The sequence below is a fragment of the Dama dama genome, chromosome 27 (genome assembly GCF_033118175.1).
Source record: "Dama dama isolate Ldn47 chromosome 27, ASM3311817v1, whole genome shotgun sequence".
Taxonomy (NCBI): Eukaryota; Metazoa; Chordata; class Mammalia; order Artiodactyla; family Cervidae; genus Dama; species Dama dama.
The window spans coordinates 31,207,813-31,466,518 of NC_083707.1; the positions used below are offsets into that span (position 1 = coordinate 31,207,813).

At 44.1% G+C, this 258,706-nt stretch overlaps 1 protein-coding gene across 3 annotated transcripts; it reads left to right on the forward strand.

Annotated features, from left to right (window-relative positions):
* The first annotated feature begins 12,291 nt into the window (after positions 1-12,291).
* Positions 12,292-208,652, forward strand: KCTD1 (potassium channel tetramerization domain containing 1). 3 transcript variants are annotated; one of them, XM_061130764.1, is made up of 5 exons: positions 12,292-12,384; positions 159,265-159,443; positions 186,184-186,328; positions 203,101-203,406; positions 207,728-208,652. In XM_061130764.1, exons 1-5 carry the CDS (start codon positions 12,376-12,378, stop codon positions 207,884-207,886), a joined length of 798 nt encoding a protein of 265 aa, XP_060986747.1. In that variant the 5' UTR covers positions 12,292-12,375; the 3' UTR covers positions 207,887-208,652. The 3 variants fall into 3 exon arrangements, with proteins under 3 accessions (XP_060986747.1, XP_060986748.1, XP_060986746.1); XM_061130765.1 differs by lacking the exon at positions 12,292-12,384 and adding an exon at positions 113,725-113,842; XM_061130763.1 differs by lacking the exon at positions 12,292-12,384 and adding an exon at positions 114,201-115,997.
* Positions 208,653-258,706: the final 50,054 nt, after the last annotated feature.

Genomic DNA, 258,706 nt, shown 5'->3' on the forward strand with positions numbered 1-258,706 from the left:
CTGGTTATGACTAAGACAAATGTGAGTTCTCATCTGATGGAGAGAGTCTGGTACTGGAGTCAGAGAAGTCTCTTCCTCTTACTACATGTCTTTCTCTTTCTTCATCTTCAGTACAACTGGCTTAACACTCCTGGTTGACAGGACCAAATGAAGTAATGGAGGTGAAAGTGTTTGGTTAACTGTACAAACAGAACTTATTGTCTCAGTTTGAATGAAGAAGGTTAGAAAGAAAGGAAAGTCTTAAAGGGAAGCCAACAGGCTTAAGTGGAATAGTGGCAGAGTTAGATAAGGCTAAATTTGTGGTATATTAAAATATAGACTCACAGTCAGAAAGAGAAAAACAAAATCTATTCATGCATAGATATGTCATCTATAAAAATGGTACTGATGAGCCTAGTTGCAGGGAAGGAATGGAGATGCAGATGTAGAGAATGGACTTGTGGACACAGTGCAGGAAGGAAAGGGTGGGACGAATTGAGAAGTAGCCTTGACGTGTATACACTATCATGTGTAAAACAGCTAGCTAGAGGGAAGCTGCTACATAACACAGGGAGCCTGGCCTGGTGCTCTGTGATGCCCTAGAGGGGATGGGATGGGGGAGGGGAGGGAGGCTCAAGAAGGAGGGGAATGTATATAAAATGATGACTGTTTCACTTTCTTGTATAGCAGAAACCAACACAACATTGTAAAGCAATTTTCCTCCAAAAAAAAAAAAAAAATTACTAAAATATAGACTAAAATCTGTGTCAAGATGCTTTCAAATTCAACACGTTGTCTTAAAATGGAGATTCATATTTGTTCTTATTGTTGTTGTTCGGTCACTAAGTTATGGCCAACTCTTTTTGACACCATGGACTGCAACATGCCAGGCTTCCCTGTCCTTCCCTATCTCCCTGAGTTTGCTCAAACTCATGTCCATTGAGTCAGTGAGTCTATCTATCTCATCCTCTTCCACCCTCTTCTCCTTTGCCCTCAATCTTTCTCAGCATCAGGGTCTTTTCCAATGAGTTAGCTCTTTTGCATGATGTGGTTAAAGTATTGGAGATTCACATTAACATCTTAATTTACTCCTTCTAGTTCTTCAGGGAATGAAAATGGGAACCTGTGACTTGTAAGAGATGAAAGAAGGGAAAGGAGAAGTAGGTTTATTCATTCTCCACCACCCAACCCCAGTCTTGCTCCCATAAATCTGCAGAGATGTGGGCTCCTTGAGTTGGGTCTGCCCCTTAATTTATTCATTATCAATTAAATTTTTTTTTCCTAGCATCTCTACCATAGGCTTCATTCCTTTTAGCTCAGACATGAGGAAGAATCTTCTATTCTGGTTAGGAGTCTCCCTTTTGCTTCTGGAAGACATTTTTCTGGGAAACTCACAACACAGCTCTGGGAGAAAGAGTTGAATATTATCAATATCTCAAAAAGGCACTTCTCTAAATGTGATTTTGATAGGCCTTGTCTGCCATCAGTAACAACATTCCTTACCAAGAAACCATAGGAAAGAGGAAAAGATGAACTACAGATGAAGATCAGTTTTTAGGTTGAGTAGATTTAAAAAACCAGTGAGTGACATACCTATATGAAGAAGGAAAAGAAGAAAACAGGAGAAAGCTGTGTTCTTACTCTTCAACATCTAATGATTTCTCTTGCTGCTGTTTCCAGAAACAAACAAAAAAAAATCCATTTCTGGGAAATAGAAGGGCACCAATAAAACTATAACAAATAACCATGAGGCTAAAGGAAGTGGGTGTTTAAACCAAGTGGATGGATCCAAGCATCTGTGGATGGCCACAAAGAATGAAGCAAGAAGACTAAGACTGCAGCCTATGTGGTCGATCCAAACCAACCCAAACCCCAAGAGAAATGAAAAAGTAAAAACATGGACTTTTAGTTTCATAACTTCCCAAAACAAAACAAGGCATCATCCAGTTCCAGTTCCCTCAACTAGTGTTACATCCATAACACGAGGCAAAGGATTCCATTTCGTTAATTATTTCATTAATCTACAAACTGTTTTAGATTTTGCATTTTCAAGGGGCAAGGTACAAGGTCCTGTCTACAGAATGACAAACATATGGGACACATCTAAAATATTGTCAAGGGATTTCCGTGGTGGCCCAGAGGCTAAGACTCCATGCTCCCAATGCAGGGCACCTTGGTTCAATCCCTGGTGGGGGGACTAGATCCCATATGCTGCAACTAAGATCTGGCACGGCCAAATAAATAAATAAAATATTGTTGAACAGAAGACTGTTTTGTCTATGTAATTCCAAGGGTCTAGACATAGATGCCTTCTCTTTGATATTTCTCTTTACCACATAAAGATAAGTTTTAAATTATGTATTTGTTGCAGACCAAAGACTGAACCCTTTCTACCTGCCCGCAAATCTCTAACTAGAATTTGTCAAAGGGAAGAAACCTGGGGAAGCTCAGCTATTTCCAGGGATTTGACCTGACTTAGATTATACAAGTTTTTATAACACAGTGAAGGACTCTGCAATGAACTTGAGCTGAGTACAGAAGTGGTCTGAGCTCACATGTGAGTTGGTAAAGAGACATTCGCAGTTTTTTCTTTTTTGTTGAGGTGATGGTAAAACATAGTAAGTTCTCATTTTAGTCTTTTTTGAGTGTACAGTTGAGTGGCATTAAGCATATTCATGTTGTTGTTTAACTCTCACCACTGTCCATCTTCAGATATTTTTCATCTTCCCAAATTGAAGCTCTGTACCTGTTAAACAATAACCACATTCTCTCTTCTTCCCCAGTTCCTAGTAACTACTGATGTAATCCTGTCTCTATGAATTTGATACTCTATCTAGGTACCCCATGTAGGTGAAATCAGACAATATTTTGTCCTTTGATTCCCACAATATTTTGACATGACAGAGCATCAAAAAAATTTTTAAACAACTAAACCCTAGGTGTAATAAATAAAAGGAAAAAGATCTACTAATATTACCATACTATTACTAAGAATTCCAACCATGTTCCAGGTTCTGAGTTCGATGCCTCCTCTTTCCTGTTATTTCTCATTCCCACATAACGATGTTTTAAATTATGTATTGGTGGCAGACCAAAAATCTCATCCTTCTCACTCTACCCCCGCCCCCAAATTTCTTTCTGAAAGCTTTTTACTGTAGGAGGAAAACCTGGGGTAATTCTCACCCCCCACTTTGGGGAAATGAAAAGTCACAGGATGATCAGAACAATTACCAATCAAAAATCTTCAGAGGCAGACAAATAACATAAAAGACTGATGAGTTACTATCATTATCTTCTAAGGTCTTTCACAGAGCCTTTGTTTTTTGGGGACAATGACGATTAAGAAAGAAAGAGACACAGAGGCTTTGTTTTCTCAGCAGGAGCTGCTGTACATTTGGTACAATGGATACGAGGGTTTGTTTTTTTTTTCTTTTTAAAAAATTAAGATATCCATTATCTACAAAGCAACCTTAGAGGGACAGATTGAGGATTTTAGAATTTCATGTCTGACTCTCATAGCCAGATGGTCTTTACACAATTGAAGTTCCCTTCCATCATTCATAATTGTTTCTTATCACTACTATCATTAATGTTATTATTAAGAATAATATTGAAATCATTTAAACCCCCATGCTGAATAGTCCTGTCAACTTGTTCCCCCACCTCCCAGCACCCAATTTAACTGTTCAGGCTTATGCTCAGTAAGGCTCCAGAGCTGCTTTCTCTCTCGATAACTTTAAAGAAAGTACAAAATTCTTGCTTCCCATAGCAAGTTATTTATAGTGGCTCCTGTACATCCTAAACAGTAATACATTTGGTTCTTGTTTAATTATTTTTTTCACCAGATACTTTTTGTTGCTGTTCTTGGGTTTATTTCTAACTAAAGCCTATTCACGACCTTTTTTTTTCTGTTAAATAAATGTTATACTTTCAATCATAGGATGATGGCCATTGGATAAGTTTTGTAGGTTCCTTTTCAGGAGTGGAACAGGGAAAGTGTTTTATTTTATTTCCTAGAACCAATCATTTGAGTAGACCTTCTTAACTAGGTTCTCATTGTCCTGAAATAGGACATAGCTTGAGCATTTGCCTGGGCTTTTTTAAAGAAAATATTTATTTGGCTGTGCCAGGTCTTGGCTGCAGCATGCAGGATCTAGTTACCTCACCAGGGATCGACCCCTGTCCCCCTGCATTGGGAGCATGGAGTTTTAGCCACTGGACCACCAGGGAAGTCCCAGGGAAAGGTTTTTTAAAAATTGAAATATGACATCCATATCATTATAGTTTTAAAGTTAGTAATGTGCTTAAGGCAGATTTTTTATGGTTAGCAAAGCTGAGAGGTTCTGACACCCAGAGGATGCATGAGAAGATAACTTTACATAAATGTATATGGTGCCCCCGAGGGGCCTCAGTTGTATTATGGGGTTTCTCATGAACAGTCTTGGTTCAGACAGGAGAACAGTGAAGCAGAGCTAAGTAGTCCTCTACCGGATGAGCTCTGCATGAGACGTATCATGCTGCAAATAGAGGTACCTTTCAATGCCAGCTAGTTTACCATGGGATGCTAAAATATGAAATGGAACAAAATAGCTAATGAAAGGTTTATCTTCTTTAAAATGTTTCCTTAAAAGAACCACTGCATAGCTTTGTACAGACTATGGAACAGTCTGAAAATGATACTGTTTAAAGCTTGGGAAAGAAGAATATACATAAACTGGAAAGTGTAGAAAATTGGGTAATATGATGGGATTTCCTGACTGGACTGTTTCTTAAAGATGTGAATCAGGCCTTGAAGTTCATCTCTTCTGATTTTTCAAATGCTATTTTCTTTTCTTAAACTTTTGTTTTTAAAGCACTTGTTTGTGCTGATCCTGTAACTCCTGAAAGGCGAAAAAGCAAATAATTAGGAAGAAAGAGGTTCATGGAAGAATTCTAGTTGAGTCCCGTTTTTTATATGAATACAAGCAATTATACAAAATGCTTAATTAATTGTTTTCTATGCATGAGACAGTCTTGTCAAAATCAAGGATCCTCCAAGGAACAAGAGTCTTCCCTTGTGAGGAACACCATTCATATAGGATGTTTCCTTGCTAATTTCCCCTGGAGACAATCTCATTTCCCCCATTATTTTACATGAAAGAGGGAGGTATCTGTGTGGTTTCTAGATGAAATAACAAAATGAAATTTAATAATCTTTAAAGAAGATCAGCCACTGAAATTCCAATAAATGAGATACCTCTCATTGCAAAAATATTGTTCTTCCTGAGCTACTCATGGAATATGTTATTTATTCAACAATAATACTACATATTCAACAAACACTACTATAAACCATAGTGATCATAATTGCTATCACTTGAGAACTCACTGTTCTCCAGGCACAGTTATAAATGCTTCCTATGTATTAGCCCATTCAACCTCAACATAAGGCTTCAAGTTGGGAATGTTCGCTTGAATTTTATGCCTAAAGAAACTAAGGGTCAGGTTAAGTTGCAGAGCTGCGAGTGTAACTCAATAAATTAGGTTGGTATCACTTAGTAGCATTTATTTATTTGAAATATAGAATGTGATGGTCCAGCAAAGGATTTTAAATTCCAGGAAGAAATATAGGTGCTACCCAAGCCTTTTTTTACACATCAACTTCCTTGCCAATGAAGGTGTTTCTCTATCAAGAAGACTATTTAAAGGGTGGTAAGGGTAGCAAAAAGCAAAGGAGAAAGGGAAAGATATTCCCATTTGAATGCAGAGTTCCAAAGAATAGCAAGGAGAGATAAGAAAGCCTTTCTCAGCGATCAACACAAAGAAATAGAGGAAAACAAAAGAATGGGAAAGACTAGAGAGCTCTTCAAGAAAATTAGAGATACCAAGGGAACATCATGCAAAGATGAGTTCCATAAAGGACAGAAATGGTATGGACCTAACAGAAGCAGAAGATATTAAGAAGAGGTGGCAAGAATTCACAGAACTATGCAAAAAAGATCTTCATGACCCAGATAATCATGATGGTGTTGATCACTCACCTAGAGCCAGACATCCTGGAATGTGAAGTCAAGTGGGCCTTAGAAAGCATTACTATGAACAAAGTTAGTGGAGGTGATGGAATTCCAGTTGAGCTATTTCAAATCATGAAAGATGATGCTGTGAAAGTGCTATACACAATATGCCAGCAAATTTGGAAAACTCAGCAGTGGCCACAGGACTGGAAAAGGTCAGTTTTCATTCCAATCCCTAAGAAAGGCAATGCCAAAGAATGCTCAAACTACCACACAATTGCACTCATCTCACATGCTAGTAAAGTAATACTCAAAATTCTCCAAGCCAGGCTTCAGCAATACATGAACCGTGAACTTCCAGATGTTCAAGCTGGTTTTAGAAAAGGCAGAGGAACCAGAGATCAAATTGCCAACATCTACTGGATCATCGAAAAAGCAAGAGAGTTCCAGAAAAACACCTATTTCTGCTTTATTGACTATGCCAAAGCCTTTGACTGTGTAGATCACAATAAACTGTGGAAAACTCTGAAAGAGATGGGCATGCCAGACCACCTGACCTGCCTCTTGAGAAACTTATATGCAGGTCAGGAAGCAACAGTTAGAACTGGCCATGGACCAACAGACTGGTTCCAAATAGGAAAAGGAGTACGTCAAGGCTGTATATTGTCACCCTGCTTATTTAACTCATATGCAGAGTACATCATGAGAAACGCTAGGCTGGAAGAAGCACAAGCTGGAATCAAGATTGCCGGGAGAAATATCAATCACCTCAGATATGCAGATGACACCACCCTTAAGGCAGAAAGTGAAGAGGAACTAAAAAGCCTCTTGATGAAAGTGAAAGAGGAGAGTGAAAAAGTTGGCTTAAAGCTCAACATTCAGAAAACTAAGATCATGGCATCTGGTCCCATCACTTCATGGGAAATAGATGGGGAAACAGTGGAAACAGTGTCAGACTTTACTTTTCTGGGCTCCAAAATCACAGCAGATGGTGACTGCAGCCATGAAATTAAAAGACGCTTACTGCTTGGAAGGAAAGTTATGACCAACCTAGACAGCATATTAAAAAGCAGAGACATTACTTTGCCAACAAAAATCCATCTAGTCAAGGCTATGGTTTTTCCAGTAGTCATATATAGATGTGAGAGTTGGACCATAAAGAAAGCTGAGTGCCGAAGAATTCATGCTTTTGAACTGTAGTGTTGGAGAAGACTCTTGAGAGTCCCTTGGACTGCAAGGAGATCCAACCAGTCCATCCTAAAGGAGATCAGTCCTGGGTGTTCATTGGAAGGACTGATGTTGAAGCTGAAACTCCAGTACTTTGGCCACCTGATGCGAAGAGCTGACTCATTGGAAAAGACCCTGATGCTGGGAGGGATTGGGGGCAGGAGGAGCAGGGGACGACAGAGGATGAGATGGCTGGATGGCATCACCGACTCGATGGACATGAGTTTGAGTTAACTCCGGGAGTTGGTGATGGACAGGGAGGCCTGCCATACTGCGATTCATGGGGTTGCAAAGAGTCGGACATGACTGAGCAACTGAACTGAACTGAACTGAACTGAAGGGTATTCTGTGACACTCAAGTTTTATTTCTGCATTCATCTTCTGTATTGCTTCATAATGTGTGAGTATAAGCAATAAGCTTTGATAAAAGATCAGCCTAATTTAAGGGCCTCAGTACAAGGATTTGATACCTGTTTCTATTCAGAATCATGGCTTAGATGAAACTGATGCCCATTAGCAGGTCTGCCACTGTTACAAGGTCTACCTTTTTGGAAAGTGAGATGTACAAACTCTTAACATGGACAGCGTTACAGAAAACTAGTCTATTTTCCAGAGGCTAATTATAAACAGGTGGTGGTGGAGCCAAAGCTCCAGGAATCACAAACCCATTCTGTTTGAGCTCATTAATGCTTCTATTCAACTCTAGGAAAATGTACACATACCGCAGAGTTATGGGGAGTTTCAGGTTGGCTGATAAAAAACAGGTGGTTTCCTCCCCCAAACTGACTGGAAGATAAAAATAAAACAACCTAATTTGCTTCCTGGGTTAAAGGGCCTGTCAGAGTAGTTTTAGGTAGACCTCTTTGGAGCAATGATGGAAATATCATCATTTCACTACATAAAGAAAGAAAAGGGTGATGATACCCAGGCCTGTTCAGGCCCAACCCAAGCACTGAGGCTCCTTCCTTCTTCTTAATGGAAAGTGCAATGGAATTTTTAGCTTTGGTCTGGGTGTCTGGCTGCTTCAGTGGAGGGCTCTTCAATTTCACATTTCATCTCAGCAACTAATGTCCACGTCTTGTCAAATCGCCACCAAGAATGTCCCGCAGGGCTTCCCCTGGACAAAGCCACGGTTTCTGTGCAAACTTGTGATTTGAGGGTTCGGTGACTCAGAGACGGCCAAATGAGCTGTCTCCACATTCATATTAGAAGGGGCTGCTGCTCCCCTTAAAGAAGATCTTTTTCTCTTCCTCAAAGGTGCCAGTGCTAAACTTTTCCCCACAAAGCTGCTGGCTTCAACTCAAAAAATTCTATCATTGTTTTTCTGCCTTTAAAAACTGGTGGAACTCATTTGGAGAGACCAGAAGATGGAAACAGAGGCCTATGTATTCTTTTTGATTGTTTTCTTGCTGACAATTTTATTGCCATCATTTTCCGTGTTGCTGATAGTTTTTAGGCTGCTGGTCTCACTTCAACTATTTATTGAAAAAGAAGGTTGGAAGGATTTTTAATATACTTTTTCCTAGTTACTTAATGATTGGGGGTGGGGGGGGAGCACTGCAGAAATCACAAAATACAGAAATTCACTTGCGCAGGTATTAATTAGATAAAAAGTACTTTAGTTATGATTACAAGATTGATTGAAATAAAATCAGTAAGTTCATATCTTATACTTAGCAAGACATGGACCCTGCTTTTCACATGCCATTTCATTAAATATCTATTTTAAAATTTGAAATAAGTTTACTTTGTCCTAGATTTGAAGGTTGTGACATTAGTTCATCTCTTTAAATTGCACAGGACAAAATAACTTTTCAATCTCAATACCCACCATCTGAACTTTGAGTCTCCTTCAAAATATGAGAACATTAAGGTCCTCACCACAGTAAAATAAGGCCTTATTCTGCAGTCTATTTGCCACTGGATTACCACAAACTCAGGGATCAACTGAATAGGTTGGGTCACTTAAAAATGTCACTGACCTAATGTCCAAGAAGTCCATCTTTTTGTAAGTGATGTCATTCTAAAGTAAGAAAACATCTTAAAAATGAATGCTTCAGAACTTAATTTGCACAAATGAATATTATTCCTTTCCAAGTAGCTATCCTGGAAAACAAAGCCCCAGTAATTCCACTGCTGAAAACATTTTGAGAATTGTCTTTAATCCATTTAAGTGCTAATAAGAAAACTGGCCTCATTGTTTACTGTTTTTGGTCATTCTTTTTTGACTGAATAGCATAAACCGTCTTCCGTCATTCACTTATTCCCCAGACCTGGTACTAATTTTTCTTTTTTTTGGTGGGGTGCGGGGAAGGGGGGGATTGTTTCCAAAAGTTAAACATCAAAGGACAAAGATTTGTTGACCTCAGAGATATTAAAAAGAATGTGCTAATAGGCTTTCGGGTTTCCCCTATGGCTCAGCCAGTGAAGAATCCGCCTGCAATGCAGGAGATACAGGACACGTGGGTTTGATCCCTGGGTGGGGAAGATCCCCTGGAGGAAGAAATGCCAACCCACTCCAGTATTCTTATCTGGAAAATCCCATGAACAGAGGAGCTTGATGGGCTACAGTCCACAGCGTCACAGAGAGTCGGACACGACTGAAGCGACTAAGCTCAACAGGCTTTTAGGACAATTCCAGAAAGGGAATTCCAAAAATACGGTTTAAGCCATGTCAGCAGAATTTGGAATGCTGTACGGTTTCTCTAGGTGAGTGCCTTTGGGGAGTAAGGGGGCACCATTCACCTTTCCTTTGGCCTGCCTCTGTGGCCTAGCCTTGGCCCTGTCAGTGGCTGGCTTACGACCTTGGGCAAGTGGCTTTTGCCTCACCTGGAAAATAATGAGAAATACCAGATGCTCTACCACAAATGGTCTTCCTGGCTCTCACATTCCAAGATGATGATACACAGTTCTCCAGACTTGGATGAAGTCAGTTTAAGGCCACACCTTTAATGTATTACATCATTTCAATGAATCGAGGCTGGTTCTTCCATGGTGTCTTTTCTGCTCGTGTTCTCCTATATTAACATTTAGTGCCATTTGGGGGCAAGAATGGGGCTTCCCAGGTGGCGCTACTGGTAAAGAACCCATCTGCCAATGCAGCGGACAGAAGAGATGCGGGATCAATCTCTGAGTAGGGAATATCCCCTGGAGAAGGAAAGGGCAAGCCACTCCAGTTTTCTTGCCTGGAGAATCCCCATGGGCAGAAGAGCCTGGCAAGCTACAGTCCATGGGGTTGCAAAGTCAGATACAACTGAAGTGACTCAGCACACACACACACATGGGGACAAGAGTGAAGTTTTTACTCAATTGTATTTGGGGTTTTGTAGACATTAAAATTTTTTTATAGCAGATCAGAGACTATATCTACCTTGTGTGTGTGTGTGTGTGTGTGTGTGTGTGTGTTGAGGGGGAGATTGAAAGAGAATATGCACAGAACAACATAATTTTGTTTTGAGTTGTTTTGGAAGCTACTCTTTTCTTTTTATAGGGTACTGATATTCTCAAACCAGATTTCTATGTCATAGGAACTTATGTCTTCCAAAAAATCTACCAACATCCCTGATTCTCATGATGACATTCATCTCATGTCACAGCAGAACCGATCTAATCAACTATATATTTTTTTAAAGCTTGGACCTTCCCTTTTCTGCTGGTATTTCGGGAGGGAGTTGCTTACCTTCTAGGTAAAATGATTGTGAAAAAATACTTCCCGTGAAATGCTGCCAATTGCAGGTATTCAGCAGACATGTCTGGTTCTATTTAGTGCCCCCCCCCCTTTCTTTTTTTAGTATCCTTGGCCTTACAGCCTGGTCTTTTTCATAAGAAATGTCAGCAAAGTCTTTGAATTAATGAACTGTGAAGTGCTCAAAAAAACAAAAAAAAATGCCATTTCAAAAAGTATCCTGCATGGCTCTAACACTAATGGGAGGTGATCCTTGGGTTACAACCAAATATCCCATGCTAACTAAAAATAATTAAGGTAAGGAAGGGCTTGAGCACAGTCTCTTTGAACAAAGACTCAGAGAGGAAGGAGAAGTGATGGGCAGTGGGGGAGGTCAGCATCAGAGTAGCAATCTGGGGAAATGTGTTTATGTTAGAGTCTCTTTAGCTCTGGTGAGCAAATAATGGAATTATACAAACCCCCCTATAAAAGAGACCAGGTGGAGGGAAGCAAGGGAGGGAAGAGGGGAGCAGGGGAGGTATGTTTACAAGGTTGATCAAATAAACCTTAATGGTAGGTCCCTGGCTACACCTAATGTAGGTTTTGTTTTCTTTTAATTTTGCTATTAAAAAAAAAAATGCGGTGTAACTCCTTCAATCTTTTTGCAATTCTGCATGGTTGAACATTTGAAATGAGTTTGTGTATCACCCCCAGGCGCTGATTCAGACTTGATTGGGGCAAAGCACACTGCATGTGCTTATTTTTATCCACGTCATTTGGGACGTTTTGTCGCCAAAGGAACCAAAAATGCGCTGCTTCATTGCCAAATTATCACCTATCCTTTGATCAGACAGGGCGGTGATCGTCATCAACAAGTTGCGCGACCTTAGTGTAACAGCAGTGTCAGGTCAACTTGAGAAAGTGAATAGAGAGCCCTAAACACAAATAAAAAGAAACAAGCAACAATCCTTATAATTATCATCATCTGCTGCTTTTCCCTCTTTTGGCAAAGAAACACTCCATCCATTTGCAGAAATCGCCCGCGGAAACGTTACATCAAAACTAATCACAACGATTAAAATCAGCTTTTCTGTGCAAGAGGAGGGTAAAAAGCAAGTTGGAGGCTGGAATAAGGCTGTTTTTCCACCAAAAAAAAAAAAAAAATCTGGAAAAAAATTTTCCTGTATGTATATTTTTCTATATGTCTATGTAGAGCTTTATTTTTTGAAGGAGATCAATTGTCTGCCCTGTGATCAGTTAATTTGATTTAAGTTTTATTTTGGAGATTGATTTAGACTGGAGGTAGAGGCATGAGCTAATTGTATCCTGATCCTTGCCTTGAGGGGTTTCAAAGCCCTGGAGCAACTCTTCTCTGTATTTTGTTCTGTCTACCTTAGCCAAGCTATTGCATTTCTCTCTGGTGTGGCGAGCCGAGCAGATCGCTGGGAGAGAAATCGGAAAAGGGGGGAGAGGAAAAGGAAAAGGGGACTTGGAGAGAGACTTTGTGCTTCAATGTTTCAGGTAAGATCTGACGGTTTGGGTTTGTTATTATTTGCTAAGGAGGGTATGGCTGGGACTTTGGGCGCAACTCGCTTTTACGCATGTGCCAGGCATGGGGCGAGAGCGCGGCACACTCGCACACACAGAGCCCGCCGCGGCGGCTCGGGAGCCGCTCGGACCGGCTGCGGGGCAGCGGCCGCCCCCTCCTCCGGGGCTGCTCTCGCCGCTCCTCGGCGTGCCTCCCCGAGAGGGAGCAGAGCGGGGCGGAGCGGGCGCGGCCGCGGGGGCCGGGGCGGCCGGGGGCCGGCGCGCCAGGGCCGGGCTTCCGGATCTGGGGGCCCGGTTCCGGCTCTTGGAGCGGAGCGGCCGCGGCTCTCGGAGCCGGTGCCAGCGCCGCCGCCTGCCCGCCCGCCCGCCCGCCGGCCGCTCGCGCGCCAGCTTCCCCGGCGGCCGCTCGGCCGCCGCGCTGCCCCCGCCCTCCCTCCCCCGCCCTCCTCTGCGAACCGCGCGCGTCCCTTTCTTCCCGGGCGCCGAGCTCCGCGAACCGGCCCCGCCGAGAGCCTCCCAGAGCCGCGGGCCCCCACTCGCCGCCACCGCCGCCGCCGGCAGGAGCGCCCTCGGCCGAGAGAACGGCGCCGCGGGGCGCGCGGGGGCGACGGCGCCCGGGGCTCCGCTCCCGCCTGGAGGGTGGGGGAGCACCGCCGCCCCCTCTGCCCGCAGCAGCCTCGGCGGCGCCCCCCGGACGCCCCGCGAAAGACGCCATTGTGGCGGCCGAGCGGAGAGGGCCCCGGGGCGGTTTTTCTCCTTCCCCTCCCCGGTGCCCGGGCCGGACCGCCGCGCTCCCCTTTGTGAGCGGCGCCCGGTGCCCAGCGCAGTCCGCCGTCCGTCTCGGGCCGGGCTGATCCGGATCCGCCGCCTCCGCCCACCCGGGTGCCTTTAAAGCCCCCTCCCACCACCACCCCCTCCCTCTTCCAGCCCCCCCACCCCCCACCCCGCGCTTTGGATGCAAACGTTTCATTTATTTTTAAAAAGCTCTCATTCCTCTTCCTCCCCACCGCCTCCCCTGATAAAGGGCACGGCACGTGCTCCGGATTAGAAGTCTCCCCGGGAGGCGGGGACCGGGGAGGGGGCGCCGGGCGGGGGAAGGACGGGAGCGCGGCAGGTAATGGCTGGGGCGCTGCGGCGCCCGCCTCGACCCGCGGTGCCTGCGGCCGAAGCCCCGCATCCTTCCCTCCCCTGCTGGCGGCCCGGGCGCCCTTAAAGGGACAGGGTTTCCCGGCCGCCTCCGCCGCCTGAACCGGCGCTGGGGGCCCCGAGGTGGGGGGCGGGGGGAGGGATGCAGTTTGGCTCCTTTTTGACCTCTTTCCACTTCTCCCCCCGCCAACTCCCCGCCGCCCCTCTTTATGGAAATACGATGTGTGCTTCCTCTCCCGCCCCGCAGAGGGACTGGGCTGGAAAATAAGAGTCCGCGCCTCCTGGAGAAAAAAAGAGCCAGGGTGGGGGGCGCATCCTGGTGAATTCGCGTGAAAAGTGAGGTCGGATTCGCAGAACATCCAGGAAGGGGAGACGGGAGCCGCGGTGCAGGAATCCCTTACCTGGACGCCGGCTCCGCGCCGCCGCCCCGGAGTACCGCAACTTGCTAGCTAGCGCGCGGGTCGGCCGTGTGTCTGCCTTTGTGCTTTCGAACCCTTGCACCGCCTTGGAAACTGAGTTTCTGGCATCAACATGTTTTCACCGTGACGGTGCTGCGGGGGCCGGCTGGGCGGGAGCCGACTAAGTTAGCAAAGTTGAATGTCGGCTTTGTGCGTGGAGAGAGGCGTGCGGGAACGGCCCGCTGTCCCCGCGCCACCGGCTTCCTCGCTAAGAGGTGCACTGCAGTGGGCAGAAATAATTTGGTACAAATGCTGCGTACCTCTCTGATCGTAGAACTGGCTGCTTTCAAGCAAATCCTTGATGGATGTGTTTGTGTGTCCCCGTGGTGGAGCTGGGAGAGACGTAACAGTTTAACATACTCATTCTTTAAGAAACATTTGCCTTCTGTTTTCAATCAACAAAGCTGGCAGCTAGAGATACAAGTTTATTTGAGAATACCCTCTGGGTACCAAGCATGCTTGGATTGTTTTAGCAAATTAAAAATGAGCAAAATGCTTTTACCTTCTCAGCAGTAGACTCCTTAAGAGACCTCCTGTTTTGTGTGTGTGTGTGTGTGTGTTTTAGAGAAACATTTTCTGTGTGTCTCACAAATGTGTTTTTAATGTGGAAACGGGGGAAATAAAAGTTTGAAAGGCTGAGACTGATGCCATCGAATGATGCATTAAATCTGCTTTTGCAACAAGGAATTTACCTGCTTAGATGGGAATCCGTGGAAACTAATCGCTAATCTACTTGGTGAATTTGAAATAGAAGTGGGTCCATTTGTCTCCCGGATAATGGGCAATGTGCCGATCTCTTCCTCGTGTTTATATTTGTGTGGCAGTTGGCTTACCATGAGGGGCTGGTGTTCAGAAGACTGCCCACTGACTACAACAATTTGGCTCAGGAGTCCTGCTGCTGCTCATTGGAAAGAATTGTTAGCAATTGTTTCGATGACAGTAGGTTTCGTGTTTACTAATTAGGTTGCAAAGGTGATCATTGAATTTTAAAACTTTGCATCCCAGAGAAAACTTCACAGGTTTAGGCAATGTGTTTATGAAAGGAAAGCCACTCATTAGACAAAAATGTCATACATTGGCTGGGAAGAAATTCTGAAATGAATCGAGCGTGAATGAGAGTTGGCAAAAAATCTCCCACCACAGTATTCAAAATGACTGCAGTGATTTTGCTGTATTAATTATGCCTGAAGCCCAATATAAAGTTCTCCAACACACACTAGAGGTCTCTCTTCTAGCTGTAAGATTTTCGTGTTTGTAATTCTTTGCCAGGGCGTGCATCCTGGGGTGGGAAATGACAGCTTGGTTCAGACTTATTTAGTAATAGTGATTTACTGGCCATTTATATTACTGTGATGTGAGGTATTTATTTTGGAGAATATTCAGTAATTATTGTACAAGTTATGCTACCTAAATACTAAGAAAGAAACTGTAAAAGACTTCTGCTACATGATGATGAAAACAGATTATTCAATTTGTTGAATAGCATTATGGACCTTTTGGCAGACAATTATTTATCCAGAGCAGTTTGGTTTTAAAATGTAAAAGTAATTAGTGAAAGATGTATAATATCAGAGAACTTTCTGAAAATTAAACTTTGATTTATGTCTAAGTTCAGCACTAAAGTTGATTGCATAAATGCTTTCTTGTCTTGCTATTTCTAAAGTCAGAATGATTATTTTCTAATCCTGAAATGTGATGTTTTCTGCTAAGATATTTTCCCATTTACATTGCTTTTGAGTCATTCAAAGGATGTTTGTGAATTGTCAGTTCACCAGAGCTTTTATTTAGTTGGATCTGAAACTGCATTTCTGAACTTTCTTTGGGAGTGCAATTTATAATTTCCCAAACAAGTGAAACTTTTATTTTCTTTATCTTTAGGATAAACCATCTTGGGGGAGAAAAGGAAATTTTTGGATGAAAGCATATATGCTTATTTTAATAGCTCGTGCAGAAGTGAGAAAAATGTTTTAAAAAATTAATACAGAAGTGTGAAATACTTCAGTTTTCCTAGGCACTGTAACAGTGCTCTGGTTTTTCTTAGAAATGTACTAAATGTTAATTGCATTTACTTGATTTTTGTTTGAGATCGTTCACTGCAGAGAATGAAACAGAGATTATCCTTTAAGAACAACAAGCCAGGATTCACTCATTAAGTTTATTCATTCAACAAATATTTATTTGTGGCTTCTGTATACAAGATCCTGTGCTAGATGCCAGAGACATGATGGTGGGAAAAATTATGCAGAGTCTGCAGTCCCCTGGAATTTGTGATTCAGATAGACAGATGTTAATCAAACAGTTGGACAATGGACAGAGAATAGTGCTTTTGAAGGAAAAGAAACTAACCAAAAGGGCAAAGTGGCCAAGACTGGGTTTTGGAGGAAGTGTTACAAACTGAGATCTAAGCAAGTAATGAAGAGGCAGGAGAAGCAGAGTGAGAATAGGAAATAAATTCCAGGCAGAGGGAAGAGGGAATGGCATTTGCCAAGCAGGGAAGGGCATGGCCAAGGGAGAGGATCTCAAGGATGCACGGGCTGGAGCTGAGAGAGGGAGGAGGCAATGATGAAAGAGCAGGTTGCGGGGACAGGCCTCTAGTCTTAACTCTAAGGGCAGAGTGAAGGGGGTTGGCCCAGAGGATTGGGAGGAGGGCAGCAGTAACATAATCAGGTTCGTGTTTTGCAAGGATAATTCTGGTGTCACTGTGGGCAGTGAATAGAGGAGCCCAGAGTAGATGAAGTAGAGCCCTGGGAAGGCTATTCAAGTCATCCAAGCAGAAGATGCAGCTGGGGTTAGGGCAGTGGCAGGGGGACACAGAAGGATGGAAGATCTAGTCACATGGTGAAATTGACAGAATGTAGTAAAGGATTGGTGATGGGTAATCAAGGACAGAAAGGGATGTCGAGTGGACGCCTAGGTTTCAGACACTAAGTGGACACTGGGATTCTGAAGACTGTAGATTTTGTGCTTTTCACTTCATTTGTAGTAGCCAGAATGAAGAGCAATGACAAGCCTCATTCACATCCTGTGTAAGTGAATTCACACAGAAATTTGTTCCCCAGTCTCATGGAGTACCTCGTGTGTCAGGCACTGATCTCTCTGCCCTTGTCTTTTATCCAAGATGTCTTTTCCTTTATAAACTGCACTTCGAAGTTTCTTTCCTCCAACTCCAGTTGGAATTCGTCATTTGAATAGGCCTGTGTTTAACCTTCTGAAACAAAAATCAAGTCTGTGCCTTATAGTACAAATTAATTGTGCTTAAAAATATTATGAACTTGAATTAAATGACTATAAAAATGAGCTGCTCAATCATGCTTTCTAAAAGCCCATTTACATACAAATAACTGGCACAATTCCTGTGAATCACTCATTGAAAAAAACTTTTAAAGACCTTATTAGCATGGTAAAATTTGTTTGGTCTGATTTGTGTTTACTCAGCTCTGCTTTCTCCCAGTTCGATTCTAGTATGTTTGACTTTCCTGTGTCTCTGACTTTTTGTACTGATCCTTGGCTAATCTTGTTTCAATGCAACATTTTCATACTTTTCTTAAGTGAACACTGTTTTTGGCATTTCTAATATCTTATCCATCCTTTCCATTTGTTCTTACTTCTCTAAAACTCCCTCACATCTGGCTTCGCAAGCATGCAGAACAATAGGAAAGAGGTCTTTGGGTGGTTATTCAACACTAAAAGAGTTGATGAACAATTAACTTTAATCTAAAATGAGGCGTTCAGTTTTTCTTTCAACATCAAAACTTATTAGAGAATTTCAGGGGGAAAAAAATCTGCCATGAATGTTTTATAATCTTTTTCCCCTTTCTGGCTGTCCTCCTTCTAGGCAAGTCCAGGTAGAAACTCCTTCCAAGAGATTTGGTACTTAGTAATTTCCAGGAAACAATTTGAATTATCACTCTGTTCATTGGGACTTGAGATACATCTGCAGTTCCATAAGATTCTTTTCTTGGTGGTTATCTATCGTGTGGGTGACTTGGAGGGTAGGCTCTGGTTGGAAACACATCGTCATTTTAGCCAAGTCACCTGGGGATCAGTTTCTTCTGTGTACACAGGAATGATTAATATCTTGCCAACCTGCCATATAGGATTGTTTTCTGAGAGGAAAAATGAGCATGTACAGTGGGATTTCCCTGGTGGTCCAACGGCTAAGACTTCATGCTCCCAATGCAGGGGACCCATGTTCAATCCTTGGTTGGGGAACAGAATCCCATATGCATCAACTAAGAGTTTCCTTTCAGCAAGGAAAAGATCCCATGTGCCACAACTAAGACCCCTTGGCGCGGCCAAATAAGTAAGTAAATATGAAAAAAAAAAAAAAAGATACTGCATAGAACAATGCATTCAGGTTCATTCATTCTTTTAAAAAAAGTGGGTACGTATGGCAAACTGATATGCAATAAAGAACCTCAAGCAACCCTAAAAGGCAGTTTTTCCTGCAGGACCCTCCCACCTTGGTCCCCCAGATTCTGGCCCCTTGCTGCAAGTAGCAAAGGCCAGTCTGGACCACCCCACTGAACCCCTAAAACAACATTGTGGGGTAACCACATCTCACAGGTGAAAGAACTAAGGATTCGAAAGACCACATGACTTGGCTTGCCTGAGGTCAAAGTCTGTGTGTGTTAAGTTGCCTCAGTGGTATCTGACTCTTTGCGACCCTATCGGCTATAGCCCGCCAGGCTCTTCTGGGTCCTTTCGACTGTCCGGGCAAGAATACTGGGGTGGGTTGCCATGCCCTCCTCCAAGGGATCTTCCCAACCCAGGAATTGAACCCACGTCTCTTGTCTTCTGCATTAGCAGGAGGGTTCTTTACCACTAGCACCACCTGGGAAGCCTGGTCAAAGTCTCGGCTGGTGGCAAAGAGTAGAAATTCTAGTCCAGCATGCCTACTACAAACCTCTAACCTGCCATTAGGCACTTTTCTGGCCCCTCTTACACTTCTGGTTCTTTCTGTCCAGTAAATGGCATCTGAGTCCTGTCACAGGCGCTTTCTTTTCTGCCATCGCCTTCTATTCATCACCATCCACCCTGCTCTCATCTCCCCAGCAGCACCCCTCCTCTTACACCAAGAGAGAAAAAAATAAAAAGCAGTTTGAGGTTGGTACTGTCAGACCCCTGAATTGCTCCCTAGCTCACACAGAGCAAATCCAGCACCCTCACATCCTCTGTCATGTTGACCAAAATACAGATTTGTTTTCCATCCAATGAGAACTGACAACAATGCACGTCTTACTGCCAAGACCAAGGCTGCTATTAAGAAGAAGAGTTATGAACTGAAAAGAATGTTAACTAGATAGATTTCAAATGCTTGCTAGAGGAAGGGATATTCTTCCTGATAAATCTTCCCAAAGCATCTATTGCTATCATCACTTACTGTTTTGTAGCACTTTCACTTCGCTGGAAATCTGTAGCTAATAGAGCAGAAAATGTGTGTGAAACTAAAGATCCAAACTGGTCCATGTTATCAACATTTGTCTCTACCTACGTGCGTACATGCTTGCGTGCTTAGTCACTTCAGTTGTGTCCGACTCTCTGCGACCCCATGGCCGGTGCTGCAATATTTAAATTCCACTCCAACTCTTCCCAACTCTGTTGCCTTGAGCAAACTAATTAAATCTCTCTAAGTTTCAGTTTCTTGAACGGTAACTGAGACATCAATAGTCACTATCAATGAGACAATAATAAGAGATGGTTGCAAGTTAGATAATAATAGATTCTAAGGTTGTTCTGAGGGTTGAATGTGGTTTTGTGGGACGTACATGCCTGGCACATAGTAAACACTCAGAAAATATCTATATCATATTGTTAACATCAGGAACTATGTTTATTTGTCGTTGCTTCCTTAATTCCTGATACAGTGCCTGGCACACAGGGTAAGTGCTCAATAAATAATTGTTGGGTACATAAACACAGAATTTCAGAGAATACAAGAATAAAGTCAGCTGTAATTTCACTTCCCTGTAAGTACTTTTTGCCCTGGACAAGAGGGTCCATGTTCTGCCAGATACCCTTGCCTGAGAGTTATGGGCTTTTCCTAATTAATTAGATCAACCATTTGGGAACAGATCAAATTTGACCTGGAGAAGTATTTATGCTAAATAGGAGGTTGCTTCAAAGATGCTGTCATTTACCTTTTAATGACTCACGTGAAGGTCCTTCTATGTGCAGTTGTCATGAGATTTCCACAATATGCACACATTTAGGAATGATGCTATGAAATAATGAAACCACTAAGTTCTGAACCCACAAAAGGTATCAGTGACTTCGTTTATCACGCAGCAAAGAAACTTCAGAACTGGTCCGATACCCATTCCATCCAGCAGATGGCATTGTTACGCATTCACAAGCCTTTCCTCGGAATAGCCTCTGGTCTTTCTCCTAGTTTCTCACCATTGCCCCACCCTCAGTGGAAAAGGAGGTCTGAACCTACTCTGAAAACCTCCCTTGACTCCTTTGCAGGAATAACTGAGGCTCAAGAGGGAGCTGGAAGAATTCGTACCTCGGAGTCACCCATTTCCCCCTGTGCTGTGGGCCAGGCAGCGGGGAGCAAGCAGGCTGTTAGAATCCACTCACTCCCAGACATAAGTAGGGAGTCTGTTTTGTTTGCTTAAAGCAAATCAATAGAAGAAAGTGCTGTCAACCTCCAGCGTCTATGATGCTACCACACGCTGTGGGTTGAGAGCGTCTGGGATGCCTGTTAGTAATCTGGAATACTAGTAAAGATGATAATCCATTTTAGGTAGGCTTGTGCCTCCAGGGAATGAAAGTGTTGTATGCAAGTCAAGACCCACCTGTAACCCTCTTGTGAAGGGTCGTGAAATGAGCTTTGGTCTCCAAGTCACTTAAAACTGTGGACCCACTGTTAGCTGTGTGACCCTAAACCTTGGTTTTATTATGGGTACAAATAAGGATGCTGACAACCACCTCAGAGGATTGTAAGAATTAAATATGTAACACTAGTATAATGCTTCTATGTGACAGTCTTCTTTTCAAGGACTTTACAATGTATTATCCCATCGGATCCTCATCCATCATTCAAGAAGGGACACTCTCAGTATCCCCATTTTTGAGATGAGAAAATCAAGGCACAGAGAGATTAACTTGCCCAGGGTGACTTTGGTGAGTGGAAGAGCTAGAATTTGAATGAGGCACTCAGGGTTCAAGGTCTATACTCTTAGCTCCCTGGCACTACTGTCTCCTATTGGCTAATAATTATTAAGAACTTTCCTAAAAAAAAAAAAAAACTTTCCTTGTGCTAGGAACTTCACGTATATTAATTCTTCTCAGCCACCCTAGAAGGTGGATGCTATTCTATTATTTTCTTTATCTTAACCAAATGAAGGAAAAATGTTCCCCGCTCTGTAAGACACAGGAAGACAAATTAATGTAGAGACTTTAATATATTAAAGCACTAAATGGTGAGTCCCATTGTAACTGTCACAGTGATTTAGAGATAAGAGAAATTAACAATGAAAGTATATGGGGTTATGTTCTTATTGTATAAGATGAGGCAGGTGGAAAAAATGTTAAATGCCTTATCCTTTACATTTTCCATCAGGATCCTTAGATATTTATAGCCTCGGAACCATTTTCAGAAATGGTGGGTGGCCAGTGAAGATTGGGGTTGGTCCCACTCATGAAAGACGTGGCTCTTTATTTCATGAGGGAGTAGGTAGATCCCCTGGAGTAGAAAATGACAACTCGCTCCAGTATTCTTGCCTGGAAAATCCCATGGACAGAGGAGCCTGGTGGGCTATAGCCCAAGGAGTCTCAAAGAGTTGGACACAACGAGCAACAGAGCACACACACGCATATACAGGAAGATCCAGGTGCTTTGCTAAATGACCATCGCCTTCCTCTCATACACGAGGGCCAGCTCTTAGCACAGCTCTTTTGCCAGTGAGTTCCAGGAACTCACAACAGTAAAAGAAAATCACCTGTGCTATGAACTGTGTTTCACAAATCCGAAGTACCTGAGAAGTGGACCATTCTAAGTTTGCACAAGTCAAATCAGCTATATAAGAACTGCCAGGGGACTTAAGAATCCACCGTTCAGTGCAAGGGAGGTGGGTTAGATCTCTGGTCAGGGAGCTAAGATCCCACACACCTCGGAGCAATTAAGCCCATGCCACTGCAATGGAAGGTCCTGCATGAAGCAGCGAAGATCCCAAATGCTGCAACTAAGACCGGACACAGGCAAATAAACACATATTTAAAAACGAAGAATTATTACAGGTTCCAGACCTGCCTCCAGGGGCGATCATCTGTAAAAATAATCACAGAGTTCATGATCATTGGAGTCACAGGGACCCCACCAGTGATGTACTTGTTGTTCACTTGCTAAGACATGTCTGACTCTGCAACCCCACATGTTGCAACATGCCAGGTTTCTCTATCCTTCTCCATCTCCCAGAGTTTGCTCAAACTCGTGTCCATTGAGTCATCCAACCATCTCATTCTCTGTCACCCACTTCTCCCCTGCCTTCAGTCTTCCCCAGTATCAGGGTCGTTTCTAATGAATTTGGTCTTCGCTTGGATGGGCAAAGTATTAGAGCTTCAGCATCAGTCCTTCCAATGAATTTTCAGGATCGATTTCTTTTAGGGTTGACTGGTTTGATCTTGAAGTCCAAGGCAATGAACCAGGGCTGAGTAACTGAGAGACAGAATAGGAGTTCTACAAACTTCCACCTTAAGAAATCAGAGACATTTCTTATCACTTTTTTCTTCCAAATAAGCCTTTGTGTTCATGCAAATCTTTGCACAATTTATCCTTTCATTTCTGATTTGTCTTTATGTCTAAATGCATCAGAAATAAGAATATTTCTAGCTAAAGCATTCTTAAAAGCTATCATTCAAGTCTGCATAATTGTTCAAGGGGTCTTCTTTGTTCCTTTTTCTCACTTAAAAAATCGAGTCAGATGCACTTTTAGACTTTTCAAATTTTTCTTTTGAATAGATACACCCAAATTCCTTTTATAGTCAAAGTTTTTTTTCATTGTACAGTTAAGCATTTATATATCTGAGTTATTTTTGACAGCCCTTCTGCAAGCTTTAAGTGTATGGTAAACACATTTCCAAATTATTCTGCTAAGGAATAGGGCAGATACATTTTTTAATCACTTGAAAATTATACCTTTTGATAAATTTCTGTGTTGATGCAATAACCATTTATTATGGAAGTGCATAGTGCTTCTGAGCTGATCGATTTTCTAAAGCTCTTTGCAAATAATTGCTTTTAAAATTAGGTTTTTTTTTCCATTTAAAAAGTTTTTAATTGAAGGATAATTGCTTTACAATGTTGTATTGGTTTCTGTCACATAACCACGTGAATTAGCCATAAGTGTACATATATTCTCTCCTTCCTGAGCCTCCTTCCCACCCCACGCCTCATCCTACCCCTCTAGGTTGTCACAGAGTGCTGGGATGAGCTCCCTGTGTTATATAGCAGCTTCCCACTAGCTATCTGTTTTATACATAGTAAGGTACATACGTCAATGGTACTCTCAATTTATCCCCCCCTCTCCTTCCGCCGCTGTGTCCACAAGTCCACTCTCTACTAAAATAAGTTTTAAAATGAGTTTATATTGCCACACATACAACACAGATACTTGAGCTCACTTTTGGAGTGATTTAATAGTTGATGACCTAGTTTCCATATGATCTATCTTCTCTTTTTCCTTTCCATTGCTGTCTACCTTTTGGCCTCATAATTACTTTTTTCGGTATCTCTGGCGAAGAGGGGAAAAGGGAAATAAATTTCACATTTGTTTCCCTTTCTTTCCCTCTGCCCCCCACCAACTGGCAGCTTGACAAAGTGTGTTGGAGAGGAATCGGCTCTTGATTCCTGGTAACAGAGATGTAACAGAACAAATAATTCAAAGGAATTAGTGATCCAAAGTCATTTTTATTACTGTTTTGTTGTGACTTAGTAATTAGGCTAGGATTAAATTTTGCAATCTTTGTATCACATTTTCTTCTCCATTCCAACTTCTGCACTCTTATTATATAATTTCAGCACTAATGTAGATGACTGAAGGCACCCCTGAACAAGGAGTGTTCCCCAGCTATGAACATGAATCAGTCTTTTCCAAAGTATTTTCTAGGTCGTGGTTCTGGACTTTAGTTTGCATTAGAAGCTCCTGGAGAACTTGTAAACACACAGATTCCTGGCTCCACCCTAAGTTACTGATTAGGCAGGTGATGTGGAGCCTGCATAGTTGCATTTCTAACACGTTCCCAAAGGATGTTGATGCTGCTGTTCTAGGGACCACACTCTTGATGATCTAATCTCCTTGCAGCCCAAGAGACTCTCAGGACCACAGTTCGAAAGCATCAATTCTTCTGCACTCAGCCTTCTTTATGGTCCAGCTCTCACATCCATACATGACTACTGGAAAAACCATAGCTTTAATTGTATGGACCTTTGTTGGCAAAGTGATGTCTCTGCTTTGACCATAGAACCTTTCCTTCTTTGGGTACCAGTCAACTCAGATTTACTATCCCGGAGCATGGTAGAAGACGCTACCCTTCCTCCTGGTGCCTTGATGGCTAAACTTCAGCACCTCCCACCTTACACTTCCTATTGGCGACCGCCTGCCTCGGACACAGACCGGACAGTTTCACCACTCGGCACCTCTTCAGCTCGGCAGTCTCTCACTCAGCTTTCTTCTTTTGACCAGAGCATCTCATCCTCCTACTCACACCCACTCAACCTGCTTCATGATGCTCCCCTGCTTCCTCTTTCTTCTCTGCCTATCTGATCTCTCTTTGTCTGATCATCCCTGCCTGTCTTCCTCGTCATCTCACCCTCCTTATCCAGCCAAGGCTCAGTGACACCCTTAATTTCTCCCTTGTCTTGCCCTCTTCTGTCCTTCCTGCCTTGCCAATACTCAGTCCTGGAAAACCTTTCTTTTCCCACACTTTGGACCCTGGGAGCTTGAGTGACGATGATAGGATGGCAAATAATTCTTCGCAGTGTTTCCAAAATCATTCAGCCAGCAGAGGCTTCTTTGGGTTTTTCTGTGCCAGGCACTACCCTAAGTTTTAGAAATGAAGCAACAGACAAAACTGAAAGTTTCAGGGTCTTATGGAGTTCACATCCTATTAGGGTGGAGTAAGAACTGAATCAGATACCATTAAGTGCTATGCATAAAATTACTAATAAAACAGGGTGGTCAGGGGAGACCTCCATAACGGGTGAATTAGAGCTGATATCTGATGACAGTTATATTATTGCAGGATGGCTGGCCCTTTGATATTGCATGACAGTCCCCAGTTCACTTTTTTGGCAGGGAGGGACAATGCTGGGTCTTCCTTGCAATGCCCGGACTTTTTCTAGTTTCAGCCCAACAGCTTAGTTGCTCCTCGACATGTGGAATCTTAGTTCCCCAACCAGGGATCAAACCTGTGTCCCCTGCGTTGGAAGGCAGATTCTTATCCACTGGACCACAAGGGATGTCCCTTCCAGTTCATTTCTTATCTCATTTCCCATGGAGGCTCTTCTGGGTCTTTTTTTACTCTTTTTAAATTACAAACACATCCCTACTTATCAGGTAAACTCGCCTCATGATTTACTGAGAATTTGCCCACTCCCTGACACCACAAACCCCATCCATGGCTCCATGAGTCCTCTCTTCCATTCCTGCTGTCCTTTCCTCGGTGTTTGATTTTTCCTCTCTCCATTGGCCACTTCCCCTTAGCCTTTAATCATTAAACATCTGTGTCCCCCTCCAAATTCACATGTTCAAGCCTAACTGCCAGTGTGACTGTATTTGGAGGTAGGGCTATCATGGAAGTAATTAAGGGTCAAGGAGATCAGAAGGTAGGTCCCTGATTGATAAGATTAGTTTCCTGGGACTTCCTGGTGGTCCAGTGGTTAAGAATCTGCCTACCGATGCAGGAGACATGGGTTCCATCCCTGGTCCGGGAACTAAGATCCCACATGCCACAGAGCAACAAGGCCCACAGGCGCAACTGCTGAGCCCCTGCACCAGAACTAGAGAATCTGCACCTCCATGAAAGATCCTATATAACTCAGACCTGGCGCAGCCAAATAAATGTAGAAGAAAAAAGATTAGTTTCCTCATAAGAGACACGGGAGAGCTCCCTGTTTCCTCTAGAGCGCAAAGAAGTCACGTGAGCAACACTAGAAGGCGGCCGTCTACCAGCCAGTAAGAGAGACCTCTTCAGAAGCCGCATCAGTCAACACCTTGATCTTGGGCTTCCAGCCTCCAGAACGAAGAGAAATAAATGCCTGCCATTGAAGCCACCCTGTCTATACAGTGATTTGTTGTAGCAGCCTGAGCTGACTGAGACACCACCCTTCATCACGAAACAGAGACCTCCCAGCTTTTGCTGTCCTTCCCTCGCCTCCCCTCACAGCCAGCACACAGCCTCTTCTGCGCACACCCCGCCCACCACAATCTGGCTGCTCACACTTCCTTCCTTCCTCTCCTCCCTCGCAGGTTGTACTTTTCAAACCACCTTTTATTTTAGTGTATGCTCCTGTGTCTTTGCAAAATGGAACAGCGTTGCAAAGCTTAGGCTGTTCTCAAAGACTTTATTTTTAACCTCTCTTGAGATCAGAACCTCTGTAGTCTTCCAGTGTTTTTCACCACTTTTTTTTCCCCTTAAGAATCACATCTTTTTAAAAGATATATATTTATTTATTTGTCTGTGCCGGGTCTTAGTTGTGGCATGTGGGATCTCGTTCTCTGACCAGGTATCGAACCCAGGTCCCTTACATGTGGCTGCACAGAGTTTCAGCCACTGGATTACCAGGGAAGTACCACTACTTAACTCTTCTTAAACATGAGATTTAATCTCTGCTTGTCTCCCAGAGACAATCGTATTTCTCAGTGAAGTTCCCTTTTTAGAATTTCTCCACCTGAACCTTGTCACAATTTAAGGAAATAGGGAGTTGTTATTGCTCGACTTTGTGTTTTTCTACATCAATACTATTGGTTTTCTGCCACTTTCCAACTGAAATGGTAATAGCCCTAAGCAAGACTGGAAGTTTAAAAGTCAAGATTGGGAAGATGGTTTCTTCTTTTTAAGGAAACTTTCCCTGAATGCCGTCTTCTCTTTTAAATTTAATTAGAATTCCATCATGCATTGCTTATCTAGTGGAATACTGTCACCATCACATGCCCCACAGGCACTGGGTCTCTGGGGGAAGGTCAAATGTTGCTGCTTCCCCAAGTCGATCTGTGGCTTCCAGGCCCTGGTCACTGTCGCCAAGGGAGGGGTGATAAGAGGTAGAGATGAGGCAGGATCAGGTTATCTTACTTCGCAGCTGCCATGGATTTCTTCCAAAGCCTCCGCACTGGTCTTCTCCCATCACACCCCCAAAGCGAAAGCCAAGAATTCGTATCTCACATCGCAGTGATTAAGAGCCACCCCCGATATTCCACAGAGCATGGAAGAGCAGCAGGGAAGGAGGATTAAGTGAAACAATTTCTATAAGGCACTTTGCACAGTGCCCGGCATGTGGTAAGTGCTCAGAAAATGATAGTTACTATTATCAACGCCATTGTCATCCTCAGTATCACTGTTGCTCATCATACACACATGCACACCCATAGACATACACACACATGTATGTGAGTGAGGAGTCTGTCTGGCTTCACATGGAACCTACAAGCCTTTCTTTAAAATTAATTTTTATTGGAGTATAATCACTTTAGAATGTGGTGTTGGTTTCTACCATACAACAAAAAGAATCAGCCATACACATACATACATCCTCTCCCTTTTTGGACTTCCTTCCCCTTCAGGCCACCACAGAGCATTAGGCAGAGTTCCCTGGGAACCCAGAAGTCTTGAAGGAACTCACGATGAAGTTTGAAGGGCTTGGTGGAGATCTGTTACCTGCCACCCATTATAGTTGTTTAGAGGACAGGTGAAGTATCACAGTTCTGTGCCAGAAGAAGGGGCACAGAGCAGACATTCCCCTTCTTAACCTCATGAGAGTGATGAGGTTACAAAGAGGCCAGGGGTTAGGCAAACATGGCTCACGGGAAAGACTGCACTGTGAGTTCTAGGATGAGGGGAATGTCAGAAATTGGGGGTGAAGAAGATTGAGGTGTGACTGTGATACAGATCAGTGGGGGAATGGGAAAAGGACCATGAACAGAAATGATCTCAAGGTCATATAGACACTGCCCTGTTTAAAATGGATAAGCAACAAAAACCTACTGTACAGCCCAGGGAACTCTGCCCAATGTTATGTGCCAGCCTGGATGGGAAGGGGGTTTGGAGGAGAATGGATACATGTGTATGTGTGGCTGAGTCCCTTCACGGTTCACCTGAAACTATCACAACATTGTTCATCAGCTGTACCCCAATACAAAATGTTTTTGGTGTTAAAAAAAAAAAACACAATTTTTTTTTTAAGTTATGTCAGCTCCAAGACTGCCTGTGAGCGTTTGAGTAGCAAAATGCCAAACCAGCGGGGGAGAATATGCCATGGGAAGAATCCACAGAGCTGGGACTGAGCTAAAAAGGGCAGAGGAGCTTCTGGTGCAGAGAAAGTGTATTTTCAAAAATCCAAAGCTATACAAGTAAAACAATATGCTCTCCGCTGTGGATTATAAACATCCAGCTAATCAGCGCCTTGTTGTCAGGCAACATGGGACGCTGAGGAAGGAAGAGCTCCTGCCCCAGCTGCTTAGAATCTGGGGGTAAGCAGGATCTATGACAGTGAGGGGGGATGTTGTGGGAGGGCATGTGAACCGAGAGCTGGAGGCTCTGGTGCAGGCTGGGAGGGCTTGCTGGGGGAGGTGAGAGTATCAGTAGGCCTTAGAGATGCAGAGGCATGGCACGGCAAGCCGGGATAGTAAAGGAAACCAGAGATGGATATACAAAAATCATTTTAAAGCTAAGGAGGGATGAACCCAAACCTGGAATTTGAGGAGAAAATCGGTGACTCCATCAGCCTCTTCCTGTTCCCTTCCCACCCTGCTCTGTGGTCTGCGTGTTGGCCACTCTGGGATCTGAGCCTCCGACTCCGCTGTCCTCTCTGCCCCTGTCCACAAGCTTCCTCTGCAGATGCCTCCTTTATATTCTGTCTGTTCTTCCCAGGGATCCTCACGTCCCTTGACTTCGGTACAAAAGTGCGGCGACTCCCCTCAGTTTTGCCACATGTAGGTCTCTGTGTGTGTTAGTCGCTCGGGCGTGTCCAACTCTTTGCAAACCCATGCAAAGCCTGTAGCCCACCAGGCTCCTCTGTCCATGGGATTCTCCAGGCAAGAATACTGGAGTGGGTTGCTATGCCCTCCTCCAGGGGGTCTTCCCGACCCAGGGGTTGAACCCAGGTCTCTCGCATTGGCAGGTGGATTCTTTACCATCTTAGCCACCAGGGAAGCCCTGCCCGTGAATACATCCGCCTGGTGACCAGAGCCCTCTCAGGGGCTCTCACGGAATTCATCAGCTTCCTGGTCTCCCAAACACTTCTCCCTCTCACTCAGGTGCTCAGTAAAGAATCTTCATGATTTTCCTTCATGTCTTCCTTTCCCTCAACTCCCACTTAGACACACATACAGACACACACACCCTGAATCATCCAGTTCTGTCATTTCTACTCTTGAAGTCTCCATGGACTTCCTTCATGGTCCAGTGGTTAGGAATCTGCCTGCCAAGGCAGGGGACACAGGCTTGATCCCTGGTCGGGGAGGATTCCACATGCTGTGGGGTAGCTAAGCCCAATGCCACAGCTATTGAGCCTATGCTCTAGAGCCTGCCAACTGCAACTCCTGAGCCCATGTGCTGCAACCACTGAAGACCTTGCACCCTAGAGCCGGTGCTCTGCAGTAAGAGAAGCCAGCACAGCACAACTAGAGAGTAGCCCCAGCTCGCCACACCTAGAGAAAACCCACGTGCAGCAACAAAGACCCAGCGCAGCCAAAAATAAGCAAAAGAAAATACAGTCTCCAGGTGCATCCTCTCCCCCGCCCCCACCCTGGCTGCATCACCAACCCCTTCGTCATCCTTCACGTGACCTTTGCAGCGCCATCCAACCATCGCCCTCCCACACCACACTTTCTGAACCGCTCCCCACCTACACAGCTCCTTCAGGCTCTCATCAAAATTCTTTTTAAAACCCCAATCCAGAAAATTAGGGTGCCAAGCTGTGTTTTAAAGAAAACGTTACATCTCTCTATGTATATTATGTATATGTATACATATTGCTTGTGTAATCGCCGAAAAGCCTAGGGGTCCAGAACTCAGAGACTGGAGCCCCATTATTGGTCTGAAACCCAAGTCTCCTACTTACTGAGTTAATAAGTTTTCCTACAGTATAGAGTTTTTATGAGAATTACATAATGCCTGGTAAAAATACCTGGTACATCGTAAGCACTCCTTACGTAGTAGCCACAACGAGAGAAAGGAATAGCAAGAAGATGATAATGTTATCAATGTTTATCACTGGATTTTTATTATCTAATTAATTTTTACTTTTCTATATTTTTCCAATTCTTATGTTAACCATGAAATCCTTTTATGACCGTTAATCTGATCTTTTCTTTGGTAATTACACAATGTTATACCCTTGCTTCAGATTGTTCAGTATCCTCCCACCTCCCACAGGTTACAACCCAAGGTCCCCAGCTGGCCTCTGGAACCTGTGCCACCTGTCTTGGCTCCATTTACTAGCATCACCTCCCACTGCCCCCATCACTCAGACTTTAGCTTCTCCAGGCTTCTGTGCCTCCAAACGTGGTGTCCTGCCATCAGCCTCTCTTTTTATTGTCCTCTCTTCCCAGGGACTCTCATCTCTGGCTCAGACATGACCAACTAGCCCCCTGTTCACAGGCAGAGACCCACTGCAGACCTCAGCTCACCTGGGGGTGTCCGTCCCTCTCTCTGGGCTCACCCTGTCTCCTGAACGGAGTGCTTCCTAAGTCTAAGGACTGGGTCTCAGTTCTGTTGGTACCTCTAGAGTTTTTTGCAGAATTCCCAGATGTTGGAAGACAGCTGGAGGGAGGCAATTGTGAGGCGATTCCAGGCCGGACTCTCCATGGAAGACTAATCAAGGGGGAATTTTTGAAGATTTTTTGAGTCAAAGGACATCATGCTAAAAGTCCCATTTGAGGAAAAGAAGTTGGTAGTAGGATGCAAAGTGGGTCTCGTGGGGCAGCCAGGAAGATGAGGTTTTGCTCTCAGGTGGACTGGTCGTGCGGTTCCTGGTCCTGGGCTCCTGCCGGGGGCGCCCCCAGCCCTGCCCTTCCTCCAACGGGCACATGGACCTCACCAGCCTGGGGCAGGTACTAACATCAACCCACGTGACGAACAGGATGTGGTCACAAGGCTGACTGCTAAGCAGGGGAAATATGATTCATCTGATCCTCAAATGAGGGCTACTAACTAAGCTTCTACTAACTAAGCAGCCCACAAAACACCTTCAGAACAGAAACACCAAGAGTGAGAAAGAAAATTGGAAGGTGTGCTCAGCCCCAGAATATTCTTACAGGTGTACCTTAAGGAAGTCTTAAAGTCACCAGAACAACTGAAGTGAGAGATAAATAAAATATTTAAAGAGGGAAAAGAAGATGTTTAAGTGTCTAGGAAATGATGACAGTTAGGAAGACAGGGGCTTCCCAGGTGGCGCTAGTGGTAAAGAACCTGCCTGCTAATGCAGGAGACATGAGTTCCATCCCTGGGTCAGGAAGGTGCCCTAGAGGAGGGCAAGGCAACCCACTCCAGCATTCTTGCCTGGAGCATTCCATGGACAGAGGAGCCTGGCGGGCTACAGTCCATAGGGTCCCAAAGAGTCAGACATGATTGAAGCAGCTTAGCAGAAAGACAGTGAACTTGGACCCATTCACCATTGATCTGTAAGAGTGAGAGCTTTTGGGAAGTAAAACAAGCCTCTGTTTTACCCAGCAGGCTGCAGAGCTTTTAAACCTCATCACCACAGGGGTGATAAAGACTGGAAATAGAAAATGAGCACAAAAGGTTTGGCTCTATCAATGGATGATTGATTTGCAACTGGTTTTTCAAAACTGACTACATATACATGGGAGGTATTCCCCCAGCTTTTTGAAGTGACACCATGGAGAACCAGCCCATGATCTCAGACTGTCCTCTATGAGACCACATAAAACTGGAGTTCCCAAGTGGTTCAGTGGGTAAGATTCCAAGCTTCCAATGCAGGGAGTGCTAGTTCAATCCCTGGTTGGGGAACTAAGATCCCACATATTGAAGGGTAGCTAAGCCAGTGCACTACAAGGAAGACCCAGTGCAGCCACATCAAATAAATAAAAGAAAATAAAAATAAAGTGTTGATGGATATCTTTAAAAAAATTTTTTAATTAAAAAAGAATAAAAACAAAGACCATCTAAGATAAAACAACTCAACAACAATAATAATAGTCACAGTGTCCCCTGTACTAGACAGTGTCCCAGCATCATCTTTTTTTTTTTTTTTTAAAGTTGCTCAGTGGTGTCCGACTTTTTGCGACCCCATGGACTATACAGTCCAAGGAATTCTCCAGGCCAGAATGCTGGAGTGGGTAACCTTTCCCTTCTCCAGGGGATCTTCCCAACTCAGGGATCGAACTCAGGCCTCTTGCATTGCAGGCGGATTCTTTACCAGCTGAGCCACAAGGGAAGCCCCCAGCATCATCTTATTTAATCCTCACAACACCCATTTGACAAAGGAATTTTATCCCCACTTTTCAGATAAGAAGACTGAGGCACAGAAGGTCTGTGTAACTTCACAGGGTCGCACGGCAGGTGTACTAGCAAAGCTGGAGTTCCGAGGAGCCTTCCTAGTATTTTTGTGTTCTGGAATCTTCCCACGGCAGAAAACAAGCCTGACCCCACAGAAGCAACAGGACTCCCTCCTTCTGCTGGAAGAACACAGAGCCTCTTAGTCATGCATCACCTCCCCTCTGTTTCTGGTTGTTGAAACCAGCAGAGGGGAGTGTGACCACCCTAGATGGGCCGAACCCCATAATAGAAGACAACGCGCCTCTCTTTCCTGCCCACTCACGGGCACCTCCTCCTCACAGCCAACCTCAGCACCACCCTCAGCAATCTGGATAGTCCCGGTGCCATTTGCGGGAACATCCTGAGTTTTTCACAGTCTCTGCTGTTCACAGGAAGCCCAAGTTAACGCGCTTAAGTGTTTCTGTCGTCCTGGGACGAACCTGGACTGGGGCTCAGAAGGAGCACGTGGGGCCCCTAACAGCATCAGTCCAAAGATGTGGGGTGGGGAGGAGAAAGGAGCAAAAGAACCAAACGTTGAGGATGCAAGGAGATTTCCAAGTACCACGTGGAAGAAAAAAATTTTTGTAAGCCGTTGAAGCAATTTTAAAAGCAGAAATTACAATTACATTGTGTAATTTCCAAAGGAAAGATCAGATTAATGGTCTCAAAAGGATTTCATGGTTATCATAGAGACTTGGAAAAACAAAGAAAATATAGAAAAGTAAAAATTAGATAATAAAAATTCCATGATAAACATTAATAACATTATTGTATTTACTTCTCACTCTTTCTCTCATCATGGCCATGTGGCTACTATGTAACGAGTGCCCCTGGATCTGTTTATTTTTTGTTTTTTATTTTCATCACTATCACAAGTGGATCCAAAAAGATCTTGCTGTGATTTATTTCAGAGAGGGTTCTGCCTGTTTTCCTCCGAGTTTTATAGTATCTAGTCTTACATTTAGGTCGTTAATCCCTATTGAGTTTGTTTTTGTGTATGGTATTAGAGTATTCTCATTTTCATTCTTTTCCATGGAGCTGTCCCGTTTTCCCAGCACCACTTATTAAAGTGTCTTTTCTCCACTGTATATTTCTTGCCTCCTGTGTCACAAATTAGGTGACCACAGGTTGCGTGGGAGTGTTCTAGACATCAGCACAGTCACTGGGGCGGAACATATCCGAGGCATCCTTAGTTGATGGGTGGGCAAGGGAGAGTGTGGGTTCGAGCACCTGCCAAAAGCAGGCTCACCAGAGTCGGCTGCCCGATCACCAGCTGGGGATTCACCAGGGAGTTGCTTAACCTCTGTGAACCTCAGTGTCCTCTTCTTTGTAATGGGGATGATAACAATTGAGACAGTGAAAAATGGCCTTAGGCAACTGCCAGCTAGGCTGTGATGGGTCCAATACTTAGATGTGTGGGACCCCAGGCAAATATATTTTGTGGGATCCTGTCTGTATAAGCAATTTGAGTGGAATCTTAAAAAATGTCAAACTCAGAGAAATAGAGTAGAAAAGTGGTTTTGGAGGTGGCAGGGGTAGGGGGGTAGGGTGCGGAAAATACCGAAAGTTTTGCAAAAGGGCATAAAATTTCAGCTACAAGATAAAGATAAATCAGATCTGAAGATCTGATGTTTATCATGGTGACTGTCGTTGATAACACTTACTGTGTGATGACATTTGCTGAGAGAGTAGAACTTAAATGTTCTCACACACACACACATAAAGAGGTAAATATGTGAGGTGATAAATGTGTTAATTAACTAGGTGGGGATACCCTTTCACAATGGCTACAAGTGTCAAATCATCACGATGTACATTTTAAGTATCTTTTGTCAGTTTTACCTCAGTAGAACTGAAAAAAATTTAAATTAAAATAATTAAAATATGCATTAAGAATAAAGAAAATAGAGTGTTAAAAAGTTACTTCAAATCAGCACCAATCTGACAGTTCCGTTTCATGTGCTTGTGTGCGGTCCTGTCCGACTCTTTGCAACCCTGTAGGCTGCAGCCCACCATCTCCTCTGTCCATGGGATTCACCAGGCTAGAACACTGGAGTGGATTGCCATGCCCTCCTCCAGGGAGTCTTCCTGACTCAGGGATCAAACCCGCGTCTCTTATATCTCCTGAATTGGCAGGCGGGTTCTTTACCTCTAGTGCCACCTGGGAAGCCCAGTTTAGCGCCACACATTTCTGTGGAAGGAATGCTCTGTTTAGCCCCTGGGGATCATCTGCTCGCCAGGCTGCCCTCCTGAGACAGGTGGCCACACACAGGCCACAGATGACCACGTGGGCACGCGTCCTTGGGCATCTCAGGGCCTCAGGATGACCCCTGAGCAAGGTCCATTCACAGGGTAGTCCTCTGAAGGAGAGAGACATGAGTGCCAGGCCAGGCTGAGAGCAGCCCAGCATGATGGCACTGCAGCCCTGGCTGGTGTCAGGCACCATGGGGGACTCAGAAAATCTCAAGGAGGTTGCCTGCATGTGAAGTGTCCTCTGGGGCTTGGAGCCTGAGTCACTGATCCAGCTCAGATAGGTCTGGACAGCAGTAGCCACAGTGTTCCTAAAGAAACATAAACATCACTCAGAAGAGACACAATAATCACAACAGGTCACTCCATGGCTATGTTGGAACAACCAGCAACAAGGTCATTTGTGACACAAAGAGAAGGACACTCTGCAGCCACAAACAGAATTAACATCTGCCACTTCTGACCAACGGCTCCTCTCTAATGGCAGTTCTACCCAAGTTAACCCTCCATCTTCCTGGGACAAAAAAAAAACTTATAAAGAGCCCAGTGGTCAAGCTGCCCTGTGCCTGGAGGGCACCCATGCCAGAACAGGCCCCCAGCCCTTAACCCTCCCAAGACTCCCCCAGCTCAACACCAAATCCCATAATAAACCCCTCCAACTCCCTTGTCCGGTCCCTGGGGGTGTGTCCAGCCTGCAGCAAGCTGAATAAATCTTTGTGCAACTAGCAGTGTGTTTGTGGTGGTCTTTGGCTGGTGGGTGTCAACATAACAGAATCTACTTCACAGGGCTGTCGTGAGGATTAAAATGTTTACAACGATGCCGATGTGTGGTGCCCTTTCATTTATTGTTGTTCAATCACTTGCTCGTGTTGGACTCTTTGTGACCCCGCGGACTGCAGCATACCAGGCTTCCTTGTCCTTCATATCTCCCGGAATTTGCTCAAACGCATGTCCCTTGAGTCAATGATGCCATTCAACCATCTCATCCTCTGTCGCCTCCTTCTCCTCCTGCCCTCAGTTTTTCCCAGCATCGGGGTCTTTTCCAATGGGTCGGCTTTTCACATCAGGTGGCCAAGGTATTGGAGCTTCAGCTTCAGCATCAGTCAATGAATATTTATAGTTGATTTCCTTTAGGATTGACTGGCTTGATCTTGCTCTCCAAGGGACTGTCAAGAGTCTTCTCCAGCACCACAGTTCGAAAGCATCAATTCTTTGGTGCTCAGCCGTCTTTATGGTCCAACTCTCATTATTTTGGTGCATTTTTGTCTTTCTGACCCAGTCACCACGTGCCCTGACTGACATCTCCTTACACCCAGCAGGAAAGAGACACCTACCAGTAACACAGGCATCACCTGGGAGCTCATTAAAAATTCAGCCTCTTGTGCCCCACCCCAGACCAACCGGAGTCCAAAAGCGGTTTTGAACAAGTTAGGAAAGTGCTGCTCCAACTTAAAAGATAACATATGCAGACTGGGAGCAGCATGATTGATAGAGACACTTACCTCTGGTGTAACATTTAAGGAGTCACCAAGAATCTTTCAGGCACCAGAAACTAACACAACATTGTAAGTCAACTCTACCCCAATATAATCGCTCAGTCATATCCAAGTCTTTGCAACCCTATGGACAGAGAAGCCTGACAGGCAAGGATTTTCTAGGCAAGAATACTGGAGTGAGTTGCCATTCCCTTCTCCAGGGGATCTTCCCGACCCAGGGATTGACCCAGGTCTCCTGCATTACAGGCAGATTCTTTACCGTCTGAGCCACCAGGGAAACCCAAAATTAAAAATTGAAAAAATAATAAATATTTTAAAAGTTTTAAAAAATAATTAACCAATACTAAGAAAACCCTTAATAATTGAGATTTTCCTGGTGGTCCAGTGGCTCCTCCCAATGCAGGAGGCCTAGGTTTGTTCCCTGGTCAGGGAACTAGATTTCAAATACTGCAACTCAAGATTCTGCATGGTACAGCTAAGACCCAGAGCTACCAAATAAATAAATATTCTTTAAAAACCCTAATAATCAAGATAAATAATATCCTAACGCAATATTACAAGAGAAGACTCTACACATGGACATCACCAGATGGTCAATCAGGTTGATTATGTTCTTTGTAGCCAAAGATGGAAAAGTTCTATACAGTCAGCAAAAAAAAAAAAAAAGAAAACAGGAACTGACTATGGCACAGACCATGAACTCCTTATTGCCAAATTCAGACTTAAATTGAAGAAGGTAGGGAAAACCACTAGATCATTCAGGTATGACCTAAATCAAATCCCTTACGATTATACAGTGGAAGTGAGAAATAGATTCAAGGGATTAGATCTGATAGACAGAGTGCCTGAAGAACTACAACAGAGGTTCGTAATATTGTACAAGAGGCACGGATCAAGACCATCTCCAAGGAAAAGAAATGCAAAAAGGCAAAGTGGTTGTGTGAGGAGGCCTTACAAATAGCTGTGAACAGAAAAGAAGTGAAAGGCAAAGGAGAAAAGGAAAGATATACCTATTTGAATGCAGAGTTCCGAAGAATAGCAAGGAGAGATAAGATTGTTAAGATTGATCTTCCTCAGTGATCAATGCAAAGAAATAGAGGAAAACAATAGAATGAGAAAGCCTAGAGATCTTTTCAAGAAAATTAGAGATACCAAGGGAACATTTCATGCAAAGATGGGCTCAATAAAGGACAGCATTGGTATGGACCTAACAGAAGCAGAAGATATTAAGAAGAGGTGGCAAGAATACACAGTAGAACTGTACAAAAAAGACCTTCACGACCCAGATAATCACGATGGTGTGATCACTCACCTAGGGCCAGACATCCTGGAATGTGAAGTCAAGTGGGCCTTAGGAAGCATCACTATGAACTAAGCTAGTGGAGGTGATGAAATTCCAGTTGAGCTATTGCAAATCCTAAAAGATGATGCTGTGAAAGTGCTGCACTCAATATGCCAGCAAATTTGGAAAACTCAGCAGTGGCCACAGGACTGGAAGAGGTCAGTTTTCATTCCAATCCCTAAGAAAGGCAATGCCAAAGAATGATCAAACTATTGCACAATTGCACTCATCTCAAAGCATCTGCCAGCAATGCGGGAGACTTGGGTTCGATCCCTGGGTCAGGAAGATCCCCTGGAGAAGGAAATGGCAACCCGCTCCAGTATTCTTGCCTGGATACTTCCATGGACGGAGGAGCCTGGTGGGCTACAGTCCACGGGGTCGCAAACAGTCGGACACGACTGAGCAACTTAACTTTCACTTTCACACACTAGCAAAGTAATGTTCAAAATTCTTCAAGCCAGGCTTCAATAGTTCATGAACTGTGAACTTCCAGATGTTCAAGCTGGATTTAGAAAAGGCTCAGGAACCAGAGATCAAATTCCCAACATCCGTTGGATCATCAAAAAAGCAAGAGAGTTCTAGAAAAACATCTACTTCTGCTTTATTGACTATGCCAAAACATTTGACTGTCTGGACCGCAACAAACTCTGGAAAATTCTTCAAGAGATGGGAATACCAGATCATCTGACCTGCCTCTTCGAAAATCTGTATGCATGTCAGGAAGCAACTATTAGAACTGGACATGGAACAAGAGACTGGTTCCAAATTGGGAAAGGAGTAGTCAAGGCTGTATATTGTCACCCTGCTTATTTAACTTATATGCAGAGTACATCATGAGAAACGCTGGGCTGGAGGAAGCACAAGCTGGAATCAAGATTGCCGGGAGAAATATCAATCACCTCACATATGCAGATGACACCACCCTTATGGCAGAAAGTGAAGAAGAACTAAAGAGCCTCTTGATGAAAGTGAAAGAGGAGAGTGAAAAAGTTGGCTTAAAGCTCAACATTCAGAAAACTAAGATCATGGCATCTGGTCCCTTCACTTCATGGCAAATAGATGGGAAAACAGTGGAAACAGTGAGAGACTTTATTTTTGGGGGCTCCAAAATCACTGCAGATGGTGACTGCAGCCATGAAATTAAAAGATGCTTGCTCCTTGGAAGAAAAGTTATGACCAACCTACACAGCTTATTAAAAAGCAGAGACATTACTTTGCCGACAAAGGTCCGTCTAGGCAAAGCTGTGGTTTTTCCAGTAGTCATGTTATGGGTGTGAGAGTTGGACTATAAAGAAAGCTGAGTGCTAAAGATTTGATGCTTTTGGACTGTGGTGTTGAAAACTCTTGAGAGTCCCTTGGACAGCAAGGAGATCCAATCAGTCAATCCTCAAGGGAATCAGTCCTGAATATTCATTGGAAGGACTGATGCTGAAGCTGAAACTTCAATACTTTGGCCACCTGATGCGAAGAACTGAATCATTTGAAAAGACCCTGATGCTGGGAAAGGTTGAAGGCAGGAGGAGAAGGGGATGACAGAGGATGAGATGGTCGGATGGCACCTCTGACTCAATGGACATGAGTTTGAGTAAACCCCAGGAGTTGGTGATGGACAGGGAGGCCTGGCATGCTGCAGTCCATGGTGTCGCAAAGAATTGGACACGACTGGGCGACTGAGCTGAACTGAACTGAATGCAATATTAATGTAATTGGTCCAAATTACTGTAAGAATATCTATGATGAGCAAAGTATCAAGATTTTCAATAAAGGCAAGATCCCATGGAGCTGGTGGGATTAGGGTGAGGTGAGCAAAGCTGTGAGAGGCAAGTGCAGGGTGGGATCCTGTCTTTACAGAAACTTTTGATATTTTTGTTCAGTGTGAATTATTTTTCAAATATTATTTATCCTGCTTTCTGAATTTCTCAGCATCTCTTTAAATCGTTCCCCAAGATGTGTGCCTCATTCACTCCTGCTAAACTCTCAGAAAACATTTTAACAAATGCTGAGAACTGTGTGTGTGGCTTGTGGAGTTAGTCTGCCTGGGTTCAAACCCATTGTTGCCACTTCCTCCCTGTGTTCATTTGGGCAAGTCAGTGAAGCTTTACAGCTTTATTTTCTTAATAGAGAGGACTAAAGTTCAATTTACTTTATTTTCAAGTGAAAATAAAGAAGGACCAGTATGATGTAGTTCAAATATATAGTTCCAAAGGTCTAGTTCAATCCAGTGATCAAATTTAAAACATCAGTATGTACAATACGGGCAGCATTTTCTTTGAGTAGTCCTCTATGAATATAAATTTTAAATACGCACGTGCACAACTTTAGACATATCATTAGCTTCCCTGGTGACTCAGCGGTAAAGAATCCACTTGTGCTGTAGGAGACCCAGGTTCGATCCTTGGGTCAGGAAGATCCCCTGGAGAAGAAAATGGCAATGCACTCCAGTATTCTTGCCTGGGAAATCCCATGGACCGAAGAGTCTGGCGGGCTACTGTCCGTGGGGTCGCAGATAGTCAGACACAACTGAGCACACATACACAACTATGGTAAATTCAAGCAGCTTTTTGTACATTTGTTACCTATTTGGATTTGTGCTTCCATAAATTGCTTTTTCATATTTTTTGACCAGATTTCTATTGAGTTGCCAATTTATAAAATCTTTCCATATTATATAAATTAAATTAATCCTTATATAATTTGTCATTAATTTCCACACAATTAGTTTCTATACTATATGAAGTAATGAAAATATAAATTGATTTGTCATTACAAGTATTTTTTTCACAAATCAATCATTTGAGTTTTGAGTTTGTTTATGTCTTTTACCATAAACATTTTTAATGTGGTCAGATATATCTTTTCTTTTATGGTCTCTTGGTTTTCCAATCTTGTTACAGTTTCCTTCTCCCTAGATGGCACACAAAGCCTCCTAGATATTAAGGCAATATTTTGTTCTGTTTTGCTATTTACTATGAAGATTAATCTCTGGGGAATGTATTTTAGTATATGGTGTAAAGTAAGAATTTATTTTATTTCTGATAGACAAAGTTATAGTGGTATCCTTTTAAAAATAATTTATTTTCCCAATAAATTGAGCTACCATATTTGATGTATAATATATATTAAATTCTCATATACAAGGTTATTTCTGGATTCTCTTTTCCACTGAACTATGTCTCATTTCACACCAATACCATGTTTGTTTCATAATAACTTAATAATATACTCTGATGTCTGGAAAGGCAATTCCCTTGTCACTGTTCTTGTTTATACACTTGAACATTTATTCCTTCATATAAAGTTTAAAACTGTTAATCCTGTCTCTTCCTCAACTCAAACAAACAAAAAACCCATGCATCTGTAATGATAATGACATTATATTTATATACATGGGGGAGAATTAATAATTTTGTGATATTTCACCTTCTCATTAAGAAGGCAGTATATCTTTCCATTTGTTCAGCTTTATTTTGTGACCCTTAATGAGATTAGTACTTTTATTATTAACTGTATTCCTTGATATTTTTACTTACTATTTAATGAATAAAATATTTTCCTTTTTCCATCTTTACATGTGTATGGTTAGAATAAATAAAAGCTAATATTTTGTGTGTATTTATTTAATATCTTCTGTTTCTTAAATTCTCTTGTTAACTTTAGTGCTTTAAAAAAATAGGATCTGTTGGAAATTCATATTGTCAGCAAAAATATCTAGTATTCATTTCCTTTCAAGTATTTACTTGTAATTCATTTTTAAGAATTCCATTCAAAAAAAAAAAAAAAAAAAGAATTCCATTCACTAGATATCCCAAGACAAACTGTCATAACAGACTTTCCTGTCTAGATCTTGATTTTAAATGAAATAATTTTAATATTACCATTAAGATATTTGGAGGAGAGTTTTTTGGAGATATTTTTTATTATAGTTGAGCAGTTTCCTGCAATCATAATTTAGTTAGAATTTTATTAGGACTATCTGCTATGTTGAATCAAATGCCTCTTAAGTATATGTTGAGAAAGTTATATTAAATTTTCCCTTGATTTTTTAAGGAAAGATATGTTAACCCATTTTGTGATATTAAAATACTTTTTCCATTCCTGAAGTAAATGCTAATTGATTTATTGACATAGTGCTTGCTTCTATTCTAATTAGAATTTTTGTGTCTGTGTTTATAAACATAATACAGTTTTCCGCAGAGGAGGTTTTGATAAATCTGAGGAAGAATTAAAGATTATATTGTCTGAGACCTACCTGGAATATTATCACCATCCATCTTATCAGAAAGTAATCATGGGGAATTCTCAGTGGTTGGGATTTCACGCTTCCACTTCAAAGAGCAAGGGTTCCATCCCTGTTGGAGGAACTAAGATCCCACATGCCACAACACAGCCAAAAAATAGAAAAAATAAGAAAAGAAAGTAATTGTAAGTATTGGGAAGATATCAAGATCGCGGTAGCACATAGGGGTCTTCCAAAATTCTACAATTCTTTCCGTGAAGTGACAGGCATCCTTCATTCACTTTTTTTTTTTTTTTTCCTTCATTCACTTTTAAGCAAATGGCTGCCGGTTCCCATGTCTTACCATACCATGGTTTGCCTGCCAATTGTTTTTTCAAGTGAAAATGCTTTTCCTTGAAAAAGTCACAAGTGCATTTCACAGCTCGATTGCACAGATGCTTTGTCTTGAGACAATCTTCATACTTGGGTCTTCAGCAAGAGTGCACTCCGTGTCCTTTCCAGTTGACAACACAGAATAATAAAAAGATTTGTCTTCAAGGGTCGAGATTTAATACAACTAATGATCTTCATTGCTGCACCAAGGACATTCTTGAGCAAGCAGTTTTTTTAAACTGAGTGTGTGACAGTGAAACACGGTGATTGTGGATACTGTTTGCTGTCCTTTATCATTGGTAAGGGAAAGTGTTAGTCCCTCAGTTGTGTCTGACTCTTTGCAACCTCACAGACTGTAGCCCACCAGGCTTCTCTGTCCATGGAATTCTCCAGGCAAGAATACTGAAATGGGTAGCCATTTCCTTCTCCAGGTTATCTTCCCAACCCAGGGATCGAACCTGGGTCTCCTGCATTGCAGACAGATTCTTTACCATCTGCGCCACCAGGGAAGTCCTGTAACTGGTAAGGTACCAGCAATTTGACCCACCTTTGCTTTTGCATCATTCCTGTAAATGTCAACACAGTGAAAGAAAACAAATAGCAAATATCTCAGTGTCATGATGAGCACAATTTTGATCTTGTCGACTTCCTGATGCTTCTCAGGAACCCCATGGACCACCTTTTGGGAACCACAGCTCTTAGGCACCATGGGCTCATTTTGGTTCCTTGGAAGGGTCAAGCTCTTCCTCAGCTCAGGAACTTTGCCTACACCATGCTGTTCCCTCTGATTGGAATGCTAATCTCACAACACTTCGCCTGGTCAACTTTCCTCCTCCTCCTTGAGATGTCTATTTAAATTACTCTTTCAAAGGACAGGTTTCCTTGGACCCAGCTAGACTGCTCAACTAGACTCAGTCCCCACATTCCGTTCTCTCAGGAAACCTTGAGATTTCTATCATAGTTCTTACTACAGTTTTAATTAACATATTACTTGTAATAGTAGAAAGATTTCTACTCAAGGGTCAAAATTTAATGCAACTAATGATTTTTATTGCCTCATCAAGGGCATTCTTAAGAAAACAGGCATTTTTTTAAACCAAGTCTATGGCAATGAAAAACAATGACTATGGATACTGTTTGGCAAAAGAGGAGAGTGAAAAAGTTGGCTTAAAGCTCAACATTCAGAAAACTAAGGTCATGGCATCTGGTCCCATCTGGTCTCATGGAAAATAGATGGGGAGACAGTGGAAACAGTGTCAGACTTTATTTTTGGGGGCTCCAAATTCACTGCAGATGGTGACTGTAGCCATGAAATTAAAATGCGCTTGCTCCTTGGAAGGAAAGTTATGACCAACCTTGATAGCATATTAAAAAGCAGAGACGTTACTTTGCCAACAAAGGTCTGTCTGGTCAAGGCTATGGTTTTTCCAGTGGTCATGTATGGATGTGAGAGTTGGACTGTGAAGAAAGCTGAGTGCCGAAGAATTCATGCTTTTGAACTGTGGTGTTGGAGAAGACTCTTGAGAGTCCCTTAGACTGCAAGGAGATCCAACCAGTCCATCCTGAAGGAGATAATCGTGGGTGTTCATTGGAAGGACTGATGTTGAAGCTGAAACTCCAGTACTTTGGCCACCTCATGTGAAGAGTTGACTCATTGGGAAAGACCCTGATGCTGGGAGGGATTGGGGGCAGGAGGAGAAGGGGGCAACAGAGGATGAGATGGCTGGATGGCATCACCGACTCAATGGGCATGAGTTTGAGTAAACTCTGGGAGTTTGTGATGGACAAGGAGGCCTGGAGTGCTGCGATTCATGGGGTCACAAAGAGTCGGACACAACTGAGCGACTGAACTGAACTGAACTGAATTGGTGCCCTTTATTATTGGTAACTGAAAGTGCTGCACTCAATATGCCAGCAAATTTGGAAAACTCAGCAGTGGCCACAGGACTGGAAAAGGTCAGTTTTCATTCCAATCCCAAAGAAAGGCAATGCCAAAGAATGTTCAAACTACCGCACAATTGCACTCATCTCACACGCTAGTAAAGTAATGCTCAAAATTCTTCAAGCCAGGCTTCAACAGTACGTGAACCGTGAACTTCCAGATGTTCAGGCTGGTTTTAGAAAAGGCAGAGGAACCAGAGATCAAATTGCCAGCATCCGTTGGAACATTGGAAAAGCAAGAAAGTTCCAGGAAAACATCTACTTCTGCTTTATTGATTATGCCAAAGCCTTTGATTGTGTGGATCACAACAAACTGTGGAAAATTCCGAAAGAGATGGGAATACCAGATCACTTTACCTGCCTCCTGAGAAATCTATGCAGGTTAAGAAGCAACAGTTAGAATCAGACATGGAACAAGAGACTGGTTCCGAATTGGGAAAGGAGTAGTCAAGGCTGTATATTGTCACCCTGCTTATTTAACTTATATGCAGAGTACATCATGCGAAATGCTGGACTGGATGAAGCACAAGATGGAATCAAGATTGCCAGGAGAAATATCAATAACCTCAGAAACGCAGATTACACCACCCTTATGGCAGAAAATGAAGAAGAACTAAGAGCCTCTTGATGAAAGTGAAAGAGGAGAGTGAAAACTTCAAACTCAACATTTTGAAAACTAAGATCATGGCATCTGGTCCCATCACTTCACGGCAAATAGATGGGGAAACAATGGAAACAGTGAGAGACTTTATTTTCTTGGGCTCCAAAATCACTGCAGATGTTGACTGCAGCCATGAAATTAAAAGACGCTTGCTCCTTGGAAGAAAAGCTATGACCAACCTAGAGAGCATATTAAAAAGGAGAGACTTTACTTTGCCGACATAGGTCTGTCTAGGCAAAGCTATGGTTTTTCCAGTGGTTATGTGTGGATGTGAGAGTTGGACTATAAAGGAAGCTGAGTGTTGAAGATTTGGTGCTTTTGAACTGTGGTGTTGGAGAAGACTCTTGAGAGTCCCTTGGACTGCAAGGAGTTCCAACCAGTCAATCCTCAAGGAAATCAGTCCTGAATATTCATTGGAAGGACTGATGTTGAAGTTGAAACTCCAATACTTTGGCCACCTGATGCGAAGAACTGACTCATTTGAAAAGAGCCTGATGCTGGGAAAGATTGAAGGCAGGAGGAGAAGAGGATGACAAAGGATGAGATGGTTCGATGTCATCACCGACTCGATGGACATGAGTTTGAGCAAGCTCCAGGAGTTGGTGATGGACAGGTAAGCCTGGCGTGCTGCAGTCCATGGGGTTTCAAAGAGTCGGACACGACTGAGTGACTGAACTGAACTGAAAGTTTAGTTGGTCATTTGTGTCGGACTCTTTGCAACCCATGAACTGTAACCTGCCATGCTCCTCGGTCCATGGAATTCTCCAGCAAGAATACTGGAATGGGATGCCATTTCCTTCTCCAAGAGATCCTGTATTGCAGGTGAATTCTTTACCTACTGAGCCACCAGGGAAGTCCTATTACTTGTATGTTTATCCATTAATGTCTGCTTGCCAAGAATCTAAGCCTTTTGATCCTGTGTACCTTTTCTGCCTCAGTACCCCCTTCATCTAGTTACAATCAATCAAGATAGTTGAATGAGTGACATTTTTTTGCTGGTGACTGGTCAGCTCAGTGGGTTAACCTGAAAGGCTGAGGCCAGTGTTGTGGGTTAAACCTACCTTATTCTTTTCCCCTTTACCTCTCCAGTAATCAGCTTTTATTTCCCAAGCCCACACTGCAAATGAACTGGGATGAAGGATGCAGGTGAATAAAGGCAAATCCATCACCATTAGTAGAAAAAGGACTGAAAACTTCCTCACTAATAATGTGCTGTGGATTTGTTGTCATCTGCAAAGCCAGAAAGACAAGGACAGCACTTCCCGATCATCTTCCTGATATCATCTCATCTGAGACCTACTTAAACTTCCTGAGACTGTGAAATCTACCTTATTTATTCATTTGTTGCAAGTCCCCTGGTCCCCCAGCAAATACACATGCCTTGCCGAGCCTTGGAAAGTCATCGGAAACTCTCCAGCAGTTATGAACCATAGTTTAAAAAAACCTCTGAACTAACAAAATTATCATTCCGTCCCAGATTTAAACTGAATTGCGGTGATTATAGCGTATACTCTGCAGTTCTGGTTGAGAGGGCAATTTAATTAGAAGCCTCTATCTTGAGGCTCTTATAACTTCACCCTTTCCCTCCCCCCTCCAAAAAAAAAATAATTCTTTAGGATGAAATTTCTTATGCTGTCTCTCAGCCTAAAGATATGTTTTCTTGTAGAAAGTTGAGTAAGATTCCATTTAGACTATTTTTAAAACTCAAGAAAAAGGGCAAAAAGGAAGATTTTTACCACTTAAGAAATCAGTCTGATACTTTTTTATGATTTTTTTTTTCCCCAAATGCAAACTGCTTCCTTTAGAACTTTTAAGTTGTCCTTTGTGCCTTTGGCATGTTTGAAGAAATTTGGTTGATCTGTAATAAAGTTGTTCACAGAACGTGTGTTGCTCATATGAAGATTTATTTCCACTCTTTTAAAGAAATTTTCAAGGAGATGCTACATGGGGAATTATGATTCAAACCAGGTCTGTGAATAAAAGTGTGTGTGTGTGTGTGTCTGTGTGTGTGTAACAGGTGCATTCACACTTAACCAATAAAACGTTACTGGTCGACCAAAGAGTATTTGCTAAAAATAAACTTTGAATCAGTGTGTGATAAAGCTGTTCAAAAAATATATATGATTTATTTCCACTCTTTAAAAGAAACTTCGTGGAGAGGTCTCATAGAGAATTACAATCAAAGTCAGGTCTAGGATTAAATGTGAAAGGATGTAAGAGACAGAAAAGATGTAAAACACATAGATTAGCCAGATTTGATGACTGATTGGACATAGACGATGAATAAGAGGATTAAATGAAAGATGACCTGCCACGTCCTTTAGAACAAAGCTGTGCCTGGTTGGCCTGACGGGTTCTGTGGGGCCTCTTCCACCTATTTCTCACCCCTTTCTTGCTCACTCACTACCCCATATCACCCAGGCCTCCTTCTGACTCTGAATGCTCCTTGTGCGTCCCCTCTCTAGCCCCAGGGCCCGTGCAGCCCTTGTCCACCTGCTTCAGGTCTCATATTAAATGTCATCTTCTCAGAGAAACCTCTCCTAGCCATCCAAAGGTGGTGCCTCTCTCTCACAGGCACACTTGTGTGCACACGCACACACAGACAGACACACATGCTGGCATTGTTTTCAATTAAGAATCTTTTTTTAATAAAACTTATGACCCTTTAGAATGGCCCGTGTATTTGTGTGGAGAAGGAAATAGAAACCCACTCCAGTATTCTTGCCTGGGAAATTCCTTGGACAGAGGAGGCTGGCGGGGGCTACAGTCCATGAGGTCGCAAGGGTCAGACACGACTTAGCAACTAAACCACCACCACCACCACGTATTTCTTAACTCCATGTCCTCCCTCACCAGACTTTAGTTCTAGGATTAGTAGCTGGCAAGGATGCCTGGGTTTGGGTCTAGAGGAGGAGGGAGCTTAGAGAGCTTATCACCAAGCAAGGGTGATGGGAATGACAGGTGGTTTATGGGAGAAGATGGCAGCTTTGACATGAGGCAGTTGAGTCTCTAGCAGAGATTTAAGTGAAAGTATAAAGTAGGAAGTAGTAGAACATCAGAATGAGAGCTTGAAGAGACCTTGTCCAAGGTTTTCCCCCAAATGCACAGCTTTCTCAGCCCAAGCCCGCTCACCTCCTCGGCCCTTCCCCGTAGCGCATCATGACTTGGTTCCTCTTCGCTTCCTCACCTCTTTCTCCTTACTTCTGTGGTCTTGGTAAAGAATTTAGATAGCTTGCAACCCACAGTTTCATTGGATTGAGAATTGTTGGCCCTGGTGAGTCCTTCTATTTTGCAAATAAGAAAAATATGTCCCAGAAATGCTAGATGCCTTACTCAAAGCCACACAGCTAGTTAGAGAGAAACCTGGACTAGAATCCTTTTTTTTTTTTTTAATTACAGTTCACTGCCCTGTCATTAGCCCACGCTCAGTACAGAAGTTCAGGTCAAGACTTGGTAACTGATTGCCTGGAAAAAATCCATGAACTTCTTGGTTCCTTTCTGGAACTAATTTATTTCTCTTGCAATGAGCCACAGAAAGCAAATGAGAAACCCTAAATGCATATTTTGTTCCTATTTAACCTAGATCAAATGTGCTTTCTGGAATGCACGATGATACTATTAAAGAAAGATTTGGCTGTTCCACTGCCTTTTAATAAAAGAAGGTGTATTTGCAACCACCTGCATATTAACAGATATTATTAAAAAGTAACATTACCAAGGAACATACTCTTCAACAGGTTGGCCTTCACCACAGCTCGGAGCTGCCCCCTTGTGCATGTCTCATACTAGTGCATTTCATTACAACAGCTGAGTGGGTGGGGGTGAAAGTGGGGTTCTTTCTTTGCCTAGAGGTCCCCCTCTTCCCTCCCAGCATCCTCCAACTCCTGTTTCTCCATCTACAGTCTGAATTACAGAATCCGTTTACGGACAACTTGGATTTCTGTGTGACCCTGACTTCCTGCCTCACTTTTTAGCCATCATTCAACAAAGTGGGAAAAACTTAAAAGTGCTGAGTTCAGGGGTTGAGGGCAAACACGGTCCCTGACTTCACAGAACATGCAGACAGTCTTACAGGGAAAACATGCATAGAGTAAGTGGTCACTGGCAAGGTCACATTGCTGCTCTGAGAGGAAAAGGACAAAGGGCGAGGAGAAGGTTTATTAGGGGGCCCTTCCACATTCATCCAAACTAGTAGTCAGCACCCTTATATTTTTTTAAAAAGTAAATTCTTAGTTGCAGCTTTGTAAAGATTTTTTTTGGTGAAGCATGGGTATTTGGATGAGTGCTATCCAACCCAGGGTAATACCACAGCCTTTTTCTCTTCTTTTAATATTGCTAAATATCCCATTTTCAGTTTTGACCCCAATCGTCAGTTTCAGGTTAAAATGTTATCATTTTTCCCTAAGATTTACCTTCAGCAAACGCAGGCTCAGCGTGACTTTGGTAAGCCCAGCTTTCTATAGAACGACTGAGTACTGTATGTTCATGCTCAATAATTGTCACCTACGGTCTGGTGGCTTTTTGGTCATCAGTTTCCTCATTCCACCAATTTCACCAGTTTCAGTGCCTGCATTGTGCCAGATCTTGTACTAGGGTCTGAGTCTGAGGGCAAATGGAGTAGGAAATGGCAACCCACTCCAGGATGCTTGCCTGGAGAATCCCAGGGACAGAGGAGCCTGGCCACCTACAGTCCATGTGGTCTCAAAGAGTCAGACACGGCTGAAGCGAGTTAGCATGCATGCATGAGGGCAAAAAACAAAAATCTCACAAAACAAAAAAACAACAAAACCCCCAATCTTTGCACTCAAAGAGCTCAAAATCCTGTGAAAAAGAAGCCAACCCAATCATTCCAGTTTTGCAGTATCTGCTTTTGAAGGCTATTTTACGACAAGGAAAGTGCACACAATACACTATTGAGAGAGTGAATGCATGATGAATAGGATTGCTTCGGCTATAAGTAACAGAAGCACAACTGAAAGGGACTTAAACAAGGCAGCCACTTGTTATCTCACAAAACAGGAAGTCCAGCGATGTCATTCTGGAGCCCGTGAATTCGGTGGCCCATCAAGAAGGGAGGTGTCCTTCCTTCCTCCGCTCTGCCATTGGCAGGGCTGGCATTGTCTTCCCTAATGATCCAAAGATGCAGAGAGTGCCCGGGTCAGTGCAGAGGGGCATCCCTCCCATGCTTCCATTTTCTAAGCCCCCACGCATCCCCTGCCGTCTCCTCTCGTCTTAAGGCATCGTTGGCCCAGCAACAGGAGACCTGAGAGTGACTCCAGCCAGCCTCCCTCAAGCATGTGGCTCTGAAAAACTGAACACAACTAGGTTCCAAAATCAGTGAAAATGGGGAGAAATGGCCGTCTTTGGACAGCCTGTAGCGTCAACCACAACACATCTGCATCACCCCAACCAACAGGCAGACGGCATGAACCAAAATGTTATCAGAGGCATGCTGGGAGGTTATTACTCTGGCAGCTTTTCATTTTCTTTTTTTCCTTTCCTACTTCTAAATTTCCAAAAGCAAGCATATACTTTTTTTTTTATAACCAGAAGTAAAATCTATTTTAAAAGTCAAGTAAAGAAATAAGCAATACCTTGGGACAAGTGTTAAGGAAATAGTCTTAACAGGAAGAATGGAGTAGGGACACAAGTAGCATAGGATATATTTCTTATCCTAAAGGAATGTGGTTGTTTGTAAAGAGCTAGAAGGTTCTGCACTCAAATCCAGTATAGGGAGTTTGGGGGCTTCCTGACACCAGCAAGCAACTCTCAGACACCAGCTGAGTGTCCTGTAATTCAACTCAGCTCTACTGGGACAGAGCATCAGATCCCATAGGTGACAGGCTCCATCCTGCAAGGTTGTCCCCCATGCTCCACCCCTGTTCAGACACCAGTAACAATCCAGGTTGTCAGCCTCCTCCTGGGGTTGGAGTAATTTGCTAGAGTGGCTCACAGAACTTGGATAAGCATTATACTCACCAGGTCATCAGTTGATTTTAAAAGGATATAACTCAGGGAGGGCTTTCCCAGATGGCTCAGTATAGAGCCTTCCTGCCAGTGCAGGAGATGCTGGTTTGATCCCTGGGTCAGGAGGATGCCCTGGAGACAGAAATGGCAACCCAGTCCAGTATTCTTGCCTGAGAAATCCCATGGACAGAGGAGCCTGACAGACTACCCCATGGAGTCCATGGGGTTGCAAAGAGTCAGACAAGACTTAGCAACTAAACAGCAACAGCCAAGATGGAGCGAGAGGTGGTAGGTGGAACGAACGCAGTCCCTAGAGCATGAACTCCAGTCCACCAGGCAGTGTTCTCTGAAATCACGTAGACATCATAATTTATCATAAAGGAGTACTGACCGAGTAAGCGCTTCATCTCCCTAATCCATTCAGTTAACTTCCTTGCAGGTATGGGAGAATCCATCACACTTGTATAACACTTAAAAATTTCCCAGCGTGCCCACTTGGTCTGCACAATCCTTATAAGATAGTTGTCCCACCGATTATACCAATGAGAAAAAAAAATACTACTTAGAAAAAATAATTTGCTCAGCATCACATGGCTTTGAGAGCAGAGCCTATTTTTCTTTTCTTCTTATTTATTTATTTATTTATTTTTGGCTGCTCTGGGTCTTCAGTGCTACATGGGCTTTTCTCTAGTTGCAGCAAGTGGGGGCTACTCTGTAGTTGCGATGCAGTGGCTTCTCTTATTGCAGAACATGGGCTCTAGGCCACACAGGCTTCAGTAGTTGCGGCTCCTGGGCTCTGGAGCACAGGCTCAGTAGTTGTGGCACACAGGCTTAGTTGCTCCGAGGCGTGTGGGATCTTCCAGAACCAGGGATCGAACCCATGTCTCCTGCATTAGCTGGTCGATTCTTAACCACTGAACCGCCAGGGAAGGCCACCTCATCCAACTTTTGATTCAATTACAACCAACATATGGGAGACTTGGACACCGCATTCTAAAGGCCAAAACCATTCTCTACCACACGGAGACTGTGGCATAGTTTGAAAAATTAAATGCATTAAAATTATATTGTTGGTTCCTTAAAATACCTCTCATCATTTATAAAACATTATCCCCTTTGGTTTCTCATATTTTTAGCTCTGTAAGTATCCAGTGGACCAAAAGACACTTACTTATTTATCCTGAATTTCCCATATTGTATTTCAAAAGCTAAATTGTCAGTTACCCTAACTATTGCAACACTTTCCTCCCTGGACAAAGCATGGGAGAGAATTATGTCCAGAAGCTTCAGCTATGATAGGCATCTCTGTACAGTGGTTGACAATGTACATTCCTCCTGGCTGATATAACTAGCTCTGTGGGTTATCGCAATTCCTGTTCCTTGATCCTGAATTAACAGTACTCCAGACATAATCTATTTCTTGAGCAGTGGTTTTGAATGGACTCAGCCTGGAGAAATGACCTTGAAAGATTACCGTGGAATGGCCAGTTTGTTTAAAATGCATGGATCTACCACTCAAAGGTGTTAAGTGAGCAGAGAAAGACAAACTCAGCAATTCCTATCTTCTTTCCTTTCCTTCCTGCACCAAGTCAAGGTCAGACAGGGTACACGTAACAGTCTAATAATAGCAGGACAAGTTTTGGTTGTTCTCCACATTGGCAAAATACGGAGAATTGAATTTCTATAAAACCCTACTGGACTGGATTGAGTTCTCTCACCAAGCAATCTCTAGCTCATGACTGGGAGAATGGATAAGGAAAATTCGGTGGAGTTCTAGGTTGTTTCAGAAGTAATGGGTTAGAGGTAGACATGTGGCAAGAGGTGTACCACATCAGCAACAACAAAAACTCATCCTAAACCCCCTGGGGAAGGTGCTCTGTGGTGGGAGGAGGGATGAAGTGGGAGGATGGAGATAAAAGTGCTTGATCACTCAACTGAAAGAGGGCCTGGCACAGACCTATGAGGATGAGCCAAGAGCAGAAGAGTGTGAGCAACTTCAACTCAGCCCCTGGGGTCCAACTAGGGGAAGAAGAGGAAGGAAGAAAGAAAAAAATTTGAAATTATTGTCTTCCATGACAATTAAAAACATGTGCTGAGTCGCTTCAGTAGTGTCCAGCTCATGGATGATTTCAGTTTCTACTGCTATAGGCTATGCTATAGCCCCCCTGCTTGGCTTGAGGGATCTTAGTTCCCTAACCAGGGATCGGATCCAGGCCTCCGGCAGTGAAAGCATGGAATCCTAACCTCTGGGCTGCCAGGAAAGTCCCCTGTAAGGTTTTCTTTAGAGTCCAGGGGATATCCTTGGAATTTCCTTTTGTTTCCATCCAACAAAAACACTTCCATTTGAAAATAGGAAGATGAATGGTTTCAAGGGGGGAAGGGACAGTTTAGGACTTTGGGAACGTCATGGACACACTGGTTATGTTTAAAATGGATAACCAACAAAAACCTATTCTATAGCACAGGGGACTCTGCTCAATGTTATGTGCCAGCCTGGATGGGAGCGGGGTTCGGGGGAGAATGGATGCGTGCATATGTATGGCTGAGTCCCTTCATTGTTCACCTGAAACTAGCATAACATTGTTAATCAGCTATACCCCCAATATAAAAGGTTTTTGGTGTTAAAAAATAAATGAATAAAAACAGGAAAATGAGTACTCAATTCCAGTCACAGTGGGGTAGGATACTGTATTTCAAACTTTTTCAGTAACTAGCACCAGTACCAGGGGACAGAGTAATAAGCCTGAAAAAACCCACCTAATGCACTTTTTGTGGCAAATAGATGTGGAAACAGTGGCTGCCTTAATTTTTCTGGGCTCCAAAATCACTGCAGATGGTGATTGCAGCCATGAAATTAAAAGACGCTTGCTCCTTGGAAGGAAAGTTGTGACCAACCTAGACCACATATTAAAAAGCAGAGACATTACTTTGTCAACAAAGGTCCGTCTAGTCAAGGCTATGGTTTTTCCAGTGGTCATATATGGATGTGAGAGTTGGACTATAAAGAAAGCTGAGCACCAAAGAATTGATGCTTTTCAACTGTGGTGTTGGAAAAGACTTGAGGGTCCCTTGGATTGCAAGGAGATCCAACCAGTCCATCCTAATGGAGATCAGTCCTGGGTGTTCACTGGAAGGACTGATGCTGAAGCTGAAACTCCAATACTTTGGCCACCTGATGCAAAGAGCTGACTCATGTGAAAAGACCCCGATGCTGGGAAAGATTGAGGGCAGGAGGAGAAGGGGATGACAGAGGATGAGATGGTTGGATGGCATCACCGACTCGATGGACATGGGTTTGGGTGGACTCCGGGAGTTGGTGATGGACAGGGAGGCCTAGCGTGCTGCAGTTCATGGGGTCACAAAGAGTTGGACACAGGTGAGCAACTGAACTGAACTGAATGAACTTTTCTGTGACATTTCGTGTTTCAGATTTCAAACCTAAGTAGATTTTGCACTCCTAATCAAACAGGTCCTCATTTGAACATTAAAATGTGCAATACTACTAATTTCTGAAAATTTTTTAACTCTTCTCTCTCCCCCTCCTCTAACTACCCCTTCCCTAAAACTGTAAAGCTGACAGACTAGAAAAGTGGTCACATTGATGCCATGGTTTCCAGTATCCCTGACATAACCTGCTTTAGCCACAGAGATGAGAGTAGAAAGAGTTCTGACCTGACTCAGGTTTGATTCAGATGCTGAGCAACTGGGAGCCATTGGCTCTGCCATTCCGACTGGCTGAGGCTTAGGTTCTTGGTGGGATTGGTTTGAGCTGGATGGAGTGGGAAGGGCTGGGAAGTTGTTTACAAAGCTCTGATAGTCTCTTAAGTTTTCCGTCAGCCCATAATCCTTCCCTGCTCAGGTAGGGAGAATATTATGATTTAGGTCCCCCTTCACTGTTCTGTCCTTCCTACACTGATTGCATTGAATTCACTGGGCGCATGCAACCAGATCCAGTGGGTTCTTCAGGAAAATGCTGGGTTCATTTTTATACTAAAACATAAATGAAGAGCCCATGTAAGGTAAGTATATTATCTTAAAAAAAAAAAAAAAAGTAAATAAATCAATGAACAAAGTGACATGAAAGCCTTTAATTATGCTTACAGTGGGGCTACATATTCATGGTACATTGTTGCTGTGGGAAAATCTATAAGTTTAGGGGGTCAAGATAAGCAGTCACCACATCAGTGGTACCCTGATAAATGCCCAGGTTTCCTGGACAGGAGATGGACCAGTTAAAGATAGTTTTAAAATCCTACCCTACTTAATGATGCCTTTAAGATAAAATTCAAAAGCCTTTGCTGGCTTTCTGTGATCAGGCCCCCAAACCTCCATTCTCACCTCATCTCCTGCTACATCTTCCCAAACTCAACCAAAACAGGCCTGCCATGGCCAGGACTCCAAATGCCACTCGCTCTGTGCCTTCAGGGTGGACTTCTCAACCCTCCCCTCTGCCCATCACACTCCTGTGGTGAAGGGTCATCTCAAAAGCCACTTTTCCTCCTTCCTTTGTGCTTCCAAAATATGTTATTTAATCCATTTTCCTGCTTTGTAGCATAGTCCTGGATTTTTGTGCTTGTCTTCCTTTTGCAAAATGAAGTCTCCAAAAATAGGGGTTGGGGCGATTCATGCCATAGTCCCTCCAGCGCTTTTGCACAAAGTATGTGTGTGTTAGTCTCTCAGTTGTGTCTGACTCTTTGCAACTCCCTGGATCATAGCCCACCAGGTTCCTCTGTCCATGGGATTCTCCAGGCAAGAATACTGGAGTGGGTTGCCATGCCCTTCTCCAGGGGATCTTTCCGACCCAGCGATCAAACCCAGGTCTCCTGCATCAGCAGGCGGATTCTGTACTGTCTGAGCCACATGGGGAGTGCAGAGTAGGAAAGCAGCAAATATTTGTTCATTTATTCAACAAATATTTATCGATTGCATACTGTGCGCAGGACACTGTTCTAAACGCTAAGACGATAGCAGAAGAAACTTCTATTCTTATGGAGTCTATAGTCTTAGCCAGCGAGGGGGTAGTCAATAAACAGATGCATATGGTGGAATAAACATATATGTGTATTCATAGATACTTTTGCCTGTCAGATGGTGAGTGATAAACGTAATGAAGAAAATAAAGCAGGGTAGGGCAGGGGAGAACGTCACGTGGCATAGGAGTGAGGGGGTGAAATGCTGTTTTTGAAAAAAGTTTTCTATTATTTTTTGGCTGCAGTGAGCCTTCATTGCTCCTCTCGGGCTTTCTCCAGTTGCAGCGAGCAGGGGCTACTCTCTAGATGTGGTGCATGGGCTTCTCATCGTGGTGGCTCCTCTGGTTGCAGAGCACAGGCTCTAGGGTATGAGAGCTTCCATAGTTGCAGCACACGGGCTCAGCAGTTGTGGCGGGCAGGTTCAGTTGCTTTGCAGCACGTGGGATCTTCCTGGACCAGGGATCGAACCCATGTCCCCTGCATTGACAGATGGATTCTCAACCACTGGACCACCAAGAATGTCCCTGAAATGCTCTTTTGGATAGAGTCATCAAGGAAGGGCTTGCTGAGAACACAGGCTAAAATGAAGTGGAGGAGGGAGCCTTGCGGATAAGATACCTGGGAGAAGAGCAATCCAGAGGGAACAGTAAGTGCAAAGGCCCTGAGTTTGGGACCTGATTGCTGATTCTTAAATGAGTGTATAAAGTGAAAGTCACTCAGTCGTGTCAGACCCTTTTGTGACCCCATGGACTGTAGCCTCCCAGACTCCTCTGTCCATGGGATTCTCCAGGCAAGAATACTGGAGTGGGCTGCCATGTCCTCCTCCAGGGGATATTCTCTACCCAGGTCAAATCCAAGTCACCCACATTGCAGGCAGATTCTTTACCATCTGAGCTACCACAGAACACTAAATGTATAAAATTATGTTATTAGCACATTCTGTCAGCAGTCCAGTCATGTAAAAGTGGCTCTTTTCTCTTTGTTAAAAGCGGAACAAAAATTCCTGCCTGCCTTGTAAATATATTAAAGCCATGAATCTAAAGCTACGTGATTCAAACAGCTTATACTTGGAAAATCTTAGACTGGAGTTCCTTGCGTAGCTTTAGCTCTCAGTGGACCCCTTCTTTTAGCATTACAACAAAAACTGAGTTATTCTGAATCTCCAGAATGAAACTAAAAAATCGAATTCTCTGTTCTTCCTTTCATGGCTTTGTCAGCGAAAGCCTGGATAGGAAATAGTGTTCTATCCTCCTTTGAAAAGAGCTGAGAGACAAACAGAAATGACAGACTGGAAATCCAGATGAGCAGTGACAGGCTGTTCATTTTACTTCACAGTCTGTGTGGTTTGGGCCCAAGAATTTCTCCCACAGCTCTGTGCTGTAATGTATGTGGCTGTTAATTTTTAAAAGAAATAGTCAAAGCGTCAGTTCTTTGAAAACAAGATAGGAACAAAGATGTTTTCGTTTCAGGCTATGTTTTCACATGCTAAAAGTAGCAAGTTGAATAAGAAATGTCACATCCATTGGTTTTCCATCATGAGTCAATCCTCAGTATGCTGAGTTCCAGGAACTGAAAATGTGATGGTCAACTCAGAGGTGTGTTGCACTCTTAACTGTGTGCACAATACTAGCCCAGGCATTGTGGTCAGTACAAAGAAGTGTTAGAGGTGGCCTCTCCTCTCAAGGGTTATAATCCTGTTGGCAGGGATAGGACCACAAGAATATTAAAAGTAATAGTGGGCACCATGCAATCAAGATCTAAAAAGGGACATCCCTGGTGGGCTAGTGGTTAAGAATCCATTCTTCTGCTACAGTGGGCACGGGTTTGATCCCTGGTCGGAGAACTAAGATCTGGCATGCCCTGTAGAATGGCCAAAAAAAAAAGAAGAATCAAATGACTGGGGACTTCTGCTTTCCATGAAGCAATAGCAGGGACCAGAGTTCCCCTTCCATTTGAAACAAGAATCACAGATGCTAGCTTTTAAGACACTGGCTATCAGACCACCAAGGACTGTGATCCCTGAGATGGGAAATTTACCCTGTGATTGTTTCAGCATCTTGACTTGAAAGAGTTCTGAAAGCAGAGTGCAAGGAGAACAGCTGCCTTAGCAAAGTGTCACAGACGGCTGCCTTCACCCACAGAAACGTATGCGCCTCCGTTCTAAGGGCGAGAAGTCATGAGGCAGGGTTGGTTCTCCTGAAGGTTGTAAGGAACATCCAAGACGGCTCCCTCGCATGGCAGAAAGCTCAGCTAGCGCTGGCTACTGGCATGAGCTTCTCACAGCATGGCAGCTGAGTTCTGAGAGGGAGCATCTCAAAAAAAAAAAAAAAAATCAAGAACGCAGAAGGAAACAGTAAGACTTCTTGATCTAGCTTCGGAAGTCCTGCAGTTTCTGCAGCAGCATACTTTTGGCGGAAGCAGGTTAGAGGCTAAGACCAGCCTCAAAGGACGGAAAACAGATCCCATCTCTCACTGGTAAGAATACTCAGAACTCCTCGTCATCCCTGACCCACTACACCCTCCCTTCCCACTATACACTTGCCCATGTGCATTTATATTTATTCATAAGGAAATGGCAACCCACTCCATTATTCCTGCCTGGGAAATTCCATGGATAGAGTACCATCCATGGGGTCACAAAAAAAGAGATGGACACAACTGAGTGACTAAACAACAATACAACAACAATACATAGGGTTACAAGGCAAATATAGACAGGGACCATACACAACTTATGCCATGCCTCATTCACTTGGCTTCTCAAAATAAATTTTTCATTGAAGCACTTTTAATGAGTTGTTCGACATTTAGTATTATAGATAAAATATTTATGAGCTGGGCATAATGCAAATATCCCCATTTTGCAGATTACAGACCAAAGTCAGCAAGTTGACCCACTATATGTATTTTAGTGAGGAAATTTAACTCACTTTTGGCAACACCATTTTATAAGTTTTATCATTTTACCATTTTATCATTTTATAAGTTTCTATCATTGGAGCTTCTGGAATTTGAATGAACTATCCCAAATGAAATACAACTGGTTTTATACTTGTAAAAGTCACATTTTGAAGGCTTTTTTCTTCTCTAGAATTTGAACATTTTTATTTCAACCACTGAGAGAACAGAAACTCCTGTTGGTGGTTAGATTGGTAGGCATGCCAAGTTTAAGCCCTGGAGTTGATCCAAACTATGCCATTTACAGCTCAAAAGCACGGCTTCCATACCATTCTTAGAAATAATCTTAATGCGAAGAAAATCAGTCCATGGGGACTTCTCTGGTGGTCCCGTGGCTAAGACTCTAAGCTCTGAATGCAGGGGGCCTGGGTTTGATCCCTGGCCAGGGAACTAGATCCCACATGCTGCAACTAAAAAGAACCAGCCTGCCACAACTAAAACCCAGTGCAGCCAAAATAAATAATAAAAATGTTTTTGAAAAGTCACTCAGTCATAGTCAAACTCTTTGTGAATCCCATGAACTGCCCACCAGGCTTCTCTGTCCATGAAATTCTCCAGGCAAGAATACTGGAGTGGGTTGCCATTCCCTTCTCCAGGGGATCTTCCTGATCCAGAGATCGAAGCTGGGTCTCCTGCATTGCAGGCAGATTCTTTACATCTGAGCCACTGGGGAAGCCTCTTTTAGGAAAAGAAAGAAAATCAGTCCATGATTTTAAAAGTAAGTTGTATCCAGAACTTTAAAGAGCCAAGAATTTTATGTACAGTGAGGCATCACCATTCCCTTCAACTGTTGGTGAGATCACATGTTTAGATCAGGCAGTCTATCACCAGGAAATATGGCCCCAGTAACCTCCTGAGGATGGGCTTCTCTGATGGCTCAGACGGTAAAGAATCTGCCTGCAATGCGGGAGATCCAGGTTCGATCCTTGGGTCAGGAAGATCCCCTGGAGAAGGGAATGGCAACCCACTCCAATTCTTGCCTAGAGAATTCTATGGACAGGGGAGCATGGCAGACTACAATCCACAGGGTAGCAAAGAGTCAGACACGGCTGAGTGACTAACACAACCTCTTGAGTGAAAGTGAAAGTTGCTCAGTCTTGTCTGACTCTTTGCGACCCCATGGAATTCTCCAGGCCAGAATACTGGTGTGGGTAGCCTTTCCCTTTTCCAAGGGATCTTCCCAACCCAGGGATCAAACCTAGGTCTCCCGCATTGCAGACAGATTCTTTATTGAAAGACGCTTGCTCCTTGGAAGGAAAGCTTTTAATATGATAAACCTAGACAGCAATTCAAAAGCAGAGGTAGCACTTTGCCGACAAAGGTCCATATAGTCAAAGCTATGGTTTTTCCAGTATTCATTTACAGATGTGAGAGTTGGATCATAAAGAAGGCTGATAGCTGGAGAAATGATGCTTTCAAACTGTGGTGCTCGAGAAGACCCCTGAGAGTCCTTTGGACTGCAAGGAGCTCAAACCAGTCAATCCTAAAGGAAATCAACCCTGAATATTCATTGAAAGGATTGTTGCTGAAGTTGAAGCTCCAATACTTTGGCCACCTGATTGGAAGAGCCGACTCATTGGAAAAGACCCTGATACTGAGAAAAATTGATGGCAAAAGGAGAGGGAAGTGGCAGAGGATGAGATGGTTAGATAGCATCACTGACATAATGGACATGAATTTGAGCAAACTCTAGGAGATAGTGGAGGACAGAGGATCCTGGCATGCTGTAGTCCATGGGATCCCAAAGAGTCAGACATGACAGAACAACAACCTTCTGAGGGCTGAACTCGTGCTTGAGCACGACGCCTTTTGCCTCAATGTAGTTGACTTGGTCTGCCCAGCATGGTGATGTTCTGTGCCAGGGATACAAGAGCTGAATTCATTTTGAAATCACAGCTCTTTAGAGAGAATTAGGCCATGATGTGCTAGTGTCAGGCACTTAAGATGCTTCCTCTTTTCATTAAATTTTTTTCTTCTTAAATATTTAATGCTTAGAAATTTTTATTTAAATGTATCAGACAAAAATGCAACAGCTGATATGGCAGGACTTTTTCATTGCATTATATGAGATCTTAGTACTATTTTAAACATTTATCCTATGAGTCCAGAGAGGTCTAGTGGACAGGGCACAAGGGTCATCACCTCGATTTTGACATTGTCTTCTCAGCCTTGGGCAAGGCCCTTGTTTCTTGTCTGTACTTCAGTATCAATAAAACAAGCATCATTACTGTGCCCCACCAGAATGCAACAGAGTATAACTAATTAGTGTTTACAATCTGGTTTGATGAAAGGCGTTAAATGCTATTGTTGTATTATTATGTAAATGAGTGTTAACTTTGACATCGGAAACAATTGGCTATGACAGCAAAGCTTTCTGGTGAAATCAGGTCTTACAAAAGGCACACAGCACACTTCTGGCCAGTAGATTGTCTTCTTCGAAATAATTAAATATATTGCATTCAGTATAAAGTCGATGAGGCATTTCTGCATAGTAAGACATGGTGAAAGTGTTAAGTTGCTCAGTTGTGTCCAACACTTTGCAATCCTATGGACTGCAGCCCACCAGGCTCCTCTGTCCTGGGATTTCCTGGGGAAGGATACTGGAGTGGGTTGGCATTCCCTTCTCCAGAGGATCTTCCTGACCCAGGGATCGAACCCATGTTTCCCACATTGCAGGTGGAGTCTTTACCACCTGAGTCACCAGGGAAGCGCTAATAAGACATAGAGTGAAATTAATTATACTTTCAGACATCTGGGGACTGACACGTAAAATACAGTCAAGAATCATGAAGGGGGCCGTTGTTTGGACTGGCAGTACAGAGGATGCAGAAGAGCCCAGGAAAGTCTTTCTTGAGCGTGGACTGGTATCTTCTCCCAGGCTTCTTCCAGGAAGGTGACAGAGATGAGCAGGATCACTGTCATGCCTTTCTTCAGGTCCATCCTGTCACAGCTTGATCATTTTGCATTGACGACTGACAACTGAGTCATATCCAACTGGCATATAACAAGTGAAGCTCTGAATGAATGGGGTGAAATCTAAAGAACTAAAAACCACAGGTCACAAAATCCTATCTCCTTGTCTGTAAACCTGTGGCTAAAACAATTTACTCAGTTATCTCTACTCTCCCTTAGAAACAGAAAATTAGTAAGGCAAAAAAGATGACAAAGTACACAGGGGGACTTTTACTCACTTTTTTGAAAAGGCTCACGATAGCACGTTATTAGTACATGCACACATTTTTAGTCTGTTTATGAGGACTGTGGTGCATATGATTAACAATTGAATCAAATAATTGAGAGACTTTAAGGATTTGAATCCACCGGCAATGCAGGAGACCCAGGTTCCATCCCTGGGTCGGGAAGATCCCCTGGAGAAGGGAATGGCAACCCACTCCAGTATTCTTGCCTGGAGAACTTCATGGACAGAGAAGCCTGGTAGACTACAGTTCATGGGGTTGCAAGAGTTGGACTCGACTGAGCAACTAAACCACCACCACCAAGGATTTGACATTTTCAGTATTTGAATATTTCAAGTAACATGACTGTCCAATATAGGAAATCACCAATCAAGGAAAATATGGCACTGCATAGACTTTAAAGCCACATGTGGACAGGAAAAAAGGTTAAACACACCAGCCAGCCTGTGATAAATGACTGAAATTTGGGGAAAGCACAGAAGAAAGGACCTGGGTGGAAAAAGAAGGATGGAGAAAGTGAGAAAGAGGGAGAAAGAGAAGCTGAGAAATTGGCTCATGTGATCATAAGGGTCTGGCAGACAGACTGGAATTTCTAACAGGAACTGACGTTGCAGTCTTGAGTCCAAAGGCAGTCTAGAGGTAGAATGTCTCCTTCTAGTCTTTACATTTAAGGAACTAATTGAAGACTCACCCATGTTATGGAGGATAAGCGGCTTTACTGAAAGTTCACTGATTTAAATGTTAATCACATCTAAAAAATACCTTCACAGCATCTAGATTAGTGTTTGACCAAACAGGTGAGCCCCACAGCCCAACCAAGTGACCAAAACAATGAATCATCCCCAGATCAAAAGGTTACCCCGACAGGATTCAAATACTTACTGGACAGTGTTTTGCGCTGCAGTCTTCAAGATCAGGCTACTTAGAGAACCTAGAGTACACAGCGATTTTTGTTTCAATTTCTCTAGCACATGGATAGCACAGTCATAATGCACTATATATATATATATATATATTTGAGAGGGTGCCAGTGTTTTGTTTGTTTGTTTTTCCCTTCCAGTTTTATTGAGATAAAATTGGCTCAGCAGTAAAGAACCCACCTCCCAGTGCGGGAGACACAGGTTCGATCCCTGGATCGGGAAGATCCCCTGGAGAAGGGAATGGCAACCCACCCCAGTATTCTTGCCTGGAGAATCCCATGGACAGAGGAGTCTGATGGGCTACAGTCCATGCAGTCACAGGAGAGTCGGACATGACTGAGTGACTTAACAACAATAGACATACAGCACGATATCTGACTAATATGTATCATGAAATGATTGCCAAAAGCTTAGTGAACATCCACCATCTCATATAGACACAAACTTTTTTTAAAAAAAAAAGAAAAAATGTTTTTTCTTGAGATGAGAAATCCTGGAAAAACTGGAAAAACCATGGTTTTCCCAGTAGTCATGTATGGATGTGAGAGTTCAACTGCAAAGAAAGCTGAGCACCAAAGAATTGATGCTTTTGAACTGTGGTGTTGGAGAAGACTCTTGAGAGTCCCTTGGATCAAGGAGCTCCAACCAGTCAGTCCTAAAGGAAATCAGTCCTGGGTGTTCATTGGAAGGACTGATGCTGAAGCTGAAGCTGCAATAGTTTGGCCACCTGATGCGAAGAACAGACTCATGTGAAAAGACCCTGATGCTGGGAAAGACTGAGGGCAGGAGGAGAAGAGGACAAGAGAGGATGAGATGGTTGGATGGTATCACTGACTCAATGGACATGGGTTTGGGCAAGCTTCAGGAGTTGGTGATGGACAGGGAGGCCTGATGTGTTGCAGTCCGTGGGGTCGCAAAGAGTCAGACATGACTGAGCGACTGAACTGAACTGAGAAATCCTGGGATTTACTCTCTTAACCACTTTGATACATAACCTATGACGTATGGCTGTGTGCTTAGCTGCTCAGCCGTGTCCGACTCTTGGCGACCCCATGGACGAGCTCGCCAGGCTCCCAGGCAGGAATACTGGAATGGGTTGCCACTTCCCAGTGTCAATTACATTAGTCATGTTGTACAGTACTTGTTTATTGTGTAACTGGAAGGTTGCATGTACCTTCATCTAATTCCCCCACCCCCTTTTCTATAAGTTCGTTTTGACATATAATTGATGTACAATGCTATGCTAGTTCCTAACAACATAGTGATTTGCTATTTCTATACGTTACAAAATGATCACCACATAATGCACTGTTTGCACCATTAAAAACTTAATTTCTTATAATAAATACAAACTTTAGAAGTTTTAAGGGAACCGAGAAGACTTTATCTGCTAAGCATCAATTAAGAAATGAGTGAGCATATGGATGCTAAAATGATACCTTTACTGCTAAATAAGCTTCTATAGGGTCTTCCCTCATAGCTCAGTCGGTAAAGAGTCTGCCTGCAATGGAGGAGACCCGGGTTTGATTCCTGGGTGTGGAAGATCCTCTGGAGAAGGAAATGGCAACCCACTCCAGTATTCTCATCTGGAAAATCCCATAGACAGAGGAGCCTGGCAGGCTACAGTCCAGCCTTGCCTCCCTCCTCTGTCAGTTAGGGTGACAACTATCACTCGGACAGGACTTAGCGACTAAACCACCAAAAGCTCCTATCAGAGAATGCCTCCTGAAGTCTTTTAGACAAATTGACCTGCGCTGTCCCTGGCAGCACTTGACTTAGGCCTCCCTAGTTGGAAGTGTAGAAGCCACCCCTTTAAGACTGTTCTGTGTGAGAGCCCAGGGAAATGCCTGGAAGACAGAAGAGGAAATGCTTCCAGACTCTCCTAGGTGGTAACTGGCCACTTGTTATGTTAATGTAGTTTCTAGAGGAAGTATTTCCCCCAAATGCAAACATTTAAATAGTCTACAATCTTTGAACTTTTCCTTCTCCTCCTCCTATTCCGCTTTTCTCCTCCCCTTCCCCTTCTTTTTTTTTTTAAATATCTTTATTGATTATAGGGAGAAAGTTTTAGAGATCTGGATAGAAGATTGAACCAGCCACAACCTTAAGTGGAGTTAGTCACTCAGTCTTGTCCGACTCTTTGCAACCCCGTGGACTGTAGCCCACCAGGCTCCTCTGTCCATGGGATTCCCCAGGCAAGAATACTGGAGTGGGTTGCCATTTCCTTCTCCAGGTCCCCTTCCCCTTCTTTCTCCCCCCTCCCCGCTTCCTTTATAAATACACTAGAAGCTTCAAAAACAGAAATGCCTAGGACTTCCTGGTCAATCTGAAAGCCCTCAGGAGCCTGGAAGCAAGAATGAACGACGGAAGTGTGGCGTTTCCCCAGGAGTGAGTGCTCACTGGGACCAGCTGGTGAGATGTCAGAGGGAGGAGTTAATAAAAGGACTTGGAAGCCCAGCGAGGAATGAGGGACTGGAAAGGTTCCTGCACCTGCCTTCTCTTTGAGCTCTAAGAACACAGTTGTCGGTGTGAGTGCTAAAGAGAATGCAGGAGAGGGCAGAAACCAGCTTTTCTGAGTATCAGCTCAGTGTCTTGCAAGGGGCTTTTAGTCCCAGGATCATAACCCACATTACAATCCTGCAAAATCGGATTTCCCCCCTTTCATACATGAGGAATGTGAGGCTCAGAAATAAAAAGTCATTCGCCTGAGGCTACACAGCTAGCAAGTGGTAGAGCCAATATTTAAACCCAGTTCTCTCTGGTTCCCAAACCCATGTTTTATTTGCCCATTATATCAGCTGCCTCCAGGGACGGGAGACAACTAGAGAGTAGAAAGTTGCAGAGAAAAGAGGATTAGAATGTTTACGCTCCCAGAACTGGAGTAGTTCTGAGTGAAGACCAATTCAAGGGAATGGCCTTGGGGTAGGTTGCTGAAGTGGACTGGAGGTCAAGGTCAAGTTCCTTGGAGTAGAGAAGGTCACCATGATGGCTTATGTTGAATGGGCTGTTGTAAATCAAACTAGGTTTGTCCCAGATTGGTAAACAGGAAATGGGACTTTCCTGGTGGCTCAGTAGTAAAGAATCCGCCTGCCAATGCAGAAGATGCCGGTTTGATCCCTGGATCAGGAGATCCCCTTGAGAAGGAAATGGCAACCCACTCCAGCATTCTTGCCTGGAGAATCCCATGGACAGAGGAGCCTGGTGGGCTGCAGTCCATGAGGTCACAAAGAGTCGGACATAACTCGGCGACTAAACAACAAGAAGAAGCGTAGAATTATGTGAACAAAACTGTTACAGCTTGGTGACATGGTAGCCGTGGGACTGTAAGTGAACACTCCTGAGGTAACCATGGGATTCTGAGTTTTTATCCTTTTCATGGTTTTCTCTGAAAAGGACTTGTTTCAGTCTCACGGGACCATGGGCATCTTCATTTACTCCATGGCAGAAGAACTAGGTAGTTTTGAAGAATTATTTAAATTATTTTTCCAACCAAGATGGGGGGAACCCTGTTTCCAAGTGTTTGTTATATGAGAATTTTTTCAGTTCAGTTCAGTCGTTCAGTCGTGTCTGACTCTTTGCGACCCTGTGGACTGCAGCATACCAGGCTTCCCTGTCCATTACCAACTCCTGGAGCTTGCTCAAACTTATGTCGGTGATACCATCCAATCATCTCATCCTCTGTCATCCCCTTCTCCTTCTGCCTTCAGTCTTTCCCAGCATCAGGGTTTTTTCAAATTAGTCAGTTCTTCATGTCAATTGGCCAAACTATTGGAGTTTCAGCTTCAACATCAGTCCTTCCAATGAATATTCAGGACTGATCTCCTTTAGGATGGACTGGTTGGATCTCCTTGCATTCCACGGGACTCTCAAGAGTCTTCTCCAACACCACATTTCAAATGCATCAGTTCTTCAGGACTCAGCTTTCTTTATGGTCCAACTCAACATCCATACGTGACTATTGGAAAAAACATAACTTGGACTAGACAGACCTTTGTTGGCAAAGTAATGTCTCTGCTTTTTAACATGCTTTCTAGATTGGTCATGGCTTTTCTTCTGAGGAGCAAACGTCTTTTAATTTCATGGCTGCAGTCACCATCTGCAATGATTTGGGAACCCCAAAAAATAAAGTCTCTCACTGTTTCCATTGTTTCCCCATCTATTTGCCATGAAGTGATGGGACCAGATGCCATGATCTTAGTTTTCTGAATGTTGAGTTTTAAGCCAGCTTTTTCACTGTCCTCTTTCACTTTCATCAAGTGGCTCTTTAGTTCCTTTTTGCTTTCTGCCATAAGGGTGGTGTCATCTGCATATCTGAGGTTATTGTTATTTCTCCTTGCAATCTTGATTCCAGCTTGTGCTTTTTTAAAGGATGGTATACTAATGAAGATAACTCCACTCTTAATAGATTGAAACTGAAAGCTTAATCCTTCACTACTTAAGTAACAGAGTAATCAGTAGTTATGGTTACTGTGTAAGTGTGTGATTTTAGGCTCTCATGTTAAAAATAATCCACTGTCCCAGGATCTTCAACTGCTTTTGGTAAGATGTAAGTATAACTTCCCTGGTAGTTCAGACGGTAAAGAATGTGCCTGCAATGCTGGAGGCCAGAGTTTGATCCCTGGGTTGGGAGGATCCCCTGGAGAAGGGATGACAACCCACTCCAGTATCCTCCTTGCCTGGGAAATCTGAACCACCAGGGAAGTCCCAGAATACTTGATATTTATATTCCCTTAGCACAGATATCAACAATTAACTTTCTTGGTCTTTCAAATAAGCCAGCAATGACCTGGAGTTTACCATCAGGACAGTTAGATGTAAAAAACAAAAACAAAAAACTTTCAATCATTAATTAGATGGTTTTCTTTTAAAGTTAGTCTCTGTGAAAGGGACAGTGTGAGCCCTGGTCAAAATCTGTTGAGCACATGATAAAATGCTATGCTTGATGTATGTGATAGATCCAGATTTCTGAAGTTAGAACTACCAAAAATGCATAACGGCACTTTTCACCCATTAAGGAACATAAATAGTAACTGAATAACAATATTTGCAGCTACATCATGTAACCTTTTAACATAGATCTGCAAATAGCTGTACATTTTTCAGCAGGTACAAAGGTACCAGATAAGCAGAAAAGAAAGCCTAATTGAGTTTATATTTTCTAAGAGAAGCCTTGCTAAAAACAAAAGGATTGTTTTTAAGCTATTTTTAAGATATTGCTTTATCAGCTACCTTTCTATATAAATAGGGCAATATAAGTGACAATGTCGTTTAGGATGCTTTGAGAGGCAGATAATAAAAGACTCAAAAATGATTTAATACACTTCTAAGTAAGAAAAATGTATCATCACTTAAGGACAGAGGTTGGGTTGTTCCAGGGTTCGAAAATTCAGCAGCTCAATAACAAAAGCTTTGGGACTTCCCTGGTGGTCCAGTGCCTAAGACTCCCTGCTCCCAAAGCTCGGGACCCAGGTTCAATCCCTGATCAGGGAACTAGATCCCACATGCAGCATCTAAAGATCCCTTGTGCTGCAACTAAGACCTGATGCAATAAAAAATAAAATAGAAATAAAAAGCTTTGCTTTCTTTCAGTTCTGCCACCTCAGATCAGCTCTCCTCATGGTCACAAGATGGTTGACACAGATCCCAGTATCACATGTAGAGTGACTACACGGAATGGGAAAAAAGGGCTGTTTCTCCCCATGCAACTCTTTATCAGCAGGAGCATATAACAGTCGCCCACAAAACTTATCATATCTCACTGTTCAGAATTGCCTTGTCCACCAGTGTCTGAACTATCAAGTGGATGGAATCACTCTGCTCGGCTTAAACCTGTTAAGATTGGCCCTTTATGGTCCCTTGATTCACATGGCCACCAGATATAGGAATAAAATTGGAGTTTTGTTAGCAAGAAATAAAGGAAATGGTCAAAAGGTAACCCATTAACAGTGACTACTGCAGTGATTAAAGTACCTTTAAAGCATTGTTGCATGTCCTTGATAACCTGTTCCAAGTTTATTTAAAGTCTTTCAGACTTTATATGACTAGTTTTCCTTAAGGATTTTAGAAACTTGGTGTTAATAATATATGAGTATTGATTAAGAATGTAAAATAAGGACAACACTTAAATGGCTTTCCTAGGGCTTTCTTTAATTACTCATCACTTCAGAATTTTTTTTAATCACAATTTTTTTCAGTTTTATTGAGGTATAATTGACATAAAATTGTTACATATTTAAAGCGTGATTAACGTGACAATTTGCTATTTTGATGCACATATACATTATGAAAGAATCTCTGCTGTCAAGTTAATTAACAATCTGTCACGTCACATATTTGCCTGTTTTTTAATTTTTATTTTGGTGAGAACGTTTTTCTCAACAGATTTCAATAGTACGATACAGTGTTATCAACTGTATCATCATGGTGTAAATTAGATGCTCAGACCTTATTAGATCTTAGAGCTGGAAATTTGTCCTCTTTTACCAACCTCTTCCTATTTTTCCAGCGCCCTGGCACTTGACAGCCACTTTTCTACTCTTTGTTTCTAAGAGCTTGACTTTTTTAGATTCCGCATATAAATGATGTGTGTGTGTGTTCGTGTACCTGGCAGCATTTGTTTTAAAATCATCTTCTCTTGTCTTGGCTACAGCCTCGCTACATTTCCCAAGCCGTGTCTCCAGCCCAGGCTCTATCCTGCTGTCAGTTCTAACTCAGGATGCCTCCAGGGAGAGGCCCTGTAAACACTGAAGATGAGGTGTTGAGAACTAAGCTCCCTGAGGACAGGGGCCGTGTTCACTGCTCTGTCTCCTGCAAGGTATTAGCAGGCGCTTCATAAATTGCTGCTTAATTTTTTTAATTTTTTTTTAAAAAATCTTGGCTGTGTTGGGTCTTCATTGCTGCGTGGTCTCTTCTCTAGTTGCAGGGAGTGGGGGCCACTCTCTGGTTGTGGTGTGCAGGCTTCTCATCGCGGTGGCTTCTTGTTGCAGAGCACAGGTTCTAGGCTCTCCGGCTTCAGTCGCTGTGGGGCGCGGGCTCAGTAGGTGCGATTCCCAGGCTCCAGAGCACAGCCTCAGTAGGGGCGGTGCACGGGCTTAGCTCCTCAGCGGCATGTGGCATCTTCCCAGACCAGGGATCAAACCCGTGTCCCCCGCCCTGGCAGGCGGACTCTCACCATTGAGCCACCAGGGAAGCCCATAAAATATTGTTGAATGGGTGGTTGGACGAACGGTAGAAACAGCGAGCTTATCACTGTTCTTAAACCAGGACAACTTCATTTTAAAGGACAAGGGCTCCAGGATCACATATCCAACTTCGAAGCCTGGCTCCACGGCTCACACCTGTGCCCTCTTTGTGCCAGTTTTTTCTTTCGAGCTTCAGTTTCTATAAAATGTAGAAGGTAGCAAAACCTCATGGAGGTTTTGTGAGGGTTAAACAAAGTCATCCTTGAAAAGTGTTTAACACAATGCCTGGTATGGGACTTTCCTGGTGGTTCAGTGGCTAAGACTCCACACTCCCAAAGCAGGGAGTCCGGGTTTGATCCCTGGTCAGGGAGCTAGATCCCACATGCAGCAGCTAAGAGTTTGTCTTAGCAGTAGCTAAGACCTGGCCTAGCCTAATAAATACATGATATATTTTTAATGCCTGGTATATAGGACTGCTTTCAGTGCTAACTATTATTAACCCTTCACTCTTCACAATGTCCTTATGTGGCCAATTGGCTGGCCTAGGATGCAAGACTCAAAGGCTGAGCCCTGCTGCTCTGTTCCAATCCTCTCCCATCTCTAATCCCACAGCCAGGGTTCTAGTCAGAGCCTTTCACTGTGACGTAGCCTCCTATAGATGTGCCTCCTTTCCAAGCTTTCCTGTCCCTGTCTATCCCCCCATGCTTGGGCTCAGCCTTGGACAGTGTGTTTACTGGTTCTGCTGATGGTTTGCCGTTAGATAGAAGCCTCAACTGTGTTGAGTATATAACACACTTCCTCGCCCCACTCCTTACATGCTTCAGAGGAAGACAATCCTAGCCCACCTTTCAAGTTTTTAAGTCCTGATGAATTTAAAACAATCAGAGTTATTCCCTTTGTCAGTGATTAGTTTGCGGGTTGACACGTGACTCTGTTCTGGCTAATGAGATGAGGAAGAGCCGGAGTTGAATGTTCTGAGAAAGCTTTCATTTGAGCTCCTAAAGGGACGCTGGAGAAGACAGAATCTCTGGATTTGATGTTTCTTGGGTATGGTGCCTGGAATAACTGCATCATTCTGTGACTGAAACAAGATGGACAGACTGAAGAACCAGGGCTGGTGATGACACGACTGAGACCCTGAATTCACTCACCTCAGAGTTAACCTACCTCCAGACTTGTGTGCTTACTTGCTCAGCTGTGTCCAACTATTTGTGACCCCATGGACTGTGGCCTGCCAGGCTCCTCTGTCCATGAGATTCTCTAGGCAAGAACACTAGAGTGAGTAGCCATTCCCTTCTCCAGGGGATCTTTCCTGTCCCAGGGATTGAACCTGGCTCTCAAGCATTGCAGGAGGATTCTTTACTCTCTGAAACCCAGATTTCATCCCAGGTCTGGCTCTGAAGCCTGGCTTCTTTCCACTTTATTCCACTAACTTTCAGAATTTGAAAATAGTGAAAAACAAGAGCTAGAAACTTCTGAGTCCTGTCAGGAACCAGCCAATGGCCATTGTTCTAGACCACTCAACTGTCTACTCTAGCATATTCTTCATACATTTAACAGTAGATTTAGCCACTGCATAGGTTGTTGTTGTTCAGTCACTAAGTTGTGTCCGACTCTTTATGACCTCATGAACTGCATCGTGCCAGGCTTCCCTGTCCTTCACTATCTCCCAGAGTTTGCTCAAACTCATGAGTCGATGATGCCATCCAACCACCACATCCTCTGTTGTCCTCTTCTCCTCCTGCCTTCAGTTTTTCTCAGTATCAGGATCTTTTCCAGTGAGTCAGTTCTTCTCATCAAGTGGCCAAAGTATTAGAACTTCAGCTTAAGCACCAGTTCTTCCAATGAATATTCAGGATTGATTTCCTTCAGGATTGCCTTGTTTGATCTTCTTGCTATCCAAGGGATTCTCAAGAGTCTTCTCCAGAACCACAGTTCAAAAGCATCAATTCTTTGGCACTCAACCTTCTTAATGATCCAGTTCTCATATTCATACATAACTACTGGAAAAACCATAGCTTTGACTATGTGGACCTTTGTCAGCAAAGTGATGTCTCTGCTTTTTTACTACACCGTCTAGGTTTGTTATAGCTTTTCTTCTAAGGAACAAGTGTCTTTTAATTTGACGGCTGTGGTCATCATAGACATGCAGTGAGTACAAGGTAATGCCTAAGTATATTTTGTATTTTCTTCTGTAATTGTCCTTATCTTTCCATATGAATCATAAGTTTTCTGAGGACAGCACCCATGTTTTGTTTTTTCATAAATTTATCTATACTTGCCAATTTTCTTTTCATTGCAAGTGACAGAAACACAAAGTGAATTAACTCAAAAGGTGAAAGGTGACGCTCTGGCTCCGGTAACCAAATCACAGTAACCGTGAAGCTGACCTCACGGATGAATGTGCCCAGGAGGGACTGGTGACTCATACACAGTCAGGCTTAACTTTATGCCTTCACATTTCCCTATTTTGGTGGGAACATGACTGCTGGCCGCTTCCAAGTCACAACTGCTCCTAACAAGTGAGAAGTGATAAGGGTTTCTTCAGCTTCTGCAGAAACATCCTGGAGAAGGCTCCTGATTGGTTGGACTTGGATCCCGTGCCCATCCCTGAACCAGTCCCTGTGGGTAGGGTACCATGATTGGTCCATCGCAATGTCTGTGTCGGCTTTGAATTTCACAAAGATGAGTATATTAAAGGAAAGAATTCCAGGTGGATAAGGAAAGAGGATGCCCTCTTCACCACCACCACCCCATCCCACCCCACCCCAGGCTTCTTTTCAAACTATTAACTGAGTGATAGGTAAAAAATGGTGATTCTGCAAATGCCAAGAGAGCTGATGAACACAAACTTGTTCCTCACTGGTCATTAATGAACACACACACACACATACACACTGTGCACCCTCACCAAGTTCTTTCCCAACTTCAGAACTCCACGCAGACACCATGGGAAGAGTCCTAGCTCTTCATATGGGCGTATGCATATGTGCTGTGCTTAGTCGCTCAGTCGTCTGACTCTTTGTGACCCCATGGACTGTAGCCCACCAGGCTCCTCTGTCCATGGGGATTCTCCAGGCAAGTATATTGGAGTGGGTTGCCATACCTTCCTTCAGGGGATCTTCCCAACCCAGGGATCAATCCCAGGTCTTGCTCATTGCAGGTGGATTCTTAACCATCTGTATTACCAGGGAAGCCCTCCCATATGGGTGCTGGGGTTCTGTTTTTAAAAAATTTTGGGGCCTTAGGTCTTCAAAATCCCATGTGCATTTTACAGTTACAGCACAATTCCATCTCTGCTAGCCATATTTCAAAGCTAGTGGCTACTTTATTGGACAACGTAGGTAGATCTAATAAACTCCAAGAAACTTATTGCCAAGATACTGATGGCCCCTCACAGCTCTCACACCAATCCCAATATTGCTTTGGAATCCTGGAATGATCTCAACCTTTTGGGTCAGCACCAAACCCATCTGGCATCTGGAAAATACAGAGGTCACTGTGTAGGATTTGCCCCTTGACATTTGGACTGATGTACTAGAGGATGTAAGACAACAAGCTAAACTCAGCAGTGCGTAAAGCCTGGCGTTCATATGGAGGGAAACTTGGTGGCTGGCTGTACTGTGCAGTGAGAAAATAGATACCATTACTGAGATTATTGTCATCTTCCCCCAGAGTCCCGAGGGGCTGATGTTGTATTTTAGACTGAAAAGTCTGACAGCTTTTCTTAAGGAGAAAAGATATTTCTAAACTTTCTAAAACAACTGTTAAGAAAATGTCATGTAGTCAAAACAATAACTGACATGAATGACAAGTGACCTCACTGTATCTTTGTTGTGCCAAAGATTGAGATGGTAACAGGATCAGATGAAAGAAACTGTTATCCATTTTAATTCAGTTTTTCTACAGCTGAGTTCTTGTGCATTCCTATAAGGTAAACTGCATTAGATAGCACCTACTTGCATAGAATAAAGTCACATGGAGCTAAAATACATTTTTTAGATGACTTGGTGGTTGTAGTAGCTGTCATAGTAAGTCCTATTCTCTGATTAAATAAATAGAAGCTTATGCTCACTTTTGCTTTCTTGTGTCTTCATTATGACTTCTAAAATTACTATCTATCCACTATTAAACATTATAGAAATATATAATTCAAGAATGAAAGTTCCATATGACGTTAATTATATATATTCTTTCAGATTTTCCTGTGTTTGTTATTTTTTTTCAAAACTAAGTTCATACAATTCATATTCCAATGTTAATTGTGTTCATTAAATATGATATAAAAGAAGTAAGGCTTCCTTCCTCCCTGTTTCCCAGCCAAACAGTTCCCCTTTTCAAAGACAACCACTGTTAACCACTTCTGTATTTTCCTAAAAATAGTCGATGCAAGGAACTCCATATAAATCCTTTTTTTTTTTTTTAAACACATGGTATCATTCTATCCAGGGACTTCCCAGGTGGCGCAGTGGTAAAGAATCCAATTACCCATGCAGGAGATGCAGGTTCAATCCCTGGGTCGGGAAGATCCCCTAGAGGAGGAAATTGCAACCCACTCCAGTATTCTTCCCTTGATAATCCCATGGACAGAGGAGCCTGGCAGTCTATAGTCCATAGGGTCACAAAGAGTCAGGCATGACTGAGCTACTAACACACACACAGGAACAATCATTGTAATAGTAAAATAGTAATAAATCACATCCTCAACTGTGGAAAACAAAAGGCCTATTCCCTGCGGCTACATGTGCTGCAGTGTTCGTTACCACAGTGTGTAGAGTCCTTACTAAAATGTTGTTTAGTTGCCAAGTTGTGACAGACTCTGCAACCTCGTGGACTGTAGCCTTAACCACTAGGTTCCTCTGTCCATGGGATTTTCCAGGCAAGAATACTGGAGTGGGTTGCCATTTCCTTCCCCACGGATCTTCCCCACCCAGGGATAGAACCCATGTCTCCTGCACTGGGAGACAGATTCTTTACCACTGAGCCACCAGGGAACCATTACCATGTAGATCTGGGTAAAGGATCAATGTGCCAGGTTCATTCTGTAATCACTGCTCAGTGAGACCTGGGGCCACTGGGCGTCCCAGTCTCCTCCTCTTACATCAGCAAGCCCCGCCCACCCCAGCCGGTTCCCCTTATTTCTATCCGCCGAGCTTGCTTTGTTTTTCCCTGGGTGTGCTGACTACAATTGATACCTGATGATACATTATACTTTCATGTGTTTCTTGTTCCTCTCCCCCACCAGAAAGGGCGCAGAACTTTGCCCTACTCATTATTGATTCCAAGTACCTCGAACCCGGCTTGGCATAGGGTGGGTGCTCAATACTAATTTGTTGAGTAAATGAATCACCTCTCCGCGCAGTCACCTTCTTAGCCTTGACCAGGTGGAGCCTGAACTCTCAGAAACAATGGAAAGTCTTACTAAAAATGGAACTTAACTGCTTCAGAGAGAATCGGTGGGGATCAAGTTACTGTTGGCCAGCGTCTCCAGACAGTCGGATAGAGGAGGAAAATGCCGGTAGCTCAGGTTTTCTTCATTGTCCTATACTTCCTCTGTGAATTAGAAGATAAACAATGATCCTTTGCTTGTCCCAAGACCTAAGCACCAATGATGAAATAGTTCAGAAATGGCCAAATGAGAGCTTGAGAACAATAGACAGGCATCTAAGTGCTTTGTTTTTGACTCTTAAGCTGGAAGGAGAAGATCAAAAGAATTTCACTGGTTGGACACTTGCTTATAACAATATCGGAATTATTATATATATATATATACACACACACACACATATATATGTATATATATATATGGACTTCCCAGCTGGCACAGTGATAAAGAATCCTCCTGCCAATGCAGGAGACACAGGAGACTCAGGTTCAATCCCTGGGTGAGGAAGATCTCCTGGAGAAGGGAATGGCTTACCCACTCCAGTATTCTTGCCTGGAGAATTCCATGGACAGAGGAGCTTTGTGGGCTACAGTCCAGGGAGTCGCAAAGAGTCAGACACAACTAATGCTTTCACTAAAGCAACTAATGCTTTCCCTTCTCTGTGCTATGCGGTAGGTGCTGGTTGTTTATTTTGTATATAGTAGTAAGAGCTGGACATGACTGAGTGACTCAGCACGGCACGGTGTGTATCTGTTCATGTCAAACTCCTAGTTTATCCCTCTCCCCGCTGCCATTTCCCCTTGCTAACCGGAAGTTTGTTTTCTCTGTCTGTGGGTCTGCTTCTGTGTGTAAATAAGTTCATTTGTATCATTGAGAATATGAAATTTTGGTGATGGGCAATAATTTCTGTTTCTTGCTAGTAATCTAGGGGAAAATCAGACTTTTTTCCCAAGTATTTCTATTACATATATATATATATTTTTTTTTTTTAAAGTAGAACACAACTAAATTTAAAGAAGGAAATTTAGCCTCCTAGAGGAAGAAGTACAGAAAACTCTAAGTAAATTTTATGTAAATCAGGTTGAACACTCCACACAACCGTTATTGAAAACAAATGTAGGGTTTGGTTTTCTCTATAGTCATTTGAAAATGGTTGTCCAATTTAATTAGTTCCTAAGGTCATGCCAAAAAATGAATAAATAAGTAAAACAATTAACAATTATCAAATAGCTTGTGACTGCCTGTGTAAGCCATTTTCAGATACTGTTAGTCCCTCAGTTGTATCTAACGCTTTGTCCGGACTTGTGTCTGACTGTAGCCCGCCAAGGCTCCTCTGTCCATGGGATTCTCCAGGCAAGAATACTGGAGTGGGTAGCTATTACCTTCTCCAGGGGATCTTCCCGATTGATCAGACTTGAACCCAGGTCTCCTGCATTGCAGGCAGATTCTTTACCATCTAAGCCACCAGGGAACTGGGGAGAGGTTCAGGGCAGATACAAGGGTAATATCTGATGAGCTCTTTGCCTACAGGGTGATTATAGCCAAGTGGAGATAGAGCATAAACCACAAAAGGGGCTTTTTGGCCTTGTGGTCACATCATCAAATTTAGCCTTATCTGTATCCACTGTACAACTGATGTGTAGAGGGAGAGGGGGGAATAGATTGTTAATCACTAAAGTAATTTCCAACTCTAAAACTTTATAAATTTAAATGCCACTCTGGCAACTCAACATTCAGAAAACTAAGATCATGGCATCTGGTCCCATCACTTCATGGCAAATAGATGGGGAAACAGTGAAAACAGTGACAGACTTTATTTTGGGGGGTTCCAAAGTCACTGCAGATGGTGATTGCAGCCATGAAATTAAAAGATGCTTGCTCCTTGGAAGAAAAGCTATGACCAACCTAGATAGCATATTAAAGAGCAAAGACATTACTTTGCCCACAAAGGTCTGTCTAGTCAAAGCTACGGTTTTTCCAGTAGTCATGTATGGATGTGAGAGTTGGACTATAAAGAAAGCTGAGTGCCAAAGAATTGATGCTTTTGAACTGTGGTGTTGGAGAAGACTCTTGAGAGTCCCTTGGACTGCAAGGAGATCCAACCAGTCAATCCTCAAGGAAATCAGTCCTGAATATTCATTGGAAGGACTGATGCTAAAGCTGAAACTCCAGTACTTAGCAACCTGATGCAAAGAACTGACTAATTTGAAAAGATCCTAATGCTGGGAAAGATTGAAGGCAGGAGGAGAAGGGGATGACAGAGGATGAGATGGTTGGATGGCATCACCAACTCAATGGACATGAGTTTGAGTAAACTCTGAGAGTTGGTAATGGACAGGGAGGCCTGGTGTGCTGCAGTCCATGGGGTCGCAAAGAGTCGGGCATGACTGAGCGACTGAACTGAACTGACACATTCAAGCCTTTGGAAGTTTTTGTGTGCGTACGTGTGATGGCAAGAAAAAGCTCACACTGTAAAAAATTAACTTCCTTTCTACTATAAGTATTTAAAAGCTCCAGGGACTTCCCTGGTGGTCCAGTGGTTAAGACTTACCTTGCAATACAGGGGGTGCGGGTTTGATCCCTGGTTGGGGAGCAAAGATCCCATGTGCCTCATGGCCAAAAAAACATAAAACAGAAATAATATTGTTAACAAATTCAATAAAGACTTCAAATGGTCCGCATGAAAAAAAATAAGAGCTCCAATAGTACATTCAAAGCACTTATAGCGTACATAGCTTGGTGCTGGAGATGTATTGGAACAACACATGCAAGGAGTTTGTGGTCTAGTTTGTTTCCTATTTCTTAAGCCTTTGTCTTCTATATGTATTCAGTATTTAGTGGAGTTTAAAAAAAAAAAGCAGGTAAGAACAGATCCTGTGGTAGCTATATGGGACACATAAAATAAGCCTAGCTTTGTTGAAAAGCATTCTTATTTCCTATGCAATTGGCATGTGGTAATTATATTTGCTTTCTAATTCCTAATGAGCACTTCTTCAGTAATTGGCACCCTGTTCATGCTCCCCAGTACTAAGAATTACACTGGATAACCTCCACGGAAGTGGTGTGTGTATAATTTGATGAACTGGAAGGGTAAGGCATCCACTATAATTGAAATCAGTTTCCCTGTTGCATTTAATGTTGGTGTACTAAGAAGGGGAAGAGAAGTCATGTATAATTATGATTAAAAGCGAATTTCTCAGGCATTTCAAGGGCTCCTTCGTGCTGTGACCTAAGGAACAAATGGGTGAAGTCTTGCTATTTGTGTGGTATAGAGTCCAGAAGTCTCTGGGGCCAGGGGTGGGGCACGGGAATCTACTGCATTGGTTCAATTAAGTTCTGCAGACTTAGTTGAACATCAGCTACATGACATGCACTATGCTAGGTTCACATTTAAAAAAAGAAAAAATTGGGAATTCCGTGGCAATTCAGTGATGAGGATTTTCATTGCTGGGGCCCAGGTTTTATCCCTGGTTGGGGAGCTAAGATCCTGCAAGTCCTATGACATAGCCCCCCACCCCCAAAAAAATTAATAAGATGCAGCTTCAGAAGTTTTTGAAGGGATTGGAGGAGAGATAAGTTAGGAAGCTGAGATCAAGATATACACACTACTATGTATCAAAAGGGCTTCCCTGGTGGCTCAGCAGTAAAGAATCTGCCTGCAATGCAGCAGACGCAGGAGACTCAGGTTTGATCCCTGGGTCTGGAAGATCCCCTGGGGAAGGGAATGGCAAACCCACTCCAGTATTCTTTCCTGGAGAATCCCATGGACAGAGGAGCCTGGTGGGCTACAGTCCATAGGTTCACAAAGAGTCGGACACGACTGAAGTGACTTAGCATGCATATATCAAATAGATAACCAACAAGGACCTACTGTATAGCACAGGGAACTATGCTCAGTATGTTACAGTAACTTATGAGGGAAAAGAATCTGAAAAGAGGTACACCCACACACATATGTTGTATAACTGAATCACTGTGATGTACACTTGAAACTAACACAACAGCAAATCAACTATGCTTCAATTAAAAAATAATAAATTAAGCAACAACAGTAAAAAAGAAGTTCTTTGTGATTCTTCAAAGAGTTTACTATCTACTTGGGAAGATAGGCCATAACAAAAGGTGACAATAGTTTGTGATACAAGCCATTCCAGTTCTTTGATAGAACTTGTTTTCTGGTTTTTTTTGTTTTTTGACTGTGTCAGGTGGCATGTGGGATCTTAATTCCCCAACCAGGGATTGAACCTGTGCCCCATGCAGTGGAAGACTGGAGTCTTAACCATTGGACAGTCCAGAAATTCTCCATAGAGTTTTTTGGTTTTTTTTTTAAATTGTATTGGTTTCTGCCATACATTGACATGAATCAGCCATAGGTGTACATACGTCCCCTCCCTCTTGAAACTCTCTCCCATCCCCCACCCCATTCCACCCCTCAATAGAGTTTTAATTTTAGTGTAACTATACTTTCATTGTAGAAGAACTTTGCTATTATTGCTTATTAGGAAGCAAAGTCGGGATTCCTAGGTGGTGGTAGTAGGAAAAAACCCACCTGCTAATACAGAAGACATAAGAGACATAGATTCCATCCCTGGATCGGGAAGATTCCCTAGAGGAGAGCATGGCAACCCACTCCAGTATTCTTGCCTGGAGAATTACTTGAACAGATGAACCTGATGGGCTCCACAGGATTGCAGAGTCAGACACAACTGAAGTGACTTAGCATGCACGCAGAAAGCAGAGATAGATCAACAGAGAAAACTGTGGTGGGCACAGTGATGGCATATAAATAATAATCTTTACGGACATCTCTCCAAATCCTTTAATTCTTTCTAACACAATTCAAGTCACATACACAATTGTACTTGCAGGCAATTAGAGTTAAGAGATGGTAATGAATTTATCTGAAAGAAATAATGACACTCAGCAGAAGAGCCCAGTTCAAGATGGCAGGCTAAGTATTTACCTCTACTACCTCCCTAAGCCCCATCAAATAATAATAAAAGATATCCTAAAAAGAATTGGTTTATAACATCTCTAACAACGAGATAGGTGTTATTAACAGACAAGAAATCTCATCTAATTTCTGGATGGCAAAAGCAGAGCACAGGAGAAATGGAAACCTTAAAGACTGGATATAAACATCATAGACCTTGACAGCAATGGTGTAGAGGAAACAAATTTGAAGGAGTGGCGGGAGAGGAAGTGCAGAGGCTCTAACCTCTGCAAAGCATCAGCAAAATACTGGTACTTTCTGGTTAAAGTTCCAGCAGAAGACAGAATTTTCAGGACTTTATATGAGGTAATTAATATAACCACTAAAATAACTAAACACAATGACAGAAAGAAAATCAGGAGGTAGAAGGGAGATGGGATGGAAAGAAAGCCCTAAATTCCTCAACTTTCTTATCAAGGATAGATAGATACTATCTGATGTTGAGAAATCAAGAAGTAATTGCAGTTGTTGGGATAACTACCAAAAGTAGTAAAACTAGATATGATTGCAAGTGTTTGCCTCTAAGGTATAGAGCTTCCCTGGTGGCTAAGATAGTGAAGAATCTGCCTGCAGTGCAGGAGACCCAGGTTCAATCCCTGGTTTGGGAAGATCTGCTAGAGAAGGGAATGGCTACTCACTCCAGTATTTTTGCCTGGAGAATTCCAGAGACACAGGAGCCTGGTGGGCTATCCATCCATGGGGCTGCAAAGAGTCAGGCAAGACCGAACACAGTAACTTATGGTGTGTCCAAAAGAGGAACAATGGACAAAGACAATTTTACTTTATATGTCTTACTTTCTGGACTGTTGGATTTTTCAAGCAAGTGTATTGAACTTTTTTATAATGAATGAATAAGAAGATAGATACTTGCACAAAGAAATAGTCTGAGTTTAAAAATAAACAAGAATGAGATACTCTATATATTAGGTAGAAAAACAAACTATACACAGAACAATGCCTAAAATATAATCCTTTTGTGTTTCTTAAAAATTTTTGTTGATATATTAAATCTATGTTTATAAATGCAAAGATAAGGCTTTACCAATGGTTTCCCATCAAATCATGGAGTGGGATTGATGAGAAGAGATGAAAGGAGAATCATTTTTGCCTCTTAATGTAGTTCTGAATTATTTGAAATGGTTCCAAGGAGCTTCTATAACTCTTGAAAGCTTATAAAAACAATTTATTAAAATGAATACATTCAGGATTTTCTATGGACCATTAGAGTGGCTGTTATTTATCACAGAAATGTGAGAGATGCATTCAGATATCTATTTTTAAATAATAGGCAGAAGGACTTAGGTTTTCTGCTGTAATCAGTAAATACCACAATTCTACACTGCACTGAACTTTTCGTTCCCCATTTCCACCTCCTTCTGTTCTCTCATTGTTCCACAAAAAAACAAAACAAAGAAACAAACAAAAGTAAAACACCATCAAATAATCTCTCCCTGTTTCCTCAATGCTCATGTTTCCCCTTTGCTCAGTGACATATATTCTAGCAGGACAGCAGAGACAAAACTGAATGGCTTCATATTTATGAACCAATCGTTGGTTTACACAAACTCAATGCTTTTAGTGGAAAAATGTTGAAGAACTATGTTTATTTATACAAAAAAGCAAAATGAATACATTAACTAGGAAAATGGCAAAAATACATTAAAATCTGCACACAGGTGTGTCCATTCATCCATTTAACAATTGTAGACTGAATTCCCACCATGGGCTATGCATTGTACTAATCACAGGTGAAAGGAAACAGATCATATTATCTCTTGGCTTCAAGGAATCCGTAGTCACATGGCTCAAAGGACAGTTGAGTTCAGTTGCTCAGTCGTGTCTGACTCTTTGTGACCCCATGAACCACAGCATGCCAGGCCTCCCTGTCCAGCACCAACTCCCGGAGTCCACCCAAACCTGTGTCCATTTTGTCGGTAATGCCATCCAACCATCTCATCCTCTGTCATCCCCTGCTCCTCCTGCCCTCAATCTTTCCCAGCATCAGGGTCTTTTCCAATGAGTCAGCTCTTCACATCAGGTGGTCAAAGTATTGGAGTTTCAGCTTCAACATCAGTCCTGCCAATGAACACCCAGGACTGATCTCCTTTAGGATGAACTGGTTGAATCTCCTTGCAGTCCAAGGTTCTCTCAAGAGTCTTTTCCAACACCACAGTTGAAAAGCATCAATTCTTTGGTGCTCAGTTTTCTTTATAGTCCAACTCTCACATCCATACATGACTACTGGAAAAACCATAACCTTGACTAGACAGACCTTTGTTGGCAAAGTAAGTCTCTGCTTTCTAATATGCTGTCTAGGTTGGTCATAACTTTCCTTCCAAGGATCTTTTAATTTCATGGCTGCAATCACCATCTGCAGTGATTTTGGAGCCCAGAAAAATAAAGTCAGCCACTGTTTCCACTGTTTCCCCATCTATTTGCCATGAGGTGATGGGACCAGGTGCCATGATCTTAGTTTTCTGAATGTTGAGCTTTAAGCCAACTTTTTACTCTCCTCTTTCACTTTCATCAAGAGGCTCTTTAGTTCTTCTTCACTTTCTGTCATCTTCATGTCTGAGGTTATTGATATTTCTCCCGGCAATCTTGATTCCAGCTTGTGCTTCCTCCAGCCCAGCATTTCTCATGATGTACTCTGCATATAAGTTAAATAAGCAGGGTGACAATATACAGCCTTGATGTACTCCTTTTCCTAATTGGAACCAGTCTGTTGTTCCATGTCCATTTCTAACTGTTGCTTCCTGACATGCATACAGGTTTCTCAAGAGGCAGGTCAGGTGGTCTGATATTCCCATCTCTTTAAGAATTTTCCACAGTTTATTGTGATCCACACAGTCAAAGACTTTGACGTAGTCAATAAAGCAGAAATAGAGTTCTGGAACTCTCTTGCTTTATCGATGATCCAGCAGATGTTGGCGATTTGATCTCTGGTTCCTCTGCCTTTTCTAAAACCAGCCTGAACATCTGGAAGTTCACGGTTCACATGTTGTTGAAGCCTGGCTTGGAGAATTTTGAGCATTACTTTACTAGCGTGTGAGATGAGTGCAGTTGTGCGGTAGTTTGAGCATTCTTTGGCATTGCCTTTCTTTGCGATTGGAATGAAAACTGACCTTTTCCAGTCCTGTGGCCACTGCTGAGTTTTCCAAATTTGCTGGCATATTGAGTGCAGCACTTTCACAGCATCATCTTTCAGGATTTGAAATAGCTCAACTGGAATTCCATCATCTGTAATAACTTAGTTCGTAGTGATGCTTCCTAAAGCCCACTTGACTTCACATTCCAGGATGTCTGACTCTAGGTGAGTGATCACACCATCGTGATTATCTGGTTCATGAATATCTTTTTTGTACAGTTCTTCTGTGTATTCTTGCCACCTCTTCTTAATATCTTTTGCTTCTGTTAGGTCTCTACCATTTCTGTCCTTTATTGAGCCCATCTTTGCATAAAATGTTCCCTTGGTATCTCTAATTTTCTTGAAGAGTTCTCTAGTCTTTCCCATTCTATTGTTTTCCTCTATTTCTTTGCATTGATCACTGAGGAATGCTTTCTCTCTCCTTGCTATTCTTTGGAACTCTGCATTCAAATGGGTATATCTTTCCTTTTCCTCTTTGCTTTTCACTTCCCTTCTTTTCACAGCTATTTGTAAGGCCTCCTCAGACAGCCATTTTGCTTTTTTGCATTTCTTTTTCTTGGGGATGGTCTTGATTCCTGACTCCTGTACAGTGTCACAAACCTCTGTCCATAGTTCATCAGGCACTCTGTCTATCAGATCTAGTCCCTTAAATCTATTTCTCACTTCCACTATATAGTCATAAGGGATTTGATTTAGGTCATACCTGAGTGGTCTAGTGGTTTTCTCCACTTTCTTCAATTTCAGTCTGAATTTGGCAATAAGGAGTTCAAGATCTGAGCCACAGTCAGCTCCCGGTCTTGTTTTTGCTGACTGTATAGAGCTTCTCCATCTTTGGCTGCAAAGAATATAATCAATCTGATTTCAGTGTCGACCATCTGGTGATGTCCAAGTGTAGAGTCTTCTCTTGTGTTGTTGGAAGAGGCTTTGCTGGAGCAGCCGTGAAGAGATACCCTACATCCAAGGTAAGAGAAAACCAAGTACGATGGTAGGCACTGAGAGAGGACATCAGAGGGCAGACAGACTGACACCACAATCACAGACAGCTAGCCAATCTGACCACATGGACCACATCCTTGTCTAACTCAATGAAACTAAGCCATGCCGTGTGGGGCCACCCAAGACGGATAGGGCCATGGTGGAGAGTCTGACAGAATGTGGTCCACTGGAGAAGGGAATAGCAAACCACTTCAGTATTCTTGCCTTGAGAACCCCAGGAACAGTATGAAAAGGCAAAAAGATAGGACACTGAAAGACGAACTCCCCAGGTCGGTAGGTGCCCATTATGCTACTGGAGATAGGTGGAGAAATAACTCCAGAAAGAATGAAGGGATGGAGCCAAAGCAAAAACAATACCCAGTTGTGGATGGGACTGGTGATAGAAGCAAGGTTCGATGCTGTAAAGAGCAATATTGCGTAGGAACCTGGAATATTAGGTCCATGAATCAAGGCAAATTGGAAGTGGTCAAACAGGATATGACAAGAGTGAACATCGACATTCTAGGAATCAGTGAACTAAGATGGACTGGAATAGGTGAATTTGACTCAGATGACCATTATATCTACTACTGTGGGCAGGAATCCCTTAGAAGAAATGGAATAGCCATCATAGTCAAGAGAAGAGTTTGAAATGCAGTACTTGGATGCAATCTCAAAAATGACAGAATGATCTCTGTTTGTGTCCAAGGCAAACCATTCAATATCATGGTAATCCAAGTCTATGCCCCAACCAGTAACACTGAAGAAGCTGAGGTTGAACAGTTCTGTGAAGACCTACAAGACCTTCTAGAACTAACACCCTCCAAAAGATGTCCTTTTCATTATAGGGGACTGGAATGCAAAAGTTGAAAGTCAAGAAACACCTGGAGTAACAGGCAAATTTGGCCTTGGAGTACAGAATGAAGCAGGGCAAAGGCTAATAGAGTTCTGTCAAGAGAACGCACTGGTCATAGCTCAAAGGACAACAAATACACAATTACAATACATGGCGATAAGTGCTTTGATTTATATAGGCAGAATGCTTAAGAAAAGTTTATCTACCCTAATTTGTTGATTATGCGAAAGCCTTTGACTGCGTGGAAAATTTTTCAAGAGATGGGAATTCCAGACCACCTTACCTGCATCCTGAGAAATCTGTATGCAGGTCAAGAAGCAACAGTTAGAACCAGACATTGGAACAACAGACTGGTTCCAAATTAGGAAAGGAGTACATCAAGGCTGTATATTGTCACCTTGCTTTTTAACTTATATTCAGAGTGAAAGTAAAGTCTCTTAGTCATGTCCAACTCTTTGCAACTCCATGGACTGAGCCTATCAGGCTCTTCCATCCATGGAATTTTCCAGGCAAGAGTACTGGAGTGGGTTGCCATTTCCTTCTCCAGGGAATCTTCCTGAACCAGAGATTGAACCCAGGCCTCCTGCATTTCAGCCAGATACTTTACCATCTGAGCCACCTGGGAAGCCCATATGCAGAATATATCCTGTGAAATGCCGGCTGGATGAAGCACAAATTGGAATCAAGATTGCTGGGAGAAATATCAATAACCTTAGATACCCAGATGATACCACCCTTATGGCATAAAGTGAAACAGCACTAAAGAGCCTCTTGATGAAAGTGAAAGAAAGTGAAAAAGCTGGCTTAAAACAATATTCAGAAAACTAAGATCATGGCATCTGCTCCTATCACTTCATGGCAAATAGATGGGGAAACAATAAGAAACAGTGAGAGACTTTATTTTCTTGGGCTCCAAAATCACTGCAGATGGTGACTGCAGCCATGAAATTAAAACAGGCTTACTCCTTGGAAGGAAAGTTATGACCAACCTCGACATCATATTAAAAAGCAGAGGCATTACTTTGCCAACAAAGGTCCATTTAGTTAAAGCTATGGTTTTTCCAGTAGTCATGTATGGATGTGAGTGTTGGACTATAAAGAAAGCTGAGCACCAAAGAATTGATGCTTTTGAACTGTGGTGTTGGAGAAGACTCTTGAGAGTCCTTTGGTCTGCAAGGAGATCCAACCAGTCAATCCTCAAGGAAATCAGTCCAGAATGTTCATTGGAAGTACTGATGCTGAAGCTGAGACTTCAGTAGTTTGGCCACCTGATGTGGAGAAATGACTCATTGGACAAGACCCTGATGCTGGAAAAGGTTGAAGACAGGAGGAAAAGGGGATGACAGAGGATGAGATTGTTGGATGACATCACCAACTCGATGGACATGAGTTTGAGCAAGCTCCAGGAACTGGTTATGGACAGGAAAGCCTGGCATGCTACAGTCCATGGGGTCACAAAGAGTCAGACACGACTGAGCGACTGAACTGAACTGAGCTGAATGATAGGTGGGGAGGGGGGTAGTGTTGGTAAGGCTTCCTGAAATGGTGACGTCCCAAGGGAACACAGCTGAGTCAGTGTCAAGCACACCTGGAGGTTGCACTTCTGTATGTATTTTATGCATCAGTGTTTGTATGAAGTGAAAGTGAGCAAGCCATGCCAACAGAGCCATATCATACCTCGCCGTGACTGACATTACAGCCTCCACCCTTGCTCTGTTTCAGGAGCTCCAGTGTCCCCCGCCCCAAATATTGTGTTACCTGAGGCTTGGGGGAGAGTCGAAAGGAGAGAAGATAAATTCTCAAGTTTCCAAGTAATCCAAACTCCCCGAGAAATCAGGGGGTACAATGAGGTATGACCAGCATAACCTAAAAAACCAACAAATATTTGCCTAATGGTTAATCTTCCCTTTGAAGCACTTTTGCAAATAAAGACTCTCCTCGCCATCTGGTGAGCCTGAGGCTAAGAAAGTCATTTCCCCAAGTCACACAGACAGGCATTTGGAGAAACAGACCACACCATTTCTGGCTTCCCTCTTGGTTCTGCTGTTGAGATCAGGCCTCTCTTCCCACCAATGAAGACACAAAAAGTTACAAGTGGTTCTGCTCAGGGGGGTTGCCGAACTTGGTGCTAACTGGCACTGTTGCCTAAGCCTGGTTCGCAGGCACACCTAGTTCTTCAGGAAACGCTGCGTGTGGTTTCTGAGGAAGGCAGGCCTTGGCAAAACACTCAGCATTTCAAGTCTGCACGCATATCCAGGTTGCCACGATCGGCAAGGGTTTTCTGGCAGGTTAGTTATGCCCTGCAGTATTTTTGGTTCGTTTTTATGGTCTTTAAAGCCACCAAGAAAGTCAGTGGGCCTGGAACTCAAACTTCTGGAATCTTTGACTCTGTTGCTGAGATTTCAGTGTTCAAACCTGTTTCTTTTTGCAATAGGAGTTTCAGCATTTAAGACCAGATAAACGTGATAAGACAATGGCAGAGGAAATTGTGGGTTTATGTCTCCAGGTGGGCTAATTTCCAAATTACACTAGAGAAAATTGCTCAGGATAATTTCACAGGTTTCCTCTATGGTTCGCGGTAGCAGGATTGTTGCACCTGCAAAATTTAATTACACGTTTATTTTTTTTTCCACAGTGAAGATATCACTATAATTGGGAGTTGCTTGCCTTAGCCAAACTTATTTCTTGTAGGGACCAGGAGAAATAGTTTTATCCTGGGAATGAAAAAGTGATGACGTGAGGCTATCTGACATAATTGCTCTGCAGATTTCAGGTTAGTTCATTTTATCTGCAATGAAATCACTGGAAGAATACCTTCGTGAAGAGTTTTGATCTCCATCACGACTGACTCATGTTTGTTTTCACTGATCGTGAGATGATGACATACTTGAAAGTGAATCGTACATTAAAGTTTCATCTGTCAAGAGGGATTGAAGCTAGGGTGTTTTGATTAATTTAATATTGATAATGACTATAAATATCTTGTTGTTCAGTTGCTCAGCCATGTCCAACTCCTTGAGACCCCATGAACTGTAGCCCACCAGGCTCCTCTGTCCATGGAATTCTCCAAGCAAGAATACTGGAGTGGGTTGCCATTTCCTCCTCCAGGGGATCTTCCCAACCCAGGGATTGAACCTGCATCTTCTGCACTACAGGCAGATTCTTTACTGCTGAGCCACCAGGGAAGCCATAAATATCTTACATGCGCAAATCTGAATCATTTTTCATGAATATTTATTGAGTGCTTTCTAGGTTCAAGGCCACAGGGGAGACACTGTGAGAAACAAGAAAATGGAGAAGGTCTGCTCTCAGGGTATTTGTGTTCTTGAAAATAAAGATTTTTTTTCTTTTTAAATTTTTTATTTTGTCTTGGGGTATAGCCAATTAACAATGTTGTCATGGTTTCAGGTGAACAGTGAAGTGACTTAGCCATACATATACATGCATTCATTCTCCCCCAAACTCCTCTCCTGTCCAGGCTTTGGACGTGACATTGGACAGAGTTCCATGTGCTACACAATAGGTCCTTATTGGTTATCCATTTTAAATATAGAAGTGTGGACATGTGCATCCCAAACTCCCTAACTATCCCTTTCCCTATCCTGCCCCCCTGGCAACCATAAGTTTTTTCTCTAAGTCTGTGATTTTTTTTTGTTTGAGTCAAGAGACTACAGTAAAAGTATGTGTTAACTTGGATCCATTTTGAATTTCAGTTAGTCTTCTTTAAATGACTGGAAGTATTTCAGGTCACTGCACTTGCTCGAAGGCCAGTGGTGAGGGGTCCCTCGGCAGCATGCACAAAGAATTAATTTTTAGAACCAGTATCTGACATCAGCTTGTTTGTCAGATTTTATAAAAGTAGAAAGGAGAGCATGTTGATTTAAGATCCTTTGTTATCTGGTTTTCAGCTAAGTGGGCAACACTGTTAAAAGCCATTGTACTATGTATGATCAATAAAAGATAAGCTAACTATGAGTTCCAAGAAGGAGGAAATCATGGTGGAATGAGAAATCTTGATGTAGCATCAGTGAGAGAGTGACTGGATCTGGGGCACTAAGTAGGGTCAGCATTTGTCAATGGCTGTCAAGAAAGGGCATGATGAAATTGTTGGGGGGGACTTCTGGTTGTCACAATGACTGTGGGATACTACAGGTATTTGGTGGGCAAGAGCCAGGGATGGGAGATGCCCTGCAGTGCTAGGAACAGTCTCAAACCACAAAGACTTTTCTTATGTTCTTCACAACCTAGCATGTAAGTGAAAAATCTGCTCATAATTGCCTAAGGATCCAACTTATTTTACATAGAAGCATAGTGTATCTTTGCATGATTCAAAATATGTTGAATTTACCCCAAATGCAACACCGTGTACATAGAAAGAAAATTGTACTTTGTTTTGTGAACTTCCCAAGAGTCCTTCACCACTTGGTAAATGCTGTCTTCAGCATCGCTGCTCTAGACACATCCATATTAGACCTAGTCTGTACCACTCACATCATGGTGATTCCATGGAGAGCCAGTTTCTTTTTGCTCTGTTTTGTTTGGTTTTGTTGTTGTTGTTTTGGCTGTACTGCATGGCTTATGGGATCTTAGGTCCCCCACCAAGGATTGAACCCGGGCCTGCCGCAGTTCAGAGTCCTAACTACTGGACCATCAGGCAATTCCGATAATCAGCTTCTAATCAACTCCTTATGTTTTCATAGTTGTGGCCAGGCATTAACATTTTATTAATTGTATTATTTCAAAATAAATTGCTTTCTCTTTTACATTACATGTAGGTCACTATAATGATTTTTTTTTAATTGCGGTAAATACATTTAACATTTAGGGATGTGTAACCTGGATCTCCTGCATTGCAGGCAGATTCTTTACTGTCTGAGCCACCAGGGGAAGTAAACAGTTCAATGATATCAAATACACTCACATTGTTGTGCAACCATCACCACCATCCATCCATATAACTCCTTTCATTTGCAAAACTGAAACTCGAGACCCATTAAATAACTCTCCCTCCTTCCTCCACCCACTGACCACTACCATGCTACTTTCTACCTTTGTAAATTTGACTACTTCTACTAACAATATAATGATTTTTGAGAGTCTGTGTGTAGATAAGTTACAGTATCTATGACTTGTGTTGCAGGACAGTAAGGGAGAGTTATAAGATATTTGTTATGAAAAGGAGGCCTTGAGACTAATAGGGTTAGAACTACCAGTATCTATGAATCAGCTAACAGTACATTTGCATGGGCTGTATCTTAGAAAATCAACCTTTAACTTAACGTGTTTAACCTTTACTGCGAACCTAAGCCATTTAAAGGAGGGCCTTTGTTTCCTTGAGCTTTTCCAGCATTGTTTAAATTTCCACACTAGCTTGATCTGATCTGACAGCCATCTTGAAATTGAATTTAATCCACAAAAATAGGAGCTCCTTGTATAGACCGTAGTCTACTTTACTTAGTATCTCTGGGTTCCCCAGCATGCCTGGCCATTCCTAAATAAACAGTTGCAGTGTGTTTGATTGAAAGACATTTTAAAGGGAAGTATACGTGCATACTAAGTCATTTTGGTCATGTATGACTCTTTTTGACCCTTTGGACTGTAGCCCACCAGACTCCCTCTGTCCATGGGATTCTCCAGGCAAGAATACTGGAGTAGATTACCATGCCCTCCTCTAGGGGATCTTCCCAACCCAGGGATGGACCCTGCATGTCTTGTCTCCTGCATTGGCAGGCAGGTTCTTTACCACTAGCACCACTTGGGAAGCCCAAACTGGAATATTTGGCAGCTCTAACCCAAGAGGCTCATTGATATCCTTCCATATCCCACTTCACAAGTCCCACCTTCCTCATCTGTCTCGGGACAGCCACACACTGATCAGTTTTAATAGGAGCACTGTACTGTCAGTCATCCTGATGTGACATCCACTCAGTTCAGTTCAGTTGCTCAATCGTGTCTGACTCTTTACGACCCCATGAACCGCAGCACGACAGGCCTCCCTGTCCATCACCAACTCCCAGAGTTGACTCAAACTCATATTCGTTGAGTCAGTGATGACATCCAACCATCTCATCCTCTGTCATCCCCTTCTCCTCCCACCTTCAATCTTTCCCAGCTCTTTCAAATGAGTCAGCTCTTCACATCAGATGGCCAAAGTGTTGGAGTTTCAGCTTCAATATCAGTCCTTCCATTGAACGTTCAGGACTGATTTCCTTTAAGATGGACTGGTTGGATCTCCTTGCAGTCCAAGGGACTCTCAAGAGTCTTCTCCAACACCACAGTTCAAAAGCATCAATTCTTCAGCACTCAGCTTTCTTTATAGTCCAACTCTCACAGCCATACACGACTACTGGAAAAACCATAGCCTTGACTAGATGGACCTTTGTTGGCAAAGTAATCCACTAACCCCTCTGATAACTCTGGCTCTAATAAATTACCACCCAGAACCTGGTGACTCAGTGCTAAAGAATCTGCCTGCAACGCAGGAGGCACACAGGAGACACGGGTTTGATCCCAGGGCCGGGAAGATCCTCTGGAGATGGAAATGGCAACCCACTCCAGTATTCTTGCCTGGGAAATCCCACGGACAGAGGATTCTGGCGGGCTAGAGTCCATAGGGTCTCAAAGAGTTGGACGAAACGAAGCGACTGAGCATGAGAACCAATAAAAAGAACTTGTTGTAATCTGACTCATGCACTGGTTTGTAGCATGCCTGTGACTTCACTCTCTTTGAATTACCTGCGGTCATTTTCTCACGTGGAGAGAAATCGCATTTGTCATTCTTTAATAGTGCCAGCTAAGAATTAAAAAAAACTTACCACTAGCATGAGGTTCGATTTCTTTAAATGGTTGCAGAATTAAGTACCATCTACTATTTTGCATTTGGTGTAAACTCACTGAGTGAGTTTATTTGTTCTTGGCGACTGCACCAAAGACTTCCTGCCCATTAAAAAAAAAATGATTTGTTGTTGTTTAGTCACTAAGTTGTGTCTGATTTGTGTCTGATTCCTTTGTGACCCCATGGACTATAGCCTGCCAGGTTCCTCTGTCCATGGAATTCTCCAGGCAAGAATACTGGAGTGGGTTGCCATTTCCTTCTCGAGGAGATCTTCTCAACCCAGGGACTGAACCTGAGTCTCATGCATTGCAGGCGGATTCTTTACGACTGAGCCCCCAGAGAAGCCCTTAAAAGACAATATGGAACATTATATATGTAGGGATGTTTCAGCAAAGCTTACATTTGTTACTCTGTGTTTTTTTCCTAAGAAATGTCTGTTTAAAATGGGTTATATTATGACTGCCAGTTAATATGCAAAATCACCATAAATGATTCCAGAATACCAATAAATACAACACTAACTTTTTCATTCGGATATGGGTATTTTTATGATTTATTTACTTTTTAATTGGAGTATAATTACAATGTTGTGTTTCTGCTATACAATGACATGAATCAGTTATATGTATACATATATCCCCTCCCTCTTGAGCCTTCTCCCACCACCCCTCCACCCCCCACCCCTCTAGGTCATCAGGGCACCAGGCTGAGTTTCCTGTGCTATACAACAGCTTCCCCCTAGCTGTTTTATACATTGTAGTATATATGTGTGTGTGTGTCAATGCTACGCTCTCAGTTTGCCCCACCCTCCCCTTCCCTGGTGGCTAAGTGGTAAAGAATCCACCTGCCAATGGACGAAACGCAGGTTCAGTCCCTGACTTGGGAAGATCCCTCCGGGGGTAGGAAATGACAACTCACTTCAGTATTCTTGTCTGGGAAATTCCATGGTCAGAGGAGCCTGGTGGGCTGCAGTTCCTGGGGTCACAAAGAGTGTTGGACACAACTGAGTGACTAAACAACAACAATGAAATCTACAAAGGCCTTAACAAACACTTCCCAATGGGTATACAAAGCTCCCTCCACCACCTCCCGGAAGCCCTCCTGGGTTGTTCCAAAGTGTATTTAGCTCACTCTATTTGGAACTTAGTTGCTCTACTCCTTAGCACATGAATAGTGCCTGATAGGTATTGTGGACCAATGATTTTACTAATACGTCTTTCCTCGATATTGTTGTCAAGGAGCTTTGGTTTCAGAGAAGTTAAATTCTTACTGCACACAGATCATCTGTTCTTACTCATGGGCTCTTGGCTTCTCCCAGAATTTTAACTTGCACATGACTTTGGGTGGCCTCGGTGCCAGATCTCTGTGATCTTTTCATTAATTGACTGCCAATGTCTAATTAATTTAGTTTCTCAGTATATTACCCAATTATCTGTGAGTGAATAACTTTATAAGCAATGTGTCTTTCTAAGTTCCAAACTAAGTTCCCATCTAAGTTCCTAAGTTCCGATCTAAATTCCAAACTAAGTTTCCATCTGTGATATTGGATCTGAGTCAGGAGAGGGTTAAGATCAAGTTAGAGGAATTATTTCATAACCAGAGGTGAGTCGGGAATTTTCTGTTCCTTGTGAATAATCTGTGTGCCGACTTCCCCCTCAGCAATGAATGTTAAGAGTTTAGTTGTCATTACCATGAGAATCAAGGCAAAGTGCCCTCTCCTCCCCGATTGGAGTCCCAAATGCTTTGCAAGAGGAATCTGACAGCCTGAATGGAAGAGAAGAGTGTTGTCGGGGGCGGGAGAAAGGCGAGAGGGGTAGGAAGTGTTTCTTTTCCCTGACATTTGAGCTGTGAATTGTCAGGAAGGGAGAGATCTTGAGTGGGTTTTATCAGTTACTGAGTGGAGCTCTGTTCCAAGCACTAAGCTTATTTCTCAGAACCCCCGGGATACTGTAATTTTTTAGGTGGCATCTGTAGTAGTGAAGGAATACACGATTTGGGGTCCAAGTATTGGGGTTACTGCATCTTAATATGTGGATTTGGGGTCCAAGTATTGGGGTTACTGCATCTTAATACGTGGGCTAAATAATTGGGTGCAAACTGTTTAAATGCTCTCTGCCTCCGTTTTCTTCTGTATCAAGTGGGGAATAACAATAGCACTCCTTCATGCTTTGTTGTGAAGTTGAGATGAGATAAAACATATGAAAGTGCTTTGTAGACACTAACGCATCAGACTAAGGTCAATTACACATTATTAAAGGTACCTGCTCCGTCTGGTCCAAATAATAAAACGCTGTTTATGCGCTGGAGGTAGGATCCATGAACAGGCTAATTGACTTTTTAAAATGTTAAATAGTAATATGTCTCCCTTCCCCTCAACCCAAAGCAAATTTTTATGTCAAAAAGAAAAAAAGAAGAAAATAAAAACAACACTGCTCATTGTCACAAAGAAGAAACATTTTGAATGCAACTTCTGATTTTTCAACAGTACCAACAAAGCACAAGAAGATACTAGGGATATCTGCTGGGCTTTCAGGGTTCAGCTTCCATTCTATTGAGCTAAGTCTCAAAAGTCTATCAGTAGCAGCAAATTAGTTACAAATTAACACGGAGCAAGCCCAGCATTGACCTTGGTTAAGCTCTCAATGAATCCTGTTAATTACCTTATTTTTTACTCGTATTATACTATGGTGTTATGGTTTTAGAGGCAATCATACAAATGAACTGCCTTTACATCCTACCTACCTCTTTTTTTTCTTTTTTACATTGAAGAAAAAGAATATTTAAAATTGCATGAGCTAGTCCATTTATATTGTTAACTTCTCCACTCTTTCCCCCTTGATAATTCCACTTATATTACTTTTGCTGTTTTGGGGGTTTCATTTAACATCACCTTATGGAATCTGTTAATCATGCATTATTAAGTAGAAAGGAAATTGATAGGGAATGAATTTCCAAGTGGCCAGAGAAGAAAACAATCTAAAATGTCCTAATTTAAAGTCTTACAGATGTTTAAGAAAGTAAGGCCTTGGTTATCTTGATACTAATTTCATAAACTATTTTTCTGAAAATACATCATTTCACTGATGGTTTTCTTCTCATGGGGTCACACCACACACACACACACAAAGACATCTATTTCTTTACTTAAAAAATCATCGTCTTCAGTGTGTATTCAATTCTAATTTGCTATGGATTTAAAAAAATTACAGTTGACAGACAATAGTATATTTGTTTCAGGTGTACAACATAGTGATTTGGTATTTTCATTTCATACAAAATGATCACCATGAGAAGTCGAGTTACCATCTGTCACCGTACAAAGTCATGACAACATTATTGACCATGTATTCCTTACACTATACAATTACATCCCCGTGACATTTATTTTATAACTGGAGGTTTGTACCTCTTAATCCCTTCCCCTATGTTGCCCAATATGGTGGGTATTTTAAAAGAAGTACTAGATCTGTGTCTCTAACAACAGCAATTCCCTCTCATTACCCCTAAGATGAGTCTTTCTTTGGAGTTATGACAACTCCTCTACCCCCTTACTCTCAAGAAAGCACGTTGGAATTGCAAATAGACTCCAGGGTGGTAGTTATATAATTTGTATGTAAATAATTTTCCAATTTCAACATTTTAGAATTAGTAACACATTTCTTGAAACAATGAGAAATGCCTGAACATTTCTTATCCTTACATAAAGATTAGCAGAAACCCTCCAGCTCTAGAGACACTGATGTTTAGATGTTGTTGTTTAGTCGCTCAGTCTAAACAACAGTTTAGACTCTTTGTGACTCCATGGACTGTAGCCTGCCAGGTTCCTCTGTCCATAGGCTTTCCCAGACAAGAATACTGGAGTGGGTTTCCATGTCTTCCTCCAGGGGATCTTCCCAGAGCAGGGATCGAACCTGTATCTCCTGCATTGGTAGGTGGATTCTTTACCACTGAGCTGCCAGGGAAGCTGATGTTTGGATGCATCTTTAAAAAAAAAAAAAAAATAGTGGACAACTAGGCAACTACTATCAAGGGAAACCTCAGGAGCATTTCAACTCTACTGGGAGAGGGTTTGCAGGAGACCTTCAGAGTCATTTCCCTTCGACCCTGGATTCCAGAGAGTCTCCTGCTGCAGGGAAAATGTTCCCTTGTATTGTCTCAGGAAGCGGCTACTTGTAGCATCAACCTCAGAGATGATGCCTAACTAGCCCGAGGACACAGGGGCACAGATTCCTGGGCAGAAAGGAAAACATAGCTTCATCACAGCCCTCCCGTCTCCCCTTCAACCTTGCCTCCAAAACAGAGCTTGAGTGTTATCGTCTAAGATTCTCCAAGCCACCAGGGGAAATGCCAGTTGTGTGGGCTGTGACTTTGGGATCAAACCACAGAGCCTGTAGAGTCAAGTCCAACCCCCAAGTGCCAGCACACAAGCTGCTCCAGCACAACGTTCCTACAGTCACTCCACGAACAAGCTCCCTCCCCCAAATGCAAATTCAGATCTCCCCAACAGATTTGTCAAGCTGGAAATCTCTATATATACCACTCTCACCCTCTGTAGGCAGGAGCAATTTCAGAGCTGTCTTTCTCGGTGAATTGTTAACCAACTCCGAGTCTGGCAGTGAACCTAGGGTGGCAAGCTTTTGTTGGTTTGTTTTAGGACAGCCAGAAGGAGCTCGGTGGAACTGGTCTGATGCCTCTGCGGTGCAGCTGTGAACCTGGGGGTGGGTAGGAAGTGAAGCCAGGGAAAACACAGGGCAGCTGCCCAGGCAGACCCAGGTGCCCCAGTGGAATCTGGCTTCCTGCTTCCCTGCCCAGGTCACAGATACCTCGCTGGAATCCTTGGACAGACTATGAAGGCTTGCAAATTGGAATTTCAGGAAGAAAAATGGTGTATGCCAAAATTCTGAGTTGATTTAATGCAAGAGGAAACAATATTTAATGACAGCTGCTTGATGACATTTCGAAACAGCAAGTCATTAGATTCAGTTCAGTTCGACACATGATCGTAGGTGCACCTACTGTGTGCTTGGTTTTATGTTAAGCATTCAGAAGGAAAACAGACTATATCCCATGGAATTCATACTCTACTAAGATAAAAACGTATTTGGGGTACAAAAGGCTAAAAATACTTCTGAAAGAAACATATTTTTCCTAAATAGAACTGAAGATGTCAGAAATCCAGAGAGAAAATTATTCAATAATAAAATAATCTTTGAATGACAAGTTTCCACAATAATAACAAAAACAACAATGACATGTATACTTAGTGCAGATCTAATTCTGTCTTTCATCTAATGATTTCAAAGAGTTTAGCAACCTCTGCTGAGTTAATCCTCAGTGCTAAACCTGACTCTTCCAACTTCTTTTGGAAAAAAAAAAGAAAAAAATTGGCACTAACAGTTAACATCCCACAGGGAAGAAGTTCTGGAAAAACAAAGCATGCTCACCCCCACAGAAGCATCAAGCAGCAAATTAAAGATAGTCTAATTTATTCAAAAAAGTAAGCTGGGACTCAGAAGAATCAAACCAATGCCCACAAAATGAAAGTCAACAGAAGGAGTGTACACTTATTTCTTGCAGATGGAAATGACAAACTTTAATGTACCTTACACATTCTTGTGGGGCTTTCTGTATTTCTCAGGGATCTAAGGTCCTGAGTATATCCTGAGAAGTCTTGCTCCATATTCAAAGAGGGAACTGCTTCCTCCTGTTTTAAAAACAAAATGGAGGATAAAGATTTCATTTCCATCATATAATACATAGAAGCAAGTTGATTCAGGGATGATCTCCAAACCCTTTGATGGGTCCCCTTAGAACCAACCAACCATATCCATATGAAGGGAAAGGTTATGAATGAAAGAATTCAGTTGTTTGCAGGAAAAAAGTGAGTCTGCCAGAGATGGAGGTGATCTGGAACAAATCTGATACCTAATTACAAAGTAATCTGATACTTCACAGTCTCACCTAGCAGTCTTCATCTTCAAAGGATCAGACCTTTGAATATTAATGAATTCTTCACCTCCTTTCCTCTCATCTACTCCCCAAATAGCTACTCTTTCAAGAAAAGTTGGTCTGACTTCTTAGCAGACCTGACTTTCATTATCCTATCATTCTAGGATACAGTTACAAGTATCTCTTTTTCCTTTTGATGTTCTGTGATATTGCCTTTGGGCTTGTTTTGAATCGATATTGTATATTGTATGACCCTTAAAAAATACACACACAGACAGGCACATTGGAGCTTCTAAGTGGAGATATTATTATTATAATAAAATAATATGGAAGTATTAGCATAGGACAAAGATCAGAGATGGCTTCATGAAAGTCTCTAAGACATGAGTTGGGTCAGATAAGTACAGATAAGTGGGAACATGTCAAATATGGAGATGGATTCCCAGGTAGCTCAGTAGTAAAGAATCCACCTGCAATGCAGGACACTCAGGTTGGATCTCTGGGTCAGGAAGTTCCCCTGGAGGAGGAAATGGCAACCCACCCCAGTTATTCTTGCCTGGGAAATCTCATGAACAGAGGAACCTAGCAGGCTACGGTCCATGAGGTCGCAAAGAGTCAGTCACGATTTGGTGATTCAGCAACAACAACAGGTGGAGGGTGCGGTGGGTGTTGGAAAGTGGTGGGTGGCTCACATTTGTTGGTTTTCAAGGAAGAAAAGCTTACACAGATGGGCCAAGCTAAAGGCTATAAAGGCGTCCTGTGGACATCTAAGGACAAGACGCTAATCCCAGCCTGGACTTGGGCGGAGGCTGCCCCCTCCTCCGTCCTTGGTACAGCCTCAGTCTTGGCTTCTTCTCTGTGCCCTGAATCACAGAACAGCGGAGGATGCCTGGATTAGGGTGATGGCATTGGAACTGCAGAGCACGAGCCGAATGAGATAGACCTGACGTGAACACGGAGGGGAACAGATGATGTATGCCAGGTTCCTAGCTTGGGTGCCCTGCAGAGATAGGAGGTATGAGGAAGAGCAGGTTTGGAAGGTGTTATGGACTGAGTTTGTGCCCCCACATCCATATGCTGAAGTCCTAACTCCCAGTGTGGCTGTATTTGGAAATAGGGACCGTAAGGAGGTAATTAAGTTGAATGAGGTCAATAAGGTGGGGGGGGGGGGGGCCTAACCCAATGGGACTGATGTCCCTATTAGGAGATATCAGAGATCTCCACCTCCATCTCTGTCTCCACACACACACAGAAACGCAGGCAGGTGAGGACGCAGGGAGAAGGTGGCCATCTTCAAGCCAGGAGGAGAGGTCTCACCAGAAACCAGCCCTGATGGCACCTTGATCTTAAGACTTCCAGCTTCCAGGACTGTGAGGGACTGCATCTCTGTCTAATCCACACCCGGTCTGTGGTATTTTGTTACAGCAACCAGAACTGGCTGATACAGAGGGAAACACAATTAACCCACACTTGGATGAAGATGGATTTAAAGCAAACGGTGACTTAGAATTGGCAGGTCTTGATGGTTTGGTGTAAGTGGAGGGTGAGAAAGAGCAAGAAGGAAGCAAGAGGAAGGGATGCAGTCCAGATTGCAGTCTTGGGTACAGGATGAACTGTGGTGACTTGCCTTGAGTCTGAGGTTCCGGAGCCAGACTGAGCAGAGGGTGAATGTGTAAATAAGCTCTTGGTTGTAAGCAAGAGAAATTAAGTTGGGGTGATTAGCTGTACGGAGGCAGTGGGATTGTAACGGAAATGAAACCTCGCAGAAACCCAAGGTCAGGATTCCAGTAGAGTCATTTCTCTGGAGTCCAGACACAGAGCAGACCCAGGGCTTTCAGCAGATGCTCACTCCAGGAGCAGGACCGGGCTGCCTCGATGGCCTGTCTTCTCCCTATTGGCTGACTTACTTTCATTGTAATTCCTAGAGAGAGACATTGTTTGGTTCAGGAGTTTTGATACAGGCTTCTAGGTAGCTTTGGGGTTGGTTGTGTAAGGATCTATTCTTGATCCAGTCTATTAAGGTGTTGGTCATGTGACAGAATGACTACTTGGCTTGACAAATTGGTCCCTTCAGCAGCGGCTGCAAGCAAGGCAGCATCCTCTAGAAAGGTCTGGGGTGTGCCAAGCAGTGTCATTGAAGTATCTAGAATGGAAAGTGGGGTTGGTAAGAAGGTCTTCTTTGTGTGTGGTTTTAGGCTTGTTAGGTACATTCACAAAATGTGCATATATCATTTAGGTTCAGTTTTTTCAACAACTGAACTCATGTGCACGCATGCTCAGTCGCTTCAGTTGTGTCCGACTCTTTGCGACCCCATGGACTATAGCCTGCCAGGCTCCTCTGCCCATGGGAATCTCCAGGCAAGAATACTGGAGTGGGTAGCCATGCCTTCCACCAGGAGATCTCCCCAACTCAGGGATAAAACCCGCGTCTTCTGTGTCTCCTGCATTGCAGGCATATTCTTTACCACCGAGCCACCGAGGAAGCCAAAAATGAACTCGTACTTTACATTAAAGTGGTGGTGGCAGTGGTAAGGACCAGCCTGCCAATGTTGGAGACCTAAGAGACGCAGGTTTGATCCCTGGGTCAGGAAGATCCCCTGGAGGAGGGCATGGCAACCCACTCCAGTATTCTTGCCTGGAGAATCCCATGGGCAGAGGAGTTTGGTGGGCTACAGTCCATGGGGTTGAAAAGAGTCAGACACGACTGAAGTGACTTAGCACACACACGTGCACTTGAATAATAAAACATCTTGGAAATCCTTCCACTCATCGCCTACAAATCTACCATATTCATTATATCTACAGCTAGTATTCTGTTGAATAGATGAGATACAAATTTATTTATTCACCATCCACTGCTAGAGTTAGATTGTATCTGATGAGACTTTATTATAAACAATGCTTGAAGAACATCCTTGTACATTTTTCTTTGTGTGCTCCTAGATTCCTAGAAATGAACTGCTGGGTTGAAAGGGATGTGCATTTTGCGAGCTGATAGCTACTGCCAAATTGTCCTCAAAAAACACTGCACCAGTTTATGCTTCTAGCAACAGAGCATACATGTGCTTATTTCTGCACATCCATATGAATGTTTCTTCAACTATTTTGAATCATAAACCCCTTTAGAGTCTGCTAAAAGCCTTGAATCCTTGTTGTAGGAAAATACACAGATGTACAAACACAGAACATTTTCCACATAATTTCTACAAGTTCACAGATCACCTAAAGACCACCCAAGAATCCCAAGACTTCATATTAAGGGTCCCCCAAATAGACATGTGTGAATGGGTCTCCCAATCTAGGAGAGTGGATCTCAGTCCTAGCTGAGCATTAGTTATGTATTTAGTTATTTATTTGTGCATTTGTTTGGCTGTGCTGGGTCTTCGTTGCTACTCAGGGGCTTTCTCCAGTTGCGGTAACCAGGGGCTACTCTTTGCTGTGGTGGGTGCATTTCTCATTGCAGATGGCTTCTCTTGTTGTAGAGCACAGGCTCTAGGCTTGGGGGGTGTAGTAGTTGCAGCGCACAGGCTTAGTTGCTCAATGGCATGTACGATCCTCTAGGACCAGGAATGGACCCCATGTCCCCTGCCTTGGCAGATGGATTCTTAACCACGACCACCAGGGAAGTCCTTAGCTGCACAGTGGATCACCTTGAAAAGGTCTGGCCCATTCCCAGACCACTGCCCAGACCAAGTCAATACAACTGTCTCAAAAAAGATCCAGGTAATAGTATGTTTTTTGCAAGTTTTCCATGTGATTCTAAGATGCATTCATTTGCAAGAACCACCTCAGTTTAGGAGAGGCTTAGAGAAGGGTAAAAAGAAGTCATTTGAAGGCAGAAAGGCAGAGTGTACAAGGGACTCTAAGGACCTCAGACATGGCTGCAGACTTTTTTATTTTCATGAGTCACTGGTGGGGGGGGCGGGGGCGGGACAGGAGGGACTAGGACCTGGCATTGATACATATGTTTTCACCGAGAAAACGTTTCACATACACACAAGTAGAGAACCTGAGCACCCACATGACCTATGAGAAAAGTGCAAGTGTAGTCACTCGGTTGTATCCTACTCCTTGTGACCCCATGGACTATAGCGACCCCATGAACCATGGCCCTCCAGGCTCCTCTCTCTGTCCATGGAATTTTCTAGGCAAAATACTGGAGTGGATTGCCATTTCCTTCTCCAGGGGATCTTCCCAACCGAGGGATCGAATCTGGATCACCCGCATTGCAGGCAGATTCTTTACCGTCTGAGCCACAACACTTAGAATTTTTGCCACATTTGCTCTGTTCTTGTGAGAGGGGCAATGGGTGAGGGCTGAGATTTCGCCCTCAAATAGTTCAGTGGCATTGTTACTTTTTAAAAGTTGTCCCTGGTGATTCTAAGGTGTAGCCAACATTGATAATCACTGTACATTGTGAAGCCTCCCAAAGAGAAGGAACCCTGAGAAATGACAGTAGAAGGAAGAAAAGCCAGGGAATTCCCTGGTGGTCCAGTGATTATGACTCTGCCTTGCAAGGCAGGGGACCTGGGTTCCATCCAGGGTCAAGGAGCTAAGATCCCGCATGCCAAGGAGTAACTAAGCCCTTGAGCTGTAACTACTGAAGCCTGGAGGCCACAACCAGAGAGTCTGTGTGCCACAGTGAAGATCGCACTTGCCACAACTAAGATGTGATGCAGCCAAATAAATATAAATAAATCTTTTTAAGAAAGAAGAAGGAAGAAAAACCAAATGCAACCCCAAGAGCCTGCAACTTGGACCAGTGAGCAGAGCAAGCCCCCAGTGGGTGGCCTGATAAAAGGACCTGGCCGTGAAGGTCAAGAGGAGTGACAATCTGCTTTCAGGATGCAAGGATGAAAGAAGGCTTCATGGGGAAGTAGAATTTGGAGCTGTGCCTTAAAGAATCCAGACAATTTAGATCAGCAGAAGGGAGGGGAGGAGGAATTTTCTAATCCGAAAGGAAGCTGGTAGTCAGGGCTGGTTCAAGCCTTCTGAATGTTCCTCCCATTATAGACTCAACCACAGGAGTCATAGGACAGATTTCCTTCCCCCTGGTCCTGCTGAATTAATTTAGGGAGGCTCTCCAGGCTCCACACCCCCACCATCTCTAACCTCATCTTTCCTCCCTTCCTGTGCTGATTCTTCCCTTTAGAAATGTTTATCTACCTTCTCCTAGGCCAGCAGTTCTCAAAGTGGGGTCTGGGAGGTGGCAGCATCCGGGCACCAGGACTGCTGCTTCAGACACATGGAGGGGGGTGAGTCCAGCATCTGTTCTGACAGCCCTCCAGGGGATTCCGGCGCACTCAACTGTGAGGATTAATGTCGTGGGGACTTCCAGACGCGTCTACTCCCTCCCCAGCGCTGTTCTGTCTGGAGTTCTTCCTCACAGAGGGCTGGATTCATGGTAGGAGACACAAGGAAACACCACGGAGAAATCAGCCCGGGGCAAGGCTATGGGGAGTCTGGACTTGAAAGTGAAATAAGAAAGGAGCCATGAAGACGTTTGACCAGGGGAGTAAAAGTTCTCAGATGATATTGGAAACTATGGAACAGCATTTTAAGAATGCAGGTGGCCCCCAACCTCATGTGTGTGCCTGCTAAATCACTTCAGTCCTGTTTGACTCTTTGTGACCCTATGGACTGTAGCCTGCCAGCCTCCTCTGTCCATTGGATTCTCCAGGCAAGAATACTGGAGTGGGCTGCCATGCCCTCCTCCAGGGGATCTTCCCAACCCAGGGAAGATCTGCTTCTCTTATGAGGGTTCTTTACCTCTAGTGCCACCTGGGAGGGAAGGCCCCCAACTGCACCCCACCCCCTGAAATGGTAGGCAGAATTCATTGTGAATGTGCATCTTATGAGGAAGTGGGTTTCATAACTTCTATTCAATTTTCAGATGAATTATGGCCTCCAAATGATTTAGTGATCATTGCTACGGAAATTATTGTATCACTTGCTAAATTATATTAGCTTTTGAGGCCGTGTTTCTCACAGCGTGGTCAGGCTAGTATTAGAATTTATCTGAGCTGTGTGTTAGAAAATGTACCTTCTTAGGCTGTACCCTGGATCTCGTGAATCAGAATCTCTGCAGTTGGCACCAGGAATCTGCATTTTGAAAGAAGTTCTCTAGGTGATTCTGGTTGATTCTGATGCATTCTGAGGTTCATGAACTGCTTCAGGCTTTAAATTCAAAAAGCCAATACTTCTAGGAAAGCTGAATTACTTGTGAGTTTGGAAAGAATGTGGGTCATTAAAGCATGGTGCTAAGGCACAAAAAGTCTTATGATGCCCACGATACCACAGAACTGGGAACAATAGCCAGAGAACAGATTTTCCTGGGCTGTTCAGTGATCATTTAAAGCTAGGTTCTTTTGGGAGTTTGATAATGATATGTGCACATGCATGGTAAGTTGCTTCAGTTATGTCCCACTCTTTGTGACCCCATGGATCATAGCCCACCAGGATCCTCTGTCCAAGGGTTTCTCCAAGCAAGAATACTGGAGTGGGTTGCCATGTTCTCCTCCAGGGGATCTTACCAACCCAGGGATCAAACCCAGGTCTGTTAGGTTTCCTGCATTGACAGGCGGATTCTTTACCACTAGGACCACCTGGGAAGCCCCAGGAATGACATATACACATTACTATATTTAAAATGGATAACTAACACCGACCTACTTTATAGCACAGGGAATTCTGCTCAATACTCTGTTATCACCTAAGTGGGAAAAGAATTTGAAAAAGAATAGATACATGTACATGTATAAGTGAATCATTTTGCTACCCCTGAAACTAACACAACATTGTTAATCAACTACACCCCAATATAAAGTAAAAAATTTTTAAATAAATAAACCTGAAATAAAAACAAAAACAAAACAAAACAGGGCTTCCCTGGTGTATCCATCTGTAAGCAATCCACCTGCCAATGTGGGAGACACAGGTTTAATCCCTAGTCTGGGAAGATCCCACAAGCTACAGGGCAGCTAAGCCGGTCCACCACCACTACTGAGCCTGAGCTCAAGAGCCCATGTGCTGCAACTACTGAAGCCCATGTGCCCCAGAGCCCACGCCCTGAAACCAGAGAAGCCACCGCAATGAGAAGCCCGTGCACTGCAACTAAAGAAAAGCCTGTGCAGCGCTGAAGACCCAGCACAGCCAAAAATAAATCAATGACATTAAAAAACATAAAAATTAAATAAAGCTAGGTCCTATGTGTATTACCATCTGGATGGCAAAAACAGATTTGAAATGAGTTCATCCTCAAGTTTTGATAGTCCAACTCAACTTCCCAGAGTTGGTTAAAGAATAAGTTAACCTGTTTTCCTGTGTCAGAGGGAAATAAGATAACTAAGAGAAAGGCAGAAGGAAAACTTCTGACCACATGAACCTACCGAAGGTCCACCCCTCCCTGGAGTCAGGCCAGTCGTGTTCCTGGAGAGAATCTTCTGTTCTATCTGCCGCTTAGCATATACTTGGCACTTTGCCAAAAATCCACTGACTACATATTTTGAATTATAGATTTTGAAATATATAGTATTTAAATAGCAAATCACCTGAGATCAAATTCATGGAAATATACTCAAATCAAAGAGTGGTTTTTTTTTGGTGGGGGTTGCTGTGGAAAACAGAACCAAAGGACCTGTTTTGGTGGATTAAGTGTGTGTGTGCCCAAGTTCCACCCCCATTAACTGGGTGATGTTGACAAGTTATTTAAGCTCTCTGGGTTTCTACTCATCTGGAAATTAGGAACAATGCTCACATATATTTTCGAGAATGACTTAAGAGTGTTAATATAAAAAACAAGACTCACAGCAAGCACTCTCTAAACCATAATAAGAACGAAATATGGTGCATATATGTTTTTCCAGATTTCTGCACTTTCTTAATCTGAAAAACCACTGCTTTTATAATCAGAAAAGAATGATAAACCAGTTTTGCTTTGTTGCTGTTTTTTACTTTAAAGTAAAAATGAGCTGAAAAGATAGCGAAACAAACAGATGCCATCTGTTTTTAGAGGAGCCTGTTTTTATTTGGAGTAACAACAACGTGTAACCCCTGGGGTACCCTAATCTAACCACAGACTGTAGGAACAGTAAACACGTAGAATGATGAGTTCTGTACTGGTATCTCCCGGTACCCTGGCTCTACAAACTTAGATCCCAAAATAGAGGAGTTAGGTCACACTGTTTCCAGCTTTCCCACCCCTCTCCAAGGCAGTCTTCTTCATCAAGTGCAAAAGCCTGGATCTCCAGCAACAAATTAAAGAAATAGAACAAGCCCATCCCAGGGCTTCTTTAAATATTCAGATAAACCCATGTGCCCCTATCGGTTAAATTAAGCTTTCCTAAGAAAAAGTAAGTCAATTAGTTCAAAATGTGGGTTAGTGCTTCTGGGTATTTAAAAGGGGATTTTTTTTTTTTTTTCTTTCTTTTTTAGTTCATTTAGAAACAGCCATGGGGCAGGCACATACCTACTCCTCTGCACATCCTGTGAATTGCCACCACATACCTAAATACTAGACTATCTACAGCTTCAAAATTTGGTCCTTAAACTTTCTCCAAGTCCTGAAGATATTGCAATACCAGCTTTAAAATGTATCTTGCTTTGCCATGTTAGTTCATATACTTTATCTTCACCTTCTGACAAATTACTGATATTTGTCAAAGGGTGCATTGCTGTAGAACACGAGAAGACAGGATTCTAGCCTAACTGAACTTCTTCCTTCTTTCATTCAACTAATATTCTCTAAATGTCTGTAAACGAAGCTCAAGCGTCCAAGACACAATGAGATGTAGTTCCAGAGCACACTTGATGACATATCTTGCAAAACTCATTTGTCCAAGTGGTTCAGATGAAATAAACCAAACTTTACCAAAACACAATTAGATATTTCTTATGAAGATGAATTTCTGGAAGCAATTTCTGGGTCATAGAATATGAACATTTTCGTGGCTTTTGAGAGGTTGCCTACTTGCTTTCTTAAAAGGCTATCTTAATTGATATTGACAATAAAATATATGAGAATAACATTTTCATACCAACATTTGGGGATAAAGTGATGACATTTTTGTTGTTTGTTTTGTTTTGCTTTTACTAATTTAATAAGTTACTTTTGGGGCATATAGCTAATTGTTTCATGAATATTTTATCTTCTGAGACAACTATAATAGCTTTTCCATTATGTAAGACATGGAGGAGGGCATGGCAATCCATGGCCATCCAGTATTCTTGCCTGGAGAATCCCATAGACAGAGGAGCCTGGCAGGCTACAGTCCATGCGGTCACAAAGAGTGCGACCCAACTGAAGTGACTTAGCACATGTAAGATATATATATTAGTTATGTGACATTAACACATATCTTAATCTCTTTTTCCACTTTAATTAGTATTGTAATGGTATTGAAATAAACGTTATTTAATAATAGGACTAACATCCACTTCAATCCTACAAGCTCTTTAAATATAAATGACTAGAAAAGAAATTACTATCATTATTAATTTTATGTTTGACTTTGACAGCCTTTACATTTGACTTCATTATTAGCCAAGAGGAGTTTCATTATCAGAATATTATAACACAGAGAAATAGCACACTTTTAGGCTCTACAAAAACACAATTCTTTTATGGAAAACTACATTCCTTTAAGATATTCATTCTTGTTTTACAAACAGCCTAGGAGACTGGTAGGTGATTATTAGGTAGAAAGATCAAGAATTATAGTTACCAGGTGGCAATTGGAAACGAAAAATTCTACTCCTGTGAATCACTCTGACCTATTTTTTTTATTTTTTTTGACAAAATATCAAAGATAAAAATAGGTAAAATCCTTTTTACTCCTTAGAGAGTAATGCAGGACAACCTAGGATTTCAACAGAAAACACCTAATCCTAGTCTGATTGGGTTTGTGGGCATTCCTTTTGTCTCTAAAATCTTCACCATTATTTCTTCTAAGACACAAATGGGTCTCTACTTCCAACAGCCCTGGAAAATAATTCCAGTGTTTTAGGTGCCAAGTGATAAAGGTGACAGCTTTTTAGGCTATTTCTGCTGTGCTCACAGTCCAATGTCTTGGTGTAGTCCTATTCTAACTCTCCAAGATTCCCAAATCGGATGACACAGAGAAGTGTTTTAGTGATAGGGAATTGTTCCCTTGAAGACTTTTATTTTCTATTTTCATTCTTTGGTTCCTAGAAGCTGATTGTGGCGAGCCACTTAACATTGGGCTACAGAGCCAAAGTTTCCTGACCTACAGAGGTCTCAGAGAACTTGGGCAAGTGGCTTAATCTTTGGGAGCCCTTCTGGCCCTGGTTTTCTTGTTTATATTCAATCCTGGAAATACTAGAGTCTTAGTATCTAAGAGCTAACAGTTGAATGTTTTCATTTCAAAATGAATCACTTTTCTGACAATGGTCTGTATAATCAAAGCTATAGTGTTTCCAGTAGTCATGTACAGATGTGAGAGTTGGACCATTAAGAAGGCTCAGCACCAAAGAACTGATGCTTTCGAACTGTGGTGTTGGAGAAGACTCTTGAGAGTCCCTTGGACTGCAAGGAGATCACACCAGACAATCCTAAAGGAAATCAACCCTGAATATTCATTGGAAGGACTGATGTTGAAGTTCCAATACTTTGGCCACCTGATGTGAAGAGCCAACTCATCAGAAAAGACCCTGATGCTGGGAAAGATTGAGGGCAGGAGGAGAAGGGGACAACAAAGGATGACATGGTTGGATGGCATCACCGACTCAATGGACCTGAGTTTGAGCAAACTGTGGGAGATGGTGAAGGACAGAGAAGCCTGGTGTGCCGTAGTCTATGGGGTCACAAAGAATCAGACATGGCTTAGCAATTGAACAACAACCGCTCTGTGAACTTTTGTGGTGGTTAGCTCTCACCCCACACATAAATGTTTGTATGTTTATTGAGTGTCTACTATGTATCAGCCACTCTGCTAAAATACACTAAGGAACTGTACTGGAAATGAACCAGAGATGAGGTGATAAAGGACAGTTTCTGCTCTTACAGAGTTTTCTTCCACCTCATAGAGTTAGATTACATGGATTCTATTTTCATCTGAGTTTGAAAAAACATTACTCAAGATGATCTTCAATTAAATTCAGCAGAATTCAGTAGTAAAACTCTGAAACAAAGATATGTCAAAATAGTTTTGATATGAATTCACATTTAACCTCCAGACTGCTTTATAAATCTTTTAGTAATCAAATCAAGAAAGCATGACTTTAAAACGAGGAACTAAAAACAGTGATGAAATAAAAAATGACTGTTCAGTCGCTCAGTAGTCACTAACTCTTTGCAACCCCATGGACTGTAGCACGCCAGGCCTCCCTGTCCATCACCAACTCCCGGAGTTTACCCAAACTCGTGTCCGTTGAGTTGGTGATGCCATCCAACCATCTCATCCTCTGTTGTCCCCTTCTTCTCCTGCCTTCAGTCTTTCCCATCGATGATAAATTGATTTCTTTTTATGACCTCCGCCCTCAAGAAAACACAACATTTCTTGAATTTATCCATTTAAATCCTCCCCAACACATGTCTCTTGACAAATAGCTACCTGCATTCCCCAGTCCCTTACTCCTGCAATAACTTCCTATAATGTGGTCCACTAGAGTGGGAATTAATTGCAAGGAAATATTAAACCAAAGCAGTCATTATGTTCACTTTAACTTGTAAATATTACTGCAAACAGTAATGATGTCTTATAGTAATTTTTCATCCTACAAAAATTTTTAATATAGAAATTCAGACTCATGATATTTCAGATTTTCCCCCAAAATGTTTATTCCTTAACACAGAGGCTAACTAAACACAGATCCTATTCATTCATTCACTGTAAACAACTGGAGTGCTGACTGTGTCCGGAGCACCAGCCTAAACGACAAAGGTATATTGATGTAGGAGAGGAAACATGTAAAAACCAACTACATTATTATATAACAGATAAGGTCAGAAGACTGCAATCAAAGAGTTAAATATGTTTCTTTATGGTACAAACTCACAAAGTACGGACTGAATGGGGGTAAGTAGGTGGGTTAGAAAATGAAGGTAAAACGTTTGGAATTTTTCCTTCAAAAATAACCATGCCACTACTTTCAAGTAATCTAAGAAATGGAGAAGCACAAATACATGTGATACTTTATAATGATAATAAAGAGACAGAAAATGTGGAATATCCTGTTGAAGTTGTAAACCTCTTAGGGTAGCTGACAGTTAAATAATTGCAATAAATGCTCTATACAGTGCTGGAACTGTCTTTTACATGAAGAAGTATGTTTTCTATGTGCAGAAGCTATGCTGCACAAGAAATAACCATCTTTACAAGGAAGGAGAGGCAGCTGTCAGTTTCAAGTGGTGAGCTAAATGGACTTCATGGTAGGGCAAAATCAAAGTGGAGGAAGGGAGGCTGGGCTCATAGGCAGAAGATAACCAATATTGCTTCGCTACCAAAATAATAAGAAGAAAGGTCTTTTGATCCTCTCAATTTGGAATTGAGTGTGTGTGAACCACAGGATGTTTTTAAGGAATCATTTATTAAAGCTAGAATTGAACTCCTTTATGAACTCAGCTGTAATTCTGTGTTATTGGGTTTTAAAAATTAAGCAACATTTGGGGAAGGTGTCCGTGTTTATGTGTTTGGGGTGGGCAGGGGAGGGTGTCCTTGGTGAACAGGTTTATAACTGCGTGGTTTTCCTGGGTGCTCTTCCTGGTAAATACTCTAAGTATTATCCTGAAGAGGTCTTTTTCAATATTTGATGAAGTATCTCTACGGGCAAAGAATTTTGGTAGCGTTTCAGGGGCCGATGCCACGAAGCCGATTCCCAGTCGCCCGATAATCAGGCCAAGGCGTACTTTTCAAGGTGCGTTTTTTCGTATCTAATATTAGCGGGGGTCCTGCTCGTTGTTTGCAAAATATCCAGGCAGCCTCGAAAGCTGCTGTTTTTCCAACTCCGTTAAAAAGTTATTTGCGCTTGGGGTTTTTTTGGTTCTGCTCTTCCCCACCCCCGCCCCCTGGCTTTTGCCAGTAGAGACCTGCCCTGGGGGGGATTTTGTCCTGGGAGCACAAAACTATTTTCTTTTCTGGAAATAAGTTGACGTCAACTGGGAGCTGTTTTTGGTTGCTTTGTTTCCCGGAGCGTCCAACTCAGCACACCGCCTTCGGCAAACTGCGAGCAATTCAAAGCAGCTCGCCCAGCGGGGAGGGGAGCCGGGGCGGAGGGAGCGGGGGGCACCCCTGCCGCCCGCAGAAGTGGGGAGACCTTGGGAAGCTGCTCAGCTCCTGGAGTGTGGGTCCGAGTCCCCGGGCCGAGCCCGGAGCGCAGCCCCGAGCCAACGCGGCCCCTGGGTTCACTGAGACGGCGGTGAGGGCCGCCGGGCGGGGAGCAGCCCCTGGCGGGGAACTTGCCGGGGGCCCACCAGAATTCTCCGCGGGGCTGAAATGCCCGGCCAGAGGGCTCCGGATGCCTCAAAACCTGGGAGCATCCCGGGACAAAAGGCCAGCCCTCCGGAAGTAGCCGGTGCGGCTGATGTGTGCCAGGTCGTGTGCGCGGGTCCGCGGGTGCGACTAGCTTAGCTGCCTGCTGCCTTGGGCTCCTTTCTACACATCCCCAGCACAGTGGGGTTTGGACACAGCCGGCCGCACCTCGGGGAAGATTCCCGAGGAGTGCCACCTCCGGATTCCAGCCCTCCCCCCACTCCCCAGACGGTTCTCTGCAGAGAGGGCTGATGAGAGTGTGGTGTGTGTGTGTGTGTGTGTGTGTTTCGCCGAGAAGAGGGAGAGTGGGGTGTGTGTGTGTATGTGTGTGTTTCCCCGAGGAGCGGGAGGGGGCCCGTGAGGCAGTGACTTGCTCTAACTTGTTCACACCTGGCGCGGTTTCCCCAAAGCTCGGCGGCCGCGTCCAGGGCCGAGGAGGCGCGCGGGGGGCAAGACTGGTCGCTGGGGAGACACTGTCAACTCCCACTTTAGACGCCCATGCGGCCCAGAGACCTAGTCTTCCTTCCTTCCTCTTTTCTTCTTTGTTTTTTTTAAAAATTACAAATTGACGCATGGGTTGCTTTTGATGCGCAAGATTATAAACTGCCCTGAAAGCAAGACAGAGGGCCTGGGGGGGTGTGTGTGTTGGGGTAGGGGGGGAGCTGTCGCAGGGGATTAGCAATTGAGTAGACCCTCGCAGCCCAAGTGCTGAGAATTCGGACTGAGATCCGAGGACGCACACGAAGGGCTGGAGAGGCAGCCTCACCCGCGGGCCGGCCTGGGACTCGGAGTTGACCAGCGCGCTAGGGGGACACACTCGGGCTGCCCGAAGAGGAGAAAGTTAAAAGGCATTCCAAAATCTGGAGACGGCCGGGGCTGTGCCTCCAAAGAAATAAGCCGAGGTCTCGGTGGGTCTGGGGGCGCTGCCCCTGGGCCCGGAGTCCTGGAGGCTGTGACAACGACGTGCCCGGAGCCTGGGCGCGCCGTGGGCGGGCGTTTGGCTGGAAATGGGACAGTGTCTCCGATGGGAAAGCGGGACCCGGCGAGCTCTCTGGCCGCCTTTCCAGTTTCGGAGGTGCCCGCCCCCGCGCGCCGAAGGCAGCACAGCCCCGAGGGCGAACGAATGGCGGTTGGCAAACTTGGAACCAGAGCGCGCCCAAGATCCGAATTGCCGGAACCGTGGCGGCGGCGGGGGCGGCCGAGACCCAAGTTCACTTTTTTCCCGCCTACCTGCCCCCAGGGTCTTAGGGACCGGCCTTGCCCTCTCGGACCAGGTGGAGCGCCTCGCCGGCGGGAGTTGTGTCAGTTTGCTTCGAGGCAGGAGGGCGGTGGCCCGGGCGGGTGGGGAGCGGTCCCTGGGGTCCCGAGCGCCTCTCCCCCGCGTCTCCCCTCCCACCCGCCCCTCCCAGTCTTTCTGCCTTCGCTCCTTCCCCAGGCTGGCTGGACCGGCGCGGACTTGCCCCAGACCTACGGGGAGCGCCCCAGGTCTTTAATGACAGCTTAAAAGTGGCTGTTGGAAAAGTCGAAAGGGATGAGGCTGACGTGGGGCGTGTTTCGCTCCTTTGCAAGAGTCGGAAAGAGAGCTGGGAGCCTTGCGGCTGGCCCCAGGCCCCCGCGCCTCGCCCCCAGCAAGTAGGTGGGGGAGCCGCCGCTGCCGCCAGCCCCATCCCGCTCCCAAGCCTCGCCCGCTGCGCCCTGGCCGCGGGCGCAGAGAGGGTGCGGGGCCTGGTCGTGCCTCCTCCACCCTGCTCATTAACCTGCCTGCTCCGCTCCGCTCCAGGCGGCCCCACACACGGGCTTCTCGAAGCAGCACCCGCGGCCCGCCCGGCGCGGCCGCCTCCCCGAACCCCCGGCCCCGGGGGGCCATGAGGGGGCGGTGGAAGGGGCACTGCTCCTCCGGCATTACTTAGAGAAGCGAGGCCGCCCCGCCCGCCCAGCCGGGCCTCCCTCGCTCCCGCCCGGGCCCGCGCGCCACTCAGCCAGAGGGTAAGTTGGGAGTGTTTCACCCCCACCGACAGCTCTCCCTCCCCTTCCTTTTTTTTTTTTTTCCCCCCCTTCGAAGTTTTCTTCGGAGTGGGGAGAGGGGTGGGGGAGGAAGAGGGTCCAGCCAGTCTCGGTCCTTACGCTCTGCCTGTCTAACGTACCCCCGCCTCCCTACCCCTCCATCCCCCGCGCGCCGCTGCCCCTCCGGAGCCGCGCTCCGAACTGACAATTGGCGCGCGGCTCCTTTAAGAGCCCGGCTTTGCCTCCCGGTAGCTGAAGGTCATTAAACACAAAAGCTCTCAGCGCTGCGGTCCAATATAGCGCATGCGCCCTGCCCGAGGACTGGCAGAGAGACGGCAATATGGCGAGAATGCCTGGCAGCGGGGACTGTAACACCAGCGCGGGCGGCAGCGCCGCCGCCGCCGCCGAGAACAATGGGGAGCGGGGCGAGGGTGAGCGCGGGGTGGGGGGCCGCGGCCGCCGCCACGGCCGCCCGCACTACTGCAGCGCGGGCGAGGAGGAGGAGGAGGACGAGGAGGAGGACGAGATCCAGGAGGTGCAGATAACGGGGGACGAGGAGGAGGAGGAGGAGGACGGAGGTGGGGGGCTGGAGGAGGACGAGGAGGAGGAGGAGGAGATGGGGCTGGACTGGGACGAGCCCCTGGAGCCCGAGGACTCGGCCGGGGAGGAGCTGGAGCCCGAGCCGGTCCATAGGATCAATATGGACCAGAGCGCCGCGCTCGAGCCCGAGGCGCCGCCGCGACTGTTGGCGCCCCGGGCCCGCGGCGGGCCGCCCGGGGCCGGCGCCGAGCTGGACCCCGACGTGCTGCAGCGCCCCGAGCGGGCCCGGCTGAGCGAGAACACCCGGCTGGCCACCCGCTACGCCGTGCGCATCTTCCGGGAATACCTGAGCGAGAAGGCGCAGAGCCCGGACTTCGAGACCATGGACAAGGGGGCGCTGTGCCGCGTGCTGCGCTCCTTCTACGCCGAGGCCCGCTCCAAGAGCGGCCAGCTCTACAGCAAGTCGTCGCTCATAAGCATCCGCAGCTCCCTCAACCGCTACCTCAACGAGCCCCCGTACTGCCGCACGCTCGACCTCACCAAGGACCCGGAGCTGCGCAGCGCCAACCTGACGCTGGCCGCGGTCATCCGAAAGCTCGAGGAGCAGGGCGCGGGGCCGGTGGTGCAGAAGCAAGCCATCACGCGCGCCGACCTGCGCAAGCTCTACACCTCCAGCGTCTTCAGCACCAACACGCCCTTCGGGCTGCTCAACAAGGTCTGGTTCGAGACGTGCATGTACTTCTGCACGCGCGGCCGCGAGAACCAGCGCGAGCTGGAGGAGGACTCCTTCGGGCTGGCCATGGACGAGGACGGCCGCAAGTTCGTCTACTTCAAGTCCCTCGGGCCCTACCACAAGTCGCGCTCGTCGTCGTGGAGCAAGAAGCGCGCCGAGAGCAGCGACGAGGAGAACTTGCCGCGCATGTACGAGACGGGCACCGAGTTCTGCCCCTACGCCAGCTTCGTCAAGTACCTGTCGAAGCGCAACCCTCTGTGCAAGGCGTTCTTCCAGCGGCCCCGGGACCACTGCAGCGAGGGCGATGTGACCTGGTACGAGAACAAAGCCATCGGCAAGAACTTGCTGGGCACCAGGATGCAGATGCTCTCCAAGGCGGCCAAACTCTCCAAGACCTACACCAACCACTGCATCGGCGCCGTCTCCATCGCCACGCTCAACAGCATCGCCGGCATCGGTACCAAACTGGGCTCGTCCGCCCCGCAGGGCTGCTACGCCGAGGCTCTGAACGGGGCGGCTCGCCACCACTCCCACCACCCCTCCACCCATCCCTCCCACCACCACCGCCCCCAGCCGCCCTCGCTGGGGAACACCTATATCCTCCCCAGAGACAGCCAGGTCGGGCCCGACGTGAAATCGGAGGCTGCGCCCAAGCGCGCCCTGTATGAGTCGGTGTTCGGGTCGGGGGAGATGTGCGGCCCCTCTTCCCCTAAAAGACTTTGTATCCGCCCCTCGGAGCCTGTGGACGCGGTGGTGGTGGTTTCGGTGAAACACGACCCCCTGCCTCTTCTTCCAGAAGCCAATGGGCACAGAAGCAGCAATTCTCCCACAATAGTTTCACCTGCTATTGTTTCCCCCACCCAGGTAACCAAACCAAAGTCTATGCATGAAGTGTTTCTCTGGTACCACTTGGAGACTAACTTGGGCTCACGCAGGTCTGGGTTGGGGCGGGGGGGGCAGTTTTTCAAAGTAGCAGATAAGCTGAATCGGATTTGATTTCACTGTTAGAAGCTTAACTTTCTTGACGCTTTTCAGGAAAGTTTCCACCTAACCGTAAAGCCTGTGACAGGGCCAGCTACCTAACACTCCCTGCTGCGCAGTAACGCTGAAAACTTCAGAGTTTGCAGAACAAAAGAGTCGGCTCAACCCTGCGTTGAATGTGTGGGTTTTAGACGGCAAAGCGTGCAGGAATACTGTGCCTCTAAATGAAGCAGTTACTTAAAGTATCTTTGAATAAAGCAACCATTAAAATACTCTAGTACATAGTCAACACTAACTTAAGAAGGTAGAAACGCAGTTATAAATGATTATTTATAACTCAGCCATGCCATTCCCACTTCCTGTAAGGGGCGGGTTTTGGAGAGTGGTGGGTAACTGCCAGTTTATCCTGTGAGGTGTAGTTGAATGTAAAGCAACCGTTTGGGATGTCGTTTTCATCAACTAAGTCACTTGTTGATGGTTTGGAAAGGCAGTGTCTGAACTGCCAGCCAGCCTCCCCGTTGGAGCATGCTTTATGTGCTGGGCTGTGTGGGCACTGGAACTTTGCTGTCTTTCCTAGCGCCATGGAGCTGTTGATCTAGGGCGCAGTTAAGTGATGGCAAGATAGACAGTTGAGATAACAGCAGATTAGAGTGGAAAGAACTCTGAAGTAAGCTAGCTCAGAAGCTGAGCCACCTCGAGTAAATCAGTTCACCTCTCTGGGCTCCAGGATCCTCAACAAAGATAAGGGAGCTGTTTGAACATTAAAATTATTTAATTCTAAGTGGTTAGAATTCTGGGTTGAGATTAGAGGTTCAATTGGATATTTGTCTTAACTATTTCTCCTGGAAGAATATATTCGTATTCTTTTAAAGCTAGGTTCATCTTTTGGATACTGTGCTGTAGGAAGCAGAGGTCCTTGGGGACCCTCCTCTCTTCTTCAGACTGGAGTAGCCCCCTGGGATTTTACAGCTTGGCCCTCCCTGCCATCAAGCAGAAGTAGGAATTTCAGCCCTGAGTTTGGGGGTGTAGGGCAGGCCTTTCAAGGCACAGATGTCAGGTACCTCTGTGCTTTTTCCAAAGTGGAAATTCCAGTTCTGGATAAACTGACCCTTTCAGACGTTTACTGGCTAATCAGCAAGCCTCAAGGCCAACTGAGAAAGGGTTTGTGAATGGTACTATAAACACCAGAGTTCTCTAAAATACACAAGACCCGGAGGCTATGTGTCTTTCTGTGCTTGTGGTGCACAGTAGTTTCTGACAGACCACGAGGTGGTTTAGGGAGTTGGAAGGATGGCATGGAGAGTTCTTTCTCCTATATGGAGAATTTGGATTTGCTTTTTCTTTGAAAGCAGAAATAAATGATCACATTCTTCTGATAAAGTAAAACCCTTAAAATGTCCTGATTTCAAGTAGCGCCTGATTAATTAAGAGTTAAAAGCCTAAGAGAGTTTATTAAAGTACCTATCTGCTTGAAATAACAATGAAGCAGTTGGTCCCTGGCATCTGTCTACTGATTTTTTGTCTCTAGCATCACGTGGAATCCTGACTTAAGATCCGCAAAAGATTAGGGACCTTTGTTTCGTTGGTTTGGTTTTGTTCTAAGAATTATAGCACTCCGTCACAATCTTCTTTTTTAACTGAGTGAGATCAGTCATTTCTACAAACCTGGACACTGATGCTTTTATTCTTGAGTTCTTGTTAGGTAACTCCCAAGTTAAATATAGGTTTGAGTGTCCATATGTCCATATGTTGGTTATGTTATCACTGTGCCTTTCAAACAGTATCTTAGCTAAGTCCTTTGCAGTTAAAACACTACAAAAAGTTTCTTTGCTTTCGCTAATGTTAGAGTAAAAATTTTTTTCATCAGCATTAAGAAGTTTAAGGGAACTATTTAGTAACTTCTGTAGACTTCCCTTTGGAAGTCTGAGCATTCTAAGTATGAAACACATGTTCAATGTAAGTACAAAGCTGATATTAAACTTTTTCCTCCTGTATTTACTAAAATCAGTATTGAGGTTCAGGGCATTTCCTGGGGTTTAATGACTGGCTGGGGTTACTGGCCCAAGGCATCACTTTAGGTTGGCAGCTCCTCTGGCTGGTCATTAATCCGCAGGAAATACCCTGTGTACCTCAAGCTTCAGTCATTATTACTTAATTATAAACATAGGCTGTCTAACCTTAGTACAGGCTCGACCTTATCAAGTGGAGTCACACTGAATTCCACTAAGGACTACTTGATGCCACTGACACCCTGTTTGAGTCTTTAATCGTATTAGAAGTTTCTCGGCAAATGAAGAGCCTGTTACTATAAATGCATTTACTCTTTTACTTTTTTTTTTTTCCATTTATTTTTATTAGTTGGAGGCTAATTACTTTACAATATTGTAGTGGTTTTTGCCATACGTTAACATGAATCAGCCATGGATTTACATGTGTTCCCCATCCCAATTCCCCCTCCCACCTGCCTCTCCACCCGATCCCTCTGGGTCTTCCCAGTGCAACAGCCCCAAGCACTTGTCTCATGCATCCAACCTGGGCTGGTGATCTGTTTCACCCTCGATAATATACATGTTTCGATGCTGTTCTCTCTAAACATCCCACCTTCACCTTCTCCCACAGAGTCCAAAAGTCTGTTCTATACATCTGTGTCTCTTTTTCTGTTTTGCATACCCTATAACGATAACTCTTTTACTTCTTGAGAGTGTTCGTAAGTGTATCACTTATGGGACTGGTTGACAAATGAATGCACTTAGGGATTAATGAAGATTATGGAATTTGTGATTCTTTCATTCATATGAAGTTCCTGGCTTTATTTTTGAAGGGGGTGGGAGGTTTGGTGGTTGTGATGATTTACCTTAACTGATTCACTCTTTAATCTCTTGAATGTCTGTCTTCAAAGTAAGAGATAGTCTTAGTTCCCTCCCCTCCTCCACCCCAAGGCTGTTGTGTCTAAGATGATTTCCTTACTGGTACAACTTCCTAACTCCCAGGTGGAGATTACATGGTACATACTTAAAGACTTAGCACGTCTCCTATTCGACCTCTTCATAGCTGTTCCTCTTTGCATGAAAATGTGGCATTTTGCTTGCCTCATCGACACTTGGCAGCATTTGTAAACTTGGGAGAAAGGTGTCCTCAGTTGAAGTTACTTGACCCTAACCCAGATTACCTCCAGAAATACTTTTAAGGAATTCTGTAAGTAGGAAACCTGTCAGTGGCGAGATTCTGGGGTTGGTGGTACACGTCCAGTGTTTTCTATTTCATTGACTTCACTAGGGACCAGCGTCTGTCCTTCGAATCTCCAAGCTGCAAATTAGAGCAGCTTCCTCATGGGGCACACCCAGTGGTTCATGACCTTGCCTTTGAAGAAGGTGGATGCTGACAGCACTTGGAAATCCAGTCTTCATTCAGGTGCTGTCATGCAGGAAGAGAGAAGGAATATTTGTTCTAACTACTTACTTGAAAAAAACATGCATTTTATGTGTCATTGAAATAATCGCCAAAGTCTTATTTTGAATTTGGAGACTAGGCAGGCGGGATACTCTTTTTTTTTTTCTTCTTAAAGATGGAATCAAACTTCTGTAAATGTGACAGCCGCGTTCATGCTCAGTCATGTCCAACTCTTTGCAACCCCACCGACTGTAGCCTGCCAGGTTCCTCTGTCTATGGGATTATCCCGGTAAGAATTCTGGAGTGGGTTGTCATTTCCTCTTCCAGGAGAGGATCTCTGCATTGCAAAGCATGTTCTTGACCACTGAGCCACCTGGGAAGCCCCTCAGTTGAGACAGAAGGGTATGTTTAACAGTTCTGTCAACTGCAGGTTATCTGGAGCAGTTAGGATTAACCACCTTGTGTAAAATGGATGTTTTCCTGATTTTTAATAATACTTTATGGCTGTATTCTTTTTTCTCATGCAGGAACGTTTGCTCTCGTTTATAGAAAGTTCAGATTGGTAAAGGAACTAAGTGGCATTAGCCTAAGTATGGAAGTTTCTTCATTCTTTCAGGAAACAATGGCTGAGCACCTACTATTTTGGCTTTGGTACCAGAAATGTTTATAAATTAATCATTTTCCACTTGGCAAGTAGTCTCACTGGCAAGATTTTGGCCTCATTAAGTATTAAAGGAGATTAAAATAAAGAGAGTTAAAAGGTAAAGCACTCAATGTTTTGAAACTCTGTTTTTGCAAGTCGTTTGGGAAAGAAATCTGTAATTTTACTCTTTCGTATTAATATTGCCATGAGTACTCAGCTGTATTACTGTAAATTGATTCAAACTCACATATATGTCATGGGCACCTCAATCACATGGACAGAGGATCCTGGCAGGCTACAGTCCATGGGGCCACAAAGAGTCAGACATGACAAGTGACCGAGGGTGTGTGCATTCACACACGTCAGCTCACTATCAAATCTAATCCAGAAAAGGGAGAAAAAAGTATTTGCTGCCAAAGGGGAAAGTGGATGCCAGTCATCTAAATGTAAATCTTTGGATCACCTTGATTTAAAATCTGGCTCCCCTGACAAATGTTACATAAAAGGCCATCCTCTCGTCATTGTAGACAGATTTCAAGCAAGAAGAGTTTCTTCAAATGGGACTGCATGTTGTATATGAGACCTGTTAACATTTTCACCTTGATTTAGGCCAAAGCTCCACTTCAGTGATTTATGAAAAGTTCACTTTCAAGTTATCATTTGGTTTCTGCATTGCCATTTCAAAAGCAAAGCTGATACAGAAGTTGCTTTGTGGTTACCTATGTTGAAAATCTTAGGACCAGACGTATAAACTAGGTATCTAGAACTTTTCTTTTTTTTTTTTTTTTTTTTGACTTTTCTTTGATCATTCAGTCATTCACTGCATTGTACCAATTAGTTAGGATGCCATTTGAAAGACTTTGCTGGAGAATTTTTTTGCTGCCCGCACCCCTACCCCCTACCCTGAGGGATCTGGGATCTTAGTTCCCTGACCAGGGAGCAAACCTGCGCTCCCTGCATTGGAAACTCAGAGTCTTAACCACCGGATCACCAGGGAAGTCATCCTTTGGAGAATTTAGATGTGGGATAGAGAGGTGGGAAGTGATTGGTCTAAGAAGGGAAATCGATTGCCTTTGATAAAGGGAAATCGATTGCCTTTGATAAAGGGAAATGAAAGAAAACATAGCTTTAGAATTTGAAACATTGTGCTGATAGACGTTTTTATTTCTAAAGATGCTGACTCCCACTCAGCCACTGTTAGCTGAACCTCTTGCTACCTGCTAAGGGTTGCCAAGAGGAGCTGGATTCAGAGGGCGTTGCAGGGGACGGGCTTCCAAGCTGAAGTGATTCTCTGATGCGCGAACGTTGCAGGAGAAACAGATGAACTTGTGAAGTTGTAGGCCCTTTGGGTTTTCAGAGTTGCGAAAGTTTCTCTTTGGCTATTCTCCTTCAAGAGAGGATGGTCTCCAAGAAGAGAATGAGCTGCTTGTGGTCTAGAAATAAGTGGGCATTTTAACTTTTTGAGATACCTCACTAGAGCATGGGGCTATGGGCTGAAACTGAGCCTGCATGTAGGGGGGTTTACCTAGCACCCATGACTGTATGAACTAGACAGTAGACCCCATTGAATCCCCTTGGACTACTGGAGGCCCAACCTAATTAGGTGTGTTTTAGGTTTTCAGTAATTCTGCTTGAATTTCTGTTCAACACTTTCTTTACAGTCAGACTTTATTCCTTTTGGCTTATGTGTTAACAATCTGATGAAACCTTTTCTTTTTCCCCTAAAAAAAGATCTATTTGTATCTGACAGTAAACTCTTTCTTAGAGACTGATTAATTTTTTTATCATCATTTTTTTTGTATTATATCCTAAATTTGTCCGAGTCTTGGGTCACAGAAACAAATGGGAGAGGGGAACATCTTCCAGTATTGGAAGGCCAGAGTGTCTGAGCTTTAATTGGAGGTTTTGCCACAGCAGTTTGCTCTTGTGCTGCTTTGCAAACCACAGTGGGAACTTCCTTTTTCTGGAAGCACACTGCTTTCTGAGATTTGTGATTTGTGTTTAGCAGCTGAAAGCAGTTCAGCTTCCGTGGGCCTTCCAGGCAATGAGTTTGGTAATATGGGGGAGGGGGTACAGTGAGGTCCCAAAGGTGTGAAGGCAGGGGTGGTGTAAGTATCTCCTATGTCTAGTCCATTTCTTGAATCCTCAGAAACTGGGGAGACCTTGAGGGGAGCCCTGGACACCTGCCAGGCCCTCTCAGTTTCCCCCATCAACAAGCCCATCTCTACCCAAGTATAGACTTTGAAAATCATCTTGGTAAGGCAAGCCTTCCTGGGAATATCTAGACTCCTTCACTCCCTGAATTACCGCTTTCCCCTGATCACCTGGCCGTGAACCCTGGCAGATGGGTGGTTTGATTCAGTCTGTAAGGAAAGAAAGTGGACGTGAAAGTGTTAGTCACTCAGCCGTGTCCAACTCTTTGTGACCCCATGGACTGTAGCCCTCCAGGCTCCTCTGTCCATGGAATTGTCCAGGCAAGAATACTGGAGTGGGTGGCCATTCCCTTCTCCAGGGGATCTTCCCAACCCAGAGATCTAACCCAGGTCTCCCCCATTGCATTCTTCACCACCCGAGCCACCAGGGAAGCTCTCGGCACATAGGGAAGGAGGCGAAAATATGCTACCTGCCAAGGGCTGACAGATTTATGAGACCATCCAGCTGTAGGCTTCTAAGAGCAAAGGAGAGGAATTCGGAAAGGAATGTGGGAGAATGGCAGAGATAAGTGTTGCTTCCTTTGTGAATAATTCGGTTCCTGAATGTCAAGACTAGTTTGGAAGCTTATAATTATCGATTTCTAGTTTTATTATGAGTCCCCTGTCCAGCTTAACTCACCTAGTTCAGTCCAGGCTCTCACCATACATCCCCATCCCTCCTCTCTTAAGACAAGACAAAGGAAACTGTGATTTATAGCGCCGGGTCCCACGTGGGCTCTTGAGCTTGTGGATTGGTTCTGATGCCTAAGCTTGTGGTGTTTTGCCATGTAGTTTCTAAGGAAGTTACAGACGTTGAGCTGGTGCACCGTCCTGGCTTCTTTGCCCTTCTGGGTGGACAGTTGGACCAGATCCAGGCAGGAGTGAAGGGAGGGGGCGTGAGGAGGCAAGGCTGTCATGTCACTGGGCCGCAGTCCAGACACAAACGTGATTCCCTCCTTGCAGAGTCTGATGTCAACTGTCTCAACCTCTGACTGACTCTGTAGTCAGGAAGTGGAATGTGATCATTAGTATTAATAATAACCAAGATGAACCCAGGGCTTTAAACTAGCCTCCCTGCAGCCTCTGCATCACTTGGGAGCAGTGGGCTACTTGGTCTAATTTAATCCTCACACAGTCCTTCAAGGAGTTGTGGTTATTGTTTACTCATAACAAAGGAGGAATCCCTGAAGGTCTAAAAACTGGTTAGTGACTATGCTGGGATTTGAATCCAGGACTGTCAGATTCCGGAGTCTACTTTTAAAATCCGTGGGCTGTTGATTCCACAACTCTTAGCTGTTCATATAAAAGAATCCAGTAAAGAGAAGATGATGTAACATTAGATTCATATCACTGCCTTAGGTGCTTTGCTAGAGCAACATAATAACTTATCAAAATACAGCAAAAAAAAAGCGGGAACACAGACTATTTCCAGTACTTACCAGGCTTCCATTTGGCTGCATGTGGTCCCATCCTCTGCTGAATCTGGGGACAGTTATCAGCCAGACTCTTTGAGACGCCCCATCACGGAGCACGTTAAGAGCAGACTCTGGGGCCAGTCTGCCAGTGGTAAATCTCAGTTCTGCCCAGAACCAACCTGCACTTTGCTTCCCTGCTGAATCACGTGGGGACAGTGGTCATCCTCACCTCCTGGGTCATCAGTGTTAAACGAATTATTATTTGAAAATTGCTTAACTCTGGAGCGTTTGATGAACACATGAAAAACGGCTGATCTTGCTGATGAAGTCCCAATCTCAGTCTTCAAGTTTCTCTTTTGAATAGCTCACACAGATGCCGCACAGGCCCTTCTGCCTCCTTCTGGGGTGTCTGTTGCCTCCGGCCAGTAGCACACCCTCTGCTCTCCTAGGAGGTGGGCAGTCCCTGGAGGCTTCCGGCGCTGTGGCTCTCCCAGACCCCCTCCCTCTCGCTCACCTCCAGCTGTCCATCCAGGTGTACTTTACACCAAAGCTGTTTTTTTTTTCTCCCTTCTATTTTTCTTTGAGATTCTACACTTTTCTTCTGAGTTTGTTCTGCAGACCCTTCCCATTGCTAGAGGGGGAAGGAGGCACCCTCTGGAGGTGTAATTGCCGCCCAGACTCCAGGGGATTCACAAAAGCTGTCTTAGATGGAGATCGACAGCTCTTCACAAGAGGGTAAATTTTATTTGGAATGGTTTGGGATTAGGGGAAGCAGTCATAATACATAGTCTTAAAACATTATGAAGGTTGTTTTGGCAATAGCTTTCATAAATTTTAATTCCGGTATTTTAGAAGTAGGGCCTGTATTTGCCTACATCTTCTGTTATATTGTTGTTTCTCTCTCCGGGCCTAATTGGATTATCATTTTCTAATTCTTGATTTTGGTCTTGGAGACTATATAAAATCAACAGAAATTTTACTTAAAGTTGATGTGTACTAGTACTAATACAAGTTTTGAAGAGACTGCAGAATCAGGGTAATTGGTGTTGGGATGCAGCATTTCTGACCAATTAGTGACCTCTTCTGCCTTGTTTTAATTTGACAGAGTGAGTGCTGTTATAAAATAGAAAGGATCACTGTGATGACATGGGATCTATTACCTCTAGTTTACTCTCCAAATAATCACAGTATTGTAGTCCCAATAGTATAAGTTTGTGGGTTTTAGAATTATATTAATTATTAATAGCTTTAATAATTCCATTAATTTCATTAAGCCAGCTCATCTGGAGTGTTGGTTTCTATCTTGTGTGACTTTTTCCTGACAAAATTATATATAAATAGACTTTAGCTATTTTCTTTCCATCTTGAACAAATATTTCACTGTTTTTTACTCCAGAAAAAAAAGAGAAACTGGCAGTATATTTATTTTTCAGTGGAAAACATGTTGCTGCAGAAACACGGGGACCTAAATAAAAGTGTAACAAGAATATTAGAAAATGGATTATGCTAGCTTCATTTTCTTTTCTTCTCAACGTGATGTACCCTCACACATTGCCTTTTTTAAACTAATAGGATGTTCATAGTGCTGGTGATTTCAGTAGTTTCAGGATTATTTTTTAAGGAGGAGCGATGGTGAATTTCCAGGTATGTCTCTCAAGTTTGTTTGTTTTTTTTTTTAACTTATGAAGAGGATCATGGAATCCTAGATCCTTTTTGTGCATTTAACTACTATCTCGAGTGACAGATTTTAGAACCCCCCCTTGGGATGTGAATGATGATCTAGGAAAAGCAAGATGTTATACAAAAAAACTCTGCAAGTAGGATTCATTTACTGAGCCCTTACTGTGTGTAAGGGCAGGAATTTGGAGGTAAAAAATAGCTTAGAAATAGTTAAAGGAAGACGCAGGAGAAGCTACAGTGGGCATATCTACAGTGTAAACGACGGTGGGCAAGCCAGAAGGAGGACGTGATGGAAGGGGTGAGGGTCTTGCCCCAGCTATTGACTGTTCACCAGTAAAGCCTGGGGAGTAAACAGTGTATGTATTACTTTCTAAGAAATGGAACCGAAATTGGCCTGACCAAACTGAAAGACTTAAACATTTAAACCTTAGAAGTATGTGAGGAGAAAATGTAAAATCTCAGAAGAAATAAAATCTTGCCATGTCAAAATGGAAGCCTCCTCACTGCTGTGACCTTTTGTGGGAAAGCCTTAGTTCACTGCTCTCCCAGCTGTCCCAGCATGAGGTAGGCTGCCACGTCTGAGGTACGTGAGAGCAGTGCTTTACAGGTTGCAAAGGGCTTTTTTATATGTGATTTCATTCTAAGGAAGCTTTGCAGGGCCCTTCTAGTGTCAGTTACTGGGTTGGATAGACTGTGGGGACACAGATAAACTCCTTGTCCTGGGAGGACTCAGCTGTGTGGAGGAGGCAGACAAGTGACCCGACGTGTGATAACTCCTGTGATACTGCTGAAGGGGAAGGGTAGGAACTGGAATTATACCCATCTTCCAGATGAGGAAAACTGACCCTCAGAGAGGTTAGGCAGTTTCTCAAGTTCACCTCGGTCCCGAGGAATTAAGTTCCAAGTCTAGGTTTAGGCCCCTTTACAGTGCTCTTTTTGGGGCTGTCATGTATAGCTGAAGGTTGTTTTGTTTGGTTTGGTTTTTGGCCACACCTCATGGCTTGCAGGATCTTAGGCCCCCAACCAGGGATTGAACCTGTGCCTTTGGCAGTGAGAGCACAGAGTCCTAACCACTGGACCACCAGGGAATTCCCCTAGCTGAAGTTATAAAAGCATTGCTGTCAGGCACTGAAGAAAGGAAAAAAAAAAAAAAAGTACGCTGAAGCACAAGTATGTGGATGGATGTGCCTTTTAAAAACTGAAGGAGTCTTAATGTGATTTTCGTGCTTTTGGTGTTTTAGGGCAGTCCAAGAGAACATTCTGGATCAGGGTGAAGAATGGTTCAGCAGTGCCCCAGACGTCAGTGGCTGACAGCTCCAGCCAGACTGACTTGGGGGGAATCTTTCCTCACGCTGAAGCCCAGCTCCTGGAGCCCCCCGACCCCCCTGCAGTGGTTGAGGGCTGACCCCCACGGAGAGCTGTGCAGTTCTGTCTTTTCCCACTTGAGCCAGAGCACTTAATTAAAAGAAAAAGTGTACACAGTTCTGATGCAGTTATGACTAGTAAAAAGAGCCAATAAAAAATGACAATAAAGCGCCTGACAAATAGAAAATGTTTAATAATACCGAGGTACTTTATGGGGCCAGGCTTTACCTCTTGGCATGGGATGACAGGCTTCCCACGGAGGCTTTTCCTGGCCGCTGCCCTTGGCCGCCAGCTCCCGCCCAGACGGTACAGGCGAAGTGCCCGGGCACTGCCGTCCTGGAGTCACCCAGCTTCTTCCTGCAGGAACCTCGCTGGGAAGTGACCGCCGCAGACGTGTAGCCCTTTTAATTGTGACAGTGGGTAACACGAGGTTTACAGGACACTTTAGTGAGAAGGGAAAAGGCACAGTAGCAAAAAAGTAAAGGGAACGCAAGCAGCTAAAGTGCCTCCGATCTTACTGGACATTTGGAGCAAAACCAACATTCTCCCATCATTTCTAATTAGACCTCCCAAAGGAGAGACCAAATTAAAGTTAAGCCAATAATAACCCTGAATTGTCCTTGGACAGGTTACTTAGTTTCCCATCTCTTAGGTGGCAGTCCAGTTGTTCTTTGTATCCTCAGAGAATGGGTTCCAGGACCCCCTGGGATGCTCAGGTCCCTTATATAAAGTGGTGTAATATTTGCGTATAACTGGTAAATGTCCTCCCTAAACATTACATCATCTTTAGATTACTTACAATGCCTGATGCCATGTAAATGCCATATAAGTAGTTATAAATACAAGGTAAATGTTCTTAAACAGTTGCTGATACATAGCAAATTCAAAAGCTTTGAATTTGGACGTTTCTGGAGTGATTTTTGCAATATTTTAGAATACTTTTGATCTGCAGTTGATTGAAACTCTGGGTGCCCGTAGATACAGAGGGTTGACTGCACTCCTGCTGTGAGTGGTAAAAGCCCAGAGTAAGTGCTCAATAACTAATAGCTTTTTTAAAATTTTAGTTGATTAGAGATTACTGACAGGGTACAGGAAAAGTAGAGGGGCAGTATACAATTTCCAGTTGATCCTCAGTATTCTCTTTTCGAGCTAAAACAGAGGATAACTCCCCCCATAAAAAACCCACAAAATATTTATAAACACAGGTGAAAGAATGGAAATATGCAAATAAACCAGCTGGAGAACCCCCATCTGTGGTAACGACAAAATAATGAAAAACAAAAGGCAAATAATAACTTTAAAGTTTATACAGAAAAATGCATGTTAAATTCTAGATATCCCTGTTGAGCCAGTATGTAACTCATTAAAATATAAAAAGAAAACCCACAAGCTTTTATTCTCTCCTTTATACCATGAAGAGGATAATTTAATAATTAAAGGATTAATTTTGGACTGTCTTTTAAGTAGATCTTTAAAAAGTTGAAATGACTTACAAGTATTGACAACATGTCTACAGTGTTCAATACAATTATCCATTTCATTAAAAATAATTTGATTTCTTTTAATTGTAAACAATAAATTTATGGAAATTGACCTCTAATTTTCATTAGAATGTGGTGAGTCTGGTAAAATACATTCTAAATTTATTTGACTAAATAAAATATCTTAATCATATAGAATATGGAATTAAGGTCTTTTAAACTTTTATCATTAAAAACAGTACAAGTGACCAGATGATTAATTTCATTTTTTTTAAATAATAGTTTTGAAAACATTCTCACAACCACTTTACAACCAGAAAAGATCTCATCCATATACTAAAGAATATGAAACTTTCTGGCAATGTATTACATAGAACAATGGCACTCTGTGTCAAAGTGCTAATTTGAGGGAGATTATGTCATGCTTTTAACTCTTTTTCAAATGAAGTACTTGCTCAACTGAGATAAATCATCAAATATTTCACATTTTAGTCATAATTTAGTTTATACCAGCATGTTTAGAAATGAAGTCAGTAATATTATCTGTATCATGAGGTATGAATTATCATTGGATTATTAGTCTTCAGTGCACTGCCTGGTAGCAAGGATGCACATCTCGTTCCTAAAATATTCATCCCCATGATCCATCCAGTAGCTGACACGTATGTGTGTAACACGTTTGGTAAATACTCAGCCTATGTGATTCCATCTGCGTAACAGTCTTGATTCCATGATTACAATCCACATAACTGTCTTGTAGCCCAGAGAGATGAAGTAGCCTGCCCCAGAAAGTTCTGTTAGTAAATGGCAAAACCAAGGCTCTCACTTGAACTTTCATTCAATAAATATTAATTGAGCACCTACTGTGTGCCAGTCACTGATGATCCAATAACAATTGAGGTGGAGGGTCTCATTTCTCATAAACTTGACATTCAAATAGGAGAGACAGACATTAGAACTAATAAAACTGTCACTGAAATAGACCGAAGTGACCTGGCAGCTACTGCCTCCCCATCACTTGGGTCCCCCCCACACCGGAGCAGGTCCCCACTAAGCCTGTATGCTCATCTCGCCCCAGAGGAGGCTCTGTGCTAGCCCAGAGCAGATGGGCCTGTGACTGGCCTTGTCCACTCCCCTAGGTACACGTGGGCGCTTTGAAATCGACTTAGTTTCCCCAGTTAAATTAATAGGGGGGACTTCCCTGGTACTCCAGTGGCTATGACTCTGTGTTTCCCATGATGGGGGCCCAGGTTCAATCCCTGGTCCAGGCACTAGATTCCACATAAAGTAACCAAAGACCCCACATGCTGCAACAAAGACCCAGCACAGCCAAATAAATATTTTTAAAATATATTAGGGGAAGGACCATAAGCTGCATAGAACAGATGTTAGCACTGTTCCTTTCTTAAGAACTCAGGGTGGACAACACACCTGACCACCTCCGCTTGAGGGCAGATTGAAGATACAGAAGCCCAGGAAATGATCCAGATTCAGGGCTCAGAATCTACTTCCTGGATGACAAAGCCCCGCTGCCTCATTTGCTAAAGTGATGGTGTCTCAGTCATGACCTATTCTTGCAACCCCGTGGACTGCAGCCTGCCAGGCTCCTCTGTCCGTGGGATTCTGCAGGCAAGAATACTGGAGTGGGTAGCCATTCCCTTCTGCAGAGGATCTTCCCAACCCAGGGATTGAACCCAGGTCTCCTGCATTGCAAGCAGATTCTTTACTGTCTGAGCTCCCAGGGAAGCCCTCTCTCTCTAGGTTATGTGTAACCCTTACGATGTGATAACTTCAGAGTTTATCCAGTTGATTCTGGGCAAGGTCCTCCCATGCCTTCAAAGGACTGGGGTCTTCTTTCTCTCAGGGACGCACTTCCCCAAACTGTGTCACTGAGGACATTTGTCAGAAAATCTGTGCTTTTCTTCCCACTCCTGTACAAGAAAGCAATTAAGATATTATTGCTGGAAGCAAGAGAAAATTATCAACATGGGTGGGCACTGGTTCCTCCGTATTTGTGATGCTGAAGGATCGTGGGATTAGTGTTTAAGAGTGAGGTCACCCGGCATGGCTGGGGTTACTGCCCTCACCTCTCTGGGTGTTAATCAGGCCAAGTCACCTAAACCAATTTATGAGAAACTCTTGATGAGACAGGCATTACCAGAATACCTGGTCAGGTGACCTTGAGAATCCCTTTTGCCCTAAGAATCTGATTTCATCCTGGACAAAAAAAAAAAATGTCTGCAGATCAGAATTGTACAAAAGTTTGTAAATTAGATCACAGTTGAAAGACATGAAGGAATTCTGTTTTGGAATCCTCATTTTTTCTTGATGTGAGCTCCAGTATCTGGTCAGGCTATTTAATGTTAAAGATACCTTGCTATACTTTCTAGTGTCTGTTGCCATTTTGGGTTGGGTTTGTGTTTCAAGGATGTCTGTCTTTTTTTTTCCCCCCCATAATATTTGAGTTAATATGATGTATAAAGTAGTGTATCTGATTTAATTATCTCAACCTGTGGTTGAAAATTTCTAACTGATGTAGGGTCGTTTTCTCCTTTATTTGTGGTATGCCGAGTGGGTAGCCCTTCAAGAACTAATGGTTGAATGTTTCTTAAAGTCAGTTGATATTTTCATCAGACCCCTTTGTATAAGGATCATTCCTGGAATGTTGCTTCCTTTTCTCACCTCTGTATCCCCAGCACCTGGCACAGTGATTGGGCACATTTTAGGTGCACGAAAGTATTTGTAGAAGAAAATAAAAATACTTTGTAGTAACAGTAAAGGTTAATGTATAATCTCTGCCCTCCTAGCCTTGAGCAGAATGGATCTAAATATTTTACTCTCATTTGAAAAAATGAAAATGAATTCTTTCGCTGTGAGGGTTGGAAATAAAACGCTCTTGCAACAGCATATAAGGGAAAAAAATAAAACACACCTTTCCATAAATATCTGTGGCACACCTATGGTGTACCTGGCACCGTTCATTGCTCCAAAGGTCAGACGATTAAGACAGTGCCCTGAAGACTAAATCCAGTTCTGTCCTGCGTATGTTGCAGATGTAATTCGTTCTCTTCTGCTGATTTCCTAGCACATGACAGGGATCACATACACTCAGATAAACCAGCCGCCAAGTTAAATATGGTGATGGTAGCCGTGCTGGCCTAGTAGAGATGCAGGTCTGTGGTGGTGCCCTCCAGGGATGAGCGATGAGGTGGGCAGGACGAGGGTGGCCTTGCCTCGAGGTCGCCACACCTGGACTTCGGCCCGTTCTGTGCTTCCTATCTGGACAGTGTTCACCTCTCCACCTCCAGCCTACTCAGATTTTCCTTTCTTTTTTCCCTTCCCCAGAGCCCTCATTTCTTCTCCTTTTCCTGGCTCCACCTCCAACCTCATAACAACGAAGAGAAACCCTTTTGCAAAGAAATCCATTTGATTTCATAGAATCATCCAAAATGTAGTGTTTGCTCCAATTACAGAGTTGTCAGTGCACAACTACGAATTTCTTAGGGAGGGAACTCCAGCTTTAGAGAAGTCAGTGTTAGATAACATGGGTTTAGGGGAAAGAGTTCCTTTTGCTTGTCTGTCTGTCTGTGTCTGCCTCTCCAGGTATCTGCATTGGGCTTTTGTGGTAATTTGGCCTCTTGTTTCTCTCCTGCGTCAATTTTATCAATATTGGGATGTAGCATACTATATTAGAAAATATCAGTGACTGTTGTCACTAATCCCAGTTCTGTTTTATGAAGTTTGATCATAGACTCCAGACACCTCTTTGATTGTCTTTAGATAGATAGATAAATCTTTATTTGCCAACAATCAAAGAGGCGTCTGGTAGCCCTGGCAGCTCAGCTGATAAAGAATCTCCCTGGTAAAGAATCTGCCTGCAATGCAGGAGACCCCAGTTCCATCCCCAGGTTGGGAAGATCCCCTGGAGAAGAGAATGGCTACCCACTCCAGTTTTCTTGGGCTTCCCTGGTAGCTCAGACAGTAGAGAATCCACCTACAATGTGGGAGACCTGGGTTCGATCCCGGTGTTGGGAAGATACCCTGGAGAAGGGAGTGGTTGTCCACTCCAGTGTTCTTGCCTGGAGAAACCCATAGACAGAGGAGCCTGGCAGGCTATAGTCCATGGGGTCACAAAGAGTCGGGCATGACTGTTGGTCTGGTCTGTTGTGGATGGGCTCTAAGCAGAGGAGGACAGGATTCAACTTGTTTGCCTTTGTGTGTGTGTGATTTTGTCGTTGTTAACAAGTGCTGTTTTGTTGAGAGATGTGGACCTTGGGTTGCAGAGGAATTGGAGCAAGGGAGAGGTGATGGTGTCCAAGGACTAAGATAGTAGCAGATGGCTTCCAGAGATATTTGGGAGGTGGACTCCTCAGGGCACGGAGGTCAGTGTTGTGGGGACAGGAGTTCAGGTGATGGACAGACAGATGAAGGTTGAGGCTAGTTATTGAAACCCAGCCCCTCGCCGGGGTTGGGGGTGGGGCAGGGGAAAGCCCTGGGGGCAGATGTTGGGGGCAGATGTTGAGCTCTGCTTAGGGATTTGAGAGGCTCAGGGACGCCAGAGGGGCATGTCAGATAAGCAGGCAGATAAACAGGTCTGCATAAATTGTCTGGAGGATAAAACTTGCAAGTTCATCAGTTTGTGAATGATAATGGAAGCCACTTGGGGTGGATTGTTTTGCTTAGAAAGAAATCCTAGCTGGAGAATAAAAGAGAGCCTGAACAAACTTGAATATTGGGTGGAAGGACAGAGAAGGGGGTGGCCTGGCATACAGCCGGGGTGGGGGATGCTGAGGGCAGTGGGGGGTGGGGGTGTAATGTATCGGGACCAGAGGGAGTGGTGGGTTTTTTTAATGGGCCTGAGGTTGCCGCAAGATAAGACCTTGAGGTAAGCCCTCTGGCTTCTCCACGGAGCAGTTCTGCGAGGCGGCGGGCAACAGGCAGAGACCATAGGGAGGGAGCCGAAGGAGGGAAGAGAGATGAGGACCCGGGAACAGCTGAGCTACTTCCAGGTTTGACCATCCAGGAGAAAGGGAACTAGAGGGAGCTGGGGCCGAGACGAGTTGGCAGGGGATTTCATGTATTTTTAACATGGGAGACACATGAATATGTTTAAATGCTGATGGGGAGGAGTTGATGAACAGCAGGATGGAAGGAATGGGGGTGAGAGTGGGGGCATACCAAGGACAGATGGGGCGGCTGGCTTGGGGCGGTCTTGTTCACATTAGATGTACTTTTCGAAAATTGTGGAAGGAAAACACTGACCCTGGTTAGACTCAGATGTCACTGAGACCTCCCCTCCTCCTCAGTATCCCATCCCCCTCCATCAGTGCTCCCCAGGGAGGCTGGGATCCTGCTGGTAAAAGATCCCCACTTCCAGTGCCTTCCTCATTCAACCGGAGAACATCCATTGTGTCACATCAGTGACAGAGGGGAGGATCCCTTTCAAGGTAGGGGCCCATTTAATCCAAAGGGACGCTAAGTAAAATGGGAAATACTGTCTGAAACTGTTTCTCAGGAAGGGAATGAACGAGTTACAGAACTGCTCGGTCTCAAGTTTCTTAGAATGAAGATGGACGCTTGTTGGCATCACTTTAACTGATGCTGAGTATTGTGCATGTGTGCGGAGAAGCAGTTTCTCACTTTCAGGCTTCTGGCTTTTTCTGGGATGAAAAAAAATTGCTGTAATTTGTAAAAAGTATGATTTTTTAAATTTTTTCTCAATTGATAAACTTTATATTTTAGAGCAGTTTTAGGTTCCCAGGAAAACGGAGCAGAAAATTCAGAGTGCCCATAGATACCATGTCCCCAAACAGTAGGGGCTTCCCAGGTGGCACCAGTGGTAAAGAACCTGCCTGCCAATGCAGATGTGGGTTCGATCCATGGGTCAGGAAGATTCCCTAAAGTAGGGCATGGTAACCCACTCTGTTCTTGCCTGGGGAATCCCATGGATGGACGGAGGAGCCTGAGGGGCTACAGTCCACAGGATCGAAGAGTCAGACATGACTAAAGTGACTTAGCACACACACAGTACAGCCTGCTCCCCCATCGGTGGTCTGTTGTTCCAGTTGGTCACCCTCCACTGACATCTCCGAGCACCCAGACTCCATAGTGTACATTAGGGCTCATCCCTGATGTCGTACGTTCTATAGGATTTGACAAATTACCGGTGATGTGCATCCACCGATGTAGCATCATCCAGAGTACTTTCACTGCCCTGAAACGTCCTCTGTGCTCTGCCCCTTCACCCCTCCCTCCCCTCTGATTCCTTCTATGTGTGTCTGTTGGCTTTTTTGGCAGTTATCTTCTTCTATGTAAACATAAAAATTAGTTTTTCAGTATCTCCTTTGGAAGATCTTGATAGAACCTTAATAACAGCTTTGTTTGAGTTTTGAGTACTTTGGTACGTAACAGAAAAACCCAGTCCCTGGTCTGGAATTATGACTTTAAAGCAATAATAGTAATTATTCTGTCTTTATCCTTCTCTCCCTGCCCCGCTTTGTAAGCCCCCTGTACTTAACATTTCAGGGCTTCCATGGTGGCTCAACAGTAAAGAAATGCGCCTGCAGTGCAGAAGACCCGGGCCCAATCCCTAGGCCTGGAAGATCCCCTGGAGAAGGAAATGGCAACCCACTCCAATATCCTTGCCTGGAAAAATCCCATGGACAGAGGAGCCTATCGGGCTAAGCCCTTGGGGTCCTAAAAGAGTCAGACACGACTGAGCGACTAAACAACAACAATTAACATTTCAAGGAAGGACTTTTCCCCCTCCTCCTTTGGGGAGGGGGTGGCCAGAAGGGCAGAGAGATTTGGTCTTGACCTTCCTAAACCACCACAGGGCAACTCGCTAAGGAAGTGTCCTGAGCCTCTCCTGAGTCTAGAGTTCTGTTCCTAAAGGGCCAGAAGAGAATCAAAGAAGCTTCTTAAAGGTACAGGCAACAATGTTGGCTGCAGGGGCCTTAAAAGATGAAGAACGGTCATTTGGGGTTTAAGGGGTTAAAGCATTAGTGTTCAAGGCTCTGCTTTTTACTCTTAGCTACTTTGTACAGAAAGGGTGCTGCCTTAAAGCCTGTGGAAACTGGTCATTGTAAATTCTGTGGTTTGAAAATCTTTGGGGGAAAAAAAATCCCAAATCCCAAAAATTAGACTGCAAATACTAGTTCAGAGAAGAGCCTCCAAGTGTTCAAGCTTCTTGATTATGGGTTGTGTTTCCATGACCAAGGCTTAACCACGTCACCTGGGTTTCCAGCATCCCTGTGGATGCCTCAGATGAGACGGGGTAAAGTGGGAATCACTTCCCCGATGTTACTTTACAAGGATGTCATGATTTTTTACGTTTCTTGTTTCGCCGGGGTTCATATTTGCCTAGTATTTTTCCAGTGACTATTTCACACTCATCCCAAGTGACAGTAGCCAGGAAATCGTAGCTTTGATATCCTGGCTGTATTTTCTACTACTTACTAAAACATACAGAACTATTTATTAATGAGAACTATTAATTAATTTATTAATTTATTAAAGCAAGAAGATGCTCCGGTCTCCTGTGTGGGAATGTCCATCTAGACCATTGTCTCCCAGAGGAGGAGGACCCCTGATAGCCAGAAACCCATGAATCAAGGCCCTAGGAGGTTTGCCGTGCACACGAGGCATGGTCGGTCTCTCCCCTCCAGTTGCTCCCTGGTCCCCAGAAGTGTCGAGGAAGGACTGCTTCCTTGCTGGTCTCTCCTCACGTTTGGCTAACTCACAGTTTTGTACATTCTTGGATTTTTTTTTTTTCTTCGAACCCAGAGGAAAATGCTCTTAAAGACCAGTCTCTTGGGACTTGCCGGGCAGTCCGGTGATTAGCTGTTTGTCTTCCAGTGCAGGGGGTGCAGGTTCGATCCCCTGGTCTGCGAGCGAAGATCCCACATCCTTCCCAGCCAGAAAAACAAAGTGCAAAACAGAAGCAGTATTGTAACAAATTCATTTCAGACTTTAAAAATGGTAGACTTAAAAAAAAAAGAAAAAAAAACTGGTCTCAGGCCTCCAGGATTGTGTGACTGTGTAGCCTCCACCCTAGCGGGTGGAGCTTAGAGATACTTAAATCCTTTCCTATTTCTCAGTTGGGCTTCCCTGGTGGCTCAGATGGTAAATAATCAGCCTGCAGTGCGGAAGACCTGGGTTCAATCCTTGGGTCGGGAAGATCCCCTGGAGAAGGGAAGGGCTACCAACTCCAGTATTCTTGCCTGGAGAATTCCATGGATAGAGGAACCTGGTGAGCTACAGTCCACGGAGTGGCAGTGAGTCGGACACGACTGAGTGACTCACACACTCAGTTACTATTAAACACCTGTCAGCAGGTGCTGTGTGGGGTCTGGAAAGGACAACTGTTGTCAGAATGACAAGGGCCTCCCCTGAGCTTATATATTCTAAAGGGACAAAAGGGGGATCGGTAACAGCAAGAAAGTAGCACCATACTATACAGTAGGCTGTGTTCTACAGAAGAGAAAATCCCAGGGATATGACAGGTGGTTATGGGGATGTGGGGCGGCTTAGAAGGGACACCAAGAGGCCCACCCTGGGAAGAGTGTTTCAGGCAGAGGAAACAGTATGTGTAAAAGTTGTGGAAAATCTTTGGGAAATGCCAAGTTAGTTCAGTTTAATGCTGGCCTGCAAAAAAAAAAAAAAAAAAGCAATGAAGTGAAACAGCTGGTTGGATCTTCCTGGAGGCGATGGGGAGATAGGAACCCCAGTTATCATGTCCTAGAATTGAACACTGAACAAGAAGCAGATTGCTAAACGCAGTGCGTGCCTGTTAGTGTAGTTTGTCTGAAGCTTGAAGCAGGTTCGTCATGGTGGTTTAGTTGTTACGTTGTGTCCGACACCGTTCATGGACGGTAGCCCACCAGGCTCCTCTGTTCATGGAGTTTCCTAGGCAAGAATACTAGAGTGGTTTGCCATTTCCTCCTCCAGGAGATCTTCCTGACCCAGGGATCAGAACCCCCATCTCCTGCATTTCAGGCAGAGTCTTTACTGACTGAGCCACCAGGAAATCAGGTTACTGCACCTCTTAACTACATCTGATGTGTCAAGGAGCCTTACTAGCGTCTCTGTCTCCTGCAGGGGTATCATTTGGCAAAAGACCTGGCACGCTAAAGCACCTGGTGAAGGTTTTGCTAGCCGAATCTTCCTGTTAACCCCTGAGGCCTTCTGGAAAGTCTTTATTGGTAGAAAGAGATGCATTGTGAGAAATAAACCAAGATTTGTAAAGTTGTTTGGGTGATTCTGCTTTTTGCCAGCCTCATCAAAGGAAGACTGTTGAGACTAGTGGCTGCTATTGGCTGCGTTTTCTAGGAGAGGGATTTTTTTTTTTTTTTTTTTTAGGAAAATGAACTCTTTTGATATTCAGCATTCTTTCCAACGAGCCTTTTTGGGCAGCGTTTATCCAGGCAGTACATATAAACAGGGAGATCAAGGCATTTTGTTAGGCGAAGAGTAAAAGTCATGGCTCTGACAAATAACTCGGGAAGGACATATGTGGCTTTGTGCCTTTAGAGCCTTTTGTTAATTTAAAGAGTGTTTTGTAATTTAACACATGCACATACATTTTTTTAAATATGCCGTGAAAAATGACTTTGCTGCCCGCTCCTGACCTCTGGTTCCCCAGTAAAGATAGCCACTGTTACATTTTCTTACAAATCGTTAGGATTCAGCCATTTAATATGGATACTCAAAATATTTCTGCATCCCCTATGAGTTTTGAAAGGTAGTGCTTTCTTAAATATTTGGATGTAAGGCAGCTACTCCAAGGTCTGGGGAAAAAAATCAGACAGTATAGAAAGAAGGTGGAATAATGTCATTGAGATACTGATTCCTGAACATGAGTGAATTTGGGGGTTCACATAAGTAAAACAAATCATTGCTAAGGGAAAAGTTAAAATCATGTGTTCAGGGGCTTCCTTGGTGGTTAAGATTCTGTGCTCCCAATGCAGGGGACCCGGGTTTGATCCCTGGTCGGGAAACTAGATCCCGAATGTCGCAACAAAGACCTGGCACAGCCAAATAAATATTTAAAAAAAGAGAGAAAGAGATCTGGTTACATATTTAGTTGTGAAATTTTGTACTTACTTTTTTTCCCCCCTTAGAACTACTTTTTTTCAATCACTTTTATTAAGGTGGGATTGTTGTTTAGTCGTGAAGTCGTGTCTGGCTCTTTGCAACTCCATGGACTATAGCCCGCCAGGCTCCTCTGTCCATTGGATTTCCCAGGCAAGAATACTGGAGTAGGTGGCCATTTCCTACTCCAGGGCGATCTTCTGAATCCAGGGATCGAACTCGTATCTCCTGCATTGGCAGGCTGATTCTTTACTACTGAGACATGAGGGAGGCCCTAAGGTGGGATTACATAGAACAAGATGTGTCCAGTTTAAGTTCAGTGAGTTTTGACAAGCATGTATACCTATGTGACTACCATCCCAGTCAACATAAAGATCATTTTCAGCATCCTAGAAAGTTTCCTCTGGTCCCTCCTTAGTCAGCCCCCTGCCCTTGCCCAGCCCTCTGGCAATCCATCACTGATCTGCTTCCTGCCACTGTGACTTAGGTTATAGTTGTATCTTTTCTCGCTTTTCATATAAATGAAAATTTACAGTGTATATATCCTTCTTGCTGGCTTTTTTGTGTATGTCTGCTTTTCAAGTGAACCATTAATCTACAAGAATCTAGTGCAGAATTTTTTAACAACTATAGATCCAGCTCTTAGAATTCTGTAGCTAGATGGACCCCAATTTTGATAGATCTTTTAAAAGATTGATTACTTCCTTAATCAAAGTGGTTCCATATTAGATGCTTTATACCCGCATTAAATCCTCAGATCAACTTCGTGAGGTTAGTATTCTTTTCTTCATTTATAAAAGAGGCATTTTCTTAGCACACTTGGTGGGGGGTGGGGGGGACGCGGTCTTTGATTACTGCTACTGGTAAATGTGTTTAGTTGAGGGAAGTGGAACGTCAGAATATCAGAATATAGCTGTAATGGTATTTTGAGTGAAGTATCACAAGGTTGATCCAAAGATTGAATGAGATAGTGTGTGTCAAGTGTTGTGTATAGTTGCCTCACACACAGCGAGGGCCCCCAAGTGCTCCTTGTCACTGCGGTCATTGGCGGACTCGGGGGTCACAGCTGAAGCCCCTCTGTGATAATCCAGCCCCAAGCTTCTCGCCCTTCAGGGACCTGGAGGGGAGGGGTGGGTGTGGTGGAGGGAGGGTGGGCCTGTCTTCCCTGCCCCCTCCTCCCCCCACCCCAACAACCCCGTTCCAGCAGCACAGCTTTATTTTGCTTTTCAACTGTGACTCAAGTGTAAGCTTTCTGGGACTTCCCTGGCTGTCCAGTGGTTAAGACTTCACCTTCCAATGCATGGGGGTGCGGGTTCCACCATGGGTCTGAGAGCTAAGATCCCACATGCTTCATAGCCAAAAAGCCAAGAACATGAAACAGAAGCATTATTATAACACATTAAATAAAGACTTTAAAAATGGTCCACATTAAAAAAGAAAAAAAACTTTAAAAAAAATAAACTTTGTTCTGAAAAGTAAGGGTTCCCCATGAACAAACATGGGTGCTCTCCTGAAATTCAGCCTCCTCGTTTAATGGCAGGAGAAGGTTTATCACCTTCTCAGGAGCACTGGAGCCCAGCTCTCCAAATTTCTAGCCTTTAGAAAATTAAAACAGGGGCGATGCCAGCCCCACATCGACATTTTAACAATGCCGGTTCATAATGGGGACTGTTCTTATCCATCTCAGCATTTCCTGGGCCAGTCAGGCTGGAAGAAACATTGATAAGCATAGACATTGTAAGTTACCTGACATTGTAAGTTACCTCACAGCTTCTAGTTTGGGACATATTAGTTTGGGACATTTTTAGAGCTAAAATGTGGAATTGGCTGACACTATCTTTTTAGCTGTCATTTTCTTTTTTTTTTTAAACTCTAATTTGTCATATTTTCCTCATCCCTTACCCCTTCATATCACTTTTGAAATACGTGTGAATTAAGGTCAATTAGCATGTGTGTTGACATCCACCTCCAACTAAATTTTCGAATTATCTTCCTATCCATCTTGAAGAGGTAGTAATTTCAGCTTAAGTGGCAATTAAAAAGCAAAGAATTACACTTAATAACCTCCACCAGCATACCCAAGATCTTCTGTTGTGGCGTCTGAACAAATACTATTCGTCATCAATAATTTAGGTGGGATAGCACGTGACTTCCATTTAGTTTTACAGGGTTACCAAGGGCTCTAGTTCTCTCTGGGGAGATGGCAGAGCAAAAGGAGCTGGCCTTAGAGCCTGCTTACCAGGCGCCTCTCAGCTGTGGGCCGGGAGCAAGACTCCTCGAGTCTCAGTTTCCCTTTTTGGACAACACTCAAAATATACCAGCTCTTTTCCAGCCCTGAGTTCATTTGGTATTTATTATTAAAACAGTAATGTGCAAATTCTGTTTTAGACCTGCTACCTCAAATGTGATCCCACGTTACGGGACTAACAGTAATTTAGTTAAGTGTATTGTCAGAGTTGACAGTGAGGATATATTCATGCTAATTAGAACAGGTACAGTGAATAGGCTCCTGCTCGAGCTATCTCATTAAGACTGAATTGAATTGATTTTGATGCTTTTTTACAGATTTTTAAATTAATAGTAACAAGTGGCAGCGATTGGCTCTAAGTGTATAGATTTTTACCTAAAACAGCCATATTCTGTCTCCACGATGGTTATTCTTTTACCTTTTAAGTACAGTATGCTAATTTCTTACCTCCTCCTACATCCTTCTTTATTATTATCCAACTAAATGTATTAGCACAAGTGAATATAGATTTAGAGAGAGATGTGGTAATAACTGCTTAATTTAACGTTTTTATTTCCGTAGTCCAACTACATGAAACAGGATGTATCAAGTGCATTATTAGCAGGTAAAGTAATTCCAGTGATGAAATTTATTTCGAGTCTTTAGTTTATGTAAATGGTTGGCTGAATATTAATACTGAGATTAATACTGACACCCTCCCCATTGCTACTAACTTCATTTGATTACCTTTTAGTTTAAGATTTCTATTAGAAGGGCAGCACATCTTATGTAAAGATTTAGAATATTTATTTGTTTCAACAAAACACTTTCCCATACAAAACTAGACTGACTTACAAACAAGCAGTTACTACTTTAGCATCACTCTGTTTTTTTTTGTTTTTTTTTTTAACTTTTATTTGGAGGATAATTGCTTTACAGTGTTGTGTTGATTTTTGCTGTACAAAAACTCAAACCAGCCATAAGTATACACGTATCCTGTCCTTCCCGAGCCTCCCATCCGCCCCCCTCTCCACCCCATCCCTCTCGGTCATCACAGAGCACTGAGCTAGCTCCCTGCGCCTTGGAGTTGCTTCCTGCCGGCTGTCCGTTTTACATAAGGCAATGTGTGTGTGTCAGGCCACTTTCTCAGTTTGTCTGCCCTCTTAAGTCTGTTCCCTATGTCTGTGTCTCTATGCCTGCCCTGCAAATTGGTTTATCAGTACCATTTTTCTAGATTCCATATATGTGCGTTAATATCATACCAAGCTTGCATATCTTGCTTATTTGTCGGACATCAGAGTTACAGAAGGAGGCATGTTTTCTATTTCTGTGGGCACTTCTAGTCTCAGGGGAGTTCTCTAGGCAGTGGGTGAGGCCCTCATCAGAAGTAGCAGTTTCTGAAGACATGTGAAGAGCAATCCTTGTGGGATTTAACATAATTGTGAAAGTCGGGCAAGTTTTCATTCACCAAATGTCTTCACTGAACTAGAAGTTGTCCTTAAACAGTCCTTAAACTTTTAAGGACTTAAACTTGCCTTAAACTGTCCTTAAACTTTTGAGAACAAAGTAATAAAATAAACTAAAAACATGAAAAAAATTAATGTACTGCTTATTATTCTTGGCAGTATAATATCAGTTCATCAATATATACTATATGTATCAGATAGTATATATTCTCTTTTGTCAGCAAAAAAATAATAATAATACTTGTAAAGTTTAAGTTTCTGGGTATTTGTGTAGTACTGCATACTGCGTAGTATAATGTAAACTAGGACTTCACAACAGGTTCAGAACCACTGGAAAACAGAGGGAATGAGAAAGGTTGTGTGAGTGACGTATGTGTAGACAGGTATTTTGTAAGTATTTCTTAAAATAATCATTAAGTCCTTTTGAAATAAAATAATAGTTTGTAAAATTAAGACCATCATTAAAAATAATAGCTTTACTTGGGGACTTCCCTGGTGGTTCAGCAGTTAAGACTCTGAGCTTCCATAGCAGGGGGCATGGGTTCAATCCCTGGTCGGGGAACTAAGATCCCATATGCTGCGAGGTGCTGCCCAAAAAAGAAGGAAAAAAAATAGCTTATTATTAAAGATTATATTTCAGGTACTAGGTAAATGCTTTTCATAACTATCTACTCCATAACATGAACTGTTGCTTTTTCTCCATAATCACAAAAAAGCTTTATTTCGACCTTGTTTAAAGAATGGGCTTCCTTTGTGGCTCAGATGGTAAAGAATATGCCTGCAATGCAGGAGACCATGGTTTGATCCCTGGGCTGGAAAGATCCGCTGGAGGAGGACATGGCAACCCACTCCGGTATTCTTGCTGGGAGAACCCCATGGACAGAGGAGCCTGGTGGCTACAGTCCACGGGGTCGCAAAGAGTTGGACACGACTGAAGTGACTTAGCACACAGCAGCATGTAAGGATGGGGAAACTGAGGCGGAGAGCTGTTAAATCAAGCCCAGCAAGCTCGTGATGAAACCAGTATATGGAAGCCCAGCACTCTGGCCCTGGAGCCCTCAGTTCGATTCTGCCTCTGTGCACCGCTGCTGATGTGTTAGTGATATTTTTCCAAATAGAATTTAGAAAGAATAGCTGTCAATTCATCAGATTATACCATAAAATATTTTACTTCATTTGAAAATGTTATTACTTTTATTACCGAATAAATGTCCACTTAAGTTATTCCTAACATTTCTCATAGTGTCTGTGTTTGAATCACGTGCTGCTCTCTGTTGCTCTGTTGTGTTGCTGGAAGCATTCTGCCTGTTCCAGCCTCAGGTTCATTTTTTTGTTTCCCCTTCTGTTCCTCTTCTTTCTACTGAAGCGGTTTTGAGCACCTTCTGTGGTTAGTGCAGAGACGAGAAAGCAGCTAGTGGTACACCCACCTTTCACAGCCCCTCCTGGAATTCAATATCAAGTTATTCAATCAACTGGTTATTAGGCTTCCCTGGTGGCTCAGTTGTAAAGAATCCACCTGCAGTGCAGGAGACTGGGGTTCAATCCCTGGGTAGGGAAGAAAGGAATGGCAACCCATTCCAGTATTCTTGCCTGGAGAATTCCATGGACAGAGGAGCCTGGAAGTCTACAGTCCATGGTGGGGGCAAAGAGTCGGACACAACTGAATGACTAACACTTTGACTTTCAGTTGGTTATGAGTGCCTGCTAAGTGCCAGGCTCTGTGCTGGAGGCTGAACAAAGCACCGCTGCGGTCCCTGCGGAGGTGCCGCTGGCTTGATTTCCGGGAGTGGCTCTATGTGTGTGGGTACTTAATCTCTCAGTCGTGTCCGACTCTTAGACTGTGGTTGCGACCCCATTGACTGTAGCTTGCCAGGCTCCTTTGTCCACGGGGATTCTCCAGGCAAGAACACTGGGGTGACTCTGAGTACCTCTCGTTTATGAAATGCTTCACCCCGGCCTGGGGTAAAGTGGCGTTCGACTCTCTTCTCTTGTCCAGCACTCACCCTGAGTCTGTACCTCAGATCTACAGGGACCTAGAGTCAGCCCCACCCAGCGGGCTCCTTGTCATTTTCTGAAAACCTCAGCAATGCCAGGATGCCCCGCGCCCTGCTTCTCAGCGTGTGGACTGCTAACCCCTGAGTGCTGGTCTTTTTGTTGTGCAGTCTGACAGCATTAGGCTTCTATTGTCATGGGAAGTATGTGTTTACTTTATTTCCACAAAATCCCTTTCGCCTCATTAGTATTTGATTTTTCCTTAATTGACATTCGTGCCTATTAACACCCCGAGTTGGTGGGGTTTGTCTTGTCTTTTTCACTTGACGGATGGAATGGGTAGATAACAATCAAAAAGCGTTTGAGGGCCATTGCCTGAAGGAAGAAATTGCTGAAGTCATTTACTGGAAGGCGATCAGAGCCCTCAATTATGGAGCCTTATAGACTTGCTTTATCATCATCAGTACTGTGTATTCATTTTCCGCTGTGTGCAAAAATAAAAATGTATTTCATTAAGTACTGTGGGGAACTGGTAGGAAAAATAACTCGGCAGTGCTCACCACACCCTGGTTTCACTCTGATGATGGCTGTAAGCTTTCACTGGATGCCTGTGATCTTCCATCCTGCTGGCTGGTGTCATTGATCCGTGAGCTCATTTATGGGGCCAGCTTTGCATGAGGGTCACGGATCTATCTACAGGGTTCTCTGAAAATTAGACTTCCTCCTGATAATCCTCAGAAGGAAGCCGTACCTAGAGGGATCTTTCAGATTGGTTATAAAGGAGACCCTCGCAAATTGTAGGACCTAGAGAACCCTTCAGACACTCCCCACAAACCTGTCTTGACTGTCCACTTAGAGTAGTGGTTCCCAACTTTTTTGGCATCGGGGACTGGTTTTGTGGAAGACGATTTTTCCACAGATTGAGGAGGGGATGGGGATGGTTTCGGGGTGATTCAAGCGCATTCCGTTTATTGACTGTAAATACAGATGAAGCTTCTACCAGTGTGCACCTCCTGCTGTGTGGCCCGGTTCCTAACAGTCCACAGAGCAGGTGTTGGGGACCCCTGACTCAGAGGGATCAAGTGAGATCTACCCTGGAATAAAAGGAGGACCTGGGGGCCAGCAGCCAGGCGTTAGAAACTGACCTCCTGAATAGAAGAGCAGACAGGTTGGTTGGGAAACAAGATGAAACTAGCCTGATCCTCCCCACTTTCCCAACACATCTGCGTTTCTTCCTGTCTCTCCTGCGTTTACCTCTCCATCAGTTTCTCTTCCTGTCTCCCTCCCACATCACTGGCCTTTTCTCCCTTCCTAAACCTCTCTTGCATCCCTTCTTGTCGCGTTTCTTCTTGGTCTCAGCTCTTGGGCTATTTTCTGTTCTGCTGCCACTGTTCTGACAGCAGCTATTTTTCCTCTTAGATGGAATTTTGCGATCCACCTCCTCACTATACCACCACTGCCCTTGTTGTTGTGGCGTTATATACTGTATCTTGTGGTTAAATAACCATCTAATAAGATTAAACTGGGACTTCTAAGACTACCAAAGACCCTTTCCTGCATGGTTCACTGCCTTAAGTGGAAATGCTCGGTGAAGTCCTGTCTGCTGTGGCAGGCAAACCAAATGACTGCTTTCAGAGTCTTAAGTCCTGGTGGGTTAGATGCTACCAGATTGCCCCAGGCCAAGGCAGCACATATCAGGAGGAAAAATGAAGGCTTAGATCCCAGGATACTTTGCTTCTGATTTTTTTAATCAACTTTCGATGACTTTGGGCTACCATTGAACAATTTGAATATTCCTGCTTCAGTTTCCCTTCTTTGCAAAAGACAGTATTGCCCTTACCCTCCTCCTTCTCTGGACCTTTTAGAAGGCTTATGGGTTGTTATTACTCACAAGATCTGGGATTTCATAAATTAACTGCTTCATATACATAAGGCACTATGTAAATTCCAGGTATGATTTTTTTTTTTTCTAATTTGTTTCCTTTTTTGTACCGTAGTTTTCTGGCCAGTCAGGTTGATCTTTAAAGTTAGTTTGTTGTTTTTTTTTAAACTCTTGTTGGTATTTATTTTAAGATACTTCTCCAAGAACACAGATGTCTCCTCCTTTACAGCATGAAGACTGTAAGGAATGGCTCCTTGCAATAAAACCGGAGGACGGAGACGGCCTCAATGCTGCCTTTACTGCTCATTCACTTTCTTTTTAAGCTGTGCTTTCAGTGTTATCTCCTCATCCCATCTGCTCCTAAGCAGGAGGTTTCATCAGTCAATGTCCCTTCTAAAATTTACCAAGAAACATGTCTCATACCAGGACCAATAGTTCAGTTACAAGCAGTGTCACATACATTCTCCAGGGCTCACTGGCCACAGCTGGCTGCTGCCAGATCTGACTTCCACCACATCGTTGGAAGCCGACCCAGAGCATAGACTCACCTCCACTCTTGCTTCATACCACCAGCGGCTCAGATGGGACCTATGTCATAACTAAAAACCAGGATGACCCAAACAGCCAGAATCAGCCTCCATATTCTGAGAACAAAGATTCTGCCTGGCAGGAGATGTCCCCTGAGCGAGTGAGTGCGTGAAAGTTGCTCAGTCGTGTCTGACTCTTTGCGACCCCATGGACTATACAGTCCATGGAATTCTCCAGGCCAGAATACTGGCCTTTCCCTTCTCCAGGGGATCTTCCCAACCCAGGGATCGAACCCAGGTCTCTCACATTGCAGGCAGATTCTTTACCAGCTGAGCCACAAGGGAAGCCCAAGAATACTGGAGTGGGTAGCCTATCCCTTCTCCAGTGTATCTTCCTAACCCAGGAACCCGAATCGGGGTCTCCTGCCTTGCAGGCGGATTCTTTAGCAACTGAGCTATCAGGGATGTCCCCTAGGAGAAGCACTTTTGGCAAGCCATTCGCCCTCTGGCATGCCTGTCAATGCTGCACACCACCCATTGGTTCTGGTGTGGAAACATTGAGACTCTCAGTCTCAGTGCGGAAACATCGTTACTCTCAGTTGCCCTGATTTTTTTCTTCTTTATTACTCAATATTTCTTTCTGAAAAGATGACACTGATGTGGCTTACAAGAGATTCCTACTTTATTAAAAAGCATTTGTTTTCTATCACCAGAATGAATGTTTTCTATTCTGTAAGGGAATCTCAAGTAAGCTGCTTTCAGACCACTCTAGTATGGTAGAATAGTGCAAGTGAAATAGCACTACGGAAAAAAAATCTCTCTGAAGTAGGCATTCTAGTCATTAAGCACCATATTTTGTTGGCTGTTTCACCCTGTCTGTGAAGGCAAATAAAAAGCAGTAGTGATTAAAATTTAATCTTCCCTAATCAGCTAGAGGAAATGCTGTGATTATTAAGAAATCTCTCTGTATTGGCTTCTTTTTTTTTTTTCCTGCTTTTACGTTCATCGTTTTGAAATGCCTTTCATTTCATGACCAGTTCTTCTTTCTTTCGAAATAATTTTGAATTCTGACCTTCTAAAATGCTGTCTTAAAGCATTTGAATCTCTTACGGTTTATGTTTTTAACAACATAATTATTTTTAAAAATGAGAACCAAGAAAAGCATTATAGATCAGCTGGGTCAGCTGCATCTATTATAAATGGGAAAAATGAAGTGAGAAATGACATAGTTTGCCAAGGCCACATGACTCATCAGTGACATGGCTCAGACTGAAACTTGGGCCTCCACTCTGTCACATCCTCAGGAAAAATCTCTGAATTTAGAAACTTAAATTGATGTCGACACTGTTAGAAACCCTGCTGCTGGTATTCTCTGCAAAGGTAAATGGAAAAATTAGGAGTATGATCCTGGTAATGTGAAATTACTGAATACAGATGTGTCTTATTTAAAAATAATGTACTCCCGAGTCATAAAACCAAGAGTGATTGTTTTCTGACTGTGCCAAATTATTGTTTGCTTAAGATTGTCCATAACTAGTTCTCAGGACGTGTAAAGCATAATTTGATTCATTTTCTTTGTTTCCACGGGGCTCTCTTGTCGTCAGGAATTCCCTGCTCTGTATACGGCTTCTTCCCAAGGCAGACTCTCACTCTTTAAATTGTTCACATCCACAGTGCCCCAAGTAAAAGTGAAAGTTGCTCAGTCTGACTCTTTGTGACCCCATGGAATTCTTCAGACCAGAATACTGGAGTGGGTAGCCTATCTCTTCTCCAGGCGATCTTCCCGATCCAGGAGCTGAACCGGGGTCTCCTGCGTTGCGGGCGGCCTCTTTACCAACTGAACTATCGGGAAGGCCTGATAGGGCAGTGCCCTAGCCCCGCACCAAACAGTGAGCCTTTGTTTCTCACGGAATGAACTTTTGAACACCGCTATTATGTAAATGAGAGTAAGTCAGTATATTTAAAAACTGGTGTATATTTTTTTTATTTTTTAAAGTGCATAAAGGTAAGTAGAAAGGCATCTAAGAATCTTAAGAGGAGCTTCCAAGGGACTCAAAATTAAGTCCTTGAAAGGAACCTATTTAGCTTTTGACACTGTTGGACAAGGAGTTTTTATGACCACATCCAAGAAAACAGTGAGTCAAGTTTATTGTTTATTTAGAGGCAGATGTGCCCTGTAGTTAGCATCAAGGACTAATAGTTAGAGGAGTAAATGAAACGCCAGTTCATTTGTTTCATTTTGGGGAACAAAGAGATGGGGACTGGGGAGAGGTGTCTGCTTCCTGGACCAGCTGTCTCTTTTCTTCTGCATGACCACTGACCATCCATCCTTCAAACTCTCAAGCCTGTTGTCTTCATGCCAAAACAGACTGAGAGAAAGAAGGTTAGGAGCAAGGCAAATCTGTCCTTTCTCTTGTGAAAGCCAGGCTATGGGTCACCTAGTAGTGGAGAGTGGTAACCTTACACTGGTACACAATGGCGAGTGTGTAAAATATCACAGTAAATTCATTACTAGGTAATTATAGCCTAAGCCACTTGACCTCAGAGTCAACTTCCTTCCCTGTGAAATGGTGATAATACTTAACATTGTGCAGGGGGTTCTGGTTTCAGACTCGAAGGCCCTCTCCGAGCGTGACAGAGTGTTCCACTGCCAGCCTTTTTGCTGCCACCTGCATCTTTTTGCAGGAAAGCAGGTGCCAAACTGCCTTCTGGAAAAGCAGGCGGTATTCACATGTGGCTTTCATCAGCTTGCTCTTGCTGGGTTTTAGATCTGGGAATCAAGGGCCCCAAGGCAGGGACGGATGACCAGATAGTTCCCAGGAGTGTAGAAACCATAGGCTTCTGCCCCTTTCTTTCAGGATCAAACTAAATAGGCTTCCGTGTCAGCTAAATATGAGCTTACTATGACCTGAGGCCCATTTAATTTTTTGTTCCGCACATTTCCTCCCTGGCAAGAAAATGAAAGGAAGCTTCATTCCTAAGTTCTGTTCCATTTCTGTATTTCTTCATTCTGTTCTTCATTTTAAAATGTCCACAAAATACTGATGATGAAAGTAAAATATAACAGCATGCCAAGACTATGTGCTAATTGATTCAATTGGGCAATATAGTGCTGGGTGTTTTTTTCCTGTTCTTTTTTTTAATAGAATTTTTTCTTTAATTTCAGTGTTCAACATCATAAAGTACAAGAGAAAAAACAAAAACAAAATTTGCCTGTAACATCATTACCCAGTCCTACACCCTACTGACATGTGGGTGCATTTAATTTCAGGTATTTTCATTGTACCTACACCTATTTTTGCAAAAAAAAAAAATTACCTTTCCCTCTAGAACTGTGACAGAGCCTGCTTTCACTTTAATGCTATGTTTTAATTAAAAAAAAAAAAAAACGGTAATATCCATAGTTGAGCTATAATGTCTATTTAAAAATACTAGTCTGTGATTTTTTAAGTATATTTGAAACTGCCCAAGAAATTTAATTTAAAAATTAATCCAGCTATAATAAACACAGCAAAATTCTATCAAAATGTTATCTTTTTATAAATTCACTTTGATTTTTGAGGGAAAAAAAAGGCAGAGAAATCTTGGCAAATAGTTTTCTTTTCATGGTCTCAGCTTGATAATCGAATAAGGGAACTTCTTGGATACATATTTCACTATTGGAGGGAAGAAGGCACATTGAGGACACTCCATATCTGGTAAATATTGTGCGTTAAAATAGATAAACAGTAGTAAGCCATCTTCCTGGCCCGAGGCAAGAAGAGTAACATTTTGCTATTTCAGATTAGGAAGTAATTACAGATTAATTTAACACAGTTGGTAGTCATTTTGAAACAACTTTGAAGCCTCTTGTTTTTTATTTCCTTTTTTTTAATCTGTGAAATTAAGATTTGATCTGAAAACAAAATCAATACAGCTCACGTGTTATTTCATTTTATGAACCTACCGTGATGATCTCATTCTCTACTTCTTTTCATAGGCTTTGTCCGACTCTCATCTTGTGGTTTTCCATCCTATTTTTTTTTTAATTAAAATTTTTTTTCTTGATGTAGACGGTTATTTTTAAAGTCTTTATTGACTCTGTAACAATTTTTCTTCTGCTTTATGTTTTGGTGTTTCTGCTGTGAGCCCTGTGGGATCTTAGCTCACGGACCAGGGATAGAACCTACAGCCTCCTTTGCATTGGAAGGCAAAGTCCTAACCACTAGAACACCAGGGAGATCCCTGTCTTACTCTGTTTTTCTTTATCTATACCCCATTATGTAATATTTTATCGGCGTAAAATGCTCTCTTTCTCGTATATGAGTCTTTACTCCTCAGCTGTTTTAAACATTCTCTGTTTGTCTTGCTGGATCCATAGACACCGCCCCTGTACATGGAGTATACGGGATGTATTAGATTTCATTTTTCATGTGCAGAAGGAAAGAATTCCTTCTGCAGAAATTCCTCTGTCTTTTCTCTGTGCAACATCCTATATTGTAAGCCGTCACCAACATCTCACCGGCTGCCAGCTTTACTTCTCTGTAGAGTGGGAAGATTCATCCTGTCTTAGAGATGAGAAAGCTGGAGCCCCGTAGGTTTGGTAACTTCTCCAAGATGACCCAAAGACTGAGCCTCAACTCAAACCAGGTCTTCAGATTCCAAAAACCAGGGTACTTTCTCCTGCACACTTGAGGTGTTCTCTTTTGGTTTATTTTTTTCCAGCTACGTAAAGTTTTCAAAATTGTTTCACCTTAAAAAGAAGTTTTCTTTTCATCATATTTGTGCAGAAGTTTTTCTTCATTTTATTATATATTTTACAATCTAAGTTAATGTGGGGCTTGATCTGGGGATGAATTAATTTGGAGTGATTCTTGTATAGGCTAGAAAACCAATGACCACACTTGTTATGAATCTCTGAGTCAGGAGCAAGCAGGTTCTGTGAGTTTGAAGGGAGTACCTATGAATAAAATGAATGGAAGATCTGATAACAAGTTTGGATGCTCAGAAGACTTTTTAGCCTACTTCTCCGCTGACTTCAGAGATTGACAGAAAGTCTTCAATTTTGAAATATTGCTCGGACTTGTTTTTTGTTTGTTTTTTGTCTAACCTATGTGAAATTATAAGAAGCGATTTATTTCTCTCTCTCTCTCTCCCCATTGTCACTCTACTATTAAAGTAACGTTTGACACATGGTAGGAGCTCAATCAGGCTTCCCTGGTGGCTCAGATGGTAAAGACTCTGCCTGCAGTGTTAGAGAACAGAGTTCAATCCCTGGATGGGGAAGATTCTCAGGAGAAGGCCCTGGCTACCCACTCAAGAACCCAGTCAATATTACTTGAATGAAGAAACAATGAGGGCCCTTACAGAATATGCTGGTTTTACGGTTGAGAGTCTCAGCACACAACTTAGGGGATGTTTCTCTATAAGAACCTTTACTGCGAGTCCAGCAAGATGGTGTCAGCTTTAAACTAACCCTCCCAAGGCAATGCCAGATTTCTACCCTCAGGAGCAAGATCCTTGTCTAAGACACTTTGATTACAAACTACATGGCCAGAATGGTTGGCCCAGTATCAGAAAACAGAATTAATCAGAACTCCCCACCCTCCATGCATTCCATATGATTGAGGTGCTACTTGGGTATGTGTGAGAGTACGGGTGATATAAATACATGTATTTTAAACCCAGGCTGAATTTTGTGGAAAAGTTAGGGTTTGTGTTAAATTCCATCACTGCTGTATTGCATGTGTCAAATAATATAGGTAAATATTTTACTATTGACATACTTTTCTGGAAGTATCCCAGACAGTAAAGAAGCTGCCTGTAGTGCAGGAAACCTGGGTTCCATCTCTGGGTTGGGAAGGTACCCCTGGAGAAGGGAATGACTGCCCACCCCAGTATTCTTGCTTGAAGAATTCCATGGACAGAGACTAGAATCCATGGGGTCGCAGAGTTGGACATGACTGAGTCACGAACACTTTCATTTTCTGGGTATGTGTGTGTGATATACTTGGGTACGTGTGTGAGAGTGCAGGTGATATAAATACATGTTATTTTAAACCCAGGCTGAAATTTGTGGAAAAGTTAAGATGTGTTAAGTTCCTTCATTGCTCTATTGCATCTTATGAATGACAGTATCAAATAATACAGGTAAATGCTTTACTATATTGACATGCTTTTCTGGAAGTATCCCTGAGAAACCTGTTTCTTTTCCCAGTGAAAGAGATAATATAGTCCAACCTGATAGTGGAACATGACATGAGACAGGGGCATACGTTCTTAACAAATAAAGTCATTAAAACTTTCAGTTTAAACTTCAGCTCATTTGTTCTAGGCGGTGCCCCTGGGGCTCCTGTTTGAACAGCACACAGCAAGGTTAGATTTAGGAGGCACATTTTTCATTAGCTTCTTTTAAAAAATGCCTGAAGTCAAATCCCTTGAAGGACTCTCCTCTCCCAGAATCATTGCTGCTCTGTTGGGTAGGTGAGATGGATGATTAAGGTACAAGGAAGCCACTGACTGAAAGCAGCTGAGAAATGGAAATTTTAAAGATAAAGCAATGAACATGCCTGAAAAATCTATACAGGATAGAAATGAGGGGATGGAGAATTAGAAATAGAATTTCAGCTGCCATTTCATGTCTGGGTATTAGAGTCAGATTTGGTGAATCGGATGGGAGAAAATAATAAATGTCTTTTTGGCTTTTAAAAGAAGTATCTCACAGAAATTTAAATGAGTATCTGAACAGAAAAGTGTTTGGATTGGAGGAGTTTCTTCCAAGATTATTTTTTTGGTTTGTTTTCTTTTTAAGTAGAACTTAAAAGTCAAGTGAATAAATCTTAGGTGCACGTATGCATGGGCTTCCAAGGTAGCTCAGCCAGCAGTTAAAGAATCCACCTGCCAATGCAGGAGATTCGGGTTCAATCGCTGCGTTGAGAAGATCCCCTGGAGAAGGAAATGGCAGCCCACACTAGTATTCTTGCCCGGAGAATCCTCATGGACAGAGGAGCTTGGCAGGCTACAGTCCATGGGGTCTCAAAGAGTCAGATACGACTGAGCACACACACACACATGCACATACATGTGTATGTAACTGTTTAACTTCCCAGATCAAAATTCAGGACTTTTCTAGCTCTCCAGAAGATTCATTCTTATCCCCTCCTAACCAGCTACCCGCCCTGCCAAAAAAAAAAAAGGTGGCCAGTGTTCTGAGCTCCGTCATCACAGATTCCTTTTGCTGCCTGTAACCTCTTGGGAATGGAGTCATTCGGGATGTACTTTTATGTCTCAGCTGCTTCTCTGAAACCCAGAGATGTAGTGTGTGGAGCATCCTCACTGCATGGTTACTCATCTCTTTTATTTTCATAAAATCAGTAAAGAAGGCAGAAGTACAGTTAGAAGGAGAGAGGGAAATGAATGTGTTGGAGGGGATGGGGTCATAAACCATTTGTATTCACTTTAAAATGCCCCTGCTTCTCCCTGAGTGATTAAAGTTCAAGTTTATCATGATGTGGGCCTCCATATATCAAGAAAAATTCAAACAAGGTTTACTGCGCTGTCCTGTCCAACATGACAGCCACTAGCCACACTTGACCTAGTGTTAGTTGCTCAGTTGTGTCTGACTTTTGTGACCCCATGGACTGCAGCCCACCAGGCTCTTCTGTCCGTGGAATTCTCCAGACAAGAATACTGGAGTGGGTTGCCTCCAACACTTGACCTACCTACATTACATTTAAATTAGTTAAAATACATTAAAATTACAAATTCGGTTCCTCAGTCGCACTAGCCACATTTCAGGTCCTCAAATGGCCACACGTGGCTCGTGGCCACCCTGCTAAATGGTGAAGATATGGAACATTGTCTCCATTCTTGCAGAAAGTTCTGTCGGACAGCTGCTTAGAAAACTGGCTGTGAGTTTCCTTCCTCTTCTTCTTCCCCCTTTTCCCATTATAGTAATATTATGGTGGGTTTATTTATATTTTCATTGTAAATTGCCATTTAATTCTGTGGTCCTCAGACCATCATCTCCAAGCTTCTGTTTCCTGTACTTTCCCTCCATACTTGGAAAGAAAACAAGTAGGCGAATTCTCACAGCGTACTGAAATTTTACTAGAAATTTTAATTTCTAGAACGTATCACGTGGTCTCCTTCCTGCATCCCGCAGTGAGCTGACTTCTCATCCATCAGATTTCAGCTTAGACTGTCTCCAGGGAGTCTTCCCCACCCCTCCTGCCAGCCCCCAAGCCTGGATTACATGTCCTTGTAGTTAAAACGGCCACAGTAACCTGGCTTCCCCCTGCTTATTGTAGTTGATTGTTTCCTGTCTCGTCTCTCCCATTGAACCAGCTTGCTGAGGCCAGGGACCAGCCTGTCCTGTTCCCTGGGGTATGTGCATCCTTAGGGACACTGCCTGAGACTGTGGAAGGAAGGAACAGTGGCTACAGGAGGAGGGGACCGCAACCAAGTAACTTAACATTAGGATGGGGTTCCTTCCGCCAGCCCACCGCCCGGGCGAGGAGTCTGTTCCAGAGGGGTATTATCAGAAACACCACCATTTTGTCTGGCCACTTTTCCAAATACACCGCAGTGCCCTGAGCTGTTTCTCCAGCAGCGATGTTGGCATATTCCAAACACTTGTGCTCTCTTCTGGTTAAAGTTCATGGTTTTCATCTCATCGGAAGTGATGTTGAAAGACACATACAAACTAATGAGATGATGCTGGGAAAGTGACTAAAGATGGGAAAGTGGAGCTGAAGCATGGTGATAATAGGATAGAAAGTTTTTGCTGTGTCTGTCTGCAGGCAGCTGTTCTGGGTATCACAGACCAAATCTCACCAACCCAAATGACCTGTGGGAAGGTGGCTGTATCCAGGAAAGGTAGGAAGCAGGGTAAGTAACAGAAGTCCGAGCTCAGTCTAGCTTTAAAGATGAATTTATCTTCCCGAGTATCAGGAAACATAGAGATTGGAGACTCAGTTGGTGGATTCGGTGTCTCAACAGTGCCAGGGAGGATCCAGCTCAGCCAGCCTGGATGTTGGCTTCGTTCTTAGGCTGGTAGGGAAGTGGCTGCTGCAGGCAGGTGCAGACATCGTATCTGAGACCTCAGTGTCCAGTTAAGGAAGAGAGAGTGCCATTTCTGGTCACTGGTGAGGGGAGGAGGTGGCCACGGCTGAGTCAGCTGGAGCACCTGGAGTCAGTGCAACAGATCTGAGTGTCTCCCACAAGCGCTCAGACCAGCCAGCCCCAAACACGCCCCCCCTACCCCCAGCCTATGGATTTAAAAAGTCCTTTCAGCCTGCACCAATGTGGAAAATACTGAGTGAAAACTGTCTATTCCATTAGCTAATAGCAGTTTATACCTTAGAAATGATCTAAGGGGATAAACACAGAACACAGAAAACTGCCAGGATGAGAAGAGAGCCTCAGAGAAGAGCTCACCAAAGACTAATTGTAACGCTTCAAGTCTTACTGGAAGCAACAGGAACCTACTGTATAGCACAGGAAACTGGCCTCAATATTTTATAATAGCCTATAAGGAGAAAGAATCTGAAAAGATAGGGGTGTGTGTGTGTGTGTGTGTGTGTGTGTGTGCTCAGTCCTGTCCCACTCTGTGACCCCATGAACTGTAGCCTGCCAGGCGCCTCTGTCCATGAAATCTTCCAGGCAAGAATATTGGAACGGGTTGCCATTTCCTTCTCCAAGGGATCTTCCAGACCCAGGAACCGAACTGGCGTCTCCTACATCTCCTGCATTGGCAGGCAAATTCTTTATCACTGTGGCACCTGAGAAGACCAGATATATACACATATACATATATATGTGTATGTGTACATACATATGTGAAATGAAAGTGTTAGTTGCTCAGTGTGGACTATAGTTATGGACTATAACCCGCCAGGCTCCTCTGTCCACGGGGATTCTTCAGGCAGGAACACTGGAGTGGGTATCCATTCCCTTCTCTAGGGGATCTTCCAGACCCAGGGATAGAACCTAGGTCTCCAGCGTTGCAGAGAGATTCCTGGTGGTCGGAGCCAGCAGGGAAGCTGTCTAAATATAGATATAGATATGTATAGCTGAATCATTTTGCTGGGCACCTGAAACTTAACACAACATTGTTACATCCACTATATTTCAATTAAAAAAAAAAGGTGGGGGGGACTTCTTTGGTGGTCCAGTGGCTGAGTCTGTGCTCCCAATGCAGGGACACAGGTTTGATCCTTGGTCAGGAAACTAGGAGAAGGGGATGACTGAGGACAAAATGGTTGAATAGCATCACCACTCAATGAACATGAGTTTGAGCATATCTGGGAGGTGGTGAAGGACAGCGAAGCCTGGTATGCTGCAGTCACAAAGTCACGGGGTTGCAAAGAGTCAGACACAACTGAGTGACTAACAACAGCAGGGAGCTAGATGCTGAAGCCGCCACAGAGATAGATCCCGTGTGCTGCCAGATCTGGCAGAGACAAATCAATTTTAAAAAAAATAAGTCTTACTAGTCTGCCTGAGCCCACCCGTTAGGAAACTTCCTCCTTGTCCTAAAGGGTTAATCTCCCACTTCCCATCCTCCCCTCCCACAAGGAAACACTGGTTTCATTTTAAATTTAGCAATATCCATACATATATGATTTTCAGTGTACATGGTATATATTCTGAGAAATCTGGATTCCTTCAACCAATCAGTTACGCTTTCTTTTTTCCTTCTTCTCCGTAGACCTGGCAGTGTTAGAGCTGTGCTGAGTGAGGTCACAGTCTAACTACAGTATTAACCCTGCAAATCTGTTCATTTTTACCCCAGCACCCTGAGGCAGGGTATGGAATGTGTCCAATTGAAAAACTATTACAGACGCTGCAGTGCTGTGATGGGCTGAATTGTAACGGAGACTGGTGTGTGTGTGTGTGTGTGTGTGTGTGTGTGTGTGTGTGTGTGTGTGTGTGTGTGTGTCTTTAGCCAAGAGATCATTTTCTAAAAGGAAGTCGGGTAGTATGTAGCTCTTAAAAGTGCAGGTTACATGATTGTACTTTTAAAGGAAAAAACGCATTTTCTGACACCCAGATTTTAAAATGCTGTTGAATATTTCCCAGACTTCACTGCTTTACATTTCCTACTGATGTGTGTCCTTGTTTTTTTAGTTCTTTTCCCCGTCCAGTAACTCTTTGACTTTTCTCTCTGCGTTGCAGTCATCCCTTGTGCTTTTAATATCTATATTGAGTTGTTAAAAATATACAGGAACGTACAAAGAATGACACAGTGACCATCTACAAACCCGCTTCCCCCAGTTTAAGAAATAAAGCATGAACTCTTTCTACGACTGTTCCAGGGCTCTGTTTAATTCAGCACGGAGAAAAGCACCACACAGATGGTCAACATTTTGCGTAAAAGCTCAATCACCACCCCATTCACAGTAGATGCGGAGTTCCAGAAGGAACGTGCATTCCCAGTCTTGCCTGGACACGTGGTTAATGCTAACTAGTCCAACAGTTGTGCCCCAGGTAACTCCTGAAGCTGTTTTGGATCATAAAATCTAGGATGTTTTGCAAATTTACATTTCATCATGCTGGGCTTTATGCACAAAAACTAGATGGCTTCCCATTTGTAATCTCCATCAAGGGCATTTCTCAAAATCCCTTTATTATGCCTTATCACTGACTCTGCCGCACATTGTTTGCAAACAATCTCTGGCTAAATTGTAAATCTACAAGCACCCTCGTGGCGATCGCCTGGCAGAATTCAGACATAAGTGCTGTTTGAGCTTTTTCCTAATTGTAGATTCTAAATATTTGACCCCCTTCTTTGAGTGCCAGAGACCCGACTTGACTTGTCTGTGGTTTGGGCTCGAATATGAAAGCGATCGACCATGTTTGGATGGTGTTTGAAATATATATATATTGTATCCATGGAAAGGATGGCAGATTTTATTTTCTCAAGAGTACAGTTTCTTCAGCACGTTCTCGTGCCATCATGTGATGTCCTCCTTCTGCTTCGTTTGTTTCCAGGATACCTTTGCCTGTGGGGCAGCACACTGTACCCCATGTGCCTCAGCCCCACCTTGGAAAATTATCTCTTCTATGAGCTCAGCATGCATGAGAGCAGCTGGCTCGTGGCTCCCAAGGACATACCTAATCTCTGGAGGGGACACACTTTTCAAGGTGTCCCCAGTTCCATAGTCTTCTGGTGAGAGAAGCAGGAACCCAGTGGGTAGATGTGGGTTATTTTTTTGTTTGTTTCATCTGTTGACTGATGAGTTTCTGGTACCTGTTTATAAGGTTGCTCTGAGTGTGTGAACTGATGGTTAGACCAGTCATGCCCATGCCCCCTTTCTCCTGATTTGGAAAATAGAAATTGAAGAGACCATTCCGCAGAACCAAAGGGCCGAAGGTCTGTATTTATCCCCAGCCCGTAGCAATAAGGTAGTTTTCCAAGAGAAGGCTATAGCATATGTATTTTATCTGGATGGAGACCATTTCAAGTATTGATTATCTTTTCATTTGTAGTGAATAGTAGTTCTCCACAAGCCATTAACCAATTGTTAAATGCAAGAATTCGTTAGTAAAATAAGCCATCACAGTGCGTGGTTCAATGTGAAACAAATATTAGTTCAGCTCCTTGATTCTGAGCATGGGAAGTTTTCCTTTTCTTTGTCACATATCTCGGGTTTTTTCCATATGCATGACAGTAAAAGCGAGAGCTTGCTGATTTTCCAGATTTTATTAGTGAACAAATATCAGCGCTAGTCACTGGCTTATTCTGTAGGAGGTATGCATTCCCTTTCTCTCCACTAAATAAAGCAAACATGTCTAAACTTGCTTCTCTCTCTGTAGGACAGTCGGCCCAATATGTCAAGACCTCTGATCACTAGATCTCCTGCATCTCCACTGAACAATCAAGGCATTCCTACTCCAGCACAGCTCACAAAATCCAACGCGCCCGTCCACATCGACGTGGGCGGCCACATGTACACCAGCAGCCTGGCCACCCTCACCAAATACCCCGAGTCAAGGTAATACGAAAGTGCATGTGTTTGATGAGCTAACTGTTCTTCCTTTGACCAGCTTTGCAGCGTGGCCTCACCGTGGCCAGGAGTAGGACGTGAAGGCATTGCGCACCCACCCCCCACCCCACCCCCACCCCCCGCCCCCAAACACTGCCCTGGGACACGAATGTAAATCTGTGAGTCAGGGTTTGATCCAGAGCTTAGCTGAGTGCGCGTGAGAGTGTCACCGAGGATGGAGTTCTGTGATAGTTCATTCCTCTGAGATCTTCACCTTTCTTAGCATAGTAAACAAAGGATGGTGATTTCTCTCCCTGACCTTTCTTCTGTTCTCTTCTGCTAAAACACACTTTCTTATCAAGTCTTAGAATTTTATAAGGGCTCATTTGGCCCACCAACGTGTGAACTGGAAAAAAATCGAGACTCTTATCAGTAGGGCAGTATATTTAGAACACCTGGCAAAAGTCCAGAAAGATAATCTTGCTTGAAAAGAAATGAAGGGCAGTGGAACTGTAAGAGCGCAAGGCAGATAAGCAAATATAAAAAGGATGTGAAGGGGGGCGGCTGTCTTACAGACACTCTGTACACCACTCTGAGGAGAGCTCCCCTCCTAAGTCCCCGTCCACCCATTTCTAAAGGAACTCCAAGGAAACAATTTACTTTGCACCCCTGGACCCCACTGCTCCCCGCTCCACCTCAGCCCACCTGGATCTGGGGGCTATGGCAGAACCTCTTAGGGAGTTTATCTTAGGCAGTTAGGCTGTTCAGTAGAGAAAGAGGCATGAGCTCACGTGGGCTGATGTCAGGATAAGGAGCTTTCCCTGCCTGTTTCTGCTCAGATGAAGTGGAAACAGAGCACTTGGGCTTCGGAAGCGCACTCATTGCAGGTTTTGAGCACCTCCTACAGTGTGACAGCTATCAGGTAACTTACAGCCTAAGGAGGGAGCGCGGATGAAATCACGGTCATAACTGCACGAAGACGGCTCTTTCGTTTTTTGTTCGTCTCACTTCACTGTCTGATATTTTATGAAGGAATACGCCTGTGTGCCAAGTCGCTTCAGTCGTGTCTGCCTCTTTGTGACCCCATTGACTGCAGCCCACCAGGCTCCTCTGTCCATGGGATGCTCCAGGCAAGAACACTGGAGTGAGTTGCCATGCCCTCCTCCAGGAGATCTTTCTGACCCAGGGATCGAACCTGTGTATCCTGTGTCTCCTGCACTGTAGGTGGATTACCACTGAGTCACCAGAGAAGCCCCAGTGGGATAATATATTGAGTCATAAGTTAATAATTGAGTTAAATAAAATATATCAAAATTGATTTCACCTGTTCCTTTTTACTCTTAATGTGGCTACCAGAAAAGACAAAATTACACATGTGTCTCGCTCTTTATTACTGTTGGACAGCACTGAACTATATATTCAGAGATTTAAAAAGCATGTACATAATTGAACCTCTCCCTCCCCACACCTCCTGATACTTAACATATATCATAAATTGAGTATCTCTTTCTCCAACTTAATTAGAGAAGATACAGTGATCATCTTTTTTTCTCAATCTTTCTCTGTGCTTCCTTGTCCCGTACAGTGACCACAGTATCCTGGGAGCAACATCAAAAACAATTTGTGGTTCATTGTTCCCAGGTTTGAAAGTTGACGCTCCCATTTAATAGGTATTTGGCCATGGATAGGTTCAGTTTATAAACGCCTATCTTCTGTCTTGTGAAATAGACACAAATGTATATTCTTCCAAGGTTATTGGGAGGATTATATGTGATTACAGAAAGCATGCTGTGGCCCTGTGCCCAACACATAGTATTGCCTTTATACTTAATCCCCTGCCAAACCCAGCAATTGTTTCTTTTCAAACTGCCTTCCAAATTCCAAATATATCCCATTCCTTCATTTCCTAGACCACAGTAACAGCCTCACTTCTGGATTCTTGCCTGGATTCTTACAGGCTCAAAGGCGTCCTTGCCTGCATCTTCTGGTCCTTCATCTTTAATGTCCCTACCTGTTGCAGAACTGCTGAGCCATTCCAAGGAGATATTTTTAACCATTTGTCCAGACTTTTGGAAACAGGCCTTACAAGTAACTTCTGTTTCTGTTGCATACACCTAAAGCAGATGACACTGGTCAGAAGACAATGGTGTGGATGTTGAATTGGTCACTGTGTGTTGCTTTGCTTCCGCTTGGATTTGGAGCAGAGGGGCTTGGAAAGCAATTAAATGGTCATTTCAAAGCAGCAGTCAGTTTAATGGGACCGATCCCAGTGGTAAAGAATCCTCCTGACAGTGCAAGAGAGGTAAAAGACTCGGGTTCGATCCCTGGGTTGGGAAGATCCGCTAGAGGAGGAAATGGCTTTCTATAAATTCAAAGGTCCTGCAAGAGTCTTTACTTCATTTTGAAATATTGTAGTTGATTTTTTATTCTATTTCTATTTACTGTCTTCTGGACTAAAGATTACTTTTAGAACCGTGGTCCCCAACCTTTTTGGCACCAAGGACAGGTATCATGGAAAATAATTTTAACACAGACCAGGGTGATGCAAGCACATTACATTTATTCTGCAGTTTATTTCTATTGTTATTACATCTGCTCTACCTCAGATCATCGGGCATTAGATCCCAGAGGTTGGGGACCCCTTCTTTAGAACATTGTCCCCAGAAAGTGGTAAATTGGACACAGGTAAACATTAGAAGCACCTGGAAAGCATTAAAAGACCGTCCAAGACCCCAGACCAACGAAACAAGAATCTCTGCAATTTTCCTAAGAGATCCTGATTTTTCACCATATGGCTCTATATGGTCCCTCAAGTGAATATAGGTCTCTTACTCAATGAATATTTTGATACTTTGTGCTGTATCATAATGGCCACTCCACCATTGAAAATACACCTTCATTTCTTTAATTAGCAAGGTTCCCTGGTTCCCCTGTATGCACTGATGTGCCCTATTTTTTTTTTTTTTTTTTGGCTTACAAACCCTAAGTAAGGATTCAGTAAGAGAGTTGACTTTTACATTTTACAAGGTTAATTATTCACATTGTCATTCACTTTTATTATTGGGTGGTTTTTAGCTAACAGGACTAGACATAAGGGTTCAAATTAACTATAGTACTGCATATATCTGTGATTGGTCTGTCTTTACCAGTGTTTCATGTAAGATGCAAAACAAGTCTTTGGAGGTGTTTATGAGACAGAGGCTGATCCATACCACCTCAATGACGAACACTGTTCCCTTTCAGGGGAACCTTGCCTGTGTCGTTTCAGTCGTGTCTGACTCTTTGTGACCCCATGGATTGTAGCCCACCAGGCTCCTCTGTCCATGGGATTCTCCAGGCAAGAATACTGGCGTGGGTTGCCTATGCCTTCCTCCAGGGACCTTCCCACCCCAGGTATTGAACCTGAATCTCCTGCGATTCCTGCACTGCAGGTAGATTCTCTGTTGTCTGAGCCACCTGGGAAGCCTTCAATGGGAGCCTCCAAGTCTCCAATTCTGTGCCGCTTTTTGGAATTGGAATCGCCAGGAAAACCACCCAGGTCGGATCTGTAATAATTTTACATCAAATAAATGAAACCAAAAATTAAAAAGAGTCAAGAAAAAATATTATCAGCATGAAAATATTTTAAATAGATATACAAAGGAGATAGAACACATTTAACAGTTTGTTAGCTTGATTTCTAAGTTGTAAATCTCTAGACATACGGGAGGTGGACCTCACTGATACTCTTGCCTTGTGCCCTCCACAGTTTAAGAACAGACCTGATTATATCTAACTCAAAAATCCAAGGTCCCCACTAACATCATTGGTAACAAAAATCTAGGTATCTGATTTGTCCTAAGTAAGTAATATTGGTAACAAATTACATGGCCTTTTTAAAACCTCCTAATGTGGACACTGAAATATCTACCTAGCCACACATGTCTGTGAAACTAAATAAATGTTCTAGGCAAGAATAGTGGAGTGGGTTGCCATTTCGTTTCCCAGGGGATCTTCCTGGCCCAGGGATCAAACCCAGGTCTCCTGCATTGCAGGCAGATTCTTTACCATCTGAGCCACCAGGGAAGCCCATGCTTTAAAACAGTGGTCCTCAATCTTTTTGTCACCAAGGACCAATTTTATGGAAGACAGTTTTTCCACAAACCAGGCCGGGGATGGCGAACGATGGTTTCAGGATGATTCAAATGCATTACATTTATTGTGCACTTTATTTCTATTATTACATCAGCTCCATCTCAGATCATCAGATATTAGATCCTGGAGGCTGGAATCCCTGCTTTAAAAGAACACATAAATCTGAGTTCAGAGTTAGGTCTATTTCAGCCTTAATGGTCACCTCGAACAAAAATAATATTAACAGCAGTTATATTGATGACTTCTCTGATGTGGACTTCTTAAAACCGGGAAGTGGGCTGATAGAACTGATTAACCAAACCTATCGGTTGGCAGTGAGGCAAGGCCTAGCTAGAAGAGCTGCTAACCTAGAAGTGAAAGACAAGATCTCATGTTACATTCCCCTGAGCCATCCTCTCTGTGTGCTTCACAGAGCTTTTGTATCTTTTAAACCAAGTATATGAGTTAACTCCCACATAAGATTATGCTGAATCGGTCTCTTCTGAATAGCCACAGTTACTAAGCATACTGGCGTATGTAGCTAATTGCAAAACCCAAGAGACTCAGCTTTCAGCCTTGCGGTCGACACCCATGGCCACCCAAGGGGTGTGTGTATCTGGTGCTTTAGGATGGCAGTGCCAGGCGTGTGTGCCTTGCCAGCAGAGAGCTGGCTCTGGCAGGCTTCACCCCCAACGTGCTGGCCATTCCCAGGCACGTCACCTGGAGCTGCACTGAAGTGCTTCCCAGTGACTTCGGTTCAGTCCCTTGGTCGGGAAGATCCCCTGGAGAGGGAAGTGGCTACCCACTCCAGTATTCTTGCCTGGAGAATCCCATGGACCAGAGGAGCCTGGCGGGCTATGGTCCATGGGGTGGCAAAGAGTCGGACACGACTGAGAGGCTGAAACAACAGCAGCAGCCCTGGAGGGAAAGTTGGGCACGTGCGTCATTAAGAGGTTGGTCTGCAGTTTCAGGACAACTGAATTCTCATGTGTGGATTTCCCAGTACCTTCTGTGTGCCAGCCTTGGGAGTTTTCTGTAATCCTGTGTCAGGGCTGGGGGTTCTGTGCTCTGACCGTGACGTCGACAGTCCCAGTTCACACTGCGGTCCCTAGACACACAGTGGTCCCCAGGTATCATCTCACAGGCTCACACTTCAGGATCTCAACAAAAGTGCCCCCAAATTAATGCACCCTGTTTCGCAAACTGTTCCCTAAACGTTCATTTGGAATTACTGCATGGCACTGAATATAACTCAGATGGTAAAGAATCTGCCTGCAATGTGGGAGACCCAGATTCGATCCCTGGGTGGGGAAGATCCCCTGGAGAAGGGAAAGGCTACCCACTCCAGTATTCTGGCCTGGAGAATACTGGTCGCAAGGAGTCGGACACGACTGAGTGACTCTCACTTCACTTCACTTCAAATGGAAAGAGACAGCTCCTGGGGAAATGCCTGTGGACCTTCACACAGTGAGGACAGTCTCATGGTGAGCACTTCTGATTGGCGAGACTGGTTGATCTTTACAAAAAAACTAAAAGAAGGGACTTCCCCGGTGGTCCAGAGGTTGAGAATCCTCCTTGCAATGCAGCAGACTTGAGTCTGATCCCTGGTCGGGGAACTAGGATCCTGCCTGCCGTGGAGAAAAAAACCCTCATACTTAGGCAACTGCTGAGACCACGTGCAGCAACTAAGACCTGATACAGTCAAAAATAAATAAACATACTTAAAAAAAGAAAAGGAGCTTAGTTTATGGGGTGACTCAAAAGGAGGAAAAGCACCTGGCCAATGAACAATGGAAAGTCTCTCCAGGATAATAAGGGGAATTTTTCTCTTCTCTGTTTCTTTTTTTCATCTTACGATATTGCTTTTCCAAAACTGCTCCTCAATTATATAGGCAAAGAATAAATAAAACCAGCGTCAAAAGACTATATTTTGTTTGTTTTTCAAACACGATGAAGCTGGATTTTATGTTTAGGGCTGAAAAGCCAGCTTCAGTAACTTAGGCTAGCAGATTCAGCCAAGTTGCTTTGCCACTGGGAGCAACATAGGCCCAAGTTTTAAAGTAATCTAGCTCATCAAGTCTTACCTTAGAGCATTATTCGAAGAAAAGTGCAGCCAAATTACAGGCACTGGCCTGTAGTTTTCCCTGTCATATTTTATTCGTTCCACAGATTTATTCTGTGTTCTCTGTCAACTGTGGCATACACTGGCCAACAAAAGTCCTTGCCCTCTCGTCGTTTACATGGGAGTGGGGTGGGAGACAGACAATAAACAAGTACACAATCAAATAATATTTGAGATGGTAATAAGTAAGAAGAAAAATAAAACAAGGTAAATAGCCTTGGGATGTAGTTTGCTTCCTATGCTAAGTCTGCAAATAATTTTATCCTGTGGTCTCTTTCTTCAGGATACATCTTCATTTGTTCATCTACATTTTTCAAGACAAAATCTAGGTTACATTTCAGGGTTGATGAAGAAGCAGATTGTTGTGACTTTGGTATCACAGATCACCCTTGATCTGTGATCAACAGTCTGTCCTTTTTTTTTTTTTTAAGTAATTGTATTTTTTATTTATTAATTTGTTTGCACTAAGTCTTCACTGTTGCACACAAGCGTTCTCTAGTTGCAGCGAGCAGGGGCTACGCTCTAGTTGTGGTGCACGGGCATCTCACTGTGGTGTCTTCTCTTGCTGTGAAGCACCAGCTCTAGGGCTCCAGGACTTCAGTAGTTGTGGCACTCGGGCTTAGCTGCCCCATGGCATGTGGAATCTCCCTGGACCAGGGATCGAAGCCCTGTCCCCTGCATTAGCAGGCAGATTCTTTACCACTGGACCACCGGGGAAGTCCCAGGGGCCTGTTCTGCATCCTGTGATTCACCTTCTATTATCTAACGTGTGGCAGATACACACGTTCACCCTTCATCTCAGTGGGGGAAGTTCAGGGTCATGTCTGCTGTCAGGGCCATGGGTACGGAACAGCTCCAGCCCCATCCATCATGTCCAGCGTAGCTTGCTAGTTATATTAACCATAATGCTGTTTCTGGTACATTTTCTATATTTTTGCATCTGGTGGTGACTGAAGTTTTATTTGGTGTTAACCGAAGTAGAGAGTTAACAGATGTTCAAAATAAATGTGGGTAGAAGGCCCTTGGAGGCAAATAATAACAAGGCTCCCTTAGCCCGATCCTTAGACACAGAAGAAGGGGCACACTGCCTTGCCCCCGCAGATGGAGCCAGAGCCCTTGATGGCAGAGCAGTGACAATGGGCGGGGAGTAACACCACGTGTTTAGAGTGAAACAACTCAGGACAGGACTGTGAGCCCCATCTCAGTTTTTATTAACTTCTCACTTGCCAAGCACTCAGCCTCGACTTAGATAGAAAGCTCCTCAGAAAGCTCCTTCTAACTTGGTTCTCACCCTTGAATCCTTGATACCTAGCTAGTATCAGGCCAGCCACAGTGGACATTCAAGACTTTGCTTAATATGTGAATTAATTATTGGGTAAAATACTGTACCCAGAGGCCAGAGCTTCAAAACAATGAAGGTCGAATAATCAAGTGAAGCTTTTCAAAATAGAAAATTACATTTAAAGCTGGCCTGGGTTCATTACCTCCACCATTCCATGTGCCACCATAACATTATAGGAGGGCCTGTTATTGACTTCATTTAACAGATAAGAACACGCAGCTCCACAAGGCTCAGCAGTGTGTTCACCCTTATTCAGCAAATGGCGGAAGGACCAGGATTCCGGCTCCTTCTGGCTCCAGGACCTTGGTCTTTTATTCTTTTAAAGTCATGCGCTAAAGAATTGATGATTTTGAATTGCAGTGCTGGAGAAGACTCTTGAGAGTCCCTTGGACTGCAAGGAGTTCAAACCGGACAATCCTAAAGGAAATCTGCCCTGAATGTTCATTGGAAGGACTGATGCTGAAGCTCCAATACTTTGGCCACCTGATGTGAAGAGCTGACTCGCTGGAAAAGACCCAAGACCCAGGCTGAAAAAGCCTGGCGTGCTGTAGGCCATGGGGTCACAAAGAGTTGGACACGACTTAGCTACTGAATAACAATAACAACACAACAGAGCCATGCTTTTCAACCTTAGTGGCATGTTAGAATCAGCTGAGACTTGAAAAAGAAAACCTCGTCCTGCCCACAAAGATTCTGATTGCATTGGCCTTGAGCAAGGCCTGGGCTTGGGATTTGCTAATATTTCCCACCTTCAGCCAGGCAATCCATCTTTCTACCTTCTGGGACTGTGTTCTAAAGGCAGGCTTTGGACAAGGGAGCAGGTCATCTACAATATCTCAAGCTCCTTTATTCTCAAATGGCCTTCACCCAGCATTAGCTGGGTCAGCCCTGGGGCATGTGGGACCCCTGGGTGCCGGAGCTCCCATTGGGTCTCCTTCCGTGAGCATGTGGCCCAGGGTTGTCCAAATACCGTGCCATCCATTTCTGTGTGTCATGACTTGAAAAAGTCTGAAAAGCACCACCTTAGATGGGATAGAGGGATAAATGAGTCATGTTCTTCTTTGCCGCTGGGTTTCAGGAGGCTCTTTTTTCCATGCCCCATGTCCAGCACACACACCCTTCCCACAGCAAGGGACAAAGTTGGCCTTGGACCAGTGACCTTGCCACCTGCTGATGGCTGCTGGGTTGCACCTGTGAAGAGAAATCCATTAGGAAAACTTTCAGGGACAAGCTTTGGCCCCAGCATGCTGTGCCCAGGGGGAGGAATGGTCTAGGGAATGCCAGGACAGGTAAAGCTGCTCATCGGGTTAGGGGTCTCTAAGCCCACTGATGCATTACCCACCACCTCTCTGCTGGGTTCCTCCTTTTCTGTTGCTGATAAAGCAGTGAACCCAAGTGCAAGAAGCTACAGACTATCTCACGTTCACACCCCTGTGCAAAACACACGTGCATGCACCCATCAGAAACATCATTTTAAAGATTTTTAAAATGTGTTTCTAAAACATGCCCCCTAAGCTTACACTTCAGGTTTTAAGCCAAATAATAGGTCTACCAGTAGTCTTCAGCAACTTGCACTGTGCCTGGCAATGCTGGTTAAATATTTGTTGAATGAGTTTTGCTTTGTTGAGTGGCATGAGTTTTGCTCTGACCTGGAGCAGCTTAACCATCTCAGGGCTGCTTCAGCTCAACCATGTTTTGAATCATCAGATGCTACAGTGATGTCAGATCTTAGCTGCAGGCCTAGTCCAATCTGGGCAGCAAAGATTAACATCCCATTCTCTTCAAAGCAGAGCCTAGAAAGGGATTTTCTAGTCTAATTACCCTGAATCGAAAAAGGAAGGAGAAGGAGAAGGGAATCCATCAGTCTGGTCATAACCCAGACACCCATGAACCAGATGAACAGAAGGGTGACACCTACCTTCAGAATGCTTTCCTCCAACTGATAACTTCCTCTCTGACCCTCTCAGATCAGAGTCATCTCCAGATGCTTGAAAAAAAAAAATGGTGCAATTTCCTCAGCTCCGCTCATCTGTATCCCAGGATGTGAGGGAAATGAGCAGTTTCCATTGACATCCAGGTGATCCACCTACATCTCAGAGTTTGAGCCCCAGATCTGCAGAGAAGGACTATAAAACATGAACGCATCCACCTGCGGCCCCGTGGAAATGGTGGTGACATGGCCAGGGACACGTTGTTAGTGCGAGGATTTTCTTATTGATTCATTCTTGATTCTTAGCACTTCAGATTATAATACGGACTGGGCTCATTTTGATCGGTCACAATGAATAGTGTCATTAAGCAACACCAATGTCATTTTTGCTCTGTTTATAATCGTATTTTCATATTTCCTGAAGAAAATACTTTTATAATAAACTATATATTCTATTTACTTATTTGAAAAAGTTAATTAGTAGGTATTTCACAGAAGATTCCGGTCATCTCGTCCAAGGTTAATGTGAAAAATATGCTCCACTTTACGGTGTTGTTGAGAACAATCCCATTAAAAGGGCTTTAAATTACCAACGTTATTTTATACAACCCAGCTCACAAATCTTCCACGACTTTGGTTCCTCAAACCCTGTAGTTTCTGTTGGTTACATAATTCTGATTCTGGTTGAGTGCTTTGAGAGCTTTTTCATGGCAAAGGAGAACCAACATTAATTTTAGGTGAATTTCCAAAAGACAGACTACATTTTGGCTTCATAGGGAGCTTTGTGAGTAGACTATTACACCCCACAGCTTGTGTCTACCATATCGGTCTTGACCATCTTCCCAAATTGCCGTGGTCTACAGAGAGTTGAAACCTCTCTGTATCTCCATGTATCAGAACACAGCAAGGTGTGTATGCTATGTGTATTCTTAGCAGGAATAAACAATGTATAAGTCATTCTAAAGTTGAAGGATCTTTTTTTATGAAGCCAATGCAGAAACTAAACTTTTCCCCCCTTCCAAAAAGAAGCATTTATTCAAAACAAAAACACATGGTGTTACAATTTGCATGTAAACTCTGAGGAGTTAAAAAAGAATTTGAAAGTCACACTGAAGGATCCCTTATGGGTCCACTGGACACCCACATGCCCTCGGCCAAAGCCTGAGCTGTGGTGCTAGATGCGTCCATTTCCATGTCTGGCAATTCTGTTACTGGTATATAAATAACTGATATTAAAATGCCATTTCTTTTCATTAGAAATGTAGAAATGTAATTCATCATTGTCTCAAATGGATGAATTATCAATATTCTGCTTCCAAATGATAATTCTCGAGGTGCCTGGAGATAGAAAGTTGTGACAATCTGTCTCCAAAGCAGCAAGCTGAAGTGGGTACATAAGGCTTTACGTGTGGCTTCCGAATGTGCCCAGGGTGGTCCTGGTGGGAGGATGAAAGATATGAGAGGTGGCGGGGGATGGGAAGTTGGCTGTGCTCTGATAGGCATATGCTTTTCATGTAGTCTTATTCCCAAGGCAGACACCCAGAAGTTCCAACTGGGCGGCAATTCCGTTTGCCAAAAAAAAAAAAAAAAAAAAATTTGGTCCCACAGATGTAACAGGTTTTTGCTGGGCTGTCTGAATCTAACCAAGACACAGCATCAGTAGAAATGACACCATCACTCAGATGGTGATGGACGTTCTCCTGCTACCACATAAATGCCCTGTGTCGGTTTGCTTAGTAATGACCTCACTGTTTATCTTTTTCGGTGGTAATGATTATTTTTACTCCTGTGAAACTTCTCTTATTGTGTTCCCCATATTCAGAAGATAAATGACAACTGTGCACATCAGCTAACTGCCACTTTCAAACAGTGGCCTACCTTGCCTGGCTCAGAGGGCTTTGTAACTGAGAGGTGAATCTCAACTCGCCCAAACCTGTCTCGATGCTTTGAACCAAACGTGCTTCAGAGCCCCCACCTGGCCTCGTGAGGGCTTGGCTAGGCCCCAGCCACCCCTCCGAAAATTGACTTTAAAAAAAACACAGCTTAGGAGGCCCTGAGGGCTTCAGACCTTACCTCAGAAATGAAACTTACAGTCTCGAAGTGGTACAAAACAGTCAATGTCAAAGAAAAAAAGAAGGATTTTTTTTTTCTATTCACTGTGAAATAATACTTATTCATTTAGTCTAGTGACAATAAAAGATTTCAAAGGCAAATGCAGACTACTTAAAAGGTAAAGAAATTTTATAATCTGTTATAAAAAGCAGATCACTAATACTACATTGTAAATCAACTATACTTCAGTAAAAAGGGGAAAAAATCAGATCAATAGTCCAAGAAAAGTTTGTCCTCTTGACAGAGAGAAAACCAAATTCTGACTTTGTACCACCTTACATATTAAAATGCGTTCTAATCTTAACCAGTTCTGACCACATATAAAGCTCCTTTATCAAGGGTTTTTTTTTTTTTCCATAAAACTTCTACAGATTCTCTTCACCTTCAGATTTTTTCCTTTTCTCATTTTCTCTTTTTTTAACCTCCTGGGGAAAAAAAAAAAAAGGAAGGCTATACATTTAAGTGTATCTTGCTAACCCATAATCTTAGGGACCCTGAGGAAGGTACTTCATCACAACATAATCATTTTGATGATACATTGCAAAAGGAATAAGGTGGTGTGAAGGATGGAATTTGGAGAAGATTGCTGGACATGTTTAGTGAAAGTGTTAGTCACTCAGTCATATCTGACTCTTTGAGACCCCATGGAGTGTAGCCTGCCAGGCTCCTCTGCCCATGGACTTTTCCAGGCAAGAATACTGGAATGGATAGCCATTTCCTTCTCCGGAGGATCTTCCTCACTCAGGGATGGAACCCAGGTCTACTGCATTACAGGCAGATTCTTTGCTATCTAATCCATGTTAAAATGGATTAGAATAAGGTTATAACAGCCTAGTGAATTTAGGGAGCCGTGAGCAGTGCTATTGGCGCTCTGGTCTCCACTCTGGCAGCCAATCTATGATGATTACAAAAACCCAGCAGTCATGATACAGTTTGTATTTCCAAGTACACATCCTGCCAGGCTCTTAAAGAACACATTTGTAACACTTCATGTAGATTTTTAAAACTTCGAGAAAGTCGTTATTTGTAAAAAGAAGCTTTGGTTTTAGTGCACTTTCCCTCAAGACTGGAAAGTAAAAAGTTATGGGAGCAACAGATATGGGAAACAGTGGTATCAAGTGACTTCTGCAGTTTGTCCCATTTATATGATCACAGTAAGGAAGAGGAAACATGAGAAAATCTTGTCATTAGCAGGGAGACTTTTTTTTCTTTAAATGTGTTGTAGGTCAGGGCTTGGTTCTGGTTTTTGTTGGAAGGGATGAGGAGAAACATCGGTAGATACACCCACCGCCCAGCGAGTCTATAGACCGGCTTGGTGCCTTTGGGTAAATTCTTAAACCGTGATAAACCAAGCCTGAGTCCCAGAAGGGCGTGGACAGTTGCACAAGACACACACACCTATGACAACGCATTGTTGATCCTGGTGCAGCCAAAGGCAGGAGCTGTCAGTAAGCACCTCCTTATTTCTCAACCCCCCACACCCGAGAATGTTGTCTTTGAATCATGAGCTGATAAAAACTTCATATTTTTCACATGTCACTTTTGATTTGGTGACTGTGTAAATAATCTTGCGACATATATTCAAAATCTTAAGCCTCTCAGAGTACAAAGCTAACCAGGCACATCATCCTTCATGATTTGAAGAGATAATTGAACGGTGTTTTCAACAAAGGGGTGGTATGGATATTTTATATATTCTTTAAAACGTTTAGATGCTTTTGAAGCTGTGTAAATAATCTTGTCCGATTAGCAGCTTTCTTTCCTTCTTAGCTTCTGAGGTGGTATAACTCACAGTCCTGGGGCTAAATCTCCTCCCTTTTGGCTTTGTCAGCTCGAAGCCTAGTTTGTGAAAGTGTTTTTAAGCCTCCTCGTCACTCTGAAGTCATACAGTGACAGAATAATTCATTTTCATTCATCTGACCACCTTTCAATCCTCCTGAGTTTTTGAATGATACTCTGTAATAAGACCTTTAACAGTGTCAGTAATGGCTCTGCGTGTGTGTGTGTGTGTGTGTGTGTGTGTGTGTGTGTAGGAGCAGGAAAGGGATACAAAGGAGTCAGTATAGATTCACTTACTTTCTTCCATACATCTTCTTTTAAGTTTTCACATAGCATTTACATAGTCTTTAGGTAAATTGTATTTTCTTCTTTCTTTTTTGTTTTATCAAGCACTGTGTGAAGCCTCTGGTTTTTCACATTTAGGTACTATGCAAAATATGTAAATACTTTGTTGTAAACTGCTGTTTTGCTGGCCCCACTACAAGTAGGAAAACACTGTTAAATTGAAAAAAGAAACAGCTGGCTTCGCCATAGCCCTCTCATAGTGTCTATAATTAATAGGATGCTTTTATTTGAAAGGACTGCTGTGGTGTACTGTGAACCAATTCCAACGGGCTGGGGTAGTAAGACAGCAGAGGAAATGGGAAGAGGCTCCAGTCCACATCCTCTTGTTACTGATAGTATCCAAGTATGGTGGAGAGAGTGGGGGGCCACTGGAGGGCCACAGTCACAGGGGGCTAGGCTGAGTCCCTTCCCCATATGAGGGAGATTGATGACACAGACGAAGTCGGGAACGTTTCATCACAGAGGAAGTCACTCCTTCAATAGTTGGGGCTGCCAATACTCAGAATCCTGGGGATAAGATCACTCAAAAATAGGTTAGGAATGTCCCTGATGGTCCAGTGGTTAAGACTCCACGCTTCCACTGCAGAGCATATGGGGGGGAATCCCTGGTCGGGGAACTAAGATCCTGCATGCTGTTTGGCACAGCCAAAAATGATAATAATTATTATTATTTAAAAATAAATGTTTAAAAAGTAGGTTAAGTTCAGCAGGAACATATGCAAGGGTTTGCTTATGTGATGAGAAACCAGAAATGAGAAGACTGGAGTGAAGCAAGATGCAGGCGGGTTGGTAGGAAGTGCCGGAGCTGGAGTTCTGAGACAGTCGGACACTGAGAGTTGGGGACAGCGACGAGCGTGGGCTGGCCCTCACTCTTCCAAGATGGGAGGCTGCACAGTTCAGCCAGCCTCAGCGAGCGATCTGGTGGCTCCATGCCTCAGCGTCTCCACCACTCACATCACAATATCTCCTGTACACTCGAGTTGTGGTGAGGATTAAATCAGCTAATCCACAGAGTTGTTGGCAGCGTTCTTAACACAAATTTGGGCTTCCCTGGTGGCTCAGACAGTAAAGAATCTGCCTGCAATGTAGGAGGCCCAGATTTGATCTCTGGGTCAGGAAGATCCCCTGGAGAAGGGAATGGCAACCCACTCCAGTATTCTTGCCTGGAGAATTCCATGGACAGAGGAGCCGGTGGGCTACGGTCCGGTCCATAGGGTTGCAAAGAGTCGGACACAACAGAGTGAGTAACACTTTCACATTTAACAGAAACTCAAATAATGTTAGCTATTATAACATTTTTTTTCTCTCGATAGTAATTATATTGTAAACTGAAAAACATATTCTAGAGTCTTAAATCAAAAGAAAAGAGGAGTGTGTCACAAATATCTCCAAATATAGAACAGCCGGTGGGGAGGAGGGTGGGGGTGGGCTGGGGAGAGACCTCTGCACACGTGCAGGCTTGCCAGCCCCCCAGAGAAAGCAAGAGGAAGGCGAAGCAGAAACCGCTGGAGCTGAAAATACCAAAGTGGGCTCCCATGAGACACAGTGATGCTCTAATCCAGGCCTACTCTTAAAAAGTAGTGGTAAACCCCAGAAACCATTTGAAAACAGACACTTGTTCAAACCAAAGAGCAGGTGATCTAAAACATTGTCTTCCAAATCAAGACGCTCACCAGGATTGTCTGTGCAGCTGGATTCTGTGTAGGCATTGCACATCTTCTCCAAGGTATGAAAATCTGTCAGCATTGACTGAGCCCAGGCTTGACAGAGAAGCAGAGGAATCACTGGGCAGTGAAGGAGCCGCCCTGAGCGAGATTCCGTGGTCCTGCTGCCTCCATGTTGGTTAACTGACTGCAGTGTCCTCACTTGTAAGATGCAAGTGATGGTATCTACCTAGCAGATCTGTTGTCAAGACTCAGCGCCTGCAGGCCTGCAGGCAGTGGACACTCAGTAAATGTAGCTCAAGTCAGACATCCGTTTCTTCCTCATAAGAATTCTTTGGATGGGCTCTTATCCCCTTCCTCAGATGAAGAAATTGAAACTCAAACCAATATGGTCTTGAAGATGGTAAAGCCAGGATTCCAGCAGGTCTGCTGAGTCAGAGCTGAACTTCCAGAGGCTCCTGAGAGATGACTGAAAGCACAGCACCCAAGCTCCCGTGCCCTCACTTGTTCCACTCAGGCCGACACTCTGAGAGAGGCGCTCCTCATTTGTTGAGTCCCCACATCACCCATCACACTGTTTCTCTCCTTAAACCCCTCCTCCGTGCCCTTGTGCCCTTCTCTATGCCTGGCAGTCCTGAAGACCCAGTACTAGCATTGCTTCCTACAGGAAGCCTTCCCTGCCTGCCCCAGGCTGGCCAGTCCCTGTCCTCTGTCCTTCTGTAGCACCCTGCTGGCCTGAATCATGCTCATCTGAGTAGGCCCTAGGACTTCCCTGGTGGTCCAGGGGTAAGACTTCACCCTCCAGTGCAAGGGGTGTAGGTTCCATCCCTGGTCGGGGAGCTAAGATCCTGAATGTCTAGGGGCCAAAAAACCAAAACACAAAACAGAAGCAGTCTTATAACAAATCCAATAAAGACTTTAAAAGGGTTCCACTTTAAAAAAAATTAAAAAATACGAGGTCTGGCAGAGTACCCGGGAACATGAAAAGCATTCAATAAATGTAGGAATAGAAAGCCTACTTTGGTAAATTCCAGTGGTGTTTTTTTCAAAACAATCAAGTTAATTATAATACATTTTTTATAGTAAGCAATTAAAGTAACTCTCTAATTTAAAAAATTTTCCCTATGCGTCATGAGAAGGACTGGTTCCCCCCAACCACCGGTGGCCATGGGGTCCCCCGAAGCCATCAGTATTGCTGTCAACTAGTTCAAACTACCGCACAATTGCACTCACCTCACACGCTAGTAATGTAATGCTCAAAATTCTCCAAGCCAGGCTTCAGCAATACGTGAACTGAGAACTTCCAGATGTTCAAGCTGGTTTTAGAAAAGGCAGAGGAACCAGAGATCAAATTGCCAACATCCGCTGGATCATCGAAAAAGCAAGAGAGTTCCAGAAAAACATCTATTTCTGCTTTATTGACTACGCCAAAGCCTTCGACTATGTGGATCACAATAAACTATGGAAAATTCTGAAAGAGATGGGAATACCAGACCACCTGACCTGCCTCTTGAGAAACCTGTATGCAGGTCAGGAAGCAACAGTTAGAACTGGACATGGAACAACAGACTGCTTCCAGATAGGAAAAGGAGTATGTCAAGGCTGTATATTGTCACCCTGCTTATTTAACTTATATGCAGAGTACATCATGAGAAACGCTGGGCTGGAAGAAGCACAAGCTGGAATCCAGATTGCCAGGAGAAAAATCAATAACCTCAGATATGCAGATGACACCACCCTTATGGCAGAGAGTGAAGAGGAACTAAAAAGCCTCTTGATGAAAGTGAAAGAGGAGAGTAAAAAAGTTGGCTTAAAGCTTAACATTCAGAAAACTAAGATCATGGCATCTGGTCCCATCACCTCATGGGAAATAGATGGGGAGACAGTGGAAACAGTGTCAGACTTTATTTTTGGGGGTTTCAAATTCACTGCGGATGGTGACTGCAGCCACGAAATTAAAAGACGCTTACTCCTTGGAAGGAAAGTTATGACCAACCTAGATAGCATATTTAAAAGCAGAGACATTACTTTGCCAACAAAGGTCCGTCTAGTCAAGGCTATGGTTTTTCCAGTGGTCATGTATGGATGTGAGAGTTGGACTGTGAAGAAAGCTGAGCGCCGAAAAATTGATGCTTTTGAACTGTGGTGTTGGAGAAGACTCTTGAGAGTCCCTTGGACTGCAAGGAGATCCAACCAGTCCATCATAAAGTAGATCAGTCCTGGGTGTTCACTGGAAGGACTGATTTTGAAGCTGAAACTCCAATACTTTGGCCACCTGATGTGAGGAGTGGACTCACTGGAAAAGACTCTGATGCTGGGAGGGATTGGGGGCAGGAGGAGAAGGGGACGACAGAGGATGAGATGGTTGGATGGCATCACCAACTCGATGGGCATGAGTTTGAGTAAACTCCTGGATTTGGCGATGGACAGGGAGACCTGGCATGCTGCAATTCACGGGGTCGCAAAGAGTCGGACACGACTGAGCGACTAAACTGAACTGAACTGAGCAATTCTCCAAAACAACAAGTGCCAGAATTGCTGGCGCTCTCATACAGTTTTTTTAATTTTAAACTTGCCTTTCTTTTCTCCCCTGCTTTCTTCAGTTCTGTGAATCATTTAAGAAAATGATGCTGCCACAGGGAACAGGTACTGAAAACATTACTTCCTCATAAGTAGATATAATTTGTTTTGTTTGCTTTTCCTTAGAAGATATTTTCTCTCTTCTCTTAAATTACTTCTGTCCATTTCTGTAACAAGCTCTGAGTTCATTTTTATCTGTGTTCCTGAAATATCGATGAAACTTCCCAAGTGTGGAAACTCTACACAACTATTTCTCAAATTTTGTAAACAATTATATGCAAATTAAATGCTGTTCGAAAGTAAGGATTCTCTAACAGTGAGTTGACTGGTGTTTTTCATTTTGGGGGATTTTTTACATTATAATAATACCCAGCATAGCATCACCTCTCCCCTTTCTAAGAAAAATTTTTTATTATGGATATTATTCTTTTTTTTGGCCATATGACTTGTGGGACTTTAATTCCCCAACCAAGGATTGAATCGAGGTCCTTGATAGTGAGACAGCAGAGTCCACTGGATTGTCAGGAAATTCCCTATTATGAACATTTTAAAATATATGCAAAGCAGCTATACTATAATAAAAACTAATTTTTAAAATATGCAAAAATAGAATATAAAATGAAGACCCCTGCATTTCAAAAGGTTTCCAGTATCAACCCAGCATTTCTCCTCCCTTCCACTTGTTCTGTTTCCCTCCTCTCCCATCCCAGCAGACAGGAGGGAACGGGACCCTTTGGTTGCAGTGCTGATTTTTCTTTAAAAGAAAAAAACAAAAAAACTTTTAAAATTTATTTGGCTCCGCAGGGTCTTAAGTTTTGGCACGCAGGATCTTCAATATTTGTTGTGGAATGGGAACTCTTAGTTGCTACATGTGGGATCTAGTTCCCTGACCAGGGATCGAACCTGGGCCCCCTGCACTGGGAGCTCAGAGACTTAGCCACTGGACCACCAGGGAAGTCCCAGTGCTGATTTTTCTCTCTGCTTTTCTTTCCTTACCTGCTTTTCCTGTTATGCCTGATGTCCGAATCCCCGAGCGGGAAGAGAGAAGGCCTCCAAGACAATGCAACTCGCAAAAAGGGAAGTTTATTGCTGACTCGAGTCAGGGCTCCTGCCGCATCCAACGCAGTGGTGCAGGGTCAGAGAGCCCTGAGCCCAGGCTGTTACACAAATTTATAGGGTGAGCACACGCCGTTGGTAGTTGGTTTAAGCGGATTGGTTACAAGTTTGCAAAGCAATTTCATTGGTCAAACACACTTAAAACTTCCGCGCGCGCGTGGGACTTTCCCGGGGGTTTCCGCCCCGTTCCTAATTGGCAAACAGCGGTCAGTGTTAAGCTGATTGGTTGTATCCAGGTGGCCTGATAATCTTACCACCCAGAAGTAGGAAAGCCTACTCCTAATCTAAGCTGCCTGCCATGGCGTTACTTCTGCTCACCTCACATTTCCAAATCTCGGTTCCACTGCAGGGACAGCTTCCTATATACCTCTCGTTCATGTACCCACACCTACAAACACAGACACTCACTCCCACCCACACATTTACACATCTGCGCAAACACACACCTTCCCCCAGCCCTCTTATCTCATTTGCTGTCTTCCTTAGATATCAAATATTAGGACAGAAATTTGGTTGAACCCAGGTCTCCTACACTGCAGGTGGATTCTTTACCAGCTGAGCCACAAGGGAAGCCCAGGAATACTGGAGTGGGTAGCCTATCCCTTCTCCAGTGGATCTTCCTGACCCAGGTATCAAAACACAGTCTTCTGCATTGCAGGCAGATTCCTTACCAAATGAGCTGTCAGGGACCTTGGGTTAGTAGGCTCGAAAAAGTATGAAGCCACAGTGCTTCTGAAAACAAAATTATTCAATAGAAAAAGGCTGTAAATCAGATTTTTTAAAAAAGTAATATCCTACTGATTGGTGGACTCGTCACAGATTGTTTTTCTATTTTGCTGCTTCATCCTCTGTGCTTTTCTAGTTTTTAACAATGAGTAGTTATTGCTTTTATAATTTAAAAATATCCACCAAAAGTAATGCTCAAGAGGTCACTTGGATATTGCCTCTGAAATGGTTCACCAGCAAAATAAATCTGGACCGAAAACTAAAGGAAACCTTTTCCTAAAGTTCAAACCATATATTCCGTGGCTTGGAAGCCCAGAGGTGGAGAAGAAAAGACTTTTCTTGGCAAAGGAGAGCTGAGTGGGTGAAAGGTTCCACAACCCGAGTCCTGCCTTTTCTCACCATCTTTATCCCTCTGTGTGTCTTTGGCACTTAGCTCTCAGCCCCACCCCTGGGCAGGGTCTTCTCCACCCTCCCTGAGCAAGTTAATCCTAGCATGGGCACTGCCCACAGGCCCTTGTCCTAGCCTCCCTCCCCTGTAATTAGCATGTGTTCACTAGCTCCTCCAAGAGTTGAAAGGATTAACCTGCTTGCCTCTGGTAAAGTCGGGCCAGGTGCTGTGTTGCCTGCCATGGTTCTTCATGTGGCATGGGGTTCACCAGACAGCACAAGGACCCCTGGGTGGATGGAGCTCAGAAGAGCTGGAAGCATCTCCAAGCTAAATTTCCTTAGCTGTAAAGTGACCGTTTCTACAGGGGGATTGGCAGAATTAAATGTAGGGGCACCGCACCTAATGGGACACAAGAACTCAAGGTAAATGGAGTTGAAATACGCCATTTCGGGTATACGCCTCAACCCAGAAGAAGTTTTTGTCCTAAGAATCTTGACTTTCCCATCTATTCTTATGCCCCTATTATGTCATAGTTGTACCAACAGTTTGAAAGTAACCTCTGAAGTCTTGGGGTGTTTTGGTTTGGTTCGGTTTGGTTTGGTTTGGTTCAGTTTCCCTGAGCTTCAACTTTTTCTCAACTGTTAAGTAAATGATAGCTTCCCCACAAAGCTGGGTAATAATCAAGCTTTCTTGAGATAACATGTAACACTAGCAAAGTCTTAACTGAACTATATAAAAACTGTGCATTTTCCAAGGGATGTTGTTCATTTGTTGTCTTCTTGTTTGTTTTAGGGTTTTGGTTTTTTTTTAATTAGAAATGAAAAGGAGGTACTATTTAGTGGTCAAGTACACGGGCTTTAGAATGAGACCTATGCTGGAGCCTGAGCCAAGTGATGGCCATTCTGGGCTCAGTGTTCTCATCTGTGAAATGGGAATAATATGGTCACCTTATAGGATCATTGTAAGAATGAAATGAAATAAAGCCCACAAAGCAGGCAGCTTTCTTTGGCATGTAATAATATTCAATCAACAGTAACCAGCATTAGAGCAGGTGTCCTCATAGGCTTGAATGTGACCATCCTCTGCCCATTCCTCCCCCCCACCCCAGGGGCAGCGTGGTGGGTTTACTGCCAACTTTCTGTCTAGCCAACTGTGCATCCGTGAGTCATTTCTCCATTTGTAAAATGGGAGGTTGATCTAGGTCATGCTGGTGATCCTTCACCTCTAAAAATGTGGCTGGCTATTTAAGAAAACATGCTGTGACAGTTCAGGGTGACAGAATGACCAACTTGAGATTATTTCAAATTAATGACATTGACTTGCTCCTCTTTAGTCTCTCTGCTCATCTGCTTTTGCACTGGTTCCCAACTCAGCAGTTCATTAAACTTCCTCGGGGAGTGTTTTAAGAGCTGCAGATGCTTGGGGTCTAAACCCTGAGCAATAATTACATCAGAATATCTGGCACTGGGCATCTGTATTTTTTAAAAGGTCCCTAGGTGATTCCACTGTGCAACCAGGGTTAAGAAGCACTGCTCTATACACATGACATAGTCAAAAACAAGGGAAAGGAGACAGGACCTGGATAAGCTCCTCCTCTGTGAGGAGATGTGATCTCAGAGGTAGTGTTTTGATTTTCTCACTTCTAAATTTGCTCTTTTCCTAAACATCACTGAGAGCATAGCCTGACATCAGTCCCCATCGCCCTCCAAACCAAACCCAAACTCCTTGACCTGCTTACACAGCTCTTCGTGGTCTGACTTCTGCTGCCCATCTCATTTTTCAGTTGGCCTGTCTCTATGCCCTAGTGGAGAGTAATCATATGGCAGTGTTTTTTTTTTTTCCAGCTTCAAGCCTTTGTATCTTCCCTACACCTGTCTTTTCTTATCTAACCTTAGCTCCCACCTCTATACCAGCTTCTGCTTATCATTCAGGCTCTCCTGTGAACTTTCTTTTTCTTCCCTGAGTACTCCCACAGCCCACTCTGCATACCCACTGCACACTCAGTCACACCACTTGATCTGCATTTCCAGCCCCACAGACTGTTAAATTCCATGAAAGTCAAGAGTGTGGTTTATTCACCACTGCATTCCCTATATTTCACATGATCAGGTTGAGTGAGTATTGGTGGAAAGAATGAACAAATAACTGAGTGACTATACAATTAAAAAAAAAAGGAAAGAGAAATTTTTTTTTTTTTTTTTGGCATGGCATGTGGGATGTATAGCTTCTTAAGGATTGAACCCATGCTGCCTACAGTGGAAGTGGGAAGTCTTAACTTACTGTACCGCCAGGGAATTCCCAGGAAAGCAAAATTCTTAAGGAACTGAGTCACAGTTAAATTAGAGAACCTAAGTCCTATAAATGATTGAATATACAAGAAAAAATAAATTCTTAATGACTAATATTCACACTAAGCCAGGTCTCTTTCATTTAAGAGCATTCTTTAATGCCAGGGAGAAGGGGAGCCACAGTGAGGAAGCAGACTAACTTTTCACCAAGAGGGACGTAATTTCCTTAGTGGTTGGGCTGCATTATTTGCGGCATAGAGTAATCAACAGACTTCTAACTCTGATAAAGAGGAGCACATTTGAATGTCTATTAATGCATATTTTATTGAAACTTTATAATCCTCTACTCCTTGCAACCTGTAACCTCTGTCCATGGAATTCTCCAGACCAGTATACTGGAGTGGGTTGCTATTTCCTCCTCCAGGGGATCTTCCTGACCCAGGAATCGAACCGGGGCCTCCTGCATTGCAGGCAGATTCTTTACCATCTGAGCCACCAGGGAAGCCCAGTCCTCTAGTTAATGAATTATTTGCACATAAAAATGATAGGATGCTTACAATTTACTTTAAAAATCCCAGAGCAGGGAGAAGGATGCAGAGAGGTACAGGTGAAGTAAGACTGAACAAGAATTGATAGCTTTAGAAGCTGGATGGACACATGGGAGTTCTTATCCTATTTTCCCTGCTTTGGCATACAGCTTGAAACTGTCCAAAATAGAATGTTAAAAAATAAATGTCAAAAGAATAAAATTGTGGGAGGAAGTTTTTCTCAGTACTGCCACTTGGTTCAGTGAGTGGTGTTTTTTTTTTTTTAAGGCAGTCATACATCATCTGGAGTCAGCCAGGTCTTGGTCAGTTGAAAAACAGGAATGTTCTCCAGGGTTAGTAAACTGTAATCAGGTCCACATAGTTTTCAGGCACCAGAGTTTACAAGTCACAACAGTTGATTTGTAACTCCATTCATGTGTCCACAAGAAATATAGCCTGTGTCGATGTCCCCCTCTATTTGCTTAGCCAAACAGTGCTTTTCCACAGCACATTCAACCTCGAAACCGACCCAGGGCCCCAGTTTACGATCGCTGTCACCACTCTGCCCTTCCGCATTGTTTTCACAAATTCAAAACCTTCCTCCTTTTAAAGGTAGCAAAAATCAGCCCAGTGTCTCCTTTTATTACTTGTAACATTTGTTGACTGGAACGCAGGGACTCTTTCTTTTCCGAGGGGCCTTTCACTGCAGCCAGGAATGTGCATGCATTGACGCGGCCACGGGCTCTTCCTTCCGAGCCTGCCCTCCCCCGCCTCTCGGCTCCCCGTCAACCGTGCTGCTTCCGCCTTGGTGCAGGAGACGGGGAGGGTTTTCCCACCAATTTCAGGCCACGCCCTCCCCGCCTTCGGGTCCGCAGAGTGCGCCCTCCCTCGCCTGGAGCAAGCTGGAAGCGAAGGTTCCGGGTCGTGCAGGTTCCAGGCCTTGCTGACCCACACTCGAGACAGCTCCATGGTGGGGTTTCTACTCTGCCGAGTAGAATCCTGTCCTTCCTCCCAGCTTCTCTTCTCCCACTGCGTCGCCCAGGGGCCACGGCCACCTTCCTGTCCCCTTGCTGAGTCTGCTTTCAGACTTCCCTCCTCTTGCCTTTGCATCTTTTGCTATTTCAGCTAAGTCAGATGTAAAGGTGCTTCTTACTGCAGCTGTGCAGTTTCTTGTTATCTGCTGGTGGTGGGGTTTTTGTTTTGATAGTATCCTAAAAACTACTTAACATGACACTTTTCTCCTGTCTCGGAAAGGTCTGTAACAATACACCTCAGCCATGATGGTTCCTTTTAGTCCTTTAAACCCTGCACCCTAAACTGCCCTCAGGCTTCAAAGAACTGTTTTCCTAGAAATTTTTATTTGCTATTTTGGGGTACCTTCTTTTGCTGTCTTTTTGAGCATGCCATGACCCCTTTTGATTTTTTCATCAACCCGGAGAAAAGGGGTAATTTTATAAAAGAATAGAGATGTAGAAAAGTTAATTCGCTCAGATTACAGCTAGTAACTGGCCAAGCCTCATTCCTCTCCTCGTTCAGTCATCCTTTACTCATTCACTCCGTGAAGATTTATTTGATGCCTTTCTGTGCTGGCTCACTTCCAAGCCTAGATTTTGAAAATGAGCTTTTAAAAATTAAAAGCTTGGGGTTTATTTAAGAATAAAATATTTACTTTTCATCTCATTAGTAAAGTGACTTGTAATCATCGATGTTAGTTTATCTCAGGCCGCAAAAATAATCAGTGTACACGTTTGGATTTCATTATAAAACTCTTGCCAAACAAATCTAAGATAGACACGAAATCTCTAGACCTTAAGTGTTCATTCAGTAGTGGTAATTCTTTTCATTCCAATCATTGTAGGGAGGCCCCTTTAAGATCAAACAGACTGTACCCAACTCCCCCAGTGCTACTTAACTAGTTGGGCAAGTTACTCATCATTTTGAGCCTATTTCTTCATCTTTAAAAGGAGGATAATGGATTTGTTACATAAAGTGCTTAGATGAGTGCAAGGTATATAGAAAGCAGTTAATAAATACAGCTCCCTTTTCTTCCACTATCAACCGCAAATTTATCAGTAACAGTGAAGAGTAGAATGTTTTAATAACAGGCAAACAAGTCTCATTCTTTCCCATCCTGCACCAGACTGTCCTGGAAACACTATAAATAAGTGACTAAGGGTGTTTTAGTTTTACTGCCTCTTCTTTACATAGTCTACCATTTGATTGACGTGTTAATGAGAAATGAATGACAAGGTAGCATGCAAGGTAGAATCCTTGGATGATTGTAATCTACACCCTACATGATCACCCTCAATTCATGGAAAGGTGGATGAAAACAGTACTTGAGAAAAATATATTGAGTTTTAAAGATATGATCTGACTAATTAGTTGCTTTCTTCTTTGCACCTACTACCTTCAGGTAGGATAGTTTTCTAATTATCTTTAAAAGATTGTTATTGAAGCACATTCACAAGTCATTCTTTCTTGGGAGAGAGGGGGGCAGCTTTCCTGTTTGTTAGTTTGTTTGCTCTATTTTAAGAGGAATGGAATTATTAATTTAGCATTACATCTGTCCCAATTCAAAAATAAGACTAGGAAATGTATGATTTCAAAATCATCTTCAAAATCATCATCAGAGCAATAAAATGGTGTTCCAAATCAGAGAAAGACTTGTTATGAGTTCCATAAAAATCTTTTCTTTAAAAATGGAACCATTCTCCTACCTACACTTTTAATGAAAGTCAGATGTACCTCTTGGCAAAGGAAGAGATTTCAAGTGTGTAAATTCTATTTTCTCATACAGGATATTTATTTTTCATTAGCCAACCCTCTAGTTGTTCATAGTATAGCTGTGGCCACTTTCTATTAACTGAGTGTATACTAAAGTATATAGGTTTAGCCTGCCTTAAAGAGGTGAATGATATTGGATACAAAATGCTTTAACTGTAGCACACTTTTCAAATGTTAACTGTAAACAGGAGACACATATTATGGATTCCTGTTTTTAAAAATTACCCATTGCCACTTCTGTTCCAGAACTAGGTCATATTTTTTGGGTGGTCAGATGTTTATATTTTATAATGATTCCTGGCTGTTACAAATGATTTTTGCTGAGACCTAGGAAACTAGACTGCATATTGTTAATGAAAAACATATTCTCTTAGATGAGTGATAGTCTCAATGATTCATTTTTATAATTAAATGTAGATGTTAGCATATAGACATTGCTCTACTTTTAGAAAATATGGGACTTATGGGTAGGGCAAGCTCAGAAAACAGATTTCTTAAAAACAAAGATGCTTTTTTTTTTTTGTAGACTCTGTTTAAAAGACACTTGGGAGCAATCACGCTTTTTTTTTTTTTTAATGGCAGAGAAGGTTGTTTTAAGTAACACAGAGGGAAAGACTTGATCTTCCATTACAGTGACAGCACTTAGCCGTAATCACCATGTCAGGAACATCTTCTTTACAGGTAAAAGACATTGAATAATAGAATTTACTTGAGAAAGCCTGCGACTATTTTGAATTGTCTGGTCTTGAGATATCTATCAAGCAGGGGCCAGTACTTCTCAGGGAACCATGACCACTTAGTGGGTGATTTTCCCTGACTGCCATCCTCAGAAGTGCTGCCTTTGACGGTGACACAGAACAGTAGCTTTCAGTCTTAGTGGCCGAGCGATTGATTCTAATTGTCTTCACTGTTCCCTCTTTCCTATCACAGAATCGGAAGACTTTTTGATGGTACAGAGCCCATTGTTTTGGACAGTCTCAAACAGCACTATTTCATTGACAGAGATGGACAGATGTTCAGATATATCTTGAATTTCCTACGAACATCAAAACTCCTCATTCCTGATGATTTCAAGGTGAGGGATTCGTATTAAATTAACAACAGCGTAAATATATGCTTTTTTTTTTTTTAATGTGCTCCCAAAAATATTTCTAGCTCTACATTTTTAACATAGACCAACTTTAATGGCATCAGAAGTTTCTGACATGGTTATACTGTCTTTGTGAAATAACATATATGGTCATTGACGTTTATGGCCAAAAGAGGGTGGCTTTTATGTGAAGAATAGAATTACAATTCATTTTAATACATTGAAAATGACTTGATTATATTCAAAGCTTATCTCTGATAAGTCTTAGGTAGAAAATAAAAGGAAACCTCTCTAGCTTAATAAAGACTTTTTCTCCCAGAAATTTAAAGCAAACATTATGCTTGCCAGTAAAATTTTAGAGTTGTTCCCTTTCAAAATTACTAACAAGTGTTAGACTTAGTCCTACAAGGTGCTGGAAACTCTAAGCAGTGAAATCAGACAACAAAAAGAAATAGAAAGGGTTAATATTAGAAGGGAATATATAAAAATGTTATCTTTGCAGCTCCTTAATACTTCTCTGAATAGAAGATTCTAAAGAATCAACTAAATATCATTAAAACTAATATAGAACTCATTAAAGCATCCATATTTAAGGTCCCAATATACTGCATTTAACTTACTGATAGAATACCAAAGCCAATCATAAAATGTAATAGGAAAATATAACACTTACAATAACAACAAAAATTATAACACCCAGGAATAAACTTAAGAAATATGCAAAATCTCATTAAGAAAACTATAAATCGCTGCATGCAAGTTTAAAACAAGAATTGAATAAATGAAGGGACATTCGTGTTCTTGGATGGGGAGCCTCAATATTGTTGAGATGTCAGCTATGCTCAGACTATCTTATACATTCAGTGCAAACCCGCTTAAGTCACAGATTTTTTCAATGTAATTTGACCCATTTATAAAATTTGTATAGAAGACAAAAAAGGCTTAAGAATAGCTTAAAAAGTGATATTATACAGCAGAAACCAACACAACATTTTAAAGCAGTTATCCTCCAATTTAAAAAAAAGAATAGCTAAAAAATATTTGATAGTGATAGAAATGGTGGGCAATGGTGCATGTGTCATATCAGACATCACAACATACTGCGGTGCTACAGTGATAAGAAAGTATGATCCTAGTAGATGCTAAAATACACACATAGATCAATGGAGAAAAACAGGATTAGGAGAGAGAGGTGTGTGTATGTTGGAATTTGATATATTATCAATGTGGTATTTCAAATTAGTAGGAAAAGAAAAGAATAGTCAGTAATTGGCACTGAGACAGCTAAAACCAAGACCTTTGGAAAAAATGCAAAGCCAGAGCCCTGTCTGTATCATAAGTTCATAAAAATTCCAGGGATAAACATAAAAAGTAAAGCTATAGAAGTATTAGAAGAAAATAAAAAGAAATCCCACAAAAGTATAATTGTTAGGCAGAGAAGACCTACTTGAGCAAAACTTAACTACCCAGAAGGCATCCTTAAAACAAGAAAAAAAATTGCTAAATTAAAGACACTATATACAAATAAAACACAAGTGTCAGATGAGGAGAAATATTTACAATGAAAAATTAATATCCATCATAAAAGAGCTCCTAAACATCATTCTAGCCACCTGATGTGAAGAACTGACTCATTGGAGAAGACCCTGATGCTGGGAAAGATTGAAGGCAGGAGAAGGGGACGACAGAGGATGGGATGGTTGGATGGCATCACCAACTCAAAAGACATGAGTTTGAGCCAACTCTGGGAGTTGGTGATGGACAGGGAGTCCTGTAGTCCATGGGGTCACAAAGAGTCAGACACGATTGAGCAAGTGAACTGAGCTGAAACATCTACAAGAAACATGGAAACGACCCAATGGAAAACATTTAAAAATATAAACAAGCTTCTCAAAAGAATAGAATTTGCCACTAAATGTTTGAAAATATATTCAATCTCTTTAGTATCGAAGAAGCAGAACTTAAATATATATCAGATTGGCAAATCTGGCAAAACTTTATATCAGGTTGGCAAAATTTAAAACGTTGGTAATATGTAGTATTGAGGAACAGTGTGGTTGGGAGTGAAAACTATTAAATATTTTTGGAAGGCTGTTTAGTGGTAGTGCTGTGTGCTTAGTCACTCAGTCGTATCTGACTTTTACAACCCCATGGACGGTAGCCTGCCAAGCTCCTCTGTTCATGGTGATTCTCCAGGCAAGAATACTGGAGTGGGTTGCTATGCCCTCTTCCAGGGGAATATTCCCAATGCAGAGATCAAACCCAGGTCTGTCTCATTGCAGGTGGATTCTTGCAATCCAGGGAAGCCCAAGATAAAGTATTGAGGAACGGTGTGGTTGGGAGTGAAAACTATTAAATATTTTTGGAGGACAATTTAGTGTTAGTTTCAAATTTTTTTAAATTATAGCAATTTCATGTCTATTCATTTCTAGAAGTAACACATAAATATTCAGATATATGTACTTAGAATGTTTAATAATTCCATGTCTATTCATTTATTTCTAGAAATAACATATAAATATTCAAAGATACATGTACATAGAATGTTTACTGTAGTTATACTTATTATAGCAAAACTGGACACAATTAAAAATGTTTAACAATGGCAGATGGTTACAAAATATTATAGAATATTCATACTATGGATTAGTTGATGTGTGGGGGAAAAAACAAGATTTTATTCAATGAAAACATTAAGTAGTAGAATATGTATAGTATGTTTCTATTCATGTAAAAATTATGCATATATATATATGTGTAAATAGATAGAGAAAGATCTAGAAGTGCCAAGTCATGTCCAACTCTCTGCAACCCTGTGGACTGTAGCCCTCCAGGCTCCTCTGTTCATGGGATTCTTCAGGCAAGAATACTGGAGTGGATTGCCATTTCCTCCTCAGGGCATCTTTCTGATCCAGGGATTGAACCTGGGTCTCTTTCATCTCCTGCAGAGAAGAATAGATCTTAAAATTAACAGGGATCCGAAGGGCCTCTCATCCACCCTCTGCTTCAGGACTTTGAACAGTGGGGCCTGTGCCAAGCATGATTAGCCATATGGAGAAGAGTATAGAAGAGTCGTGTCATGTACACATGTCGCTTCCATGAGAACAATATACACTTGGCAGAAAACTAAGAGTAATAACTGCAGTGAGCGTGTGGAGCTCTTTGCAGCCCTGGAATGAGTTGGAGGCATTCTCCTGGCCCTGCTTCTCCTCAGCCAATGGCAGTTCCTGGGGAACCTTCCAGAGCCGGCCTCTCTTGGTGCTGAGCCCAATTCCAGCGTTTACAGATGTGGGAAGTTGGTTTGTGCAACGTTGCTTCTAAATGAAAGTTGGCAGCTTTATCAGTGATGGTCTCTTTCAACTCAGAAAGGAAACTGTATCGCGGGTCTCTAATATGGCGCCTTCCTAGGCGTTTTTCAAGGGTGCTCTTCACTGTATACATGCTTCTCTCCGCGTGCCCTTTCCTCCCAGCCCATGAGTCTTCTTTTTTTTTTTGGGGGGGGGGGGGCGTTTGGCCATGAGTCCTGTGGGATCTTACCTCCCCAACTAGAGATCAAACCCACAGCCCCTGCATTGGAAGGTGAAGTCTTAACCACTGGACCACTAGGGAGGTCCCCAGAGGGCAAGTCTTCTGTCTCCAGCCCTCAGCCTAGAGCTGAGGACGCACCTGCTCAGACCGAGCGGAGCCAGCCGGTGGATGGTAGACAGCAGGCCCCACGCTTCCGGGCCCACTGGCTGCAGAGTTGAGCATCGCCACCCACTTCCCACACCAGCTGCCACGGAAGAAGGTGAAAGAAAGAGGAAGAAGGTGAGGGCTGCTGCTGGAAAGCAAGCAGAGGCCCCCCGTGGAGATGCACAGAAGTGAAGGGAGGAGTGGGGGAGGGGAGAGGCTGCTGCGCCAGGGCGGGGGCTTTGGGTGTGACCCCAGCCTCTCTGCAGACCCAGAGCCCCGGGTGGCAGGTGTTAGGGCCAGTAGAGCAGGTCCGGCCAGTAGAGAAAGGACGCCAAGTGTGATACCTCAGCATCCATCGGACCGAAGGTGCCTTACTCTCTGATGTTTTCCTAGAAGGAAGGCACTGGGACTTGGGAACGGGGTGGAGGAGAAATGTCACCTTTATTTCTATTTTAAGGTGATTGCACTTCCACTCAGAACCTTTACCTGGATCGTTCATGGCCTCCTTAACCTGAGCGGCCCACCCAGGAGCTGGCCATGCCCGCCTCCTTATCCCCACTACCAAATCAGCTCCTCTTCCTTTGTGTCCTATCTCAGGAAAATGCCAGAATCCGCCTTTCTGCTCCAGTCCCGCCCCTCCCACCATCCATTCATCCATCGGCCTGTAGAAGGCTCCAGATACTTCTGGAATCAATCCACACCTCTTATCCCCCCTCCCTGGTCCAAGGTCCGGCAGCTCTCAAATGACTCATCACTGGTCTCTTCCACCCTTACTCCTTCTCCTCCACTCTCTGTGTTGAAACCAGGAGACACTTCTTTTCATTAAACTTTCTGGGGTCATTGTAGATTCTCATGCAGTTGTCAGAAACAGTAGAGTGATCCCAGTTCCCCCTGGTGTAACTTCTTGTTGAATCATACCACAGCCTCACAATTGGATGTCGACCCTGATTTGGTTGAGGTCAAAACACTTCCGTCATGGCCAGGTCCCCTCCTGTTGCCCTTCTATAGCCGTGCCTTCATCCCTGTTCCTTCCCTATATCTCCAACCCCATCTCTCACCTAGGGACACTTATAAAAAACAAACTGTACTGTGACTTGCTCCTGCTTCAGACTCACTCTGCAGGGGAGTCCCGTTCATTACTCATGGAGCAAAGCAGCACGTCCCTGTCAGAGCCGACGAGGCCCCTGCCCATTTGGCTCTTACACCTGTGCCCCACCATCTTCTTGCCCCCTTCAGAGCAGACCACTCCATCTGTCTGATGCGTCTTCCCTGCCCTTGATGTATCACTTCTGATTCTTTAGTCCCTAAGTCTTGTCTGACTCTTTTGCGACCCCATGGACTGCAGCCCGCCAGGCTCCTCTGTCCATGGGATTTCCCAGGCAAGAATACTGGAGCGGGTTGACGTTTCCTTCTCCAGGGGATTTTCCCGACCCAGGGATCAAACCCACATCTCTTGCTTGGCAGGTGGACTCTTTATCACTGAGCCACCTAGGGAGCCCTATTTATCACACGAAGTGAAGTTGCTCAGTCGTGTCCGACTCTTTGCGACCCTATCAGGCTCCTCTGTCCATGGGATTTTTCCGGCAAGAGTACTGGAGTGGGTTGCCATTTCCCTCTCCAGGGGATCTTCCTGACCCACGGATTGAACCCGGGTCTCCTGCATTGTAGGCAGAGGCATTTACTGTCTGAGTAAGCCATCGTGTACCTGGTCTAGCTTAGATTTGCCTGTATCCCCGATTTCCCATGGTCACGCACAGTGTATTTGTCATTATTTTTCTCTGTTGTTTAGCACTATATACCCAGCTGTACAGGCTTCCCAGGCGGTGCTAGTGGTAAAGAACTCACCGGCCAATGCAGGAGACTTAAGAGATGTGAGTGCTGTGGCAGTCACTGTGTGACCCTGAGGTGACAAGCAGGAGGCCAGAACGTCAACACTGAAGATGACAAAACAAAAAGACAGCGTCCTGTCCTTGGTAACGTCACTAGGCAATAGCCAGGGACCTCTGACTTCTCATGTGAGAAAAACAAATCTCCATTAGTTTGAGGTGCTGTTGACTGGCTGTTTCAACACTTGTGGCTGATATTTAATATGACAGTTGTGTGCATGCGTGCATGCTCAGTCACTTCAGTCGTGTTCGACTCTTTGTGACCCTATAGGCTGCAGCCCACCAGGCTCCTCTGTCCATGGGATTTCCCAGGCAAGCCAGTGTGCCTCGGGTTGGCTAGGCCCTCATGCCACAACTTCTGAGCCCAGTCACCTCAACCAGAGATCCTGTCTGCTGCAATTAAGACCCAATGCAGCCAAAAATAAAATAAATAAAATTATTTTAAAACCTTATAGGACTAAATGGAAAACATAAAGCATGTACATATGTAACATCATCCTAAGCTACTTGTGTGGCTAATATATTAAGTTATAATTTCCATGATTAAAAGAGATACAGATGCCAGGGAATATAAAGCAATTTATGGTGAATCACAGTGAGAACCTGGTAATAGCCATTAGTTTCTAGTTGCATTCTGTTCCAGAAACAGAGCTAGGCATTTTAAACACATTTAAATGTTGCAGGCATTATTTTTCATCCAGGAACATTCAAGTTTGATGGACAGAAAGACTGCATAGGAGTTAAGCTATGACCTATTCCAGAGGACAGTCCTGTGAGGACTCAACCAGTCACCCCCCTGGTGAGGATGGGATGGGTGCTTCTCTGCACCTTGGTGCTCCCTTTGGATTCCAGAGCCTTAGAAGACCTTCGGTTCATCAAGGCTAAGCACAGAACACACCCTTTAATTGCCTACGGATTCAATTGTAGCCCATGCTTGGGGGAAGACAAAAAGCACTTCAGATGACCCTCATGTGTCCCAGAGCTCTGAAATGTTTCCCGTGGGACCTCTGGGTGACAGGCTGTAAAATACAGGGAGCCGGGAACCTGGTGGAGCTGCGGAAGATTGGGAGCTGTACTGGCTGATGATGGGAGCGCGTGTGCGAATCACAAGCGCGGGAGCACGCAGCCAGGCTCAGCCTGCCTCTTCCTGAGCAGTACAGTCGTGCTTTCTTCCTCGGCAGAGTTTATTTCCTGACCTTGGGAAAGGGACACGGCATCCGGCATGTGGAGAGCATCTCTCTTCCTGGTTTTGCAGGGAACACATTCCTTGATTACCTGCTCTCCGTCTCCAGCTGTTTGATGCTGGGTTGAGCACATGCCTGCGATCTCACAATCTTAGCATCCTCCACCCTTGAAAATCTCATTCTGCAAATGTGCTGTCTGAGCCAGATACCCATTTAACAATTTAGATAATTTCATACTTCAGAACACCACTTAAGTGGCAGCTGTTTGTGCCCTGCTCCCACTGAAGGATGTTGGAATCTCTCCTCTAGATAAGTGATTGTAGAACTCTCTGCTGGGTTTTATTGTGGAGAAGACTGTCTGTTCGTCTTCCCTTCATTTCCCTCCCCACCTCCATTACATTGACTCATTCATCGTTGCTCTCTTTTCTGCTCACACAATGCATACATAGGTGTGTGTGGGTGCACACATGCATATACACACATGCATGCATGTGCATAAGCAGACACTTGTGATTTCCACTTCATCGGGAGTCCAGAGCTTTAGTTCCTTTTTTTAATGGAAAACCACAAAATTACCCCTCTTCTAGGCTTCTAATTTGAACATCTTTGGTAAGTGTCCGCCATGTTCCTGACATCTCTTGTGGTATCTGATGAATGTCTAGCCTTCTTAGATAAAGAAGAATTTGCCTGCAGATAGTCCCCAACTTGCCTCTTCCTGGCTTAAGTTCAAAAGTCTATTAGTTCTTTCTAATAGCTTTTTAATATTGTAAAAAAAACATATGTACATTGTAGACAATTTGAAAATATAGATAAGCAAAAAAAAAGTTTAAACAGTATATCCCACTCAGAGATTGCTGATGTTACTGATAAAACCTGAGTGCATAGACTTCTGGGTCTTTTTCTATGCTTATTTCAGACAATATCTCTATCTTTCCATTTTAATAAATTTTATTTCCTCTCATTTTGCAACCATATTTACATTTCCATGGTAGACCTCCAAAATGTCCTTTCTATTTGGTTTTCCTGAGTTGATATCTCATCCAAGAAGTCACTAAATCTAGTTCTGTCCGTACCTTTTTATTTTCTCATATAATACCATTTGGGGGGCTTCCCTGGTGGCTCAGCAGTAAAGAATCTGCCTGCCAAGCAGGATACACGGGTTCAGTCCCTGGGTCAGGAAGATCCCCTGAGGAGGAAATGGCAACCCACTGCAGTATTCTTGCCTGGAGAATCCCATGGACAGAGAAGCCTGGTGGGCTACAGTCCACAGGTTGCTGAGTCGGACACAAATAAGCTATTGAGCATGCACGAATATAGTTCCATTTTTATATGATGCTGACTTTCTAAAGAGACCGGCCAGTTGCCCTACGGAATGTCCCACCATCTGAATTTGCCTGGTTCCCTGATTATGGGAGCTCGTTACTCTAGCCTCTCATTTCTCATAAACTGCAACTATATCTAAAGACTTAATAGGTTTAAGTGTATACTTTAGGCTTTCTTTCGGAAAGTTAGAGAGTTGAGAGTGGAGACAGTGGTTGGGAGAGAAGGGACTTTGCCACGGCCTGTGTTTCCTATAGTGGCCATCATTTAAATCGTAGGCTGGGCGTCCTTGCCCCAGGAAAACAAGAGTGGTCAGGAGGAGCCAGAAGCCAATTGCACTGAACAGGGAGGAAGCCTCCTGTCAAGAAGTCCCAAATGGTAGCAAGGGAAATGGAGTAAGTGGACCAGCCTTTCCAGGCTTGGAGGAAAAGAAAGGCGTATGGGGGTGGGGAGGGGAATAGGCAAGGCACAGAGGGGTTTTTAGGGCAGTGAAACCACCTTGTATGATATTATAATGGTGGATACATGTCATCAGACATTTGTTCAAACTCACACAATGGCCAACAGCAAGAGTGAATCCTAATGAGGACTTTGAGTGGGTATGGTGGGTCAGTGTAGGTTCATAGATTGTGATACGTGGTCCCCTCGTGAGGGATGTCGAAGTTGGGGGAGACTGTTCATGTATAGGGTTAAGGGGACATACAGGGAACCTCTATACTTTGTGCTCAATTTTGCGCTGAACAAAATTGGTCTAAAAAATTACTATGGGAAGGAAGGGGGGCAGGGTTGCAGAGCCAGGGAAATTAAGAATTTTAGAAGTCCCAAACCTCTAACACTGAAAAAACTGTGGTGGCCCACCCTCTCAAAAATTTTTTTAAGGAAAGTTTTATGGGGATCTGTTTTTGTTTATGATAATTACTACATGAATGCTCTTGATGAAATGTAATATATAAAAAATACTTTCATTTCCCCTCATTTTCTTGGCACCTTCTCTTGGCAAGTCCGTGATACATACATGGCCTGCCATCTTGGGGAGCAAGCCGAGGTACCCCATGGCCCAGGAGCAGGATCCCATGGCCCAGTAGCAGGATCCTATGTCCCGAGCGTGGGTAGGAGGAGGGCTTCTAGATCTCTGTCGGGGGAGCTGGGCACATTTGCCACCAAAAAGCCTCCTCTGTGCCCACGGTGCCTAGCTTGGCAGCTGCACATAGACAAGTCTTAAAATGCATGAATGAGTGGCTGAGTTGCCTTTTGAGTGGAAGGACCCGTATAACTTCAGGTACCTTAGGAGTGAAATAAGCCTTTGAACTTTTTTGTGAAATTGGAAGCTGCGTGTTGAGGCTGAGTAATGGCCCCCAAAGGCGTCTGCATTCTAATCCCCAGAACCTGCAAGTGTCACCTTACGTGGCATAAAGAGACCATGCAGATGTGATTAAGTTTAAGAGCCGTGAGCTGGGGAGATTATCCATGATAATCCAGGCGGGCCCAGTGGAACCACAGGAGTTTTCAGAAGTGAATGAGGAAGGCAGGAGGTCAGAGTCAGAGAAGATGTGAGGAAGGAAGTGGTGTGATGGCTGGACAGGAGCCAGGGGCACGGGGCCGCCTCTGGAAGCTGGAAAATATTCTCCCCTCACCTCCGGAAGGAAGGTGGCCCTGCCAACACCCCGACTTTAGCCCCAGGAGACCCATTTCAGACTTGTGACCTCCAGAACTCTTAAGAGAATAAATCTGTGCTGTTTTCAACCACCAAATTTGTAGTAATCTCTGACAACAGCAGTAGGAAAGCGGTACACTGCGTCTATCACTTTCCTCCCTGTAGGGAAAATGTCTTCTGAATTCAAATACTTAATCAAGAAGTAAACTTTTGAAACATGGCCCATATGCCTCTTAGAGTCTGCTCACGTTTACTTTCCTGTTCTGTGTACCTGTCTCCAGTGTCTCAGGGAAGCTCAGTGGATTCACCTGTAAAATGAGACCTTGATCTTTCTGCCTCTCAAAACTATTGCAAATCTCAGAATTTTAATTTTAGAAATATGTGTTCTAGGACTTTAAAATTATTTCAGCATGAAAAGGTCTGTGAATAACCTCTCTTTTACTGGTTATGAGGCTGAGAGATATGGTTGATGCTGTCTTAATGAGAGAAGGTAACATTGGCCTGGGAGCGGAGAAGGTGACGGCATCTAGAACATTCTGGACTCACTTTGCTGAAAGCAGAGGCGATGCTTTGGATTCACTTCCTTCATAAGAGGAACTTGGGCCAAACCTGCTGTGGTTCCATAAACACCTGCCCGTCTCCAGGAGGCTGAGTCGTCCAGAGTTTGCAAAAATTGACAAAAGGAAGGCAGGCATCATCAGATAGGAACTGAGGCTTCAGGGAAAATGACTTCAAAAGAGATTGAGAGACCAAAGAGATAACCACAAGGCCAGAAAGCCTAAAAGGAAACAAGATAATCTCTAAAAAATGTGAAATTGAGACAGTATAATTGTGTGATCACTATTGAGGAAAGAAAGGAAAGAGGTGGTGGAGGCAGGCTGTTCTGCAGGGAGTTCTCTGATGAGAGGGGAGGCGGCGTTAGGAAGCAAAGAAAAGTGAAAGTGAAAGTCGCTCAGTTGTGTCCTACTCTTTGCAACCCCATGGACTGTAGCGTTCATGGAATTCTCCAGGCCAGAATACTAGAATGGGTAGCTTTTCCCTTTTCCAGGGGATCTTTTGAACCCAGGTCTCCCACGTTGCAGGTGGATTCTTTACCAGCTGAGCCACAAGGGAAACCCAGGAAGCAGAGAAGGACTGATACAAAGGAGCCTGCCTAGAAAAGGATGGCCAGCGTGAGTTTAGCCGTGCGGGAGATGGTAGCAACAGGAGCGACCTTTTTGGTTCTAGGGCTGACGGAGGACCATTCTGGGAGGCAAGCTGGCATGGGGAGCCGACGGCTACACCAAGTGCATGTGCTCGGCCCTTCTCCAGCCTTCGCTCCCCCAGCAAGAAAGGTGGCTCTGCCCTGCAGACCAGCGGAAAGGGAAGACGTGGATTCAAGGTAGTCGAGAGAGACTTAAAGAACACCCGGCAGCTTGAGGTGGTTCAAGGCTAGGTCTGTGAGATGACGTCCCCTCTGCCGTTTGACCTCCAGAGGAACCCTTTTAATCCTTCACTTGAATGACCCAAGCAGGATCCTTGAGACATCACTGAGCAGGGCCAAAAACCTGATAAGGGCCAGTGTTTCCTTAATTTTCCCAAAACAGATAATAAGAACTGCGCAGCTTAGGTAGGAAGGGGCTGTCAGTCCATGGGCAGATTTCAGAATGGATTATTACACACCTGGCTTGTGAACTCAGAGAGAGAGGAAAAAAAAAAAGAGGCGGTCTGCATCAGTGTGGGGGGATTTGTAACCCAAGTCCTTTAGTCTCATTACTTTGGGGTTATGGACTTACAGACAAACTTGTAGGTCTGGGCTTTGTCACAGACACAGACTCATAGATTAGCAGGGCCAGAAGCAACTTGAATGCAATTGATCCCCCTCATTTGGGGGAGCCCTAAACAGTTATGGGGTGTCTCTGGCAATATGGCGGCTGGGAGCCCCTGTGCACCTCCAGCCTTCCCCACGAAGTCCCACCCAAAGGCACAGTATTTCAACAAGATGTCTAACAGATGCCACAGTTATGAGCTGGGTTACAGGTTGTATATAACCACTTGGCATTCCGAATCCAGAGACTAAATTTATGACCCAAGAGTCAGCCTGATCAAAGGCCTGTAGGTAGCCCTGTCCTCTCAGTACTTTCAAACATGATTCACACACAGAAACAGAACACCCAGTTCCAAATGACACCAAAAAATGAGGAGACCAAGAACGCCAGGCAAAAGAATCTGAATTTTCTCGTTACACTGGAACAAGTCCAGAACCTCCAGTATGTAATTTAAAGAGAGGTAAGTAATAGAGGATTTAAAATTGTTCACAAATGGTGTATGAGGGAGGCCTAGCTCCATAACAGCTGGACGAAAAAGGTGTAGGAATTTCACTCTGAGGGAATGTGAATAGAGTAATGGGACTTTGGGGCTGCCAGGAAAGCTAATAGGACCTCATGCTGTGTGGAGGGCAGAACAACGCCTCCCAGAGGCCTCCAAGGGGACCTCCCAGTGGTCCAGTCTTACTGACTTCACCTTCCAATGCAGGGGGTATGGGAAGCTAAGATTGGTCGGGAAGCTAAGATTCCACATGCCCCGGGGCCAATAAACCAAAACATAAAACAGAAGCAGTACTGTAACAAATTCAGTAAAGACTTTTAAAATGGCCCACATCAAAAAATCTTTTAAAAAGATTTTTTTTAAAAAAGACATCCATGTCCCAATTCCTGGAAGCTATGAGGATGTCACCTCACATGGTAATAGAGCCTTTGCAGGTGTGATTAGATTAAGGATCTTGAGATGGGAAGATTATCTTGGATAATCCAGGTGAAGCCAACAGTACTCAAAGGTCCTGACAAGTGAAAGGAGGAGGTGAAGGGTCAGAGTAAGAGGAGGAGATGGGACAATGGAAGCAGAGGGGGCGGTGGTGCGGGACCGGAAGCCAAGGGTTGCAGGCCGCCTCTGGAAGCCGGAAAAGCCAAGGAAATGGATTCTCCTCTAGAACCTCCAGGATAAACACAGCTGTGGTGACCCAACTTGGACTTTTGACTTCCGGAACGGTAGGAGAATAAACAAGCGCTGCTTTAAGCTGCTAAACAGGTGGTGATTATTACCGCAGCAACCGGGAACTAACACAGACTGAATTCATGGTGGCTTCAGTCTCCAGCCAGGTTGTACGAAGGTTGTGTGATGCACTCATTAGAGCGTGTCTGAAATGTTCAATTCCCTTCTGGTTTGGGTTTTAGGAAGGCTGTTGACAAGTTCGGGTACAATTGAGCCTTGAATAATGTGGGGATTAGGAGCGCCAACCCTACAAGCAGCTGGCCCTCTGTGTTTGTAATTTCACATCCACAAATTCAGCCAAACTGCAGATCATGTAGCATCATGGAATGTACTTAGTGGGACAATCCCATCTATAAGTGGGCCCCATGTAGTTCAAAGCTGTGATGTTGAAGGGCCAGCTATAGCTACCAGAGGTTGAAGAACTTTGAAGTCCTAACAAATGATTAGGAGCTGAAACAATTGGGTATTTTCAGCCTGAATAATATTAAGACATAACAGTCGTCTTCAAATGTTTGAAGGGTTAACTTGTCCAAGATGAAGATGGCTGAAACTCCAGAGGGTGGAATTAAGAACAAGTAAGTTGAAGTTAACAGGCAATACAGGTCATTCTAATGAAGACATTTACAACAATCAGGGCTGCGAACAAAGTGAATACTGTGCCTTATTAGGTGATAAGCAGCAAACATTCAATCAGGGTTGAGTGGTCATGACTCGTGATATTAGAAAGGATTCCTGCATGGGGTCAAGGCTGCTCAGGAAGACTGCTGTGAGCACCTTTAAGATTTGAAGACTTGGCCTTCCCTGGTGGCTCAGTGGTAAAGAATCCGCCTTCCAGTTCAGGAGACACGGGTTCGATCCTTGATCCGGGAAGATCTCACTTGCCACAGAGCAACAAATTATGTGCACCACAGCTATTGAGTCTGTACTCTAGAGTCCGAGACCCACAACTGATAAGCCCATGCACCACGACTGCTGAAGCCTGTGCACCCTAGAGCCCATGCTCTGCAACAAGAGAAGCCACTGCAATGAGAAGCCCATGCACCGCAACTAGAGAGTAGGCCCCCCTGCTCGCCACCACTACAGAAAAGCCCACACAGCAGTGAAGACCCACCACAGCCAAAAATAAATAAGAGTATTTAAAGAAAAAAAAAAGATTTGAAGACTTGATGGCATCCTTTCACAGAAGTCCAGATTCTTTCTTGTGTTAAAATTTGTAATTAAATCTCACAGGGAAATAAAAAGCAGTAGCAGAAGTTCTCGCTTCTATCGCTTGTGTAACTAACTCTCAATAATGTTCTTAAATTTCCTTGAGAGCCGTCATCTTGATGAATAAGTAAAGTACTAAGGTTGGTATCTCACAGTTGGTGGCCTTCAAAGACGGCCAGGGCACAGGAGTGGAGACCCGGGGTGGACTGGGAGGAACCTGCAGACCCCACCCCTACCCTCAGGCTGCGCTGGGCTGAGGGGCTCGGTTCTGCCCTAAGAGTAGCTTCAGCTTGGTTCTCAACACCAAACTAAACAGCATCTCCTGTGAGTCAGGAGGCAGAGCAGGTGAAATGAGATGATGGGAGAAAACAGTGGCTCCCGTAGTGATGGGGTTGCTAGGAGATGACGGAGTAGAGCAGCAGGCCCTTCTGCTGACCTGCGTCCACGGTCGTGTCTTCTACCCTGCCCGAGTTTCTCTGTTCGGAAGACGGTGATCCAGCAGGGGCTCACTTGTTCTTTTCCTGCCCCTCCAAACTGTTTTCTCTGGAAGGCTTGAATAATGTCACCGCTGCTGTCTATTTGCAAAAAAAGAGCTAAGTGCCAAATAAAGCAGTCCCCTGTGGTTACCCTCCCTCCTGCCCCGTCCCGTCTCGAGGCCTCTGGTGGCACTTGGGCCCTGGGCTCAGGCATTGGCCCTCCTGCAGGCCCTGGGCACCGCCTGCCAGCTCCAGCCTGTTGGAAGGAAGGCAACATGCCTGTCAGTGATTAAAATGTTCTCAGCCAGCGTGTCTGGACAAGCATCCACGTATCTCACAGCCAGAAATGATTGTGGCCATAGTTACGTTTAGACATAATATTGACCTGCTTGATAACATTGTTCCTAAGCGGCTGCCTCCCGCTCGGCCTCTCCTTTCCTCCCGTTCCATGGCTTGTGTGTGTTTTAATAGAGTTTTTTAAAACAAGAGAAAAAGAAACCACTCCCAAAGACTGGGTGCCTGTGCTTTCAGAAGTAGATTAGTTTCCTTTCCCGCACTGCTATCTTTTTTCTTTTTTTAAATGTTGTATTTTATTCTGGAGTATAGTCTATTAACAGCACTGTCACAGTTTCGGGTGGACAGCAAAGGGATTCAGCCATACACAGACATGTATCCATTCTCCCCCCAGGGCTTCCCAGGTGGCCTTAGTGGTAAAGAAGCACCCCCGCCAGTGCAGGAGACTTAAGAGACTCAGGTTCGATCCCTGGGTCAGGAAGATCCCCTTGAGAAGGGAATGGCAACCCACTCCAGTATTCTTGCCTGGTGAATCCCAAAGAGAGGAGCCTGGTGGGTTACAGTCCATGGGGTTGCAAAGAGTTGGACACGACTGAGCATGCACACTCTCCCCCAAACACCCCTCCCATTCAGGCTGCAACATAACATTAAGCAGAGTTCCCTGTGCTATACAGTTGGTCCTTGTTGGTTATCTGTTTTAAACATAGCAGTGTGTACATGTCCATCCCAAACTCCCTAACTATCCCTGCGCCCCATTCTTCCCCATCCCCCAGCAACTGTAAGTTCGTTCTCTTAAGTCTGTGAGTCTATGTTGTAAATAAGTTCATTTGTGCCATTTCTTTTTTAGATTTCCTCCCATAACGGATGTCATTTGATATTTCTCCTTGGTCTGACTTAACTTCACTCAGTATGACACTCTCTAGGTCCATCCACGTTGCTGCAGATGGCATTACTTCATTCTTTTTGTGGCTGAGTAATGTTCCTATGCATATATGTACCACATCTCCTTTATCCGTTCCCTGTCGATGGACGTTGAGGTTGCTTCCACGTCTCAGCTGTTGTAAACAGTGCTGCAGCGAACACTGGGGCCTGCATCACTGCCTTGCAGGGGCCCGGGCTGAGGTTGTTTTCCCCTCTCACTTTGTGATGGGGACACCGAGAGCTGGCAGGGGTCAGCGCATCCCCCGTCAGCCTCTCTCAAACCCTCACGCATCTGTAAGTAAAAGCAGCATGCGTGCTCTCCAGGCGCCCGTTCCCTGGCTCTCCACCCCCACTTCCACTGTGGCCCTGCCCCTCCCCCTCCTGGAGAAGTTCTAGAGCTGCCACTGCAGGTGACAGGAGTGTAGACCCGGGGTGAATGGGGCACAGTGTGCCTCTGTCACCTCACCACATATACATGTTCCACCCAGAGGTTATAACATGGATTCTCAACAACACAACCAAACTTTAAATATTCAAAGGCATTTTCCTACAAGAAGACAATAGTCTTGGTGAATCCTTTCACACACTAGTTTTCTCATCTGCACAATGGGAATAAAAACGATTCCCAAATCACTGGGTAACTATGGGGATGGTAGGACTTAATTCATGGGAAGTGTCCCACCTCCCCCTTATTACTCTTGCATGCTAAGTCACTCAGTCGTGTCCAGCTCTTTGCGACCCTGCGGACTGTAGCCCACCAGGCTCCTCTGTCCATGGGATTCTCCTGTCATGACTACTGGAGTGGGTTGCTATTCCCTCCTCCAGGGGATCTTCCAGCCCACAGATCGAACCCTTGTCTCTTATGTCTCCTGCATTGGCAGGTGGGTTCTTTACCACTGGTACCACCTAGGAAGCCCAGTTATTACTCTTAGCTCCTGTTATAATCACTGAAAGAATGAGTGAATGCAAATTGTCTCTACAAATAAAAAATTTACACCCAGATTTGAATATCAAAGTAACAGAGGTAAGAAATTCACCCTCCTCTATGTGGACATATTCAGTACCTTATGTTTGCATTTTTAAGTATGAAATACCTTTTTTTTTTTCTTTTAAGGACTACACTTTGTTATATGAAGAGGCAAAATATTTTCAGCTTCAGCCCATGCTGTTGGAGATGGAAAGATGGAAGCAGGACAGAGAAAGTGGTCGCTTCTCAAGGCCCTGCGAGTGCCTCGTGGTGCGTGTGGCCCCAGACCTCGGAGAGAGGATCACACTCAGCGGAGACAAATCCTTGATAGAAGAAGTGTTCCCAGAGATCGGCGACGTGATGTGCAACTCCGTCAACGCGGGCTGGAATCACGACTCGACGCACGTCATCAGGTTTCCGCTGAATGGCTACTGTCATCTCAACTCAGTCCAGGTATGGCGTCGTCACGTGCTGTGTGGCTGCCAGTGTCCTCTTAGGGACGAGGTGTCCTCACCCTTATCTTCATGGGCTGCCTTTCCTCCAAGGTGCTGGAGAGCCCTCACGTGGTAACATACCTGCTGGGCGGGTAAAAACTCTTCACCCCTCTACAGCAAGGGTCCCCAACCTCCAGGATCTAACGCCTGATGATCTGAGGCGGAGCAGGTGTAATAATAGTAGAAATAAAGTGCCCAGTAAATGTAAAGCGCTTGAATCCTCCTGAAACCATCAGCTCCCCTGGTGTGGGGGAAAACTCTCTTCTACAAAAGCAGTCCCTGGTGCCGAAAAGGTTGGGGACCTACGGCATTCATTCTGTCATTCCACAAACATTTACTGAGCGCCTGCTATGTGCCGGGGGTTGGAGTGAGCACTGGAGATACAGAAGGAAGAAAACAGACCACAACGGTCTTTCCATGGAGCTTACATTACGAGAATGGAGTGGGGTGGCCGGGCAAACAGTCACCCACCTAAGTGTTGAGCAGGTAGTGAGAAGAGGATGCCTGGGGCTGGGTGTCCTGGAGGGGTCGGGGGCATCTAGCCCTGAGGCTCCCCAGGGAGGAGCACATGCTTGATGTATTGAGGAACATCGGGAAAGCCAGTGAGGCTTGAAGGCAGTGAAGGTGGGTGGGGGGTGCCGAGACCCCCCAGTACAGATGGTGGAGGGCCTCACAGAAGGTGGGAAGTGCTCTGGGATTCTTCGTGTTGGTTTCTTTGGGGCTTGATTCCCTCGCGTGTCATGAGTCAAATGGAAAGCCATTTGAGGATTTGAGCAGGTCGACATGTTATAACTTGTATTTGAAGTTGAATACTCCAGCAGCAGGTAGAAACCAGGGCAAACAAGAAGACCAGTTAGAAAGTGGGTCCAAGCAATAACTGAGCAGTGTCCGACTCTGAATATCTTTTTTTTTTTTAGCTGTGCCATGCAGGTGTTCCAATGCCCATTCCCAAACTAGTCCACTCTTTAACAAAATCAAGCAGGCACACACTTGCCATACCACATACATGTTCACGAATGCCATTATGGCTTGATGAACAGAGTACTGAATGACGTCTTAAAATTGTTCTGCGGGTGGGGGCGCTTCCCTGGCGGTCCAGCATTTAGGAATTTGCTTTGCAATGTGGGGGACTCAGGTTCAATCTCTGGTCAGGAAACTAAGATCCCACATGTGGCAGGGCAACTAAGACGAGATGCAGCCAAATCAATGAATAAACATTTTTTTAAAAATTGTCTCATGGCCTTGAACAAATTTCAGCTTCTGTTTTCATTTTTATTTTTAAAATGTTTTTGGCCTCGCTGTAGGCTTGTGGGATCTGTGTCCCGACCTGGGACTGAACCCCTGCCCCCATTCAATGTAAGCTCAGAGTCTTAACCACTGGACTGACAGGAAATTCCCAAAATAGTTTTTGTTTATTTGTTTTGTTTTGGCCTTGCCCCACGGCTTAGGGGGATCTTAGTTCCCTGACTAGGACTTGAACCCAAGCCCTCAGCACTGAAAGAGCGCAGTCCTGACCACTGGACTGCCCTGAATGTCTTGAACGTAGAGCTGGCAAGGTTTTCTGATAATGGCTTCGAGCTACAGGATAGAAGCCAAGGATGACTAAGATTTCTGATGGAGAAACGGGATGAATGGAATTAGCATCTTTTGAGGTAGAGATGTTTATGGGAGAAGAAGACTTAAGGGCAGAATTCAGAAGTTGGGTTCGCACGATGTGAGGGGCCACGTGCCTTAGACGCTGGTGGGTGTGATCACCATCGGAACTGACGTGTGCCAAGGCTTGTCTGTGTGACTCAGTGGAAATCCATGGAGTAATTTCATTAGAATGGACCCATGACTTTATTCAGTATTGAGCCAACAAAAACTCCCCCCAGACTCCGAGACTAGAAGCACCCAATCTACCATTCTGCCTCTTGAGGATGGTTTCCCAGCTGTTTGTAATTGTTGAATTTTGTGAATAGATGGCTGAGAGCAGGGCAGCAGGAAACTGGCTGACACTGAGCCCGGGTGTGCTGGAGGAAGACACGCCCCCAGAGCGGGCAGCCCTGGGCTGCACAGGTGCAGAGGCACACCTGCGCTGCCCTCTGCAGCTCCCGAGCGGGGCCTCAGAGCCCGGAAATCTCCCCCACCCACGGCCTGCCCCCGGCTCTCTCTAGGCTGCGTTTCATCACTTCTCTAGGGCCCCGCCCCTGAGTAACTATCAGACATTCACAAGCCTGCCATGTTGCCCTGTCATTCGAGTCTGATCAGAGGTGGGTTTTCATCTGAGTTAACATCGTCATACGACATGGCCATACTAGCTCCTGCCCCATCTAGAGGACAGGCCCGGTCCGCTAGGTGGTCAGAGGCTTCGGGCTAAGGCACAGGAGCAATGTATATCTACTGGAGTGATTTCAGTATTCCCAAATGATCACTGACTTTAAGGAACTTTGCTATTAACAAGTTGATGCTTAAAGAAGAATGGCCAAGAAGCATAAGCTCTCTGCATGACATGGGAATAGGTTTTACCACCTTCAAGGTAACCTTGGATCGATCATATTGAATAATTATCATATTATGCATATTAGATCCTCTGGGGAGGCAGCTTAGGGATGTGCTTATAAGAGCAATTCAACAACCTAACAACACTGAGAGACAAATGATATCAGAGTTAAGTTCTTTATTGCTCAGCTTCCTCTACTTTCATAATTCCTCTCCTTATCAAGGTGAATCCTTTCCAGGGCGGTGGTTTGGCCGAGCAAACTCGTGTGTTTCTTGCTGACAAGCTACATTCCTGCCTTTACTGGGGAGATCTTAGAGTGAGCTGTTCTTCACCTTTTTATTCACCTGCCACCAAAACACATCTTAATGTGCTTACTTTTCAACTTAGAGGTTGTTTTCTTTATCGTGTCCTCTGGCTGCCTGGTGTGCATGTGCGTTGTAGGTTTATGTACAGAAGTAGATGCTGCAGAGAAGTGTTCATTTTGTTCTCGTAAGGACTTGCTTGGGTTTTTTTAAATTTGCCAGCATTTGAAGTTTTAATTTTTAGAAAGTATATTCTTACTTTCCAATCTCATCTAATTAGCTGTTTTGCAAAACAGCAGACTATATTCCATGTAAAAGTAGGCACCCCAAAAATAATAGTTTAAAAAAAAAAAGACATAGTAAGGGATCCACTGTATATCACATTTTGTAAGTTATTTGATAGTATTTCACTTAACTCCAAAAATTAAAAAAAATATTGAGCCAGGCATTTTTAAAAGTTATGATTGAATCATCTTGCTTTTAGAGTGGTGTAGAAATAATTTAACTATACCCAGAATTCTGTCAGGGAACATTTGCAAGTCTAATATTTGTTGGATTCCTAAAGAAACATACTGCGGTAGATCAGTTTCCTGTATTTTTGTGTATGTAAGAGTTGCAAGAACTCTTCCCTGCATTCAGGAGTGTCAGACAAGTAATAACAAACCCAGGGACCTTTCTGGCATTAGGTATTTTGTTTCAAAATTAGATTACATTATAAATATCTATTAATTATGAGAAATTTTTAGATATTTTCTAATATAGGGCATATATAAATAACCATTGCATTTATTCTTGCCTCTCTGGATGCACACTAGGCAATCAATTTCAAATGCCACAACTTGAAAAGCTGTAAATAAACCTTGACTGTCTTTTAATAGTCCATTTCTTCTGCTGTTGAAATTGCATCAGTTCTTCCAGGCTGAAATGTATTAGCTCAGTAATCAGGCAATCAGAACAGTGGCTGAATCAAGAGTGAATGAGTTGAGGCTGAATCACCGATGAAGTAAATTTAGATAATATCACTGTCTCTCCATAGTCTTTATCATCTCATCAAATATGTTAGTGGTAAATGAGCTTTGAAATGTGAACCCTCTCTTTCTGCAGACAAGATGGCATTGCAAAAAACATGAGATTTGAGACCAAAAAGACCTGAGTTGGAAACCCAGTTCCATCACTTACTAGTGTAAGCCTAAGTTTTCTCATCTGTCAAGTGGACCAACTCCACCCGTTATGCCAGCTGGTTGTAATGAGTGAATAACTTGGCACATGTGGAGCTAGCTTATGAAGGCACATTGTAGGTATTAGAAACATTTGCTCGCTCCCTCCTGCCTTTGAATCCAGAGTCTTTGAAAACAGAATCTCAGAGATACTTAGGGATTGGATAAGATGGATTCAAGCTGCACATGATGTCAAACTGTGGGACAGTCTTTGGGCTGTTTACGTGGCCAAAGGACCTAGCTGGCCTCTAACCAGATGCTTGTCTCGGCCCCGCACAGGTCCTCGAGAGGTTGCAGCAAAGAGGATTTGAAGTCGTGGGCTCCTGTGGGGGAGGCGTGGACTCATCTCAGTTCAGCGAATACGTCCTGCGGCGGGAACTGAGGCGGACGCCCCGTGGACCCTCTGTCATCCGGATAAAGCAAGAGCCTCTGGACTAGATGGACGTATTTCTTCTGCCAAAAGGAGAAAAACATACACCACAAATAGCGCAAACACAAAAAGGGACATTTATGTGCAGTTGGGACAGCAAACCGAGTCCTGGACCTAAAGTTGAATAAAAGACACATTTATATCCAATAGAGACCACACCTGTATTCATATGGGAACAATTGGAATAGTGATATCCTCAAGGTGTAAAAAATATATAAATATATATATATATGTCAAAAGGTAGGAAACGCAAAAAAAAAGAAAAAAGGTGGTAGCTACAGTTGGTGCTGTGATGGCCGTGAAGTGTCCTGGGCCTCCCAAGGCCTCTGACCAATAAACAAGCCATGAGCAATGAGGATGAATCTCCTTACAGTTTCCATTGCCAACAGCCATCCATTGTTTCTTTTTCCTTTGTCTTTCTTTTTCCTTTGAAAACAAAAACACCTAGAATCGCATTTCTTTGCATATGGAAGTTTCATGTCTCTCTTTAGATGGGGGACCGAGCAGAACTTCAAAAAAAAAACAAAAAACTCTCATGAGCACACCGCATTTGAAAGACGCGAGACATGAAATTTTAAATGTAGTTTGTACAGAAATCACACTTTTTTGTCTGCCTCACCGATGTGAACATTACTTTGTTTTTAAACTGATCAGTTTTGCAAAGGGGCCAGAATTATTCCTTGTTAGAGTTGCTCCAGTTTGAGTCTGCTGCTTTCCTACAATTTTTCAAATTTTATAATGTATTAAATACAATAAACTCTGTTTAAAAAATAAGGTCTGTGTGAGACACACATGTTGGGGTGAGGCTGTAGTCAAATGAAATTTTTCTATTTTAAAATTTTCTGTGTGGAGTGTCAAAAAGAGACCTAAAAACTGAAGCCAGTGTCGAGATCAAAGCCCATTCAAGAATAAGGATGTTGACACTTGTTCTGAATGGTTCTGTTCCCATTAGTAAGGTTTGGGTCCCGTGCTTCTGCATTGGTGAGCAAGATAAACCTTTCTTGTGAGTTTACCGATTCCAGTCAACTCCCAGAGCAAACCGCGCCCAACCGTAGCAGCCGACAGCACCGTTTTATTCTCTCTCCAGATCCTGAGATCCTCTTGTGTGGACTGGCCTGGCCTGGGCTTCTTGGGCTGCACGTGATGTCATCTGGGGCATGGATAACCATGATGGGCCCCCTTGGGGCTGCCAATCCCTGCTGGCTGGCCATGGGCCTCCCCAGGTGGCTTGGGCCCCAGCCAGCCTGGGAGCTGGATTCTAAGAGGAAGGAAGGAAGCCATGGTCCCCTGGAAGGCCAGGCCTGCAGCTGCTCGATGCACTTCTGCAGGGATGTGTTAATTTAGCAGATTCAGAGCCAGCCTCGAGTCAAGGAAAGGAGGGAAATGAAACCCAACCCTTGGTCACTGGGGAAGCGACCAAGAATTTGTAGCCAACTTGAATCTACCGTAACACTTGTCCAAAAAAGTCCACAAAGTAGGGCATTAATGGCTTTGGAAGAAGTAGGGAAAATCTCAGGGTCAGAATGATCAGTTTCTTATCAGCCAGGGAGGTGAGAAACCCAAGATGTCAATACCACTTCGGAATTAAGCCCTCAGCTTTTCCAACGTAGTAGTAATTCCGGACGCTCCTCTGTCAGCCCTGCCATCAGCTTTCTTCCCCACTTCCTCCTCCTCATTCCAGACCCTCAAAAATAAACCTGGTATGACAGACGATAAGATTGACAGGTAAACTATAATGTGTTTCTGCTGCAGAGATGTTCCTGTGGTGATGGGCTATTTCCATCCTGAACTTTCCTTCTTTTTTTAAATTAAAAAGTCTATGCCTGAGGACAGTAGTAATGAAAATATCTGTAGCTTCTGAAACTAAAAGTAAGCTGTTAATGGCTCCAATCACCAACCCCCCACCCCGCCCCAAAACACAGAGGCGGCCCAAACACGGAATTACTCTAATGACTGCCAGCCAGGCCTTCACATGGTGGTTTCGTTTCTCCTTATTTGAGACTAATACACCACTGTCTCAGATGGAGACAGCCAGGGTTGCTCCCACCGGCTGCTTGGTCATCCGCGTCTGCTGAAAGGAGAATGAAATTGCTCTATGATTTTTACTGGTAATCCCCTCTCCGTGGGTAAAATTTCCTAAAAGCAATAAAGCAAAGGCTCCGCTTTGGGACTTTCTGCTGGTTATTGTCATCACTTAACATTTACCCAGCACTCTCTCCGGGCAGTTAGTATTGTCCCAACCAAACCCTGCACGCAATTCTGTGCCCTTTGTTCTTTTCTGAGCTCTTAGGCCCATTTATACAACTCCAACCCAATTGCACGTTTTTTTCCTACAGAAACTGATCCATTTCAACAGAGCAAACACAACACATGTTATGTTCACAATTTTAGGTCTTAACAGTGAAATAGATTCCTGGATACCAAAGTACTTCAGCAAAGAGCTGGTCAATCAAAAAGTAATGGAGCTACAACCTTATTTTTTCTGCTGCATTTAATTATACAGTATATATGGTTATCCATATTTCACCTGTTGTCCCAATAAGGATCTTTATGGTGGTGGTGTTTAGTCACTCAGTCGTGCCTGACTCTTTTGCAACCCCTTGGACTGTAGCCTGCCAGGCTCCTCTGTCCATGGGATTTCTCAGGCAAGAATACTGGATGAGCAGCCATTCCTGTATCTCCTGCATTAGCAGGTGGATTCTCCCCACTGAGCCACCGGGGGATAGCAAGGGTCTTTATAACTATGTTTGTTTTCCCTGTAGAGGGTAAGATCAAGGCTCGGTACTGCTTTGATTATTAATGTCTTGGAGACTCTAATTTAGAAAGGTTTCCCCATCTTTTCTTTCTTTTCCTGTGTTCCATGAGCTTGGTTTTGAACAGAGTAAGTTGCTCTGGAGTTGGTGGCATAATCTGGATTTGTCTGCTTGGTTCCTCACCGGTAGAGTCAGATTAATTTTTTTGCAAGAAGTTACTTCTTCAACACATCACATCTGTGTTGGCCCATGATGGTGATGATCATTTTATTTCTATTTTTTGTTTTTATTTTTTGCTATTATAGATCTTATTGCATGTCAGTTGTAGTTTTCCTTTGTTGATGGTAATTCTGAACGCTCAATTGAGGTCACAGTCTCCAAATTTCTCCAATGGAACAGCATCTCTTTCCTGTGTAATTAACAAGTAGTCTATGGGATGAAATTGTGAGACTGGAAATGCCCTGTACTTCATTTACACTTTCACATAATGGTTTTAACATTCATTGGTAATCTTTTCCTGAATCAGTCATTACCTTGGTGATTATAAAAGTGTACTTCTTAAAAAGCTACTAGCCAGGCAAAGAGCCGAGTCCAAAGATGTATGAGAAAATAAGACATCACTTTGGGTGTCAGGGTGACAAACTCAGATGCCTACAAGGGCCAAGTGGGTCACAGAAATCAGGAGGCAGACAGGCACCCGCATGCATGACCGATTCAAAGGGGCAGCCCCTCCTCCACTCCAGCAGGTTCTCCAGCAGAACAAGAAGCCTGTATCCTTACACCTCTCATTTCCCTGGAAAAACCTGGAAATCTAGATTTGTATGTGAAATCTCTAAATGTATATGTTAGAACGAACTGATTTTTTCCCCCAAAATGTACAGACCATGTAAGACATCTGTGCAGTTTGTCATCTGAATACTAAGAAAATAATGAAATGGTTTGAGATATTCTAGAAAAATTCCATTTAGGTTGTATCATAGTGCCACCATCAAGTGGTGGCACCAGAACTAAATTGTGTGAGAACATGACTTTTATAAAATCTGGAAGTTTAAGGCAAGCCTTTAGTCACAATATCATTTGATCATAAAGATTTAAATCCTGGTGTGTAAATGATAATTGTGATTAAATCTACCTCCATTCCAGCCTACTATATGCCAGGCACTGTGCTCAGGGTTTTATAGATGTTCTTCAGTCCTTATAGAAACTCAGTGAAGTTGGCATTATTATCCCAGTTTTACAGATAAGAACATTGGTATGTTAAAAAAAAAAATATGCCAAATGCCACAAGACACTTGGAAGAACACACACACACACACACTCACATTTGATGAGTACCTTAGACTCAACTTTTTCTGGTTTTCTAATTTATGCCAAAAAATTATTTTGGGGGCTACCCTGGTGGTTCAGTGGTTAAGAATCTGCCTGCAATGCAGGGGGCATGGGTTCGATCCCTGGTCCAGGGACTAAGATCCCACAGGCCTTGGGGGCAACTAAGCCCATGTACTACAACTACAGAAGCCCACACACCCTAGAGCCCATGCTCTGCAACAAGAGAGGCCACTGTAATGAGAAGCCAGGGTCCCACAACTAGAGAGTAGCCCCCGCTCACCACAGTTAGAGAAAGCCTGTGCGCACAGCAACAAAGAGCCTGTGTGTCACAACAAGGAGCCAGTGACAATTAACTGACTAATTAATTCAATGAATTAATTAAAAAACCTTTGCTCTGTCATTGGCAACTTCAGTAAGTTCATTATAAAGGCACTACACAAAAATATGGCTGCAGGAACACTGTGTGTGTTGTTGAGTCATGGCTGACTCTTTGGGAACCCATGGGCTATAGCCTGCCAGGCTCCTCTGTCCATGGGTTTCTCCAGGCAAGAATACTGGAATGGGTTGCTTTGCCCTCATCCACGGGATCTTCCCAACCCAGGGGTGAAACCCACATCTCTTACGTTTCCTGCATTGCAGGCAGATTGATTCTGAACCACGGTGGGGGGGTGGGGGGGCGGGGAAGCCCTATTTACTGGCTATAGTGTAGAAATTACTAAGCCCCGAGAAGATGTAACCATCTGGCTTTGTAACCATCAGGGAACACTTCTCAGAAGTTTACATTGATTCCAGGTTTCCCAAACTTGCCCATTCTTAAGATACAAAAAAGGCACTTATTAAAGCTACTGTATCCAGCCCCCCACCCACCCCCAGCAGTCCCCGACTCCCCTTTCTCCTCACCAATGTCCTGAATCTCAGTCTCTAAGTGATGAGCCCGGGAATCTGTATTTTAACAATGCCCATCACAGGTGACTCTCCAGTCAGCAAGTTTGGAAAATACTGGGTGAAATCACTGTCTCTCAACCTAGACTGAAAATAGTAGATGAGAACCTTCTGGGGGTACTTTTTGACTTGTCTTTTTATGGCTTCATTGATGTCGATTAAACAATAGTTGGCTTCTCCTATTTGCTTGAAGGGCCAGATTGAATACTCCCAGTAGAGTTACTGGGGGTGGTGAATTACTTAACTGAAATTTAACCGGAGGGCCCTCATCCTTTCCTAATTTGAGAGAGAACTGCCCGATCCTGTGGAATTAGTCTACCAGCTACGGAATCCTTTCACTGCCTCTTAACAAGTTATCAGACACTGGAATGAGCCTTACAGCAGAGAATTACTGTAGCATCTGCCACCTGTAACAGTAGCGGATGACAGGTGTACCAGAATCCAACATTTCCCATCTATTTTAATTTGCGTGACTTTCTTTGAAATGTAAATGAAGCTTTGACCTTCAGAATCTGAAGAAGTATGTAAATCTATAACTCTAACCATTTTAACACAAAACTCCTTGGCATATGCTTTAAAAATGCCAGATTCAGAGAGCTCTGTCTGACTTTTCCACATGACTTCAGGTTCGTTCTGTCTCTCCCTACCCCTTCCCCGTCCCCCTTTCTCCCTCACTCTCAGTGTGAAGCAGAGTGTTTCACTCCTCCCAGTCTGTCAATCAGATCCTGCTTGGCAGAATTAGGAACAGACAGTAAAGGTATTAAATTATACTGTGGCTAACAGGACTAGGCCTCCCAGGTGGCTCAGTGGTAAAGAATCCACCTGCCAAGGCAAGAGACGCAAGAGACACGGGTTCGATCCCTGGGTCAGGAAGATCCCCTGGAGTAGGAAATGCAACCCATTCCAGTATTCTTGCTTGGAGAATTCCATGGACAAACGGGCCTGGTGGGCTATAGTCCATGGGGAGACTCTCTACAGTCCACAGAGAGTGAGACATGACTGAGTTACTGAACACACACACAACAGGACTTAAAATGCTGTGCATTCCACTCAAACTCTGGAACTTGACTCTGAAAGCCTGTTCTGGAAGCTGAAGACCAAATCTTTGTCAGGAAGCCTCACCTTAGTTGGAAAAGAAGCAAGATCAGTAGGGACAGTTGATTACATCAAGTGAGGATGCCCAAAAGATCATTTGAAGATCTGCAGATTAAACCATCTATTTGATGGCACTGGTTTTTTGAGCCACACTGCATGGTTTGCAAGATTTCAGTTCCCCAACCAAGGATTGAACCCTGGGCCCTCAGCAGTGAAAGTGCAGAGTCCTAACCACTGAACTGCCAGGGAATTTTCTCCACTGGTTTTCCTATTAGGCAGCTGTATTGGCAAGAGGAAATGGTGGGAGATGGATTGCCTATGGGCCATAACATTTAAGTTTTGCATCCAATGAAAGTTAAAATGAAAGTCACTCAGTCATGTTCGACTCTTTGCGACCCCATGGACTATACAGTCCATGAAATTCTTCAGGCCAGAATACTGGAGTGGGTAGCCTTTCCCTTCTCCAGGGGATCTTCCCAACCCAGGGACCGAACCCAGGTCTCCCACATTGCAGGTTGATTCTTTACCAGCTGAGCCACAAGGAAAGCCCAAGCATACTGGAATGGGTAGACTATCCCTTTTCCCGCAGATCTTCCCGACCCAGGAATCGAACTGAGGTCTCCCGCATTGCAGGTGGATTCTTTACCAACTGAGCTATCAGGGAAGCCATATATTTAAATGGTATTATATGATTTAAAGTATTGTTCTATAGTCATGTTCTCAAATATGTGGTCCCTTAATATACATAAATGGGCTTTCCGGGTGGCACTAGTGGCAAAGAACACCCCCTGCCAGTGCAGAAGACATAAGAGATGTGGGTTCGATCCCTGAGTCAGGAAGATCCCCTGAAGGAAGGCATGGCAACCCACAAGTATTCTTCCCTCGAGAATCCCATGGAAAGAGGAGCCTGGAGGATTATAGTCCATAGGGTCGCAAAGAGTTGGACACGACTAAAGTGACTTAGGATGCAATGTATATAAATACCAGAAAATTTGGAATTTTGTTCAGTAGGTTGTGTATTCATGAAGATAATTCAGTTATAGGTTTTACTTTAAGTATAGTAGATGTATTTCTACAACAGAACATTGACCTAAATAGTCTTTTCCTTACTACCATCATAACTGCAAAGTCAGAGCTAGTTGCTACAGCTCCAGAGTCAGGGGAGCTACATACACACACCCCAAATCCTTCCTTCCCATAGCTTTTTGCCTCTCTCCAGTCTGCATTAACCATCTCCACCCCCAAGCATGTTCCTTGGATCTTTTCTTCCAAACAAAGATAGTCAAGTGAAGGATCAAAATACTTCTATACAATCACTAGAAACTTTTGTGTTAATCTACAAAGAAAATGACTTACCTAAACCAAAAACACTGACAAAGCAGCTGGTATTTCATGGGGTCCCTGGGAAAGCTCCATGGCAGTGTGAAGCTGGGTCACTCATTTCTCAGTTTCTCACCCCAAGGTGTGAACATCTTTTTTGGGGGTGTCAGTGCTCCTCTTGGCCTCCTCTTTCTCTCTGGATGATATCAGCCGTAGATGGGTTCCCCATCACCTGTGCTTCAGGCTCAACTTATCCCAGAGCTTCAGGCAGGGTAGCCAGCTACGAGGATACAGTGACAAGTAAGATATGGTCCTGCCATTCGACTTCAGTTAGGCAAGTGAATAGCATGTAATCAGATCACTTTAATGTATTCTGCGATAAGCTATGACAAATGTAGGGTCTGTACAATATTTCCATTTTACCATCTAGAACTGATCTTGTTTTTAGCCATAGCCCTGTCCTTTCTTCCTTTAAATTTCTTATCTCAATTCAAGATGCTCTCTTCCATCCAAACCAGGAATCAATTTCCTGTCCTCCCCACGTTAGTGGTCACCAAATTCTGCAGAAAGTATCTCCTAAGCACTTCTCAAATCAGCCTATTCTTCTCCATCCCTTTTACTACATCTCAGGGTCATATTATCAACTCCTCTTGTTGTTGCGCTCATGCTTAGTCACTCAGTCATGTCTGACTCTGCTACCCCATGGACTGTAGCCCTCCAGGCACCTCTGTCCATGGAGATTCTCCAGGCAAGAATACTGAAGTGAGTAGCCTTTCCCTTCTCCAGCGAATCTTCCCAACCCAGGGATCAAACCCACCCAGGTCTCCCGCATTGCAGGTGGATTCTTTACCAGCTGAGCCACAAGGGAAGCCCAAGAATACTGGAGTGGGTAGCCTATCCGATACTTTTCTAGCAGATCTTCCTGACCCAGAAGTCGAACTGGGGTCTCCTGAATTGCAGGCAGATTCTTTACTGTCTGAGCCACCAGAGAAGCATCAACTCCTCTTATGTGGACTATTTCCATAAGGTCTTTTTGTTTTAAGAATTTTTGTGATGTGGACCATTTTCAAAGTCTTTACTGAATTTATTACAATATTGCTTCTCTTGTTTATGCCCTGGGTTTTTTTGGCCACAATACATTTGGGAGCTTAGTTCCCTAACCAGGGATCAAACCCCTACCCCCTGCATTGGAAGGTGAAGTCCTAACCACTGGACTGCCAGGGAAGTGCCTCAATAAGATCTTAACAGGTGTTTTTGGCCAGGAATTGGGTGTGTCATTCCTAAAGTTCTTCTTCCACATTGCAGCTTCTCACTCCCCTGATAAAAGCTCCAACATTGTTTCCTCATTGCTTTCAGAGTCCTCTTGTTTCCTTAGCGTGGTATACAAGGCTTTCCTCCATCTAACTCCCAGCCTTACCTCCTACAGAAGTACAGGAGCTTTTAGCTCTCCCCTGTGTCATATTGGATGGGCTTCCCAGGTGGCGCTAGTGGTAAAGAGCCCACCTGTCAATGCAGGAGAGGTAAGAGATGCAGGTTTGATGCCTGGGTTAGGAAGATTCCCTGGAGGAAGGCATGGCAACTCACTCCAGTATTCTTGCCTGGAGAATCCCATGGACAGAAGAGCTTGGCAGGCTATAGTCCATAGGGTCACACAGAGTTGGACATGCCTGAAGCAACTTAGCAAACACACATGTGTTGTATTGTTTGAAGTCTCCCTGCTTTGGAATACATATATCCTCTTACCTGCTTAATCATCTTCCCCTCATCCTTGAAGATTCCATTTACACATTCCCATATGTCCCTCAGATGGACAACCCTTCTAAAGCATCCTATTTGTATTTTATTATGACCCTTATATCCCATAACACTGAAATATTTATTTATATGTCTATATCTAATGGCCAAACTTAAGGTCATCAATGGGAGAAATCTGACTTATTTATATTTATGTCACACCTAGCGGGTGCTAAAGAAATTATTTGTTGATGACAGATGAAATAAACAAGTGATGTCTATCATGCCTAGAAAAGGCAGAGTCTGTGTCTCATGTTACTAACTGCATCACTTGGAGAAATTGTTAATCCTCATAAACACTAGATTAAATGAAAAGTAGATGTAAAGGAATGGACATACAATAGGGAATCCATTATTAGTAATATTAAATTCTTCAAGCACTGTAGTTTTTTTAAATATATTAATTTATTTGGCTGTGTTGGGTCTTAGTTGAGGAATGTGGGCTCTTTGTTGTGGTACGCGATCTTCTCTCTAGTTGCAGTGCTCGGGCTTATTTGCCCCACAGCATGTGAAACCTCAGTGCCCCCACCAGGAATCGAACCCACATCCCCTGCATGGGAAAGTGCATTCTTAACCACTGGACCACCAGGGAAGTCCTCCCACTACTGGTGTTTAAATGTGTACTTTGGATTTTGCCCAATTGAAAGTCTTGGAGGACTTCCACATTTGACCAAGATGGAGTAACAAATTTACTCTCCCGTCTGAAACAACTGAAAAACCAAACCAAATACACGAAACAGAGGTTTTCAAGACACTGGATATCAGGCGACAGAGGACAGTGACGTCTGAGAGGTGGAAAACAAACAAGGTGATCCCTACAGTCACCCAGGCTAACCAACAGGCACAGTACAGAGAAAGGTAGCCCAGGCAGAAGCCAGTGGTCTCCTTGAGCTGGAGAGTTGGAAGCCAAGAAATCTAGAATTTATAGAGCATAGTAATGGAAAGGAGAGAGCTATACACACAGAGAAAAAACCAAAGAACTGAAGAGGGTCTTCAGCTGAGTACTGACCAGTGCATGTGGCTGAGGAAACTGCCCAAGGTTAAGTAAAGACCATGTAGAAGGATTAGAAAAACTATTGGGTACACAGAGCCAACGGCAGTTCCTATTCCCACCAGTCAGTGTGGAAAACCTCATAATTAATGGCATATTGGCTAGAATATTAGAATGCCTTAGTGGGTAGGAAAAAATTAGCCATAAACTAAACATAGCTGTGATCTCACCTAGCAAAGCTTAAAACCAAATCCCAAAGGAATCAAACTATTTCCGAGTAACTCAACCTCAATGCTAAAACAAGTTCAAGAATATTTATAGGAATACAAATATATCCAGCACCCAACAAGGTAAATTTCACAATGTCTGGAATCTAATAAAAAATTACCAGGCATGCAAAGAAGCAGGAAAATTCAACTCATAGTAAGAAGAAAAATCAATCTATCTAAACCAGCCAAGAAATGATAAAGATGACAGAATTAGTTGACAAAGACATTGTTGTTTAGTCACTAAGTCGTATCTGACTTTTTTTTGATCCCATGAACTGTAGCCCGCCAGATTCCTCTGTCCATGAGATTTCCCAGGCAAGAATACTGGAGTAGGTTGCTATTTTCTTCTCTGACAAGGACATTAAACTATATTCCATATGTCCAAGAAACTAAAGTGAAAACTGAACATGTTAACTGGTGACATGGGAAATATAAACAAGAACAAAGTCAATTTTCCAGAAGTAAAAATTATCATGCCTGAAAAATAGACCTGGTAGAATTAATAGCAGATTACACACTAGAGAAGAAAAAAATAGTGAACTTGAAGATAGAGCAATAGAAACTATCTAAAATGAAACATGGTTTTCTTAAAAGACTGAAACAAAATGAACAGGGCATTGCTGAGCCGTGGGGCAACTTCAGTCAGCCTACTAGACATGCAGTTGGAGTCTCTATTAAGGAGTATGGGGAGAGAAACAAAAATATTTGAAGAAACAATGGTTAAATATTTTCCAAGTTTGAAGATGACCGTCAACCCACAGACCCAAGAAGCTCAATGAACTCCAAGGAAAAGAAATTCAAGCCAGATAGTCGCTATCAGGGATGAGTCAAAGAGTAAATGGATGAAGGAGCCCACATTCCAGCCAGATCTGGCCACCTGTCACACCCAGGTTCCACAGACTCTCTGGGGTTCTGGGAGACTCACCAGACTGACAAACAGGTTGGGCAAGGCTTGTGTAAAAATTTCCTGGGCCCCTGAAAATATCTCTAACAGGTTGAATTACCCTCCAAATTACACGTTTGCAGCCCAAACACTTCCCAGCAGTACTTTTAGGTTAAAAAAAATTATATTTCGTTCCTCTGTAAATGAATTATAATAATTTTTTTAAAAAACACTCCTTTTTTGACAAAGCATCTGACTTTCAAAATTATTTTTTTTTAAATAGATTGTTAAATTCTGTATTTCTTTTAAACTAAGAGCATTTGCCAGAAAGTCAAAAATAATTAGGGCTTGTATTTCAAAGATGCTTTATGTGTGGCAACATGCTGGAACACTGGCTGTATTAGCTTGAGGTCGGGCTGCCTTCTCTTCTTTCAAGTATCAGGAAGTAACTATAGGGTTAAATAGAGCGATGCAATAGGGGTGGAGGAAAGAGACTAAACAGTCTGATCTTTCCCTCTGCCTCTCCAGTCTGAATGCGCTGATAAATGAGTTCATCTACCACACAAAATAGCCTTTGTTTTATTCGGTAGCTTACTGGCTTTCCACGGCTAAGAAGAGAGGTAATAATGGTTTGCCTTAACTTGCCTACTCACCACTGGAGCTTTTCATTTTTAGGCTTATAATACAGCAAAAACAGTTCCTGAAATTAGCCTTTATTTCAGTGTTAACCCACCCTGGCCTCAGCTTTCATCTGAAAATATTCAAACCTACAGAGAAGTTGAAGCGAAAGTACAAATAATACCCCACACTCTTCAGTTAGAGTCATCAGTTGTTAACACTTCACCACGTCTGCTCTTCGCACTTGTCTCACTGTGTGTGTGGTTTCTGATGAACCATTTGAAGATAAATTGCAAGCATCATGACAATCCACCCCTAAGTACTTCAGCATGGTATCTCCTAAGAATAAGAACATACTCCTACATAGCTCTCAAGAAACGTAACATTGATGTGCTATCTCACATGCAGAAACAGACACCCACCCTGATCTTGATCTCCAACAGGTGGGGAATCCTGTAACCAAATGAAGAACTTGCCATTAGTCCCAGGGAAACTGCATGGGATTGGTGTCTCTCCTTCATCCCCGCCCCACGGGTGCCTTGGCAATCCTTTGTCTGTCTCCAGGAAGCTGTTTGCCCTCTTTCTATTCTTAGTTGTGAGAATTCTGTGATCGTGGCTATTGGCAAAATCATGGCTCCCCGTCCACTGATGCTCACCCAACAGAAGTATGGACACAGAATTTGGATTTTTGCCAGACAAAACGGAAACGCAGAAGGCTAGCGCCTCAAGAACTGTGCCCCACTTTCTCAGGAATAGGGAGGGGTTTTATATCCTCTTGAAGGTCTTGCTTTTTTGTTTTTCTCCTGCCAATTTTCAAAACAGCCACAGCTGGCTCAGGCAACTCAGCAATCAGGTCTGGTGTCCCTGAAGTTATCAGCCCATGACCTTCTTTCTGAAATGCAGGATGCTACAGGAGAGTGTAGGGGGAGAAGAAGGCCAGGTGCTGAGTATAATCTATATGGAGTCAGAGAGTAATTAGCCTGGTGAAGGACAAGTCCAGCTCCAAGTGTATGTTAGTGCGCGCATGCGTGTTTAGTTGCTCAGTTGTGTCTGACTCTGCGACCCCATGGACTGCAGCCTGCCAAGCTCCACTGTCCATGGGGATTCTCTAGGCAAGAATACTGGAGTGGTTTGCCATGCCCTCCTCCAGGGAATCTTCCCGACCCAGGAATCAAACTGGGGTCTCCGGCATGGCAGCCGGATTCCTTACCACCTGAGCTACCAGGAAAGCCCATTTGTTTGTTAGTAGTAACTGCTAAAGAATAACTCTGGGAAGCCTGTTTGGCAGATATGTGCCAAAGGCTGTTCACTCATTTCTGTTTGGCAGCAACATGGCCTGTCCATTTTCCTTCAAGTCACAGATGTCCTTGTCCCACTGAAGCACCATCAAAGTTCTCTCTCCAGGAGGACGCCCATCTACTAATCGGTGTTCTGTGGATCAGCTGTCTTTCCCTAGAGGTCACCCTAGATGTCACCGAGCAGGATGCGGACCCCGATACTGCTCCTGCTTTCCCCAGGCCACAGAAAGCAATGCCCTGTTATCCAAAGAAATAAATGTTACCTCCCAGGAACCGTGGAAGCCGCCTCAGTGGGGCTTTTCAGACAGTTAAGGTGGTTCTTCCCAGTAAAATCGTGGGGAGGGGGAGTGCCTCACGATACCCAAGTCCAGCAGCCTTGGTGGGCAGCCGACTTGAGAAGCCTAACATGGGAAAACTGCAGTCTCTTTCTTGTGGCTCCTCCCCAACCACTCCTTAATTTTCTGCTGCTGAAAGAAAAGAAAGAAGTGAAATAAAATGTACCGAAACCGACTGGGAGAAACTGGGAGTCCTAACCAGAGCAACACTTACAGACTCACACTGGGCTTTTTCTAACTATTAGCACTGCCGATGGCATCATCTGACAAGCAGTGCTTGAAATAAGAAAGGAGGAGGAGGAAGGGAGTTCCTTCTGTTACATGATGGACGCCAAGTCAGAGCAGGGGCTGGTGTGCCAGGCACGGGGCGAGGCACCAAGGATGCAGGCAGAAGGAGAAGGTGTCCTGCCTTTCAGGAGATGCGCCCAGCAAGACAGGCAGGAGGCTGATCATACAGCAGCAGGGTTAATAGATGCCCTGATGGGGGGCATGCAGACTGCCCTGGGGGACACAGAGGAGGGGACAACTCATTCACCCCAGGGAAGCCTGAGAAGACTCTGCGGCAGCTTGGTGATCCCACCAGGAAGACAGGAGGAGCGGGAGTGGGAAGCAGAGAGTCTTCCAGGCAGTGACAGAGAGTCTGCAAAGCACAGAGGCTAGAACAAGCAAGATGCCAGTGTACTAAGAATAGCGTTTCCCCGGGGGCAGGAGCAGGGGCAGGAAAGAGAGCTTCTAGAGCGGCCTGGGGAAGCTAGGATCAGAGCACATTTTACTGCAGATAGCCAGGCCCCACCTAATGACTCAGAATTCCTGGGGTGGGGCCCCAGGAATCTACCTCCAGGTGACCTTGGGGCCCAGCGCCCTGTGTGGGAACCAGCCATAGGCAACAAGGAATCAGTGACATTTTAAATCCCAAGAGTGATGCAACTAGATTTGTTTTTAAGAAATACTTTTTTTTTTTTTTTTTTTGGTGGCAGAATGGAGAATGAAGTAGATCAGGCGGAGACTGAGAAATAAATCAGGAGATTATTCCAGCTGTCTCGAGGAGCTATGATAAATGAAAGCAATTGGAAGGTAAAAGAGGGGGTAAATTCAGGAGATATTTCCAAGGCAGAAACAACAGAACTTGATGAGCAATTAGATGTGGGTGGTGAAGGAGAGAAAAGAATCAGGGATGATTCCGAAGTTTCTACCTCAGGTTCTTAAGAGTTGGGGAGCCCTGAAGAGAAAGATGGAATGGAGGCCAAGCAGAAGCTTGTATTTGTAGGGCAGGTAAGTGAAGTCGCTCAGTTGTGTCCAACTCTTTGCAACCCTGTGGACTGTAAACCGCCAGGCTCCTCTGTCCATGGGATTCTCCAGGCAAGAATACTGGAGTGGGTTGCCATTTCCTTCTCCAGGGGATCTTCCCAACCCAGGGATCGAACCCCGGTCTCCCACATTGCAGGCAGACACTTTATCCTTTGAGCCACCAAGCATTCTAAACAGGGTTTGGTTTTGAGCATGTGATGGGGAGGTGCCTTTGGGCAACCGGAGGTCCAGACTAGGGGGGCCGGGGGGGTCAGTCCTGGGGGGAAGAGGTGAGCTTAAACACGTGGCTTTGGAGGGGTGACTCACAAGAAACTGCCCACGAAGCCCAGGGAGGGCCTGTAGATGGGATGTGGTCACCACATTATAGAGAGGCCACCAACATTTAGGGGTGTTTGGAGACTCAGAAGGAAAGCCGAAGGAATAGAGACACAGACGTAGAGAAGAGGCCTGTGGACACAGTGGGGGAAGGAGAGGGCGGGATGAATTGAGAGAGCCGCATTCACATATATACAGTACCATGTATAAGAAAGAGAGCTAGCGGGAAGCTTTCATAGAGCACAGGGAACTCAACTCAATGTTGTGTGATGACCTAGAGGGGTGGGGCGGGAAGAGAGCTCGGGAGGTAGGGGATGTTTGTATGCACACAGCTTTTCTAAAAGAAACACCCAAGAGGGAGAATGAGAAACAGTGTGAGATGGGGTGGGAGATTGGGGTGAAGAAAGAGTTTCAAAGGAAACAATGAAGGTGTCCAGTGTTGGAGCAAGGTCCAGCAGGTATGGTAACTGCAAGACCACGGCTGACCCTAGAGAGATTTCTCATCGTGACGTTCTGGGCCCTGAAACTAGACCACAGCAGGCTGAGAAAGGACTCAGAGGCAAGGAGGTAAAGACAGTGATTGTCCATTATTCTTTTTAAGAACTTGTGAAGGAAAAGAGAGCCTGGGGAGCAACCAGAAGGAAACGGCAGAGTGATACCCAGAGATCTTTTTCTTTCTGGAACTTTTTACTGTATTAACATGGCATGCCTGAACGTGAACCATTTGATATAGTTATTGTTTTCTACATTCTGTAGACCAAGAATTACGGGAAATATTTTCTGTCCCAGCAATTCCTAAGGTACATCTCAGCAAGTTAGGGTGATGCTATTTTTTCAGTTGGAATACTTGAGAACCATATCAATTCATATCACCTCATATTCTCCCCAGAGAAGGCAATGGCAAGCCACTCCAGTACTCTTGCCCAGAAAATCCCATGGACAGAGGAGCCTGGTAGGCTGCAGTCCATGGGGTCGCTAGGAGTCGGACATGACTGAGCGACTTCACTTTCACTTTTCACTCTCATGCATTGGAGAAGGAAATGGCAACCCACTCCAGTGTTCTTGCCTGGAGAATCCCAGGGACGGCGGAGCCTGGTGGGCTGCCGTCTATGGGGTTGCACAGAGTTGGACACGACTGAAGCGACTTAGCAGTAGCAGCAGCAGCATATTCTCCCAGTGAAAAAAAATTAATACCAGGGTTACAAGTCAGCTTACTTAGGAAAAGGGATGTAAGTGATAAAGATGAGGCTCAAAATCCATGTTCTTTGCATAACTCTTGTATCACAAATGTGTTGTTCTGAGCAGAATATGACCCATGTAATCCTCACAACAATTCAATAATAATGTAAATAACAGCAAACACTTATACAGTGTTTATTACATTCCAGGCAATATCCTAAGTGCCTCAATATATAAACCTAATCATTGTAACTTGGGTATATATTCATATGAATATATGAAATATATTTTTCCTGTGTTGGCTGTTTTGGTAATATGAACTGAAAGAAGAAATATTAATACCACAAAGGAAGACCCTCTAACCAGTGAAATCTGAAATATATAGTAAGTGCTTTTCCCTCCTTTTTTCTTCATCTTAGATGCTGGTACTAAACTTCTCAGTGTCATGACTATAAATAAACTTTATGCCCTTCTTATTTGTTTCTAGGATGAGGGGAGGATAACATTGTTTCCTCTCTTATGTGACTTTCTTTGAAACTATGCATATGAAGTTCCCCAAAAGTAAAAATTTTACCCTTGAAAGAAAAAAAACTTAAGTCTGACTCTTTGCAACGCTATGGACTGTAGCCCACCAGGCTCCTCTGTCCATGGGATTCTCCAGGCAAGAATACTGGAGTGGATTGCCATTCCCTTTTCCAGGGAATCTTCCTGACCAAGGGATAGAACCTGGGTTTCCCGACTTGCAGGCAGATTCTTTACCATCTGAACCACCTGGGAAGCCCTATGAAAAAAATAACTGTTGCCCAAAACAATACCTGAAAAAATTTTTTAAAAGAATACTATTATTATACCATTTTATACATAAGGAAACTATAGCTAAGAGAACCTATGAAACCCACTCAAATTCACAAGGTTAGTTAGTGAGGGTGAATTTTTTTTAATGATTTTATCATATTTAGAAATTAAGGGAAACAGCTAAACATGAAAGTTAAAAACACAAAAAGGCCAGAACCAGAAACAATCAAAATGTCTTCTAATGAGAAAGTTGGTAAACAAATTTTAGCTTATTCAAAGAACAAAATATAGTAATCAAAAAGAATGAACTACAGGTACATGAAAGAACACAAATGGATTGCAAAAAAGTTATGTTGAGTGAAAAATTGAGCAACCAAAGGAGTCCATGCTGTGTGGATCCATGTATGTGAAGCTCCAAAACTGGCCAAACTAGTTTCCGGTGATAGAAGTTAGAATAGTAATGACTCTCGCTAGGGTGGAGGCAAGGGCATGGGGGCTCAAAGGAACTTTCTGGGGTAATGAAAATGTTTCCTATGAAGGTGGTCATCCAAATTACTATATCTAAATAAATTTGACTTTATTATCATTTTTATTATTTTTAAGCCTACAGCACAGTGCCTGATATTCCCAGGTGGTCTCCCATCCAAGTTCTAACCAGGCCCGACCCTGCTTAGCTTCTGAGATCAGACTAGATCAGGTGCATAAGGGGTGCTAAGGCCAATAGGAAAATGTCCAGAGCTAATTGATGAACCAAAGGCAGGGAGCAGGCTGAAGGGCTTGGTTTGAAACCAGAGATGCAGGCTTAGCTCCAGACAAGCCTCTAAGTCCTGAGAAGGAGGACCAGTGAGCTCAGGGCCTGGGCAAGGGCCAGCTGGGGGGCTGGCATCCGAGGCTTATATGTCATTTCAGCTGGAGGGTTAAGCAGGGGAGAATTCTTTTCCAAGCTCAGAGGTTTTTTGGGTTAAGGACATGAGGGCCGGAAGAGAATCCTCTCTTTATAGATAAGGACCCTGTGAGTTTTATTCATGGTTCCACAGCTGATTACTCACACAGCTGAGATTAGCACTTAGTTCTTTCAGCATCAATAGGATAAGGCAACTGGAGGAGGATTGTCAGTCTCGTCTCCGAGGCTAATGAGGGCTCTGACCCCGGCTTACACGCAGCAAGGACTTCTGGTCGTTTCCTTCATTTAATAGACACTCATTAATTACCTCCCATTGACCAGGTGCTCTTAGGTGCTGAAGATCCAAAAATAAAAAGCCACTGCCCCATCCTCAGGTAACACAAGGTTGGTTAGGGGAGGCCCATGGCAATAGACAACACACTGTAGTATGAAAAACATTAGGAGAGAGGGGATAAGAGTGACTAGTCAAAAAATTCTGCTGAAGTGCTGGGGTGCAAAGTCTTCATGTGTGCTCAGTCAGGTCCAACTCTTTGCAACTTCATGGACTGTAGCCCGTCAGGCTCCTCTGTCCAAGGGGATTTCCCAGGCAAGAATACTGGAGTAGGCTGCCGTTTCTTTAAGCTTCTGAGAGGATGGGGCAGGCTGAGGATGAGGAAACTGAGGGAAGAGTTTAAGAATAAAATGATGGGGCTTCCCTGGTGGTCCAGTGGTTAAGAATCCAACTTGCGATGCAGGGGATGCCAGTTTGATCCCTGGTGGAGGAACTAAGATCCCACTTCCCAGGGGGCTACTAAGCCCATGTACTCTGGAGTCCATGCGAAAAAACTGGAGAGCCCTGGTACCACCACGAAAAAGCCTGCATGATGCAATTAAGATGTGATGCAGACAAATAAATAAATATTAAAAAAAATAAAATAAAGCTGCCTGTCACTATTAAAAAAAAAAAGAATAAAATTGGGGAGGCCCATGTGCAAAGACATGAGACCCTGCCCCCCCTTCCTCCCCACTCAAGACTCCATGCCCCAAAGGCAACCCTTAGCCAAATGCACCAGCCAAATGGACCCATCACATCCATTAATGCCAAAAGTGCCCATCCAAGAGACTGACTTACATACACCCCCCAAAATAAATACAACAGAAGCGGGACCTCATTCTATAGTTAGCATGTCCAAGATGGAGTTAAGACTGAGTTTTGGTGAGTGGAAACCTGCTATTTTTAAGCACGTTGCAACCAGCAAAATGGTCTTAGAGACAGTCACCTAAACCAGTTCCACAGACAACAATCCTGGCAGGAACCTGCAGGTTTTATCAACCACTATCTCCTGAATCCAAGAAGCATGCACACTGGCTGAAATGTAGGCTACGGCTCCGCCAGTGATGGATAGCAAAGCGAAGGCAGCACTAATGAAAAATTAATGAAAGCAGTTACTTCCATAAGAAAAATGATCTGTTCTCTCCCACCTTTTGTATTGATTTTTGACCAGTCCTGTAATTGGAACTGTATAATTTTATCCTAAGGTAAAGGCAGGCAGAAGGGCAGAGCGTGGGAGGCTTTCAGCCACCTGGCCAGGCTTCACCCTGGGAGAATAGCTCACGTGTGAATCCCCATCTCTTTAATGGAAACCTGATCCTCCCCAGCCCTGGCTAAGTTGCCTTCGCCCCAAGTCATCTGAAGGTTACTGACAATAAATGGCACACTAATGTTCCCATGTCCACCAGCCTTCTGGGATCGCCTTTTCTATGTCATTCGATTAAAATAAATATAGCCTCAACCTACATAATGCAGGAAGCCCCACCTCTCTCTCAATTTTTTAGGAATTCCTTGAGAAGGTATTCCTCCTTTATCAGATGGTCACCGGTCACATCTCACTCAATTCAGCCTCACCTCTCCCACCTCTTCTGAGCTCACCTGCCCTGTCTACCACTCTGGACCACATACGTGGATACACCCACTCCTTGCCACGCCAAAGACACGGACCGAGGGCAGTACCAGGTTAGGTTAGTTAAAGAAGACTTTACTGGAGGTGGGAGGGTGGAAACCTGGCTTGCTTTGCTCACCACTGACTCCTAGGTACCAGAGCACTCCCCTGAGTCATCATAGGAGCTTAAAAATAATTACTGACCTAGGGTAGTCAATTCATGGAGGCCGAAAGTAGAATGGTGTGTACCAGGGTCCCTGGGCAATAGGGAGTTACTGTTTAATGGGTACCGAGTTTCACTTTGGGGGGATGAGAAGGTTCTAGAGACAGATGGGGGTAACGGTTGTACAGCAGGGTGAATGTGCTTAATGCTACCAAACTATACACTTAAAAATGGTTAAGATGGTAAATTTTATGTTTTATATATTTGCCACATTTTTTTTTAAAAGTTGAATGGAGTACTGATATTATGAGAGAGAGCTGCAACTCAGGATAAAAAATAACCTAAAACAACATTTGACCTCAGAATGCCTAGCTTTCCCAGCTTGTAGGGTGGCTGGTCCAGAATTCTCCACTGAGTGCTCTGAGTCTATTTCTAATACAATCCAACTGGAAAGAGGCCAAAAAATATTAGAACTTCTGTGTTAATACTTGAATTCATTCTTTAAATTTTTCTGTTTGGCTGTAGATTACATATACATGGGGCTTCCCTGTGGTTCAGATGGTAAAGAGTCTGTCTGCAATGTGGGACACCCGAGTTTGATCCCTGGGTTGGGAAGATCCCCTGGAGAAGGAAATGGCAACCCACTCCAGTATTCTTGCCTGGAAAATCCCATGGATAGAGGAGCCTGGCGGGCTACAGTCCATAGGGTCACAAAGAGTTGGACACAACTGAGGGATTTCACTTTCTTAAATATACATAATATAGAATAGCATAGCTGAGTCGGTTTAGTCATATCCGACTCTTTGTGATCCGATGGACTGTAGCCCACCAGGCTCCTCTGTCCAGAGGATTCTCCAGGAAAGAATACTGCAGAGATTGCCATGCCCTCCTCCAGAGGATCCACACGTGTGGCCCAGGGTGGTAGGGATCAAACTCTCATCTCTTATGTCTCCTGCATTGCCGGGTGGGTTCTTAACCACTAGCGCCACCCGGGAAGCCCATAGAATAGTGTAGATGAACATGTATATAATTTACAAATAAGTAGAATTATAGTGAAGGAACAGTTTCAAAGGCTTTGTAGTCCTGGGTTGTTCAACAAACTCCAAAGACCACCATTAGGATGACTTTGTAGTGTCTGGCGCACCCACTGGGCTGTGAGCTCCGGGAGAGCAGAGGTCTTTGTTTTGTTCAGACACGCATCCTGTACTCTGTGCCAGGCACATGGCGAGTTCTCAGCAGTTGTTGGATGAAAGAGCCATAGCTGCTGTTACTGACCCTCTCCTTAAATGCAGGTGCTCTTAGCCTGGATTGCTGGGGGCTCCAGCTTCCCTGGACCATCTTCTCTTCTCCCATTCCTCCTCTTCTTCCTTTTTTGCCACTCCATCTCCAAGATTTTTTAAAACTACTAATTTTTTTTTATTATGTATGTGTGTATTTATTTATTTGGCTGCTCTGGGTCTTTGTTGCTATGTGTGGGCTTTCTCTAGTTGCAGCCGGTGGGGGCTACTCTGTAGACGCGGTGCACAGGCTTCTCATTGCAATGGCTTCTCTTGTTGCAGAGCATGGACTTGGGGGTATGGGCTTTAGTAGTTGTTGTGAACCAGCTTAGCTGCCCCTCAGCTTGTGGGATCTTCCCTGAGTTGGGGTGGAACCTGTGTCCCTTGCATTGGCAGGAGGATTCTGAACCATTGGGCCCAAAGGGAAGTATCCATTTCCCAGTTTTTAAATCTGTAAAATGAGGACATCAGAGCAGATTCTTCCAGAGTTCTTAACCTTCTGTAATGCCTAGTTCCTTGCGCAAATGCCAGCTGCCAGACGGAAGTCATTCCAAGTGACAACGTGATTCTGTGTCAGGGATGGAGGCACCTCACCCTTGCTGCCCCAGCTTCAGGGTGACTTTTGGAACTTGGTCTGACTTTCATCTCAGCCACTGACAAACTGCCAACACCTCCCCTAGAACACCGAAAGCCACATACCCTATCTGAGATCACCAGTCAGTGCCTTTCCAGTGTTCAAAGTAGGTATTATGAAAGCTGGCCCCTTTGGGGGGTGGAAAAACAAACCTACATCAAGTCTCCATGAAGGACTTATTCCTGTAGAGTCTGGGTCTAGTGAGAAATCTGTGTTTTTGAGCACTTGGCCCAGTGTTGGCTTTGTAGCGAGACAGTCCTGGACAGAAGTCCTTGTCCTCCACACCTTCTCAGGGCAGCTCCAAGCAAGCTGCCTGCCTAACTGTCCTGGGTCTCAACTTCCTTTTCTGTCACGTGGAGTCTGTCATGTGGGACCACTGGGAGAATAAAAAGACGAGTACACAATAAGATGCAGTTAAATATAAGCACAATTAACACTGTTATATTCAGTTTCCCCTGTAAGTGAAATGAGAGATTAAATCAGTTTTCAGAGGAATTCAAGAATTTTGAAGGGCTACCAGAACTATTAAAGGATGGAGCTCGAGGTAACTCATTCTCCAAGATGTTTCTTTTTTAAAATATTTATTTATTTTATTATTATTATTTATTTGGCTGCACCAAGTCTTAATTGTGGCCTGGGAACTCTTGGTTGCTGCATGTGGGATCTAGTTCCCCAGCCAGGATCGAACCTGGGCCTCCTGAATTGGCAGCGTTGGAGTCTTCACCACTGGACCACCAGGGAAGTCCCCAAGGTGCTCCTTTTTCCAGCTCTGCTTTTCTTGGATGTATGAATTCTTATCTATTTGGGGGAAAAAGAATTCTAAAGCGTTTTTTTAAAGTGCTTAAAAATTCTGGACTAGATAATCAGATAATTTTTAATCTTATAAATCTAATTAAAAGACAGTAAGACATGGGAACTCCAATCAGACATAAGGTGAGGGGTCTTGCCTTGGCAGGGAGAGTGTGACAGCCTGGCCCCAGAATTCCAGACCCCAAACTTCCCACATTTCTGTAAGGACTGTGCTGTGCTGAGTAGCTCAGACGTGTCCAACTGTTTGTGACCCCATGGACTGTAGCTCGCCAGGCTCCTCTGTCCATGGGGATTGTCCAGGCAAGAATACTGGAGTGGTTTGCCATGCCCTCCTTCAGGGGCTCTTCCCAACCCAGGGATCAAACCCAGGTCTCCCGCATTGCAGGCGGATTCTTTACTGTCTGAGCTACCAGGGAAGCCCCTGTAAGGACTAGTTTTTGGTTCATATCCAGGGCCAGTCGCTCCTCTGCTGGACAAGTGGTGGTTAAACCCCTCCTTGGTGAAATACCTCACGCTGTCATCTCTGCCTGTGACCACTAACTTCCCAAACTCTCGCATTCATGAAACGGGGGAGGGGAGAATTAGTTACTAGGAAATACTTCCGAGTACACTTAGGACTGCTGTGTGCTGTCTCTTATCTTTTCAATCTAATTTCAGCCCTGGGCATGGATTTAAAATGAAACTCTTCTGGAGGTGGTCTTCAGATGCTCGGTGATTAATGCTCATGCTGTCCTTTGAGGCCATGGGCCACCTTGCATACTGCTGCTAATCTGGGCTCAGAGTGTGATAGAAATAGCCTGGCCCAGAAGCCTGGAGCAGATCCAGCTCCTTCGTTTGTTGGCATAAAAACCACCTGGGCAAATAACGAGCATTTTTATGCCTTGGTTTCCACGTCTTCCACAAAAACAAAGCTCAATAACATCTGCTTTGCCCACCTCACAAAACCTGTCTAAAGATCTCATGAAAGAATGGGTACAAGGGACTTTCCTGGTGGTCCAGTGATTAAGAATCCACCTTCCCATCCAGGGGACGCAGGTTCAATCCCCGGCCTGGGAAGATTCCACGGGTGGTTGTTGTTACTGTTCAGCCGCTCAGTCATGTCCAACTCTCTGCGACCCCAGGGACTGCAGCACTCCAGGTTTCCCTGTCCTTCATCTCCCAGGGCTTGCTCAAACTCATGTCCATTGAGTTGGTGATGCCATCCAATCATCTTGTCCTTGATCGTCCCCTTCTCCTCCTGCCTTCCATATTTCCGAGCATCAGGGTCTTTTCTAATGTCAGCTCTTCACATCAGGTGGCCAAAGTATTGGAGCTTCAGCTTCAGCATCAGTCCTTCCAATGAATATTCAGGACTAATTTCCTTTATATGTGAAGGAGCAACTAAACCCCTGAGCCACAACTCTTTGGAGCCTGGGCTTCTAGAGTTTGTGTTCCACAACAAGAGATGCCCCTGCCCCATAATTGGAGAGCAGCCTGCTTGCCACAAGAGAAAGCCCTTAGGCAGCAGTGAGGAACCAGTTTGGCCAGAAATAAATAAATTAATAATAATAATAAAAAAGAATGGATGCAAAAACTTTTAGAACCATACAGAAAGAGGTCCCAAGGTTACAGAGACCCCCTGAGTCCACCCCTCAATGAAAAGGGTCAGCTTGGCAGGGAGAGTCCTTGACCTAGACACACCTGGGGAGTCCTTGGGCCTGGGGCATTCTGGAGACGGCCGGCCCGTAGGGACTGCAGGTCGGCACACGATTCTTCATGTCTGACCGGAGCCGCTCACGTTCAAGGCTTGCCCAGTGTCGGGCAGGTTAGGATCAAAGTGTCCTGGCTGGGGTTCCATCCAGATACCGCTGGTTCCTCCATGATTCAACAGATAGTGGCTCTGACTCCCACAGCTTCCCCTAAGGCAAAGCTGGCCTTTGGCTCAGTGGGGCTCAAGGCAAGAATGGGTGGGGCCTCTCCCCCACTCGGGCCTCCCACCCGGCCCCCAGGGGAGGTAGGGGCGAGGGATCTGCAGGTGTAGGCACTTATTTGGGGGAACATCCAGGATGTGGGAAGCCAGAGAAATCAAGAGGAGAGGGCTCAGGACACGGACCAGGAAACATGTGTGGCTGAGCTGACTCGGGAAGTAAATGACGTAGAAAAGCGAAACGAAACGAATGCCAAGTTCAGGGCAAAGTACATTTGGAGGTTTACCCTATACTCCTGGACTCAGACTCCAGAAACCTGGCTTGGCTCCTCACTCCCAGGTTCTCGGGTAAGTCGTGTCTCCTCCTCAGGCTTCTATAAATCTGTAAACTGTGGGGTTGGACCAGAATCCCACTTCTCAAATGGGTGCATTCAACCACAGCCTACTCAATAGTGAAAAGCTATAAGCTGCTTATCTTCCCGGAATGCCGACTTTACATGAAGATTGGGAAGGACTCTTTTTTATTTTTAAGCAGTCTTACAAGATATAGGGGCTTCCCAAATGGCACTAGTGGTAAAGAACCTGCCTGCCAATGCAGGAGACATAAGAGACGCAGGTTGGATCCCTGGGTTAGGAAGATTCTCTGAAGATTCCGCAGCAACCTGTTCCAGTATTCTTGCCTCCTCTTGCATGGACAGAGCAGCCTTTGCAACAGTCCATAGTGTCACAAAGAGTGGGACATGATTGAAGTGACTGAGCACACACACATGTGATATAATTCATATCACATACAATCCACCCATGTAAAGCACACAATTCTATGGTTTTAACATATTCCTGGGTTGTGTGACCATCACACAATCAATTTTAGATCATTTCCATCACCGGAAAAAGAAACCCTGTACACTTCAGCCATCTCCTCCATGTCCTCCAGCTCTGGGAGCCCTGGGCAACCACTAATTTACTTTCTGTCTCCATAGATTTATCTATTCTGGGCATTCCCTGTAAGTGGAATTAATATATGGTCTTGGGAGAATAATTTTTATATGAAAACAAAACAGCTATGTTATAAAAAGCAAGCAAAAAATTACATTAATGTTTAAGTTGCAGAAGATAATTCAAAACAATTTCCCTTGTATCTGGCAGCTTCACGGTAAATCTGTCTCTTTCATGGACAGTGATTCACAGTGCTCTGCTCCTTGGGCCACTTGGTGGGAATTCTGGGGAGCACTGGACAAAATGATCATTTATTCCCATCTTTGCTCCAACGTTTAGAAGACAGCAAGGCCCAGCTTGATAAACCTACAGAGACTTTTTTTCCAGGAGAAATTGTTAGGAACTGTTACCAGTTCCTCTTTCATCTCCTTACCTGTCCATCTTATCTCTACCCAGAGGTCTGCATTTAGAATAACTGAAAAGAATAATAAGTTATACCAATGTGGCAGATTTCTGTATGAAAGAATGATGGGCTGGCATGCCCACTCACCCCATGCATTCCCCCAGCTCTGGGGAAGGAGCTTCTTCTTTTTCAAAATTAAAAAATATATTTCAATGTTTATTTGGTTGCACTGGGTCTTGGTTGCATCCCATGGGATCTTTCATTGTGGTACATGGACTCTCTAGTTGTGGAATATAGGCTTAGTTGTTCCACAGGATGTAGGATGTGGGATCGTAGTTCCCTGACCAGGGATCAAACTGGGATCCCCTGCATTGCAAGGCAGATTCTTAACCACTGGATCACCAGGGAAGTCCTAGGGAGGAGCTTCTTGATCTGTTTTATGCACGGACACATTTCCAGTGTTCGGGGCAGTGACTTAAAATATCATAGGAGATCAATAAATATTTGCTGTAAGAAAGAAATGAGAGAAAGGAGGAAGGAATTAAAGGAGGGAAGGAAGGTGGGAGTCAGGGCGGGCCTTGGTTTGTATGGTTAATCAGTTCAGTCACTCAGTTGTGTCTGCAATAGCGACCACAGGGACTGCAGCATACCAGGCTTCTCTGTCCTTCACATTTACTGGAGTTGCTTAAGCTCATGTCCATCGACTTGGTGATGCCATCTAACCATCTTATCCTCTGTTGTCCCCTTCTCCTCCTGCCCTTAGTCTTTCCCAGTGTCAGATTCTTTCCCAGTGAGTCAGTTCTTCACATCAGGTGGCCAAAGTATTGTAGTTTCAGCTTCAGCATCAGTCCTTCCAAGGAATATTCAGGACTGATTTCCTTTAGGATTGATTGGTTGGATCTCCTTGCAGTCCAAGAGACTCTCAAGAGTCTTCTCCAACACCACAGTTCAAAAGCATCAGTTCTTCAGTGCTCAGCTTTCTTTATAGTGCAACTCTCACATCCATACATGACTACTGGTTTTTCACAAGATGGACCTTTGTCAGCAAAGTAATGTCTCTGCTTTTTAGTATGCTGTTTAGGTTGGTCATACCTTTTCTTCCAGGGAGCAAGCATCTTTTAATTTCATGGCTGCAGTCACCATCTGTAGTGATTTTGGAGCCCCCAAAAATAAAGTCTCTCACTGTTTCCTTTGTTTCCCCATCTATTTGCCATGAAGTGATGGGACCGGATACCATGATCTTAGTTTTCTGAACGTTGAGTTTGAAGCCAACTTTTTCACTCTCCTCTTCCACTTTCATTAAGAGGCTCTTTAGTTCTTCTTCGCTTTCTTCCATAAGGGTGGTGTCATCTGCACATCTGAGGTTATTGATATTTCTCCTGGCAATCTTGATTCCAGCTTGTGCTTCATCCAGCCTGGCATTACACATGATGCACTCTGCATATAAGTTAAATAAGCAGGGTGACAATATATAGTCTTGACATGCTCCTTTCCTAATTTGGAACCAGCCCGTTGTTCATGTTCAGTTCTAACTGTTGCTTTTTGACCTGCATACAGATTTCTCAGGAGGCAGGTCAGGTGGACTGGTATTCCCATCTCTTTCGGAATTTTCCACAGTTTGTTGTGAGCCACACAGTCAAAAGCTTTGGCATAGTCAATAAAGCAGAAGTAGATGTTTTTCTGGAACTTGCTTGCTCTTTCAATGATCCAGTGGATGTTGGCAATTTGATCTCTGGTTCCTCTGCCTTTTCTAAATCCAGCTTGAACATCTGGAAGTTTGTGATTCATATACTGTTGAAGCCTGACTTGGAGAATTTTGAGCATTACTTTGCTAGCATGTGAGATGAGTGCAATTGTGTAGTAGTTTGAACATTCTTTGGCATTGCCTTTCTTTGGGATTGGAATGAAAACTGACCTATTCCAGTCCTGTGGCCACAGCTGAGTTTTCCAAATCTGCTGGCATATTGAGTGCAGCACTTTCACAGCATCATCTTTCAGGATTTGAAATAGCTCAACTGGAATTCCATCACCTCTACTAGCTTTGTTCATAGTGATGCTTCCTAAGGCCCACTTACTTCACATTCCAGGACATCTGGCTCTAGGTGAGTGATCACACTATCATGGTTATCTGGGTCATGAAGATCTTTTTTGTACAGTTCTTCTGTGTATTCTTGCCACCTCTTCTTAATATCTTCTGCTTCTGTTAGGTCCATACCATTTCTGTCCTTTATTGTGCCCATCTTTGCATGAAATGTTTCCTTGGTATCTCTAATTTTCTTGAAGAGATCTCTATATTTCCCATTCTATTGTTCTCCTCTATTTCTTTGCATTGATCACTGAGGAAGGCTTTCTTATCTCTCCTTGCTATTCCTTGGAATTCTGCATTCAAATGGGTATTATCTTTTCTTTTCTCCTTTGCCTTTAGCTTCTTTTCTTTTCTCAGCTATTTTTAAGACCTCCTCAGACAGCCATTTTGCCTTTTTGCATTTCTTTTTCTTGGGAATGGTCTTGATCACTGCCTCTTGTACAATGTCATGAACCTCCATCCATAGTTCTTCGGGCACTCTATCAGATCTAATCCGTTGAATCTATTTGTCACTTCTGCTATATCATCGTAAGGGGTTTGATTTCGGTCATACCTGAATGGTCTAGTGGTTTTCCCTACTTTCTTCAACTTAAGTATGAATTTAGCAATAAGGAGTTCATGATCTGAGCCACAGTCAGCTCCCAAGTCTTGTTTTTGCTGACTATATACAGCTTCTCCTTCTTTGGCTGCAAAGAATATAATCAATCTGACTTCGGTATTGACCATCTGGTGATGTCCATGTGTAGAGTTTTCTTTTGTGTTGTTGGAAGAGGGTGTTTGCTACGACCAGTGCGTTCTCTTGGCAAAACTCTATTAGCCTTTGCCCTGCTTCGTTTTGTACTCCAAGGCCAAATTTGTCTGTTACTCCAGGTATCACTTGATTTCCTACTTTTGCATTCCAGTCCCCTATAATGAAATGGACATCTTTTTTTGGGTGTTAGTTCTAGAAGGTCTTGTAGGTCTTCATAGAACCGTTCAACTTCAGCTTCTTCAGCATTACTGGTTGGGCATCAACTTGGATTATTGTGATACTGAATGGTTTGCCTTGGAAATGAACAGAGATCCTTCTGTCATTTTTGAGATTGCACCCAAGTACTACATTTCAGACTTGTGTTGACTATGAGGGCTACTCCATTTCTTCTAAGGTATTCTTGCCCACAGTAGTAGATATAGTGGTCATCTGAGTTAAATTTACCCATTCTAGTCCATTTTAGTTCACTGATTCCTAAAATGTTGATGTTCATTCTTGCCATCTCCTGTTTGACCACTTCTAATTTACTTTGATTCATGGACCTATGATCCAGGTTCCTATGCAATATTGTTCTTTACAGCACTGGACTTTACTTCCACCACCAGTCACATCCACAACTGGGTGTTGTTTTTGCTTTGGCTCCACCTCTTCATTCTTTCTGGAGTTATTTCTCCACTCTTCTCCAGTAGCATATTTGGCACCTACCGACCTGGGGTTAATACTAACATGCTTAATACATGAAGTTGGCTCAGACAGTAAAGAATCTGCCTGCAATGCAGGAGACCCAGGTTCGATCCCTGCGTCAGGAAGATTCCCTGGAGAAAGGAATAGCAACCCACTCCAGTATTCTTGTCTGGAGAATCCCATGGACTGAGGAGCTTGGAGGGTTATAGTCCATGGGGTCACAAAGAGTCAGACACGACTGAGTGACTAACACTACTACTACTACATGAAGTTAGGCTGTGAGAGGCACTCAGGATCAGCTCGACAAAAGCTGGTCTGTCTTCTAGGCCTGACACTCTAAAGGAATTGGCTGTGTCCCTTCAGTTCCAACCAATGGGAAAGAAAAAAAGTAACCATGTGTATATAGTTGTTGTTCAGTCACTAAGTCATGTCTGACTCTTTGTAACCACATGGACTGCAGCATGCCAGGCTTCCCTGTCCTTCACTATGTCCCAGAGTTTGCTCAAACTCATGTCCATTGAGTCCATGATGCCATCCAACCATCTCATCCTCTATCACTCTCTTCTCCTGCCCTCAATCTTTTCCAGCATCAAGGTCTTTTCCAATGAGTCGGCTGTTTACATCAGGTGTTCAAAGTATTGGAGCTTCAGCTTCAGCATCAGTCCTGCAATGAATATTCAGGGTGATTTCCTTTAGGATTGCCTAGTTTGATCTTCTTTCGGAGTAAGGGACTCTCACGAGTCTTCTCCAACACCACAGCTTGAAAGGATCAGTTCTTTGGTGCTCAGCCTTCTTCATGGTCCAACTCTCACGTTCGTTCAACATGACTACTGGAAAAACCATAGCCTTGACGATATGGACAGAAGAAACAGGAAGATGAAACAGAGAAGCGACTTGGGGCTTCCTCAGGGGTGGACTCTGAGAGGAGCTAGGAAAGCAGACAGGCAGTTGCATCTTCTGCACCCAGGTCAATATGGTCTAATAGGGAGTTTCTTTCCAAAGTCAAGCCGTGATTCAAGTCATGAAGGATAAATAACCCCAGGATCCTGCCTTACAGATATTGTCAGGGAAGCAGCTCAGGGTGATTTCAACACAAAGAACCAACTACTCATCAGAAATAGTGGCAAAGAAACATTGAAACCTGGGACACTAGGGCCACCAAGGCCATAGAGAAGTGGGCAGTGAGCTTCTGTGGACTTGACCTGTCCTGGTTGCCTGGATCCCTGGCTACTTAGACCTCAAGGCTCTAAAGACAAGAAATGAATGAAGTAAGGCTTTAAGCAACATAAAATCTATCATTTTAGTCACAGTGATTACTGTTCTTATCACCAAACCAGTGAAGCAAAGAAATGGAAGACCATTTTTTCCTTTTGTATCACTGTTTTTGCTTGGTTAGGCTGTATAACAAATGTCCTCCCAAATCTGAGTCTTACAACAAGAAGGTTTATTTTTTGCTCCCATTTCACATTCTCTATGAGTCAGTCACATGTTTTCTTCCATTTCAAAAACATCCCTCTCTGGGACAAGCTGGTCTTGTGGTAGAGAAAAAAGAACCAGAGGAGCTGCAGACATACAATGACTCACAAGCAGTAAATGCCACTTTCACTTCCATCTCACTGGCCAGTGGAAGTCATCTGCCCAAGCCAATGTCAATGAGGCAAGAAAACAATCCTCTCCCAAGAAGGTGCATGCATGCTCAATTGTGTCTGACTCTTTGTGACCATGGACTATAGCCCACCAGGTTCCTCTGTCCATGAAATTTTCCAGGCCAGAATACTGGAGTGGGTTGCCATTTCTTTCTCCAGGGGATCTTCCTGACCCAGGGATCGAACTTGCATCTCTTATGTCTCCTGCTTTAGCAGGCATATTCTTTAGCATCAACCCATGGCAGCAAATAATTGCAAACCACATTATGGTCTACCACAGTCAAAGTTTTGCCAGAAAGACTAGGCTAACCTCTTGAAGGCCAGAATTAAGACTTTTTTTCCTGCTCCAGTGTCTAGCAGAGTCTGGTTATAGTAGAGTGTTCAAGAATGAAAGGATGGTGCCAATGTTTAAAGATGGAAAATAAGGACAAGGACATTGCCAAGACTAGAGATCAGACATTCTGACATCAGCCTTCTATCTTTTTTCCTTTCCCTTGCCCATATCAAATAGCATACAGGATCTTGGTTCCCCAACTAGGGATAGAACCCATGCCTCCTGAAGTAGGAGGATGGAGTCTTAATCACTGGACCACCAGGGAAGTCCCAGCCTTTTATCTTTCCATTACTACATCGTCCTGAAATGCAGCTGCCTAAAAAACTTTGACCTTGCACATGGCAGTAACTTTGCTTTTCAGAAATCATTCTTGCCTCATATCAAGACAACAAAACCAACTCTTGACTAAGGAATCTGAAGATGAAGAGGGGTGAGTAAGATTGCAGTGGGTGGTGATGGTGGTATTAAACCAGGAAGCATAGTACTTTTGACTTATACTGTGCTTTTGCATACATTATCTCATTTCACCTTCCCAGAGCCTGGTGAGGAAGCAAAGTCTATTTAGGCTGTTTTGTGATGAAGAAACAGGCTTCCCAGGTGGGGCTAGTGGTGAACAAAAAACCAACCTGCCAATGCAAGTGACATACAAGACACGTGTTTGATCTCTAGGCTGGGAAGATCCCCTGGAGGAGAACATGGCAGTCTACTCCAGTATTGCCTGGAGAATCCTGTGGGCAGAGGACACTGGCAGGCTACCGTCCATAGGGTCGCTTGACCTCAGTCATGATAATGGACACAGGTGACTGTCCTGGTCGTTGGGGCAGAGGCACACAGGGACACATGGGGTGAGGAACAACCCGAGTGCTCAGGCATTAGCACCATGTCCGTGCTGCATGCGACAAGTCTCTCTTTCTACTGGCCACAAAAGGAGCCTTGGAGGGTGAGGGATAAATCATGCCAGGGTACTTGGAGGTCTGAGCGCGGGCTGTTCAAGGAGGTGCTGGGAGCAAGTCAAGACTGTGCACGGCCCTCCCAGCTTGGTCCCAGAGACCCCATTGCCAGGCAACTTAAAGGTCATCCATTGAACAATTCATCTCACATTATATCTGACATGTGGCATGGGGGTGGCTGGGCAAAGTGCCCGCCCAGAGGGGTTCACGGGGTGGAGGGGACTGACACGCAGGATGTGAGTGTAATGGGATGGGTGTGGTGGATGATTGCATAGAAATGTGAGCGCTTGAGCTGGACCAGTGGCAGGGAGGAGGGATGCTTGAGGAGGGAGGAGGCAGAAGCGGATACCTGAGGAGCAGGGAGAGGCCTCCCCAGCCAGGGTCAGCTCAGCAAAGTCAGAGGCAGCAAAGCCCATTCGGGGAGTGTTGAGCCTGGGACCAGCCACCTTGAGCCCCCAGCAGAGAGCAGATAAGGGGTCCAAGAGGGGTGCAGGGCTGGGCCTGGAGAGTTTCCATGAGCAGTCTTCATTCTGCCGGGATGGGGAGCAAGTGAGGCAGGCCCGACCACATAGTTAGGGGCCCAGTGCAAAATGAAGACGCGAGGTCCCTTGTTTACAGGGTGTTGGGAACTTCAAGACAGCAGCGAGAGTGTATTCCTCCAAGTCCACGGTCCTGCGTGTGAAGGGCCTGGGTGACTGCCCAGGCTGCAGCCCTGGGCAGCTGGCCGGGGGTGTGGCATTCAGCCCCAGCAGCTGACAGTTTCCAGCCTTGGCCAGGAAAAGCCTTGTGCTTGTATGTCTTTGTATTATTGCTACTTTATAGGCACACCTTCATTTTATTAGGTTTCATTTTATTTTGCTTCACAGATAATGTGGGTTTTTTTCGGGTTTTTTGTGGCTAATTGAAAGCTTGTGGCAACCCTGTGTTGTCAGGTGATAGCATTTGTTGGTAATAAAGGAATTTGTAGTTAAGATATGTACATTCTTTTTAGACATAACACTATTGCACACTTAATAGACTACAGTGTAGTGTAATCATAACTTTATATGCACTGGGAGACCAGAAAAATTGTATGACTTGCTTTATTGCAATATTCACTTTATTGTGGTGGTCTGGAACCAAATTTACAAGATCTCCAAGGTGTGCCTGTAGTTTTTCTTCAAATATAACATTTTAAAATATAGTTTTCAGTCTTTATGAGATGTTGACAATGTTTAAAATGTTATATGCCATTAAATACACAAATTATTCAACTAACAGAAACATTTCAGAGACTTTTCCAGACTCTCCCTCCTCCAGATAGGAACAACTGTGGAGAAAACCATCTGGGGTCCCCCTGCGGGCGGCAGGCAGCTCACTGCTGGGGTCAGAAAACAGGGCAGTAACACCTCAGACTTGAGTTCTGCCCACAGTGGTCTCCTTGCACATGTTTTTCATCAAAGTCAGTCAGATTTGACTCTGAAACTCCCTAAGAACTTCTCTCACTATTGCCCTAGGAGAGGGCAGAGTTAGAGAGAAGAAAAGAAATTGTATTTTAAAAGGATCAGTGAGGGACTTCCCTGATGGTCTAGTGGTTAATATTCTGTGCTTCCACTGCATGGGGCACGGGTTCGATCCCTGTTGGGGAACTTAAGTGCCTGCATGCTGAAGCAGTTTACCACTCTGAACCCCCTGCCCTGGAGTTTATCTGTGACCTTTGACTTTCGATAATGACCATGGGTGGGACTCCCAGTGATGCTCTTGAGCTTAGCCCCGCCCCACTGCACACCAGCCGATGGCTTTAGTTGCTGTAACAACGCAACCTGCTCCCCCTAACACAGCTTCAAGCTTTTCCATCCCTAAACCATACTTTACTTTTAAACTAGCCACAGACTGTCCCAGGGCACAGACAAGTGGGTTTCCTCCTTCAAGTAGAGGGAGGAGTGACTGGGGAAGCAAATTATGTGAAGGGAACAACCAGGAGCTCTCGGTTGTGAGCAGGTGGGAAGGATACTCTGACCTCTCTTCCATGGTGCGCCCTTGCCAGGGAGTAACTGCCACAAACCACAGACATGGTGGAAATCTCCAGAGCGGTGAGAGTCTCCAAAACTCCTCCAGAGCAGGATGTGTGTCCCGGGAACACCCCGGAATATCCCCAAAACTGTCACCTGGGCCCTGAAGGTTATTCACTAATGAGGAGTCTTAACTCCAACTGAAGGTAGTCACTGAACTTGCAGGAGAGAATAACACGAAGCTTCTCCAAAACAGAATTGACCACAGAATGCTTTTATTCAAGGAGTTCTAAGGGAGTAACTACGGGCTTCCAAGTTGGTGCTAGTGGTAAAGAACCTGTCTGCCAATGCAGGAGACATAAGAGATGCAGGTTCGATCCCTGGGTGGGGTAGATTCCCTGGAGGAGGGCGTGGCAACCCACTCCAGTATTCTTGCCTGGAGAATCCCATGGACAGAGGAGCCTGGTGGGCTACAGTCCATGGGGTCGTGAAGAGTCTGACATGCCTGAAGAGACTTAAGCACTCACAGCATGCACACAGGAGTGGCTCCCTCAAGCCATTGCTCTAGGGATGTGAGCAAATGGAAAAGGCACAGCTCCCAGACTTAGGAGGGGACAAATCGAGACCATGCTGCCGCCATGTTGAAGAAGCCAGACATACAACCCCAGGCAGTCAAGCCAAGGGAGGTGGAGTGAGGGGCCTTCCACTTCCTTCGCTCTCGCTTCTTCCTGAGTACACGCTCCTGGGTCTTTCCCTGGCTTTACCACAGCATCGGTCACAGAGGCTTGGGTGGTGGGAGGCCCCAGCCCCTCACATGGCCCAGACGCCTGACCCCATTCCCAGCCAGGCCTGAGACCAGGAGGAGGGATTCTGAATTTTGTTTTTGTTTTTCTTGTGACTGTACTTTCCATCATCAAATGGAGTTTTTCAAAGCGGTCATTCTCATTGTTTTAAAGGATGAAATTTATGGTTTGAAAGTAATGGCTGCCAACCTCATAAAATGAGCTTTAATATCACCACAGACATTCTCACAATTGGCCAAATCCCCAAGACCCCTATGAAGAGTGAATTGCCCTAGGCAGAAAAGGATTAAATTCACTGAACATCATAAAAATACACAATGAGCTCCACATCCTTTCTCATTTTCCAGTGACAGTTGTGCTGGGCAGGGGTCCTTTGGTCATGAGCTCCTGTCCCCTCACCTCCCAGTGTCCGCATGCTGGCCTCCACACTGACCACACGACCTTGCCTTCCATCCCTGGTCAAGGCCCCTGACATCAATGAGGACTGGCTCCAGCCCTACACAGTCAGTGTGCTTTCTTGGATCCTGAAAAACCAGATGAATCCAGAATTTGTTTCTAGACCTTAGGCATATGGACTCAGTAATATAGGCCAATTAAAGGCTTATGCTCACCTTGATCTGTGAGATATGTGAAAAATCTCTTTATAGACTGTATTCTGCTTTATAGACTGTGTTTCTGTGACCTTGGGAAAGTTACTTAACAGCTCTGAAACTGCTTATTCATCTGTTAATATTTTTTTAATATGGAAGGTAACTTTATTATATCCTCTCACTTAATACTCACCAAAGTCCAACTCTCATAGCATCTGAAGAAACTGGCACTCCCCAGTCACTAACAGTGGATTTGGGGTTCAGATTCTGGTTTGTCTGATTCCAAAATCCACACTCTTTTTTTGAGAGCCCTCCATCATATCCTGGGATGGGAGGATTTCTAGAAAACTAGGCAACATGGCTAAGGAAGGAAAGGGGCTATAAAGCAGAGCCTGACACACTGGTCCAGAGGGGGAATCCCTACACCAGAGTCATGGCAACCATAGCAACCAGAAGGGATAGAGATGCTGTGATGGCTGAACCAACTTGATGGGAGGTGAGGGAGACAGGAGAGAGAAATAAGAAAGTGGGAGGTACGAAGCTAAGTTGAAATTTTTATGAACCTAAATGACCTGGGAGATGATGGAAGAGATGAATGTTAAAAATTTAGAAAAGAGAGCCATCTTGAGCACTGGAACAAAATGTCTGGAAGTTAGGGATGCGAATCAAGATATGAAAAGCAGACGCATTAATTAAGGCTAATGTTCCAAAGGCGGGGGAACCCCAGGACAGGGAGGGAAGCTGTGGGCTGAGAAGAGGCTTGAGTGGAGAGGTCACAGGGTAGGGAGAGCACCAGGGACTCTAGGGCCACCGGGGTAGAGGATACTTACCAGCAGGCGAGCTCAGAGTCGTTACAGGGAGCTGAGGGGAGGATGTGCCAGTGATAGAAGGCAAACTTCCGTTTTTAAGAGCGTGATCTCAATAGAGACATGAGGGTGGAGGTCAGATTACAGATGGTTAAAGAAAGACTCAGGGCAAAGAAAGAAGACAGAAATTATAGACCACGTGTTCAAGATATTTAGAAGAGAAAAGATAAAAAGGGCAACACAGGACCAAGGCAAGAGATTTTTCTTTCCCTTCCAAGTCTTGAGCGTGTCAGACTAGAGAAGGGAAGGATCTAGAGAAGATGGAGAGTAAGGAACAGAGATCATTGGAAAAGCTGATTTCTACAGAGGGGAAGCAGGGACTCATTAGTTCAGGGACAAGGAGCCAATATCTGCAAAATGTTGTGCTCAGCACAGTAAGCGTAACAAGGATAACATGAAAAGCAGTGCTTTCTCTAAGACACCCACCGCTGAGTAGGAGAGGTGACAGTTCCACAAGCAGTAATGTGGCATGGCCGTGTGAGCCCTGGATTCATTTAGCAGTAAAGTGCTGTTGGGGTTCAGAGAAGAAATTTGGGATGAAAAGGAAAGGGACACCTCAGAAGGCATCACAGAAGAGAAAGTACCATATTCATCCTGAGAAGATGTGCAATAATATGACTGCTGAAGATGCAGAGGAAGCGTGTGAGAAAGGAGCAATTCCTGCTACAAAGACAGCATGCATAGCAAGGATGGAGGAGCTGGCCTTAATGGAAGAATAAATAGGGAGGAATTGGAGGGACTTCCTGGTGGTCTAGTGGTTAAGAATTTGCTTTCGAATGCAGGGGACAAGGGTTCAATCCCTGGTCAGGGAATTAAGATCCCACATGCCGAGGGGCAGCTAAGCCTGCATGCCACATCTAGAGAGAAGCCTGAGTGCCAAAACTCACTCGCTGCAATGAAAGATCCCGCATGCCGCAACTAAGACCTGATGCAGCCAAATAAATAAAATAAATAATTAAAAAAAAAAAAAAACAGGTATTGGAAAACAGAAAGGAGGGAGTGCAAGAGAACTCATAGCTGGTGGTCTCACTGTATTTTGTAATGTAGGAAGCAGAGGAGCCTCTGAAAGCAGAGGGTCGGGGGTCAAGGTCAAGAGGAAAAATACATCTAAAAGAGATGGAGACACAGACTGCAAAGCATCCAGGTAGGCTTGCTCAGTTGAAATTAGAGAGTCTGAAAACTTTGTCTAACAGAAATCAGCACTCTGGGAAGAGGAACTGGAGTAGTAACTCTTGGGGGGACTTCTGCTTCTGGAAAAGATACACTGGCCTACCCTCCTACGGGAAACGATGAACAATGCTGATCTATAAAAAGCACTCTGAGTTTGGCCAGAAAAATGGCAGGAGACTGAAAATTAAGTGACGGTGAAAAATCAGAGCCATGAATGGAATTCCAAAGCCAGCTTTCTCCTTGATGACATTTGCTGCAACAATGAACTTGAATATTGGTGTTCACAGCTTTGTTGGGTGAAGGAAACAGGGCTTGATCAAGGAGGGGAGTCTAATAGAAAAACCCCTACATAAAGTTAGAACCCCAGTGGGGTTCTAGATCTTCCGTGTAAGTGTAAACTGAGAAATAGACTCATCTGTTCCCTCCTCCAAGGGGATGCAAGAGATTTGCCTCTGTGAACACAGAATGGAGGAGGAAGGAAAAACTTCAAGTTGAATATTTAGTGTAAAGATGTCTATGACATCTATGTCATATATGTATGACATCTATATCATATATGTCTGACATATCTGTCACATATGTATGACATGTCTATACATCTATGACAGAAGGTGCCCCAGATGCCTGAAAGAGGCAAATACAGATCTTCCCAAGAGAAACTCGTCAACAAAGCCTCAAATCATTCCCGCAGATATCAGCTCAAAGTCAAGAATCACAGAATACATAAGGAAACAAAGCGTGAGAGGGTACAAGCAGGAGGAAAAAACACATACACACAGAAGAGCCCAGGGAATGATCAGATACAGAATATGTGTTTTAAAAGATAAAATAAGAAATTTAAGATACGAATAAAGGGATTTCCCTGGTGATCCAGTGGTTAAGACTCTGTGCCCCCACTGCAGGGGACAGGAGTTCGATCCCTGGTCAGGAACTAAGCTCCTGCATGCCATGGGGCATGGCCGAACTAAGATAGAAAGAAACAAATAAAAACAAATATGAGTAAAGACAGACTGTGCTAGAAAGCTTGTTTTAAAAATACACCTGACAGTAGTATTGAAATCTTTTCATCAACAGATACCAATTTTTCCCAAATTTATCTACCAGTTTATCAATTTACCAAATTTATCAATTTACCAAATTTATCAGATCCAGTCAAATACAGGAGGATTTTTGTGGACCTTGATGAACTGATCCTAAAATTTATATGGAAGTGTAAAGAGACGGGAACAGTCTAGAAGCCAAAACACTATTGGAAAAGAATGGGGGAGGAGCGTGGAACCAGCATTCTTAGGTATCGATATTTATTTTAAGCCATAATAAATAAAACAGTGCAGACATAGAGAAATTGACAACAGAATTGAGAGCCTCAAAGAGACTAATATTGATGTGAAATTGGCAGCATTACAGATCAATGGAAAGAACAGACTGTTAATAAATTGGTAGAACAATGGCTTATCCATATGGATGGAAATTTTTAATTGGACCCTGAACTTATACCATTAAAAAAAAAAAAGAATTTCAAGTGGGCTAAAGTGCTAAATACAAAAGATAAGACCACAAAGCTTTTAAAAGACAGCTTAGAAGACTATGAAATTGTATGTAGTAGAAAAGGGTTCCTGAAACCAGACACAATTATACAAATTCTAAAGGGAAAGATTAAAGAACTTCATGTTAAAATTAACAACTTCTATTCATCAAATATTCCACAAAGAGAGTGAAATAATAAGTCAAAACTGAGAGTATAAATTTGTTACCCACATAACTAAGGATTAATATCCAAGATATATGAAGAATACCTATAAATCCATTAAAAAAAACAGGCAAAATATTTGAATAGGTGCTTCACACTGGCTAATTAGCAAAATTAAAAGATATCCATCCTCATTAACCAATGGGGATTTCAAATTGAAATCACACTAGCCATCATTTTCTGCTCAGTGGATTGGCAAAGATAAAAACCAACATCAAGTTTGTAAGGAAACAAATGGTACACTTACTCCACTGCAGCAGAGTGGAAACTGAACTAGCCACTTTGGAAAACTGAAGATGTACACCATCTAGAACCAGTCTTTTTACTTCCAGAGCAAGTGCTGAATAAGGAGACATTATCTAGGATATAGCACAGCAGGAAAGTCTGAAATAGTAAAAAAAAAAAAAAGTGAAAACAATCTAAATGTCTATTGGACTCAGTATCAACATACGATGGGACTCAATGCAGCAGCAACACTGAACAATTCACAGCTGCAGCCAAAGTGATGCTTCTCAGGAGCCTGATGTTGCCAGAAATAAAGTCACAGAAGAATATTATTGCATCATGTAAAGCCTAGAAACATGCCAACTGAAGATTCTAGTTAGAGATATTCAGTATACATGAAAACATAAAGAAAAGCAAGGGAATGGTGAACACACAGTTCAGGATGACTGATCATTTCTGAGGGAAGAGAAAAGGAGCTAGACCAAAGAGGACACACAGGGGGACCCCTGGGGTAAGAGCAGCAGCCTTGTATTAAAGTGACTGTTGGCAAAGTAAAATTTGTCCTTATTTGTATTGGAAAACTAGCCCTCTAACATAGAGTCATAGGCTTTTTTTTTTTGGGCTTTGCTTTTCGCTTACCCTTACTCTTAGGGTTGCCTCAATAAAACTTATATAGATGAATTACAATATAATTGTAATAATCTACATCAGTGGTTTAAACTGACATTTTCTTCGGTTCGTCATTAAACCGCGTACTTTTGTAGACTCTCTTCGGCTTGTCTGTGTGTTTTATGAAATGACATTATCATGTAATAGAGTAAATCCTCCTCCTTGACTCTAAAATATTAACCACAAATAAATTATTCCTGATAATTAACTGCAGAGCATTGTAACATACTAAAATAAAACAACTAGAGTGATATCAAAACAAAAAATTAGAATAGAGTGAGTGTCGGGCACATGAGTGTTCCCTGAACTATGAGTCTTTATTCCACCTCATTACAAACAGTGAGGGTCATCAGGATTGGTGAATGGTGGCTGAGACACCCCTACAGGATAGGGATTCCTGTTCCCCACTTCCTGGGGGTGGGGCTTAAGATAAATGTATTGTCCTTCTCTTCAGTAACCCCCTCAGGAATAACAAAACACCTTTTTAAAAAAACAAAAAAAAACAGAACAGGTTTTTTTCCCCGCCTGAGCTAGATTGAGGGAGGGGCTTCCCCGATGGCTCAACAGTAGAGAATCCACCTGCAATGCAGGAGACCCAAGTTCGATCCCTGGGTGGGGAAGATCCCCTGGAGGAGGGCATGGTAACCCACTCCAGTATTCTTGCCTGGAGAATCCCCATGGACAGAGGAGCCTGGTGGGCTACAGTCCATGTGGTCGCAAACTGTCGGACACGACTGAAGTGACTTAGCATGCACACAGGCAGGCAGAGTCAGGGAACTCGGCTGATTCTGATGTTTTAAGGATTCTGCATGTGTGAATGCGTAGGTGGCCAGGGGAGGGGCTGAAGAAGGCTGAGGGGAAGTGAGAGAAGAGAAGAGAGTGGGGTGGTGCTGATTCCGGCCCCAAACCAATGGGAGAGGTTATGGGAAAGCTCCTTGTGGCACCCAGAAAAAATGAGAATTAACTCTGAAGGCACCAGTTAACACAGGTAGCGTCGACACTCAGAGTCTGACGAAACCAGTTTGACTCTGGCCAACAGCCGAGGGGAAAAAACCCACTGGATCTGATTTCACACCAGTTAACAGTGCCCTTGAGGATGTATTCAGCAAATGGGCACCTTGGAAGGAGGAAGAAAGGGTTGTGTTAGTTCCTGCCAACTTCTTATGCTTGCAAGTTTCTAGCATCAATTAAAAATGTCTTTGTCCTGTTGGACCTGCCTGCCAGGGCACAGGCGAGATACACTGGCCTTGCTTAATGCCCAGGATTGCTCTGCCTTCGTTTTTCCTGAAGTAAAACTTGGCACTGGCCTCCAGCGTGGCAGAAAGACAAGCCTGTCCCTCCCAGGCCATTCATTCCTGGCCTGGACTTGGGGCGGGAAGATCGGTGATGCATGAAGCGCCTCTGGGAAGGGGCCGCGGTGCTGGCCTGGCTTCCCGGGTGCAGGGTTTGAATCAAAGGGCAGAGGGCGAGCTGCTGGCTCCACTTGGGCTGTCCTCTGAGCTCCAGCTGCTAGGTCTTTGGTTTTTATTACATTAGTCTTAAAAAAAAAAAAGTTTTTAATCAGCAAGAATCAGTGAAGCAGGCTTTATGGTGCAATAATTCTGCATGTTTTGTTATAAATATCCCCAGGCAAAGGGAAGGTTATTTCATACGACTATCAAAGTAACACGCCCGCTTGGGTTGCAACAAGGAATCTGTGAGGACTAGCAAGCAGGAAGCGTATCATCTGCATTTAAGAGGCTTTTGTTTTAATAAAACAGGCACATATTTATCTATAAAAGAAATTGACCAGCTTGGCAAAGCCAGCACCCGTGAGAAGTAAAGATACAGGGAAGCCATGTTATTTGCTGAATTAAAAAAAATCACCCATCCACTCACTTTCCAGTAATAGCACTCAGTTGTGGGTTTTGGCCACACTGGTGTTTATAGTCAACTCTCAGTGCTGAAAGCCTCCAGGTCTAGAGGCCTCAGATCTCCAGGAGATGCTGAGTATTTCTGACTTTTTTTATTAAGAGTTAAGACCCTCCTTCACCCCTCCCCTGAAAAAACATCAGAAGAAAGTTTGAAATTGTTCAATCCAGGATGAAAAGAGACTCCCATGGTTCTGCTTCATATAGCACACTTGATCTTGCTTACTTAGACCCTGAAGCGGCTTGGTGGTATACACGGGGCTGCAGAGAGGACCAGCACAGAGGCAACAAGCCCCAGACTCTAACATTTTCCGGCGCACACTTCCGGATCCAGGTACAAAGACAGCTTTCCAAAGTCCATGCTTCCTGCCAGAGAAGATTTCAGAAATTCTTTTCCATCAAACTTTTCTCCAGCTGTGATTCTTGAGGCTGAGGTTGCCCTGGGTCGGAAGGAAATATGTATGGGATGTCAGATTGAGTAGGAAGTCTGCTTGTTCACTTACTGGTTAATTTCCTAAGCTTCTCACACGTCCCAGGCTGGCCCTGGGCATCTGCATATTGAGACATCCAGTGATCCTGCAAAAGGCAGGTGCCTCCAGCCCCACCCCCGCATGGATGGACCCGCAGAGGCTGGAGAGGAGAGCTGGAGAGGGGAGCAGGCTGCTTGGTCGCTGAGGGCTTAGAGGGGCAGAGCCCCTGCCGCCACATCTTACCCTCCCCATGACTCTTTGGGCTCGCCTCCCTCTGGCCTCTCTGCCATCCAGGTGGGTGAGTTTAAGAAACATGGGCAGCCAGGAAGTGCAGCATGGGCTTGACCTGGAGGCCGGCCCTGCGGGGACCCTCAGGCTCTCATACTCTCGAGACAGCAGCCCAGTCCTCCGTGTCAAACCACTGGTCCTGATTTTAAGTAGGAGACACGGCACTGTGGGGCCACAGTGACCTTCCCTCTGCCCATCTGAATGGATGCTCTCCTTGGAGAGCTTCCTGGGAGTACTTCCTGTCCACACTGAGGCGCAGAACCAGAGCCTTTACCCTCCTGTCCTCTGTGTTTCGGAGCCTCTGACACGTGGGCTGTGAGTCCCTCCACCAGCATCACTCCCCTGACCACCCCCCGCAACCTCCTGGCCCTCTGTAATTCAGGGCTTCCCTTCCAGCCTGGATGGTGTCGGCACCACCAGCAGGGCTGCCTGGAGCTCAGGGTACTCATCTCCCTCGCCCCTGGCACCCATAAATGCACCTCTGACCCCATATAACCCTCTTGGGCTCAGTCAGCAGCCTACTGTGGTATCTGGGAGGGATTTCTTCTCTCAAAGCCCCCCTACAGTGGACAGACTAGGCTTCTAGACCATGAATGAGTCCCCCTGCCCCACTCCTTCCAAAAGAGTGGCCAGGGAGCCTGGATTGGTTAACGGGCCTCTAATGGGAGCCCAGAGTCTCCAGTTATGGATCGAAGGGTCTAGAAGTAAGACAGGCCTACCCATCGTGATTGTGCAGCCCCTCTTTCTGGGGGCTCCTCTGCCCCACGCCCACCCTCGTCTTTCGTGACAGTACCGGTGGGGATGGGTCAGGACACAGCTCAGAGCTGTCTGCACACGGCCTCTCGTGCGGTGGGCCCACTGGGGCCCCACGTGACTCATGCCGTGGGAACAAGCCAACAAGGTAACAACCCCTTTGCTGCAGCCTCGCTTGTTGGGGGGACGCCTAGGTCTGGCTTTAGAGGTATGAAGGTCGAGGGCGGGCTTGTCAGCCCTGGTGGGACTGAGGGGTGGGGCCTTGCTCCCAGGACAACAGGGCGCTGAGAGGGGAAAACGCAGAGCTTCCCTCCTCGGTTCTCCAGTCTGAGAAACAACGTCCAACCCTGTGAGGGAGCTGGAACCCTCACATGACCCCCCGGGAGGAGGAGAGGGGGCAACGAGAGGAGAGGAGACGAGCCAGGCTTCTGTTACAGAACACGCCTGGAGGTGCTTAACCAGAGTCCATGGCTTATGTGGCACAAACGACCTGCTGGCGGTGGCTTGGAGGAAGTGACGTAAGAGGGTTCTGTACTCAGAGCACCCACCTAAGCCCGCGCAGGAGAAGCCCAGAACCGTGCCGTGACTCAGAGGTGGCGAGTGCTGCCGCCAACAGTCAGGAGAACCGCCCCCCCGGCCCCGCCCAGCCAGTTTGCTCCTGTTGACTTCCAGAAATTCCATTCCAGGGGAGCTAAAAAAAAAAGAAAAGATCAAGTCCCTAATGACAGCATCTGTAGGCACTTCTCCCCCATGCTCAGGCTACTAGGCAGGCAGTTAGGACGCTCCCCAGATCCCAGTGCCTGGAGAGGGGACCCCTGCTCTTGCTGAGCCCCACCCCTCAGTCCCAGCAGGGCTGACAAGCCCGCCCTCGACCTTCATACCTCTAAAGCCAGACCTAGGCGTCCCCCCAACAAGCGAGGCTGCAGCAAAGGGGTTGTTACCTTGTTGGCTTGTTCCCACGGCATGAGTCACGTGGGGCCCCAGTGGGCCCACCGCACGTGAGGCCGTGTGCAGACAGCTCTGAGCTGTGTCCTGACCCATCCCCACCGGTACTGTCACGAAAGACGAGGGTGGGCGTGGGGCAGAGGAGCCCCCAGAAAGAGGCTTCAGGGTCTGACGTGGCAGGGGCTCAGGCGGCTGGGCGGTGACTCACCCCCTGGCTGCTCGCTCGGGGGTGGTGCCAGGCAGGCAGGTGGGCAGGTGGCGCAGGGATGCTTTATCTTTAGCCCCACCGCGTGTGAAAGACTGAAACCCATGGATGGCCGTGACTGGTGTGTGGGCGTGAATGGTGGGCAAAGGCGGAGACTGTGTGAAAGCTGAGGCTCTCTCGTGCTTAAATTCCAGCGGGCCTTACCTCTCAGAAAGCCTTGCCTGGGTACCATCAATGTATCATCATTTAAAGGGCGTGTATCATGTATATCATTTACAGAGGCAAGGGCGTCTGGGATGCGTGCCCTGTGCAACCACTGGAGGGTTGATCCCATACTCAGATGGCTTAGGAAAGCTGTCTGTCTGCACTTTCTCCTGATGTGCCCCAGCCTCAAGAAATGAATAAGTCCTTAAATAAAGATACCTCATGGACCTTTGCCTTTTGCCTGGACAACTTTCTTTCTCCTAGGGGTCTAGGGAAAGTGAAAGTTAAAGTGTTAGTTACCCAGTTGTGTCTGACTCTTTGTGATCCCATAGCCTATAGTCTGCCAGGCTCCTCTGTCCTTGGGATTCTCCAGGCAAGAATACTGGAGTGGATTGTCATTTCCTCCTCCAGGGGATCTTCCCAACCCAGGTATCAAACCCGGATCTCCTGCATTGCAGGCAGATTCTTTACCATCTGGGTCAGTAGGGAACTCCTAGGTAGCTCCTAAATTTCCCAAGTCTCTCCCGGAGCAGCCTCCTTTCTGTGAACACTTCAGGGCCTTGCACACCTTCCGTCCCAGTACTGAGCACCCCACGCAGCTACTTGATGACAAGTCTGTCACCTGTCAAGGACATAGTCCACCTCTGTGTACCCATCACCTTGCTTGGGGACAAGGACATGTGATAAAATAAAACCAGGTATGACTATTCCTGGGTCAGGAAGATTCCCTGGAGAAGGAAATGGCAACCCACTCCAGTATTCTTGCCTAGAGAATTCCATGGACAGAGGAGCCTGGAGGACTACTGTCCATGGGGTCACGAAGAGTTGGACACAACTGAGCAGCTAAACGGTAACAAAAACAAATCACTCTCCTTGAGCTATTTGATATTTATTTGTTTTCAAGAAGGAAAAGAAACTGAAAGAAAAGACAGAAAAATGAAAGAAATAGAGTTGATACAGACAGGGATGAAAGCCCTCCCACGGCACTGGGTTCACCCTGAGCCCTCTCCACAGTCTGTTCCAGCCACGTGCCTCCCATATGTCTCATCTTCACAGGCAGCTCCAGGGGCAGAGTGTGTGTCTCCTTCATCCTAGAATCCTACTGTATTGTAGGATTTCCCTGATGGATTTTCCACTACACAGATGTAGTGCCTGGTACACAGTAGGCGCCAAATAAATGTCTGCTAGATGTTTGGCAAGACCAGTGAATGCAAGAAATCCATAGACAGGAGCAGCAACTACATGTTGAGGGGAAATGGTGGAGTGCATTGGAGTGTATGCAACCTACAACCAAGACACCTTTACACTTGGAAGCAAGAGCCACAGCTAAGACGGTTGCGGGGGATCAGGGTTAAGTATTTTGCCAGGCCACTCAAGCAAATGCCCAGATGTCAGGCTCTCAGGCTCCCAAGGCCAAGTACATGGCCAAAGGGGACACCCTACCAACTTGATAAATGATTCAAATCTCTGTCCCCCTGGGCACCAGTTGTCTGTTTTGCTACTGACCATTTATCGACATTATTCTTTTTTTTCCCCCAATTATTTTTATTAGTTGGAGGCTAATTACTTTACAATATTGTCGACATTATTCTTATCTGTAAAATGAGGTGCCTGTTCCAGGCTCTCAAACATCCCTTAGCCTGCTCATGTGTACAATTCCACCCCCTCAAAAGCTCTGCAAAGGGGATATTCTGTAGCTAAATTTATTTATTTATGGCCGAGCTGGGTCTTCATTGCTGTGTGTGGGCTACTCTCTAGTTGCGGTGCATGAGCTTCTCATTGCAGTGGCCTCCCTTGTTGCTGAGCAACGGGCTCTAGGGTGATGGGCTTCAGTAGCTGTGGCACACGGGCTTAGATGCTGCCCAGCATGTGGGCTCTTCCTGGGCTTGGTATCGAACCCGTGTCTCAGATTGGCAGGCAGATTCTTAACCATTGGGCCACCAGGGAAGTCTTCTATAGCTAAATATTGAATGAACAGTGACCACTACAAAACCTTAGAAAAGTATTTTAGACCATAAGATCTATTTATGAGTGGAAAATTCATCAGGAAAAACAGTCAGGGTTGCAATGCTACTTTTTTTAGATTCATACTATCAGTGCAACCTCCATAGCTCATTCATATCGTAGATCTGAAATGCTGTACTATTATTGCTACCAACGCCACGACTACAAATGCTTTTACCATCAAGGTGTCCATTTAGATCAAAGGCATTCTGATGCAAATCAAAATGGAAATTTAAAATATAAAAGAGGTTGGAGAATTTGCTTAGAAGTGGGATAGATGTTAATAATCTCTCCTGAGAGGGTAAGACCAGATAGAGTGACTGACTCTCCAAGCCAAGTGTTGGCCCCTGTAACTGGAAGCAGGGTGATGATTCTCTTTGGCAAACAATCCTTCCAACTTCTCTCCAGTCCTCCACGGCACTCACCCCTCTGAATGCAGTTCCTGTACGCAGTCAGGTAATTTATCCATTGCTTTAATAAGTTTAGGCCCAGTTCTCACGTTTATCTGGATCTGAAACTGACTCAGTTATTGCTAGGTTGCATAAGATAATTTTAAAAAATATTACCCATGTTTCTAGACAATTGTGCATCATTAAGTTCATTCTAGTACTGTGCCCTCAGGCAAACTAATCTCTCAAGGGTTTCAGGTTATCATGCTGAAATCTGACTGCATGGCTAAGGCTCAGTAAGTCTGTAAAATCCTAAGCTTGGCTCTGATCTGACCCACAGGGGTGTGCAGTTTTAAGCAGATCTGCATGCACGCGTGCTAAGTTGCTTCAGTCATGTCCGACTCTTCGTGACCCCGTGGACTATAACCCGTCAGGCTCCTCTGTCCATGGGATTCTCCAGGCAAGAATACTGGAGTGGGTTGCAATGCCCTTCTCCAGATCTTCCTGACTCAGGGATCGAACCTGTGTCCTGCATTGGTAAGCAGGTTCTCTACCACTAGTGACACCTGGGAAGCCCCCTAAGCAAACTTAATATTCAGAAAAGTCCAAATTTACCAAAGATCAGTGAAGGCAGTGATAGGTAGAGTGGTGCTTCTGAAACTTGTATCATACACATACAAATCCCCTGGGCATCTTGTTAAAATGCAGATTCTGACTGAGCAGCTCAGGGGCGGGGCCAAGGTCCTGCATCTAACAAGTTCCTGGTGAGGCCTGTGCTGCAGGTCCTGGAACCACAGTTTGAGTGGCAAGGGTATAGCATGCCTGCTATGCTAAAGCCTTCCTATAAACAATACTGCCAGTGGCACTTCCTCACGCGCTTGTCTTGCTTTATACCTGTGACACAGCTTTCTGACCCAGGGACCAGCCCTCACCCCAGAGCAACCATTTATAGGCTGACCAGTCACCTGTGGGATAGTTTATCACAAAATCATTATCCAAAAGGTATGAATGTCCAAATCGAAGAGCATTTATTTAATCTACCCATGTGCTTCCTCTCTCTTGGGTGGTTTGAATGTGACACACAGATGCACATGTGTGCAGGGAGGACATATTTGCAGGAAACAGATACCAAGATAGCAGCAGAAAGTCAGCAGGAGAGGCAGGGACTGAGATTCCAGAGAGAGGGATGCTGATGTCAAGGGGACAGGACGACAGGACTGCTGCTGTTTGGTGAGGACTTCATTCTCCCAGAAGCCTGGTCGCAGGTGTGTGCTATTCTGGCATTTCCCGCAAGCTTTGATTAAAGCCCACGAATGCACACGCCTTGAACATTTCTCTGTACCTTGTGACCCTAGAAGCGATCCTGCCCTTTGAATCAATCCTTTACTTCATCTGAGTCATTACTGGAGTAAACAGCCCTGGGGCATTTTAGTTAACATCACTTAAGCCCATGTTTCTCACACAAACAGAAAGGTACCACCACTTCAGATCATCTCACCAGAGCCGGATGACCACTTCTACCAAAAAGTAACGGCAGGGGCTTCCCTGGCAGTCCAGTGGTTAAGCATCTGATTGCGGTGTGGGGGAACATCGTGCTAAGATCTGGTAAGATTTTACATGCCACAGGGCAACGAAGCCTGTGAGCCACAACTACTGACTCCATACATCCCAGAACCCATGCTCAGCACCAAGAGAGGCCACCACAATGAGATGTCTGTGCACCGAAACTAGAGAGTAACTTCCACTCACCGCAGCTGGAGAAAGCCTGTGCAGCAACAAGGACCTAGCGCAGCCAAAAAAATAAAAATAAAGAAAACAGACTGATGTTTGAGGGCAGCAACATGCTTCATGGTCTCATAGCCAGCCCTGTCTTGTTCAACACACATCTGGGCAGATAGAATGAACACAAAAGGCACACTGGTGCAATGTGTACGTGACACAAGGCTGAACAGGATAATGGGTTGCACAGTGGATTGAGTCACTTGAACTCAAATGTCCTCACTGAGTGACAATCAAAATCTAAATGATCAGGACTGGCTAGAATAGGCCAAAACTAACAACATGAGGCAAGCAGAATACAGTAAGGTCCTCTCCAGGTTGATAGAGGCAACTGACAGCCAGGTGCTTCTCCAACTGCAGTGAGGATGGGACACACCTGGGGTTCTCTCTAAAAGGCAGGTTCTGACTCAGCAGGTTTGCAGTGGGGGCTTGAAAGTCTGCTTTTCTGACAAGTTGCTAGGTGAAGAGGGTGCTGCTGGACCACTGGCTACTCTCTGCGTGCTAAGTCACCTCAGTCGTGTCCGACTCTTTGTGACCCTACGGACTGTAGCCCACCAGGCTCCTCTGTCCACGGAATTCTCCAGGCAAGAATACTGGAGCGGGGGCCATGCCCTCTTTCAGAGGATCTTCCCGACCTGGGATGAATAGCGAGGCTGAAAAAGCCCTGAGCTGTTTGTCAACCATATGTTCACACGACCACCATCTGACTTCATGCGAATGAATGGCCCTACTATCCTCTGATGGCCCAGCTCCTTCTGCTGTATTGCATTTAGGACAGAAAACCATGTGGCCTTTAGCAGAGTAGAATGTGACCAAGAGAACAAATAAAATTCTCAGACATCTAGAATCTATGTGGTGAGAAGGGGAAAACTGGGACGCTTCAGCCGACAGAAGGGAACACCATGTGCAGGATACAATATAGTAGCTATCACTAGAAATATTTAAAATGCTGTGAAGAGCATTAGAAAAACAAATTGAAACATGACACAATAACCAGTCTCCTCAGTTCATGGGATTCTCCAGGCAAGAATACTGGAGTGGGTTGCCACGCCCTCCTCCAGGAGATCTTCCCCACCCAGGGACTGAACCTGCGTCTCTTACGTCTCCTGCATTGACAGGCTGGTTCTTTACCACTAGCTCCACCTGGGAAAGCCCATATTGCATATATAGTTATTAGCAACTAGCTGTCA

Bases quoted from the DNA above. Each gene is read 5' to 3' on its own strand.
- KCTD1 (XM_061130763.1), top strand. From the start codon at position 114,201: ATGGCGAGAATGCCTGGCAGCGGGGACTGTAACACCAGCGCGGGCGGC. The intron at 115,998-159,264 runs GTAACCAAACCA...CTCTCTCTGTAG, and splicing joins CTATTGTTTCCCCCACCCAG to GACAGTCGGCCCAATATGTC. The intron at 159,444-186,183 runs GTAATACGAAAG...TTCCTATCACAG, and splicing joins ACCAAATACCCCGAGTCAAG to AATCGGAAGACTTTTTGATG.